Source organism: Dromiciops gliroides, chromosome 4 (genome assembly GCF_019393635.1).
Source record: "Dromiciops gliroides isolate mDroGli1 chromosome 4, mDroGli1.pri, whole genome shotgun sequence".
In the NCBI taxonomy this organism is placed as follows: Eukaryota; Metazoa; Chordata; class Mammalia; order Microbiotheria; family Microbiotheriidae; genus Dromiciops; species Dromiciops gliroides.
Window position 1 is genome coordinate 414179510 of NC_057864.1, and position 246637 is coordinate 414426146.

The 246637-nt window shown below is 37.4% G+C and overlaps 3 protein-coding genes across 6 annotated transcripts; 1 reads left to right on the plus strand and 2 right to left on the minus strand.

Annotated features, from left to right (window-relative positions):
• Positions 1-11882: 11882 nt before the first annotated feature.
• Positions 11883-176149, minus strand: WDR27 (WD repeat domain 27). Its single transcript, XM_044003517.1, has 26 exons — positions 176055-176149; positions 173357-173552; positions 172531-172672; positions 168574-168698; positions 165889-166002; positions 164364-164415; positions 162789-162859; positions 157370-157490; positions 150742-150856; positions 145446-145549; positions 144515-144582; positions 143673-143791; positions 142889-142971; positions 138719-138797; positions 138386-138580; positions 137088-137168; positions 132738-132835; positions 129221-129310; positions 105554-105675; positions 103977-104110; positions 100396-100493; positions 94893-95014; positions 84018-84115; positions 65733-65835; positions 33896-33994; positions 11883-11969 (listed from the first exon to the last, which is right to left on the minus strand). Exons 2-26 carry the CDS (start codon positions 173543-173545, stop codon positions 11883-11885), a joined length of 2709 nt encoding a protein of 902 aa, XP_043859452.1. The 5' UTR covers positions 173546-173552; positions 176055-176149.
• An 18924-nt stretch (positions 176150-195073) lies between these two features.
• C4H6orf120 (chromosome 4 C6orf120 homolog) lies at positions 195074-198281 on the plus strand. The gene is made up of 2 exons (XM_044000943.1): positions 195074-195581; positions 195818-198281. Exon 2 carries the CDS (start codon positions 195869-195871, stop codon positions 196424-196426), a length of 558 nt encoding a protein of 185 aa, XP_043856878.1. The 5' UTR covers positions 195074-195581; positions 195818-195868; the 3' UTR covers positions 196427-198281.
• On the minus strand, positions 197716-231082 carry PHF10 (PHD finger protein 10). Of its 4 annotated transcripts, none has more exons than XM_044000941.1 (12): positions 230922-231081; positions 221610-221716; positions 213249-213379; positions 211948-212025; positions 209980-210113; positions 209735-209884; positions 209043-209152; positions 207533-207686; positions 204929-205084; positions 199885-199993; positions 199442-199630; positions 197716-197929 (listed from the first exon to the last, which is right to left on the minus strand). In XM_044000941.1, the coding sequence occupies exons 1-12, from the start codon at positions 231009-231011 to the stop codon at positions 197844-197846; spliced, it is 1494 nt and encodes a 497-aa protein (XP_043856876.1). In that variant the 5' UTR covers positions 231012-231081; the 3' UTR covers positions 197716-197843. The 4 variants fall into 4 exon arrangements, 3 of the variants coding, with proteins under 3 accessions (XP_043856876.1, XP_043856875.1, XP_043856877.1); XM_044000940.1 differs by having other exon boundaries at positions 211948-212031; XM_044000942.1 differs by lacking the exon at positions 221610-221716 and having other exon boundaries at positions 211948-212031; positions 230922-231055.
• Positions 231083-246637: the final 15555 nt, after the last annotated feature.

Here is a 246637-nt window from a genome sequence, read left to right on the forward strand (position 1 = left end):
TTGAGCTTCAATCTAGGAGAGACTAATACAAGCACGAACACAGAGAACTTTAAAACATGTTATATGATAAGTGGGTTTAAGAATATATCCTCGGGGCAGCAAGGTGGCGCAGTGGATAAAGCACCAGCCCTGGATTCAGGAGTACCTGAGTTCAAATCCAGCCTCAGACATTTACTAGCTGTGTGACCCTGGGCAAGTCACTTAACCCCCATTGCCCCACCAAAAAAAAAAGAATATATCCTCTATGGCCAAAGGGTTATAAAACTGTGTATACCCTTTGATCCAGCAACATCACTGCTAGGTTTATATCCCAAAAACATCCCCCCACCCCCCGCAAAAAAAGAAAAAGGCTTATTTGTACAAAAATATTTATAGCAGTTCTTTTTGTGGTGGCTAAGAATTGGAAATCAAAGGAATGCCTATCATTTGGGGAATGACTAAACAAGCTGTGGTATACGATGGTGATGGAATATTATTGTGCTATAAGAAATGACAAGCGGGGGGCAGCTAGGTGGTGCAGTGGATAAAGCACTGGCCCTGGATTCAGGAGGACCCGAGTTAAAATCTGGTCTCAGACACTTGACACTTACTAGCTGTGTGACCCTGGGCAAGTAACAACTCTCAGTGCTCCACTTAAAAAAAAAAAGCAAGAAATGACAAGCAGGATGATTTCAGAAAGGCGTGGAAAGACTTATGTGTACTGACATATAGTGAAGTGAGCAGAACTAAGAGAACGTTGTGCATAGTGACAGCAATTTTGTTTAGTGAAGAACTGTGAATGACTAAACTATTCTCAGCAATACAATGATCCAGGACAATCCAAAGGACTAATGATAAAGCATACTATCCACCTCCAAAGAAAGAACTGATATTGATTGAACAAAGACTGAAGCATGCTGTTTTTCACTCTTTTTTTGTGGGGCAAGGAGGGTTAAGTGACTTGCCCAGGGTCACACAGCCAGTACGTGTCAAATATCAGAGACCAGATTTGAACTCAGGTCCTCCTGAATCCAGGGCCAGTGCTTTATCCACTGTGTCACTTAGCTGCCCCCTCATTTTTTTTCTTTTATTCAAGTTTTCTCATATAAAATGACTAATATGGTAATGTTAAGCATAATTTTACAAGTATAACCTATGTTTAGTTGCTTGCTGCCTCAGAGAGGAGGAGGGAGGGGAAAAGGGGTAGAATTTGGAACTTGAAATTTTAAACAAAAATGTTTATCATTATTTTTAAAAAGAATATATCCAGGGGCAGCTAGGTGGCACAGTAGATAGAGCACCGGCCCTGGAGTCAGGAGTACCTGAGTTCAAATCCGGCCTCAGACACTTAACACTTACTAGCTGTGTGACCCTGGGCAAGTCACTTAACCCCAACTGCCTCACTAAAAAAAATTTTTTTTAATTAAAAAAAAAAGAATGTATCCTGCTACTATCCAAAAAAAAGTTTTTTTAAACATGGATAATTAGGCCTACCATTGAAGGCATCACAATGTAACCTTAAGTTTTAATCTATTATTCTTTGTGAGCCCATGGACCATAGCACATCAGGCCTTTCTGCCTTCCAGTACCTCCCCAAATCTGCCCAAGCCCATGTACATTTCCATGACACTCTATCCATCTCATCCTCTGCCATTCCCTTCTCCTTTTGCCTTCCATCTTTCCCACCTCAGGGTCTTTTCCAATGAGTCCCATCATTTTATTACCATGGCCAAAGTATTTAAGCTTCAGCTTCAGTAGTTGTTCTTCCAATGATAACAGCCTCTAAAAGAGGCCTTCGAGGAACAAAATGATCCCTCTTACCTATGCCAAATTGATTTTTTTTTTTTGGTGAGGCAATTGGGGTTAAGTGACTTGCCCAGGGTCACACAGCTAGTAAGTGTCAAGTGTCTGAGGCTGGATTTGAACTCAGGTCCTCCTTAATCCAAGGCCAGTGCTTTATCCACTGCGCCACCTAGCTGCCCTGCCAAATTGATTTTTAATGCTTTGTTTTCTGTTGTGAAGCAGGGTTGAGATCACTACTGACCACTGCTGAGGCTAGGAGAGGCTTAGAAGGGATCCTTCATTTTCCTTCGCTCGAATGGGGTTCCCATGTGATGAGCTAGTCTCAGAGCACTTTTGACCATGCCAGATATACATAGCCTACTTTCCCAATGTACAATATGACTTAAAGAGACATATGTCCTACACAGAGAAAAATGTGAAATCGGGCTAAGTAATTTACTATTTGAGTAATCCGTTTTATTGTCCATGGAAACACTGCATACTTATGAAGGTAACTAGGAACTATGGCACATAACAACTAACCACATTCGAGGGGTCTCAATAATTAAAGACATAACACTGAGGGATAAAATTGGTGAAGCTTGCTAAAGAAACCCTCTTAAATTTTATTACTTACAGACTTTAAACTCAGCTAATAATTTGCTCAACTCAGAGAAAAAAAAATAAAGCAAGTTAAAAAATAAAGCAACTCTAAAACAATACATAAATCCTAGTCCAGATGTATTTACAAGCATATTTTATTCAACTTTATTTTACTCTGAAATATATTATATATTATGCATGTGCATGAAATAATTTGGAAAAATAACAACCATACCTTACAAAACTTCTTTTACAAGACAAATTATGTCCCAAATACTCAAACCAGAGAAAGACAAAGCAGAGAATGAAAACTTTAGGTTAATATTATTAAGGATTATCAATGAAAAAATATTAAACAAAATATTTGAAAGCTTGCAATATTTTTTAAATTATTCAGTATGACAAATTTAGATTTATAACAGGAATGCAAAAATATTTCCATACTACAAAAATCATTAGCATACTTAATAAAAATGAGAAAAATGTATGATTATATCAGCAGACATTTCAAAAGCCTTAAGTATAGTACTAATTAATTTTCGATGCTAGAATATGGCAATAAAAGGATTGTTCTATAATATAATCAAAATTACCCATCTAAATCAATATTTAGCATAATACAATGTAAAAATGATGGAAATATGTAGTATAGATAGTAAATACTTATATAAGTACTTGTCTCTTCCATTAGGGCAGCTGGGTGATGCAATGGATAGAATGCCAGGCCTGGAGTAAGGAAGGCTCATCTTCCTGAGTTCAAATTTGGCCTCAGATGTTTACTAGCTATATGACCCTGGGCAGGTCACTTCATCCTGCTTGCCTCAGTTTACTCATCTGCAAAATGAGCTGGAGAAGGAAATGACAAACAACTCTAGTATCTTTGCTAAAAAAAAAAAAACTCAAATGGGATCAAGAAGAATCAGACACAATGGAAAATGACTAAACAACTTTTAGATTAGAATATAACTTGGGGCAGCTAGATGGCGCAGTGGATAAAGCACAGGCCTTGGATTCAGGAGGACCTGAGTTCAAAGCCAGCCTCAGACACTTGACACTTAACTAGCTGTGTGACCCTGGGCAAGTCACTTAACCTTCATTGCCCTGCAAAAAACAAAAACAAAAACAAAAACAAAAACACAAAAACAAACAAAAAAAGAATATAACTTCCTAGAGAGCAAAGACTGTTTTACTTATGTCTTTATTATGTACCTAGCACATAGTAGGTGCTAAATAAATTTTTGTTTATTCATCTTAAGTACCTCCCTTTTTAAAAAATTAATACTTTTTTTACACAAAGGATACTTCTAAACAGACATCTCACAAAAAGATCATCTATGACCAGTCATGCCTTTCTAATCTTCAATCTCACCCTATTTAATGGGTGATTCTCTGCTGCCTACAAATATGAGAAGGGAAGAAGGGAAGAGAGGTAATAAGTATTAAACTTCTTAAGAAAGCTATCTAGGGGCAGCTAGGTAGCACAGTAGATAAAGCACTGGCCCTGGATTCAGGAGGACCTGAGTTCAAATCCAGCCTCAGACACTTGACACTTACTAGCTGTGTGACCCTGGGCAAGTCACTTAACCCCAATTGCCTCACGAAAGAAAGAAAGAAAGAAAGAAAGAAAGAAAGAAAGAAAGAAAGAAAGAAAGAAAGAAAGAAAGAAAGAAAGAAAGAAAGCTAAACCATTTCCTCCTGGTGCTCATCGTATCCCACCTGTCTGATTACTCCTTCTCATAATAATTGGCAACATCTTCATCAAAATCATACCAACTAAACATGGGTGCCTCTCAAGGCTCTATTCTGATCCCTCTTCTCTTCTCCCTCTATGCTTTCTTACTTAGTGATCTCATCAATTCCTATTGGTTCAATGATCATCTCTATCCAAAAGATTCCTTTACCTATTTATCTAGCCCTAATTTCTCTCGGGTTCTAGTCACCAACAGACTTTAGACATCTCAAAATGGACAGTCTGTGATCATTTCCTAGTCATCACATCTAAAACATAGGTCATTGTCTTTTCTCCAAAACCTTCTCCTCAGGGCAGTTAGGTGATGCAGTGGATAAAGCGCCAGCCCTGGATTCAGGAGGACCTGAGTTCAAATCCAGCCTCAGACATTTGACACTTACTAGCTGTGTGACCCGGGGCAAGTCACTTAACTCTCAGTGCCCTGCCCCCCCCAAAAAAAAATAAGTAAATAATGATAGGAGATCATCTGGTCATCCTCATTATACTTCCTAAATTCCTAACACATGCAAGTTACTGTACTAGGCACCAGTAATATGAAGACAAAAGTGAAATGGTCAGTACCCTCAAGAAATTTACATTCTACTGCAGAAAACAACATATGTATAGATAATATATGTGTGCATATATACATACATGTATATGCACATGTCATATATATGCAGATATTTACACACATAAACACAATTATGTACAACATATATAATGCAAGGCTCAAGGCCTCAAAAACTTTATATTCAACAGATAGTCAAGGTAAGCTCATGAAGTCCCAGTCAAATGGTCATCTGAATATTACTTTGGGTATAGCCTAACCCCATCTTCAGAAATATATGGGGGGGGTAGGGATGAGAGAAAGATAGAAACTGAGAGGATGGGGGTGGATCCAGTCTCTGTTTTTTCTCCTATTATCACCAAGAAAGTATGTTCATCAAAGAAGCTTCATTTTCGTTTCTAAGTTTCTAGGAAGATTCTCTTCCTATATATCTTCACGGTCTATAATTTGGTAATTAAAAGAAGGTTGAGAACATTGGCACGAAATCTTCAAAATTTGTTGCTATTTTTTCCTTTGATTTTTCTTTCCTTAAAATTGGAATAATACACCTGGTTCCAAAATCGGAAGGCTGGTTTTTGGAATCAAACCACTTCTATTAAGTCTTGATCATGAAATACACCTTCCAATATTATAGAATTGACCTGAAGCTGTTAGCACCATCTTCTGATAAGTATAACTCCCATTAGTTTCAAGGTAGTTCTGCAAAGCAAGATCAGCAGATTTCTAAGTACCAAGCCACTAAATAGTTTCAGGTGGAAGAAGACACGTTTCCATATGCAAAAGTACAAATACTATAAACACATAAAAAAGCATTTATTGTAAACCCCTCTAAAATAGTCAACTCTCACCCCTGCAAAGTAAGATGATTTTTCTGTAACTATCCTCTGTTATCTTTCACTTGATAACCAGGTCACTGCTTTTTATAATGATAACATTTCTCAGGTATTACCTTTTAAACTACTACTTTCATGAAAGTCACCATTCTTAACATGGGGTAGGATTATTTACAACTACTATGTGTTTCTCCATTTTCCTTTGGGTAACCAACAATTTTAATTCTTCAGAGATTATGGTATACCATGATCCACATCTACATAGCATCATTGGAAGAAGACTTATGTGAAAGATGGGGTTTGGAATGAAGGATTAACTTTGAATCACTGAAAGTGCTGTGTGATTTTCCAAATGAAGTCCAACCCACTCTCTTCCTCTTCAATTCCCAGCCCAGTTCTCTATACATCTAGTTTCTGCCTAAGACTTGTTTACTGATAGACTAAATCAATGGGTCTACCCATTGAGCAACATGTCATAGTCTGTACAATAGTCATTCTTTATCCATTTGACTTTTCCTGTGTGGTCTAGAAGGTAAAAGTCTGGTGAGTGATCATTGATCTCACTGAAAAAGCCCTACACTATTCTGCAACTTGATTCAGTTAGTAAGATATTATCCACAAACCTTGTAATCAGTAGGGAATCCTTCCCTTTGAACAGTGTGCAAAACATCTTCCATAATAGCATTGAATACCATTGATCAGTACAGATATCCCTAATTTTTTTTTGCCTTGCTGGCTATTATTATCAAACTATCATTGAAAAAAGTTATCTCTGTGATTGAATTTTTCAAGAAAATTTGTATTATCTTAACATATACATAGAAGGCTCCTTGATGGGGAATAAGCTCTAAGGTTGGTTTGTTCTACTGAATAAAAAAAATTTTTTTTAATCAACAAATTACAGTATATAGTGATGCACTGGGAGTTTAAAAGGCCCAGGTTGAAATCATACCTCTAACATTTACTACCTATGTGGCCATTTACAAATCACAACATTTCTGATTCCTGGGTTTTACATCTGTAAAATGCAGATAAAAATAACTATAGCACCCATTTTATATGACTGTTATGAATGAGGCATGAATGAAATTATATATGTCAAGTTTTTCAAAGCTAAACATCATATAATTGCCAGCAATTATACTTACTGTCATTTTTGTTTTTAATACCTTATATCAAAATAAATCACAATATTACTATTATTTTGAATTCTCTAGCAACTTCCTAAATATGTGTTCTTTTTTTTGAAAGTCATTTTTGAAAAGTTGCTTCACATTCTCACCTCAATACATGTAAAGATCATTTTCAAATATAATTTATAGGGTCTATTATTGATCATTATATTTTGTTGTTCAGTTGTTTTCAGTCCTGTCCAACTCTTCATGACCCCACTTGGGGTTTTCTTTGCAAACATGCTGTAAACTGCAAACATGCATTTCCTTCTCCTGCTCACTTTATAAATGAGGAAACTGAGGCAAAAGGGTTAAGTGACTCGTCCAGGGTCACACAGTTAGTGTCTGAGGCCAGATTTTAATTTTAAAAGATGAGTCTTTCTGACTTCAAGCCTGTCACTCTATCCATTGTACCATCCAGCTTTCCATTAATTATTTACCCTTACCTTTTTTTTTTTTGGTGAGGCAATTGGGGTCAAGCGACTTGCCCAGGGTCACACAGCTAGTAAGTGTTAAGTGTCTGAGGCTGGATCTGAACTCAGGCACCCCTGAATCCAGGGCCAGTGCCTTACCATACCCTTACCTTTTAAAAACTAATAACACCTGTTATTTTGCCAGTTGTTTAGTATCTTTCAGTTATCTTGAAAATGGGTAAAAGTTACAGAAAAAGAGAAGTACATTTAAACTTGATGTGAGGAAAAAAATAATCAGAGCTTTCCAAAAATGGAATGAACTATTTTATAAGCCACCAGCTCCCTCATTGCTAGAGGTATCCAAGACAAGGTAGATAATCACTTGTCAAGTATATTGTAGACTTCACATTGTAAATCTGTCCATATATATGTATACGTTAGCATTTGGAGGGGCTGGTTCTCTTTCTGTTTTTGTAATTTAGTATGTATTTTTGGTAATAAGAAGTTTCAATTATGCACATTCATATATGCATATGGTATTCCAACACTAAAGAATGTATCAAATTCCCAATTTTTCCTACTTCTTTTCCTGCCCACAGCACGAGAATTCATTTTATTCCCAAGCAATTGACAGTCGCTTTGGAAAATATTCTGCAGATCCTAGCAAAGACATAGCCAAACCATGAACCTAAATGATACACTAACTAGTTTTATGGAAGAAAGGGTGCTCTACCATTGTCCTGTTAGGGATTTAAATGTTCAACCATTCCCACTGTGAATATCCAAACAAGATGCAAAGCATTTAAGATCTTTATCTGTGTTATAAACATGCCCCAGCCAAATGATGAGAGGCAAGAAAATATTTAATACAGAATCTTATTTGGGAGGGGGGGCAGCTAGGTGGCGCAGTGGATAATGCACCAGCCTTGGATTCAGGAGGACCTGAGTTCAAATCTGGCCTCAGACATTTGACAGTAGTTGTGTGACCTTGGGCAAGTCACTTAACCCTCATTGCCCCAGAAAAAAAAAATAATCTTATTAGGGAAGCATGGTGGCTAAAATAATTCATTCAATAGAAAGAAGAAGGAAAACAAGAACTGTAACAGTATTTAAACATTATTAATTGCACCAAGTTGAACAAAATACTGGAGAAACCATCAGGGAGACCAGGGATACAGGAGAAACTGTATGATTCTGCAGTTCACATCAAAAATTTCTGAAGCTGGATCATTTAAAGACAGAACATATACTAGTTTTCAAATGTGAACTGTTAAACAAAATGAACATTTTAAATTCTATATATTTATGGATTATGTCCAGAAGCATCATCTATTGTGCCTGACCTAGATCTGTTTTAGTTCATCACTGAGCCATTCTGTGTGACAAGCTAGTCTCTTGCTCCATATCAGCTGTAGCTACAAAAAGTAGCCTTAAGTCCCTTTTCCCCATTTCCCTCATCATTCTCACCTTTATATGGCATTCTAGGTCACTATGAGTATATATCGAAAAGCAGCAAGTGTCATCTCAGAGCATGAGGCACACAAGGAGGCAGGATCATGTACCAGAGAAGTATTCTATTCAATTCAACATGGATTCATTTCCATAAACATTTAATAAGTACATACAGTAGGCATTATACTAGGGGCTGCAGATACAAAGCCCATCTCTGTATTCAAGGATTTTATATTCTACTGAGGGGGCAAAGCACGTGATGGATGAAGAATGTCAATACAAAGTAATTTGGGTGGGGAGGAGAAGACCTCACACCTGTCAGAGGGAGAAGACAAGAAAGAGCTTGGGAGCAGGTGGGGCTTCAGTTGAGCCTTGAATGGATAAGGGATTACAAGTGTTGGAGGGGAATAAGAAGAGCAGTCAGTGCAAGTCTGGCCTCTGCAGTTGTGATTGTCAAAAGACCTGGGTTCAAACTTTTCCTTTGACATCTACTTGATTTTAGGCATGACCCTTAACCTCTATGATTCTCAGCTTCCTCCTCCCTTCAATGGGGATAATAAACATGAAATACCTAAGGAGGATTATTTGGGTGCCTCAACTGAGATAAATATGAAAGTTCTTTGTAAACACTATAAAAATGTAAGTTAGGGGCAGCTAGGTGACACAGTAGATAGAGCACCAGCCCTGGATTCAGGAGGACCTGAGTTCAAATCTGGCCTCAGACACTTGACACTTACTAGCTGTGTGACCCTGGGCAAGTCACTTAACCCCAATTGCCTCACAAACAAACAAACAAATAAATAGATAGATAAATAAATAAATAAATAAAATTTAAAAATAAGATAAAATGTAAGTTAATTATAATAGAAAACCACACTTATTTACTAATACATTCTCAGCTCTAAAATGGTTAATCATATAAATAAATAATGTGAGAAAAGCTCAAATACATCTACATATTCTCTGAAAATGTTCATCCAAGTTAGCTGAGTTAATCCAACTGTATTAAGATTAATTTCATAAGGAGTCTGGAGTTCAGATAATGAAAACACCCTTGAATCTTCTGAGCACAGAGATAGGACCACCAGGGTGGAACATATATGTTGTCAGGCTCAGTTTACAGATAAGTTTTACTTAATTGTTCTCTTTTGTCATAAAGGAGGATGAAAGGACTATGGTAAAAACAACAAAAGGCAGTCCATAAAAATCACAAGCATTTCTGTACAGTATGAAGAAAAGCCAGGAAGAAAGAATAAAAGAATGTCTATATGACAAAATCTGCAAAATGCAAAAAATATCAACTCCAGACTTCTGTGGATGAATGTTGTAGAAGGGGCATGAGAAGAGAGGCCTTAAGACAAATAAGAGGGAGAAAATCAAGTTGGTGACTTGGGGAGTTTTGGACTAATAAAGTTAGGCAGAAATTTAATACAAAGACAAAATTTGGAGAAATTGAGAAAAAAAACTGAAAAACAATCTTGAAGTCCAGATATTAGTTCAGATTCTATTTCTAGGTGAAAAGAGGAATAGGATGAACAGAGCATTAAGGAAGATGTAAAAGAATTAAAGAACATTAGAAAGACTAAGAAGATTACAAAGTAGAACCTGAAGAGGAAGAGTCATGAAAAAAAAAGAAGGCAATACAAATGAAGTAGAGCTACAATATATATGATTGTTACAGAAAATTAAAAAGATACAACATTCTGAGTAATTCTTATAAAGGAAATTCACCAAGAAAAACAAAAGGTCAAAAATCTTAAAGGAAATTAAACACACACACACACACACACACACACACACACACACACTCTAAAAGGGAGCCTAGTGGACTAGCAATACTAGATCACAAACTATTCCGCAAAACAGTGAGTAAAGTGCCAGGCCTGGAGTCAAGAAAACCTGAGTTCAAATCTGGCCTTAGACGTTTACTAGCTGTTTTACCCTGACCAAGTCACTTAGCCCTGTTTTTGTCAGTTTCCTCATCTGTAAAATGAGTTGGAGAAGGAAATGGCAAACCACTCTGGTATCTTTGCAAAAACATGCAAAAACAAAACAAAACAAAGGGAAAAAACCATAAATTGGGTCATAAAAAATTGGACAGGACTGAAATGACTGAACAATAAGAAATAAAGATTTTGATCAGTGGAACAGATTGAATACACAATACATAGATGCAAAGAACACAATAGTTTAATGTTTGACAAACCCAAAGACCCTGCTACTGGAATGAAAATTCCAGTAACAGAAACTGCAAGGAAAATTGGAAAGCAATCTGAAAGCACATGATTATAGATCGACATATTACACCAAATACCAAGATAAGCTTTAAATGGATACATGACAGGTATAAATAGTGACACAGATAAATTAGAATAGAATGGTATAAATGGTAACATAGATAAATTAGAAGGACAAGAAAGAAAATACTTTTCAGATCTATGGACAGAGTAATAATTCATGATAAGTTACAGAAGTTAAATGGGTAATTTTTGAAGGGAAACGGGTAACTAGGAAAAAACATTTGCTGTAAGTTTCTTTGAAACAAAGATATAAGCTCCTTTAGGGCAGGTACTCTGTCAATGAGGCATCTGAGCAAACCAGAAAAGGGAGGGATTTGACATTAGAGTGCCTCAGCTCTGACTTGTACAGAGCCAGCAATACAGTTTAATGAAGAATTATGAATGACTTAAATTATTCTCAACAATACAATCCCAAAGGACTATTGATGAAACATACTATCCACTTCCAAAGAAAGAAGTGATATTGATGGAACACAATTTTTCACTTTCTTTTCTTTTTCTTTTATTCAAGTTTTCTTGGACAAAGCACTTAAATTCTTGAGGCCTTTTTCTCATCTCTATGTAAAGGCTTCCTGTATCAGAACTCCTGATGGGCTAATGTTAATTTGCACTTACCTGGTTTGAATGCAGACTTGGGCAAGAGTTTCATGGAGGGAACATGGCATATCAATGGAGAAAGGAGAATGTTAACTTGTGAAAAGGATAAAAAGGAAGAAGCATGGAAAAGTCAAATCATCTCCTTGTTCCAACTAAGCTTTTTGAGCATTTTTTAGGCGTTAAAGGAAGCCCATAAGAGACAGGATGTCATTGGTTGACTGGCAGCCAGAATACACTTTTGTCCTTCTGCAATGACTAAAGAACTAGGCAAGTAACTGTAGCCCTACCTAGTAGATGACATCTGGGTCACATACAACTCTAAAGCCATAATGTAATTTTTTTATTATTCATTTATCCCCAGCCTCTTGAACAGTGCTTTTTAGTATAGTTTATATCTTATTAAGTATCTTTCTATTTATACCTTAACCACTTTAGTTCTAGCTCTACTTGCCTATTCAAAAGCCCCCTCAATGGTCTCCTTGCATCCAATCTCTCCTCTCTCCAATGTATTCTCCACATAGCCACTAAATTGATATTCCTAAATTACAAATATGAACATGTCACTACTGAGCTCAAAAAGTTTCAGCAGCTCCCTACTGCCTGTACTTCTGTTTGGTATTTATAGTCTACATTCCCAATCCCAGGTGTCTACTACCCACTTCCCATCCACCTCAATCCTCTCTTCACAATGTTACAGTCCATATCTGCCCACCCCTTCAACTGTGTCCTTTGAAATTTCTGATTCAAAATTAACAAACTTCCTTGCATTTTAAACCTCTTCCTTCTCTTGCTACTTAAATCTTCTGGCACTCACTAAAACCATGTTCCCTTAGACATATCCCACAAGCCTTTCCAGTACTAGCTGTACTTGCTTTCATACCCATCTCTAGCCTCCTACCATGTCCCTACCCCCACTTCATTGGTCCCAATGGATGTAGTTAAAATAGTCTTCCAGATTCTTTCTCTACTATTACAGTGACTGACTGGCTCAAGAATATTTTTTAAAAGTTGTCCTTTATGGGAATCCACTGTTGGTGGAGCTGTGAAAAGATCCAACCATTCTGGAAAGCAATTTGGAACTATGCCCAAAGGGCTATAGAACTGTGCATACCCTTTGATGCAGCAATACCCCTGCTAGGTTTATATCCAAAAGATACCCCCCAAAAGAGAAAAAGACCTATTTGTACAAAAATGTTTATAGCAACTCTTTTTGTGGTGGCTAAGAATTGGAAATCAAAGGAATACCTATCAATTGGGGAATGGCTAAACACGCTGTGATATATGATGGTGATGGAATATTATTGTGCTATAAGAAATGACAAGCAGGATGATTTCAGAAAGGCCTGTAACTGGTGTATAGTGAAGTGAGAAGAACCAAGAGAACATTGTGTACAGAGCCAGCAATACAATTTAATGAAGAATTGTGAATGACTTAACTATTCTCAACGATACAATGATCCAAGACAATCCCAAAGCACTGTTGATGAAACATACTATCCACCTCCAAAGAAAGAAGTGATATTGATGGAACACAGACGGAACCATGCTATTTTTCACTTTCTTTTCTTTTTCTTTTATTCAAGTTTTCTTGTACAAAATGACTAATATGGTAAAGTTTTACATAATTACACGTGTATAATCCATATCTGATGGCTCACCACCTCACAGAGGGAAGGAGAGATAAAAATTGGGATTCAAACCTATAAATAAAAATGTTTATTATTTTTTTTAAAGTGGTCCTTTAAAAATCAAGTCATACTCTCCAGAGAGTTAGACTAGGCACAAAAGACGAGGAACTCTGTATCAAGAGAGAATTAACTGTGGCCATTGGGAGCTTCGCTAGAGAGAGGAACAGGTCCAGGGAGCCCAGCTGAGTGACCAATCCAACAGCATGAACTGGAAAAGGACAATGGTGCAGTCCTGCAGGGCCAGAGATCTTCATCACCTTGAACAAATGTGCTTCTTATGGGCATACCTCACCATTCATGGGTCCTATCCATGAGTCCATTCTTCCAAGGGTGTCTCAGGCTAATGAGGAAAATGTCTTGTAGCTACTGCCCTTACTATGCCATCCCAATAAATGCCTTTGCTTGAAGCTAGTTATGTCCTCTGGCTGCCCATTAACATCTACAGCTACACTGAGCTTATGGAAGCTTCCAGTTAGCACTCACAATTTCCTCTAGGTGCCCCATTCTGTAAGAGGAGCCTCTTCAACAAGGAATCCACTCCTGACCAACCTAATATTCTGAATCCAAAGACTCCTAGGGAACAGAAGATACCTATCGGAGACTGTTATAGCCAGCCTGAGTTAACTACAAGCTTAGGACATAGTCAAAAGCTAAATGTTACAAGTCCAAGCCTTAGGGACAGAAAAACACAGTTTCCTAAATTCATTACTCAGACTAAATTTGTTATTTCTGAGTTTCCTAGTAAAATGTAACTCTTTGAGGACTGGAGTTTATTGATCTCTGGTCACCTATTTAAGCAAAATAGTATGGTAAAGACCTTAGAAAGTCTTTTAAATTCAGTCACTCAATCTCAAAATTAGAAAGGACCTCAGAAACCACAAGATAATTGCTGAACCTTTGAGGAACACTGTCAACTGTCCATCTTTATAAATCATATTATGTGAAATATTTAAAGTGATCATAGCTCTCTGAAGATAAATGATTCCCTATAACTTGAGTGGCACTAGATTTATTCTGAAATTATTTGCAAATGGGAACAGGAAGAAGTTTCTGAATATTCTCTTCTCAGTGAACAAAAGTAAGTAACATATTTCCTACGTGTTTTTACCTTGATATAAAAGTTATTTCCTATGTGCAGAAATAATTTGTATTAGTAAATCTTTACACAAAAATGAAATTTTATCCTAAATCAGCCCTCAAAAAATGGGACTAATATTCAGTTCCACTTAATATTCTACTTAGGGACAGCAAAAGGGATTAATTCTTTTGTTCCAGATAAAATAGCTCCAATCCTGGCCTATGGAAACTTTAAGTCCTATCTCCTGAAAGCATTTCTGCAAAATAATAACAACACCTAACACACACCAACACTTCCTTGTTTGCTTGCAAAGAACCAGAAATAATAACCATGATATTTCCCCAAAATTAAAACTGAGCGTTTTATTTACCTTTGTAGAAAAGTGTACTTCCCTTCGGTAATAACTGTGCTCTTGGAAAGCTCTATTATACAAACTAAATCTTGGGTTTAATTAATTTATACTAAAATTCCAAAGGCTCTTTTTTCATTTTTATTAAGAACTGGTCATCAGTTCATAATGACTAATACTATAGTTTTAAAATATCTCTGTTCCCCAGTATCTCATGAAATTAGTAATCCATAAAAATATACAAATACTATACATGTTTCAATTTAAAGGGGCCATTTATTCTTTTTATAAATCAAACAATTCTTTTGCAATGCAAATAATCAAACCACAATGCAAGAGGCCTAAACCTTTTTGCAGAATACTTGAAATCATTGCCAAGTGGTGTAAGAAAGCTAAGTTTAATTTGTGCATACTAGACTGATAAAATTAAATTTAAAACTTAAAAAGGTTGAACTTTCACAACATATCTTTAACTGTTACTAAATAGTTTCATTAAAGGTTATGGGGTACGATGATAAAATAATAGTATCCCTATATCTTGAGGTACCAATCCCCATTTTCTATACATCTTCATAAGGAACCATTCATCATACTTTAAAAAATATATATATATGTATATATGTATATAAACTTCTTTCCTTCTACTCTTAAAACTAAGCCATGATAGTTTTATTAAGTTTTCCAATAAATTTGTAGCTTTTAATAAATAAGTGGTCTATTCAAATTATATTTAGAATGGTAACACCAATCCTTAGAAATCAATAAAACTAGGAAACAAAATTGACTGATATTCTTCATAAGCCATATGTTTTCTTTTAAGTGAATTTTGGAGCATTATGATTTCACAAAAATGTGAAGTTTGTTATGCAATCTAAACTCTTCATGCTCAAGTGTAAGCCAACTTTCCTCTTTCCTTGATAGCTTGTTAAAGTATGCTATTTTTCTTACTGTAGTATGCGGGGGGGGGGGGGGGGGGTGGGAGGGAAGTGTCTGGTAACTAAAAAATCCCAATAGTTGGGTTAATTTGCATAGGTTTATTAAAATAACAAAAGAAACTATCTGTCCAACATTATTAATAACTCATATATCCCCTCCTTTTCCTTGCAAAGGGTCTCTAAATAGCTGGGATTATATGCTATCAAAATTGTTTTCCATACTTTAGTATGAAAAACTTGAGAAATATTCTGACCAGTACTTTACACTAACATTGTCCATGAGATGTGCATAAACAAGCTAAATTACCAAACCATCATATAACTTAAAACAACTAACCCAGGACAAGGAAACAAAATACAGACTTAATAATTCAAGTTTAAAGGAAATATATGGATAATCAATGGGGCAACTAAATGGCTCAGTAAATAGAGCACTGGACCTGGAAAAACCTAAGTTCAAATTCAGCCTCAGACCTACTAGCTGCGACCCTGGGAAAGTCACTTGACCTCTGTTTGGCTTAATTCACTGGAAAAGGAAATGACAAACTGCTCGAGTATCTTTGCAAAGATAACCCCATGGACAGAATTGGCATGCTATGGTCCACAGGATCATGAAGAGCCACACATGACTGAACAACTGAACAACACCACATAGTCTATTTCATGTACATTATAGAGATTGTTTTGGGGTAGCTTCTAGTATAACTAAGAGATCTGTTCTCAAGCCTATATGATACTGTAAAGGAAATCATGATAAATAAATCAAGAGATGTATGACCATATACTATATGTAAAATTAACACGTGTACAATAAGAGTAATGGGAGAGGGGAAGCTAGGTGGCACAGTGGATAGAGCACCGGCCCTGGATTCAGGAGTACCTGAGTTCAAATCCGACCTCAGACACTTGACACTTACTAGCTGTGTGACCCTGAGCAAGTCACTTAATCCCAATTGCCTCACTAAAAAAAAAAAAAAAAAAAAAAAAAAAAAAAAAAAAAAAGAGTAAAGGGAGATATTTAGTTGTGCTGGGGATGGATCCAAGTCTATAACCTTCCTCAGAATAGTTAAGAAATTTGAGTTCAAGTAGCTGCAGAAAAACTGAAGGACGTAAAGCAGTGGGTTGATAGAGAAAGGTAGTAATCCTATTTTGAGACCACAGAGAAATTATGGACCAATTTAGTACCAAAAAATGCTCGGCCTATGGAAAACTTCTAACCAGCAAACATATTCTCTGAATAATTCTCTCTAATTATCCCTAAATAATGTTCTCGGTATATTAAAGTACCGCAGAACCTCCAAGTTCAGAATGACCTCAGGAGTTATGCCATCCTGTATCAGAACAAGAAACTCCATTACATCAGACATGGCAAGGACTCAGTCAGACCCATAAATCAAAGTTAAGCTCACTGATCTATACCCTTCTCCAAAACTGCAGTACCTCTCTGATTCTTCACAATCTCTCAAAAGTTGATAAGAATTGCAGAGCAATCCCATATACCAGTTCTTTCACCATCCTAGGATGTATTTCACATAGGTCAGATGAATTTATTAAAGTGGTCTCCATTTTCTTATCACATGTATGAATTCCCTATTAGCTATTTTTGTTCATCCTTTTTGAATTCCATTCTATATATACACACACACACACATATGTATGTATGTATATATACACATATATAGTATATATATATAAATTGCATTTATTATCAAAAGTGTAATTTAACTTAAAGAATTAGTATATCTTAAAACAATGAAAATAAAGTTGATTTTCACCTGATTTGTCATCTGAATGAAGATCTTATAACTAAGATCTATCTTAGCGAAGTCCTAGCTCTACCATTTACTAGTGACCTTGAGAAAGTCATTTAATATATTAACTATCAGAATACTAATATTTGCATTACCCACCTCAAAGGATTGTTGTAAGGACCAAAATTAATCCCCTCAAATAATTGGAGGGGTGTTCAGTGATCACCAATATAACAAAATGAAATTAACATCACAATTAATTTATAAATTAAGCATTATACCAATCAAACTACCACAGAAATGCTTTATAGAGCTAAACAAAATAATGAAATTCATTTGGGGAAAATATTAAATTATAAAAGTTTTCAAAAACAAAAATTATGAATAAAGGTATGAATAAAGAGAAAATAGCATGTCTAGAACTAAAACTATATTATAAAATAGTAACAATCAAAGCTATTTGATACCATTAAAAGAGAGAAGTATATCAATAGAACAGACTAGACAAGGAAAACTCATAAATAACTTAATTCAATAACTCCATACTGGTTCAGTAAACCACAAACATAAATTACCTAGAAAAGTACTCCTTATTTGACAAGAATTTTTGGGAAAACTAGAAAACAATCCAGCAGATATTAGATTTACAACATCATCTTATATCATTTTCTACAATAAAGTAAAAATAGATATGTGATCTGAATATTAAAAATAAAACTAAAAAAAAATAGAAGAGAATCAGATCAGGTACTTTTCACAGGTGTGGTGGGGATGGGGGCTATGGGGATGGGGATTGTGAATTCTTAGCCAAGCAAGAGATGGGGATAATTGTAAATGGCAAAAGATGTTACTTTGATAACATGAAATTTAAAAGATTTTACAAGAACAAAATTAATGCAACTGGGACAAGAAAGAAGAGATCAACTGGGAAATCTTATAATAAATATCTTGGAAAGGATCTAATATTGAAGACATATAGACACTAACAGAAATATATAACACCACAAGCTATTCATTAATAAGTGGCCAAAGAAAAGGAACAATTCTCAAAAGAATTGCAAACTATTAACAATCATAAAAAAGAATGCTCCAAATTACCAATAATAAAAATGGAAAAATGCAAAATAAAATAAATTAAAAACTAAAGTTTCATCTAACATCCTGAAGATTAACTCTAAAAGCAGACTACTCATCACTTTCACACGTAAACCAAATTATAGAAATTTAAAAGGAAAAAAGGAACAGAACTCTGCAACAATATGACATTGTTTCTGCCATTTTACCTTCTACTAATTCCTTTTTTCCTTTGTGTTAAGTTTACAGTTTTCTTTTGCATTCATCATGTTTTGTTCCCAGTTTTAAATTATGCTCATGACATACAGAAAATTACTATCTAAATAAGTCACATATTACAAAGGCAGTGGAGAAAGAAGGCCCTCTATACATTGATGATGGGATATTTTTATCATTTAAAAAGATATAGGTCCTTTTTCTACTTTTTTCCCATGAATACCCAATTTAAATTTATCACATATTTTCACTTTTCCTTAATGAGAACTCCTCTTGAAATTTATTTCTAGCTGTCTCTGTGAGGTTGTCATTTTTTTTTCTCTTACTCTTTCTTCTTATACTTTTTTCACTTCTCTAGTAAATAAAATCTCATGTCTTAATATTATCTCAATCTCACCTCCTCTTCAGCTTCAATTTCAATTCAATCCTATCTACTGTGGTTTCCCTCTTGAATTCTCTGGGCTTTCCTGCTTTCCCCAGAAACAAAGCATTACTTGGCTAAGTATCCAGTCAGTATGATTTCATTAAGAAGCTAAAAGTTCTTGAGTTTATTCCCCTCCCACCACTACAAGGTTAAATACCTAAACAAATAGAACAGATGACTAACCATAAAGCTCCCTGGCTGTCTAATGAAAAGAGAACCGACAGTCTATCTCTTACAGTTGAAATCCCATCGGGCCTTGCTCATGTGGTGTACAGCTGCAGGTCATTGGCAGCACACTTAATTGTAGTAGAGCATTCTCTCAGATTCTAAGCCATCCTTTTGAATCTGAGGTTCTCCCATGAGCTTTACAATTTTCTTTTTATTTTAACTCTACTTCTTTAGCCATATGTGTTAGTCAAACAATTTTACTCATGTATGTAAAATCTACTTAATCAAAAACTTTCAAAAGTCAATACAAGAGGCAATAATGCCACCTGAGCCAAAGTACATCCATAGCATTATTCCAAAAAGCTTAAAGCATTTACTTCAGAGGATGATACTCTTTATTGTTCCAAAATATGAGATTTTGACATTTGCTTTTCCCCTTCCTACTTTGCCCAGTCTCTCTCATGTGCTTTGAAAGTTATTTTGCATTATTCAGCCAAAACTAATTTTTTTGTATGTTAAATTAAATTTCAAGAATTTCTTGTTCAAGGAAGTATTCCCTGTTAAACTCATGCACTGGGTTATAGTGGGCCAGGGCTAGACAGAAGAGACCAGGGCTGGGAATCCAACTAGGTAGGATTATGATCTGACAATTTCTTTAGGTCTACACAGACAAGGGGTCAATTAGCAAAGGGAAAGTTGAGTGGGCAGGAATTATAGTGTCTAGGCAACCTAGAAGTAGGTGAACTAAGACACATGGAAGCAAGTGTGGAAATTTATTTTGATTTGGGGACCCTACCTTTAGGCTGAGATTAGAAAGCCTTAGGCCCTCAGGGTCTCTCCCCCTCCTCCTCAGCTTCAGCTGAACGAAAAAGCCCCGTGGGCTATATAAGACGCCAGATCAGACAGCTGGGGGAAAAAAAAGCCCCCAGCTCCCTCCGACCTGAGCGGAGCTATCTGAAGGATCCCGGATGGCCTGTGCTGAGGCATGAGGCTCGAGAGCACCCCACCACCACCACCACCAGCTGCAGCTCTGGCTGGTGAATTAGCTTGGTCTGTGGGGGCGAAGGAAGCCCCGAGATTTGAGTGGAAAGAAGAAAAGGTATATATAGACCTGGGAGTGAGGCGGGAGGGGGAGAGAGACGAAAAAAAAAAGGAGTGAAACGGACTAGATAGAGAGACAAGATTAAGGAGAGGGGGTGACTAGAAGAGGACAGACTAGAGGAGACTCGAGGACAGACTAGGAGAGAGGCTGACTAGAGGGAAGCCCAGACAAGGACGGAGGAGAGTTAGGTTCGGAAAAAGGAGAGACCGGGCTGACAAGGTTACAGGCCTTAATACAAACCAGGGAAAGTGTAACGTGCCCTGAGGCCGGAGGCGGCTAAGGCCTTTATTGTATTCAAGAAGTTCGAGGCGCAGCAGGTGCAGAAAGAGACCCGCAGGAAAGCAGTCAGGTTGTACACTTTATTTGCCTGTATTCCTACTTTTAAATAGTATCTCATAAATAAACTCTGCTTTGATTATTTGGTTAAGAGGCTTCTTAATCTTTAGTCTATCAGTTTGGGAGCAGTGTGGTGGAACTTTACAAACGGCCCATATTAAATTAAACGCAATCAGATAACCAGTCAAAAGTCCCCAGATTAGTCCTCCAGTCAGATTAGCCCCCCAAATTAGGCTAGGCAATTTAAAAATATTTCAACACAAGTAAATACCATAGTTAGGCAAATTCAGAATCCTAAGGGTTGGATAGCACAAGAAATGCAATTCATCAAGCAGAATCTAATTCTCTTGCTCTCTGTCCTCCTTTATACTTCTTCCTGCATGGGGATGACTATGATAATCACAGATTCTGAGTTTTTGATTGGAGCAAAAGTGTCATTTGGTTGGTTCTCCGTGCCTGAATTAACCCCAGCCTATCCGTCCCAATATATGGGGGTAGTTAATGATCTTCCTGAGGGTTTCACAGAAGTCTTGCTCCTGCATCTTCTTATGATAAGGAGGTGATACTGGTTTCTCAAAGATCATAATCCCCCAAAATGGTAAATTCTACTGTACTGGAAAGGTAATGTGCTGGAAACCTATCGATATCTGCCATCCAAGAAGCAGCCAAGCTAAGCCTGAAGAGGGCATTTAATTCATCACCTACCATAGGCTGATGAATTTTTCGGTGTGGAAACAAAGGAAAATACAATATGGCCCTCGGTCCTGGTTTGACTCTGCAATGACCTGGTGTTAGAATAAAGGCCAGATGTCTTTTTTAAAAAAGAATCCTATTAATTTTAAACCATCTGCAAGTATTCATTTACTTCATTACTCTCTGATATCTCATTTGAATGACCCTTAGAAAAACAGAAGCTCCTGAAAGCCAAATGTCGATTTATTTTAGCCTAGTGTCATCAATGTATAGCCCAGTAAAAACCTGAGTATTTCCATCACTTCCCAGATCAGACTTCCAAGGCAGAGCCCCTCTTTGAGGTTGGAGTCAACTACGCTGATCTTCAGTCAATCACACTTCAAAAGAACAAGTTTTGAAATATTGTACAATATCAAATTATAAAGACCTCATTTCATAGCTTAGCAGGAACAGGGAATAAGTAGCTTCATTTGCATCAGATTGTACCTCAGGAATAGGAACTCTCTTAGAACTACAAACATAGATCGATAGAACGGCAAATTTGTTTATTCAAAAATCTCATGATTTCCTTTGATTTAGAATTTTATTTTCCCAAATGACATGTAAAAACAAATTTTAACATCAATTTTTAAAACTTTGTGTTCCAGGGGCAGCTAGGTGGTGCAGTGGATAGAGCACTGGCCCTGGAGTCGGGAGGACCTGAGTTCAAATCCGGCCTCAGACACTTAACACTTACTAGCTGCGTGACCCTGGGCAAATCACTTAACCCCAATTGTCTCACCAAAAAACAAAACAAAACAAAACAACTTTGTGTTCCAGATTCTCTTCCTTCCTCCTTCCCCCCCCCAAGAACTCAGGCAATTCAACATAAGTTATACATATGCAGTCATGCAAAACATTTCCACATTAGGTTGTGAAAGAAAACAGGCAAAAAAAAAAAAAACTTTAGAAAAAGGCACTAACAAAAAAAAAAAATTGTGCTTCAATCTGTATTCAGATACCATCAGTTCTTTCTCTGTAGACGGATTGCATTTTTCATAAGTCCTTCAGCATTGCCTTGGATCACTGTATTACTAAAAATAACTAAGTCATTCACAGCCGATCATCTTGCAATATTGCTGTTATTCTGTATACAGTACATTTTACTTTGCATCATGATTTCGTTTGGCATTACCAAAAAAAAACAAAAACAATGATTTCATTTGACATAAACAAACATGTATATTCACCTTAACATAAAAAAAACACCTCATGACTCCCAGGTTCTTAAAATCGCATTTCACAAAAGTTTTACTCATCCATCTATTATTGAAAGCCAGCTCTGAAAAGGGAACCTGTTTAATGTGCTAAGGTTAATCCATCACAAATCTAAAAACAATCATTGCAAAAGATAGGAATGTCTATTGCAGCCCTGTCCACAATTTCTTTCCATTCTTATTCTGCAAAATCTCCAAGCCATTCCTATATTCCCCATTAATCTATTCATATCCATACTGAAGCAGTATCATTGAGTGGTAATCATATCTGTACCTCACTCCATCTGCTTTACATGAAGCTTCTTGCTTTTGATATACTAGTTGAGACATTATTTCTACAGGCATAGAAGTAACTTCATTACTAGTTCTTTAAATGTTATATAATTAATCCTTGTTCACTATATTTTTCTCCTGAATCTTTGTTTCTTTCCCTCTTCCTATTAATATACCAAAATCTCTACTTTTCTCAAAAGAATCTTCCTTTTTTATGTAGGAGATAAGCACTTATACTTCCTCAACTTATCATACTCTATCCTGCCATCCCTTCAATACCAAAGTATTTGAGAGTCTCCATGGCATCCTTCAAGTCTCAACTAGTCTTTTGTTCTGCAAAAAGCCTTTCTCAATCCCTCTTAATGCTAGTACCTAGAAAGTGGCTGGGGGGTGGGGGGGGGGAGCAGTAGACAAAGCACAAGACTTAGACTCAGGAAAACTTGAAAAAGAAATACAAATATGGGGTTAAAAAAACAATGACAAAATAACAACAGGGGGACCATTAAGACAATTTATAAAAGGGGGGCCATTAAGAGATTTCTTTCCACTTTTTAAAAATTCTCTGAAACTTTTAAAAATTCTTTTTGTCTCCCTTTCTCTCAGTATCTCTGTCTGTCTCCCTTTCAATATCTCTGTGCCTGTCTGTGTGTATATATATGTGTGTATATATATATATATATATATATATATACACATACATATATATGTATGTGTGTGTATATATGTATACAGAGACATATATATATACAGAGACAGACAGACAGATATATAGAGACAGAGAACAAGCAAGAGATTTGTCTGTGTCCCTCACAATTTGATTATATTAAAAGAACAGGGAGAGGGGCAGCTAGGTGGTGCAGTGGATAAAGCACCGGTCCTGGATTCAGAAGGACCAGAGTTCAAATCCAGCCTCAGACACTTAAGACTTACTAACTGTGTGACCCTGGGCAAGTCACTTAACCCCAATTGCCTCACTAAAAATAAATAAATAAATGAATGAATGAATGAATAAATAAATAAGTAAATAAATAGATAGAACAGGGAGAAGGTCTCCAGTGTAGTGGTTATTTTCACTTAGGAGATATGTAGAAAGAAATGGACAAAAAGCACATGAAGAGGGAAATTTGGGGAATCTTTACTGATGGAGGGCAGGAAGGCATGCTTACACCTAGCCAAAATCCATTGGAACCTATGCAAAGATCCAGGTAAAGTAGATTCATCTGAAGGCTACGGTTTTGAGAGTTTTGAAAACTTAGTGAAAACAAGCCATCTGAAGTATGAAAGTCCAAGGATCCTGCAGTCCACCAGGTCTGGACTACTCTCCATCCTAACTTGTGTCTCTTAGAATTCCTGGCTTTCCTACAAGGCCCATGTACTGCAGTTCCCCATCTGCTAGTCCCTTCCCTGTCACAGTCACCTTCCATCTGCTCTGCAGTATCTTTTATGTACTATTTATAGGTATGTTGACTACCCCCATTAGAACAGAAGCTCTGAGTACAAGGACTGTTTTTACTTAATGTGCTTAGTCCGGCCTGGCACAAAATAAATGCTTAAAAAATTCTTGTTGACCTTTTTTTTTGGACAAACTGCTATCTGGTCATAGCTACCTATTTTGTAATTATGGAATTAATTCTTTTTATCCCAAGTATAGGACATCACACTTACATCTAATTTCACATTATATTTTGTCCAATGTTGTAGCTTGTCAAAAGCTTTTTGGATCCTGCTTTAACCATCCAATATGTTAGCTTTCCCTCCTAACTTTGTGTCATGTCCATATCTGATAAGAATGTCACCTACGTCTTCATTCAAGTCATTGATAAAATGTTACCAAGAGACCAAAAACAGTTCCCTGAGGCATTCTACCAGAGATTTTCTTCCAAACTAACATCAGATTATTAATGACTATTCTTTGGAGTACATCCCTCAATGAGTTCCAAACCTAATTAGTCATAACAATGTCTAGTCAGCATCTCTTTGTCTTGCATTGAGGGAAAGTATGAGATCCTTTTGTAAATATTTTGCTAAATTATAGGTTTAAAATATCTGTAGCATTCTGTGATCAACTTGTACTTCCACAGTAGTTATCCCTATACTTTTCAAACATTTTAACAGTGACTCAACACTCAAATCCACCAGTTCATTCAGCATGCTAGGATCTAGTTCAAGACCTGGAGAGTTACACTTATCAAAGAATGTTCCAGATGCTCTTTTATTATCCCCTTAGTTACCTTTATTTTCAACTCATCCAGAAAAGGATGAGCCAGGAATAAGAGATATTTGTCAGGTCGTTATGATCCCTGACACTAGATACTTGCTATGACATTTGCCAGATATAAAATACCATTGACGTATATACACCCACCATTACACAGACTGCAACCCATCCTGCCTGCCCATCCTGAGCAGCTCTAGTCCATGACCTCTTGCTATGTCTTTTAAAGTTCCTAAAACACTTTGCATATAGTAACCATTTAACAAATATTTGTTGAATTCATCTTATTCACCATGTACAACATTTGGTCAGATAATCAACAAATATTTATTGAGTATCTGCTATGGGCAAGGCACTGTGCTAAACTCTGGGGATACAAAAAACGGCAAAGGAAAATCCTTGCCCTCAAGGAGCTCACAATCTAATGGAAGAGACAACAAAAAATGTTTTCAGACAAGCTATTTGTAGCAAAAATAGGAAGTAATTTGGGAGCAGCTAGGTGGCTCAGTGGATAAAGCACCGGCCCTGAATTCAGGAGGACCCGAATTCAAATGCGGCCTCAGACACTTGACACTTACTAGCTGTGTGACCCTGGGCAAGTCAGTTAACCCTCATTGCCCTGGGGGGAAAAAAGGAAATAATTTTAAAAGAGAAAAAAACTAGAATTAAAAGGGATTGGGAAAAGCTTCCGGTAGAAGATGGAATTTAGTTGGGATTTAAAGAAAGCCAGGGAAGCCAGTAGGTGGACATGAGGAGAAAGAGGATTCCAAACATGGGGAAATACTAGAGCTGAGAAAATACCCATAGGTGAAAGATAGAGTGTTTTATTCATGGAAAAACAAAGAGGCGAGTGTTAAAGGAGAAAATTACAGTTCTATGGAAGTAACCCTCATAATGTGTTTAAAACACAGAAGTTTTTGTTACTGTTGTTGTTTTTGTATCCCCAACAATAATAACGATACTATAGAGACTGAAAGATCTTTCAGAAAATGACACATGACTCATCATTGACCAGCAGAGATGAGATGACAGCAGTGGAAACTCAATGTTAACGCAAAAAAAGATATTGATATAAGAGAGGATTTAATGAATAAATTTTTTCCAGTTATTTATTTCAACTTTCCAGGTGCTTTCAGGAAGGAGACATAGAATAAAAATAGTAGGTACTTTAAAATTAGTAAACAAAGAAAAATAACTCATTTTTCTCAAAAGCATATGCAAACCCAGCTGTCCCCAATTGAGTAACAACTGGCAATTTTATAGCTAAATTCTTCTGTCAGTGAGATTCATGATCATATAACTCTGAATTCACATGCAAGGAGGACTATGAAAGTTAGGATGATGCCTAATCAAGATATAGTGCTAGAAATAAATTGATGGGATTCCATATCAACCTTCCTCAAACTTATATCAATATTGACCACAGTTAGCTGGAAACAGAGAAAATTCCAGGCACCTTAGTCATTTTCTACCATATTATGTATAATACCTATGGACAACATTTATCTGGAGAACACAGTGTGTTTATTTAGGGAACCAGGTCATGCCAAGTAATTCAAGGAATTTTGCTACTATGAAAAATCTTGATAAAATTTTCCCACACTATAACATCACACCCACCAAAGGATTAAAATTATGTAACATTTCTCACTGCCAATGACTTTTTTGGTTAAAAAAGAAAAGGGTTTTAGGTATTTTGAAATACTTGATTAAAGGTTTTATATCATTATATGATAATTGTGACTCTTCTATAGTTTACATTCAACATGTTGGTGAACTGAAAATAATATTTCAGTCTATTACCATATCCACATTTGCAATTCAGATGGTGGTTCAGGCTATACTAATATAATATAGATATAACATGATATCCTTATAACAAGCCTGTTGGTTAGGTAGACAGATGTTCATATTAAATTTTACATAGGAAGAAACCAAGATTCAAAAATGTTAAGGGATAGCCAAGATGGCAGGGACAGTAATGAAACTGCAATGAGATCCCAGATCGTTTTGTTACTAGTTCGATGCTCTTTCCAGTTCACTAGAACTTCCTAACAACAAAAATTTAAAGGTTATTCAAGAACACAAGGGACTTTATTATGTGATGATTCCCTTAAAAGTATTCCACAACACCAATAAATAAAGAGTTGAGGATATTGACTCTAAGTACTACCATTAATTGTTGTTACTTTTTCATTTTCTTCTCTTGGGCAGTTAGAAGTACAAGTGGCTTATAACTCTTCTATCTGGATCTTATGAACACAAATAGACACAAAAGAATAGAGAATGAATGCATCTACTGCTGACCTTGTGACTCAGGCATCACTGATAATCCTTTCTGGAGTCTGTGTGTCCAAGACACTGGGCAGCTTATAACATGGGCTGACATATAAGGTCTACTTAGGGACATATGTGCAACACGGGAAACACACAGAGAAAGCCATCCATAAACAAGAAATCACAAAGCTGTAACATTTAGTTAAACAGAAGTCTCATTTGATTCTCTCTCTCAACCTCCTTCAAGGATAATTAGCTCACAACTGTACTAGACTAAGCCAGTCTAGAAGCCAAGCCCTTCTGCCTGCTTTTATCTACTGGTTGCAAGCAGATCTAAAACAATACCCATATTAAAGGTATTAGTAGTGGATGCTGTTTTCCTACCTCTACAACTAGTTCACTTGTCCTGTCTCCTTTCTTTGATATAGTTTATCTTAATTTCTCCAAAAATGTTTATAGGCTACATCAGGAAAGTCATATATACACCAAATTAGCACTCATTTTCATGATATAACTACATTATATTTACATATATACACATGCATATGTGTATATATGTATACTCTGTAGATAATATATAGAGATACATGTATCTTTGAAGGAATACAAAATACTATTACAATATACATATATATATGCATGCAAAATAAAAGCATACTACTAAAAAGTACCTATAACATCACACCTCAAATTCAGGTTCAGCTCATTTATCCCACTTCCTGTATATATCATTGGTTTTCCCCTAATCTTCCTATTTCCTATAGTCAAATCTTATACACCAACTAAACTATGTGTACCTAAGAAAGGTGTGACCATTTTTCAACCCAGATAATTTTACTAGTTCTTTATGTAGCTGTCTGAGATGAACAAATTAAAGACAGTCTTCAAAGGTTTGGTTTATATTTGATCAAAATTTTAAAATATTTTAATCAATTGCAGCTCACTAGTGAATAAACTAATGAATTTAGTGATACACTTTTGTTACTGTATTTTTCTTTTTATTATTCAGTACCTAAAAACAGCAATGTCAATATCCACATCTGGATGGTCTGTTTCAAATTTTCATAGATTATAAACTATAAACAATATCCCTTAATACTTCATCAAACTAAAAGAAAAGAAGATAGCAATGAAAATTTTTGTATGGATATAAACACAAAGACACAAACTTTTAATTAGTCTCCTCATTTTGTTTCATCTCAGTTCTTTTTCTCATGAGGGAACATATGGAGCTTTTAATCTCTGTGATTTATACTACAGCAAATGCTGCAACTAAAGATTGCATAAACATCACTGAAGTAAACAGATAGATACATTTTTATCAGTATTTTCTTTTCTTGCAAAGTAAACCCTCCTTTACATCTTAATTAGAAATACAAACATAAGGTACCTAAAAGTATTAATCTGCTTCAAAAAAAGATTTTATTTTAGGCAATGATCAGTAAGAACATTTATGAAATGTCCTATGCATTTACTCTTGGGCTAAATGCCATAAAAATTAAAGTGGTCACTGCCAAGCCCATCCTTATGTCAATTTAACTAAATTTCAAATAGTATTAAATGCTGGAAAATTACCCAGAAATGGGCTAGATACTCAGAATGAATCAGAATGACTAGAAAACACAGCCCTATCTTGATGTTTTGTCTTTCTCTTTTCCACTTTGCCAAGAGTGAGAATAGAAGCAGATGCCAATAAACAAGAAACTGAGAAGGGAAAGTTTGGCCTTGCCTCTGTCAAGAGACAATTAAAGATAGATACTGCTGGATGGAATTGAAATCAACCCAATTCAGTAAGAATTTCTTAATTACTTCCTAGTTGCCAGGAACTGTGGGCATATATAAAAGCAAAAATCAAAATCCTTACCCTCAAGGAACTTTTATTCTATAATTAAAGAAAAAAATCACTGATAAATTCAAAATAGGACATTAAAGCATCTAGAAAAGCCAATCAGTACTTTAATGTAATGTAATGTAAAAAAGTTTTTGCACAAACAAAACCAATGCAACCAAGATTAGAAGGAAAGCAGAAAACTGGAAAACAATTTTCTACAATCATTATTTCTGATAAAGGTCTCATTTCTCAACTATATAGAGAACTGAATCAAATTTATAAGAATATGTCATTCTCCAATTGATAAATGGGCAATATATGAACAACATATTCAACAATATGTGAACAGGCAAGTTTTCATATGAAGAAATTAAAGCTCTCTGTAGTAATATAAAAAAATGTTCTAAATCACTATTGATTAGAGAAATGCAAATTAAAACAACTCTGAGGTACCACCGCATACCTATCAGATTGGCTAATGTGACAAAAAAGAAAATGATAAATATTGGAGAAAATGTGGGGAAATTAGAACATTAATGCATTGTTGGTGGAGTTGTTAACTGATCCAACCATTCTGGAGAGCAATTTGGAACTATACCTAAAGGGCTATAAAACCGTGCATGCCCTGTGACCCAGAAATATCACTACTAGGTCTGTATCCCAAAGAAATGATTAAAAAGGGGGGAAAAGCCACATATAAAAAAATAGTAGCTCTTCTTGTGGTAGCAATGAATTGAAAATTGAGTGGATGCCTATCAATTGGGGAATGGCTGAACAACTTGTCATATAGGAATGTAATGAAATACTGTTGTGCTATAAGAAATGATGAGCAGGCAGATTTAAGAAAAACCTGGAAAGACTTACATGAAATGATTCTGAGTGACATGAGCAGAACCAGGACAACTTTATACATAGTAACAGCAACACTGTGCAATTATCAACTATATTAGACAGCTCTTCTCAGCAACACAATGATTCAAGACAACTCTAAAAGATTCGTGGTAGAAAATGCTATCCACATCCAGAAAAAGAACTATGGAGTCTGAATGCAGATTGAGGTATTCTATTTTCACTTTTTTGTTTTCTCATTCTCTTCCCTTTTGTTCTGATTTTTCTTTCACAACATGACTAATGTGGAAGTATGATTAACATGATTGTAAAGACATCCCAAAAAAAGAGAAAAAGAACTATTTGTACAAAAATATTTATAGCAGCTCTTTTGTGGTGACAAAGAATTGAAAATCAAAGGAATGCCCATCATTTGAGAAATGGCTAAACAAGCTGTGGTATATGATGGTAATGGAATATTATGCTATAAGAAATGACAAGCAGGGTGATTTCAGAAAGGCTTGGAAAGACTCATATGAACTGATGTATAGTGAAGTGAGCAGAACTAAGAGAACATTGTGCACAGAGACAGCAATACTGTTCGATGAAGAACTGTGAATGACAACTATTCTCAGCAATACAATGATCCAAGACAATCCCTAAGGACTAATGATGAATACTTTCCACCTCCAAAGAAACTGATATTGACTGAACACAGACTGAAGCATGTTATTTTTCACTTTCATTTTTTCTTTTATTCAAGTTCTTATACAAAAAGACTAATATGATGATGTTTTACATAATTGCACATGCATAACCCATGTTTGATTGTTTGCCACCTCAGAGACCGGGAGAGGGAGGGAAGGAGGAAAAGAATTTGGAACTCAAAACTTTAAATAAAAACATTATTTTTTAAAAAACACAATTGTACCTGTATAACCTGATTGCTTTCTGTTTGGGGGAGGGGGAGGGAAGGGAGAGAGGGAAAAAATTTAGAACTCAAAATCTTATAAAAATGAATGTTGAAAACTATCTTTACACATAATTGGAGGGAAAATAAAATACTATTCAGTGGGAAAAAAATGAATTAAAGTGATATAAAAACAAAAGGTCTCATTAAATTAAAAAAAATAAAATGAAGGGAAGAAAAGGGAAATCAGGATTATGAAGAGTCTTGAGTGCATATCATAAGAAGAGTGGTTTAGAAAATTAAGAATGATTACTCTAAAGAACAGAAAATTGTGGACATGATAGTAGTGTTCAAGTATATGATGGGTCCTTGTGTAAAAGAGAGATTGTATTTATTATATTTGGCCCAAGAGGGCAGAACTTGGAGCAACATAGCTAAGAATAGCTAAGAGAATACTGTAAGCTTGATGTCATGAAATTCCTCCTGACAGAGCTGTCCAAAATGGAAAGGGGTATCTCAAGGGGTGGTGAGTTCCTCCTCCTTACAGAAAAGGCTGGGTGACCACTTGTTGGGTACGTGATTAGAGGGATTCCTTTTGGGTATAAAGTGAACCAGATGGTTAATGAGATCCCTAACAACTCTAAAATACTGTCACACTATTATTCTGAGTATGTATTTTATCCAAGAAGTAATAATAGAGAGCCACAGGGAATTTTTGAGCAAAGAAATGACAAGTTCAGAGCTGTGTTTTAGAAACATGAATTTTGTAATTAAAGAGGAGTCCAGGCTTGTGAACCTAAATAACTAGAAAGTAAAGTGTAAAGGAGGGGTAAGTTGACAGTAAGAGGCAGGGAGGAAAAGAATGTATTCTGATTTGGACATACAGAGTTTGAGATGTCACTGGTCCTTTTTAGTAGTGATTTCCAATAGGCAGGTCAAGACAAAGACTGGAGACGGTACTGTAGAAGGAGAAGCTATCTGCATGGAGATGAAAACCAAATCTATAGACTCAAATCCTACTTCTGATGCTTACTAAATGTATCATCTTGGGTAACCTTCCTGGGCCTCAATTTCCTCTTTTACAAAATGAGAGGATTCAGTTATATGGACTCTAAGGTCCCTTCTAGATCTAATATTCTATGATACTACATAGTTATATTTTTATGGATATTGCTCATTCTTATAATATTTTTATTTTAAATGAGAAGGAATTCAATTTTTCCTCCCATATCAAAGGAAGTCATATTTATGAGTATTGTTACTATGTTTCTATTTTAAAATTAGCATGTAAAATAAAATAAAACTCAAATATAAATATTTGTGAACATATAATATGAAATATTATCACTTTGTGGAAGAAAAAAATCATAAGCATCAACTGGGGAGTGGCTAAAGAAAATACAACATTACCATAGGCATGTACCATTACCATAGTATCACAATGGATAGAATGTTGTGGGGTTTAGAGTCAGGAAGACCTGAGTTCAAATCCTGCCTCAGCAGGTCAAAACAATTCTGGGGTACTATTTCATACCTATTGGATTAGATGACAGGACAGCAGAGGAAAATGGCAAATGTTTTAAGGAATATGGGGAAAATGAGACATTAAAGCACTCTTGGTGAAGTTGTACATTGATTCAAACATTCTATAGAACAATTTAGAACTATGGCCAAAGGGCTATAAAACCATGTATACTCTTTGACCTAGTAATACTACTAGTAGGTCAGTATCCAAAAAGAGATAAAAGACAAAAAGGTAAATTCGAAATTGAAGAGATGGCCATCAATTGGGGAGTGGCTGAACAAATTGTGCAATGAAATTATGATGGAATATTATTATGCTATAAGAAATAATGAGCAGGATACCATCAGAAAAACCTGGAAAGACTTATATGACCTGATGCAAAGTCAAATGCCCTGTATACAAAGTAATAGCAACATTGTAAGATGATCAGATGGAAATGACTTAGCTATTTTCAGCAATACAATGATCCAAGACAACTTTGAAGGACTTATGACAAATGCAGTCCATCTCCAGAGAAAGAACTGATGGTATCTGAATACAGACTGAAGCATAATTTTTTTAGTTCCTTTTTCTTAAGTTATTTTTTCTGTTTTCTTTCACAACCTGACTAATATAGAAATGTTTTGCATGACTACACGTATATAACTTATATTGAATTCCTTTCATTCTTAAAAGGGATGGGGAGGGAGGGAGGAAGAGAATTTGGAACAAAAGTTTTAAAAATTGATGTTTAAAAATTCTTAATTCTAAAATTTTTTTTTCAAAAATCATGCCTCAGACACTTACTAGTGGTGTTGCCCTGGACAAGTTTCTTAGGCTTTCTTTGCCTCAGTTTACTCATCTGTAAAATGAGCTGGAGAAGGAAATGGCAAAACACTCCAGTATCTTTGCCAAGAAAACTCCAAGAGGTCACAAAGAGTTGGATATGATTAAACAACTACTACATGACAACTACTATAATTACTAATATTATGAACACTGCAACTAGTAGTAGTAGTAGTTACAGTATTCATAGTAGTAGTAGTAGTAGTAGCAGTAGTAGTAGTAGTAGTACTAGTAGATGAACAGTTCAGAGAAATTTGGCAAGACTTAATATGAACTGTTACAGAACAAAGAAAGCTGAACCAGGAAAACAATATATACAATTACTACGATAATGTAAATTAAAATCGTACAAAAATAGAGCCAGTCTCAGATTCATTATAATGACTTATTTTGTTCCCAGATAAAATATGGTAAAAGTCACTTTTATTTGCTTGTGAAAAAAGGTGGAGATTAGGCATGTGGAAAGTTACATATTATGTCAGATACAATCATTTTGTCTGTTGGGTTTGCATAACTGTTTTTGTTACTAGGGAAGATTGTGTATGAGTGAGGAATTAATAATCATAAATGATCACTATTTATAAAGGTATCAATAAAACATTAAACTTATTTATATATAATATGAGTTACATATAACATAAATATATTTATTGTTTTATACATGTAATTATTTTTTATTTTGAAAATTATGCAAGTATACACTCTGTTACCTGGGGTCTTGATGGGTTAAAAGCCACATTGATCACTGTTTCTGCATGTCCTGCCAATCTGTGAGAAAAGGTACTTGAGCCCATCTCATATATATAAGCCTGAAAGATAAAATGAAAATTTCACAGAAAAATCAACATAATTTCACTCAACACAATTTTTACTTATATGAAATTAGTTTCCTAGAATGCTATTAAAATCTCAGCCCCAGTGCTTAACACAATGCCTGCCAAATAGTAAGTGCTTAATAAATAAGTATTTCTTGATTGACTGACTGCTAAAGCCTCTCTCTAGTGTTTTTAATAGTTTGTTGGTACTGGTAAACATATTGGCTGGCCATCTATTAAATCTTGTTCTCATCCCATGACTTACCTACCTCCTTCCTAATTTCTTCACTTTGGGTAGACCATCAATAGAGGACATTGAAAGAAGATGGACAAGAATTACATGATAAAAAAAATTATGAATAGGTACAATTAAAAGAATAATCCACACTGGCAAGATTGTGGCTCCTTTGAAGTATTATAATAGGCTGCCAGTTTTATACTCATCAAGAATCCTATTAATATTGTCATATCATAATTAGTATAGTATTCACAAGGTTGTTGAAGTCTTAAAATAGATCACATAAACCAATTTTTCTTATTCAATTCAATACATATTAAGCATCTTTTATAACCTAGCACTTGTTCTTGATTCATTCATTAATGGACATAGATTACATTTTCTATTTCCCCTTTAACTCTCCACTAAAACCAGTATTCATTAATTGTTTTTTTATTTTTCTGATATGCTAATTTTGCAAAACAAGACTAGCTTTCTAATAACGGCTGACATTTATTTGGGGCTTTATACAAACGGTTTACATATATTATCTCTAATCTAGCCTGCCCCTGAAAACAAACAGTAAATAAATCTCAAAACTACCAAAAGAACTAGTTATTTTAGCATTCCCATTAATGATAAGAATTTTATATTCATATGAAAGATATGTTTGAAGTCTTTTAGATTTAATTACATGCATATGATTTTTCCTCTATGAAGGATCAAACTACTCACAGTAGCACAGCCCTCCACTGATCCCTAATCTTCCCTTTCCAATGTAGCCTTTGGAATACACATTGAATGGCCTTCTCAACTGAAAACTGGCTTTCCCCCAAGGACTCTATAGCACTACCAACAATCTCCAATGATGACTACTACTTTCTCAAATCTTCCCAGCCCTCATCCAACCAACTCGGGCTCACAAGTCCTCAGGTAACACTGTCACATATCTTTTTCTTCTTACTCCCCATTGCAAAAGTATTTGCAATTACTTTTAAATTCATGCCAGCTAACGATACCACATTCTCTCTATCATCACTTGGTGGTATTGTTGTTCAGCCATTCACTCTTGGTGACCTACCAGGCCCTTCTATCTTCCACTATCTCCCAAAGTCTGTCTAAGCTCATGTTCGTTGCTTCCATGATACTCTCCATCTCATCCTCTACCATCCCCTTTTCTTTTTGTCTTCAATCTTTCCCAACATGAAGATCTTTTCCAATGAGTCCCATCTTCTCAATATGTGGCCAAGGTATTTAAGTTTCAGCCTCAGTATTTGACCTTCTAATCAATCATCTGAATTAATTTTTAAATACTGACTAATTTGATCTCTGTATTGTCCAAGGGACTCTCAGTCTTCTCCAGCAACACATTTTTAAAGTGTCAATTCTGTGGCACTCAGCTTTACTTATAATCCAATACATTGCTACTGGAAAAACCATAGCTTTGACTATAAAGGCCTTTGTCAACAAGGTGATGTCTCTGCTTTTTAGTATGATATCCAAGGGGGCAACTAGGTGGGTTAGTGGATAAAGCACTGGCCCTGAATTCAGGAGAACCAGAGTTCAAATCTAGCCTCAGACACTTGATACTTACTAGCTGTGTGACCCTAGGCAAGTCACTTAACCCCTGCTGCCCTGCAAAAAAAATTTTTTTAAGTATGATATCCAGGTTTTTTACAGTTTTTCTTCCAAGCAACTTTTAATCATTGCCATACCAAATCCCTGATTGCTTTCCCACTTTACTCCATTACTTCAGTACCTAGCTTATAGTATTCCTTCCCTACCAACAAACTAAAGTTTGAGTATCTATACTGATGTCTCCTATAACAGCATTTCATAACAGTTTCTTGAATTCATCAACTTTTTTAACACTCTTAAGTTACCTCAGACAAATATCAGAGTGGTCACATCCAAATCTAACCAAACTGCTCTACTCCAAAATTCTGATGCCTGAAATTTTATCTCCTTTATGTCTACCTCTTCCAATATCTTGCATCCTCCTGTACTCATGCTTTGTAATCATTGTGAGCCATCTCTTACTTACTACTCTACCAATCTATCAACCTAGTTTTGGCCTCACTTTTCTCTCTACTCAGTTTTAACCCTGTGGCTAGCTACTTCAATAAAGTCGTCTACTCTAGCATAGTATAAAGTATTTCAATCTAGAGGAGAGATCAAGGTCCTGCATTATCAAGGATGAGTAGGATCACAGGACAGCTTCTAATGACCCCAACAAGAGCCTATTGGCAGGAGGAGAGATATGGTAGGATATGGAACATAGCCTTGTGGAAAGGACAGAATTTCAAGGAGGAGATTTTTAAGATGTGGAACAGATTTAATTGCAAGACAGATGGGAACAAAGGACTGCTACTGACCAGCAGGCCTGTCATGTAGGTAGCTAAAACACAAAGGTTTCTGTGTTTCAAGAATAATGGAAGCCTTTGAAACAATGAGAGTGCCACAGGGAGATTTAAAGACATCTAGTTTGGGGATGATCACAGCTTCCTCAGAACTGACAAATACTCTGCTCTGTGTAGGCTGTACTTTCCAGGGCTAGAACATAATCTCCATGGAAAGGAAGAAGGATGGAAGATATAGGTGCTCATCAGAATCAGGTTCAGATCTAAAACTATCAGGATATAGCTTTGCCCTGCATTTGACAACTTTGTCTTTAAAAGATAAGTAGGGGCAGCTAGGTGACGCAGTGGATAGAGCACCAGCCCTGGAGTCAGGAGGACCTGAGTTCAAATCCAGTCTCAGACACTTAACACTTACTAGCTGTGTGGCCCTGGGCAAGTCACTTAACCCCAATTGCCTCACCTAAAAAAAAAAGATAAGTAAACATTTTAGACTTCTTGCTTATGTAAAGTTAGTCATTTATGGTATTCTAATATCTGGGTTTAACAGCTCTCCTAACATTCCAAATATTCCATTACAACATGATATATGACATCACAGATGACAAAAGCTGAAAATAGAAAATGGTAGGCAAGCTGTTGGAAGACAGATAAGTTAAAGCACTGTTCGTGGAGTTAGGAATTGATCTAAATCCTCTGGAAAATGAGAAATTATACTAGAAAAGGCACTAAGTCATGCATACCTTTTGATATTACAACTCAGCCTATATTCCAATAAGGTCAAAGCCAGGAGAAGGAACAACACATAGAAAAACATTTATAACCCACTTTTTGTGACAGCAAATAAATGAAAAACAAAGTAGTTGCCCAGAAATTACAGAATGGTAGAGTAAATTGGGGTACATGAATGTAATAGAATATTATTGTGTCAGAATAAATGACAACTTTGAAGCATTCAGGGAAACCTGGGAAGACTTGTATAAATAAATGTAGACTGAAGTAAGTGGAATCCAGAGATTGATCTATGACTATAATAAAGGAAAAACACTGAAAGATGACAAAAATCTGATCAATGAATTCATTAATTATGACTTCAGGGGCAGCTAGGTGGTGCAGTGGATAGAGCAACAGCCTTGGAGTCAGGAGTACCTGAGTTCAAATCTGACCTCAGACACTTGACACTTACTAGCTGTGTGACCCTGGGCAAGTCACTTAACCCCAGCTGCCTCACCAAAGAGCAAAAACAAAACAAAAAAAAATATGGCTTCATAGAATTGATGTTAAAGCATAAGTCCCCTCCTCTCAGCAGAGAGGTAGATCACTCTAGGTGTGGAATGAGGTTTCTGTGGTTGTTGTTCACCTTTTGTTCTTGAGGAGAATCAATAACATCATGAGCATTGATGTCTTGACTTGCATGAGTGAGATTTGAGTGAGGCAGAGCTGCACAAAGTCATCAGTCTCTCTCTAGAGTCATCAGAGTCCAACAAGAAGACAATGGTCAAAACAACTGGTGATGGCCCAGGATTCAGTGGGTGATGTTAGCCTTTTTAAATTAAGATCTTTCCCAGGTCTCAGTTTGTCTTAAGCTATGCACATTCAATGACTAGGGGCTAGGTAAGAATTGAGACAAAAGGGGGCAGATAGGTGGAGCAGCAGATAAAGCATTGGCCCTGGATTCATGAGGACCTGAGTTGAAATCCGGCCTCAGACACTTGACACTCACTAAGTGTGTGACCCTGGGCAAGTCATTTAACCCCCATTGTCCTGCCCCCCCCCCCCCGTGTAATTTAAGATTCTAAATGTGGATTCTAATCTGTTCCCCCAGTTTGGGGGAAACTGACTAAAAATCACTGATAAAACGAGTTTAGGTTTTTAAGGGTTTATTGGAAAATAGAAAGAAAAAGATTGAGAACAGAATTCTAACAGCCTGGCATTCCTATCTTTCCTCAAATTTCCTGTGAAGTCCTCTGCCGCCGCCACCATCAAGTCAGGAAGCCAAAAGGCCCAGCGCTCTCTGCGCAGGCTCCCTTTCCTCCTTCCTGTCTCCTCCCAGACCATAGGAGGCTCCTCAAGTTGATTGGCTGGTAGCCTTGATAGACAGCACCCATGAGCAAACGTCATTTCCTGACGCCAAGGAAAAGCCATAATGCCTCTGAGGTATTTTCCTCATGGTGGAGCTTTCCCACAGCAAGTCTCCAGTAGGTGGCGTCATTCCAATCATTACACCCCCCAAAAAGAAAAAGAATGAAACAAAAGGTGGCTGAATTTACTATCCCAAAAATATCAATCTGGTTCAGGAAGACCCTCAGAGTTACTGACCAGAATAGAAAACAATCAGTATTTACACTTAGAATGAGGTATATGTTGAAAGACATGAGTAATATGTTGGGATTTTTTTGCCTATTTGTTTCAAGGGAGGTTTCTCTTGGTATAAGGGCAGAAGCTTTGAAGACTGCTCATAATGATAGACAGAAGGACAGACAGAGGAATAAATAACTTTTTAAAAATAATTTCTTTTTAAAATCCAGTCAAAAGGAAAACCTTAGGGATTTTGATAGCTCTCTGGCTACATATGCTTGTCATAGGCTTTGTGCTATGACTTGGAACTATGGAAATTCAAAGAACTTGACCCTCACAACAGTTGTACCCCATCAGGTAGTAGCAATGACCTAAGGATAGTCTGAAAAGGTGGAATATCTGAAAAGTAACCAATGGTAGAAAAGAGCAACTCAGTGAACATCAGAACCACAAATAAATAGAAGTACCCAGAAAATAAGATGTAAAATACAGCAGAGATTCAATATCCAGCAGTGACTGAAAGAGTAGTGAAATGACCAGAGGACATCAAGGGCTCTGAAGCATCCAATGTGTGAGCTGACTGGCCAAATGCATGCCCTCCATGAGTGTGACCAAGCCAAAACTTCCCCTATGTCCCCTTCATATTCCTTGATCATTTAGGATCTCTGCATGTGCACAATCCTCCCATGGATAGTATAGTGACCTTTGGGAGAATGTACCCTTGTGGAACATATTTCCTCATCATTTAATTTGCTAAGCTATTAATAAGCAAAACTATTAATCATTAAAAACCTTTTAAATTTAATCCTAGGTATTCATTAAAAGCCTTCTAGTTTATACTAATTCACCTTTCTGATTATTCTAGTAAATACCTTAGTGGGTACTTCCAATCCAAACTAACTTTCTGGGGCCTACATGTGAGAGGATCCTGGGCGCCACTTATACAAATTAATATATTTAGCTTAAAAATACCGGGGCAGCTAGGTGGCGCAGTGGATAGAGCACCGGCCCTGGAGTCAGGAGTACCTGAGTTCAAATCCGGCCTCAGACACTTAACACTTACTAGTTGTGTGACCCTGGGCAAGTCACTTAACCCCAATTGCCTCACTAAAAAAACAAAAAACAAAAAACCACCATACTAGCAAAAACTATTGTTTTATTTTATGTAATTTTATAATGAAAGTTTTGAAGGGTAAAAATTCAAAAATGTTTCAACACATAAGTTTATAATATTCATATAAGAAACTCTTTTGCTTGCTTCCATTAAGTTGATATAAAAAAAAAGGATAAAACCAAAATCCTTTCTGGGGTGGGGGAATTAACTATTTATAGTTAACATAAAGTTAATTTTCAAGGCCTATGCTGAAAAATAAAGTTCAGAATGTAATGAACATTTCTCAGTACTAAAACTCTTCATACATTAATAAAGGGCTGCATAGGAGTCAGAATTAAGACAGATGTTTAGGCACATGAACACACAGCCCCTAGAAAATAATTGTTTTACGATTCTGAACTACAAATGGCCATGAAATAAAATTACAACTCTGAGCTTCAACAGACTTAAAAAGTTTGCCCAATATTTTTCTTTCAGAAACTTATTCCATCACTAAAAGCTAATAAGCTCTTTAAAAGGTTCCAAGACTTATGCAGATTTCAAGTGTGATTCTCATCATGCTTTTATTTATTTGCCATCATCATAGAAAGCTGGGTTCTGAATAAATTAATGTCCAAGTACCTGAAGTTAAACCTTTAAAGTGCCAAATTTATTGTATTAATCTCCTAAGAAAACATTTCTAAAACAACATGTTCTGCTATTAAAACGTGAGTAGATTGTGGCAGCTAGGTGGTGCAGTAGATAGAGTACTGGCCCTGGAGTCAGGAGGACCTGAGTTCAAATCCGGCCTCAGACACTTAACACTTACTAGCTGTGTGACCCTAGGCAAGTCACTTAACCCCAATTGCCTCACCGAAAAAAAAAGTGAGTAGATTGAACATATTTTAACCTTTTCTTGATGATTTGTTTTGTCATTATTAATATCAACTACTATACTTTCAGAGAGTACATAGATATCACTGTGATATCTATGGGAACAGATGAGGTGCCTCAAGCACATGACAGTTTGGGAAAGGATGCAAACACACCTACCTTGTCAATACAATTGCATCAATACACTAAAAAAATATTTGGGTAATAACAAGAAATTTGAATTTAGACCATTTTTCTACATAATATCAGTCATCTCTAATGTTGGCTATTTTTTTTCATTCAACCAAATGTTTGACAAGACTTCAGGAAGGCAAAAATGAATAACATTTATCTAGTGCCATAGAGTCTAAGTATATATTGTATTCAAAACTTAGACCTTTATATAAAAGAGACAATTAATATCAACTCCTATCCATTGGTAAGAGAAAGGTCACGTTACAAAAGAGGGTATATTCTTATAGTAAAAAAATTAATTCATATGATTCTCAAAAAAACCTAACATGTTATGAGAATAGTTTCAAGACAAAATTAAAATTTCATGGGCAATTTAAGGCAGCCAGTAATATATATTTTTATATATACACACATATATTCATAGGTAAAAATATATATATAGTCATACATTGTTATATAATGTATTTCTCCTTGGTTTGAATCCTTGCCAAATGGTCAGTCCTAGGCCAAATGGTGAAAAGGGATAGTTTAGTCTGGATAATCCTATCCGTACATTCTGTGTCCTGGGTTTCCTCGTAACAAAATCCTCAAACAGAGACCTACTCTCACAATTTCAATTGAATTTCTTGGAATTGACAGTAGGAAAATTAGAGAAAGAATTAGGGAAAGACTAGGTTAAGATGGTGATGAGAAGGGAAGGGAACTCTGGGTAGTCAACTATTTTAGCTTCTTACTGGGTTGTTATTGTTTGTCCTTCATACTCAAAAAGAACCATGACATCAGGGTGATGTCATGACTTGCACTGAGTTGGATTTAAGTGAGGGAAGGCTGTGCAAGGTCACCAACCTCACTCTCTCCTCCAGAGCCTTTTGGGTTCAATGGCAAGATATATATCAGGATAACGGCAGATGGCCCCGGATGTTTAAGGCAATTAGGGTTAAGTGACTTGCCCAGGGTCACATAGCTAGTAGGTGTCTGAGGTGAAATTTAAATTCAGTTCCTCTTGACTCCAGGACCAATGCTCTATCCACTGCACCACCTAGCTGCCCCTACTGGGTACTCTCATAGTCTTCAAAGAAAAAGCTATAGCAATATTTCCTAAACTTTGGCCATTGAATACATTGGGCCTTGAAAAAAAAAATATATATATATATATATATTTTTTTTTTGTGGGGCAATGGGGGTTAAGTGACTTGCCCAGGGTCACACAGCTAGTAAGAGTCAAGTGTCTGAGGCTGGATTTGAACTCAGGTACTCCTGAATCCAGGGCCAGTGCTTTATCCACTGCGCCACCTAGCTGCCCCGGGCCTTGAAAAATATTGATGAAATATATAAATCCTAAACTTAGGACATGAAATATTTTTATTGAAGACATTTTTGAATAAAATAGACAGAAAATTCTAGAACATAATATATCTCTTGATACAAATATAACTCCATATTTAGTATATTTGAAGGAAAAAATCCCTAACATTGATGTTTTCTCCTAGAATCTCTCTCTTTTCATGTAGCATAGAACTCAATTTAGTCAGTTCTTGCCCAAAGAATTTAACATGAGATCATCTTCATGAAGAAAAAAAGGTAAACAGGAATGAAATTCAGGTTTCCCAAAATAAAACTTTTCCTGTTTACATGACTATAAGAAACCTGACTTACATTACTATCCTGTCTCTTTGAAGATTGGCATGGATAAGTTTTTAATTTTATAAATATGGTACTTGCTTTTGAAGTAGAAATTGCTCTACAAAGTGGAATATATTAACTGCATGAGTAAAAAAAAAGTTATGCGGGCATCAGAGGGATAAATCTCCCTGAGATCTGGAGAAAATGCAAAGCAGGCATAGAACAAATAATGAAAGTGTTTAATATTAATTTTATCTGTTTTCTAGAATAATATCCATCCAACTGGAAAATGGCTAAACAAATTATTATATATGAATGTAGTATAATATTCCATTGTGCCATAGGAAATGATGAATATGAAGAATACAGAGAAATGTGGGAAGATGCAAACTGATGAAAAATGAAGTAAACAGAAGTAAGAAAATGACAAAGATAATGAGCGCAACAATGCAAATAAAGAACAAAAAACTCTGGTTGCTCTGAATTTATACTGACCATTTTTGTTCCTAATGAAAAAATGAAAAAAATGTAACTACCCATCTTCTTTGGAGAGATGGACTGCAGGTACAAAGAATTGCATATGCTATCAGACTTGGTTAATATATTTTCTGGTTGGGGAAACTGCTTTTTCTCTCTTTCTTATTCTATGTTGCAGGGAGAATGATATGTGTGGAAATAAAGTAGATATAAAAAGGAAAGAAAAGAGGGAGGGAGGGAGGAAGGATAACTATTAATTTTGAGAAGTACACGTAACTAAAAAAATTATCACAATGTCTGAATTATAATTTAAAAACATTTTAAAATAAATAATTGAAGACTCAAATGACTCTATGATACTAGTTAGAATGTTCTCTCCCATGATGGGATCACACCCATCCACATGTGCCCAACCTGTATTACTCTTCTCCTTGTCCTCCTATAAATTTACCACATAATGTGTTAGGGACCTCCTTTGTTTTCCTCTGAGTAAATTTATCTCACTACCTAGATCAGTATCATCTAAGCAGCTGAGATGGAACATAAATCAGGTGTCATGAGCCCAGATACAGTATTTTTCTACATCATACTCTTTCTTCTGCCTTAGTGCCATCACTTCAAAATATAAATTGTTAAAGCACACGACCATAATTATAACCTACATAAAAGAAACCTTACAAACTAAATACAGAAAAACTGAGAAAAAGAGTGAGAAAAAAAGGAAGCAATATTTTTTCAAGCAATGGATGGGATGTGGCACAAACCACATGGATGCTGGAATAATGCATTACTGTTCAAAAATATTTTCATAAAAAACCTAAGGGATTGAATGTCCTACTAAAAAGGAGAAATGCTTTGGAAAAAGAGCTAAAGTGCTTCATTACCACTATTTTGTAATTCTGTTGAACCATATCCCTGAAGCTGGATGATGTTTTTCCTCATATAGCTGTCTACATGTGTCCTTCATTTCCCTTTTACCCAATTATCCTCATAGAAAGAATAGGAAAGAATGGGAAAACAACTGAAAATAGAAAGTCAGCTTTTCTGAAAGTGTCTCTCATCCTTATACATCAAGGAACAACTGTTTTCACACATTTTGATTGTGCACATTTATCTTCCCAACATTAAACCTTTGACCATGAAAAAAAATGTGATCTTGGGAGAAAATGTTTTTTATAACTTGATGAATTAATCTTTCTTAAGGTTATATCCAAATTACCATTCCTGACTTCTAAAAGGAAGCACTAAGATAAGAAAGGGCAAACCCCAATAAATCTGTATTGGTATTGGGGTTTTTCAACCAATATAGTCCATTGTTCTAGATTCCCCATCACTGCCCACAGACTTTATAATATGAACTCCCACCTCTTCTCTGGTATAAATGGAATTATGGTGGGCAAAACGAACATACAAGAATCATTGCTACTCCTGAAGACCTAGAAAACTATGTCCTTTTTCCTTCACACCTCTTTAAAAACAGGCATAAAAAAACAACAAAAACAAAGATGTTCTTGACTGACCTAACCATTAAAATAATTTGCTTTCCTTTCCATTCTAACAATAAAGAAATAAAAGGAAGAGGTTAAAACATAAGAACTTGAGAATGTCTGAAATCATACCATGAGTCTCTCCTTTATGTGTGTTTCAATCAGGTTCCTATACCTAGTAAGATGTAGTGATGTAAATTAATAAAAGCTCTAACCGTGGGCACCATATAGCCAATGATGATATAAAAATTTCTTCCCTGTAAACCAGGCTTACTGTTTTATGTTTTGAAAGGTTATAAATTATCAGTCTATATTAACTAAAATTATTGTTAATAAAACAGTTTACGTTTACATTGAGCTTTACACACACATTAATTTGATCCTTCCCACAGCTCTGTGAGACAAGTAGTGCAAGTGTGACTATCTCTACTGTACTGATAATAGGTTCAACTTAGCTAATAGGTTCAAAGTGAAGGGCAAGAGTAAAAGGCTTAAGAGTTATCACTCCGGGCAACTAGGTGGCGAAGTGGATAAAGCAGCGGCCCTGGATTCAGGAGGACCCGAGTTCAAGTCCTACCTCAGACACTTGACACTAGCTATGTGACCCTGGGCAAGTCACTTAACCCTGACTGCCCCGCCAAAAAAAGAAAAGAAAAGAGAAAGAATCTCCTTTTCAGGGGCAGCTAGGTGGCGCAGTGGATAGAGCACCAGCCATGGAGTCAGGAGTACCTGAGTTCAAATCTGGCCTCAGACACTTAACACTTACTGGCTATGTGACCCTGGGCAAGTCACTTAACCCCAATTGCCTCACTTTAAAAAAAAAAAGAGTTATCACTCTTTGTTTTGCATGACTGCTCATGTATATCTTATATTGAATTGCTTGAGTTCTAGGGGGCAAGGAAGAGAATTTAGAACACAAAATTTTTTTGAATTGATGTCAAAATTTGTATTTTACATATAATTTGGGAAAATAAAATTCTAAATACAAAATTTTAAAAAATAATAAAGAGGGGCAGCTGGATGGCACAGTGCTTAAAAAGCACTGGCCCTGGATTCAGGAGTACCTGAGTTCAAATCCGGCCTCAGACACTTAACACTTACTAGCTGTGTGACCCTGGGCAAGTCACTTAACCCCCATTGCCCCGCAAAAAAAAAAATAATAATAATAATAATAGTTATCACTCTCACCTATGGTAACCCTAAATATTTTTATGTCAATAACAGTACCAAGTACCTTATCACACTTCTGTATAAAAATAGCTGACTATTAACCAAGAATAAATGCTCTGGATAACTGCTTCAAGGAGTAAAGCTATACCATCTCTCCAAGAAGATTCGTTTCACAGCCAGATGATGCCAAGATAACTCCAAGTTCACTGATCATGGTCTCAAAAGCCTGCACTATTTAATGTGCTGTCAATTGCTCTGCCTTCAGTTGCCTACCTGACTTTTAGTCACCTTGCACTGAAGGTGCTCAAGAACCACATGGGTCTTCCCTAAGAAAAACTGGGAATTAGGTTATGTTTAATTTAAGCATCACTTATTCAGCATTTCTCTCCATTTCAATGCAGTTCTCTGTCTAATTGTGCATCATTCAGTACTTTGAGTCAACTTAGGAAAAACTTGCCTGATGCTCTTTCTTTTACTGAGCCCTAAAGTGTGGTAAAAATGTAGCAAGCAGCCCCTGCATGCCAATGAAGGGCTGACCTGATTAACTCTCCTCTTGTCTGACCACCAGTTGGCAGACGTGTCATTTGGCTCCCAGAATAAACCACAGCTTTGCTCCCCACAAAAGTCTCCTAGCTGAGAACAATGGGAAATCTTGCAGAACAATTTTCTCAAACAGTTACACGGGACACAAAACTGGCTCAAAATATAGCTGTATTTCCATAAATTAAAGAGTAGCAAATGCAAAATACAAATATAAAATGGAAAGAAGAGAAGGGAAGGGAGGAAGGAAGGGAGAGAGAGAAAGGGAGGGAAGGAGGAACAGGGGAAGGAACAATTGCAATTTTGAGAAATATATGTTACTAAAGAAATTAGTTTAGGGTTCTGGCCTATATGAGCTCATTCATGTCACACATTGTACTTACAAAAAAGGCTTTTAAGCAAGCATATAAAGTTGAATAAGGCATCTGGAATATGGATGACATGAAGCTGCCTCTTTACATTCCCTTTGTCCTTTGTATTTAAATTGACATTAACGTATGTTAATAAAGTCAGAGAATGGTTCAACTATGCTTTTATTTATTTATTTATTTTTTTGGTAAGGCAATTGGGATTAAGTGACTTACCCAGGGTCACACAGCTAGTAAGTGTCAAGTGTCTGAGGCTGGATTTGAACTCAGGTCCTCCTGAATCTAGGGCCAGTGCTCTATCCATTGCGCCCCCTAGTTGCCCCCAACTATGCTTTTAAAACAAAAGGCACACATATTGACAAATTCTATTTTTCCTTCTCATTTGTTCCATTATATCAAATGGATTGCCAGATCCCTTGTAAATTGGTTTCAATATCTCTTAAATGAGGGTATAAAATTTACATGGCAAGTCTGATGAGACTGGATTAGAATCTATAAGTGTGTTTGTTCAAATCTAAGCTTAAATCATTATTTTCTAAAATCACTTTCCTTAGAAGTTAACTTAAGCAGGTATTCCTCAGTCTCTTCAGATACACAAGTCAACTTTGCTTTAACATAGTCTCCCCTATGGGAGGTCAAATGTATGTGCAACATGGAGCCATGCCTTGGCAAATACAAGATTTTTTATTAAGTTATTAGTCAATAAGCATTTTTTAAGCACCTATGATGTACCAGGACATTGTGTTAAGTTCTAGGAATACTCAAAGAAAGGCAAAAAACAGTACCTACTTAAGAAATTCATAAGCTAATGGAGGAAACAATGTGCAAACTACTATATACAAAAAAGAAATATACTGGAGAAACTGGAGATATAATCAGCAGTGGGAAGGCACTACTATGGAGGGAATTTGGAAAGGCTTCTTATAGAAGTTATAGTTTTAACTGAGGCTTGAAGGAGAAAAAAGAGGCTAACAAACAGAGATGAGGAGGAAGAGAAGACCAGGTATGGGAGACAACTATTAAAAATTCACAAATTCTGGAGATGGAATGCCTTGTGCAATGAACAGCAGGAAAGCCTGATCACTTGATCAGAGAGTATGTGTGGGGTCAGGGAGGGGATGAGAAAGGTTTAAGAAAAGTAATAAGGGACCAGGTCATGAAGGGTTTTTAAAGCCAAAAAGAGGGGTTTTTTTATTTGATCTTTGGGGTAACAGGGAACCATCATGGTTTACTGGATGTGGAGAGGGGAAATGATATGGCTGACACTTTAGGAAGATCAGTTCAACATTTGTGGCTAGGCTAGAGTGAGAAGAAACTTGAGGTAAGGAAACCAACCAGAAAGCTACTTCTTTTTTTGTTTTCTTTTTTTGTTTGTTTGGTTTTTTTGTGGGGCAATGGGGGTTAAGTGACTTGCCCAGGGTCACACAGCTAATAAGTGTCAAGTGTCTGAGGCTGGATTTGAACTCAGGTACTCCTGAATCCAGGGCCGGTGCTTTATCCACTCCACCACCTAGCTGCCCCAGAAAGCTACTTCTTTAGGCCAATCATGATGCAATGAGGGCCTGGCCTGGAGGGGTGGCAGTGTTAGGGGAGTGAAAGGAGCATATATAAGAAATTTTATGAAGGTAGAAAAGACAGGACTTGGCAAAAGGTTTCAGGGAGTGTGGAGCTGAGGATGATGCCAGATCATAAGCCTGGGGGACTGGGTGGAGTATGGTACCATCAACAGTAAAATTAGGAAGAAGAAAGAGCTTGAGGGTAAATATCATGAGTTTGATTTTGGACATGTTGAGTTCAAAATGTCCAATAGGTAGTTGGAGATGTCAGGCTAGAGGTCAGAAGAGTGGTTAGGGCTAGATAAGTAGATCTGAGATCCATGAGCATAGAGATGTTCATTTAATACATGGGAGTTGGTGAAATCACAAAGCAAAACAGTATAGAGGGAGAAGAGGAGAGGGACATACAAGATTAGTGGGCTTGACCTAGATAAAGATCCGGCACAGAAGACCAAAAAGAAGCAATTAAACAGGTAGTGGAAGAACCAACAGTATAGAGAAGCAATTATCAAGAAAAAGGTAACTGACTGCATCAAATGCTGCAAAGGTCAAGAAGGATGAGGACAGGATTCAGGAGAACCTGAGTTCAAATCCAGCCTCAGACACTTAACACTTACTAGCTGTGTGACCCTGGGAAAGTCACTTAACCCCAATTGCCTCACCAAAAAACAAACAAAAACAAAAAACAAAAACAAAAAAAAAGGATGAGGACTGAAAAAAAGGCCATTAGATCTGGCCATTAAGAGGCCACTGGTCACTTTGGAGTGAGCCATTTCACTTGAATGATGAAATTGGAATCCATAGTGCAAATATTTAAGGATAGAATGAGAGAAAAGAAAGAAAAGGCCCCTATTGTAGAAAGCCTACAAAAAGGAGGAGAGATATGATATGACAACCACCTGGGTTGAACAGATCAAGTGAAGAGGATGGGGGTGGGGAGCCACAAGCATGGCTGTAAGCAGTAAGGAAAGAGCTAGTCCACAGAGTTTGAAGATTAATGAGAGAGTAGAGATGATAGAAAGGCATTCTTCTAGAGAAGATGGGATGGAGTGGGATCATTGTTACGTTACTGTCAAGAGCAACACCATGTTTATAATCACCCAGACTCAGAACCCCCATGTCATCCTCAAGTCTGCTTTTCCCCCACATTGGCAGTTTGTTGCCAACTCTTGTCATGTTGACTTTTACCACACCTCTAGTATTTGTCCTTTCTCATCACTTATATAGCCACCACCCTGGTACCTCACACCACAACTGTGCAATATCCTGAAGGTCAGTCCCCTTTCCTCAAGCCTACCCCCATTCCAGTCCATCCTTTACTCATCTGCCAGGAAGCTTCTTAAATCACAGGTCTGATCATGTTACCCCACCCTCCCTTCAGTGGTTCTTTGTCACCTCCAAGATCAAACATAAAAACCTCTCCATTTAGCTTGTAAAGCCCCTCACAGACTAGCCTCTTCTTACCTTTTTGGTCTTTATTACCCACCACATACTCTACAATTCAGCTACATTGTCCTTCTTGCTATTCCTCATCCATGACGCTCCACATCCCAATATCGTATATTTTTTACTAGCTGAAATACACTTACTCATCACATCTACCTTTTGAATTCCATGGCTCCTTCAAAGACTTAGCTCAAATTCTATCTTCTGTGAAAGGCTATTAACTGCCTTCCCTACCTTCACCCATATCACTCATGCTTTCCTTCTAAGAGCACCTTCTATTACATTGTATAGATCTTATATGTACAATTTTTTGCCTGATGTCTCCCCCATTAGAAGGAGAGCTCTTTGAGGGCCAGGACCATTATTTTTGCCTTTTTTGTATGTCCAATTCTTAGCACATTAACTGGCACAGAGTAAGTTCTTAATAAATTCTTTTTGAACAACTGACATAGGTAATAATGGATAGGGTGAATCTTCTGGAGATAATTCTTTGACTAAAAGTAGTAATTCTAACAGCAAGCATACAAATTCTATGACAGAATGTTTGAATAGATATGTGGATAGCAAAAAGAACTTTAGGGAGCTCTCAAAACATACCACATGGGCAGTTATACTGATGGACAAGGTTAACCCAGAAATAAAGATGTCTTGTGAAGTGAGCAGAACCAAGAGAACACTGTACACAGAGACAGCAATATTGTTTGTTGAAGAACTGTGAATGACTTAACCATTCTCAACAATACAATAATTCAAGAAAATCCAAAAGGACCATTGATGAAACATACTATCCACCTCCGAAGAAAGAACTAATATTGATGGAACAGACTGAAGCATGCTATTTTTCACTTTCTTTCATTTTTTCCTTTTAATCAAGTTTGCTTGTACAAAATGACAAATATGCTAATGTTTTACATAATCATATATGTGTAACCCCTATCTTATTGTTTGATGCCTCAAGGAGGGGGGACGGGAGGGAGGGAAAGAGGGATAAAAATTGGAACCCAAAATTATAAATTAAAAAATTTATTATTTAAAAAAACACCCTTAGAAGAAAATAACAAAGTCAAAGCTCCTATATCCAAAACATCCAAGAAAAATATGAATTGGTCTCAAGACATGGGAGAGATCATAAAGGATCTTGAAAGTCAAGTAAGAGATGTAGAGGAAAAATCGGGAAGACAAATGAGAGTGATGCAAGCAAATAATGAAAAAAGTCAACAGCTTGGTAAAGGAGACACACACACACACAAATACTGAAGAAAATAATCCCTTATATAACCAATTAGGCCAAATGGTAAAAGAGGTACAAAATGCCAATGAGGAGAAGACTGCCTTGAAAAACAAAACTGGCCAAGTGGAAAAAGAGACATAAAAATTCACTGAAGAAAAAAATTCCTTAAAAAGTAGAATTAGAAATGGAAAGGGAGGTACAAAAACTCACTGAAGAAAATAGTTCCTTAAAAATTAGAATTGTAAAAATGTAAACTAATTACTTTATGAGAAGTCAAGAAACAATAAAACAAAACCAAATGAATGAAAAAAATAGAAGATAATATTAAATACCTCATTGGAAAAACAACTAACCTGGAAAGCAGATTCAGATCATTTAAAAATTATTGTACTACCTAAAAGCCATGATCAAAAAAAGCCTAGACATCATCTTTCAAGAAATTAACAGAGAAAACTGCCCTGATATTCTAGAACCAGAGGGTAAAATATAAATTGAAGGAATCCACTGATCACCTCCTGAAAGGGATCCCAAAATGAAAACTCCCAGGAATATTATAGCCAAATTTCAGAACTCCCAGGGAAAGGAGAAATACTGTAAGCAGCCAGAAAGAAATAATTCAAGTATCATGGAGCCAACTCAGAATAACATGAATTTAGCAGCTTCTACATGAAAGGATTGGAGGGCTTGGAATATGATATTCCAGAGGGCAAAGGAACTAGGATTACAATCAAGAATCATCTACCCAGCAAAAACAAATATAATCCTTCAAGGAAAAAAAAATGGGTATTCAATAAAAGATAAGACTTTCAGGCACTCTTGATGAAAAGAGCAGAGCTTAATAAAAAACTTTGACTTTCAAATACAAGACTCAAGAGAAGCATAAAAAGGGTAAACAGGAAAAATAAATAAGGGATTTTAAAAGATTAAATTGCTTACATTCCTACATGGGAAGATGATGCTTGTAACTCATAAGAACTTTCTCATTATTAGCACAGTTGGATTGAATATATATAGACAAAGGGCACAGGTGTAAGTTGAATATGAAGGGATGATATCTAAAAAAATAAAATTAAGGGGTGAGAGGAGAATGCACTGGCAGAAAGGGAGAGGTGGAATGGGGTTATCTCACATAAAAGAGGGAAAAAACTTTTACAAGTGGAAGGGATGATGGGGAAGGAGAGGGGGAGTGAGTGAACCTTACTCTCATCAGAATTGACTCAAAGAGAGAATAACATACACATTCAATTAGGTATTGAAATCTATCTTGCCCTACAGTAAAGTAAGGTAAGGGGATGGGGGGGGGGGAAGTGTTGATGGAATGGAGGGCAGACTGGAGGAGGGAGTAGTCAGAAGCAAAACAATTTTGAGAAGGGACAGGGTAAAAGGAGAGAGAATTGATAAACAGGAAAGAGCAATAGGATGGAGGGAAATACAGTTAGCAATAGTAACTGTGAAAAAAAATTTGAAGGAAGTTTCTCTAATAAAGGCTTCATTTCTCAAACATATAGCCAACTGAGTCAAATTTATTTAAAAAATAATGGGGGCAGCTAGGTGACGCAGTGGATAGAGCACCAGCCCTGAAGTCAGGAGAACCTGAGTTCAAATCAGGCCTCAGACACTTCACACTTACTAGCTGTGTGACCCCGGGAAAGTCACTTAACCCCAATTGCCTCACCAAAAAATAAGAAAAAAATTTAAAAAATAAGATCCATTCCCCAGTTAATAAATGATCAAAAGATACAGTTTTCAGATGAAGTAATCAAAGCCATTTATAGCCATATGAAAAAAATGTTCTAACTATTGGAGAGATGCAAACTAAAACAATTCTGTGGTACTACCTATTAGATTGGCTGAGGAAAATGACAAATATTGGAGGGGATGTGGAGAAAATGAGACATTATTTCACTGTTGATGGAGGTGTAAGCTGATTCAACCATTCTGTAGAGCAATTTGGAACCATGCCCAAAGGATTAGAAAACAATGCATACTCTTAGACTTAGCAATAACACTATTACATCTGCATCAAAAAAGACATGAAAAAGAAAAAAGATAAGGACCTCCATGTACAAAAAAAAATATTTATAGCAGCTCTTTTCTGATGGCAAAGAATTGGAAATTGAGGGGATACCCATCAATTGGGAAATGGTTGAACAAATTATGGTTTGTTATTATGATGGAATACCATTGTGCTATAAGAAATGATGAGCAGGATGCTCTCAGAAAAACCTGTACTTACATGAGCTGATGCAAAGTGAAATGCACTATGTACAAAGTAACAGCAATATTGTAAGATAATTAGTTATGTCTCAAAGAAGTGGAACTTGAAGGGATGCCCATCAACTGGGGAATGGCTAAACAAGTTGTGGTATATGAATATAATGGAATACTATTGTGCTATAAGAAATGATGATTAGGCAGATTTCAGAAAAACCTGGAAAGACTTATATGAACTGATGCTGAGTGAAGTGAGCAGAACCAGGAGAACATTGTACACAATAACGGCAACATTGTTTGATGATCTGCTTTAACAGACCTAGCTCTTCTCATCAATACAATGATCCAAGACAATTCCAAAAGACTCATGATGAAAAATGTTCTACATATCCAGAAAAAGGACAATGGAGTCTGAATGCAGATCGAAGAATGGTATTTTCACTTTTTTTTCTTTTTGTTTTTTTCTTTCTAAAGGTGTTTCCCTTTTGTTCTGATTCTTCTTTCAAAATATGACTAATGTGGAAATATGTTTAACATGACTGTACATATATAACCTAAATCAAATTGCTTAGTGTCTTGGGGAGGGAGAAGGGAATGGAGGGAGAGAGAAAAATCTAGAACTCAAAAGCTTACAAAAATGAATGTTGAAAACTATCTTTACTTGTAACTGAAAAAAAATATTAATATTAAAAAAAAGATAATCAGCTATGACTTAACTATTCTCAGCAATACAATGATCCTAGAGAACTCTGAAGCACTTATAATGAAAAATGCTATCCATTCCCTGAGAACTGATGATGTCTGAATACAGATTAAAACATACATTTTTTTACTTTATTTTTCTTGAGGTTTTTTTCTGTGTTTTCATTCACAACATCACTAATATGGAAATATTTTGCATGACTACATATGTATAACCTATATCAAAATGCTTGCTTTCTTAATTGGGAGTGGGGGGAGGAAAGAAGAGAGAGAATTTGGAACTCAACATTTTTTAAATGAATAAAAATGTTTTATTTGTAAATGGGGGAAATATAATAATAAATAGGTTTTTTAAAAAGACAAAAAAGGGGGCAGCTAGGTGGAGCAGTGGATAAAGCACAGGCCCTAGATTCATGAGGACCTGAATTCAAATTCGGCCTCAGACACTTGACACTTACTAGCTGTGTGACCCTGGGCAAGTCACTTAACCCTCATTGCCCCGACCAACAACAAAAAGACAAAAAAGAAGGAATTTTGAAACTATGTAAATGCTGATCAAACAACAGAAAATATATTCAAAAATGCCTAGAACAATTGCACCTCTATGTGAAGCTCTTTTTAACCTTTTCCTTGAGCATTTTTAAAGTCTCATTAAAAAAAAAAACTTGAGTTCCATAGATAGCAGTATAGATAGCATCTAAATGCTACAGACAGCATTCAGAGTTGAAGTGGTTAGCATTTTACCCTTTTTCTGTCACCTAAACTGCTATAATAATCATTGCTAAATATTCATGCAGGAGCAGCTAAGTGGCATAGTGGATAGATTGCAGGGCCTGGAGTCAAAAAGATTCATCTTTGTGAGTTCAAATCCTACCTCAGACACTTATCCTGGATAAGTCATTTAACCCAATTTGCCTAAATTTCCTCATCTGTAACATGAGCTGGAGAAGGAAATGGGAAACTACTCCAGTATCTTTGTCAAGAAAAGCTCAAATGGGGTCAGTAAGGGTTAACATGATTGACATGACTGAACAAAATATTCATACTAAGGAAAATTCTAATATTAAAAATAGTTCATGGGGCAGCTAGGTAGCACAGTAGATAGAGCACTGGCCCTGGAATCAGGAGTGCCTGAGTTCAAATCTGGCCTCAGACACTTAACACTTACTAGCTGTGTGACCCTGGGCAAGTCACTTAACCCCAATTGCCTCACTAAAAAAAAAAAAAAGTTCATTCAGTAATTAATATGTGCAAACACTAATAGACAAATATCAATCAAGCTAAAATTATGGATTTGACTACAGGAATGAACCAGAATACTGAGAAGCGAAGGTATATTAAAATGAAAACTAGAAACCTTCAAAACATTCTTTTAAATACTCAAAATTCACATGTGCATATGATTACCTAGAAATTCCAGCCAAAACTAATTTTTTTAATACTGTATGTGAAACTATTTTTATAAGGAAAATACTCATTCAGTTGACATGGGAACTTCCTTTGAATCTTTACTCACGATCAGACAAAAATTAGAAATATTTTTCCTGTACATTTCAAGTCAGTATGTCTGCTTTCCACATACTACCTTCGGTTTCCTTTGACCTCATGTCTGAGAACTTTGAATGTTTTTACTTACAGGGAAATTCAAACACAAGGCTAAAGATATGTATGATAGAAAAAGTTGGTGGAGAGGAGGTGGTTGGAATAGATATGACCTAGAGACCACGATAGTAAAAATGACAACGACTTCCATACACTTAGGGAGAAGAACTAGAATGTACCCCAAATGGAGATAGCTGTTTCTTAAAGACTGACCCTAATTTGGAGTGGCATCTTATAATGTCACATTCCTATTCTGATTAAGATGGCATGGTGAAAGGTCTCAGGGAAGTCCAGCTCTCCTATCAGCACCACAGCAAAGATGTAAAAGGGCACTTAGTGGAAGAATGAGCAAAAAGACCAAAGGAATACACTATTAGCTCCTCATTTCAGTCCAGGACCACAGAAAAAAAGGCAACCAGAAGAATGTAGGTACTCAGAGAAAGCACATTCCAGGAGAGGCAGAAGCCCACACAAGCTCCTAAGAATGTAGCCTGAAGCCAGTAGGATCTTGGCCCTGGCCTGTCAGAGCAGGGGAAAGAACCAGCTCCCAAATAGGCCACTGCACAGGGAAGCAGGCCTAAGAATTGTACAGCTTCAGATGGTCAACCTGTAGCAGGATACAGAGTAAGCACACCACCCCGGGCACACGTGCCAAAGGGAATTTCAGCAGAAATCAGCACGATTTACAACTGATTGGAGCCTGTCCTGGAACACAGTAAGGGGAAGAGACCGCTATTAATTAGGAATTCTCCAATGAGGAGTAAATAGAGAAGTGACCAGTTCAACACTGGTGCTGGCCCACCAGGAGAAAGAAGCAGGAGCCAGGGATTGCAGCAGAGGTCGGGGATTAATCCTAGCTACCTGCCCCATTTAGAACTGCGAGGTAGCAGTAAGCAGACCACACAGGGGACAATACCAAATAGGGTCCACCCGCTCCATCCAAGAGCATGGAGAAGGAGAGCCTTGCCAGGGAAAAAATGAATGAATGAATGAGGTGCCAATCTGTGAAGAGAAGCGGGAAACATGAGTAATTAGAAAACTCTGACCACAATAAAAAATACTATGAGGTAGGTACTATTATTATACTCATTTTACAAATAGTGAAACTGAGACTGAGAGAGGTTTGCCCAGGGTCATATAGCTAGCAAGTGCCTGAGGTAGGACTTGAACTCAGGTTTCCTGACTCTAAGTCAAGAGATCTTACCAACCAACTTCCTAATTAGACATTTCAAAATGAATGTCATCAAGACATTTATACTTAAGACATCCAAAATAGAACTCATTATTTCTTCCCCAAAACACATCCCTCTTATGATTTTCCCTATGTCTGTTGAGGGTAACACCATCCTTGCAGTCACCCATTTGTGACTTCAGTGTCATCATTGACTTTTCACTCTTCCTTACCCCGTGGATTTAATCAATTGCCAAATCTCATCACTTCCACTTTCACAGTACCTCTCATATATAACTCCTTCCTACTTACAAGGCAACCACTTGAGTCCAAGATTTCATTACGTCTCACTGAACCTAATGCAATAGTCCCTACTTGATCTCCCTGATTCCAGTCTCCACCCCCCTCCAATCCATTGCCCATTCTACATAGTCCTGCCAAAGCGATCAAAGTGAATTTCCTAAAGTATACATCTGTCCATGTCATTTCCCTATTCAAAAAACTCCTTTTGGGGGCAGCTAGATTGCGCAGTGGATAAAGCACCGGCCCTGGAGTCAGGAGGACCTGAGTTCAAATCCGGCCTCAGACACTTAACACTTACTAGCTGTGTGACCTTGGGCAAGTCACTTAACCCCAGTTGCCTCTAAAAAAAACAAAAACCTCCTTTTGGGGCATCTAGGTGGCTCAGTGGATAGAGCACTGGCCCTGGAATCAGGAGGACCTGAGTTCAAATCCGGCTTCAGACACTTAACACTTACTAGCTGGGTGACCCTGGGCAAGTCACTTAACCCCAATTGCCTCACCAAAAAAAAAAAAAAAAACGCTCCTTTTAACTTTGGACCAAATATAAACTCCTTTGCCTATACACAGACTTACCCCTTCTTATCTTTGCAGTCTTACTATGTGTCATTCCCTTCACACACCATATGATCCAAGGACCAAACTGTCCTTCTTATACATGGCATTTCACTCCCTATCTCTATTTCTTCACACTGGCTTTCCTCCTTGCCTGGCATGTTCTCCCTCCCCCCACCCCCTCCACTTCTTAGAGTTCCTAATTCCCTTCAAGATTCAGCATCAAGTACCACCTTCCACATGGAACCTTTTATGATCTCATCCAACTACTAGTGTCTCCCTCCTCCCATAAATTAGCTTGTATATAGTTTGCATATATATGTATATATACATATATATGTGTATGTATGTGTGTGTGTATATATGTATATGTGTGTGTGTGTGTGTGTATAGGTTGTTTCCCTTTTATCTTTGTATCCCCCTAGCATAGTCCCTGACACAGAGTAGGTTCTTACTAAATGTGAATGGATGAATGGATGGATGGATGGATGGATGGATGGATGGATGGATGGATGGATGGATGGATGGATGGATGGATGGATGGATTACTGTAGAGGTAAAAATTAACAACTGATTGTCTATGGGGGTGAGGGAAGTAAGGACTCAAAAGATGGCTCTAAGGTTGAGAACATGGGTGATTGTAGCACCCTAGAAAGAAAATGAAGAGATTCACAAGAGAAATGAAAAAGCCACAATGAGCTCTGGTTTAGACATGTTGAGTTTGAGATGCCTATAGGAAATCTAGTTGGAAATGAGAGATAAACAGTAGCTGGTTTAAGACTGAAGCTCAGAGGAGAGACTAGAGCTGAATATAGATCTGTTTATATAATTTTCATTATATAAACTCAAGCATCAGTTTAAAACAACTCTTATTACTTAAAAAGTACGTAATATCTGAAAAGATTTCTTCAAGACAACAATCATGCCTTGTATGTGCTCTGAGTACTGTTTGGCGTATGTTTCTACTCAGGATTTCATGGAGACTGGCAAAGTGAAGCCTTATTTTCTTTAAAAGTGTAATCAGACCTTACAGTTTTCTAACAGAACACCAAGGATTACTTGCCAAAATGTGGAAAATCTAGCCAATATTTCTGCAAATAATTTGCTCTATCAGTATACAAATTACTGTAGTTCATTTGCAAATCACATGTTTCCCACTTTGCCAAAGTAGGAAAAAATTTGATAGTTGTTTATTTTCAGCAATTCTTGTAACTAGGATTTAAAGAGATTTTTTTAAAAAACTAAACCAAAAAGTGCCTGGTACATAGTAAGTGCTTAATAAATGATTTGTCTATATATAGCTATCCATAGACAGTCACTGTATCTGTCATCTATCTATGACTGGTACTGAAAATGAACACTATAAAAGTTTAGGGGGAGAAATCAATCACTAGGGAACAAAGTGGCTATAGAAGACTTTCTGAGGGCAGTGGGATTTAATTTGGTCACAAAGGATGGGTAGACACTAATAGAGAGGAGAGTGAAGATCATTATATGCATCAACTCCATCACAAGACACTAATTTACCTACAAAATCTTAAATTTGGGACTCTCAATTTTGGATTAAAAATCCCTTTTTAAGGGGGCAGCTAGGTGGCACAGTAGATAAAGTACCAGCCCTGGATTCAGAAGGACTTGAGTTCAAATCTGGTCTCAGACACTTGATACTTTGTGACCCTGGGCAAGTCACTTAACCCTCATTGCCCCACAAAAAAAAAAATCCCTTTTAAATTCCTCCCTTTCTACTCCCCCAACCCATCTAACCCAACATCCTCCCATGACCTTCAAGCTCTTAAGCCCAGCTACTTCAAATAATCGGCAGCCTCTTTGCCATAATAACCTTCCCTCCCCATCAGGCCTATATAGTCAATCATCTCAACCTTCTTAACCAGGAGCCTAGAATCCTTTGCTCTCATCCCTATTAATTAGTCAAGTCCAAGAAGACAATCTACACCACATGAACAGAAAGTAGAAAGAGATGAAGATATTTTTAAAAGACCTATAGGAGAAAATGAGCTTCAAAGATGGGGTAGCATCACTACTTGGGCCTTGGGAAGAGTGACACCCTGAATCCAAACCACCAGCCTTGCTTCTAGTCAAGCCTCCTTCTGTATCCAAAGTCCAGGGAGTAACCCTGGTAGAGATTACCAGCAACTGACTGCAGGAGCTGGAGCCCCTACCTCCTCAGCTGCCATAGTTATTAATAATCCAGAAAAGAAACTGTTCATCACCAACGTCTCTACCGTTGTGAAATGGCTCAATATAAGCAAAAGATATTATTTCATCTACGGAAATGATGGTAAATGTATATTGCCATCAGCCCTGTTACTGTACCTTAAGAACTGCTGGGCTGGGGGCAGCTAGGTGGTGCAGTGGATAAAGCACCAGCCCTGTATTCAAGAGGACCTAAGTTCAAATCCAGCCTCAGACACTTAGCACTTCGTAGCTGTGTGACCCTGGGCAAGTCACTTAACCCCCATTGCCCCATTGCAAAAAAAAAAAAAAAGAACTGCTGGGCCTTTCCATCTACCTTGCTGCTGAAGCCTCCTCTCCATGTCGTCTCACATTATCAAATGTGAGTTTTCTGAGAGAGGGGACAGTTGTCTGGCTTATCTGTTTGTAAACCCAGAATTTAGCCCAGTGTTTTGTGCATGGCAAGCCCTTAGTAAAGACATTTTACTGATAACAAGAGAGAAAATTTATGCTTGCTAAACTTTCACTCTGCTCTGGTTTTCTCTTCCCCAAATAATAATCTTCTGATGTGCCATACTACTGCTCTGTTTCCTGTCTGTTATGATAGAGTCCATTTCTATTTTGTGTGATGCTATGATGCTGTGTGGTGCTCAACACTTTCCAACTTTCTAGAAGAAATAATATACAAATATGAAGCTTCTGGATAATGTACAAGCTTTTGGCCTCTTTCATTTCTTAATCCTAAACCTCATTTTCTGACATATTTTTCAGTATCCTTTGAGCCAATACTCAGAATAAAGGCACTTAGTACCAAGGTATATGTTCCCTTGGTTTGGAAGGATCTCATCAAATTCTTCATGAAATTCTTTTCTTTCTTCATCCTCTTTAACAGATGTTTGCACATAAACTGCAATTATCTTCAGGGTGGTCTATTTATATTTGTCATCAACACTGCAAGTCAAAAAGACCAACCATGCTAAGAGATTATATTCCTTGTTGCCTTTGGGTGCATGATGAAACCAACTCTGCCAATTCCTTTATTTTACTCTGAGGAAAGCTGAAGCTCTCTGTTCCCACTGAGCTGTGAGTTGTTTACTTCTTCTGGTGTCATTTATAGTGACAATGTCAATGTGTTTCTGGTTCAGTTTCTACACCACTGTTATCAACTCACTGATCTGACAAGAAATGGCTCACGTAGTTTATCAACAGGATAATTAATCTTTATAGACAGTCTAAAAAATTGTGTTATCCTCAACGTGCTTGCTTCCTTTTCCAGCACTCCATCACTTTCACTGAAGTAGTGGAACGAGACTGTTTAAAAGAGAGTCAAGGGGGACAGCTAGGTGGTGCAGTGGATAAAGCACCAGCCCTGGATTCAGGAATACCTGAGTTCAAATCCCGCCTCAGACACTTAACACTTACTAGCTGTGTGACCCTGGGCAAGTCACTTAACCCCAATTGCCTTACCAAAAAAAAAAAAAGAGAGAGAGAGAGAGAGCCAAGGGGCACCTAGGTGGTGCAGTGGATAGAGCACCGGCCCTGGATTCGGGAGGACCTGAGTTCAAATCCGGCCTCAGACACTTGACACTTACTAGCTGTGTGACCCTGGGCAAGTCACTTAACCCCAGTTGTCTCACCAAAAAAGAGAGAGAGAGAGAGAAAGAGAGAGTGTCAGTTTGTATTTTGATGTTTTGTGAAATGTAAGAGGCCAAAAGGATTGACCATGAATTATCATTTACTGCAAAATGCACCTGATGTTAAGCAGTCACCCAAACTAATCAATGAATCAACGTTTATTAAGTCCCTAAACTGAACAATGAATGAGTCAGCATTTATTAAGTACTTACACTGCGCTAGATGCTGTCCCTGCTTAAGGTATACTTAACATAAACAGGGGAGTTTGGGAAATGGGGAAGTGAGGCAGTTAAACTTACACTTAAGAAAAATAACATTGATGGCTGACGACAGTGGTGAAAGATCTGAGACATCGTGATCCACCACACCTTGCCATTGCCCAAAAGCATTCCTCTACACTAATTAAAAGCCCCAGTAGTCACTTATTTGACATTAAGCTCCAAACATTCCACCTTTCCCTATTCTTCAACCTTCTACAGTCCCCTTTGCCTTCTGCAAGACTTCCAAACCCCTCACCTCCCAGTACTTTTAAAGGCTGTGCTCTGACTACACCTTATTCCCCAGCCTCTATGCAATATTCATCCATTTCAATTCTACATTGTCTTCTGTTCTTTAATTCCCAGCTCCCTGAGTGCTGTCCTGGTACCCACAAAGTAAAAATTCCTCATGAAAATTCCTCATTGGGAAACTCCTCTCTGAAGGAGGCATAGAAGAGAACTGATCAGAATGACACAAAATGAGAAGGCACAGGTTACTTATGATCTGCTTCTGGGTCGTGGAAACATTCAATTAAATAAAACCATCATGTATTATTACCATAGTCAAAAAACCTGCCGGTGATAAGTCTCTCTTTCCTTACTTAAGTGGGTCCTCATTCCAACAGCTGGCATAGTATATTCCCAGGAACACATTCAAAGTTTTTCCAGCTTGGTGAAACCAACCAGATTACCCTCTGTTAGAAAAACCTTCAAGTCAGGGTCACTTCCATGCCACGATTAAATATCAAGGTAGGACTTTTGTGCCCAGATTGTTGCTTGTCCTTCATTCTCGAAGAGGACCAGGACATCAGGGTGATATCATGACTTGCACTGAATTGGATTGAAGTGAGGGAAGGCTGTGCGAGGTCACCAACCTCACTCTCTCCTCCAGAGTCATCTGGGTCCAGTGGCAAGATATTCATCAGGATAACTGAAGATGGCCCCCTGTGCCCTGATAGGTATTTAATAAATGTCTTTTAAATTCCCCAGTATGTATCTTTGTGCATTATAGTCTCTGTCTTAAATGCCATTCCTCTTCTCCATCTCTATCTTTATAGTACCCATTCTTCAAGGCCCAAGTCATAAGTCAACAACCCTCCTTCCATCACAACCATTACTGATTACCTCAATTGGAAGTGATTTTCCCCATTCCTTTTTTTTTTCATGGCAGTGAGGGTTAAGTGACTTGTGCAGGGTCACACAGTTAGTATATGTCAAGTGTCTGAGGTCAGATTTGAACTGAGGTCCTCCTGAATCCAGGGCCGGTGCTTTATCCACTGTGCCACCTAGCTGCCCAATTTTCCCTATTCTTAACACCTATTTTATTTTGTTCATTGCACTCATCCAATTTATCCAGTGCATTTATTAAGTGCATACTTCCTACAAGAGAGGCAAAATGAGGGACTGGATTTAGTTCTTGGCTTGTAATCAGAAAGACCTAAGTTCAAATCTCACCCATGATATGTTGGGCAAGGTGTTTTTTGGTTTTTTGGGGTTTTTTTTTTTAATGTTTATGTGTTTCAGCCAGCCACCTCGAACTTGTTTCTCAGAGTTCCCCAGAGCCTTTTGGTATTCATAAGATCCTAAAATTTAAGGATACAAAGATGTAAAGCAGTAGTTTCTGTCCTGAAGGAGTTTAAAATAGAGTACGAGGTATACTTCAAGTACAAAAGGATGGGAGTCAAGGTGAAAAGGTGATGAGCAAAGAAGTTGGAAACACACCCTAACAAAATTTGAGAAGAGAGCAATTTCAGTGATCTAGCTAGCATTTGCACTGCCTCAGCCCATTCAATTGTAAGCCCTCGGAGGGCAGGATCTATCCTTATGTTCTTCTGCATTTCCCCATCAGGCAATACAATGCCTTAGACAAAGGAGGTGTTCTATTATTAATATTAATAGCAACAATACATATCATCTATATACGGTCTTAAGGTTTACAAGGTGCTTTACATGTATCATTTGATCCCTCATGGAATTTTGAGACTAAGAGCTATTATTTTCCCTGTTTTATTTATGAGAAAACTGATGCCAAGAAAGGTTAAATGACTTGCTCTGAGTCACAGTTGCTTGCATGTTTGGGGCCGGAACTGAACTCAGATTTCCCCCTTTCTATCCACCATGCTGCCCAGCTGTCTGGTGGAATGAGTGTATGAATTAGAAATGTTTGCTCCTTTGGCCTAAATGACTTTTCATCCTCCTCTCAGATAGATTTAGGGTCAAATAATTTTAGAACTCAAAGGATATCAGAAATTATCTATGTTAACCTCCCCCCCCCCACTCCATTTTACAAATAGAGAAACCAAGGCCAAAAGGATAATAAATCAAAATACCATACTTGCAAGGTCCAAGTCAAGACGTACAACCTCCATGAAGACTTCCTTGACAAAAATCACCCTGCAATATTCTTTCCTTTCGTTTTAAATTTCCCAAACCTTGACTATATTAACTGTCATACTATCCAGGATTTCCTTATATGTTACCTAAGAATTGAATTCTAGCACTTTCATAATGTCTTAACTGTAATTAGACTGTAAACTATTTGTAGGACTTTTTCCCTGCCTTCCCTGTATCACTGTTAACAACAGTAGGTGGTTCATAAATGTTTGCTAAATTAAATGAACCTGATGCTAAGAGAAAACACGGTATCATGGACTAAGCAATCAATAAAAGTTATCTGAATTCTTATCTTAATTCTGTTTCCATATCTACAAAACAAATACTCACTTGGATGCAGGAATAGTGTGATGAGAATGACTGATTGCATTAATATGAAAGAAATATTTAAATTTAAAGCCCCATATATACCCAGAGAGTGAGAACGTGTGTTTGGCTGCCTATCTTTTCCCTGGTTGTAGGCAGGCACCTGAAGGAAGTCAGTAAACCTACACAATCTAGGGCAGTCCCCTGGCACTGAATCACCTGCAGCAACTTTCACCTATCAGATTGCTAAAGGAGTTCAGCTGTGTTTGTGGGCTGATTGACTACAGCCCAGTTTGAAACATGTCCTAGAATGCTTCTTGTCAATACTTCAGATTTTTAATTTTTTTTAATTTAAAATAAATAGAAAATATTTTCATCTCTGAATCATTATAATACAATGATTATACTTTAAACTAATAATTCTCTTTTTACTTTGATTCTGTAGATACTCATATATGTATACAGTTTGCTGGCACCTTCAAGGGTTTCACAGAATCTCAGAGCCAGAGAAGCCATCTAGTCCAACCTTAACTGAACAAGATCTTGTTTGTCTATGGTCTACCAGACAAGGGGCTACATGATACTTGCTTAAAGACTTCCAGCAAAGGGAAACCTTTGGACTTTTCCAAACTTCTCCATGGGAAAAGAGAGTTAACTGTCAAATGCAGAAAGATGAAAGAGGATGAAAACAAAGAAAATGAATGAAATGAAAAGGTCACTCATTGTTAAGTTGTAGAAAAGACTTCCAATAGAGTGACCAGGATAGAAGTCAAGTGCATTGTCTCAAACAGTGGAGGGATGATGTCGTGAAGAGGTGTAAATGCCCATGAAGGTAACTCCCCTTCCTACAAGTTAGTAGTAGTAAAAGGGAAGAAATATATACTGCCAGTCTGGTAAGGTGACAGTTGTTTTAGGTGTTGCTGTTCTCAGCCCAGGAGAGACATAAGCATGTTTTTAGGCAAAAGGGAAAGACCCCACAGAAATGGAACAAGATCTCAGGGGAGGTGGAATATGTATCAAACTTATATCATACTTCATCAAAATAGAAAATATGAGATTTTCTTGACTGATATTAAATTACTCTAATACTTTTGCATGAGTCACGCTGCCCTCAGAATCAAGAAGCCCTGGGTTCAAGTCACCTCTGGCCACACTGGCTGAGTCATGTTTCCCAAGTCTTTTAGCCTCGAAGTGTATGCAGGCGATTCGAAAATTACTAGGACGAAGAGAGCACATTGACAGCAGAAGAGCTTCCTCATTTAGAATTCCCCACATCAAAGAAATCACAAGTCTAGTTTAAAAAACAACTTACTTATCTATGAAATACCTTCATATTCACAGTCAGTATTCAGTCTGGAAAACAATTTTGCCCAATTCCTTCCCTACAGATAGATCTTTACACTTTAGTCAAAAAATGACAATTTATCTACTGAAAGATTCCATTTTAAATAACATCTCATTTGAGCACTTACGTATTTGTCCTCTGATCCGCAGGCTATGTATCGTCCACAAGGGCTTATGGAAATTCCACAGGGATGGCAGCGGTTGAGATGTCCTTCAAAACGGCGTTCACACCTACAAAGGGAAACAGAAACACTGAAAATACTGAAGTTCAGAATAAAGATTAATAACTTAAATTGAATAATAACATGATAAAGTTAAAAATAAAGTTTAATAAAGTTATGACTAAAGAAAGAAACTAAGCAGCTGTTTTCCATTTCTACAGAGAAGGAAGAACTTTTTGATAGTAAAGATGATTAGGAATGTGTTACCCTAAAGATTTTTTTCTTAAAAAGATAGTTTTCTGGGGCAGCTAGGTAGTACAATGGATAGAGAACTGGCCCTGAATTCAGGAGGACCTGAGTTCCAATCTGGCTTGAGACACTTGACACTTACTAGCTGTGTGACCCTGGGCAAGTCACTCATCCCCAATTGCCTCACCAAAAAAAAAAAAAAAAAAAAACATTTTCTGGCAGCTAGGTGGCACCGTGGATAGAATGTCAGGCTTGGAGTCAGGAAGACTCATCTTTCTGAGTTCAAATCTGGTCTCAGACACTTACTAGCTGTGTGACTCTGGGCAAGTTGCTTAACCCTGTTTGCCTCAGTTGCCTCATCTGTAAAATGAGCTGGAGAAGGAAATGGCAAACCCCTCCAGTATTTTTGCCAAGAAAACCCCAAATGGGATCACAAAGAGTTGGACACAACCGAAATAATTAAATAACAACAAAATAATTTTCTATCTCAAATAATTTAGGCAAATGACTCATAAGCTTTTAGACTTGCTAAATTCAAATGAAATATCACTAGTTTCATTTCACAACCCTATTCACAGAAATGCTTTATAGTGTTTATTTAAAACATTCTAGTGAAATCAATTCAACTTCTGGGGGATAGTGAAATGGATATAATAACCTGTTAGGGTCCTTTTCAATGAATCAATCAACTACTTTCTGAAAGCTCATTTCCTAAAGCTGTGGTTAATACTCTGCTAAGTATAGTACCATAGGTGATATTTAAGATGCATAAAATGTTAAATTTGCCCTCAAGTTTCCCTAAGTTGTGTTTAACCATGACAATTTAGCCAAGCTTGATTTATCTACCACATAGGCCACTAAATGACATGTTAGATAGAGCATTGGAACTGGAGTTAGAAAGATGAGTTCAAATATTGCCTCTCAAATGCTCACTAGCTCGGCATGGCCCTGGGCAAGTCACAACCTTCATCTGCCTCAGTTTTCTTATCTGCAAAATGGGAAGAATAATAGCACCTACTGTGATGTTTAAAATCTATATTGTGTGATCGCCTTAAATTAGAAGCTTCAGCACCAGTCCTTGGGCATTAAACATTTATTAAAGCATACAGGTATTAACACATGGAGTTCAGAAAGTTAAGAAAAGGCCTATCTAGCCTAGAGTTCCAGCCTGGTTGGGTTCTTCCTCTAGTCCTCTGCCAAGAGCCTGCTTCAATCAAGAACTCTCCAGGAAGCTGATTGTGGAAGCTTTTTATAGGTCTGGAATAGAGGTGGTCCTTACACACTTCTTCAACCTGATTGGTTGGTGTCATCCAAATCCATTGGTTTTGAAGGTGTTCTCAAGTTGAGTTCACAGTCTAGATTCTGAGAACAATACCTTCTTAAGGGTTAGCCAGGTGTGATTACAATCCAGTTAACTTGAAGTAGGCTAATCAGCAGTCAATCACTCTCACTTGATTCAATCAATCTAGATTAATCTCCAGGTAGGTCTTTGAGTATCTGCTAAATCCCATTATTTTATCACACTACCTTCCAAGGTTGTTGTGAAGATAAAATGAGATAATATATTTATTGCTCTCTGCAAACTTTAAAGTACTATACAAATGTTAGCTATCATTATTATTAATTATTATGTGACTAGGGGAAGGGAAAGGAATAAGAATTAATTGTCTACTATGTGATAGGCACTCTGCTTTAGAAATATTTCACTTTACAAATCTCTGCTTTACAAATATCTCACTTGAGCCTCACAACCATCCTGTGAGGTAGATTACTGCAGAGGAATTTTTAAATATTAATTAAGGCGGGGCAGCTAGGTGGTGCAGTGGATAAAGCACCAGCCCTAGATTCAGGAGCAATCTTGGTCAACTCAGACCATCAGTGGCTATGACACATACCTCAAATATCATAATAGGTAACATTTCAGCCTGATCTAAAAGCCATGTAGCTGCAGTCCAGTATCTACTTCTCAAAAAATCTCATCCTACATCTTAGATCAAGAACTGAAAGTTGCCTATCAGAGTGGCAAATCAGAGGCCAAGCCACTCATTTTATAGATGAGGAAACTGAGACATAGAAAGCTAAGTGATTTGAGCAAAGTCATATAAGAAGGAAATGGCAGAACCAAGATTCAAACCCAGGCTATGTGACGCCAAGTTCATAACTTATTTTTCCTTTGCAGCACTGCAAATTAGATCAAATGAAAAAGAAAGTTTGTGGCCATGAAAGCTTACATTCGGGGGCAGCTAGGTGGTACAGTGGATAAAGCACCAGCCCTGGATTCAAGAGGACCTGAGTTCAAATCCGGCCTCAGACACTTGACAGTGTCTGATACTGGCAGAGTTTGGACTTCCCTCAATTACAACCCTGTGACTAGCTGTGTGACTCTCAGCAAGTCACTTAACTCTCATTTCCCTGCAAAAACAAAAAAAAAAAGAAAGAAGAGTACCTCAACCTAGAAACCCAGAAAAATTTCCAACACAACAAACCATATCCATTGGCCATTCTAATTTAGTCAGTTATACTTTAATATGTCAGTCTTGAGCTCAGAATAACTTCACCAATGCTGTCTCACCTAAGTATAAGTCCTACCTGAAGCAGTCATATCCATGAGGATTGAGTTTAGAGTGGATCTCATGAGTCTGCCCTTGTCCTAATACTGTTCAACATTTACATCACTGACATTTTTATCAAAAAGTTGTATAAAAGCATATATATGTTGGCAATTTAACATGCTGATGACACAAAGCTGAAAAGGCTATCTAGTACACTAGATGGTAGAGTCAAGCACCAAGACTAGAATTATAGGCTAAACATAATTAAATAAAGTCTGATTTGGACAAAGGTAAAGTCCTACCCTTGGAATTAAAAAAAAAATCCATTGCACAAATGCCACCTGGAGAAGGCATGTCTAGACAACACTTTGTGTGGGGAAGGGTCTTAGTGGACTGCAAGTTCAACAGACATCAGTACTGTGACATGACAGACACAAAAGTGTGATCCAAGGTGAAGAATTAATTAATGCTTGCTGGGTTCATTGAAACAGTGCTCAAAACAAAAAAGAAGACAGTTCTGCTGGACCCTGCCCTCCCCAGACAACAGCTGGAGGACTAGGTTTAATCTGAGGCACCACATTTTAGGTCAGAAATTGACTAGCTGAAGTGACTCTAGGAGATGACCAGAGTTAGTAAAGGGACTGAAAAACTGTAGAATATATAGATTATTTGTTAGAACGAATATAATGGCTGTCTTCAAGTATTGGAACCACTGCCATATGGAAGAGAGATCAGACTTGTTCTGCTTAACCCCAGAGGATAGAAATAGGAGAGATCAATGGGATTTTCAGTAAGGTACAATTAGATTTGAGGTAAGGGAAAACTTTCTAAAAATTAGAACTCTTGGGTGCAGCTAGGTGGCACAGTGGATAAAGCACTAGCCTTGGATTCAGGAGGACCCGAGTTCAAAGACGGCCTCAGACACTTAACACTTACTAGCTGTGTGACCCTAGGCAAGTCACTTAACCCCAGTTGCCTCACCAAAAAACAAAACAAAACAAAACCTTTTCTTACAAGAAGTGAGTTCCTCATAACTAGAGGTCTTCATTTGGAAGATGGATTATTAGTTGTAGAATGGATTCCTGGATGGGATAGACTAGAAACAGGGCTTCTTAAAATTTTTCCACTTGCAATCCCTTTTCACCGGAGAAATTTTTGCATGAGCCAGGTTTATATGTATAAGGTTTACATAACCTTTTACTGTTGCCAAATTTTTGGTGACCCCCACATTCAGTTATGCAACCCCATATGCAGTTACAACTCACAGATTTTTCCACGGCTTTCTCTGTTTAAACTATGGCAACATTCATTTCAGCCACTTCAGCCCAGTCAGTATACAATACTCCATGACCTATAAGTTCTTGAGTCAAGAGGCACAGGAAGACATACAGTCTATGAAGACATGTAATTAATATGCCTGAATCAAGAACCAGACCTAGCATCCCAAAGGTTTCTTGAAACCTCTTTTAACTTCCCAATGTTAATAAATGGAATGAGAGTTCTTGAGGGAAAAAAATTTTTAAAAGAAATGGGAGCTATGGAAGAAAGAATTAGAAATAGAACTACGAGCTTGGCACAAGAGATTAAAAACTTTACCTAAGCAACAAACTCCCTGAAAATTAGAATGGACCAAACAGCAGCCAATGATTCTATGAATCAATAAGAAATATTAAAACAAAGTCAAAAGAGTGAAAAAAATAAAAGAAACTGTAAAGTATCTCACAGAACAAACAACTGACCTGAAAAGCAGATGGAAGAGGAAAAAAAAAATCATTGGACTACCTGAATTCCATGATTTATAAAAGGAGGGTGGGGTAGACATCATATTTCAAGAAATCTTAAAAAAAAAAAACTTTCCAGATCTCTTAGAACCAGAAGGCGAAATATAAATAGAAAAAATTCAGCAGACACCTCCTGAAAGAAGCCCCAAAATGAAAACTCCCAGGAACATCACAGCCAAATCCAGAGCTTTCAGGTCAAAGATAAAATGCTTTCTATTGTAAGAAGCCAGAAAGAAAGAGTTCAAGTACCAAGGAGCCACAGTCTAGATCACACACAATAGCCACCACTATAAAGGAGTAGAGATCTTATAATGGAATAGCATTTATATAGTACCTATTAGGTACTAGACACTGTGCTAAATGCTTTACAAATATTTTCTTATTTGATTCTCACAACAACCCTACAAAATAGGTGCTGTTATCTTCCAGAAGGTAAAGGATATGGGCCTATAGCCAAAAATAACTTATCTAGCAAAACTAAGTATAATGCCACAGTGGGCTAAATGGACCTTGAATGAAATAGAGGATTTTCAGGGCAGCTGGGTGGTGCAGTGAATAAAGCACCAGCCCATGACAAGGAAGACCTGAGTTCAAATCTGACCTCATATACTTAACACTTACTAGCTGTGTGACCCTGGGCAAGTCACTTAACCTTAATTGCCCCACAAAACAAAACAAAAAGAAAAGAAAAGAAATGGAGGATTTTCAAGCATTCCTAGGGGGAAGAGAAAAAAAAGAAGAGCAGAAACAGAGAGAAATTTTGAAGTTCAAATATAGGAATGAAAAAGAACATAAAAAAGTAAATATGGGGGGCGGCTAGGTGGCACAGTGGATAAAGCACTGGCCCTGGATTCAGGAGTACCTGAGTTCAAATACGGCCTCAGACACTTGACACTTACCAGCTATGTGACCCTGGGAAAGTCACTTAACCCCCACTACCCCGAAAAAAAAAAAGTAAATATAAATGAACAATGATAAAGGACTCAACAAGGATAACCTACTTAAGTTCAAATATGGGGAGATTCATGCGTCCACTCTGAATCATCATCAAGGTCCATAGAGAGAATCTAATTAGATGCATTGATCTTAAAGAAAGAGAGAGAAAGAGGAATAGAATGGATAGGGCATGCAGAGAGTGAAGGAAAAGGACAGTTAGGGAAAACTTTATTACAAGCAGGGTACACAAATAGACATCTATACAAACAACAAGAAAGGGGGTTAAGGAAAACAGGTGATCTGAACTCAAAAGAAGAAATATTAGAGAGAGTTGGGTACAGAAACAAATTTCACTCAGTAAGTAGATAGGAAAGGGAAGAAGGGGAGGAGGTTAGAGGAAGGGTACTTTAAGGGAGGAGGAATGAGTCCTAAGCAAAACATGTTCTGAAAAATGTAAAAAATATATATATTTTTATATCTCTTCTTGAGGTGGCAAAGAATGGGAAGCCTAGGGAGTATCTATAGACTGGGACATGGATAAACAAGTTATGGTATATAAATAGCATGGAATATTATTATGGTGAACTCTTATCAGCTAGAATTCCAGAGGACTAATGAAGAAACAGACTACCTCCCTCCTGATAAGAGATGAAGAAATCAGAATGCATAATGAGCCAAAAAACATTAGACACAAAGTGGACATGTGTTTTGATTGACGATACGTGTTTGTAATGGGTTTTGGTTTTCTTGTGTTCTCATTTCAGGAGGGGGGTAGGGTGAGAGAGTGAGAAGGTTGATTTTGGCTCATGAAATCAAATAAAATATTTTAAAATAATAAAGTAAATTGTGCCACATCCGAAGGTCAGTTGCCCCTACCCTCTTCCCCAAGGGATAAGTCAGTTTTGAATGGACTAGGGCCAACTGTATTGATAGCAGAAAGCTGCCATCTCAAGATAATCAGTATGACTCCTTGAAATTCGCTTTCCTAGATGTAGCCAAATGAGGGAAGGGTGAGGTATTTTATTATGTCCCTCCATTCCAAAGAGCCGGGAGATAACTAAATGGCAACAGTTGATTATATGTCCAAGAATAGCTAAGCAGGTAGATTCCTAATAGATTCTCTAGACTTGGACCAGAAACTCTAGTTAATATTCCATTTTCTGCTATACCTCTTCTCTGCCTTCTATATCAAAATACGTTCTGGGGTAGCTAGGTGGCACAATGGATAAAGCACCAACCTGGATTCAGGAGGACCTGTGTTCAAATTCAGCCTCACACACTTGACACGAGCTGTGTGACCCTGGGCAAGTCACTTAACCCTCATTGCCCTGCCAAAAAAAAAAAATACACTTGTTCTTTACATGGTATACCCAGAACAAAAGCCAAAAAGAAAGAACCTAATATGTCATGGAATAATATATTTAGAATTACAACCCAAAATTCCTACCTTCCCATCAAATTGTGCATCTATAAGTACATCATTCATTTATCCATCCAAAACACACCCTTCCACTCAAACTATAGCTTTTATCTTTACCCAAAGTGAGTTTTGATCTTCATAGTCCTTTGCAACCAACCAAGACAAAGACAGCTTCTTCATTAAATTCCAAGTAGTATGCATAATACATTCTAAAAGGCCAAGACAGCTAATAAGGCTCAGACTGACTCATGGCAATCTCTAGGTAAGTGACTTCAAGTCAATTACAAGATTATTATCTACCAACTATCATCACCTTCCTAACACTCTAAGAAAATGATTATCCATTTTCTAGGACCCATCACTATCACCAAGTTCATCAACTCAGTGATCTACATACCTAGCATTTAGCTCCTAGTTCTACAAATCTTCTATTATCTCATCCAAATTTCTAATTACACCTATACTTCATCTTTTCCTTAGCATTGATTACTATTTCCAATTCCCCTCAACTTTATTGTTGACAAGAATTTTTAAAAATTAGTACCCTACACCCATTCTGCAGAGAGAAAAAATAGCCCTATATGCCTCAATAATCCCTTAGGGAATACCACATTACAGCACAACACAACAAACAATTCTCACAATGATTACCTGAGTCATCAATAAAAGGCTAAATTATGTTCAACATATTTTAAGAAGGCAAATAAGGGGGTGGCTAGGTGGCGCAGTGGATAAAGCACCGGCCCTGGATTCAGGAGTACCTGAGTTCAAATCCAGCCTCAGACACTTACTAGCTGTGTGACCCTGGGCAAGTCACTTAACCCCCATTGCCCCACAAAAAAAAAAAGAAGGCAAATAAGTATATAATATATTCCAGAAAAAATTCCATCAAAAATAATGAAAATGAAAATCATTTTAGAGTAAAACTTTTCTTAAACTAGGGTTGAGCTTACTGGGTTCAACCCTAGGTTCAATTCAAGGGAGCCACACCAAATTAAATCTCTTTAACTCATTTTGGATCACCCAAAGTCCTCTCTGAAAAATCTCAACATGTAGCTCAAATATAGATTAGGATACATATTGACTGTATGACCTGGGCAAGTGCCTTAACTTCTAATTTCTATAGGTAACTCTCTAAGACTATAAATTGGAGATAAAGTGCCAATTTGTATCAGTAGAGGGAATTTCCTCATTTAAGGGTTTCCTCTACCAATAAAATCAGAAAAAGTCTCATCCCAGACCCAATAGATGTTGTCTAGGTCTGGAGCTAGGGAGGTCACTCAATGATTGATGGACATAGTGGCATTTGAACTAAGTTTTGAAGACTGTTTAAAGGAATTAGGGATATTTAACCTAGAGAAGAGAAAACTAAAGAAGACTATGTTGGCTATGATCTACCATTTGAAGGACTTCCATGTCAGCTTGTTCTGTTGGCCACAGAGAGAACAGAAGCAATGGATGGATGTTGCAAAGAGGTCAGTTAGGCTTGATGTCAGTAAAAGAAATAAATTTTAAAACCATCCCCAATCATTAAAGCTGTTCAAAAAATTAATGGGACTGACTTTAAAAATGGGACTTTCTGAGCAGGGGAATGACATGGTCAAACTTGTGTTAACAGAAATATTACTTTGGTAACTGTGTTGGGGAGAAATTGGACAGAAGAGGCTATAGAAAGACCAATTAGGAAGCTTTTGTAATAGTATAAGTGAGGGCAGCTAGGTGGCGAAGTAGATAGAGCACCAGCCCTGGATTCAGGAGGACCTGAGTTCAAATCCGGCCTCAGACACTTAACACTTACTAGCTGTGTGACCCTGGGCAAGTCACTTAACCCCAAATGCCTCACCAAAAAAACAAAAAGCAAACAAAAACAATAGTATAAGTGAGAGTTGATGATAGCCTCAATGAGGGTGGTGGTTGTTCAAGTGGAGAGGCCAGATTCTAGAAATGATGTGGACATAGAACCAATAGATCTAATAATGGGATGATATGGCAGGGAGGAAAAAAGTAAGGGGTTGAGGATGAGTCTGGGTTTACAAGCCTAGATATCAAGAAGGATGATAGCACGCTCCCCAGAAAGAAGAATTACAAAAAAAAAAAAAAAGATTTCAGGGTAAAAATGATAAATCATGTTTTAGAAATATTGAGTACCTGCTTCCTTTTCCGGTTAAAGCCCTTTTATTTAGATCTTCAAGACTCTAGGAAAACACATTTTTACTCATTTGTAAATGAAAGTATACTTCTTCCCTGGCTAAAAGCCTGTCATTCTTGTCTTTTTAAGTTGGAGTCCAGAAATATATATCCTGTTCTCAGACACCAATTATTAGCCAGTTAGATGTTCACTTTACAAATCTGTCTTGGCAGAAGTATGATGGGGGCCTTTCCCAAAATTTGAGAATTAGAAGGGATCTCAACAGCCACATAGTCTAAGCCATCCATGAAATGAATCCCCATTATAATATACCCCACAAATGGTCATCTGGTCTCTACTTGAAATCCTCCAAGGAGAAGACACCCACTACTTCTGCCCTCCATGGCCAAAAATGAACAAATGTAATCCTTCTTCCACATGATAGCCCTTCAAATAGTTGAACACGGTTGCCATGTCTATCCTGAGTCTTCTCTTCTCCAGGCTAAAAATTCCTAGTTCCTTCAAGAACTCTTCATTCCTATGTTATAGAGTTCAAGGTCACTCTCCATCCTGGCCACCCACCTCTTGAGGTAACTCATTCCATTTTGAATAGCTTTCATTGTTAAGAAGGTAGCCCCATATCTTTCCCAAGACTTCAAAATTTTCATCAATAGTTTGTTTTTTTTCAGATTCCTTCTGGCAATATTAATTGTGCAAATGGGAATAATCATAAATATACAATAGTTATCAGGTTTGATCAATCTTCAAGGATTTTTTGTCATATCCTCTCTATATATAATATTGTGGGAATTACTTAGGACAAAGTAAAATCATTAAATTTCTTGAGCTGTATGATAAATCTTAATACTTTTTACATCCTTAAAAATCTTTTAATATGCAATATGTTCTCTACTTCAAGAACTTTTTTCTCTCAATTCTTTTTTTTTTTTTTTGCAGGGCTATGAGGGTTAAGTGACTTGCTCAGTATAATACAGCTAGTAAGTGTCAAGTGTCTGAGGCCAGATTTAAACTCAGGTCCTTCTGAATTCAGGGCTGGTGCTTTATCCACTGCGCCGCCTTGCTACCCCTCAATAACTTTTTTTCTAATAGGATTCAGGACTGAGTTTACTAACTAAAGGTAAGGAAAACAGCTCAGTGGGGTTTCATCTGGTCAAGGGCAGATCTTTTGGAGTCAGCCCAGTGTTAGGAGAAACACAGATGCATGAGCATTGCTGTCACAAAATGAAAGCATATCAAAATTAATGTTTGTCTCAATTTGCACCCCATCATGTGTCTTTGGAAGACAGTAAACCTATTGTTAATATGAGGCAAAGCAGCCAATGGCAATTCACGAATCACTGACTGCTAAAGCTTGTGAAGATATTAGAGATTATCTAGCCCAATCCCCTCACTTTACAGATGGGGAAAGTGGAAATCAGAAATGCTAAGTAACATGGCCAAGATCACAAAGTGAAACTGGTAGCAAAGTGGAGACTAAAATCCATGAACCTAATGTTTTTTTCTAGTACATTCAGTATATTGTTCACTTTACCACACTGGTTCATTCTTCAACTAACATGCCTTTATTAAGCACCTGATATGTTCCAGACACTTTTCCAGGTACTGGAGAAACAAAGACGTCAAAGGAAGCAATCAGCACTCTCAAAGAGTTTATGTTCTAATAGAGGAGATAAGTACATTCGTAATTTTATAGAGAGGAAATATGAAAATAAATGCAAAGAATTTAAAGGAGATGTAACTAAGGATAGAGGGAGCAAGTACTTAGAGGGATCAAGAAAGGCTTCAATTTTTCTTTTTTTAAAAAAGGTGGTTCTTGAACTGCATTTTGAAATAAGAGAAGAATTCTATGAGGTGGAGGTGAGGACGGAAAGGATTTCAGATATTGAGGATGGCCAGTGGAAAAGAAAAGAGACGAGAGATAAAGTGTTATTAGTGAGGAACAGAGAGATCAGTTTGGCTGGACTATAGAGAGCAGGAAGGTGAGTTATATACAATGAGTCCTGAAAGGTAGGCTGGAGCTAAATTGTGAGGACTTTAAAAGCTTTTTCAAAAAGGTTCATATTTTGTCCTAGAGGCAATAGGGAGCCACTGGAGTTTACTGAGGAGGGAAGTGACACTCTCAGATCTGAACTTAAGAAAAAACATTTGGGTAGCTCTGTGGAGGCTAGACTGAAGTAGGGAAAAACTTGAGGCAGAAAGACCAATTAAGACACTGTTGCAATAATATAGGTGAGAAGTGATGATGAGGGACTAAACAAAGATGGTGGGCTGTATGAGTATAATGAGTTGGATGTGAGTGCGATAATATTCTTGATGGTTTATAGCCAGACATAACCAAATTTTGATTGACAGTTCAAGGAAATTTCAGTGACGTTTTTTATTTTAACCACATTAACATTGGCTCTTATTAAAGAGAAAACAGCTCATTTCTTTTACTTTAGCGATCTTTTTACATTCAAAATACAAATGCTGTTATTTCAACAACTCTTTCAAAAGTTTCTATTTACTTTCGTTGGAATATTCTATTAAAAACCTAAAAAAGAAGTTCAAGGCAATTATTTGGAAGCAAAAATTAAAAAAAAAATCCATACATAGTTAGCATTTAAAGAAAGCCAGAAGGCTTGTGAAGATACTGGTGAAAACTGAGAGGGAGGGGGGATTGTAACTTTTCTATTTTTTAATTCTTACCAACACGCAAATTATCTTTTAAAAAGAATAATATAACAAGGAACACTGCCAAAGAAATTCGGATATTTAAGTTAATTATTTAGAACAATGGTTCTCAAAATGTTTTACTCCCAATGAAATATAATTTTTTGCTGTGAGGAATTAGTAGTTCTCTATGGAACTGCATACACAAACCATTTCAAGTGTAAGTTTCATAGAAATTACAGCACACTTTACAAAACTCCTGGCACTCTAATGGGCCATGGTATAACCTTTGAGAACCACCCATCTTTCACACTGCCTTGTGGATAATCCTCCTAAAGCACCACTCATATCATGTCATCCCTTTACTCAAAATGTTTCATTAAATCTCTATTGACTACTGGATAAAATATTTAACTCATGATTTTACATTTTCAATCATATTTCACCTTCCTACCCTTCATATCCTCTAGATAGTTAAGTCATACAGTCTACCCTAAATCTCCTACTATTTATTCCCTGGCTCTGAGATTTTACTTATGCTGAAATATATGCTGGAACAGACATCCCATTCTCAATCTGTTAAAATCTATCTGTTGAAGTTGCTCCCTTCCTTCTAGGTCCAATGCAGATATAATCTCCAGCAATAAGCCTTCACAGACACCTTCCCTCTAGAGAAAATTCTCTCTCCCTATGCAAATTCTCCATATCATACTGTCTGAGCCATTCCTCTACCACAATTTTCCTTGTTTCATAGTTCTTTGCATGTTTTCCCCCACTGATATAGTTAAACTCTTTAACCACAAAACTTGTGTCATGTTTAACTTTGTACTCCCAGTCTGAGCACAATGACTTCGTTCCAACAAACCAATAACATTTATTATGTGTCTGCTATGTGGCAGGCACCATGCTACATGTGGGTTATATAAAGAAAAACAAAGGCACTCATTGGATATATTTTGAATTAAAATGCAGTTGATGTCATGCCAATAACTGAAAATAATCCTGATAAAAACAAATTGACGACACACATAATTCATCCCCCAAAACGACAACAAACACCAGCTGACACACAACAGCACTGCTATTCTTTAGGTTAGAGTCAATCATCTTTGACTCTTTTCAAACAACCACTATTCCTTCTGTCCTTTCCCTTCCTCATCCTCCAACATACAATTTATCATCAGCTTTTGCCAATATTAAATCTTTCATATTCTTGGATTTCTAAGATCTTAGACAATGGAAGAAAGAACTCAAACATCCACTGAATATATAGAAATTCATTCTACCTTTAAAATTACCTATCTGATATTTCAGATTTTGAATTAACAAGATAGATAGGCAATTCAAAGAGACGCATATATATTCTTCTTTAAAACATACTTATGCTGTTTTAAGTATGGATATTCAATAATAATTATTTTCTAATATTAAAAAAATTGAACTCATATGATATAGGAAGTCTAATATTTCCAAGTTTAAAAAGTGGAACAATGAATACTGTTGCTCTGCTCTCTTTGGATACATACATTTAATACACTGGCCAGATTTTGGTTTAACTGTTTTACCAGTAAGCTACTTTGCTTATTTTAATATTTTAAAAGGAAGAAAAAGATAAGTCATGTGTGAAAAATATTCAACTTTTTTCATTCTTCAAGAATAATACTTAAACCAACTGAGTACAAAAACATAAGAAGGCAAAAGCTTCCAAGCTCAGAAATCCGTAATTTTATTACTCCCTAATATTTGGAACAAGTAATAAAGTCTTGTATTTTGGCTAAATTTTACATGACTTATACAAGTTTAGCAGATTTCTAGAGAAGGAAATTTAAAATTAAAAAATACAAAAGTTCCAAGGTAAAATGAAAAATTCATATTCCCATAAACAAAAGGAAATATCCACTTGGATGTACCTTAATATAGACATAGGGCATATAGGCATACATGAAGTGAACAGAGTGCCAGTACTGGAATCAGGAGGACCTGAATTCAAATATGGCATCAGGCTCTTACTAGCTGTATGACCCTGGGCAAGTTACTTAACCCTGTTTGCCTCAGTTCTTCATCTATAAAATGAGCTGGAGAAGGAAATGGCAAACCACTCCAGTATCTTTGCCAAGAAAACCCCAACTGAAGTCACAGAGTTGGACACCATGAAACGAATGAACAACAACAAAGCACTTACTATGTAGCAGGTACTGTGCTAAGTACTTTATAAGTATAATCTCATTTGATCTTCACAACAACCCTAGAAGGTAAATGCTATCATTATCCTCATTTTACAGTTGAGGAAACTGAGGTAGAGAGATGAAGTGAATTCCCCAGAGTCATAACTATTAAGTATTTGAGGCCAAATTTGAGTCTTCCTGACTCCAGGGCAACTCCTCTATTTCTTGTGCTAGCCAACTGACAATTCACAGAGAACTGAGAAGAAAAATTATTTACCAAGGGTCACAGGTAATTGTGTTTTCCAGTCCAATACTCTTTTGCACCACCAATTAAATTCTAAAATGAAACCAGTCTGAGGAGATCCCTGTTGCTATATAATACCTCTGGGCACATATAGAAAAAAAACTATTACTATCAGGATAACCAAGAGGCTATGGGGGAATGACATGTGGCAATTTTAATGGGACTAAAAGGCAGCTGGCATAGTGGCAAAAGGCACTGGCCTGTGATTCAGAAATCCTGTGTTTTAGCTCTGGCTATACCAGATGTAGCCTGGGAGATAGACAGATAGACACAGTCACACACACAGATATAGACACAGATACATACAGACACACACACACACTCACACTTGGGACCTCAATTGCCTCATTTACAAAAAAAAAAAAAAAAACAACACAAACCCTATGGAGCTGGACTGGTGGACGTCTAGAGGCTTTTCCAGCTTTAAAAAAAGAATCTATGAAAAAGAGAAACACATTAAAGCCACATTAAAACATGACTTCAAATAAGTGGCACTGCTGCATAAACCAGAATGACAAGTAAGCTGGCAAGTGACTGAGGTAGTAAAAGCCTCTGCAGACTGTGCAACGAAGACACAAAGATTCAATGCCACATTCTGAAAAAGCAAGCACAAACACAATGATAATAGGCAATATTTATAGTGTCTCGAGTCTATTCTGTTCTGCTTCAAAGGCACTCTAGGTTCCTGAGTATAACTCCACACAACCGCTTTACTTAAGCAGCAGGACAGGGGTACTCGAAGAGTATGGCTGGAGGTGGCCTGCATGGAGCTACAGGTTCCTGAGCAGCCCAAGAGAAGCCAACCGGCCAGCCTCTACGTATCCTCAGAGGAGCCCTTCTCTTCCAACTGTCCACCCACCTAAGGACCTACAGCTGCCTCTAGGCAGAAAAGTTCCTTATCAGATGCATAAGACCCTCACAACCCACCTTTTTTTTTTCTTTTTAACCCTCTAGTCCACACCCAACCATTTTTTCCCTAATTCATTCTCAGTTCAAAGATCATCCTCCTAGAATATGTAGGTCGTTGATGCCCAGTTGGCTGATTTTTCCAGGCTAAAGGACAATTACAGGTTGACCACAAGACACTGTGCCAGCAGCAGTGGTGGGGTTTTTAATCAGCTTCCAATTACTGAGGACTCACAGTTAACTCTCTTCAAGCCTATTATACGTGTAAACAGAAAATTAAAATGGTTTCTTATTTTATTCTGTCACATCTATAACATGAACAGATATATGCAAAGTTATATACATACACTTTAACTTTGTGTTATGTAATCTCAACTGACCCCTGACTGCGGCACAGTAATCCTTTTACCCATTCCTAATGAATTCTCAGTTCCATTCATCATAACACCTGTTCCAAACTTTGCTTTCAAACCTCCTATACCACCCTCTGTACACTCTCAGGACCGGCTGATGGCCCTGTCTCATACTTTACCAAAAAATTCAAGAATGTTCATCTTGAGCTCCCTCTTCTCTTTTCATCCTACACACTCTAGATATCTTCTACCACTATATCTGTTGTTCCAATCTGATAAAGAAGTAACTCTTTTCTTCAACAAGGCCAACCCCTTTAATGCACCCTGAATCTCATCCTTTCCATCTCCTTACTCTCCAAAAGATTGTCCCCATTACCATACCAATTAGCTAGATGAAAATGCATCTAAGTGGCTTAATGTTTAGAGCCCAGGACTTGAATCCAGAAGACCTGAGTTCAAATCTGGTTTCAGACACTTATTAGCTATGTAACTCTGGGCAAATCACTTAACCTCTGCCTCAGATTCTTTACGTATAAAATGTGGATAATCATTGCTCCCATCTCCTACGGTTATTGTGAAGATCAACTTAGTTAACATATGTAAAGCACTATAGAAATGCTAGCTGTTAATACCATTCTTCACCACCACCATCAGGAGAATAAGCCATGTATGCCTGGCTGGACAGAAGATATGAGTAACTACTCAGACAAGAATGAGAAATATCTGTTCAAACAGTCCCACAAATCTACCACAAGTTTTTACCTTCCAGGAGAGTATAGCAAAGATGATAGATTACCATTTGTTATAGTATGCGTTAATCAACGTTTATGAGTCTTTCGTGTTTTAACCATTCTTTTGTAATAAAGGAAATAAACAACCATCCTATACCCAATACCTGCCAGTTTGCACACTGAATAACATTTCCAAAAGGAATACTATTATCCCTTTGGTGAATACACACCTAATGTTTATTTAATCTGTCTCCCCTAGAAGTCGGGGATAGGAGTATCATGAGCCAGAGAGTTTGAGAAAAGCCTGACTTCCCCTTCTTGGGGTCAGGCTCCCCAGAACTGAATCCAGGTCCACCTGCACTAGGTTCATGCCTGATTATAGGAGAGGGTGCCTCCCCCCTGCCCCAGATGATATCTTCATTATAAACATTAAACATTTTAATATGTTCAATTTAGCAGAGAATTGCTCTTTTCTCCACCAAATGTTCAATTCTTTGCCCAATTAAATATCCATAACCAGATTTAGCCTTGTCATTTCTTCCTTCCAAAATGTACACACTTGCTGGCACTCCCATATTCAATATACAAGTGTGCCTTTCATCCTTTTTATAGTTCATGTATTTTTCTGAAACCACAATTCTTGAGCCTTAGATGTATTCAACAGATTCTAGGAAGGATTTCCTATTAAAGGAAAAAGGTTCTCTAAAATTCTAAGTTTTTATTAGAATTGTTCATAATTTTACTCTGGCTTTGAGGTTACTCAGAGCTCGCTCTTTCTAAATTCATTCAATTCTCTGAAAATGGAAGCTATTTGTTAAGGCAAAGTATTTATATTTATTAAATATCAAATCCCCTTTTTAAAAAGGTGACTAAGAATCTCCTCATAAGATTCACTTGATTTACTTTAGCTCCTATTGACTTATAGGATCTTTTAACCATAAGTTTCTTTTTAACCCAAATTAAATTACTTTAATGTAACAATGTCTAATGCCATGAATGTAATCCTTAAAATGTGCCTTATTAGCAATGGCAGGGTTTTATTATATAACCCAGCATTTCTTTTTCTTTAATCCAACAAACATTTACCAAGCATCTAATGTAGCCAGAGAAATGTTTCTTCTTTTAATTCAGGTTTTTCAAAAATATCCAAAGAAAGAAAATATGATTTTATAAATCTATGGAAACCAAGTTTTTAGGTTTTTTTTAAGGCAATAGCCTTGCCTATAGCCTGACAGAATGCCTACATTCTAATTTTGAGGCAGAAGGTACAAACCTTCTTGCATCCAAAGCTGTACTTTTTTTTACTGAATTTTAAAGAACATCAGCAGATCCATGCACTAATTGAATGAAGCATTAACTTCTTGTTGCTGCTGTTGCTGCTGTTCCTGCTGTTGTTGCATCATTTCACTTGTGTCCAACTCTTCATGACCCCATTTGGGTTTTTTGTTTGTTTGTTTTGGTGGAGCAATGAGGGTTAAGTGACTTGTCCAGGGTCATACAGCTAATAAGTGTCAAGTGTCTAAGGCCAGATTTGAAATCAAGTCCTCCTGAATCCAGGGCCGGTACTTTATCCACTGTACTACCTAGCTGCCCCTGGGGTTTTCTTGGCAAAGATACTGGAGTAATTTGCCATTTATACCTCTAGCTCATTTTACAAGTGAGGAAACGGAGGCAAACAGAGTTAAGCAACTTACCCAAGGTCACACTGCTAATAAGTATTGGAAACCAGATTTGACATCAGGAAGATCAGTCTCCCTGACTCCAGGCCTGGCACTCTATCTACTGTGCCACCTAGCTGCTAACTTTTTGGGGGGGTGGGGCAATGAGGGTTAAGTGACTTGCCCAGGATCACACGGCTAGTAAGCGTCAATTGTCTGAGGCTGGATTTGAACTCAGGTCCTCCTGAATCCAGGGCCAGTGCTTTATCCACTGAGCCACCTAGCTACCCCCCTAGCTGCTAACTTTTAAATATGACTCAGTGAAGTTGACAAAACTTAAGCAATACCATTGATAGATTTTGATTGCCAAAAAACTAGAACAATATTTGCTCTTACCTCAATGTTCTTAAATCCCACAGTTTTATTGCATCACCAATAGCTGTGGTTAGGAAAAGATTGTAATTCTCAAATGGTTGTGCAGCAAATGCTGATCCCTATAATGTGGAAGACAAAATGAAGACAAGATACATTTTCTAAAAGCTGCACCACCCAATATTATCTTAAACTACAATGACCAAAAGAATATTATAAGTTTCAAAATTCAGAAATAAGCTACATTTCATTTTTTAGCTTCTATTTTCTGTATTCAGTTACTGGAACATGGTCAGAACAGTGGAGGAGAAGTCTTTAGTAAGTAAGAGGTGGCCAACATTATTTGAATTCTAAGGATAAAAAATGTTTAAAGGTTATTGGATTTAGCAACTAAGACATCATTACTGACTTTTGAGATAATAGTTTCAGTAGAGTGTCGGGGTGCTGATAATCTGATTGCAAGAAGTTGAGAGATAAGAGGCAGAGGTAAAGGAAATACTTTTAGACTACGCTTTTTTGGAATCTGGCAACAAAGGGAAGTAAAGAAAATGCTTAAATCTGAAAGAGATAGTAGAGTCAAAGGAAGGTTTTTTGGTAGAAGTGAGATTTGTTTTTGTTTTGTTTTTCCCTTAGGAGAGATGAGTCCTGAAACTGTTTGGGGTGAGAAAATAAGAAATCACTGGAAAAGGAAAGATTGAAGAAAAGGGACAAGTGCATGGTCCAAAAGGCAAGCTTTTTTCTGTGGTGATTTTGGCCTTCCATCTTTCTCCAAAAGAGAAACATATAGTAGTCTATTCCAGTCTCTGTAGTACAGCATATTCTGTAGCTAAACCTCTGTTCTAGTGACAAATGATTGGATTTGTATGTGATTTTCTCTAGACCTTTCTTCTCTCCTTTCCCATATTTATTTGAGCTAGGAATTGCTATGCCGCATACTAGTGAGAGATTACAGACAACAGGAAGGGATGAGATCAAGAGGAAAGTAGAGAGTGTTGGCCCTAACAAAAACTACTTCTTTGAGTCTGGAATGAAGGAGGAGAGAACTGATGAAGACATAGAAGAGTAGAGAGATGCGAAGCTAAGAAATGTAGAAGAAAATAGAATATCATAGAAACAGTGATGAATTTGGAATTGGAAGAATTCTGTTCAAAGCCTGATTATGCTACTAAATATGTGATCTTAGACTACTCACTCAAACCCTCTTGGTGGCAGTTTATCTGAAATTGATGTTAAAATTTTGTTTTTACACATATTTTGGAAAATAAAATTCTATTCAAAAAAATAATAAAAAGAATGAAGAGAATGAAGTAGATGATCTATGAGGCGCCTTCTTGTCTAAATCTCTGATCTTGATTTGAGGTGCCATTATTTCAAGGCCTCTTCCCCACAACTAATACCTTATCATCACATGTATGTTACCCTTGGTTCTCAAAGGCTGTAATAACATAATCCAAATTCTGGCAGGTGCTACTCTCCTAAAAAGTTTCAATCATGATCCTAGATACAGACTTGTGTCTGCTTTCTGAAGATGAACGTAGCTAAAAATAGAAAGGCTGGCCAGTTGGTATTAAATTCTTTAGCCATAGTAACCCATAAAACAGAGCATAAATGGGTTGCAATTTGTATTACTCAAGGAAATACCCAAAGCAGTAGATTCATTTGATTACAGAATATCTGAGTATATGGGGCAGCTAGGTGCCATAGTGGATAAAGCATTGTCCCTGAATTTGGGAGGACCAAATCTGGACTCAGACAATTGACACTTACTAGTTGTGTGACTTTGGGCAAGTCACTTAACCCTCACTGCCCCACAAAAAAAAAAATCTGAGTATTATTAGTAGTAATAATATTATCATATTTCCTTCTCCATTTTTACCCCCATTTTATCCAGTGCTTTCTTCCCTTAGTATCATATGGCAACCACTGCTCGGCTCCCCATACATCACCTAATCTGAATATTATTTATCTTATTAACAAAAATACTTCCTATTTGTTCTACTCACAACATTGTTTTCTTTGTGTGTTTGTAAATATCATGTGGGATAATTTTCTGAACTACTCTGTTATTTCATATATTTCCTCAACTAAATACAAAATTTTGTGTTTCCCACTGGTCATGTTATGAAAAGACTATAATCTTTTGACAAAGCATTTAATGTTAGAAATACTGTTTCAAACTGTAAATTGTGTGTAAAGTAATGTAGAATATTTGTATTTGTAGGAAAAACATTAAAATTATATTCATTATTTACTTGCCAAAACAAAAATTTATATGCAGTCAATCAATTTTGCTATGCTGCTCCAGGACACTATTCATGTGTTTATGATTAGAAAGTCTGTGGCCAATTGTTATCACCACCTTGATGAATGTATCATTCCACCTTTATATTATGTTGTTGTTCATCCTTTGTTTTTATTTTTTGTTTGTTTTTGGTTTGTTTTTGGCAGGGCAATGAGGGTTAAGTGACTTGCCCAGGGTCACACAGCTAGTGTCATGTGTCTGAAGTCAGATTTGAACTCAGGTCCTCCTGAATCCAGGACCAGTGCTTTATTCACTGTGCCACCCAGCTGCCCCCTCATCCTTTGTTTTTAAAGAGTACTGATGACATTATGGGGTGATATCTTACCTTGCACAATTGGAGTTAGTCAAGGCAAAGTTGCACAAAATTGTTAGCCTCACTCACTCTTCCAAAGTTATGAAAGTCCAGTGGCAAGACAGAAGTCAAGATGACTGTCGTTGGCCAAGATGTAGTGCACGACCTCGGCATCTTCAATGTCTGACCAAACTGTAAGCACCCTATAGTGCCTGCTTCAGCCACCTTCATGGCTTTTGGAACTAATTGTTCTCATACACCCATTCTGCCAGAGGAAGTCTTCAGATGGTTTAGGTAGACATCCCCTTAACTTACCAATGGGTTTGAGGCTTGTCAGTTATCCTTAACCTGGTTTAGCCCATCTGCCAAGACTGTTTTACTGACTTGTAGCTTTTACACAGGCTACAGCTTCTTGGAACCACAGGTGAGAGTTGGAGGATCGATGGACACCAAATATGGCTGAGCAGCCTTGAAAAGAGCTTAGCAAGCTCTCACAGCAGAGATGCTCATCCTCCATTTACAACCCTTTATAATATGTATTACACACATAAGAGATACATATCTCAGAAATGACTGCAGAAATACATGCTAGAGACTAATATGAAGGTTTTAAATTTTAATTTGCTATTCACATATTTTGTGGCTTTATGTCTTTATGTCTTTAATGCTTACTGATGATTTCCTTAATATTTGCCAAAAATATTTGGATTTCCAAGATATTTTGATAGAATAGGGGTGGAACATTCAGATTTTGGGACATCCTAGGAAATTCAGGATAGGAAGAATACAATAGAAATTGGGCAAGAACTTAGGGACCTGTAGAGTATCCTGCACTTTAGATAGGAAGAGAATAACAGTAGCCAGTTCAGTCCTAGAAACAATGGCTAATTAAAAAACTAGTAAGCTGGCTTTGTTGTTGTAGTCTAATTTTGTCTGTCTAGTCATGAGAGAACCTATTATTTTTATGAGTGAATCATCACAAAAAAGGACCTAAATCTGCATTGTTTTTTTGCTATATTTTGGGAGGAGGAAAAGAAAATATAGTTATGGCATGTACAAGTATATGTCTCTCTAGTTAGTAACACAATAAAATGAAAAAATAATAAATCCTGCTATTACCACATACTTAAGGTAACTTTATAGGATTAAATAACAGAGATCATTTTAGAGTTGGCATACTGGTATATTCAAGGAAATCTATTATTGGTACATGACTAATATGGTTAGTACATTTAAAAATAATTAAAAATGACCTATTTTACATCTTACTGGAAATAAGACATTTGTGCACAATTACAATTTGTGCTTCTCATGTTCAGTTCAGTCGAGACTACATGAGTAGCAAGTCCCATATGGCTATGGTTAAGTTGAAAACTTTGATGTCCACTATGTAACTGGACAAATATTTAAGAGATGTTCAAAAACAAGCTATTAAAACACTGAAGACAGCCTCTGTAAGCTTATATGTTTCCTTTCATTCCATTATATACCATTCAGACTTTTATTTTCAGGAAGTCAAACAACTTTTTTTCCTATAAGAAACCTCAATAATATTTTTCCTAATATATTGCCGATCATCCAAGAGGCTCCTACAGTGGTTCCCAAAACATTCCAAAAAACCACTGAAAGGAAACTTGGAATGGAGGTAGGCTGTTAGACTGACAACTGAAACACTAGCTGTTACAAAGGTATAAGGAAGAATTTTTTTAAACCAGTCACTCAAACACACACACCCATAATTCCTCCAAAAAAGGCCATCATGAGCTATCAGGAATATCAATTACTGGACACATTCTGTTTAATGAAGGGAGACTAATGTGGGTTTTAATGTACTAGTATCACTTAGTTTATGACACAAGAGCATTATCAGTGACAACTGCTGTATGTCATAAGTTTAGAAGACCTGGAGTTATGAAGTTTCCTGGAATATTTAGTCAAAAGAAGACTTGGGAAAGACAGGATTGTATGATGTGGAAAGTATTGACCTGGGCATAAGAGCATGTGTATTCTAGTCCCAGAGGTGTCACTACCTTGTGACTGAAGGCAAGTCATATATGCTTTCTAAGTCTCCATTTACTCATCTATATACTTATGAGATTGAACTAGATGATCACTAAAGTCCTTTATAAGACCGTAGGATTATAAAAAGAAGACTCTTAAAAATGAATAGGCAAATTAGAAAGTTATTGTGTAGTTTTTAAAATGTGGCACCCCATCAACTGGGAAATGCCTTAACAAACTGTACAGAAATGTAACAAAATATTACTGTGCCTTAAGAAATATCTAATATGAAGAATTCAGAGAAGAAGGAGAAGAATATATAAACAGAGAAGAGCTGGGAAACTGATCTATGATTTCCCTGATAAAGGAAATTCCCTGAGTGAGGAAACTTCCTGTAACATGTAGGTTGGCACCTTCTCTACATATAGTATTTAGACTTAGAGAATTGCCCAGGTTTCTAAGAGGTTAAGTGTCTTACTCAGGCTCACAGAGATAATATATGGCAAAGGCAGGCCTTAAATCCATGTCTTTCTGTTTTTTGAGGACAGTTCTCTATCCAGTGAAACATGCTGCATATGAACTGAAGTAAAGATGTAAGTAGACACCCCCCTCCAAAAAAAATGACTATAAGGTAATTGGAAAGAACAACAAGACAAGAAAAAACTTAAAACTGAATGCTATATAATTATAATGATAATGCTTGGTTCTGGAGTAGTACAGTTATAATGCTTCCCCTCTCCATTTGGTGGAGGCAAGAACTATGGTGTGGAATATTGCATATACTATCAGATGTGGCTGATACATTGCATATGTGTTTTTTAATCTTGTTTTAAGTGGTGATTTACTGAAGAAGAAAACAAGTTATATTCAGAAGTAAAGATGATATTAAAAAAAAAATGGTCACAAAAATAAAAGCTTAAGGGGCAGCTAGGTGGCGCAGTGGATAAAGCACTGGCCCTGGATTCAGGAGTACCTGAGTTCAAATCCAACCTCAGACACTTGACACTTACTAGCTGTGTGACCCTGGGCAAGTCACTTAACCCCAATTGCCCCGCAAAAAAAAATAAAAATAAATAAAATAAATAAAAGCTTAAAAATTAAAATGTGGCAACCAGACCTGAAAACTCACAATATATATTTAAATAACCAACCCTAAAAACTGTTCAGTTGTTCAACAATACAGGGGGAAAAAACCTCCTTTTTTCTTACCTTAATTCAAAGACAGGCAGTTTATGATGCTCATGCCACATCTGTAGTAACTTAAGGGGGACTACCACATGTCCCTTTTTTTTTTTCACTCTCTCCCTTATCTTTCTCATAACTCCTCTCATTCTTTCCCCTACCTTCCCCCTTTCATTTTCCTTTGTTTATATCTTAGGTCTGCTAATTGTAGTAACAGGAAATGTCTATCCCCACTGATGGCCCTCAGGATTAAAGAGGGTTTTTTGGTCCCTGCCTTTGAGTTATGCCAAGACTTGGAAAGACAACTGGGGTCCAGGACTGGAAGCCAAGATAATAAGAGATAGGCTAAGGACCCCATGACTGCCACACTCATCTTTTCCATACATTATCTTGTAGATAGTAGGCACTTGTAAGTGGTAAAAATAATAATAATAATAATGCCAGGGACTAAGGACAGACATCAAGCAGTCTTCAAGGATGGCACTCAAAAGCATATTGAAGATACTTAAAACATGGAATCAATCAAGTCAAGATAAAAGAAGCAAATCAGAGTCTACGGCAAGCAAGAGTCAGGAATCCAGATTATCCACTAATTGATGGAGGTTATAGAGATAAAATAGTGAACATGATTCTAGGGTAGGATCTGTTAGTCCTCTAGAAGCTGTTCTATCTACTTTTCTATATATTTCACACTGGCTTGAATGACTGAAGTTTTGTAAGTCTTTTCCAGAGGAAAACAAAGCCATTGTTGCTCACCCAGACTATGTTAAATTAAATTGAAAAATCATAAAACACATGTAATGTGAATAAAGGGAAATAGTTCTGGACTTGACATTAGGAAGACGCACATGCAAAAACTGCCTCTGACACTACCTTTGTAACTGTGGATATCTCTCTCGGCTTCAGTTTTTTTCATCTATGAAATGGGGATAAATAATAGCACCTACTTCACTGGGTTGTTATAATAAATGCACAGTGCTTTGTAAACTTTAAAGAACTACGTAAAGGCTAGCTACTATTAGATAGTCTCAAATATTCCTTCTGACTCTCTACATTAGCTAAGTGTTCCCAATTCTACCTTTGCAATACTTCCAGCAGATGATATAGAAGACCTGAGTTCAAGCGTGAGATCAAATACTTCTGTAAAATGAGGGAAATCACAACTGGACCATCTCCTTCACAGGGTAAGTGGAAGCTATAATATGAAATGTATCCCTCCCCCAAACAACAAAAATAAGAGATGGTATGGCCTACAACTGAGAAATCCTAACTAAAATCTAGCGACATTTATTCTATGTATGCAATGCCTCTTTTTTTAGTTATCCTTGGATATATAGTTCACATTCTAAAACTGACATCTGTCCTGTTCCCCCATCTCACATACACACACACACTGCTCTCTTTTCCATGCTATCTCATCTCTGAGTCTATGCACTCCAAATTTTCAATGTTCTGGTTGCCCCAAAGAGTTCCAATTTCCCTTTTCCTAAAACAAGATAGTGTTCAGGGAGCCACAACATTCTATGAAGAGAGTCACCTCCCTGTGTACACACTCCCTGAAAATTAAACACATTTTAAAGTCTCAACTTCCCAAAACATACCTTTGCTCCATGGGAGTGAATGCTATTTAGTGAGATTGCCTCCCACACTGGTTCAAGACCTCTTCCATTCTTTTCCCCTATTTCAATCTCTCCATTTGCCATATTTCCCACTCTTCTGTAGCCCTTCATTGATGAGAGTCTACAGGAGTTCAATTCCTTTTATTCTTTACCTGGACTTAATTAGGGTATAGTACATATTTCCTTCTATTAACTTCTCATCTCCTCCTTTATATACCCTCCCTTTCTGCAATTTATTCCCATAAAATACACTGATTTACCTGTAAGTGGGGAGAGAGAGGGGAACTCTGCACACTTTAGTCCATGGTAATTCAGGTCTATTCTTCCACCATCATACTTCTCCTATTTTTTTTTAATAATCATTTTATTTATAGTTTTGGTTTCCAATTTTTATCCTTCTTTCCCTCCCTCCCCTCCCCTCTCTGTGAGGAAGCAAACAATCAGATATGGGTTATACATGGATGATTATGCAAAACATTACCATATTTGTCATGTTGTACAAGGAGACTTGATTAAAAGGAAAAAAAAATGAAAGAAAGTGAAAAATAGCATGCTTCAGTCAGTTCCTTCAATATCAGTTCTTTCTTTGAGGGTGGATAGTATGTTTTATCAATAATCCTTTGGAGCTGTGTGACCCTAGGCAAGTCACTTAACCCTTACTGCCCCCCCCAAAAAAAATAGTCCTTTGGGATTGTCTTGGATCATTGTATTGTTGTGAATAGTCAAATCATTCACAGTTCTTCATCAAACAATACTGCTGTCACTGTGCACAATGTTCTCTTGGTTCTGCTCACTTCACAATACATCATTTCATACATGTCTTTCCAGGCCATTCTGAAGTCATCCTGCTTGTCATTTCTTATAGCATAATAATATTCCATCACCATCATATACTAAAGTTTGTTTAGCCATTCCCCAATTGATTCTCCTATTTCTTTAAATTCAATTTTTATACTTATCACCCATGTAATTTTTTTTTTATTTAAAATGTCCTAATGGTCCTATGATGCTATTCAACCTGATAAGTATCCTTTTGATTTTTTCTTTTAATAGACTCTAGAAATGGAGTAATTTATGTCATTAGTTATTCTTTCCTTAGTAGTTGCACTTATTCACATTTCTTTTGTCTATATTTTGAAGAGTTTGCAAGTTAATAGTATTCTTATAGCCTTTTTTTGGAATTTGTTTTTATAGTTTTGTTTCAAATCTTTTATTGAATGTCCACCTTTCTTCATTGATAGTCTCAAGATGTGCAAGGTATGTCATGTTGAGCTATTTTGTTTTGAAGGAATAAACTATTCCTTTCCTTTCTGCAATTTTTGGCAGATGTAGAATATTCTTACATTATCTGAATTTTCTTTCCGTTATATCTTCCAGTCTTATCCAGGCTCCCAACCTAGGTATTATTCTCAATTCCTCACTTTCTCTCACACCCAAAATCCTACCAGCTGTCAAGTCCTATCAAGTTTCCACAATATCTCTCATAAATGTTCCCTTTTCTCCTCTGACACTACATACAACCTGGACCCTGGTCCAAACCCTCATCATCTTATGGCTTGACTATTGAAGGCTGCTCTCCCTGTCACAAATCTCTCCCTAACCTAATGCATTCTCTACTCAGCTGTCAAAATTATCTTCTAAAGTACAGGTCTGACCATATCATTAATCTTTTCAATATACTCTAATAGCTCCCTATCACCTCCAAGATCAAATATAAAATCCTCTCATAACCTGGCTCCTTCCAACCCTTCCAGGCTTCTTACAACTTATTCACCTCCACGTACTCCTCTATTTGGAGACACTGGCCTCCTTGTTGTTCCTATCACAAGACATTACATTTCCTGATTCCAAGTGTTTTCACTGGCTGTCTGCCCCATGCCTGGATTGCTTTTCCTCCTGGTCTCCATTTCCTGCCTTCCCTGACTTTCCTTCAAGTCACAGCTAAATTCCAACATTTTACAAGAAGCCTTTTCCCATCCCTCCTTTAATCTCAGTTCCCTCCCTCTGAGACTATCCCCAATTTATCATGTATATGTATATGTATATGTATATGTATATGTATATGTATATGTATATGTATATGTGTATGTGTATGTGTATGTGTATGTGTATGTATATGTATATGTGTATGTGTGTGTATGTGTGTATGTATATGTGTATGTGTATGTATATGTGTATGTGTATGTGTATGTGTATGTATGTGTATGTGTATGTGTATGTGTATGTGTATGTGTATGTATGTGTATGTGTATGTGTATGTGTATGTGTATGTGTATGTGTATGTGTATATATATATATATGGTTTGCACATAGTTGTTTGCATATTGTCTCCTCCATTAGACTCTGAACTCCTTGAAAGAAGGTACTCGTTATTGGTTTTTGTTTTGTTCTGTTTCAGAGGGCTTTTTTGGTTTGTTCTTCACTTTTCAACCAACAAGTGGTTGCTAGAGTAAAAATAATGAGAATTTAGGTGGGAGGAGCCTGTTCTCTCATAGAATTTACAACAGAGAGGAAAGGCCATGATACTCTGGACTTTAGCAAAGCAAATTTTAAGTGGTCTGCAGAAAGGATAGGTAAGACACTGTGATTTAGGATTCTATAGAAGTATGCTTAAGGGAGGATGGCAAACTCAAAAATGAACATTTGAAGGGATGAACAGAGAATTCATCAGTCAACATAGATCTTTAAAAGATATGCACAGAGGAGGCAGCTAGGTGGCGCAGTGGATAAAGCACCAGCCCTGGATTCAGGAGGACCTGACTTCAAATCCGGCCTCAGACACTTGACACTTACTAGCTATGTGACCCGGGGCAAGTCACTTAACCCTCATTGCCCTTCCCCAAAACGAACAAAAAAAGATATGCACAGAAGATGGAAGCAATAGGACTATGAATACAAAAAGATAAGATGGGTCTTCAGGAGGGCTAAATTTCAGAATTTTCTGAAGCTGGCAAGAAAAGCAAATGAAAACCAAAAGGTACACTTTAGTAATAGCAGGAAAAGATGAGGATAAAAGGGGCCAGACTCCTGCTAGGGTGGATGGGGAAATGATAACTCAAAGAAGGTAGAGCTTCCCAAATCTTATTTTGTTCTATTTTCTATGCCAAGGAGAATAACCTTCTCACTGGGAAGAACACACTGAATATTGCAAATAGAGTTGATAATCAAGATAAGCAAAGGATAAGAAGAGTGTTTAGCTGCCTTTGATGAATTCAAGCCACTTGATTCAGATAAACTGACTCTTAATAACCTGGTAGATCAGAAAAATGCTGTAGATATAATTTACCCAGATTTTAGCAAAACTTTTAATAAAAGACATTCTGTTAGTCTTGTGGAAATAATGGGAAAATGTGTATTGGCTGAAGAGATAATTATATGGATATGGACCTAATTAAACATCATAATTAGGTAAACTGATATAAATTTGCATTTGAGAAGTACTTTTTTAGATACGTAGTCCTACAATTTTATAAACTAAACTAAACTTCTGAAACAATACTTACTTTATTCTGGCAGATCTGATGGGCTGATCTTGAGTGAATATCTGAGATCACTGCTGCACTGCAATCTACATTGAGATCAAAAACTTCCAATGCTTTGTTACTTCCAGTGGTGAGAACAATATCTACAATATTCTGAGTTAAGATCAATTTACAAGATGCTAGTTCTTGGGGTAAGGGAGTTCATCAAGATCTTACCAACAGAAACTGAATAGTTTCTAATTTTTAAAAATAGCTATTTTTGAAAACAAAAATATGAATACTAAAGTAGATAATCATTTTAACAAAGACTTTCTGAAACTATCAAAATTAAAAATGAATTATGAGTGAATTTTAAATCAAACAAAATGATTATCTTTTCTAACTATTTGTTGCTGGTTGTAAAACCAGATCATGGGGCAGCTAGGTGGTGCAGTGGATAAAGCACCGGCCCTGGAGTCAGGAGTACCTGAGTTCAAATCCGGCCTCAGACACTTGACACTTACTAGCTGTGTGACCCTGGGCAAGTCACTTAACCCCCATTGCCCTCTAAAAAAAAAAAAAACAGATTATGTACATATTTGTGTAAAATGACATTAGTGATTTAACAAGCTTGGTTATCTATTTTCTTCTGGCCAACAAAGGTTCTTCCTTAAGTTACAGTATAAAGCAGTTGGAGGATTTGGGGAGGGGTAACTAGAAAGGTAGGAAGGGGCCAGGTTACAAAGGGATTTGAACATTAAATTGAGGGTTTCATATTTGATCTTGTAAATAAAAGACAGCCACTGTACTTTATCAAATGGGGGATGGGGTGGGAGGAATAGAGGGAATAACATCATCAGATCCATGCTTTAGAAAGATCAATTTGACAGCTGATTGAAGGATAGATTGAAGAAAGCCTTGAGGCAGAGACCAACCAGCAGGCTATTGCAATAGTCCTAGCATGAGGTAATGATTGCCTGCACTAGGGTGGTGGCAGTATCAAAGGACAGAAATGGGTATATATGAGATGTTCTGAAGGTAGAAATGACGATAAGAAGAAGAAACAAGGGAGGAAAGCTGCTATTTCCTTCCTGATTCTGACCAGCAGATTGTCCCAAAAATCATTAATATATATTAACATATATATAGTGTGTATATGTATATGTGTACATGTACATGTACATTTATCATCTCTCTCCCCTTCCCTCCTTTCCCCTGTGTCTGTGTCTGTCTCTCTCTCCCTCTGTCTCTGTTGCTGTGTCTCTGTCTCTCTATATAGATAAATATGTATAATGCCAACATCTAACAGAGCCTAGCATATAGCATGTAAACCCTTAGTAAATGATGCTCCCTGAAAAGACTTTTTTTCTAAAGTAAAAAGGAAGAGAAACTTAGGATTAAGTGACCACTCCATTTTAGATTTTGTGATGGAGAGAACCAAAGTATCCATAGTTTAAGATGTTGCCTAAATTTGGGGAGAGCCAATTTCAAAAGCTTCAGTGAAAGGATAATGAAGATTCCATATGTAGTGGGAAAGGGTGATCAAAAGACAGACTGAGTCCCATTTCTCCCTTCTGCCTAAGACCATCTGACGTAAGGAGCCAACAACAAAAATAATAATGAGTTAATCTTTTTGCCCTAGGTAGATTTGCAGTAATTGCATTCACACTGAAAAGGGTGTGAGACCTTAAATAGCTTACATCTTAAGTGAGCTACTTACAGATAGCAAAAGATGAGAAACCAGAAGCAATATATTCCATTTATAAAAGAAGTGTACAGATCTATTTATACTTCATTGTTCTTTTAGGAGTTATGAAAAACTTTCTCTATTAATTCAGTGGAATTACAGTCAATCCTCAACATTTGTGTGTTTAACTTTCACGACTTCAAGCATCCCCATGGTTTTATTAGTAACCTCATTTTCACTTTTGCATTGACAACCATGTACATTCATGGCTAGGCAAAGTAAAGAAAAAAATGCACATAAGTTTGTGTTACAGCTGGTATTCTGCGGGATGTTTCACTGATCTTGTTCACCCTACTGTTGTAAAGAGTTTCCTGTGCATTTGTTGCATGTTTGCATTGTTTACCTTTAAAACTCAAGTTTTGTGCTGTAACTGTGTGCCCCTGTCAAATACCTCTAGAGAAAAAGAAAAAGAAAAGAATTGTATGCAGAAAAATGTGTTTTCTGCCAATGTCTAACAAAATATTAGTTTTTGGTGGTCATGGGGACCTCACCCCCTATTTCCCATAGAGTCAATGTATCAACATTTTGTCTTTTTTTTTTTTACTTTTTACACGATTTTCTAGGAACATTACCCTTGCAAAAGTTGAGAATTGACAGATAAGAGAAGTTAACTGGTGATTTGCTGAATGATCTGCCTTATCCCTGGTGGCCTTCAAAAAGCCAGCTAAGGGGCAGCTAGGTGGATGAATGGATAGAGCACCGGCCCTGGAGTCAGGAGTAGCTGAGTTCAAATCCGACCTCAGACACTTAACACTTACTAGCTGTGTGACCCTGGGCAAGTCACTTAACCCCAATTGCCTCACTAAAAAAAAAAAAAAAATTTTTTTTAAAAGCCAGCTAACTAGTTCTTCAGAAAACTCTGTAGAGACTCATCTTAGCTGAAAACGAGTAACCCCTGGCAATGAAAAAGTGAGCCAGCTATGAAAAGAGCATAAATGACTTGAGCATAAATGACTCAAAAGCCTTTTCCCTTGTGCTTCTTACAGAAGGCCACATGGAAGGGGGAACAAGAGTTATCTGTCTTCTATTCTCAGGGGCAATGGAAACTTGCAGTTAACAGCAACTTGCTGCATAGTAGGCAGAAAGTGGGTCCTCAGAACACATCTGAGGAGGTACACTAAGTTGTAGAGAGAAGAAAGGTGCCAGGAATCTGGTGAAGCAATAGCCCAAGCAGACCTCTCACAAAATAGAAGCAGCTTAAGGACACCATGAGAAGACCTCTGGCCCTACAGTACTAAATAAAGGCTTAAACTGCTTTGCCACGGTTTATTCACTATGTGTCTACCTCTTTACTAGTACAATATATTCTGTGTATACCCCTTGTTCCCACTGAAGCTTCATGTATTTGTAAGGATAGTATACCCCAGGTTTTGAGGGCTAGGGGAAGGATATTTATAGCCATTTTTCTTATAATGTCATTTAATTAAATGCTTTCTTTTGATCTAACCATGTCAACCAACAATAAAGATTAAATTACCAGTGGAAGTTCATAAATTATAGTTTTTAGATGAAATTCAGAGCTCCTTGAACTTGGGGCAATTGTTCCTTTGATTTGTATAACCTATGAGTGTCAGTTCAGATGTGATTGCCCAGAAAAAGTGGTGCTATACATAAATTAAAAGTCTTCCAGTTGTGATAAAATAATGGGATTTGGCAGATAGCCAAAGGCCCCACCTGAGATTAATTTAGAACTGATTGAATTAAGTGAGATTGATCTTGCTGATTAACCTACTTAAAATTAATTCAATTAAAGCCACACCTGGCTGACTCCCAAGAGGCTAACCAATCAGCTTGAAGCAGTGTGTAAGGACCGCCTCTCCTCCGGACCTATAAAAAGTTTCCACTCTCAGTTTGCTCAAGCAGTTTGTGGTTGAAGCAGGTTCCTGGTGGAGGACTTGAGGAAGAACCAGACCAGGTTGGAAGTCTAGGCTAGATGGCTTTTTCTTAACTTTCTGAACTCCACGTGTTATCTTTTTACTAATACTTAGTGTGCTTTAATAAATGCTTAATGTTCAAAGACTGGTGCTAAAGCTTCTAATTTAAGGTGACCATACATTTAGATTTTAAACATCACACAGGCAAGTAGCTACTAGAATGTCCCAGAGATTTATGCTTGGTCCTGGACTGTTAAATATTTTTATAAATGACTTAAAGGTGTATAAGATATGCTTCTCACATTGAATTACAGAATAATGGAACAAAAATGTAAATATTGAGTTAAACCACTGGGCTAAATCTACTAAGTCATTTAAAAAGGATAACCATAAGGTGATAAACCTGGGTTTAAGAATTCACCTTCAAAAGTACAATCAGTGGGTGCTATGAATGAACAGGAGGGAATCAGAGAAAGATCAAGTATAGTAGAGGACTAAGAATAATAACTAAACACAGTTCAGTATGAGTTAATAGTGTGATATAGCAGACCAAAAAAAAGGGTTGTAAACATTAAGCAAGATACCCCTTTAAGGAATAAAAAGGCTATATGGTTCTGCTGTATTCTGTCCCAGTCAGACCACATCTAGAGTACTGAATTAATTTGGGGGCATCACATTTTAGAAATAACATTGAAATGCTGGAAAACATTCAAAGAGTAGCCAGGACAGAGAAAGGTCTTACAACATTATGGCATAACAGGATCCAGGAAAGGAATCTTCTCATTTATAAAATGAGGAAATTAGAATGGATAACCTCTATTGTCCCTTATGATCCCATTATCCTAAATTGACAATATTTAGCCTGGAAAGGGACTAATAAAGACATAATGGCTCAAGTGTTTGAAAGGCTGTCACTCAGAAGATGACTTAGATATGTTCTCTTAACTAAGAGCAATTAGTAGAAGTTACTTTAAGGAAAACTTAAACTTAAAGTAAAGAAAAAGTTTCTTAGCTATTAGAATTTCCCAAAAGTGGAATGGGACTGCATTTGTGGTTACATAATACCCCCACTATATTTAAGCAAAGGCAGGATGAACACTTGCAGGTATAAAGGGCAGCTAGGGAACTTAGTGGATAATACCCTAGCCCTGAAGTCTAAAAGACCTAAGTTCAAATCTAGCCTTAGACATTTTCTAGCTATATGACCCCAAGCAAATCACTTAGCCTCTAACTGTAAAATGAGGGTTAAAATAATACCTATCTCACAGGGTCGTTATGAAAACGAAACGGAATGATATTTTAAGGCATTTAGCACAATTATTGGGACACAGCAGGTACTTAATATTTTTTCCCTTCCCTTACTCTTCCCTCCCTTCCCCTCCCCCCAAATTATAAAAGGAATTCTTGATCAAGTATATGTAGAACTTAATGGACTCTTAGTCCAGTCCAAATAGGAGAGTATGGGATTCATTGGGGATTCTTGTCTATGTGCTTCCGTAAATTTCATTTATTTCATTCATTCATCCCTAAAGAGCCTCTCAGTACATCAGAAACTTTCCTCTGGTCCATTTATTATTTGGTGGATATCAGTGCGGAAGATGGGGTCTGCCCATTTTCTATCCCTCCCATTTGCTCTGTAGTTGGTCTCCTTCCTTTTATACTCATATATGTCTTCAAGAGTATATTTGACAACACTTCACATATGATTTTCAATTTTTCCCATGGTGGCCATGAAACTAATCCATAACTGCTATGAAAAATGATCATTGATCAATGTTGGGTAGAGTCTTTGGAGTCCGAAGAATGGATTTAATAATTAGTCCTATCCAACTACAATGTAGAAACCAAAAAGACTAAGCCTTCATCAGAAATCCTAAAAGTCTTGATTTTCATAGAAGCACAAATATAAATAATAAAAGGATACAGGAATAGAAATCATTTATGGCTGAAAGACTAGTAATCTCTACATCTGATGTCATAGAGAACTTCTTGACAAGTTTGGATTTGTTCTTCTGTTTATATCTGCAAAAGACAATAATGTTTCCAGTTAACCTATACTGCTGATATCCTTCCTAATCCTAAATCCCAATAGTTATACATGCATTATTTTTTAATATCACATTAAATACAGAAGCAAATTTTAAGATTTATTATATTGATTAATTAAAGCACTAGCAATTAAAATAGAGTTCATATTTATAGCACAAATAAAATAAGTTGAATGAAGGGAGGAAAGAATAAAATTCTAAAAAAGATATACATACATATGTTATGTAAATCTATAATAAATGGAATTTCCCCTTCATTGCACAGAAAATTCCCTCCTCCATTAATGTAGAATTTAATAAATATTCATAAGGATTGCCTTCCCACCCACCACCCTTCCCCAGTTCCAAAGATTAGTTATAATTGCATGTAAAAAGAGTCTTAGACACTTACAAAAATGTACAGGAAGCCATAGATTGGCTTCAGAAAAAATAGCTGCTGGCATATGCATAAATGAGGAGTGCCTACTAACAAAGAGAATATCCTGCCTATACCTGATGTAAGTGTGGGGAAGAACTGAGGAGTTATCTAGGGCTGAGAATGCATGATAGATGAAGATTCCCAAGTAAACTGAAACAAGAAGAAGAAAAAAGTAGGATAAAGGAGCCAGAAAGAGATCATCACCAATAAGAAAAATAATTGTTCATGATTGTATAATGTATTATGGTTTGTAAAGCTCTTTCTTTATAACCTACACTAACTGTACTAATCCCATTTTCAGATATGGAACTGGGCATCAGAGAAAATAAGTGACTGTGGAAATCTAAATAGCTAGTAAGTGGCAAATCTTACTACCAATCTAGCACTTTTGTTTTGTTCTGTTCTGTTCTGTTTTGGTTTTAACAACTTCATGATGCCTTCCTTCAAAACAAAACCGGTGTAAAGAATATTCTGGGACTGAAGTATCACTAGCAGATAATGAAACTAAGAATCAACAGGTTGACAATACAACTGTAACACTTGTTGGAGGAGCCTGGCTGGTGTTAAAACACTATCAGATGGAGTGGATGTTTGAAGTTAAGTAAGCTGACTCTACTTAATATAAATAACTACAAAGGCTACTATTTACCACCAAGTAGATAGTAGCAAGTGTTAGCCTGCCCCTCTATTTGATGGAAAGATTAGAGTGTAACATGTACCAAAAACTCTTATTTGTATTAAATTAACAAATGGATAGAATACAAGAAGTCACACTTCCAAGCACAGAATCATCAGGGAGAAATGACCTTCTTATTCGATGGTTATAGTACTCATTAGTGGTATCTTGGGCCAAGATGGGAACTTGTGGGTGAGGAAGAATAACCATCCTTCCTATGTGTCAATCTAACTTTTAGACTACACATTTTCATACTCCATGATCCATGATTTTAATGATGTGGGTATACCCACCAATAATTCAAATATAAGCCCTCTTAAACTTTAGTAATGAGTTTCATCACTTGGAACAGCTGAAAAATTTCATCAGTTAATGGCCAATTTCTTTTCATTAATTCATTCAGCAAAGATTTGTTAAGCATCTCTGATTTTCCAGGCACTATACCAGGTTCTAGTGATAAAAAGACAAAAACAAAACTTTCCTTGCCCTCAGGGAACATACATTCTTTTGGGAGGTTTGAGGATGTGGTCAATTTGTATGGAGAAGGTTAAATGCAAAATGTATAAGGCACTGGGGCAGCTAGGTGGCACAGTGGATAGAGCACCAGCCCTAGAGTCAGGAGGACCTGAGTTCAAATCCGGCCTCATACACTTGACACTTACTAGCTGTGTGACCCTGGGCAGGTCACTTAACCCCAATTGCCTCACTAAAAAAACAAACAAACAAACAAAAAATGTGTAAGGCACTAGCAACACAAGGCAATAGGAAAGGCTTCATATGTAGGAGTCTCAGAGTTTAAGTGATTTGTCTGTAGTCACACCACTATTAAGCATTACAGGTAGGATTTAAACCCAAGCTTTCCTGACTAAGAAAAGTACTCTACAATAATATGCTGCCTCTTTCACGTAATCACAAAGTTTTACTACTACATGGTTGTGGACAAGATGATCAAGTCACTGTATCAAGTCACAGGCAAGAGAGAAGTCACTGAAAATAGATCATAAAAGTTGAGCTGCTTATCCAAAGTTCTCTCTCTCAAAAACTGGAAATAGCTGTGATATATCGAAACCTTTGACTGAAATAATTTCTTTGCTATAATAGGATTTTATCTGCTAAAATTCATTTTTAACTTATAAAAGCTAGATATAGCTTGTATAATGGAGAGAGCTGACCTCAAAGCCAGAAAGAGCAGGGTTCAAATCCCACGTCTGACACATAGTGGCAGTGTGGTCTTGAGCAAGTCACTTAATCTGTCAGTGGCTCGGCTGCCTAAGTGCAACTCTTCAAAATTTAAGGTGCAGCGAAGATGCCAATCTGCATTGGTAGAGGGAATGTCCTCTCCTAGGAGTTCCCGCAACCAACTGAATCAGTCTCATCTCTCTGAAATAAAAAGTCACTCAAACTATTCATTTAATTGCCAGATCAAATTTACCTATATAAAATATTAAGGGAGGAGGGAATAGAGAAGAAACAGGGCTGGGGCATATAAGAAAAGTAAAAACTAGTATAGTAGCTAGTGGCTATTAGGGTCAAATAAATTTTTTTTGCAAAAAAAAAATGATAGAGAACAATGGGAAAGATGGAGGGAAAAGAGGCAAGTAAGGGAAAGAGACTGAACAAAATATGAGGATAAGTCTGGAAGCAGGAGTCATTCATCAGTCATTAGAAATTATAGAATTACAGAAAGTGGTAAAGAGGTTAAAGGGGAAAATAGACATTTCTTTATCTGTGAATGAAGGGAATAAGTGTGAGAATAATTTTAGAGAAAGCCGTATGGAGGTAGAACATAGAAAAAAGCCATAATTATTTTACTTGTGATACTACATTTCATTTCTGAGTGAAATGCAATATTGTAAATGAACAATAATTATTAGTAATGGAGAAACTATAGCAAAAGTTACAATAGAAATAACATTTATCAACTGCTAACTTTTTGGTAATCACTTAAACTAACCATGTTTTTAGTTGTAAAACTGGAAAAAAAATGTACTAACCCTTAAACTGGTGATTCTGACATATTATCTCTATTAACCATGGGCAAGTCATTCAAATTTAATTTCTCAGTTTTCTCATCTGCTAAACGAAGATAATATTTGTACATCTCCATTGCATTATTGTGAAGAATATTTCAACAAAGGAAAATTTAAAATAATGTGTATTATAAATCTGAAAAATGTTCTTCTATTATCCAGTTTACCAAATGTTTGCTTAATTGATATTCGAGAATAATTCTACTCAACTTTGTGATATAAAAATGTAGATGTGTAAATATTATGCTTTTAGGAAATGTCATTTTCTTTCATCCCAGAAGAACATACAATCAATACAAATATTTAAAATGCACAAAGAATAGTTTTGCCTACCTTTTGATCTCATCTTTGTGTGGGTCAATATGATATTTGAGTAGGTGAAATTCAGAGCCAGAGGATAGCAATATAAAACCATCCATATAATAAAACTGTGTGGCTCGTATAGGTTTACTTAACATGTCCTTGTCCTGAAATGCAAAAGTTGGAATTATTTCCAAAATATAACCAAACCATTATAATAGCAATTAACCCTGTTTTAAATATTTGATATTTCTATTTTAACTCCCAACTTGCAATCCATCCAAGTTTATAAGCATGATTTGTTGAGTAAAAATTATAGTATCTTCTTATAAATAACCATTCTTATTTCGAAAACAATTATATAATTCTAACTACTGCTCCTAAAAGTGAATCTTTTAATTTTCAGGGTTTTTAATTTTTTTAACATGATAAGGTTTGCAATAAAGTACTTGTTAGGAAATGTTTTGTTAAAAGCAATTCAATTTTTTGTTCAAATCCTCCTAATACTTTATAATGTTAGTCTGAAGTTTTTGCCACCAAATTTATGCCTCATAATATATATAAATATGATTTATGGATTCTAATATTTGCAATGTCTATTTGTTTTTTTTAATCATCTACTTTTGGCTATAAGTTAAATGTCTCATCCACACTTTGGTGACCTCATCTTGCTTAATAAAACCTCTTCTTTATTACTCTTTCTTCCCCTTTTTGCATTCAGTCTACTAAAAAAGTAAATGTTAAATCATCTTTAAATTCTCACTATTTTTCATGTCATATACTTCCTGTAGCACCTTCCTTGGCTCTTTTTACATCATAATAAAGAGCTGAGTTTCTTGTCATTACCTTAAAAGATCACTACCATATGAATCTTGGACACAAAACTTCATCATCCACTATTCTGCTATTTTGGTTCAAAATTTGCATATCATTACCCTATCCCCTTCTCATTCTCTATATCTATATTGTATATGGTTCCCTACAATTTTCTCTAATATAACTGACTTTTCTCCATTATAATGTACTTTATTCATGTGACTTTTTCTTTTCTATTAACATTTCCTCAAATATAAAATGGTATTACAGTACCATACATGGAAAACAACTTAACTTATGCTATTCTTTTTTTTGGGGGGGGGGGGTAAGGCAATTGGGGTTAAGTGACTTGCCCAGGGTCACACAGTTAGTAAGTGTTAAGTGTCTGAGGCCGTATTTGAACTCAGGTCCTCCTGACTCCAGGGCCAGTGCTCTATCCACTGCGCCACCAAGCTGCCCCACTTATGCTATTCTAACACAAAATAACTCCCTTCTAAACTTGTTCCAAATATTTTGTCAACTTCAGGTTATAACTTAATAATTCATAGGTGTGTTGAGCTCTATGTGTAGAACACAAGCATCAACGAGTAAACATGTCAATTAAGCAACACATTTTCAATACATACAAAATTACCCATAGTGCATTCATATTTTAATCCTCTAATAGATTAAAAATGATGGAACAATTAAACAGTATTTCAACTTAGAAGTTTTTGTAATAGCTGAGAGTTTTATGGTCAGAAAACTGTTCATTTGGAAATGACAGAATGTATTTGATATGAATTATTCATTACCAGAAATACTGTAGACTCTGCAGTCTTAACTGACCAGATCCTTAATGTTCTGTCTTCTGAAGCAGAAACTAACCATTTCCTGTCTTGACTCCAGCCAACTGAGGTTACCGCTCCATCATGACCTTACATGAAAAACACAGCATGAAAATATCTTAACATGATTTCTTGACATCTAGACATTATAAAAAGAGAGTCCCAATTTGCCTAACATCTTTATGTAATACATTAGAAATTTCATAAATAATGAAGTCAGAAGCATTTTCTGGTAATTGTCTAGTGCTCTTGTGATACTGGATAATATAAGGTTACAGTCTGGTAAAACTCATAAAAATTTTCAAAGTATTTTTGTCACCATCACTTCTGGGTCTAGATGTTCACTGACTATCCCTTTAATAATATATTCTGACCTGTAGTTTTCAGATTCTGTTCTCACAGTTTTGAAAAATCAGGTCATTTGCCTTTCTGAAGTTAAAATAACAGTGCAGTAACAGCCAACACATCTTTCCATCTCCCAGGATAGATTTCATTTGAGCCAGGTGATCTGAACTCACTAAGGACAGCTAGGTGTTCTTATTATGTTCTTATTTGTAATGGATGCCAAATCTCTGTTAGCCATGTTCATTCTGTTCTTTCTAGTCCAAAGGAAAAGAAAACAGAAGCCAAATAAAAATTGTGAAACTCTGCCTTCTGTCTGTTGTCACTAATCATCACATCCACCTTGAGCAACAGTACTATCCTTTCTTCAATCTTCCTCTTCCCCTCCTCAGAGTTAAACGTGTTGTCCTTAATTTTCTAACTAGCCACAGGTCACTGTGAGCTTCAACACTTGTGACGTTCTTCTTGTGGTACCATGCACTGCTTTTGTATTGATCTCATTAACAGGGTTAGAGTATAACTATATCGTAGAATGGGGGACAAGCACATGCACACAGGACCTCTGGCTGGATCTTCCTGTGTTGGAGAGGTTGAACAAGTCTGTTTCCAGGAGAGAAAGGGTGAACAATATGCTAGGGATGTGCCTTGGAGAAACGAAGAAGCATGAAAAAACACTCTGTAAATTGGTTCCAGTCTGCTAACCATGTCGTTATGGGATGTCTTTTCCATGAGCTACACAGCCAAAACTGGGAGGGTCTACACCAAACACCAAGAAGCAAATCCTCTGCCATTTATTTCTACTGTAGCTGTTCTTTTAGTATATGCCTCTCTTTGTTTAACTCTTTGACTGACTTCATCCACTGAAGGACAATGCTGTAAGGGGTGTGAGGCCTTCTTCCTTCTAAGGCATCAGTATTTGGGCTCTAAATTTATGTTTTTCTATTCTAGGCAAAAGGATTAGGGCCTTGTGATGTTTAAAAGGGCAGGAGGAGCTTCTAGGTCCCCTGGTATACCAGCATCCCAGGATCCAGGTACTGGGGCCAGTTCAGCATCAATACCCTGAGAAACAAAGAATGACTTTTGGGACCCAGACCTGCAGTAGCTAAAATGAAGATTCATCAAGCAGTCATGCTGAATCTGGACTTAAATTTGCTGAGACCAATGCAGTATAGGAATTAAGCTAATTCCCAGAAACTAAGGTAAGATGAGGGAGAATGTGTCCCTGAAATGTTTGGGGAAAATGTTTGTACTTTTGTCCTACCTTTATCTTTGAAGTAAATAACCCTTTGTAAATGCTAATCAAAGTTAAGTGGTTAAATGGAACTAGGGCACTAAGAAGTTTCAACATATAAAGATGGGGGGGGGCATGACTCCTTAGGGTAGCCCTAGAACCTTGAGAGGGAGAGGTAATGGCTTGACTCTAGGATAGTAGCCAGAAGAATTCCCATTCAACAAGCATGGAGGCTTCCTGGCACATAGTAGGTGCTATATAAATACTTATTCCCTTTTCTTCTCCCTTGTGGTAAAATGTCATAAAAACAATATATAGGGAGGGACTGGGATGGGAGTAGAATGGGGAAGGGGTATTGTCCTAAAATGAAAAGGAAAGGAGGCTACTTAAAAGCATCCCCATAAAGCAGTAAGTATATGCCTGGTAATTTAAATTATTTCCATCTAAAATGAATTACAAACACTTTTCACACAAAGTCAGATCTAAACTGGAAAAATATTAACTGCTCATGGGTAGGCCTAGTTGATATAATAAAAAAGACAATTCTACCTAAATCAATCTACATATTTAATGTCATACCAAACTACCAAAAAATTACCTTATAGAGCTAGAAAAAATAATAAAATCCATCTGGAAGAACATAAGGTCAAAAATATCAAGGGAATCAATGAAAAAAAATGTGAATGAAGGTGGCCTAGCTGTACCAGATCTAAAACTGTATTATAGAGTGATAATAATCAAAACAATATGGTATTGACTATGAAATAGAGTGGTGAATAAAGGGAATAGATTAGATAGCCAATATATTGTAGTAAATGAGCATAATAATCTAGTGTCTGATGAACCCAAAGATCCAAGTTTGGAGGATAAAAACTCATTATCTGACAAAAACTGCTGAGAAAACTGAAAAAGAATATGGCAGGAACTAGGTATAGTTCAATATCTCACATCATATACCAAGATAAAATCAAAAGGGATACATGATTTAGACATAAAAGGTGATACCATACGCAAATTAGGAGAGCATGGAATAGTTTACCTGTCAAATATATAGATAAGAGAAGAATTTAGGACCAAACAAAAGATAGAGTATATTACAAAATATAAAATAAATAATTTGGATTGTATTAAATTTAAAAGATTTTGCACAACTAAAACCAATGCAACCAAAATTAGAAGGAAAACAGAAACCTGGGTGAGGGAGAGGAATTTATTACATGTATCTCTGAAAAAGGCTTCATTTCTCAAATATATAGAGAACTAAGCCAAATTTATAAGATTATATGTCATTCTTCAATTGATAAAATGGTCAAAAATAAGAAGAGGCAATTTTCAGACAAAGAAATCAAGCTATGTATAATCAAATTTTAAAATACTCTAAATCCTATTGATTAGGGAAGTGAAAATTAAAAGAATTCTGAGGTACCACCTCACATCTATCAGATTGGCTAATATGACAAAAAAGAAAAATGATAAATATTGGAGAAAATGTGGGAAAATTGGAACACTAATGTACGGTTGATAGAGTAATGAACTGATCCAACCATTCTGGAGAGCAATTTGGAATTATGCCCAAGGAGCTATAAAATTGTGCATACCCTTTGACTCAGCAATACCTCTACAAGGTCTGTATCCCAAAGATATTTTTTTTAAATGGGAAAAGGACCTATTTGTACAAAGGTATTTATAGCAGCTTTTTTTTCTGTGGTGGCTAAGAATTAAAAGTTGTGATGTCCATCAATTAGGGAATGGGTGAACAACTTTTAGTTTATTATTGTGATGGATTACTATTGTGTAATAAGGAATTATGAAGGGGCAGCTAGGTGACACAGTGGATAAAGCACCAGTCCTTGATTCAGGAGGGCCTGAGTTCCAATCTGGCCTCAGACACTTGACACCTACTAGCTGTGTGACCCTGGACAAGTCACTTAACCCTCGTTGCCCCACAAAAAAAGAAGAAGAAGAAGAAAAATGATGAGGAGGTTGCTTTTGGGAAAACCTGCAAAGATTCATATGAATTGATGCAAAGTAAAGTGAGCAGAACAAGAACATTATATACAGTAATATTATACAATGATCAACAGTGAATGACTTAGCTATTCTCAGCAATACAATGATCTAAGACAATTCCAAAGAACTTATGATGAAAATGCTATCCACCTCCAAAGAAAGAACTTATTATGGTATATTAAGAATGAAAACAGGGGGCAGCTAGGTGGCACAGTGGATAAAGCATTGGCCCTGGACTCAGGAGGACCTGAGTTCAAATCTGGCCTCAGACACTTGACACTTACTAGCTGTGTGACCCTGGGCAAGTCACTTAACCCCCACCAACCCCGCCAAAAAACAAAAAAAAAGAATGAATGAATACATAACCTGAATATGAAAGGTTACACTATAAAAAATTAGAAGAAAACAAGATCAGGCAGTCAATCAACAGACATTTATTAAGTATTTACTATGTGTCAAGTACTGTACTAAACACTAGAGGATATAAAGAAAGGGAGGGGGGAAAGTCCCTACCCTCAAAAAGCAGACATGTTAATCTTGGAGACAACATTTAAATAACTAGGTATGTGGAGGGTCTTGCGTGGGCTGATGATGAGTGAGATGAGCAGAACTAGAAGAACATTGTACACAGTAACATCAACATTGAGTGTTGATCTACTGTGATGGACTATATTCTTCTCGCCAATGCAATGGCACAGAAGAGTTCCAGGGAACTCGTGATGGAAGAGGATCTCCAAATCCAGGAAAAAAAAAAAAAGAACTGCAGAGTATAGATGCTAAATATAGATATATATATAGATGCAGAGTATAGATGCTAAATGTTTTTGATGCTGTTGCTTTTTTTCTATTTTGAGGTTTTCCATCGTCGCTCTGATTTTTTTCTCTTATAACATGACTAATGCAGAAATAGGATTAATGTTATTATATATATATATATATATATATAACCTATATATATAACCTATATATATATATATATATAACCTATATATATAACCTATATATATATTATATATATATATATAACCTATATCAGATTACCTGCTGTCTAGGGGAAGGGGGAGGGAGGGAGAAAAATCTGAAATTGTAAAGCTTGTATAAACAAAGGTTGAGAACTATCTTTACATGTAACGGAAAAAAAAATACTTTACTAATTTAAATAAATAAATAAATAAATTTTAATAAATAAATAACTAGGTATGTTAGGTGTATATACATATACATATATCTGTGCATGTACATATACGTGTGTGCAATATATATTATTGTGTATATATACACATACCTACGTACACACAAAGTTGTTGAGTTGTTTCAGTTGTGTCCAACTCTTCATGACCTCATTTGGGGTTTTCTTTGTATAGGTACTTGAATGGTTTGCCATTTCCTTCTTTAGCTCATTTTACAGATGATATTAAGTGACTTGTCCAGAATCACACAGATAATAAGCATCTGAAGCCAGATTTGAACTTGTGAAGATGAGGCTTCCAGAATCTAGGCCAGGCATTCTATCTACTGAGCCACCTGGCTGTCCTAGCTACACACAGAATATATGAAAGTATGCTGAAAGGACAGGGAATTCGCAGCTGGTAGGACTGGAAAAGGCCTGCAGAAGGTAGGATTTGAGTTGAGAGTTGAAGAAAATCAGCAAAACAAAGGGGTGGAGAAGAGAGGTCAGAGTATTCCAGGAATAGAGAGTAGCCATCACAAAAGCACAGGGATCCAAGATGGAGTGACATGTTTTGAGGAACAATAAGTAAAGCAACCAAAGTAGCTAGATCAAAGAAAAAGAATAAAGTATAAGAAGACTGGAAAGGTAGGAAGGGGCCAGGATGTGAGTGAGTGAGTGAGTGAGTGAGTGAGTGGGTTGGTCAGTGGGTGGGTGGGTGGATGGATGGATGGATGCATGAAAAAACATGTAAAAAGTGTTTAAAATGCACAAAGCACTGTGCTCAGTACTTGAGATACAAATAGAAAAGTAAGATAATCTTTGCTCACAAAGGACTTTCCAATGGGGAAGGTTTCAACCACAAATCAAATGGAAACTCCCATGGTCCTTTTAGGGACAACAGCAAAGCAGATGTCATTTCCACTGATAAAATCATTTCAATTTCTGCTGTTGAACCATATGACAGAGCCAAAGTCTCTGTTGGCAAGAACTTCCTTTTCTAGGTCTTCAGTAGGTTTGGCTATTGTGCCTGAAGGAGCAGTTGCCAGTCTGTCTCCACAGGGAATGTGGTGGTGATGGTTTGACTTTCCTGGCACATGCTACCTCTTCTCTTACTCTCATAGGGCCTTATAGCTCCCACCAGACTGGCTTGTCCACCTTTGTCTGGTTAGCAGTTGGTGAGGGTGGCTAGTCCCTTCTCCACAGGAGTTGCTTTCCCAAATGATGTGAAGACAGGGCTGGAATGCTGCCTAGCAGTCTGCAAGGTGCTGCCACTCCCAGGGCTCTTGTACTTATCTGCTTATAGGGAGCAGTACGTGAGCAGTTACTGCTGGCAGTGTTAAGGAATATGGGCCCTTTGTGAAGGGCTTTAAATATAAAGGATTTTATATTAGATCTGTAATGATTGGAATGACGTCACCTGCTGGAGACTTACTGTAGGAAAGCTCCACCATGAGGAGAAGGTCTCTGAGGGCAAGACCATGAGTCTTTTCTTTGGCGTCAGGAAGTGACGTTTGTTCATGGGTACTGTCTGTCAAGGCCACCAGCCAATCAACTTTAAGAGCCTCCCATTTCTGGGATGAACACACGAAGCAGGAAGCAGATGCTGGCAGGAGAGTTCACTCTCTTTTGGTTCCTGACCTGGTCATGGTGGAGGCTAGACTGCAGAGGACTTCACAGGGGAGTTGAGGAAAGATAGGACTGCCAGGTTGTAGGAATTCTGTTCTCAATCTTCCTCTTTCTTTTACTATCTTTCAATAAACCCTTAAAAACCTAAACTTGTTTATCAGTGATTTTAGTCAGTTTCCCCCCCCAAACTGGGGGGACAGATTAGAACCTACATTTAGAAACTTAAATTACACAGATCCTAGAGGTTAATAGGGAGGCACTGGAATTCACTGAACAATAGGGTTGATGTGATCAGACTTATGTTTTAGAAAAATCATCTGGCAACTGAGGATGAACTGGAGTGGGAGAGACTTGAGGCAGGGAGATCAAGAATCTTTCATAGCTATGGATGGCTAGAAGGAAAATTGTTAACAAAAGGAAGGCTAGGGGCAGCTAGATGGCGCAGTGGATAGAGCACTGGTCCTGGATTCAGGAAGACCTGAGTTCAAGTCTGGCCTCAGACACAACACTTACTGGCTGTGTGACCCTGGGCAAGTCACTTAACCCCAATTGCCTCACCAAAAAAAGAAGGAAGGCTAGAGGAGAGCATAAAAGATAAAACATTTTAATTTTATGAAATGTTTTTACAGAAATGAAATAAATGCAGCAAAATAAGAAGAGGAGATGGCAAGTGAGGGAAATATATCAAATCTCATTAAGGGTCTGATATCCAACTTATAGGTATTTAACATATTTATGTCCAAGAGCTATTGCACAATGAATAAGTGGCAAAAAGATTTTTTAAAACTGTACTCAAGGGGCAGCTAGGTGGCACAGTGGATAAAGCACTGGCCTTGGATTCAGGAGGACCTGAGTTCAAATCCGGCCTCAGACACTTAACACTTACTAGCTGTGTGACCCTGGGCAAGTCACTTAACCCCAATTGCCTCAAAAAAAGAAAACAAAAAAAACCTGTACTCAGAGTAATATTTGCTAACTATTAATAGCCATATAGAAGAGCATTCCAAATCGCTAACAATAAAGGAAATGCAAATCAAAACAATTCCAAGATTTCATTTCATACTGATGACAAAAGATGTACAGTCACTTCATTAAACCACTGTTGGAACTATGAATTGATCAAACCATTCTGGAAAGCAGATTGGAATTATTATTTAAAATAACTAAGATATAGGGGCAGCTAGGGGGTACAGTGGATAAAGCACTGGCCCTGGAGTCAGGAAGGCCTGAATTCAAATTCAGCCTCATACACTTAACACTTACTAGATGTGTGACCCCAGGAAAGTCACTTAACCCCAATTGCCTCACCAAAAAAAAAAAAAATGACTAAGATATCTATACTCTTTTCTTTGGCCATCTCATTATTAGGCATATATACCTTAAGAATATCAAAGGCAGGGCAGCTAGGTGGTACAGTGGATAGAGCACCGGCCCTGGATTCAGGAGTACCTGAGTTCAAATCCGGCCTCAGACACTTAACACATACTAGCTGTGTGACCCTGGGCAAGTCACTTAACCCCAATTGCCTCACTAAAAAAAAAGAATATGAAAGGCAAAACAAAGACAAGATCACTGAGTAGCAAGAAGTAGAGTGAACTCCCCAAACCCCAACCCATTAACTTCTACAAATAAATGCGGACTCAATCCTGACTGGGAAATCCAAGAAAATATTGGTGAGCCTTTTTATCCAGCCCTTATATGCAAAGGTGAACATTGGAAATACAACCTATCCAGAAGCAAGCCTGGCAGAGCATTACAATTTAGAGGGAGACTATGCTCCAGGAAAAGTAATTTAAGAATCAATGGGGGGGGGCAGCTAGGTGGTGCAGTGGATAGAGCACCGGCCCTGGAGTCAGGAGGACGTGAGTTCAAATCCAGCCTCAGACACTTAACACTTACTAGCTGTGTGACCTTGGGCAAGTCACTTAACCCCAATTGCCTCACTTAAAAAAAAAAAAAAGAATCAATGGGGGACAGCTAGGTGGCGCAGTGGATAGAGCACCGGCCCTGGAGTCAGGAGGACCCGAGTTCAAATCCGGCCTCAGACGCTTAACACTTACTAGCTGTGTGACCCTGGACAAGTCACTTAACCCCAATTGCCTCACTTAAAAAAAAAAAAAAAAGAATCAATGGAACATCTAAAAGCCATGACCCTCCCCCACCCCCAAAAAAGGCTAGATATATTTCAATAAATTAAAAAATACTTGCCAGTCAAGATCCCACATGATTTAGCAACCGCAACTATAAAGAAACAGAGAACTTGGAATACAATATTCCAGAAGTCAAAATATATAGGATTACAATAAAGAATAACAACTAGAAAGCCCATTGTAATCCCACAGGGCACAAAACTGACTTTTATTGAAATAGAGGACTTCCAAGTATTCATTATGAAAAGACCAAAGCTGAGTAAAAACTGAAGTGACACAGTAGTTAAGAGAAACATGAAAAGGTACAGATGAGTGAATAATCATAAGGGACTAAACAAGGATAAATTATTTATATTCAACTATGGGGAGATGATACATATGTCTCCTCTAAATTCTATCATCTTGAGACATCATAGAGGGAGTCTAATGAATTAGATGGCCAGAATGAGATTGTTACAATGTTATGATCTTAAATGAAGAATGGAAGAAAAAGGGAAGAATAATACACTGGGGGGGAGGAAAAGAAATTTTAAGGAAATGATCCCACATAATTGGGGTATGCAAGCAGACATCTATATAAACAGGGAAAGGCTGAGGGAGAAAGTTGACATTTAATCCTCATTCTCATCTGAAGTGACCAAAGAAGGGAAGAATAGAGGAAAGGAGGAAGGAAGAAAGGGAGGAAAAGGGGGAAGGATGCATTTTACCAAACAAGGAGGAAAAGGGGGAGGTTAAGGGAGGGATATGTCCTAAGCAAAACAAACTCTAAGGATGTACAAAAATATTTTTAAATATTTAAAGCAGCTATATTTTTAATAGTAAAGAACTGGAAACTGAGGCAGTGCCCATCAACTGAGGAATATTTCAACAAATTAGGGTTTGTAAATGTGACAGAATGCTATTTGCTGTAAGAAATGATGAAGGGAATAGTTCAAAAGACTTGGATGGGGGCAGCTAGATGGCGCAGTGGTTAAAGCACCGGCCCTGGATTCAGGAGTACCTGAGTTCAAATGTGGCCTCAGACACTTGACGCTTACTAGCTGTGTGACCCTGGGAAAGTCACTTAACTCCAATTGCCTCACTAAAAAACAAAGACTTGGATGAGCTGATGAAAAGTAAAGTTAGCAGAATTATGGGAGAAAACTGACACAATGATGACAATATGGTAAAGATAAACAACTCTGAAATGTTTAGGAATTTTGCTCAATGTAATGACGAACAATGATTCCAGAGAACTTTTGGTGAAAGATGCTACCCAATTCCTAATAGAGATGAAAGACAGTGCAGAATGACTTTTTTTGGACATGGCCAATGGCATAAATTTTATTTACTTAACTATATATGTTTGTAACATGTTTTTTGTCTTTCCCAATGGGAAGGGGGAGGCATGAAGAAGGATTTTTTGATGTATGATTTTTTTTAATTTGGAAAAGGATATCAAAGAAAGAAACATCCCATATCTACCAAAACATTCATTGCATCACTTTTTGTGTTAGCAAAGAACTAAAAATAATGTAGATGGCCATCAGTTGATTGTGGCAGATAAATAGAATGAAAAATTACTCTGTCACATGAAACACCAAGTATGGATAAATTTTTTCACAGAACTGTGAGAATACACATATAGATAAACTAACACAGGCCTGAAATGTTCTCCCTCCTCATCTCTGCCTCCCGCCTTCCTTCAAGTTGAAGCTAAAATCATGATGAAAGAAACAATTTAAATATTATGGAGCTATAGTCAAGATAATGCAAGCTTTAACCACTTCTACATTAAAAGACTGAAGTGAATAGAATATGATATTCTAGAGAGAACAGGAAGTTTGGTTTGCAACTGTGAGAAATGAAATGATACCCCCTGCCGGGAAAGATATTGCAGGGAAGTTCTGCCATGAGGAGAAAGCATGTGATTTAGAAAACATGTGACTTTAGTGTCTGGAAGTTATCCGGCATCTGGAAGTTACATCTATAGAACGAACCACCCGTGGGACCTGTCAATCAGAGCTACCAACCAATTAGCTTGGAGTTGTGTGTGTGTGTGTGTGTGTGGACAGCCCTGTTTCCAGTTTCACAAGGGGGATTCTAGGAGAAGTCCCTGAGCAGGGATCTTTTTGAGTTGGAGACTTTGGCTTGGCTGCAGGGAAGGCCGATTAGGGAGGGCAGGCAGATCTAATTCTTTATCCACGTGTTTCTCTTTACTAATCCCTAATGTACTTTAATAAAAATTTAATGCCCAAAGATTGGTGCTATACATTTTCTAATTTAAGGCAACCACTCATTAGATTTTAGACATCATAGCTAGAATTTTAGTTTCTTACACAACCAAGATTAACCTATCCAGCAAAGCTGAGTGCAATCCTTCAAGGAAAAAAATGGGTATTTAATGTATTTAAAGACTTTCAGGTCTTCTTAAGGAAAAGACCAAAACCAGACAGAAAATGTGATTACAAGAATCTGGAAAAGCATAAGAAGGTAAACATAAAAGATTAATCACAAAGGATTTAATAAGATTAAACTGTTTACTTTTTATATGGGAAAAGTATATCTGTAACTCTTAACAATGTTAACATTACTAGGGTAGTTTGAAAAAGTATATATAGATTGTTGAGTTGATTTTGATGAGATGATCCTAAAAAATAAACTGGGTAGGGAGAGGTTAAATGGAGTAAATTATCTCATGCAAAAGAGTTATGAATGGAAGAAGTGTTATAATGGAGGGGGAAAGGGAGTGGAGGGCGGACAGTGCAGGAAACCACTATTGTCATCAGAACTGTGTTATAGAGGTCTTCTTAACTTATAGAGAAATAGGAGAGTGAGGGGATAGGATTTGGGGTGGGGGGACTCTTAGAAGGGTGTGTTGATTAAGGAAGCAGTGGTCAGAAGAAAATGTAAGTTCCAAAGAGGGGATATCATAATGAGAGAGAGAGAGAGAGAGAGAGAGAGATAGGATAGGGAGAAATACACTAGTAGTTATAACTTTGAATGTGAATGGGATGAAATCACCCATAAAATGGAAACAGCAGAATAGATTAAAAATCAGAACCTGACAATATGTTGTTTATAAGAAACATGTTTTAAAATAAGATATACATATAGAATAAAAATAAAGTGCTGGGTAGAATTAATTATGTAAAAAAAAAAGCAGGGCTAGCAATCAGAATCTCAAAGTTAAAACTAAAATTGATGTCTATGAGGCTCCAGGTCTTCCTTGTTTTAAGGCTGGTTCCATTATGCCATACTTCCTTTGACAATGCTTTATTTTCTTTCATTTCATTCTTTTGCATAATCTTTACAAATTAAAAAGATAATTAATTCACCCCTTTTTTGTATGATTTATTTAATGGCAATTTCCTATAGTTAGTCACAATATTTTTTTTGGTGGGGCAATTAGGGTTAAGTGACTTGTCCATGGTCACACAGCTAGCAGTCACAATATTCTTGCAACAAGTCTACAACAAGCAGGGTAACTACATTACATTATAAGTACTATAGATAATGAAGTTATAGTAGTAATAAACATATATATATATATATATACCAAATTCTATAACATCCACATTTTTAAAGGAAAAAGTAAATGAATTACACATGGAAATGGATAGCAAAATTATCAACCTTCCTCTCTCAGAACTTGATGAATCTAATCAAAAAATAAATAAGAAAGAAGTCAAAGAAATGCATAGAATCCTAGAAGGGCTAGATATGATGGATATCTGGAAAGAAATGAATGGGAATAGAAAGGAATATGCTTTTTATCAATGGTGCGTGGCACCTTTACAAAAATTGACTATATATTAGGGCATAAAAACTTTGTAGTTAAGTTCAGAAAAGTAGAGCTATTAAGTGCATCCTTTTCAGATCATAATGCAATAAAAATTATATTTAACAAAGGACCATGGAATTACACATTAAAAGTTAATTGAGGGGGCTGCTAGGTGGCACAGTGGATAGAACACTGGCCCTGGATTCAGGAGAACCTGAGTTCAAATCCGGCCTCAGACCCTTGACACTTACTAGCTTGACCCTGGGCAAGTCACTTAACCCCAATTGCCTCACCCAAAAAAAAAAAAAAGTTAATTGAATTGGACACTAAATAACATAATCTTAAAGAATGACTGGGTTAAAAAACGTGTCATAGAAACAATAAATCAGGGGCAGCTAGGTGGCGCAGTGGATAAAGCACTGGCCCTGGATTCAGGAGGACCTGAGTTCAAAGCCAGCCTCAGACACTTGACACTTATTAGCTGTGTGACCCTGGGCAAGTCACTTAACCCCCACTGCCCCACAAAAAAAAAGAAAGAAAGAAAGAAAGAAAGAAAGAAAGAAAGAAAGAAAGAAAGAAAGAAAGAAAGAAAGAAAGAAAGAAAGAAAGAAAGAAAGAAACAATAAATCATTTTATTAAAGTGAATAATAATGACACAATATACCAAAACTTATGGGATGCAGCAAAAGCAGTAATGAGAGAAAAAAATGTATGTTTACATCAATAAAATAAAGAAAGAAAAGAGAAATGAATTGGGTATGCAATTTTCAAAAACTAGGAAAAAAAACAAATTAATAATCCCCAATTAAACAACAAATTGGAAATCCTGAATATCAAAAAATAAATTAATAAAAAGTGAATGTAGGAACAACCATTGCATTAATAAATCTAGTAGTTGGTTTTATGAAAAAAATAACAAAATAGATAAATCAATGGTTAGTATGATTAAAAAGAAAGAAGAAAAACAAACCACTAACATCAGAAATGAAAAAGGTGAATATGCCACTAATGAGATGAAATTAAAGCAATTATTAGGAGCCATTTTGCCCAATTATATGCCAATAAACTTAGAATTTAAGTAAATGGAAGAATATTTACAAAAATATAAACTGCCCAAATTTTTAAAAATAAATAGAATATCTAAATAAACAGATTTTTGAAAAAGAAATTGAATAGGCCTTAAATGAGTTTTCTAAGAAGAAAAGTATCAGGACCAAATGAATTTATAAGTGAATTCTACCAAACATTTTAAAGATTAACTAATTCCGGGGCAGCTAGGTGGCGCAGTGGATAAAGTACCGGCCCTGGATTCAGGAGGACCTGAGTTCAAATACAGCCTCAGAACTTGACGCTTACTAGCTGTGTGACCCTGGGCAAGTCACTTAACCCTCATTGCCCTGCGCGCACGCACGCACACACGCACGCACACACACACACACACACACACACACAAGATTAACTAATTCCAAATTAAATAATTTGTGACAATAGGCAAAGAAAGAGTCCTAAACTCCTTTTACAAAACAAACATGCTGCTGATACCTAAACCAGGAAGAGCAAAAACAGAGAAAATTATAGACCAATTTCACTAATGAATATGAATACAAAAATCCTAAGTAAAATACTAGCTAGAAGACTAAAACAATATATTATACATTGTGACCAAGTAGGATTTATACCAGAAATGCAGGACCAGTTCAATATAAGGAATCTATTAACATAATTATTTATATCAATAATAAAACCAACAAAAATCATGTGATTACTTCAATAGAAGTAGAAAATGCTTTTAACAAAAATTTTCATTAATATTTTTAAAACACTTGAAAATATAGGTATAAATGAATTTTTCTTTAAAATGATAAGTATCTACCTCAAGCCATCAGCAAGCATTATCTGTGACAAGGATAAGCTAGAAACCTCCCCAATAAGATCAGAAGTGAAACAAGGATGCCCATTTTCATCAATATTATTCAATATTGCACTAGAAATGCTAGCAATAACAATAAGAGAAGAAAAGAAATTGAAGGAATCAGAATGGGCAATACAGTAATAAAACTATCTCTTTATGCAGATCATATAATGGTATACTTGAAAAATTCTAGAGATTCAATTAAAAGTCAATTGAAACAATAACTTTAGCAAAGTAGCAGAATATAAAATAAAGCTGCATAAATCATTTTTATATATCATCAGCAAAGCCCTGCAAGAAAAGATAGCAAGAGATATTTCATTTACAACAGCTGTAGACAATATAAAATACCTGGGAGTATGTATACTTGCCAAGACAAACCCAGGAATCATATGAACACTTTTTATCCAAATAAAGTCAGATTTAAATAACTGGAGAAATATTAATTGTTCATGGGTGGGCTGAGCCAATATAATAAATAATAAGTTAAACTTTCCTAATAAATGACAATAAGCAAAAGTAATGTCTTGATTTTTATTTCTATCCCATTTTTTAAAGTCAACAGCTTGTCTAAATGTCAGGTAAAAGGTGTTGTAATTATATGAATGTCTTCTTATCATCTTATCCCTTTTTCTAATTTGGTGCTGATTTTGACCATTGCTCTAACTAGCCCGCACACCAACAACGGATTGATAAATGACTCTCAAGTCATTTCCTACAGATACTCACCACTTCCAATGCCTAAGTTCCAAATAATTAAGGCTATCAAAAATACTGAAGGAATATTAGTGAATTCCTTGTGCCTGGAGCTCTTCCGATAGACTAAATAACCACTGACCTAGGATAATATGGATAAAGGATCTTAGTCAGGTAGATTGGATAGTTTCTAATGGCCTTTCTAACTCCAAGATTATGTGACACAATATTCTTTTTTTTCCTTGACAAGATATAGCTTTGGAGGGTGTTCTTGTTCTTTTATTGGAGGGAAGGGGCTATTCTATATTATCTTGGTTTATATTTATTGAAAGGAAGTTTTAAATTAATTTTCATTTAATTTTCAAACCTTTTAAAAACAGATTCCAATCTATTTTTTCCAATAGCTAAATGTAAAATAATCTTATTCCCCACAGCATCACTTTATAATTTATTAACTAAGAATTCCCATTCTATCTGCTCTAAGGGGATCAAAATCTAAATGAGTTTCTTCAAATCCCATATGAAGTCCCACTTTCTGCAAGAAACCTTTATCAGTCCTCCTTAATCTTCATGTTTTACCTTTAAGATTATCTCATTTGTTATATATGTACACATATATGATATGCATATGTACATGCATATATTGTTTATATAGTTGTTTATATATTCTCTCCCTCATTTGACTATGAGATCCCTGAGAGTAGGGACTGGTTTTGTTTTTATGTTTGTTTGTTTGTTTGTTTGTTTTGTGGGGGACATGGGTGAGGGGCGTGACCTTTGTATCCCTAGCACTTAGAATAGTGATTCTTTTTTTTTTTAAACTTTTTTTTTTTTTTGGTGAGGCAATTGGGGTTAAGTGACTTGCCTAGGGTCATACAGCTAGTAATTGTTAAGTGTCTGAATCCAGATTTGAACTCAGGTCCTCCTGAATCCAGGGCCGGTGCTCTATCCACTGCACCACCTAGCTGCCCAGAATAGTGATTCTTAATAAATGCTTGTTGACTGATTAAATGACATTAAAGAGACATTTAAAATGGCATTAAATTTAAAATAACATATTAAAAAGATTCCTTGTTTTACTTTTGTGTCTTAGTATATCTAATCACATTTATCAGGAAAATAAATGGAAAGATAAGAAATTAAAGCAAATACATAATTCAGGACATGAAGAGCACTGAGTCCTTCAGAAAACCTGAAGCTAAAATTAACCTAACTTCAAAATGTTTCAAATACCTCTGCTGCCCTCTTGTGTAACTTTCAGGTTATTATTTTGTGAAACTAAAATCAATAAGCCAATCAACAAAATGAACCTATGAAAATGTAAAAAATCAATCAAATGCTGATTAGAATAGCATATGAAATGGAACTTCTTGGGAAACACGGCATCTCATTTTAACAATACTAGAATCAGTGGTATTATTTACAGAATGTTATTTTTATTTCAACATTAAAACCTTTATAATTTTTAAAAAGTTATTCTTTCAAAAATGTCATTCTAAAATTATATGTGATGATGAATAAGGGAAATTGGTAAAATTCCGGTTGATTTTTTAAGACATTTAAATGGAAATGAATAGGTATTTGACAATATTTGTTTTCTTATACTAATTTAATTTTGTTTCCTAAGCATCTGTTACAGATTTCTGTGCTTTTCAGTTGTTTCATGAATATAGGGCTTTGATCCAGCAGCATGAACACTGGCTTGGGAGAGAAGGAACCTATATTGAGACAATAAAGTTTCTGTTTTGGAACCAAATTTCTAGAGTTATTTAACATCACTTTCTATGCCTCAGTTTCTTTATCTGTTAAATGAAAATACTACTTGCCCTCTCCTATGTAAACATAAGGTATTACCACTTTGTGCTTTGTCATGTTAACTTAACTATGAGCTACTAAAGGGCAAGAATTGTCTTTAACTCTCTTGTATTCCCCTACTCTACTTAGTATAACGTTCACTTGGTTTTCCAATAAATATTGACTAAAAAATTAAACAAAGCAAAAATGCTTGGGGAGTTTGTGCTGAAGGGATTGTAAAATAGAATATGTCTGCCCTTTTCATGTAATACACTTCTGCAACAGCAAATAGGAAATCTTATTTAAAGAATATATAAAAACCAAGAGGGAAAGAATACATACTCATTCAGCAAAGATTTATTAAGCCCCTATTTTGTGTAAAACTCTGAATATTCTAGAGGTGATACATGCTCAGGAATTACACTCCCAATTCCAATTTACACTGGAAGACTGGGTCCCAAAAGGGTGGCTATTCTCTCTCTCTTAGGGTCTAGGGGCAGGCCTGAGCAGTTGGATGGTATCCTTATTGGTGTTAGCTTATAATCCTTACGGTTTGGTCCTCACTCCCATGATTATGAGTTGATAAATTATTCAGTCAGGTTTAATTAGCTTTTAGAATATGCATACACTTATGGATAATACAAAATCCAGTAGACCTGGAAGATGAGCAGCTCTCGTTGCAAGAGGACTCAGCAGGTATTGCATCAAAACAGCAGCCCTGAATGAAACAATGCTTACTGAAGTTGGAGTCGGATATATGTTTTTCTGTAGTGGTCACCGTGAAGGGGAGTGCCGTGAAGCTGGCATAGGTATTACAATCAAAACTAACCTAATCGACAAGCTTAGAAGCCTATCAAAAGGAGTGAATGACAGATTCATAACAATGCATTGCCACTTGCAGGAAATTTGTCTGCTCCCGCCATGAGGAACCCTAATGAGATCAAAGAAAAATTTTATGCAGATATGGAGACTCTAATCATCAATGAACTGAACGAGGACAACCTTATAACTCTGGGTAACTTTAACGCAAGAGTAAGCAAAGACGCGCGGCAGAGAGTCCTTAGGAGGGATGGAGTTCGAAGAAGCAACAGCAATGGTCACTTACGACTGAAGATTTGCGCATCTCTTGGCCTTTTAATCAACGATGCTGACTTCCACTTACCTAAACACAATAAAACTTCATGGATGGGCCGCTAGGTGGCGCAGTGGATAGAGTTCCGGCCCTGGAGTCAGGAGTACCTGAGTTCAAATCCGGCCTCAGACACTTAACACTTACTAGCTGTGTGACCCTGGGCAAGTCACTTAACCCCAATTGCCTCACTTAAAAAAACAAAACAAAAAAAAAACAAAATAAAATAAAATAAAATAAATAAATAAAAACTTCATGGATGCACCCTCACAGCAAACGCTGGCACTTAATGAACATTGTAAGGAGAAGAGAGAGACAGAGGATGTGAATGACAAAGGTAACGTGTGACACAGAGTACTGGACTTAGCTTCTGCGAGTTAAATATTCATATTCAACAAAGGCAGCAGCCTTAAGGTAAGATGACTACCAGAAGACTTAATGTCAACAGATCGAAGACCTTCTCTGAGATGGAACAGTTTATTGTTGACTTTGAGAGAAAGCGGAGCTAAAACACTTGGAAACTCTGGAGCAGAAAAGGAGTGGGCAGCTTTCAGAGATTTGGTATACAAAACTGCATTTACTCACCTGGGCCAGAACACTCACAAACATCAAAATTGGTTTGACAAAAATGACAGGGAAATTCAGAAGCCGCTAAACAAAAAAAAAGAGAACTCTAGGGGCAGCTAGATGGCACAGTGGATAGAGCACTGGCCTTGGAGTCAGGAGGACCTGAGTTCAAATCCGACCTCAGACACTTAACACTTACTAGCTGTGTGACCCCGGGCAAGTCACTTAACCCCAATTGCCTCACTAAGAAAAAAAAGAGAGAGAGAGAGAGAGAGAACTCTACAGGGTTTACCAGAAGGATAGTTAATCTGTCTCTAAGAAGGTGGCATTTAAGTACATCAAAAGTAAAGTACAAGAGAAGCTTAGAGAGATGCAAGATTCTTGACTCAGTAAGGAGGCAGATGAAATTCAGTTTTATGCTAATAGTAACAATCCAAAGTGCTTCCATGATGCCCTGAAGGCTATTTATGGGCCAAAGATCTATGGTACATCTCAACTACTCAGTGCTGACAGAGCCACGTTGATTAGTGATAAGAATACGATCCTGGAAAGATGGAATGAACACTTACATAGTGTTCTTAACACATTGTCATCAACCAATACTGAAGTCATTGACTGTATACTTCAGGTTGAAGTCAATCCCTCTCTAGCCAAACTTTTGACTGAAGGAAAGGTTTTGAATGGTATTAGGCTCTTCTTGAATGGCAAAGTATCTGGTGCTGATTCTATTCCAGCTGAGATTTGCAAGTCAGAGGGTCCCTTTCTAATACAAAAGCTGACTGAATCAGAAGCAAAACACTTTTGAGGAAGGAAAAGGGTAAAAGAAGATAGAAAATAGAGTGAATATCATGGGAAGCAAATAGGATGGAGGGAAACACAGTTAGTAATAGTAACTGGGGGAAAAAATGAAGTAGAGGCAAGAGCAATGTAAGATGGGGAGGAGGAGGAAGAGGATGGTACTTATTTTGCTGGGCTATTGTGAAGAAAATTCTTTGTCAGATATAAGGTAGCTATTATTATTGTTGCAATAATCAACCTCATGGGTGTTTTGTAAGGAAATCTCCCTTTAAAGTACTATATAAATGTAGTTTACTATATAAAAAAAGATGAGCAGGATGCTATTAGGAAAACCTGGAAAGATTTACATAAAGTGATGCAAAGTGAAACGTACTATATACAAAATAACAGCAATATTTTAAGATAATCTGCTGCTAATGCAAAGCAATGCAATGATCCAAGACAACTCTGAAAGACTTATGAAAAATGCAGTCCATCTACAGAGAAAGAACTGATGGTATCTGAATACAAATGGAAGTATATTTTGTTGTTGTTGCTAGTTCCTTTTTCTAAAGATTTTTTTGTCTGCTATGTTTTGCACAACTGCACATATAAATTATATTGAATTGCTTGAGTTCTTAAGGAGGGGAGATAGGAAGAAAGGAAGAAAATTTAGAACACAAAGTTTTAAAAATAGTTACAATTTGTTTTTACATGTAATGTGGGAGAAAATTCTAAATAAATAAATAGAATTTATTTGAGAGAGAGAGAGAAAGAAAGAAAGGAAGGAAGGAAGGAAGGAAGGAAGGAAGGAAGGAAGGAAGGAAGGAAGGAAGGAAGGAAGGAAGGAAGGAAGGAAGGAAGGAAGGAAGAAAGAAAGAAAGAAAGAAAGAAAGAAAGAAAGAAAGAAAGAAAGAAAGAAAGAAAGAAAGAAAGAAAGAAAGAAAGAAAGAAAGAAAGAAAGAAAGAAAGAAAGAAAGAAAGAAGGAAAGAAGAAAGAAAGAAAGAAAGAAAGAAAGAAAGAAAGAAAGAAAGAAAGAAAGAAAGAAAGAAAGAAAGAAAGAAAGAAAGAAAGAAAGAAAGAAAGAAAAGAAAAGAAAGAAGGGGTCCACATGGTTGTCGGTCATATTCATTAAATGATATAGTAGGAAAGGCCTCCTATTCCAAACTTTAAAAAATAGTCAAGAAATCAACAAAATGATGACTCAAAAAGCTGCCTGAAATTTTCCAGGTCGTATGGCAAGAGAAGGTTATCCCCCAAGAGTTCAAGGATGCCTCCACTGTCCATCTCTATAAAGGTAAAGGAAATAGATTGCCCTGTGACATTCACTGGGGGTGGGAGTGGGGTTATCTCTCTCCTAGTCATTGCAGGCAAGACTCTTGCCAATGTGATGAAATAATGGGATTTAGCAGATACCCAAGGACCCACCTGGAGATTAAGCTAGACTGATTGAATCAAGTGAGAGTGATTGACTGCTGATTAGCCTACTTCAAGTTAACTGGATTGTAATCATACATGGTTATCCCTTAAGAAGGTATTGTTCTCAGAAGCTAGACTGTGAAATCAACTTGAGAACACCTTCAAAACCAATGGATTTGGATGACACCAACCAATGAGCTTGAAGAAGTGTGTAAGGACTGCCTCTGTTCCAGACCTATAAAAAGCTTCCACAATCAGCTTGCTGGAGAGTTCCTGATTAAAGCAGGCTCGTGGAGGAGGACTTGAGGAAGAACTCAACCAGGCTGGAACTCTAGGCTAGATAGACCTTTTCTTAACTTTCTGAACTCCATGTTAATACCTGTATGCTTTAATAAATGTTTAATGCCCAAAGACTGGTGCTGAAGCTTCTAATTTAAGGCGATCACACAATATAGATTTTAAACATCACACCAGTATTCCTTAATAGTCTAATCATTTACCTGCAAGATATCCATCTACCTGTGAGCCAGTGTGGCTTCAGAAAGGACCAAGGGAACAGTTGATACGGTGTTTGCTGCCCAACAACTCCAAGAAAAATGTCAGGAGCAGAACAGAGGTCTATATAGAATATTCATCAGTCTGACCAAGGTCTTTGATACTGTAAGTCATGAGGGCTTGTGGAAAATTATAACAAAATTTGGTTGCCAGGAGAATTCATCAGTATTGTACATTAATTTCATAACAGCATACTTGACCAGGTTTTGAATAATGGATGATATTCTTCCCAATCAGCAATGGAACAAATGAAACAAAGTCGTGTGCTTCCTCCCATGCCTTTTAGCATGACGTTTTAAGCAATGTAGTCAAACATCTTCGAAAGGGATGAAAACGGCATCAAGGTCAGCTACCATACTGACAATAAATTATATAACTTGAAAAAGCTACAAGCCAAGACTAAAGTGAAGGGAGACTTGGTGCATGATTTTTTGTTGACAAATGATTGTGCATTCAGTATAGTTTCTGAGCCTGAGATGCAACAAAGCATGTATTGATTCTCTATTACTTGTGCTCATTTTGGCCTAACACCACCAAGAAAATACAGGTTCTCCACCCTCCAGGACACCACCCAAATGTGAAACCACTGGTTACAGCAAATGGAGAAATATGAAATACTGTGGATGAGTTCACTTACTTTGACAGTATACTTTCCAGGTATGCACATACTGATGATGAAGTCGATGAACACATTGCCAGAGCTATCCCAGTGTTTGGGAGGTTACAAAGGGAAGTCTGGGAAAGAAGTATTAGACTGCCTACCAAACTGGAGGTCTACAGAGGCATTGTGCTGACCTCATTATTGTGTGCCTGTGAAACCTGGATAGTATACCAGCGCCATGTCAAGAAACTGAATTGCTTTCATTTAAATTATCTTAGGAGGATTCTGAAGATCACTGGAAAGATAAAGTACCTGACACTGAGATTCTTTCTTGAGCTGAACTGCCAAGCATTCAAACTCTACTGCAAAGGGTACATCTCTGATGAGCTAGACACACTGTTCAAATGCCAAACATACATTTGTTTAAAAGACTATTTTGAGGGGCGGCTAGGTGGCGCAGCGGATAAAGCACTGGCCCTGGATTCAGGAGTTCCTGAGTTCAAATCCGACCTCAGACACTTGACACTTACTAGCTGTGTGACCTTGGGCAAGTGACTTAAGCCCCATTGCCCTGCAAAAAAAAAAAAAAAAAAAGACTATTTTGCAGAGAACTCTCACAAGGCAAGTGCTCACATGGAGGTCAGAAGAAGCAATACAAGGACACTCCCAAGGTCTCTCTGAAGAACTTTGGAATCAGTTGCATGACATGGGATACACTGGCAAAGGACCGCCCAGCATGGTTGTCCACATCAAAGAAGATACTGTGCTGTATGAGAGAAGCAGAATTGCAGTAGCTCAAAAAAAAAAAAAAAAGTGAGTTGTGCAAGTTTAGAGACATCTCCACTACAAATGTTCACATGGGCTATTTGTGCCTGACTTATGGTAGAGCCTTCCAAGTTCTTATTGGTCTCATCAGGCACAGTCTGACATGCTGTACCTTGATTGCAACACAGTGATGTCATTTTGGTCCTCTGGAAGAATGAAGGACAATAACCAGATACAAAGGTAGTATATTAAGAACAGTTGGTATAAAACATGCACTTAAAAAGTCTGTCTCACACTCTTTCATTTATACATATGGGGGAAAGTAGTCCCCAAGACTAGAGACTACATGAAACTCATAGCTCTTTAAAGTCCTTTTACATTTAAGGATAAGGTGAATTTTGTAATGATAACCCTAAGTTGTAAAGAAAACCTTAACTTATATTCCATTCACTATTCAATCCTGGAGGCAATGGTGAGCCACTGAAGTTTACTGAATAGGAGACTAACATAGTACAGAAACTCCTAATTTTTGTATTTGAAAGTCACAAAGTAGAAGCAGCATAATGTTATTTCAATTAAAATTTTTTAATTATTCTGATAAAAATAAAATATCCTCTTAAATAAAAGGTTTTATTAATATTCAATTTTGAAATACCTTCATACTAGGAGGAAAAATATTAATTATTTTATTTAGAAAATGATAAGAAATAAGCACTTTTATATCTGACCGTTTTCTTTAAAAAAAAATTTAGAGAGTTGTCAGGATGACCAAAGATATATACATTTAATGCTGAATGCTTGCCCTTTCAGTTATGAATAAACATGTCCATCATGGTTGAGTATAACAGACTATGCAAGAAAAATGTATTTTTAACTGAAAATAAGATGATATGCCCAATGTATGCAAAGTCAGCTTACTGGACTAAACAGCTTCACAATTTAGAGTTTCACATTACAAAATGTTAACCCAAAATGACTATGTTTGTCAGTAAACCTCATCATTCTACTCACCAGCTAAAGCACCATTTTCAGAGGGGAATAAATCTGGTACTTACAAATTAATATCTAAAACTGAACTGAAACCCACACTTAAATTCATAAAATATAGAATTAAGAGACATTTACCTTGAAAAACAGTTGGTACTCTAGTAAGACTGGAATTGAAAACTAGCAATAAATGGTCAGCTAAACCACAAGCCAAATGGAGTCCATCTCCTATTTTAAGGGAAAAAAAAGTTCCAAGTCATATAGGATGCAATATAGCCAGTGTCCATTATAAAAACTGACGAGTCAAATTTAGATTTTACTTGCTAGAATAATTTTTTCTTATTAAGAAAATAACACATTTCAAATAGTGATGGTTCTAATGTCCTTTCCAAAAAAAAAAAAAAGACTAAAAGAGGCATGCATGCTTTTTGCTGAGCAAATAAAATTTGCCCAGATACTCAGCCTCTTGATATTCAAAGCTAAGGATCAAGAGTAAAAATCAAATATTCCAGTTCACCCAAAAAAAAAATGCTTATCAAATGTGATTTTTAAAAAATTACAGTTGACTACACACAAAATGTATATATTTTCCTGAAGAATATATCATTATAGCTCAATTCTTCAGGGGCAGGGGGGAGGGAAGCTTTGAATAAAACTGATTTTAAAATTAAAGAGTTTTGATTGTTTGGGGGAGAGGGCAGTGAGAGAGAGGACAGTGGAGAAACATATAATAATAATTTATCTCCACTTGCTTTCCTCCTGACTTCCAACTTTTTCTACCATGCCACAGCAGCCTCCTCACCTCTGCAGTTAACTTCACCCCTGGCCTTTCCACACTGGAAATGTTTGAATTGGCTGGGTCTTCCCAGAAACTCCAGTTTAAGGAAAGTGCCCAGGCTAGTCATGTTTTCATTCTTCTTCATTCTCCACTCCTGATGGTCTAGACTTTCTCTACCAGCCCACAACCCATTTTCACCTCCTTTTTATGTGTTGTCTTCCCCCACTAGCTCCTTGAGAACAGGGGCTGTCTTTCTGCTTGTGTTTGTATTTCCAGTGCTTAACACAGTGCCTGGCACATGACAAACAATAATTGCCTGTTGACTTGACTCAAAAAATTTTAAATATAACTATTGGTTAGACCAATTTCTAGGCTCAAGGTCCAGCTCTACCAACAGCCAGTTGTGTGGCCTAGAACAAGTCACTTCACCTTCTGGGACCTCAGTTTCCTCATCTATAAAATAAGGAAATTAGACTAAGTGCTTTCTAAGGTTCCTTCCAATACTACTAATCTATGGATAAAGCCTAATTCCTAAACCAAAATAAAAATGTTCAACATTTCTTAAGAGGCCCCATTCATACTCACTTCACTTTGAACTCATTAGCTGACTTGGCTAAGTGGATAGAGCTCTAGGCCTGAAGTTAGAAAGGCCTGAGTTCACTTACTAGCTATGTGGCCCTGGGTAAGTCCCTGTCTGCCTCAATTTCCTCAATGCTGAAATTAATATAATAATAGTACCTCCTTCATAGAGCTGTTGGGAGGATCGAATGAGATAATGTTGTGAAGTACTCAGAACAGTAACAGGTACATAGTAGGTGCTTTAAAAATGCTTATTTCCTCCCTTCTCTCCTTGATTTCTCCACCTCCTTACAAGCCATCTTCCTACCCTAGAAAAAGCTCTATTCTGAGGCCCACTCCCTTGATTGGTGACTCTCTAGAGCCCAGACCACTATTTTTTTAAGGACCCCAGGCAAGCTCACTTTAGTGCTGGCTTCACCCACTCTTTGGACTTGTTGACCTCCTAATTAGTGCCTCTGCCCCACTTCCTTTACTGTTCCTTTTTATGTCTAGTCTGCCTCCATCATAATGTGGGCTATTTAAAGGGAAGGACTTGGGGCAGCTAGGTGGTGCCGTGGATAAAGCACCAGCCCTGGATTCAGGAGGACCTGAGTTCAAATGTGACCTCAGACACTTGACACTGTGTGACCCTGGACAAGTCACTTAACCCTCAATACCCCACAAAAATTAATTAATTGATTGATTAATTAGTTACTTAGTAAATTAATTGATGCATAATGTTAAAAATTAATAAATGAATGAAAAAATAAATGGATGAGTGAATGAATAAATAAATAAATTTATTAATAAATACAGGGAAGGACTAGCTCATGTGTTTGTACTTATACCGTCTGTGCTAAGCACAGTGATAGACATATAGTAAGCACTTTAGAAATACTTTATCTCAAAAAAGAAAAAAGAAAAAAAAAAGAAATACTTTCTCTCTTTGTCTATACCAAAGGCTCTAATTATAATCAGCCAAGTGAAAATTGGGGTTTTTTTATCTAATCATCTGTTGATGACACCACGATGGATACATCAAGTCTTTGGAACATCACAGAGATGCCTAGAAGAGATTTAAACCACTCAGAAGAGTGTGGCCTGACTATCCATATAGAAAAGACCAGAAATGCCTATTGCCTAGATTAGGATATGTGGTTGGATGGACAAGCTAAAGTTTGTCCATAACTGTGTGTTGTGTGTGTGTGTGTAAACATGCATGAATATGTGTGTATACATGTATATATATACACATATATACATCTGTATGTGTACATATCTGTGTGTTTGTGTGTATGAATGCAAAGATAAGTGTATGCATATGTATGTATGTATGTATGTATGTATGTATGTATGTATGTATGTGCAGATCTTCATTGCATGTGTGTATATCTGATAAAGACAATACAAATGGAAAATAATTTGGGTCCAAAACAGTATAAGAGGAGAACAGGTTAGTTTGCCTTCTGAAATTGCAAAGCTCTTTAATGACACTAAGCTTCTCCAGAAAAAAGGGACCAATGTAATGCCAGTATTCTTCAAGGGTTAAGGAATGGTGGCAAGACATGAAACACAACAGACTCCAAAAAATTGAAAATGAATATCACCTAGAAGGCAACAGTGAGGTGCATGATGGATGGAAGGTGGCTTCAACCTTATTTATTGTTTTATCTATTTATTTGTTTGTTTGTTTGTTGTATGTGAGTATTTATTTGTTATCCTTATTCAACCTTATTCTATTACGGAACTACAAAGATGAACAAAAGTCAAAGATGTCATCATGGAAAGGAATATGGACTGGTCACGTGGTGAGAACAAGGGATGGCAAGTGGACAGCCAGAATGTAGGTATTCTTGCAATGTTGGGGGGGAAGCAAAGGAGAATCTTCAGCACATTGCTGGAACCCACCTCACAGGATGGACAGGCATAGATGGATTGTGATCTGCACCACTAGGAGAAAGGGCATCCCAATAAGTGAGATCACAGATACATTTGAATGCTGAGTGTTTAATTACTCAAACAACATATTAGAACTTAAATGTACCTCACATTTAAAAATCTTTATAACTATCTATTTTTAAATGTGGATTGCTTTAAAATAATTTTATTACTGGGGCAGCTAGGTGGCCCAGTGGATAGAGCACCGGCCCTGGAGTCAGGAGGACCTGAGTTCAAATCCAGCTTCAGACACTTAACACTTACTAGCTGTGTGACCCTAGGCAAGTCACTTAACCCCAATTGCCTCACCAAAATAATAATAATAATAATTTTATTACTAAAACAAGATAAAATCTAAAAAGTATTTTTAATTATACATACCTGAATACTGAAGGCAGCATATAGCAGTTGATTTATAGGCTACAGATAGCTGCCTGCTAAGTTTGGTTGGCAGTGGACTCTCCAATGGATAATCTTTACTTTATGGAATAATAGAAACAATGAATCACACAAAAATGCAAATCAAATGAGTGGGACACAAGAAAGAAACTAGCCTTTAATTTCTCTGTAGACTCAGTTTGAAACCAAAACCATAACATAATATAACATAATGAATACATTATTCATTTAAAATCTATATACATCATTTTCAACAACATGAAAATAACTGGTATAAGAATACAAAAATTCCCCTGCTTCATGAAAATTGATGAAGACACTGACCTGCTTATTTTCTTGGTTCTCAGTGACAATAAAGAATAGCTATTATTTGTTGTTTAATAGCTGCTAGTGTAAAGGAGATCAATAAGTCGTCCTTGATCAAAGTAGGAAGTTTACCTAAAACTCCTGGCAATAGTGTGAAGGAGTTTAGTTAATAGTATAACAGTGTATGGGCCATTGTTAGCTGCTAATCAAACTGAATACCTTAATCAACCTGACGGAATTATAATGTTGTTGATTACACTAAGACAGTTAATGGAGCACAGGAAAATTCTAAGGACTGGCAAGAGGTCCAGTCATGCTCCTTATGTCTTACATAATAAGCAATCTAGCCCCTACTATGAGACAATCAAGAAGAGAGTCAAGTTGAGGAGGGAAGTGGAAAGTCAGCTCATGAGGAAAGACTCAGCTTTTGATGACTTGAACTGCAATGGGATAGGGAGATGTTGTCTCTCTCTCCTCTCCATCCCCAAATCAGAAATGGCATCCTGTGGAAGAAACACATGTCTTTTGGAGACATGCGCTTACAAAAAGCCTAAGACAGGGCAGCTAGGTGGTGCAGTGGATAAGGTACTGGCTCTGGATTCAGGAGGACATGAATTCAGATCTGGCTTCAGACATTTGACACTTACTAGCTGTATGACCCTGAGCAAGTCACTTAACCTTCATTGCCCCACAGGAAAAAAAAAAAAAAAACAAATGAAAGAAACAAAAAAAGAAGAAGAAGAAAAAGCCTAAGAGGATAATTCAAGGATGCTGCTTTCTAAATCCCAACCTTCTGGGTATAGAGAGTTCACAGAGAGAAAGCATGGTTGTTGGTATGGGGGTTTTGTTTGGAAGAGTTCAGCCCTCAGAGTTGAGATCCCAAGTGAGGAAACCTGGGAAGGTTTTCCACTGGTCCTAGTGGAAATGGTTCTAGTTCTTTTCTAAAAAGCCTAGAAATGCTCTAGCTAGGAATTTCTGCTGAGCCAAAACCTAGAGACTACCAGAGGAGCAGTATGCCCTGCAGAGAATAGCTTCAGTGAGCACCATAGAGCAATGTGCCCAATTGTGATTAACTCCCAACAAGGACCAGTGAAGAACATCACAAGAGGACTTCAGAGACCTTGCAGAATTGACTGGATGTGTGACGTGCCACTCTGTACCCGAGTATGCGTAAATTCTTAGTGGACACTGATGGATTTAACCAATCTCAAACAAACAACATCCTAGAATACTAGAAAACCTGACAGATGTCCTGCACATCCGTGGAAGGTCAAATGGTATTTTTTTGTTTTTGTTTTTGATGAGGCAATTAGGGTTAAGTGACTTGCCCAGGGTCATACAGCTAGTAAGTGTTAAGTGTCTGAGGCTGGATTTGAACTCAGGTACTCCTGAATCCAGGGCCAGTGCTTTATCCACTTCGCCATCTAGCTGCCCCCTCAAATGGTATTTTGATACAAAGAGAAATGGAAGAAGAGACTCTATAAACTTTAGGTCAGTGAGTGTGACGTCCATTTCTGGAACAATTCTGGAATGCATTGCTAAAAAGGTGGTTTGTTAGCATTAAGAAAAAGAAATTGTAATCCCAAAGCAACAACAAATGATTCCAGAGACAATAATATTAAAACCAAAACATCTATGCTCTCAAATTGCTTGTATTCCTTGGGACCATTTCAGCAAAATATTTGAGAAGATGCCTTGTTCTATTCTTGAAAACAAAATGGAAAGCTGTGGGCCAAAGTAACCTGCATAAATGTTCAAATCTAAACACATAATTTCTAAGATTAAAAAAAAAACCTTTCAGTAGTACAATTCAGTTCAATCAGACATTAAATATTTACTATTTGCATGGTGGCATCTAGGTGGTACAGTGGATAGAGTGCCAAGCCTGGAGTCAGGAAGACTCATCTTCTTGAGTTCAAATCTGGCCTTTGACACTTTGTAGCTGTGTAACCTTGGTCAAATCACCTAACCCTGTTTGCCTCAGTTTCCTCATCTGTAAAATGAGCTGGAGAAGGAAATGGCAAACCACTCCAGTATCTTAGCCAAAAAAACACAAATAGAGTCACAAAGCGTAGACATGACTGAAAATGATGGAACAACAACAGCAACAAAAAAGGATTACTTTATGAATATTATAATAGTCTCCTAATTGGTCCCCTTGCTACTAGATTCTTTCCTCGCCAAGCCATCCTGCTGCCAGATTGACATTCCCAAAGCACAGATCCAACTGTCTTACCCCACCCACTCAAAAACCTTCAGTTCTCTATTTCCTTCAGGATAAAACACTGGCACTTAAATTCCTTTGCAGTCTGGCTCCTGAATGTCTTTTTTAGTGTCATTTCATATTACTTTCATTTTATCAACTGTTTATTTAGTTTTTCAAACTGGGTGCCTCATAAGCATCTCAAATTCAGCAAATCCAAAACTGAGCTCATTATCTTTGGCCCCAACCCTGCCCCTCTTCCCAAATTTCCCAATTTCTTTTAAAGGCACCAACCTCAATACACACACACACACACACACACACACACACACACACACACACACACACACACATACACACATCTGGATGGATGAATATGTGTATATATATTTCTATGAAACATTTTTTTTAAATCTCCTTAGAGCTCCCCCACTTCCCTTAGCAAATGAAGACATTTACAATAATAGCAAAATAATGGGGAATGAACTTTTTATCTAAACAAATCATACTTAACAAAAAGCCCTTTTGCACACTGACAGATCCATGTAGAGGGAACAGAAAGCTCTAGGGGGAAAAAATAACTCCATCTCATCAGATGGAGGGGATGGGAGAGAGAGAAGACTCCTTAGCTGTTTACCTTTTAAACCAATGGGGGGGGCGGCAGCTAGGTAGTGCAGTGGATAAAGCAATGGCCCTAGATTCAGGAGGACCTGAGTTCAAATCTGGCCTCAGACACTTGACACATACTAGCTGTGTGACCCTGGGCAAGTCACTTACCCCTCATTGCCCCGCAAATAATAATAATAATAATAATAATAATAATAATAATAAACTAATAGAAGGGAAAATCCACTGGGGCTCTATTTTGCCACTCCCAGATTGTAGCTCTGATTACTCACTCATCTGCCTGTGATGGATATCCATCTTACTTCTCAGTGCCCCCTTCCTCTATGCAGACCACAAAAACTCATACTTTCTTCTCCCCAAAACCCCATACCTCCATGATCACCAAGTCTCTCCCCCCCAACCCAGAGAATTACCTCATTCATTGCCAAAAGCTTGTGAAAGGGGCTACATTCATACCATCAGCACCTGGTAGAGTGGTTTGCAGGTAGTGGGCACTGAATGAATTTTTTAGTTGACCAGCATTAAATTTAACTGAATTTATTCAGTAGATAATAGGAAGCCAATGAAAGGCTGTGAATTAAATCAAAAGGAATCAAACAGGAAGAAACTGAAAGTAGCAAGATAGGTTTTAGGGGGATCAAAAGCTGTTTCATTCAGTCATCCAGGCAGATGTGGGTGGGGGTGGCAATGGGAACAGAAGGAAGTAGATACAAGAGATATCAGAAAGATATAAGTAATTATTTCATATGTAATTTGATGTGAAAAGCCAGGGGTCTCCTCCTTTTGTTTCCTTTTCACTACACTAAAAGTGAGGTATTCATTTAAAATACCATATTAATAACTGTCCACTCGGAATTATGAATTAATGTTTGGAACAATAATCATTTAGAACAGTTTGTGAATTTTGTGAGAAAATATTTGAATCCTATTTCTGGATACATAATTTTCTACATTTCATAATGTGCTAAGAACAAACACACCATATTTAACATTTAGAAACTTTAAAAAAAAACAAAAAATCTTTATACCAATGAAAAGAGATCTGAAATTTCACTCAAAATAGTTGCTTGGCATCCATTGTACAAGAAAAATGGAATTTTATGAAATAATATTTTGAAGAGAATAGAATAAAAACATTTTAGAAAGTTTCACAAGTCATATTTAAGCTTTTTAATTAAGCTAACAGTATTACATACCATTTATAATATAGACTCTTCGATTCTGAGGATCTTTCACCATTTGTCTTTATGTTGGTCTTTGGTGAAAACATAGTTCCTCTGTTGGAAAGAATACCCTAAAATGTTACTTTAAAAACATGGATCACATACACAGCTCGCTATAACACTGAGAAAAGTCATATGTACATTTGCTACATTCACTTCAACAATAGTAATGTAACAAAAACTTTGGAGTTGCTCATGAAGTAAGACAACAAGTTAAAATTCTTTCCAGTAGAACGTGATAGTGGGAGGCCACAATTATATTTTGCTTTTGTCTTTGTATCAGTACCTTGCACTAAGCAGATGTCTAATAAATATTTAAATGAATTAAATTTACACTTATTTAAATTAGCATATTTAGTCACTGTAACCTTCTGGCTCATTATTCACTCATAATTTCAATTATGCATCTATGCATTTGCAAAAACTCTGGCTTGCTTAAATTTTCAGTTAGAGATAAGGACTTCTCCAATCAGTCAACCCCTTCTAAAAACACAAGTCAGCACCTTCTTTGTGACTTCCATTTTTAGAGACACCTAGAGCCCCCAGAAGTTAAGACACTTGTCCAAGGTCACAGAGATGACATGTGGCAGAGGTGGGACTTGAAGTCTAGTCTGCTCCTGGCTTCAGCACCAGCTGTCACTTATGCCATGCTTCCTTCTTCACTAGACTTGTTCCAAGAATATTGTGACTAACTTTAGGAAACTGCCATAAGTCATACAAAAAAAGGGGTGAATCAATTGTCTTTTTGATTTGTGGAGATTATGCAAAAGAATGAAATAAAAGAAAATAAAGCATTGTCGAAGGAAGTAAGGCATAATAGAACCAGCCTTAAAACCAGGAAGACCTGGAGCTTCATAGGCACCCTGGCTGTTTGACTCTGGACAAGTGACTTGACCTCTCAATGCTCTAACCCTAACCCTAACCCTCTGAGTTACAGAAAAGGTATCGATCTGCATTGATAAAAGAAGCTTCCTCATCTAGCAGTTCCCAATGCTAAGGAAGTCACAGGCCCAATCTTTATTCCAAGAATGCTAAATGTAATTTTTAGCTATCATTTTAGAGTCAAGACTTCTTTGTAAGCACACCTATGAATACTAGCATATTAGTGATAAAAAAATGATTCAATATTCACTTCACCTACCTACTCAAAAACATATCTAAAATGCAAAATGAGATTAAAATGTTTATTTGAATCTCCATATAGCATTTTTAATTATTTTGCATTTGTATAATCTACATTTTAAAAAACAGCCAATCATACTGTTCGACACCTACCAAGACGCCTTTTTTGCTGTGTGTCAATAAAGAGGGTCCCCTCCTTCTCACTAGGGTTACTGGCTTGACTGAGGTTGTCAGGCTGACCCCCTTTGTTAACAATCATATGTATCACTGTTAATAAACTGATTTTGCTCAGAGTCTGTACCCTCAGTCCACCTTTACTGAATTTACTCAAGACAGTTTCATGGCTACTGTTGACAAGAATCACTGACAAAATTTCAACCCAGGTCCATCCCTCTCTTCATTATTTTGCATTCTCTCTCTCTAAATAGTTAAAAACAAGTATTTAATATTCCAGAAGACCGATTAAAAGAATTCCAACTCACTGTGGTGCAGATGCATAGCCAGATGATACAACTTTAGTATGGAAAACCAGCGGTTGGTCCTTTATGGTGCTCTTCATAGCTATATTAAAATAATTAAAAGGGATCATTCAAATGTTTGGAATATCATCATCTCATTATGAAAATAACAGTGCAATTAGACATTTTAAAACTGTTATATAGGGAAAAAAATCTTTGTATCAAATCTCTCTGATGAAATCAAAGATCCAATGCCTATAGCAATCTCTTATATCTGATAAGAGTATAATATTCATGATATACGGGCAGCTATGCAGTATAGTGGATAGAGCACCAGGCCTAGAATCAGCAAGACCCGAGTTCCAATCTGGCTTCAGAGACTTACTAGCTGTGTGACCTCGGCAAGTCATTTAACCCCGTTTGACTCAGTTTTCTCATCTGTAAAATGAGCTAGAGAAGGAAATGGCAAACCACTCCAACATCATAGCCAAAAAAATACTAAATGAGGTCAAGAAGAGTTGGGCACAACTGAAACAACTTAATAACAAATTCAAAGGGGCAGCTAGGTGGTACAGTGGATAAAGCACCAGCCCTTGATTCAAGAGTACCTGAGTTCAAATCTAGCCTCAGACACTTACTAGCTGTGTGACCCTGGGCAAGTCACGTAACCCCCATAGCCCCACAAAAACAAACAAACAAATAACAAATAACAAATTCAAGATATATAGGGAATTGACACAAATATGAAACCAAGTTTCATCACTTAATAAAAATTAGTCAAATGATACGAATAATTTTCAGGAAAAAAAGCCAATTATCTGTCAAATGGGTTCACTTTTTTGGTTTGCTTTGTTTAGTTTGGGAGGGTTAAATTGGTTGAGGAGGACTGGTGAGGAGAATTAGGGTTAGGCAGCAGCATTATCAGGAATTATCTGTGGCATAAAAACTATGGTCATCAATAAAAATTTTAGAAAATAAAAATTACTTTTATAATAATAAATAAAGCTAAGAATGTTTTAATATCACATGAAAATTCATGAAGTTAATGTATGAAAGTTTATTAAAAGTAATACTTTGGTAAAAGTCTGATTTAACATAACTGATTTCAGCAATAAAATATATTATATTTTCATTTCTTTATTAGTTACACTCTTCATTCATATTGCCTTCAGTGTGTTTTTTTAAAGTAGGGATACAATTTTTGTGGCTTATGGCATGACTAAGTCAGGCACATTCGTTTGTTTTCCATATGAGCTTTTTCAAATCAAAAAAAGTCCTTACCAATACATATTTTAAGTCACAAGAATCAATGCTTGGAAATTTAACCACCAGCTGGCTACAGAGAAGCTACTATCTCTGCAATAAAATTCCGTATTTACACGACTACTATTACACAAGCATTTTTCTAAGGGACATAAACACTGTAATTTATGTGAAAATACAGTACATAGTATAGTATACTATTTTACTAAATGAGATGCCCCGTATGGGGAAAAATTGAAATGTTTCCATCTCTAAGTTGCAATCTAAATACCACATACAGATGAAAAAGTAAAGATATCACAAATTCTAAACAATAACAACTAAAGAAGATCTAATTTATCAAATCTTATCATAGATTTGCATATAAATACACTGTATAGACTAGAGGATACAACAATAAAAAATTTGACCCATTACAGTTTATTAGGAAAACTAAACCCTTCACAATGCTAGAACAAAATATCAGAAACATAATTTGACATCTCATAATTGACAACACATAATTAATGTTTATTAATAATCAAGTCTTGTTCATACAAGACACAATCTAATGATTTGGCAATGTTTTATTCACCTACTTTTTTTTTTTAAGTGAGGCAATTGGAGTTAAGTGACGTGTCTAAGGTCACACAACTAGTAAGTGTCAAGTGTCTGAGGCCAGATTTGAACTCAGGTCTTCCTGACTCCAAGGCCGGTTCTTTATCCACTGTGCCACCTAGCTGCCCCTATTCACCTACTTTTTACTCAAGTAACTCCAAATCTTGTTTAATACTTGGTATATATAACTTTTTCACATCTAGTTAATAAAAATGAAGTATTAATCACATATCTTGATGTACCAATGATCTCATTAGAATAGTTATTCTCTCAACCATTACAGATCCAAACTCTTTCAAATGTTTTCATATTATACAATTTTTTGCTTGTATCTTACTATTAATTCTGGAATTGCATTGAAGCCGTTCTTCTGGTTCTATCAATATCTCATAGATATGAAGGCAGTGCTCAGATTATCTTGTTACATGACCAGCTTTCTATGCTCATACACATGCTAGATGATGCTAATTTTAATGTTACTTTTTACATGCAAGTCATCATTGGCTTTGACCTACTTAGGAACCACCATGCATTTTTTCCACAGCAATTTAGGTCACCTGCAAATTTTATTGCTCTCAGATTGCAGTTGATGATGTTACATGATTCAAAGGCACATAGCAGGAGAATAATGAGTTATGAAATACACTGGGGACAAATCCAAGCTATTCAAATACAAAAAATAAGAGAGCCAGGCTCTTCACACAAGCCAACAAAAATAACAAACATGGAACTGGGAGTTTGGAAACATAAGAGCAAAACACAAAAGAGAAAAGAAGCAGCTAAGGAAAAAAAAACATACACATAGAGGAAAATGGAAAATGGAAATTAACCTAAATTAAAAATGCCAATATGATTTTTAAATGCTCTAGAGCAACTGATTCAGCTAAAGTACTAAAAGCAATGAAGATTTTTAGGAAAGAAAACAAGAAAGATATCCTAAGACATCCTCATAAGGATTAATGGCACATTCAAAGAACTTAACTAAAAATTGTCTACCTTAATAAAATAAGATGCAGGGGGGCAGCTAGGTGGCACAGTGGATAGAGCACTGGCCCTGGATTCAGGAGGAACTAAGTTCAAATCCAGCCTCAGACACTTAACACTTACTAGCTGTGTGACCCTGGCCAAGTCACTTAACCCCAGTTGCCCCACAAAAAAACCCCAAAAAACAAAAATAAAATAAAATAAGACACAGGAAGATTTTGAAGTTAAAAAAAAAATAAAGAGTTAAAAGGCAGCACTTCTGGAACTTGAGCCTCCCTAAACCTATTCTTGATCCTCACTGGAAATTCCACTCACTCCACACCTCCTTGCTTTCCTAAGTCATCACCTTTGCTCTAGCTTCACTTTCTCCTCTTCAAAATCTTGAAACTTTAATTAGCCAGATCAAGTTTATACTGTCCTCTAACTTTCAGTCTTCTGTCTCCTTTTTCAGTCATTACTCATCCCTTACCACACCTCAAGACTAGATTAATCCCATTATCTGCCTTCTTTGCTTCTACCCTTGAGCTGTATAACACCACTGGAGGAAGTCACATAACCTTGAAGATTAAGTCCACTACAAATCCATATTATTCAATCTGAACTAGGCACTCACTCCTGCCCTTTAATACTTCTGGTTTTTTCCTGATTGATTCTTGGTTAAACTCCCCACAGTTGTTGTCCAAACTTTTTCTTCTCTTCCCAAGTCACCTATATCACCTTTCCCTTACAGCAAAGAACTTCCCCTCATACTCCATTAAAAAAACTGAAGCCATGAATACTATTGTGCTATAAGAAATGATGAATAGGCAGATTTCAGAAAAACCTGGACTTACATGCACTGATTCTTAGTGAAGTGAGCAGAATCAGGCAAATGTTGTACACAGTAACAACAACATTGCTTGATGATCAATTATGATAGACTTAGCTCTTCTCAGCAATACAATGATCCACAGCAAGTCCAAAAGACATATTGGTGGAAAATACTATTCACATCCAGAGAAATAACCATGATGTCTGAATGCAGATAGAAGCATACTATTTTCTCTTTTTTTGTTTTTTTCTTTCTCATGGTTCTCCCCTTTTGTCCTGATTCTTTTTTTCCCCCAGGCAATGAGGGTTAAATGACTTGCCCAGGGTCACACAGCTAGTAAGTATCAAGTGTCTCAGGCAAGATTTGAACTCAGGTCCTCCTGAATCCAGGGCCAGTGCTTTATCCACTGCGCCACCTAGCTGCCCTCTGATTCTTCTCTCACAACCAAGAGAATAATGTGATTTAACATTTTAATTCTATAGAGAACCACTGGAACATAAGTTTTCCATTCCAGAGAATCAAGAAGTATTTATACTAACCAGATTTCTTTGGACTAGCCAAATTAGTATTTTTCTTCTTAAAAGTTGTAATGTGCAGCGGAGAGGTTGGCAGGAGACAAGAACTGAAAAAAATTTAAATATGACGTACAAAAGTAGTCACTATATGATAAAGATGAGTTTAAATAAATGGATATTCCATACCTACTACATGCAAATCATTCAGGATAGTTATAAATGAATAGTCCTTATAGCATACAGTTGTTGGTATTTTTAAGATGGAACAAAAGATTGATCTCATCCTGTTATTTCCAAATTGTGTTTATTATGTATGTGTATATATATATATATATATGTATATATATATATATATATATATATATTTTTTTTTTTTTTTAGTGAGGCAATTGGGGTTAAGTGACTTGCCCAGGGTCACACAGCTAGTAAGTGTTAAGTGTCTGAGGCCGGATTTGAACTCAGGTACTCCTGACTCCAGGGCCAGTGCTCTATCCACTGCGCCATCTAGCTGCCCCTTATTATATATTTTCAATAAGTATTGCTTTTCTCCTCTGAAATATATCCACGTGTGTATGTATGCATACAAATACATACATGCATACATACATAGATACATACATGTTTTAAATTAAACTGTGCAGTTTAGGAATCTAAACTGCAATTCAGTGTTCTAGATGAGAATTTATCTCTGTACTAACATAGCAAAATGTCACAGTTGATACAGTTCACTTGCATCTCTTATGAGAAACAAGAATTTTAAAGTCTGTCTTGAGAAACGTTCATTGAGTGTGCATTGCTTGGAAAGTACCTGGCAATAACTGAAAGAGTCTCTCCCACATCATGACGCTGTGACAGCATAAGTGAAAGAAGATTAATTTCCAACACAGCAATTTGATTTCCAAACATAGAGGTCAGCAAGCAGAAAACCTGGAGGGGTAGAATCAGGAAATCATAGAGACACTGACAAACATAAAATGTGGCAATACATGTAAACTCATTACCATTACTCATTACTAATACAAACAGAGACAGAGTCATCAATCAGTCAATTCAACTCAACAAACATTCCGTAAGAACCAAATGGCCATTACAAATTATCTAGGTGATAGGGGCAGCTAGGTGGCGCAGTGGAAAAAGCACCAACCCTGGATTCAGGAGGACCTGAGTTCAAATCCGGCCTGAGACACTTGACACTTACTAGCTGTGTGACTCTGGGCAAGTCACTTAACCCTCATTGCCCTGCCCCCCAAAAAAATATATATCTAGGTGGGACAGCTAGGTGGCACAGTGGATAAAGCACCAGCCTTGGATTCAGGAGGACCTGAGTTCAAATCCACTCAAATCCACTTTCAGACACTTGACATTTACCCTGGGCAAGTCACTTAACCATCATTGCCTCACCCAAAAAAAATTTATCTAGGCTAACTCTCCCATTCTGCAGTTAAGGAAACTGAGTAATAGGAGGTTAAGTGACACACAACCTAATCACACACAATTTACAAGTTAATTATTTATAACAAGTCACTAGATTATTTAATCTTTAAAGTGTCAAATAATTTCATTTCTTTTTAAAAGTTCAAATTAAAGATAATTGACAAAGTAAAGTATTAAAATATTTGTAGGAATACCATTAAATGCTTCTTCACTCACCTTATGATTAACAGCCTTGTTCATTATTGCACATGATCCAGCAACTTTAATGCTAAGGTTACTGAAATCTTGATTTGAAAAAAATAGCAAAATTAATGAATAATGGAGGGATAATCTTATTAAGATTAATACAAAATAAATAAAAATTATCTCTAATAAGTTAAATAGAGCAGAAACCTTAATTTCAAACTGCATTGGTTAGCATGCTTCATAGGCTAAATTATAATGTAAAAGCATATATATGTAAGAAAAATTATATGTTCCATCTACAGAGAGAGAACTGATGATATCTGAATACAGATTGAAGCATAATCTTTTTGTTAGTTCCTTTATCTGAAGTTTTGTTTTTGTCTGTTTTCTTTCAAAACCTGGCTAATGTGGAAATGTTTTGCATGACTGCTCACATATAACCTATATTAAATTACTTGAGTTCTCGGGGGTGGGGTGGGGAGTGAGGAAGAGAATTTGGAACACAAAGTTTTTTAAAAATTGATGTCAAAATTTGTATTTTACATGTAATTTGGGAAAATAAAATGCTAAAGAAAGAAAGAAATAAAAGGAAAGGAAAAAAAATTTTAAGATAGTCACTCCAAAAAACTCCAAGTAATGTCATAAGGAAAATTATATGTTCTATAGGGTGGGCCAAAAGTCATGAAGGAGTTTCAATATTTAATAACTCCTTTATTTTTTGTTTTTAATTTACAATACCATAGCATCATATCTAGTATATATAGGAAATGAATTTATATTACATGTAAAGAATCAAATCTTGTTAAGTGGTGAAAAAAAGGAAAAATAATTTTCAAAAAGTTATTAAAACATTATGATTTTTGAAACAAAAATTATGGCTTTTGGCCCACTCTGTACTTACATTAAATCAAAGAAAAGGATTCAAATTATCAAGCAAATTTGGGATGCTCTATGATCTTACCTTTAAAATGCAAAACAGATTCTAATTCCAAATTGTCTAAGTTAATTATGAATAAACCAGTAGAGCTTCCTATCCACAAGCATCTGGAAGCAGCAGCAGGGAAGCTAATTTCAAAGTAAAAAAAAACAAAATAGGACCTGTAGATTTTATAGAATAATGTTCAAAAGACTTAAAAATGTCCCGTATTCATCTACTTCCCCCCTTCAAACCAGAATTATTTATTTCCTTTAGCTTTCAAATTACAATATTACAGTCAACTCTATATCATCTAAACTAATGTAGGGAAGCAGTGGTGTTGGTAATAAAAATAATCAAAAATAATCTCAAAGTCATATCTTCTCCACATAGCGTATATGAATGACTCTATCAAAAGCTTTGTTAAGGGGCACCTAGGTGGTGCAGTGGATAAAGCACCAGCCCTGGAGTCAGGAGTACCTGAGTTCAAATCCAGCCTCCGACACTTAACACTTACTAGCTGTGTGACCCTGGGCAAGTCACTTAACCCCAACTGCCTCACTAAAAAAAACAAACAAATCTGACCTCAGAAATTTAACACTAGCTACTAGCTGTGTGACCCTGGGCAAGTCACTTAACCCTCATTGCCCCACACCACCCCCCAAAAAAAGCTTTGTTAAAATAAAATCTAAGTTAAAGTATACCCACAGCATTAATTTCATTTACTAGTTTAATAATCCTGTCAAAAAGGGAGGTGAGGTTAGTCTAGCATGGACTTGTTTTTGATGAAGTCAGGCTGATTCTTTGTTATCTCTGATTCCTTTTCTAGATGGTTATCCATGTAATGATCTATTCTAGAATTTTCTCAGGAATCAGAGTTAAACTCAGTATATATAGTTTACAGACTCTGTTGTCTTTCCTTTCTTGATATTCAATACTGTACAACATCTTACCTTCACCAATCTAGTGGTGCCTCTCCCATTTTCCATGATCTTTCAAATATTACATAGCTCAGCCATCATATTTGTATGTGCCAGCATTTTAGATACCCATGGATCTAGTTCATCTGGATCAGGTAACATAAATGCAACCAAGGTGCTCTCTCACTATCCCCTTACTGGGTATCAGTTCCCTGTTAATCATTTCTGTCATTTCCAGAGTCAGGTCCACTCTCTGTGGCCAATTGCCAAGAAGCAAAAATAAGAATGGGGTTGCTCTGCCTTTTCTCTGGTGTCAGCTATCACTATCACCTTCTCCGGCTCCCATCCCCCAGAGCAACTGGACTATCCATTATTTGATCCTCCTTTTTCTCCTAACATAGCTTTAAAAACAAAACCTGTTTTTGTTGTAAGCTTCCCTCATCAGTTTTAGAACATTCCAAGTTTTAAGTTGAGGGGATGCCCATCAATTGGGGAATGGCTGGACAAGTTGTGGTATATGAATGTAATGGAATACTATTGTGCTGTAAGAAATGATGAGCAGGAGGAGTTCAGAGAAACCTGGAGGGTCTTGCGTGAGCTGATGATGAGTGAGATGACCAGAACCAGAAGAACATTGTACACAGTATGATCAATATTGTGTCGATCTACTGTGATGGACTATATTCTTCTCACCAATGCAAAGGTACAGAAGAGTTCCAGGGAACTCATGATAGAAGAGGATCTCCAAATCCAGGAAAAAAAAAAAAAAAAAGAATTGTAGATTATAGATGCTGAATGAACCATACTCTTTCTTTTGTCTTTGGTGCTGTTGTTTTTCTATTTTGAGGCTTTTCATCATTGCTCTGATTTTTCTCTTATAACATGACAAATGCAGAAATATGTTTAATGTTATTATGTATATGTGTGTGTGTGTGTGTGTGTGTGTATATATATATATATATATATATATATATATATATATATAAAACCTATATCAGATTACTTGCTGTCTAGGGGAGGGAGGGAGAAAAATCTGAAATTGGAAAGCTTGTATAAACAAAAGTTGAGAACTATCTTTACAAGTAACGGGAAAAAATAAAATAAAATAAAATAACTACAGCAAATATTTTTTTAAAAAAGAACATTCCAAGTTTTATTATTATTCTCAGAACTATTTCTACAGGTCCATGCCATGCTCACACTTATCTTCTGTTACCTGCCTCTGCTTTCAATCCCTGCACATTTCTTTTGGAAAATCTAAATTGAGTGCTAAGTCCCTCTGCATCCATAATGGTCCCTTCAGACAAATGCTATTTTTCTTCTTCATCGGAACCGTTTGTCTTCATGTCTTCAGAATTTCATTCTTGAGCAACTCCCATTCATGTATCACTTTAGAACACGTGATCCTATCTATGACATCTCCTCTGAACATTCACATCCTCTTTTCCTAAATCTAGCATTTTTATCGGATTATACCAAGACTTCTTCTCTATCAAATTCTAAGGGGAATAGTTCCCACCATTTCCACCCCAGCAACCAGTTCTTCCCTGTTAATGAGAATAACAACCAGAAAGGAATTTTCTCTTGTTTGTTTCTCTACCTTTCAAAGGATGAAATTATCACTAAGACAAATCAAAAAGTTCTCGGTTTATCTGCCGTTGGAAGAGAGAGAGAGCTTCCTTAATGTCTATAAAACTGAAGCACTTCATCATTACTACTTTATGACTCTATGTCAGGCTTGTGGTCCTATTTCCCAAATTCTTTATATGTCTCCTCCTTCTGTCCATGGGGAGTAGTGTAGTCCAGTGACAAAATCACTTGTTTCTCCCTCCATTAACCTTCATCCAAATACTCTCCCATCGGGGGCAGCTAGGTGGTACAGTGGATAAAGCACTGGCCCTGGATTCAGGAGGACCTGAGTTCAAATCCGGCCTCAGACACTTGACACTTACTAGCTGTGTGACCCTGGGCAAGTCACTTAACCCTCATTGCCCTGCAAAGAAAAAACAAAAACAAAACAAAATACTCTCCCATCTTGCTTCCCCCTCTGGGTTTTTTTTTAATTTCTTTACATGACTATATATTTATAATATACAATGATATTTATTATGTATTTAATTTGTCACTTGTATTATATTTATAATTTCTATTATTTATACATTATTTATTTAATTTGTTGTTTAATATACAATGCTATTCCCTACTCCCTTCAAATGAGAGCAGGGATGATTAACAGAATGTGTATCACACATACTGCTAAATTTGTAAATGTTTTCTATAAAATTATACTTAATAAAACAGCAGTCAGATAAAATCATTTGCCCACAATCACAAAAGGAGTTCATAACAATTGATGCTTCCTTGTTTTTCAACCAATCCTCTTTCCACTACATCATGCTGTTTCCACCAATGCACATCTCTCTCAGAACAAGAAGGGTTTAAACCTGAAAAATACCTTCTATGTCATTTAGTCCAACCCCACACTTACCACCTCATTTGACACATGAGCAGTCTGAGATGATAATGTGGAGGCCTCATGCCAATAAGGAAAAGTTTCTTTATGCCAATCACATCTTCAAGTCTTTCAAACCACTCTTTCAATTTCTTTTTATTTACACATATTTATCCCAAATCTACACTGGATGATAAAGATTCTACTCTAAGCACACTAGTCAATCCTAGCCTTTAACAACCTCTTAAAGGACATTTGTCTTTTTCTAGGTAAGCATGTTAAAAACATGACTTGAACAGAACAAGTTTTAAATGGCCACATAAAGGTTTCCTCACAGCACTAAGTATTTTGTCTGTGTAAGAAGTACTTTATGAAGTAATATATGGTGGCCAAGAATTGGAATTGGAAATTATGAGGATGCTTATTAATTGGGGCAGGGCTGAACAAGTTGTGGTATATGAACATAATGGAATACTATTGTGCTATAAGAAATGATGAGCAGGCAGATTTCAGAAAAACCTGGAAAGACTTAAGTGGACTGATGCTGAGTAGAGTGAGCAGAACCAGAACATTCTAACAGCAACATTGTGTGATGACCAACTGTGATAAACTTAGCTCTTCTAAGCAATACAATAATTCAAGACAATTACAAAAGCCTCATAATGGAAAATGTTCTCTACATCCAGAAAAAGAACTATGGAGTCTGAATGCGTACTGAAGCATACTATTTTCACTTTATTTGTTGTTTTTTCTTTCTTGTTGTTTTTCCCTTTTGTTCTGATTCTTCTCTCAAAACATGACTAATGTGGAAATATGTTTAACATGACTATACATATATAATCTATAGCAGATTGCTTGCCATCTTGGGGGAGAAGGAGGGAAAAAATTTGGAACTCAAAATCCTATAAAATGAATATTGATGTTTAACATGATAGTAATACATAATTCTGGCCTCAGGAGGGGGAAGGGAAGGGAGGGTGGGAGAAAAAATTGAAACTCAAAAAATATTTTTACATGTAATCAAGAAAAATTTTTTTAATTTAAATTTTAAAAAACAAAATGAATATTGAAAACTAAAAAATAAATAATATTGCTAAAGAAGAAGAGAAGGAGAAGGAGGAAGAGGAGAAATAGATGTGGGTAGCTGGGTAGCCCAGTGGATAGAGCACTGGCCCTGGAGTCAGAATGACCAGAGTTCAAATCCAGCCTCAGACACTTACTAGCTGTGTGACCCTAGGCAAGACACTTAACCCTAATTGCTCTCCCCCCACCCCAAAAAAAGTAGAACACAGTGAACAGAGAGCTTGCCTTGAAAAAAGCAGACCTGAGTTCAGTCCTGCTTCTATTACATGCTAACAGTATGACCCTGGGAAAGTCACTTAACTACTCTATGCCCTAAGACTATAAATTGCCAAGCAGTTGTTGATCTACACCAGTAGAAATTTCCTTACCTGGAGCTCCCTACAACTTTTGAAATCACAAAACTAATCCAAAAAAGTACACTAAAATAAGGGACTTTTTTAAAAGAAATTTTCAGAGTATTCTCACATTTAAACACAATCCAACAAAAGGAAAAATAATAGAAGTATTTGTATCTCTGTTTTTCCCTTTATGAAATGTCCTATTATATAAATAAAAATGCATTCTTAAAATTATAAATGGTTATTAAGGGTAAATGCTTCAATTTTATTTTAATCATCCCATTTCTTTATTGCCCATTAAAAAGTGAGTTTTTAGGGGGTAGCTAGGTAGCTCAGTGGATAATGCACCAACCCTGGATTCAGAACTTGAGTTCAAATCCAACCTCAGACACTTGACACTTACTAGCTGTATGACCCTGGGCAAGTCACTTAACCCTCATTGCCCCACAAAAAATAAAAATTAAATTAAGAAATGAGGTTTTGGTGGATGTTCTATGAGATTATAATGTCTTCCTTTACACAGCTTTAGCAAAGTACATCATACTTACAATTCACACTCTTCATTAACCGAATGAGCACAGCGTTCAATTCTCAATATAGGAAATGTTGTTTCTACCCTTTGTTCTTTTTTCAGCTCATTTGTGTAGGAAAGTTGACTTTCTTCTAGAAAAAGAAAATCAAAAGTAATTAACAAAGACTAACAAATTTTAAATTATAATATAAAATGAGAATTTAATGTCTTGATTATTAGGCTAATGTATTAAAAGATAAAATATAAAGAGCTCAAAATCATGGCTTTTAAGCAAGTGAAAGATAATACCCCAGAAGTTCTTAGAAGTTCACAGCACCATGTGCCTCTCAAGCTGGCTAATTTCTAGAACCAGGAAAAGCTAAGGTCATAATTTCTTTGCTGGCCAGTTATGTTTTGCTTTGGGTTTCTTGCTTATGGTTTTGATTTGCAGAGAGAAGAGGAATGGAGCAGTGATTTAAAGATTTAATACTCATTATATATACATTGGGTATCACCAAAACTGTATTTGTATTCAAATTGAACATATATAAAATTACTTTCTATACTTGAAGGGACAGAAGAAACTGTCATATTCTAATTGATTGAAATCTTACAATTGCAGTCTTCTACAGTGTTGAAGGGAGAATTGTATGTTTTCCTCACCCACATCAACTTCCCAAAATCAGGAGTGCAGCTGAATTATTTGGCTTTCTTGTCAAACCATGATTAAGCGGTCAGAGTAAAACAAAATACTGCTTTTCTCAAAAAAAGGGAGCCTTTTTAATATCAGAAACCAAAATCAAATGGCAGATTACACTGGTCACTAACATACTCTGTGACAAACCAATTCAACCATTTTTTTCTTCTCCAAATGATACGTTTGCCATCACATAAACCTGATTTATATTAGACATTTTGGGAAGCACACGAATTCCTTTGGCAGGATGACATTTAAACTATTCCTAAACAATAAGCCTTAAGGCTTCCACTACTCACTATCCTTCATTCAATTCTTTGTTAAATACTGCTACTACTTGCACATCTGTATTTATTTACACAACTAAAGCTTATTTCAGGTTCTAATCCTGTCTCACCTGTCTATGGTAATCCAATCTCCTTCCTTCTAGTAAGAGTGACCTGTTATTGATCCATACCTTAACCAGTATCACCTCCACCCACCAAAATTATCTCCTTCACTCAGCACTATTACAACAATTAGCTAGGAAGAGCAAGCTGCTCTTTTGGAAGGTTAGAAACTATACCCAATAGCCCCAAGGAGGTGTAATGTTTAAAATCTAATGTGGGAGGGGGCAGAGCCAAGATGGCGGAGGAAAGACATTAAATGCACAGGGCTCCTGATACAATCGCCCCAAAAATAGCAATAAAATAACCCTCGGGGCAGAAAAACCCACAAAAATACTGGCTGAGAGTTTTCTCCAGCTATAGATGGATTTCAGGGGGATGTACTGGGCCACGAATAAAGCCTAACCCCAAAGTGGAGCCAACACACCAGACACCCGCTGGAGGAATTTGCCCCAGTGCCTCTGAATCGGCTGCAGCACAGGCGTCTTCTGGAACCTAGCTCGCCAAACGACTGGCCTGGGGGGTAAGTGCAGGGGTACCAGTGGACTGGGGGGAAGGATTCGACTGTCCCACCCCAGCGGGCAACCAGGAAGAAATCCTGAGCAGCTGAAGGTCCAGGTTTGGGGGAGGGGGGGGAAGCAGGGGAGCAGTCTTGTCGGAATCTGAGAACCACACCACAGAAAGCTTTGCTGGTTGGTTTCTTAGTAAATAGGCTTGAGGTTATCTCCAGACCTAAGAACAGGCCAGGTGAGATTAAAACCTGCCCCGCCTCAACCCCAAACACCTGGGACCCTCTGAAGCTGAGAACAGGACTGGAGCTGAGAAGCAGCCCCCACCCCCCACCGGAGAGTTTAAAATCAAATGAAAGGGAGGCCAGGCAGGCTGAGAAGAAGCCCAACCATCCCCCAGGCCACGCTGTAGCTTGAACAGTGTGTCCTGGAAGCAGAGCCACACTTTAAGAAGGATTTAAAAGCCATGAAATAGTAAGCCAGGATGAGTAGGCAGAGAAAGCAGAAGACCATCAAAAACTTCTTTGGGGGTAAGGTAGACCACAATACAACCTCAGAAGAAGAAGATAATAACAGGGTCAAAGCTCCAACATTCAAAGCTTCCAAGAAAAATATGAACTGGTCTCAGGCCATGGAAGCCCTCAAAAGGGACTCTGAAGAGAAAGTAGGAGAAATAGAAAGAAGATGTAGAGAAAAGGAGGAAAGAATGGAAAGGGAAATGAGAGCAATGCAGGAGAGTCATGAGAAAAAAGTCAACAGTTTGAAAAGCCAAATGGAAAAGGAGATTAAAAAACTCTCTGATGAAAATAACTGCCTAAGAATTAGGATTGAACAAATGGAAGCTAGTGACCTTATGAGAAACCAAGACACAGTAAAGCAAATCCAATTGAATGAAAAAATAGAGGGCAATGTGAAATATCTCCTTGGAAAAACAGCTGACCTAGAAAATAAATCTAGGAGAGATAATTTGAGAATCATTGGACTACCTAAAAACCATGACCAAAACAAAAACTTAAGACACCATCCTCCAAGAGATTGTGAGGGAAAATTGCCCTGATATTCTAGAAGCAGAAGCTAAAATAGAAATTGAAAGAATTCACCAATCACATCCTGAAAGAGATCCCAAAAGGAAAACCTCCAGGAATATTATAGCCAAATTCCAGAACTCCCAGGTGAAGGAGAAAATACTGTAAGCAGCTAGAAAAAAAGGAATTAAAATACTGTGGAGCTCCAACAAGGATAAAGCAAGATCTAACAGCCTCTACATTAAAGGACCGAAGGGCATGGAATATGATATTTCAGAGGGCAAAGGAACTGGGACTTCAGCCAAAAATCACGTACCCAGCAAAATTGAGTATAATCTTTCAGAGGCAAAAATGGGATTTCAATGAGAAAGAGGTCTTTCAAGCATTTGTGATGAAAAGACCTGAACTGAATAGAAAATTTGACTTTCAAATACAAGACCCTGGAGAATCATAAAAAGGTAAACAGGAAAAAGACTTCATGAGGGATACTAAAAGATCAAACTGTTAACATTCCTATATGGGAAGACAATACTTTGAAATCATAAGAACTATCTCAGTAAGCAATTCACAGAAGACAGGACTGAACTGAATATGAAGGGATGATATCTGTAAAGCATTTATGTTTTGTTCTTTGTAGGGCAGACAGGGTGGGGTATCTTATGTCTGGGGCTGGATTTGGGCTTGAGGCCTCCTGGGTCCAGGGCTAGTGCTTTGTCCACTGTGCCACCTAACTAATCCATGATGACATCATTAAAATAGGGTTGAGGTGTAGGAGGAATAAACTGGGGGAGGGAGAAGGGGAGAGATGGTCTGGGGAGAGGTAGTTCACATGAAGGAAATAAGAAAAAAGCTTATGGAGGAGAGTAGAAGAGGGGGAAGGAGTTGGGGAGTGAGTGAACCTTAATATCATCAGAATTGGCTCAAAGAAGGACTAACATACATACTCAAGTAGGTATAGTAATATATTTTTGCCCTGAGGGGAGGGAGAAAAGGGGAAGGAGGAAAGGGCAGATTGGGAGAGAGAGCAGTAAAAAGCAAAACACTTTCAAGGAAGATGAAGACGTTCTGCATTACTGCACCAGTATGACATATTGAATTGCTTGATCTCATAGGGAGGGAGGAAGAACAATTTAGAACAAAGAATTAGCTCAGGGACCCTGATCTCACTGGAGTGGGCTCATGGAGGGGATAGCTTTCATACCCAATTGGGAGGAGCAATCTATTTAACCCTGTAGGAAAATAGGAGGGGAAGTGGACAAAGAAGGAAGGGTGAAAAAGGGGAGTGCAGAGCGAGGGAGAGGATAGTCAGAAGTAAGGCACCTCTGAGGAGGAATAGGTAAAAAGAAGATAGAGTAAATGTCATGGGAAGGGAGTGGGATGGAGGGAAATAGTTATGATGATTGATTATAATGGCAAAACGTATGGTACCTACTTTGCTGGGCTTTTATCAAGAGAATTCTCTGTCAAGCTTAAGGTACTATATGCAGGTTATGATGAACAGGATACTATCAGAAAAACTTGGAAAGACCTATATGAACTGAAGCAGAGTGAAATGTACTGTATACAAAATAACAGCAATAGTGGGGGAAGATCTGCTGGGAAGCATGTGGTTATTTTCAGCAAGGCAATGATCCAATATAACCCTAAAGGACTTATGAGGATTGAAGCCCATCTGCAGAGAAAGAACTGATAGTATCTGAAAACAGATGTAAACACATTTAAAAAATTTTTTTTCTTTTCCTCTTTGACAATTTCTTAATCTGAAGTTTTGGGTTTTTTTGACTATATTCTCTCACAACTAGCTAATATGGGAATTTTTCCATGACTATTCATGTATAACATTTTGAATTGCTTGAGTTCTCGTGGGTGGGGGATGTGAATGGAGGGGGGGAAGAGAAATTGGAACACAGGTTTTTTTTCAAATTGATGTTAAAATTTTGTTTTTACATATATTTTGGGAAATAAAAATCTATTCAAAAAGAAAAAAAATCTAATGTGGGTCCTAACCTGCCCCCACCCAGTTTTGGGGGGGAAACTGGCTAAGATTTACTGATAAATTCAGCAAGAGTTTAAGCTTTTAAGGATTTATTAAGTGTATTAGAAGTTAGTGAAGAGAGAGAATGGAAAACCCTAGTTTAGATCTATTTGGTAAAGCCAGAGAGAAACCCTTGCTTTTCCCAGCAGTCCACATGAAGTGCCCCCCACCACGCCCCATTTGCCTGCCACCACCAAGCCAGTTCCTGAATGAAAAGAGAGTGATCCAGTAAGCCAGCCTCAGCTTCCTACTTCATGTTTCCCTCCCCAAAAGGGGAGGTCCTTCAAGCTGATTGGTTGAGAGCGGTCTTCTGTTGAGAACAACACCCAACTCAGGGTCAGCCGGGCATGGTCTCCAGTTAATCATTCTTAAGTAGGTTCTCAGTCAGTTTCTCAGTCTCACCCAATTCAATCAACTCCAAATCAGTCTTCAGGTGGGGCCCCTGGGCATCTGCCAAATCCCATTATTTTATCACAAAAGGCATCAGCTTCTCCCCCACAAAGGTTCCATGATTATAGCATGCAGAAGGGAGAAAAGCCTGGGTCTCTGGGTTAGTGTTCCTTGGCTGACCCATTGTGCTACATTAAACAGGCTTTAATGTTTTGAAAACAATGAAAGAAAAAGATGAAAGTGAGACCTCTTGGTAGCATAGCAGTGCTTCTCTAGGAAGTCTGGTTATGTGTGCATCTTTCCTTGTAAACTTGTAACCTTGTAACCTCTATGTTGTGCATGTCTATATTTAAAAACTAGCATGTACATTGGACTGTACTGTAAGCTACTTGAGGTCTTAGACCCAGAGGTACAAAGGAATGAGTAGCAATGACTTTATCACTAGGAAAACAACAGCTGTGCCCTTTTGACATCAATTTCTTAGACCTTCTCTGGTCTCTTAGGCACGCCCATTAGAGGTCAAGGGTGCCTGATAATTATTCGGAACACATCTTTCTTAAGAGATAAATTTCCTAAATTCCAAAAACCCATCATTTAAAGGCACACATGGGCCTTCTTTCTGATTACCCTGTCTTATGGTTAATTTCTGAGTAGATCTTAGCGAACCTAATGAAATAAAGGGAAAGCAGCCCTATCTTACTGATCTTTGTATTCCCCACAGTACTTACACAGAGTCAAGTTCAACGAGGAATGAATTCTTCATTAAGGCCTTATAGCTAAGGATGAAGAATATACCTTCTTCGTTTCAAAATGCCGTCTATCAGATTTGTTGAAGTCAACACTCCATTAGCTTCTCTTACTACACTGCCAATCCTTTCTTCTCTCATAAGACCTACTTGAAGGTTACTGTTTGAAAAATCCAAATTGAGAGATCTTGTCTATTTAGCAAACTTTATACAGCACAACCACAGAGCAATTTTATAGGGGCACCAAACACATTTGGATATGCCATCCTCCAAGCAGAAAGGACCCATCAATATAAATGGATGGATTTTCCAAGGAAGAACTTTTATTGTGAGTAAAATATGCCAATGTTGACTATTCAAACAGAAACTATTTCAGTTGGGACAGGAAAGAATAACAATATAAATTCCAAAAAGATAGCAATGAACTTAGAAAAGTTTGCAATGCCTCCATCACACTAGGGGATTTGGTCTTAACAATTCCCTAGTAATTCCCAAATTTACACCTCTTGGAATTATCAGAGACAGACTCAAGATTCCTGAAGCCACCATTTTGTTATACAGATGTTCTCAACATTTTGTTATTTGCTTCTAGAACGTTTTCCTAATTTCTCTCTGCTAAGCTTTGACCATCTTTCTCCACAGCTGCCTAAGCCTACCTAACTCTAATCACTCAGGAAAGCCTTCAGCACAAATGGATCAGTTTGTACATGTTTGTATTCCTTTCTGTGTACTCTTCACATTTGTCCTGAGTGTGGCATCATGTCTTCTACTTATTTTCAGGCATACCAAATCTCTGAACACAATAAGTGCTCAGTAAATTTTGCTCAGTCAATAATGCATGAAGACATGCCACATAGAAGCATTCTAGAAATGTTACCTCTTTGGTTATGTTGTGCTAATTTGACCCTTTTACTGAAGAAAATGTCTTGTTTTTTCCTTAGGTCAAACTGGGTCACACAGCGATAATGATGCTGACTGATCAAACTGAAGATCCAAAGCTGAAAAGGTAAAACATACACAGGTACACAAGCTGTTGAACAAACTTATTTGAAAAAAAACAGGAGAGTTACCTTTTCCACTATTCTTGTTCTCTCTTTGTGGTCACCCACAGTATTGCAATAAAACTTGGGAAACTGGAAAAAAAAAAAAGAAGAAGAAGAAAGAAAGAAAGAAACCTTTCTAGGGGGCAGCTAGGTGGTGCAGTGGATAAAGCACCGGCCCTGGATTCAGGAGGACCTGAGTTCAAATCCAGCCTCAGACACTTGACATTTACTAGATGTGTGACCCTAAGCAAGTTACTTAACCTTGCCCCACAAAAAAAAAGAAAAAAACATTTCTATCTAAATGTGATGAAGAACTAGAGACCAAACAACTACATGAGCTATGATGCTACTTCACCCCCTTATGCAACTTTCCTTTTAAGACTTATTCTACACTTGCTTCCATTTTAAGATTGTCTCCTTATTTTATGTCAACCTTATTTCATGTCTCCTTATTTCATGTCAATATTTCCCAGTTTCTTCTGAAGCTGCCTGACATATTTATTTTAGATGTTGTGATATTAAGTTTATTATTGGTATTATGTCATTTTCATTTTTTATGGGGTTTAGATAAAAATAGCCCCAGAACAAGAGGCTATACTGCAATTATTCCTTTATATTCAATATTTTAGAGATTATTACACAGGTAAGTAAAATCACATCCCCTCCAGCATTTATCATGTTCCTTTTCTGTCATGTTAGCTAATCTGATGGATGTGAAATGGTACCTCAGAGTTGTTTTAAATTTCATTTCTCTAATCAATAGTGAATTAGAGGGGCAGCTAGGTGGTGCAGTGGATAAAGCATGGGGCCTGGATTCAGGAGGACCTGAGTTCAAATACGGCCTCAGACACTTGACACTTACTAGCTGTGTGACCCTGGTCAAGTCACTTAACCCCCATTGCCCAACAAAAACAATAGTGAATTAGAGTATTTTTTCACATGACAATTGATAGTGTTCATTTCTTCTTCTGAAAACTGCCTTATCATATCCTTTGACCATTTAGCAGTTGAGGAAAGGCTCTTATTTTTATAAATTTGGCTTGGTTCTCTATATATTTGAGAAATGAGGCCTTTATCAGAAAAATTTTCTGTTAAAAAATTTTCCCAATTTCCTGCTTTCCTTTAAATCTTGGCTGAATTGGTTTTGTTTATGCAAAAGCTTTTTAATGTCATGTAATCAAAAACATCTATTTTATTTCCCATTATTGTAGCTATCTTTTGTTTGATCATAAATTCTTCCCATATCTGTAGATCCAACCGATAAAATTTTCCATACTCACCTAATTTGCTTATGTTATCACTCTTTTTTGGTTTTATTTTTGGTTTGTTTGGTTGGGGGGGGGGGGTGTCAATGAGGGTTAAGTGACTTGCCCAGGGTCACACAGCTAGTAAGTATCAAGTGTTAAGGGCTAAAATTCTAGCTAGTCTGTCTAAAATATCCAATGAGTGGTCGCCAATAAATTATAAGCTTTAGCAAGAGTTAGACTTTTAAGCATTTATTAAGGAGAATAAGAATTTGATAAAGAGAGAAGAAAGGCCTAGATTCCTATCTATTAAAGGGAGAACGCATTTCTAGCTCCCCTCTCCACCAGCGTCCTCAGGAAAGAGACAGAGACAGAGCGCTCGTCTCTTCCTTCTTCCTCCCACTACCCAACGTCACTTCCTGATGCCCAAAGAAGAGACTCCTGGTCTTGCCTTCGCTTCATGGGCGGAACTCTTCTACAGTAAGTCTCCAGCAGGTGGCATCATTCCAATCGTTACACAAGTATCTGAGACCAAATTTGAACTCAGGTCTTCCTGAATCCAAGGCTGGTGCTTTATTCACTGAGCCACCTAGCTGTCCCATGGTATCACTCTTAATATCTAAATCATGTTTCCATTTTGACCTTACCTTGGTATATAGTGTGAGATGTTGATCTATACCCAGTTTCTGCCAAACTGCTTTCCAGTTTTCCCAGCAATTTTTGTCAAATAGTGAGTTCTTATCCCAAAAGCTTGGATCTTTGGGATTATCAAACACATTTGCTACTGTGTATTGTGTCCCTAATCTAGGTGCTACACTTCTATAGCTATGGTGATGTGCTGCACAGTTTCAATCCTTTCCTTGCATAATCTACATTAATCACTAAGTTTAGGTTCCATAAGAGTAATCCTTTCAAATCCAGCCTCAGATACTTAACACTTACTGGCTGTGTGACCCTGGGCAAGTCACTTAAGCCCGATTGCCTCACCAAAAAAAAAAAAAAAACCAAAGAGTAATCCTTCTGTAATTACTACTAATTATGACATACCTCTGAATTGCAATCATAAATCCATCCATTTCCACAAACAAATAAGCATGGCTTAGCCATTAATCCAATGCTTCTTTATGGAGATGAATAACATGGAGAGTTTTGTTTTGTTTTTACTATATTCTTGGATTTTTGCTGTTTCACACGTTCCAATCATGGTTAAACTACTTTGTTACATTCAATAAATCTAATGGTGCACGAACAGCTTGTACATGTATTTGCAGTGCAGTTTCAACCACATCATTCCCCTATTCCATAAACTCTAGGGCTCCCTCTTACCTCCAAGATCAAATATAAAAACCACTGTTTGGCTTTTCTAGCCTTTCATGACCTGGACTTTCAGTGTTCTGGCACTTTACTCCCCTCCATGCACTCTATAACTAAGCAATCCTGGCCTTCTTACTATTTCTTTCACACTCTTCCCAGCTCCATGCCCTGTCAGTGACTGTAGCCTAGACCGAAAACATTCTCCTTACTCATCTCTTTCCCTTGACATTCTGGCTTCCTTCAAGACTCAGCTCAAATCCCACCACTTCCACTAGAGGTCTTTCCTGGTATTTCCTATGGCTAGCGCCTTCCCTCTAAGATTACCTCCAATTTACCCTGTATACATAATTGAATGCACGTTGTCTCACCCCTTAGATTGTGAGCTTGTTTCCCTCCATTAGATTGTGATTCTCATAGATTAACCACATTAATAGCAAATCGTGCAGACACTCAACTGGCTTAGCCACCTACAGCTCAGAATTCCAAGGCTCAAGGGATCTGTGAGCCTCAGTCTCCTCAGCCACAGAGACCAAGGTATATGCCACCATGCCTGGTTATTAAGTATAATTCTAGAACTCACAATAAGTAAAGATCTTTAATGACTTTATGATCTTCGTCTTCTCCCTCTTCAGATCCTTCAATTTAATAGTTTATTTCATCTAATCTAGTCTTCAGGATGAAGTGTCGTTTGGGGCAGCAGGGTGGAGTTGGGGGAGGGGGTTGTTTTGCTTTGTTTTTTATAATTACATTGCAGTAGTCAGCAATATATTGTGCATGTCTGGGAACTTACGCAGAATTAATAGAAACATAATAAAAATCTCTTATCTAAAACTGATGAGATATTTCCAATCCTGTTATGATCTGGTACTGTCACATAATGATATCATTCATGTCTTCAGTCCATTTCATGGACACTTATGATTTATCTCCTTTGGTGGTCAGGGCCATAGGCAAAGAAGCATTTTTAACACATGAAAAGGATGCTGGTCAGGATGCTGACCCAATTCATGGGGTCACCAGAGTTTCTGGGTTCCTGCCAGGTTTTCAGAATTATCATAGTGATCTCAAGGCACATACAGTTTCCACTTGCACAATACCTTGGCTGGCATTCCCTTCCTTTGCCATTCCTCCCTCCATGGCATTGACAGTGGTTTGATTTTTGAGGGGGTTTCTATTGTTACTGTTGTTCTTGTTGTTGTTGTCATCATTATTAAGTGATACACTTTTATTAAAAGAGTACTAGGGGCAGCTAGGTGGCGCAGTGGATAGAGCACCAGCCCTGGAGTCAGGAGTACCTGAGTTCAAATCCGGCCTCAGACACTTAATACTTACTAGCTGTGTGACCCTGGGCAAGTCACCTAACCCCAATTGCCTCACTAAAAAAAAAAAAAAAAAAAAAAAACCCAAAAGAGTACTAGACTTGGGGCAGCTAGATGGTGTAGTGGATAAAGCACCCACCCTGGATTCAGGAGGAACTAAATTCAAATCCAGCCTCAGACACTTGACGCTTACTAGCTGTGTGACCCTGGGCAAGTCACTTAACCCCCACTTTCCCACCAAAAAAACAAACAAACAAAAAAAGAGTACTAGGCTTATAGTCAGAAGACCTTGGCTGGAGTCCGGGCACCTCTACCAGCTGAGTGATGTGGGACAAGTCACTTAGACTCTCTCAGGCTTCAGTTGCAGTGGGTGGGAGGAGAGAGCTGCCAAAGGAACACATTAAATTGGTTCCTTCTAACACTAAAGTCTATGAAAATGGTTTCTCTATCAGTTTAAACTCAAAGGTAGATTTCACAATACAATTATGTTCTAATTTCTAAAATCATCCCTATATCATTCCATCTTTGCAAACAGACATGTCATATTTTCCCACAACTTTAGATGCATCAGATATGATTGCTCTGAGTTTGCCAGATCCCCAGAGAAAAGACTGATGACAGCTCTTCCCCTGTCAGCCACCAACTTGCCTTCACTTCATTTAGGTAATTTGAGTAATAAAAAATGCAGTACAAAATACAAAGCTGAACGAAGACTCACCCACACTGACTGTATTTGAAGATTACTTGAGGGAGCTCCCTTCAGTCAGTCTCAAAATCCCTATCATACAATCTTACTTTTCTCATCTAAATTTAGATCCCAAATATAAGTGAAATCAAGTCAATATGGCTCCCTAAGGAATTTCAGTCCTAGACAGTTGAGCAACTGGGTCTGATCAAGACCATAAGATACATAACAATTTTAGTCAACTTTTTCAATAGGGGAGATTTGTGTCATGCAGTCTCTTCTATATATAATTTCAAGTTAGTCAGTAAGTATTTATTAAGGAGGAACTGTGTTAAGTGCTGAGGATGCAAAGAAGGGGGAAATCTCCAGCTTTCAAGGAGCTCACAGTCTAATAGGGGACACAACATGCAAACAACTATGTGCAAACAAGATATATACAAGAATCAATAAGATATATACAAGATAAAATGGAGCTCATCAGTGGAGGGACTGCATTAGCAACAAAGGGAACAGGGAAAAGCTTCCTGTAGAAGGTGGGATTTCAGATGGGACTTGAAGGGAGGCAGGGAAATCAGGAGATAGATATGAGGAGGGAAGAATTCCAAACATGGGGAAAGCCAGTAAAAATGCACAGAGTTGGGAAATGGAGAATTGTATGTCAGCTTAACAATAGTTTAAATAATTCTCTCACCTGGCCATCAGCACTCCCAGTAATAAATTGTTCCTTTTCTTCATCAATGAACAAACTTAGGAGAGGATAGGCTATTCAAAAGAACATAATTATCTTCATTTGAAGGTATAAATTTTTAAGATAAAATTGCAATCCCTCTACAGAGAAAGAACTGATGGTATATGAAAACAGATCGAAGCATAATTTTTTGATCCTTCCTTAATCTGAAGTTTTGTTTTTGTCTGTTTTCTTTCACGACCTGGCTAATGTGGAGATGTTTTGCATGACTACTCAATTTTTTTTTTAAATTTAAGATAAAAACATAAATAGTTTTGTTTTTACTCTATTTTCTTTTAAATAAGTTTGAATAAACAAATTAAATTTCCCCACAAAAGGAGTTATTTAAAAGTGCTTGGTATGAATTTTATTCATTTCAAAAGTGCATGGAGGCAAGAAAAGTTGTCTTAAGTAAAAAGAAGGCATATTCATTCATATTTGCCAAAGCCAGGAAGGATAGAGCACCCCTATCTTACCTGAACTTTGTATCACCCCCACTGCTTGGCAAAAAACTCTGTATTAGATTCTTAATAAGTATTTGTTGAATAAATGAATGACTATTAAAACAACTTGAATTCATTCATTCTAAGAAAATTAATAAAAGCATTATCACACATATCGCACCTGGAAAGTGCCCTCTGTCCAGAGGCCCCTCCCTCTGATTGTAGAGTAGAGAGTTCCTCCCAGAGATTCCATTTCACAAGGACACTCAGGCTGCCATCTCTTCATTTCCCACTAGGCTTCAATCCTCTGGAATGTCACTCCCTTGCTAGAAAACCTTCTGAAGTTCCCTACTGCCCTTAAGAAAACATGCAAACTTTCACTCTGGCATTTAAAGCCCTCCACAACCAGACTCCAACCCATACTTCCAGACAATTCCTATTTTCCCTTCACAATCTCTATGTTCTGACCCATATACCAAAGAAATGGTTGGGGAAGGAATTAATGTAAATTGCTTCATGTGATTAAGTAAACCAATACCTACTGTTTGACTTTTCATCTCTAACCAAAACAACAACTCAATTGAATCAAGTAATATGTTATTTCATTTTCTTTTTTTTTTTTCGGTTGGGCAATGAGGGTTAAGTGACTTGCCCAGGGTCACACAGCTAGTAAGCATCAAGTGTCTGAGGGCGGATTTGAACTCAAGTCCTCCTGAATCCAGGACCAGCGCTTTATCCACTGTGCCACCTAGCTGCCCCCATTTCATTTTCTTTTTAACATTTTTTTTAATTAACAAAAATCTACCATCTCTCCTTCCTATGGGGGAAAAAAACCTAAACCCCTGTAACAAATATGTATAGACAAGCACATATGTAATTTCATTATGACCAGTCAAAAATGGTCAGAAAAGACAGTCATATCATTCAATACTCTTATATATAGATCTGAAAAAGGACTTCCTCTTCACCTATCTATGCTTCACTGCCATTTCCCCGGTAATGGAGAGGCATTTTTCCCTGAAAGGTTTCTTACCCTTTTTAGTACTTTTAATCAGAAACTTAATCATATAGTAAATATTAAAATATAAAAGTTTACCTGTTAGTACTGCTGAATTGTATAATAATAATCCAGTACAGTGATCCCAGACCTTTAGAGAAATACAAAAATATATATATATATACATATATATATATATATTAGAAAATACCAGAACATTGAAGGCTGTTATAAAATAAAATTATGTAAAAATATTTACAACAAATACCATATCTTAAGTCAGTTGCTAGCTAGTAGAAAAATAATGAGTCAAAAAGAGAATTCATCAACAAATATTTATTAAGTGACTACAACATACCAGGCAGTGACCTAGGTGTTAAAGATAACGATAGAAAGAATGAAAAAATAGTAAAAAAAAAAATCCAGAATAGAAAAAGTAAAATCATAAGAACACATTAAAAATGCTGTCATGGGAGGGGCAGCTAGGTGGCGCAGTGGATAAAGCACTGGCCTTGGATTCAGGAGTACCCCGGTTCAAATCCGGCCTCAGACACTTGACACTTACTAGCTGTGTGACCCTGGGCAGGTCACTTAACCCGCATTGCCCCGCAAAAAAACCCAAAACCAAACAAACAAAAATGCTGTCATGGGGCAGCTAGGTGGTGCAGTGGATAAAGCACTGGCCCTGGATTCAGGACGACCTGAGTTCAAATCCAGCCTCCAGCCTCAGACACTTGACACTTACTAGCTGTGTGACCCTAGGCAAGTCACTTAACCCCAATTGCCCCACCAAAAAAAAAAAATATGCTGTCAAAGAATCGGTATAGAAAAATGCAAATGGTACATCAAGAAACAGTAGTTTGTATATTTGGAAGTAGCAGGAAACAGGACAAGATGACAAGACTAGAAAGTTCCCAAATACTAAATGTTTGACTGAGCTACATTATATTTGAAGAAGAATATGCATGTATTTCCAGGATTAAGTAGCAAATTATAAATTCAAATGTAGATATATACAAACTCCAATTTGCTACTGTTTATTATGTTACCAAGGAAACCAATTTGAGACCTTTGGTTTGAGATAGGTTCTGGTCTAAATTCAGCCCTCTGAATGGGCTTCATTCTTTAATAAATTGTCCCTGGTAATCCAAACTAACTATAACTATTCCCCATTCCCATGGAGTACCAAAGGAGAGGTACCCTAACAGCTATTATGCAATAATATATTTGGTCTAGTCTGAAATTTCCAGGACCACAGTATGTGTACAAACTGCAAAGAAAACCAGCTTCCAGCAGGTTCCCAAAATGACTCTGTCACTAGAATGTCCCTTAGATCAAGGATGGCCTTAACAATCTGGATCAGGCCATATGTAGGATCATTCCAAGCTCAAACACTTTAACCAGAAAGCAAATCTAGTCTGAGTGTGAATTTGACCTAAACTCGACTACTTTAAACAGATACTAGAGCTATTAAAATAGATCTGTTCAATTTGTCAAATTGTTTAACACATCCAGTAAACCAACTTCTTCCCTTATTATTTCACAATTCTAAAGGAAAGGGGGAAGTCTTTTTCTCTTTAAACAAAATCAGATTAAAAAATAGTTTAATGAGTCATTTCCTTACCTTAAAGCTTCTGTCTTCAGACACTGATATTATTATATTTGTTTGCCAGGTGCAAAATTCAACTGCAGTAACTGGACCAAGATGACCTTTCAGCTCAGTTAATACTGTTTCAAACTGTAACGATTGATGAGAGAAACTTCATTAGTATAATTCATTTTTATAATTTTCATTATTTTATTGTATATTATATATATACCAGAAGAAACATTTATGTTAAAATTATTTTTCTACTTTGATTATTATAACTCCCTTCCCCCAAATTAGTTTTTAAACAAATTCTATTAATCTATTTAAACAATATTAATTCTATTAGTCTATTAATCAGAGCTAGAAAGAAGTACCAGGGATTATAGGCTATAAATTATCAATAATGATAAACTAACAAGGCTGATCTTAGGAAAATTATGAAGTACCTGTCACCACAGCTCTTCCTTAACTGACCTCCTCCCTCACTACTTTTGCCCACTGTTCTCCTGTCTTCTTGATTATCATGTATTTCCCCCACTGCAGTTCTCAATCTCTTCTCCAAACCTTTCCTGCCTCTTCCCCATTGATCCATCAAAATAAATCCAATTTGTGCCCCATTCCATCCAAAGACCTCTTTCAGATGGGTAACTAAAAGTGAGATCCACAATAATAAATGTTTTATGTACATAAAGAAGTAATAGTTATTGGTAACCTCTTATGAATACAATATTTGTGTTTTGCTGAAGGTTTGCTGTAGCAATAATAATGTCATTATTATAAGAAGGAGATAAAAGTCCCTGTTCTGTCAGCCTCAGAGGGTTATAAGGATTAAAAAACACCACAGAATTACAAGTTTCAGAGCTGTAAGGAAACTCAAGGCCTATCTAGTACAACACTCACATTTTACAGGTGAGGAAACTGGCCTGGGGAGGCTAAGTGATTTGACCAGGGTCATACAGGTAGCATGAGAGAGAGAGAGGGAGAGGGGACCACACTCCCTCTGTGTTGGAGTAGGGTTTCTCTTTCAGGCATGGGTTGTACTAGATTGCCATTAAGGTTCCATACAAATCTGACATTCATGAGCTTGAGATCCTGTAACCCATACAACCTTGGGAGGCAGGCAGCATGGGGACTTTCATCCCGATTTTATAAGTGATGAAACAGCATCACAGGGTTCCAGTGATTTTTGCAGTCAAAAAGGCCTAAGTGGCAGAGCTCAGACTCAAGCCAAGGTCTGCTGACTGTAGGCCCAGAACTCTATCCACTACCTAGTGAGGTCGCGAGGGGATAGTTGGGACTAATGAAGTTTTTTGTTATTGTTTTCTTTCTTTATAATGGGGAAAACCTGGGCAGCAGGAAAAAAGTTACAGATAGGTAGAGATTTGAAGATTAAAAGAACTGACTATTAAAGATTACTTTTTTTTTCTTTTGGTGAGGCAAATGGGGTTAAGTGACTTGCCCAGGGTCACACAGCTAGTGTTAAGTGTCTGAGGCTGGCTTATCCACTGCACCTCCTAGCTGCCCCAAAAGAACTGACTATTAAGGGGGCAATGTTATGACTTCAGAGATTCTTGGAAGTTCTTTCTACACAAAATCTACCTCCCTTATCTCGATATATGAAATTCTTTTAAAACTGGGGTCAGTGTTTCTACAATTAGAGAAAAGTTTTAAAACCAAATACCCCTATAGCAGCAATACTTGGACTCATTTTCACTGAGGAATTTGTTAACTAATATATCACATCTTTTCCCTAAGAACAAATTTTGATAAAGAGAATGAGAGAAAAGATGAGGGCACTGCACTATGTCCCTGAATTTAATGAGAAGGGACAAGGCTGAGAGCAGAAAAAAGAGTAAAGAGTAAGGAATCCCATGACACAATTATTCTTGGCTTGATCTCTCTTTTATTCAGGTCCTATGTAAGACTTTTATGAAGAAGGAAGAGGGAGTGGGAGAGGGAAATAGGAGATAGAGAGGGAGACAGAGAGAAGAAGGAGAGAAGAAGAAGAGGAAAGAGGAAAAGGAGGATGAGAAAAAGAAGAGTGAGAAAGAGAAGAGTAAGGGGAAAAGAAGAGAAAAAGGATATTTTAGTAGCAGCAGCAGCAGCAGCAGAAGATTCTACTGGTCCTCTAAAGACTAGATGAGAATACATTTCCAAGCCTCTCAGCTTAAACTCTTCTTTAAAATACACTACAGTCTTTGTAATATCACAGGATCTTATATCTTTTGAGATTCCTTTGGATTTAAAGGATTCTAATTACCATATAATGGTAAGAGTCTTACCTTATATTGTGCTATAGGAAATTACAAACAGGATGATGTCAGAAAAACCTAGAAAGACTCATATGAACTGATGTATAGTGAAATGAGCAGAACTGGGAGGACATTGGGCATAGTGACAGCAGTATTGTTTGATGAGCAATCATGAATGACTTAACTATTCTCAGCAATACAATGATCCAAGACAATCCCAAGGGACTAATGATGAAGCATACTATCCACTCCCATAGAAAGAACTGATAAAAAAAGCACTTGTGGATTGAACATATATAACCTATACCAGATTGGTTGCTGTCTTGTGGAGGGGGGAGAAAAGGGAAGAAGAAAAATTTGGAATTCTATATCTTATGAAAATGAATGTTGAAAACTACCCTTACATGTAACTGGAAAAAATAAAATAAATGTTTGTTGCAAAAAAAATTTTTTTAAAGAGTCTTACCTTAGCATCAAGCATGAATATCTTATTTCCAGCACACACTGCTATAATACGGTCATCTGGACTAAATTTCAAAAAAAGCACCATTCCCAAAAGAGTTCCAATGACATCTCCTCGAGGAATTAACCCTATAACGGTGTTTTTGTTAATACCAATTCACAAACAATTGTCAGTAAACATTAGCATAACTGGACTAAATTAAGAGAAAAAAATAATGTAATTTGCTGATCCCAGATCATTTCTAAAATGAAAGCACTGAACTCCAGTGCCATTTTACATCCTTAGTGGGGTTACAAGAAATTTATTGGAGGGAATATCTTTGATTGTTCTTTCTAAATAAAATATTACACTCAAAAATGTTTAACCCATCAACATATTTATACACTACAGATGGACCACATCAATAATCTTATTCTCAGGGGCAGCTAAGTGGTACAGTGGATAAAGCACCAGCCCTGGACTCAGGAGGACCTGAGTTCCAATCCAGACTCAAACACTTGACACTTACTAGCTGTGTGACCCTAGGCAAGTCACTTAATCCCAATTGCCCCACAAAAACAAAACCAAAAAACAACAACAAAAATAATAATCTTATTCTCACAAATTTATTGAAATCTAATTCTCTAAGTTCAAATATAAATTCTGAATTGACACTGGATATAAAGGCCTTTATATATTAGGCATAAATCTGGACCTTCAGGCTAATCAGAAAATTATCTTTAAAACTTTGATGTAAAAAGAATAACACTGAAAAATTAAACAAGTTCAACAGGAACTAACCAACAGAACCATATTTGAGGAGTAATACTTCATTTTAGCTGTATGCTTTCTATGATGATGCAGAAGAACTGTTCATCAAGTAAATTGACTAAGAAAATGCCAACATTTTTCCCACTAAAAATTCTCATTATTTTATAAATTAAATATTTTCTTATTTCTTCTTAGATGATCACTATCTCAATAAAACCAGAGTTGACTAGAACTGTGATTGGTCACTTCAGTTCTTGCCCCATTAAAGAAATCATTCAAATCTCCTAAAATTTTCAGGAAATAAAGCAAGGCTTCTTAACCTGTTTTTTTTTCCTTCTGTTTCATGGCTCTATTAACAATTTGGTGGACAGCTAGGTGTTTCAGTGGATAAAGCACTGGCCCTGGATTCAGGAGGACCTGAGTTCAAATCCAGCCTCAGACACTTGACACTTACTAGCTGTGTAACCCTGGGCAAGTCACTTAATCCCAATTGCCTCACCAAAACCAAAAACAAACAAAAAAAAATTGATGAAGCCTGAACACTTCTCAGAATATTGCTTTTTTAAGTTCATAAGTGAAGGAAATGCTAAATTTGTTAGAAGCTAAGGAATACAGAGATGTTAACTTTTTCCCATCCAAGTTCACAGACCAAATGTATCCACAGACATCTTGCAGGGTTCATGAACCCCAGATTAAGAATCCTTGAAAAAAGCATTCCTTCATTTATTTATATTCCTTATATACAAATGCCAGCCCCAAACTCTAGTCACACCACCACAGGAACTCTTCTTTTCTCCCCATAGGCATGGATGGAGATTTCCTTCCCCTTCCTAACAACCACTGCCTGGGACACCAACCACTTGCTGGTCCTGGTACCCTCTTTTCAACCTTGTCCCTGGGACAGGGTCAGGTAAGATGGTAGCAGGAAGAAGGAGAGGGGAGAAAAGTAGAGAGAAGGAGATAGGAAGAAGTAAACTCTATTCTATTGTAGCCTCTTCATTTTACAATTTTTTAAACCAATTTGCCCATTATAACTATTCTCCTGCTTCCTGTCCGAAAGACAAGTGAGGGAGCAGTGGATAGAGTGCCAGGCCTGGAGTCAGGAAGATAGCTTCATGAGCTCAAATCCAGCCTCAGACTCTTACTAGCTGTTGACTCTGGGCAAGTCACTTAATCCTGTTTGCCTCAGTTCCCTCATATGTAAAATGAGCTGGAGAAGAAAATGGCAAATAATTCTAGTATCTTTGACAAGAAAACCCCAAATGGGGTCACAGTCAGGCAGGACTAAAATGAGTGACTGACAACAACTGTATTAGAAGTAAAACAAGGAGTAAGGAGAGAAAGAGAAAAGAGGAAGAGGAAAGGGGGGAAAAACACTGGAAGAAAAAAGGTATTAAAAATGGAAATGGTTTTCCACATCCCAATTTTGCCATAAGACCCTCAAGGTTGATGAACTATTCCAACCTTCCACTGCCCTCACCAAGAATTGGATTCTACCTGATGGTAAGAGAGGTGGGGAAGTCCCTCCTCAGATATTCCCACTGCCCTTATCCCAATTTCTCATTACCCGTATGCCATGTCCAACAACTCAACCAAAGGGTCCCATCCTAGCTCATGAACCCCTGACTCCCTGAGTACCACTACCCCAAGCTTCTCTGTTATTCCTGTCCTTGACACCATCTTAAAGTGAGGAAACCATGACCAGGGTTAATAACATGGAGATATATCTAGAGTGTCTCAAGGTAGGCCTCTGAGCATATATTCCCATAGAATCATTATTACCCATGGTATTTGGGTTCTATAAAACCAGCAATACTATGCAATTAATTACATACATTTTTCTAAATGGCCTGGAAATCTAGCACCAAATATAACATGGTTCTAAAGAAAAACTATTCCCAATTTGGATCAACTTTGAAACTCAACCCATTACTAATTTGCTAACTTCCTATATATAAATATACCTATTGGTTTCATTTGTATTAAATAGTTTTAATGATGTGCAGAATTCAAATACATACAATTATCAGTTTAAGTTATTCCATTCAGAAGTCACACCATAGGTCAGAAATATTAACAGATTATTTATGTTGCCATATAGGGTTTCCTGGCACTTTTTTGTTGGTAGAATCCTGCTTGCCCACATTTTTCTATGGTACCATAAAATTACATGGTTCAAATTTGTTTTTGGAAGAAAATATGTAAAACTTGAAAGTCACAAGCCAATTTACATAATGGATAAACAAATTCAAAAGGTCAGACCAATCTAATTGATACAGTGTGTTTTCAAGATGTTTTATTCCTAGTCCCGAATAAGTAAAAAAAAAATACATACATACATATATATGTATATATATACCCACACACATATCCATATATACACACATATTTACATATGGATGTACTTATGGATATAGATATATAGATATCAATGCTTCTTTCTCAAATAATCTTGCTGATCACCTTAAAAGGGGCAACAGACACCAGCTTCAAGACATGTTCTAACTTCTGACTGAAGGTTTATTCTCTCTGAGATTGAACCATGTATTTAAAAGCCTGGGGGTCAAAGAGCCATTGGTTTAGAATTAAAAACTTAATTTTATAGCAAAGAATTCTACTATGCTCCTCTCACTTTCTTCTCCTATTCATACTTATCATGTTGACCCTATTGTTCTCTTCCAATATCAATCTTGGGTTTTTAGAGGCACCATAATGTTAGAAGTCCTTCCACTACTGATGCACTAGAGTGAGGTGGGAATTCACAGGAAATGATATCCCCAAGGACAGAGGGTACTGAGGAGTAGTGAATTTGAGTTGATGTAATCTTGCAGGAAGATGAATTAGTAGAGACAATGGAAAGGTCCAGATTAGCTGTTGGGAGATGAAGAGGTGGCTGCTCTGGGCCCCCCTTCTTAAATAGGGGATCTAGGAGAAGCTCAGTGATGGCCATGCTCCACTCTCTCCAAGCAGAAGTGTTTATATCTCATCTTTCCAATTACTCTATAAATTCCTTGACTTGAGGACCATGGCTTATTTTTCTTTTTTATCTCTCATCATGACTTTCATATTGACTAAAAGCAATGACCACAAAAGAATATATGAAATAAGTAGTATGCCAATCCAAATATTTTTATATTACCAAAAGGCATTTAAGAACAAATGGAGATGGTATTTTTTATTTTTAAAACTCATCTATAAAGCTACATTTACCTTCTAACACTCTTTCTCCACATTCCACCAGGTTCCAAACTATAACATAGTCACATGATGCAGAGCAGACAAGAAGTGGATTAACTCTGTTTCCAAATGTCACAGCAGTAATTGACTGATGATGCCCTACCAAGTGTAATAGCTAAAAACATTCAACACATATAAGTTATTATATATCATATAGAATACAAAACCAAAAAAAATAAATTCAAAATTCAAAACTCCTAAAATGTAATGTTCTCAATAGTATTTGATTATATACTACTTTTAGAAGAACCCAACACATACTAAGTACTTAATAACCAAATGTTGAATTGAATTCATATAATTCCTATTCATACTCCAAGCAAGAACCATACCCCACAAAATTCAAAAAGATCAACTATTGTCTGTAAGAGCCCTCTGGATTTTGAAGTTTGTTTCAAAAGCCCCATTTATTTCTTCCCTACTTCTAAAGCTACTAAAAATAGTATCTATTCTGTTCATCTTTAATACCATATGTAACATGCCATGTTACTTATTCTATATCCTGCTGTTGATGAGTCATTTCAGTCGTATCCGACTCTTCATGACCCCATTTGGGGCTTTCTTGGCAAAGATACTGGAGTGATTTGCCGTTTCCTTCTCCAGCTCATTTTACAGATGAGGAGACTGAGGCAAACCAGGTTAAGTGACTTGCTCAGGGTCATTCAGCTGCTAAGTGTCTAAGGCTATATTTGAACTCAGGTCCTCCTGATTCCAAGGCCTATGTGGTATCCACCTAGTTGCTCAAATCCCTTTTTATCATACTCAATATATATAAAACATGCAGCATGAATTTAAATACCTCATTAAAAGGGTTGTTGGTATTCCATATGCAAAGCTCATTTCCATTTAAAGGGAAAGCACAATAATGTTGACTGCAAGCAAGTTGAACATGAGATGCTGATTCTTTAGATTCAAGCAAATGTCTTTCTTGAACTATGTTGTCAATGCAGGCACCCTTATTAGAACAGGCATCTTCTGGATCTTCCATATTAAAGCTGAAAATAAAAAGTTATATAATTTCTATTACAGTACTTAAGGTAGTCAATGTTCTTACTTAAGAAAATTTATAATTGATCAAATTATGGTCCCCCCAAAAAAAGTTTCTAGTACTTAATTTGTACTAGTATAGTGGAATTTGAAGACTTTGGTTCAGCTCCTGACTCTAACTCAGAACCTGTGTGACACCTCAGTTTTTTAATCTGCAAAATGAGATAATAACTGCCTACTTCCAAAGGCTGGAAAATGTTTTCTATGCTACAGTGGAACATATGCTGTATAAGGAGTCAGAAGACATGGATTAAAATTACACCTCAGCTGCTTACCTTGGGCAAGTCACTTAACTCCTCAGCCTCAGTTCCTTACTGGGGGAGGGGAGCACCCAAGGGATAGTTGGACTAAATGATCTATAAGCGCACCTATAAGCAGACCTATATATAACAGCAAAATCTTTGATCTTTGATCAATTAAAAATTTGATTTGTTATCAATAAAGTCAATGAATTATACATATAAATGTGGACTATTTTGATATTTTATTAGCATGTCATCAGTAGGGGTAAAAATAGATTTAAAAGTGGAATATGAATAAAAACATTGCTTATCCCACCCAAAATTACCAAGTAAGACATCATTTCCACCAAAAAAAAAAGGTAAAATCACCTGGTCTACTGAAATATGCTCTTAACTGATAACCCTATGTTCATTTTTTTGCTATCTAATCCACTTTATACTCTTCTGCCACATTAATCATCCTAAAGAAAAGTTCGTATCAAATCACTCCCCTACTCAAAAACTTTCAATGACTCCAAAGTACCTACCAAATGCCTAGTTCTAAATTAAGCATTTTTGGAGGCTTATTACCTCTACTTCCTATTTAGCTATCAATACCTAATTTCAGACATTAAGACAGAATGGCTCTTCTCCATAAATAAACTTTAGTATCCTTTAGTTACTTTTAGTACCCAAATTTTAGATTACAGTTCAATAAATTATCTTTGGTTAAGAGTTTTATTTAAATGAACTGTGTGATCTTCCTTAATCTGGTCAGGCATAAAATAAAACTAGTTATTTCTGCTTAAGTAGGGGTAAAGGGGAACATTATGTGAATAATCACTCAGCTGTTCATTTTCTTAAAAATATCATCAGGACGTGAGCTGATGATGAGTGAGATGAGCAGAACCAGAAGAACATTGTACACAGTATCATCAACATTGAGTGTTGATCTACTGTGATGGACTATATTCTTCTCACCAATGCAATGATACAGAAGAGTTCCAGGGAACTCATGATAGAAGAGGATCTCCAAATACAAGGAAAAAAAAAACCTGTGGAGTATAGATGCTGAATGAACCATACTATTTCTTTTGTTTTGGGTGCTGTTGGTTTTTTTTCTATTTTGAGGTTTTTCATAATTGCTCTGATTTTTTCTCTTATAACAGGACTAATGCAGAAATAAGATTAATGTTATTATGTATATATATATGTGTGTATAGATATATCTATATGTATATAGATATATAGATATAACCTATATCAGATTACCTGCTGTCTAGGGGAAGGGGGAGGGAGGGGAGGGAGGGAGAAAAATCTGAAATTGTAAAGTTTGTATAAACAAAAGTTGAGAACTATCTTTACATGTAACGGAAAAAATAAAATACCTTATATGTAAAAGAAAAGAAAAAAAAGAAAAAAATACCATCAGGATGGAAAAGAATGTGACGACATCACACCTCTGCTAACAACATCCATTCTGGCATTTTTGATGCATCTGTCAAGATTTTAAGATACATTATCCAAAACCTCCCATTCAATTTTACCTATTAATCAGGATAGCCAATAAACAAAGCAGCTACTGTCCACTCCGGCCTCAATTTATTCCTTCCAACAAAGAAAATCAAAAACTGCATTAAATTACATTTTGGATTACCAAAGAGGCAATGTCTACTAAGAGGCTCTTTGCCCTATAATACTTGTTTAGCTTCTCCACGGCAGGAGTTCTTAATCAGGAGTCCCCCTTTAGAATGTAAGCGAATTGACGGTTCCTTACATTTCTATTTCCAGAGCTTAACACAGTCCCTAGCACATAAAAGTGTTTAATGAATGCTTTCTCTACCTCCCCGCCCAAGGGATCCCTGGTTGGACTGGAAAGGAGGGCGTGAACTTGGTTTGTACTGTTATTTTTTTTTAATAATTTGATAACTGGATTTCAATATAATTGGTTTCCTTTGCAACCTGTGTATTTTCTTTTATGCATTTAAAGACATTCTTCTGAGCAGGGATCTATAGGGCTGCCCCAGACTGCCAAAGGGGTCAATTCCCCAGAAAAGGATAAGAGCCCCTGCTTTAGAGCTTAGGAAACCCCTCAAGCTGCAGGTTTGAGAGACCACACGAGCAGAAAAGGAGGCAGATGGTCCAGGCTGGGGGAAAGGGGGGGAGGGGGCTGGACACATTAGAGAGAAAAAGAACATGGAGAAGTAAAGCGCGAGTCTTAGGGCTTACGTAAAACAAGGATTCCTTCAACTGCACTTTATAGGATCCTCTCCCAAGGGTGAGTGTGGTGGTGCAGTCCAAGTGGTTCACGATGCAGGTGAGGGGCTTGTATGGTGAGAGTCTCCGCCTGTGTATCCTAGGCAACGAGGACGCCAAGGATGGAGACGGTGTGCCAAGTGGGACAATCCACTTGTGCTCAAGACTACTTACTATCCAGATGGACTCTAGAGCGGTTTCTGCTATTGATCTCAGGGATTCTATTCCAACCAGATGAGAGCAGCGGGGCTGGGGGGGACCTAATTCCAAAGCCAAACCCTGAACCTCTGAATGGCTTGGAATATCCTACTCGGGCTTATTTCTTAAAGTAGGACTAGATCCTTCGAGACTGAAAACCAGCAATGGTTGATCAAAGTTGATGACCTCATCAACTCCCATATATTATTTATCATCTCTGTGCAAATAACGTGTTACTTCTTCCCCCTATTTTCTCTCTCTCCTCTGTATGTGTGTGTGTGTGTGTGTGTGTGTGTGAGAGAGAGAGAGAGAGAGAGAGAGAGAGAGAGAGAGAGAGAGAGAGAGAGAGAGAGAGAAAGAGAGAGAGAGAGATACTCACTCCGTCTCTCCATCTCTCCGTCTGTCTCCGTCTCTCTGTCTCTTGTCTGTCTGTCTGTCTGTCTCTCTCTCTCTCTCTCTCTCTCACACACACACACCCTAATTAGCTCCCGGGATTACAGTCCTAATCTTTCTTTGGACCTACAATCTAGTATCTCCAACTGCCCACTGAACATCTCAAGATGGATGTACCATAGATATCTTAGGGGCAGCTAGGTGGCGCAGTGGATAAAGCACAGGCCCTGGATTCAGGAGTACCTGAGTTCAAATCCGGTTTCAGACACTTGACACTAGCTGTGTGACTCTGGGCAAGTCACTTAACCCCCATTGCCCCGCAAAAAAAAACAAACAAACAAAAACACATAGATATCTTAAACTCAACATGTCGAAATAAAACTCATTATCTTTCCCCCTAAACCCTAATCCTAACCCTACCCAACTTCTCTTTTTACTATCAAGTGTACCACCTTCTGCTATTCCTCACACTCACCACAGATATCCAATCTGTTGTCATTCTTGTTGTTTCTACCTTCACAATAACTCTGGTATGTTCATTTGAATTGTGTGAATTTGAGATTTTTTTGGTATTTAAAATGTCTTACAGCTACATAATAATTTTTTTGGTTCCTCTTTAAACATGGAAACAGTATCCTCCAAGACTGTCCTTTGCTCTCTTCAGTCTACATTTTTCTTGGAAATAGCACAAGATTTAAAGTCAGAGGCCATCTGTTCAAATATTGCCTCTACTAAATGCTAAGTGATCAGAGGATTTAAAAGTGGAAGCTGGGCAACTAGGTGGTACAGTGGATAAAGCACGGGCCCTGGATTAAGGAGGACCTGAGTTCAAATCCAGTCTCAGATACTTGACATTTACTAGCTGTGTGACCCTGGGCAAGTCACTTAACCCTCATTGCCCTGCAAGGAAAAAAGAAGAAGAAGTGGAAGGAATTTTATAAGTCATCTAGTCAAAACTTCTTAAACTGTGGGTCAGTACTATCTAAAGGGTCAAGTAATTGAATGTGGGGGGTCATGAAAAATTTGCAACAGCAAAAGGTTATGTATACCTATTTTATATACCTATATACCCAGGATCGGTAAAAATTTCTCAGGCAAAAAGGGGTCGCAAGTGGAAAAGTTTAAGCTCTGATCTAGTCCAACTCATTTTTCAGATGAGGAAACTGAGGACCAGATTGTTGAAGTACATACATAAATGGAAAATAGCAAGCCAGGATTCAAGCCCTGGTCCTATGACTAAAATCCAGGGTTCCTTTGCTCATACCTTATGAATGGGAGTTTGGGGCAAGTTATTTAACCTTTCCAAGTCTCTCTCTTCTTAATCTATAAAATGAAAAGGTTGAATAGATTACTTCTTAGGTCTATAATATTTTAAAATGTCATCTCCTTGCTTGTTGTTATTCGGTCAATCAGTCATATCCAAATTTTCATGGAACATACCGTCCATTGGATTTTCTTGGCAAAGATGCTGGAGTAGTTTGCCATTTTCTTCTCTAGCTCATTTTACAGATGAGGAAAGTGAGGCAAACAATGACTTGCCCAGGGTAACATAGCTAGTAAATGTCTGAGGTCAGATTTACAACTCAGGTCTTCATGACTCCAGGCTCAGCACTCTCTCCACTGAACCAACTAGCTACATCATCTACTTGCTTAGCTTCAGTGACAGCCTCAGTGTCAATAATTCCCAAATACACGCCTTCTGCCTTACCCTCTTGCTGGAATTCTAGCACCATATTTTTAAATCCTTATAGAGCATTTACACTTAGATATCATGTCCCATGGTCACCCTTAACCCAGTCATCTGCTTTCTCCAAACCAACTCTTCTTGCCAAGTTCCACGATTCTGGAATGGCACCACTCTTCTGACAATTTCCCAAAATGAAAACCTAGGTAGATCACGTAGATCATCATATTGCATGGCAAAGCTTGATGAAATGGGTGTCAGGAGACCTGCAGTCTAGTCTTGGCTCAACCACTAACTCTCTGTAGAGCACTGGACAAATCGCTCAAACGTTTCTGAGCTTCAGATTCCTTCTCAGATGAGAGGATTGAACTAGATGACTTTCAAGTTTGCTTCGATCACATCCACCCCATGCCCAAAGTGGCAGAGACTACAATCAGATACTTGCCTTAAACATCTGAGACCACTTCCAGTCATGCTGGTGTATATCTTGCCACTGAACCCAGATGGCTCTGGAGAAGAGAGTGAGGTTGGTGACTTTGCACAAACCCTCCCTCACTTAAATCCAATTCACTGCAAGTCATGACATCACCCCGATGACATGGTGCTCTTCAAGAAGGAAGGATAAACAACAATGAGATGAAGGAGAATTGGAGCCAGAGCAGATTAGGCTGTGACCTTGCAAGTTTTGAAAAGTCTGAAGAGACAGAGGTAAGGAGAATAGGAGTCCATGATAGGTTTTGAGAGCAGCTGAGATCAGGAAGGAACAAAGCCCCTAGCAACCTGCTTGACCCAGTGTAACAGAAGATGAATGAGAGCCACTCATCCACCAACTATTCTGTATTTGGAAGGGAAGTTGGGGGGAGGGGCAAATGCTTTGTAGCAGTTGCTTTAAATTTAAGCTCCCTCTACCCAGTTCCTGAGGTGATATAGGGGGAAATTATGCCACCCAGTATTTAGGGGAAATGTTTGAACTCTAGTTCATGTAGCATTTTCCTTTTGTAAAAGCTCATTTATGTTAATTTGTTCAATGAAACTGGGTTGCTAATCACTGATGAGTCAAATTACACTGTAATGAAGACTTAAGCCAATTGCATTAGAAAGATACCCAATCCTTCTGAAATACCCCTAGAACCTTGAGAAAGAGATGTAGTTGACTTTGCTCTTGGGTACCCTACTCATCAGTGCAATGGGAAGTGAGAGGACCCTAAAGTTTCTAAAAGCTACAGACAGATAAAAATTTGAGGGATTTCAAAAAGTCAACTTAAAAAGGCAACAAAAGGGGCAGCTAGGTGGCACAGTGGATAGAGCACCAGCCCTGGAGTCAGAAGTACCTGTGTTAAAATCCGGCCTCAGACACTTAACACTTAGTAGCTGTGTGACCCTGGGCAAATCACTTAACCCCCATTGCCTCACTGAAAAAAAAAAGGCAACAAAAAATGGATGGGAATGTATTTTGAAGCTCTGTCAGAGGATGGGGAGGGGGGGGTGCCACAAACTCTGAAACATCCCTCTGCAAGGCCTACCACCCTTCTCCCATTGGCAAATTTCTCCTGGAGTCTTCATTTGTTCAAGGAATAAGATAAGCTTTCCTTCATTCTCCTCTTAGTCTTATTCCTGACTCCCAGCTTCCAGCCAGATGCCTTCATTCCCACCCCTCCATATCCTGCTTTTCAGCTACCTTTGGTGTGGTGTCTTCCCCAAATAGAATGTAAGTTCCTTGGGTTCACCCGTCTTTCTTTTTTACTACATATGCCATGGGTTGGTCCTGAGTCTTTTTTCTACTTTCTCCATACCCTCTCTCCATCAGTAAACAACATCAGCTCCCACTGGTTCAATGATCCTCTATACCTATGCCTCCCCAAAGCTCCAGTATTGTGTCATCAACTGTCTGCTAGAAATCTCCACCTGGATATCCCATGGGTATCTCATAAGATCATGGATCCTTCAATCATACATCTCAAACCCAACACACTGAAAATAGGGTTTATGGGGCAGCTAGATGGCACAGTGGTTAAAGCACCGGCCCTGGATGAAGGAGTACCTGAGTTCAAATCCGGCCTCAGACACTTGATACTTACTAGCTGTGTGACCCTGGGCAAGTCACTTAACCCCCATTGCCTGCAAAAAAAAAGAAAGAAAGAAAAAGAAAATAGGGTTTATCTTTCCCTCAAAATCCATTCTTCTTTCTACTTCCCTAGTTCTGTTGAAAGCTCCACCATCCTTGCACTCACACAAGTCCAAAACCTCGAAATTATCCTTGACTTTTTTCTCTCCTCCTCACCCCCTCCCTATCATATCAGCTAGCTTTAGAGCCTAACTCCATTTTCCCTACCTTACCCTTCCCTCCACTCACACCTTAAGCCCTTCACCACCTGTCTCCTGGACCATCACATCAATCTCTAATTGCTCTCTCAGCATCCAGCCTTTCTCCCTCTCCAATCAATTCTCCACACAGCTGCCAACCTAATATTTGTCATAGGTCTCTCCATGCCACTGATGGAACACTATTATGCTCTAAGAAATTATGAAGGGGATACTTTCACAGAAAATTAGCCAGACCTGTATGAGCAGATGCAGAGTGAGGCAAACAGAATCAGGAGAACATTTATACAAAAACAACAGTATGGCAAAGATGACTTTAAAATGTGAGATTTAAAATTGGATATTAGATCATAAATCTCCCCTACTTAACCCTTCCCTTAATTTATCTCCCAGACTAGTAAATGGAAGAAGCTTCTGGTTTTCTAGATAGAGCCTTTATTGTATATAAGGTGTTGTTGATTAGAAGGATAGGAAAATAGAAATACAGTACAAATCGTCTTAAATCTAGGCTTAGTCTATATTCCTTATAAAAACTCACCAAACCGAAAAAGGCCACCTTTGGAGTGAGGGAGACCGTCTGTGCCGCGCCGCCAGGAGTCCCGTCAAGCAGGCAAAAAAAAGCTCCTCTCCTTCTCTCCACCCCGGAAGTCCCAAAAACCCGGCAGGCAGTCTGACATGTGCAGCAGGCGGACTGTCCATCTCCTCCCCAAAAGGGTGGTCCTTGAAAAACTGGCGTCTTTCAGTTATCCTAACCGACTGTTAAAAACTTTCATATTTTACCACAAAAATAATTAGGAAATCTGATCAGTTTAATCAGCAACCACAATCCCAGAGTGCTTTAAGATGAAATATTATGCCCACCTCTTGGTAGCAGCCAAAGGGCTCAGAATTAGATATCTCTTTAGACATAACCAATGTGGGAGTTTGGTTTGCTTAACTATGTATGTTTGTAACAGAGGTTTTGTTTTCTTTTTGTTATCATTTGGAGATGAGGTCAGTGTGAAAGGGAGATAAGGCAGATTCTTTCTGATTGAAAAAATATATAATTTTTTAAAAATACAGTATTAATAGAAACTAAGTTCCAAAAACCTATGCAAAGTCATTCCATAATTCGCACATGGTTTGACAGAACACAATATATAGATTGTCTCTGCTAATGTTACTTTCCTCCACTATCTTTCACAGTAAATTAGTATGGTCTCTTAAGTTAAGTGCTCCATGATCTTTGGCAAAGCTATGTAGCTTGTGCATGTAAAGAAGTAACAAATGCTTGTTAAGACCAAACAGATCAAAATAAAAGAGATATGCAAGAATAAAGAACAATTCTGTAAGATACCCCTACCATCTTAAAGAATGAGAATGATAGCATTTTTTTCTGACCTTTGAAAAATCCATAGGTACAAAAGATTTTGGCTCCCACAACTGTCCCTTTCCACCTTTTCATGTGCTGGGAAGGGCAATTTGGTGGTGGTGGTGGTGGTTTTACTTTCTCTCTCCCTCCTTTGGTTAGGAGAAGAACTGAGAGAGCACTGCCTTCCTCTCTTTTTTTCTCAAAGGCCTTGCTCACACTTTTTTCTGAGGGCTGAAAGGCTCAAAAAATCCCTTGATATTTATGCCTAACCAGGAGCTTCAATGCAAGGCTTGTATCTTGCTCAATGTCCATCACACAGTAGATGTTTGTTATGTTAAAGATAAGCTTTCATGAATGAATAGCTAAATAGTCATGAAAATATGCAGGTCAAATAATTTGTTGCACTTTTGTGGACTCCCTTGTCTTCCCAGATCTATCATTAATTGTGTGGCCAAAAGTCCCTTAAACTCTCTGAAAATCAGTTTCCTAATCTATAAAATGGGAATAACCGCACTTGTATTCTCTATCTCAAAGGGTGGTAGAAAGAACATTTTAAACATTAAAACACTATATAAAAGTGTGAATTACCATTATTCTCATGATTGTGAATATAAATTAGGGCACTTTATCAAACGTTACCAAACTGAGTCTTTTTCTGTGGCTTGACAGCTTATTCTTCTGCCACACTATTACATCATTGGTTTTCAAATGAATGGAAGCTATATTCATAAATTGATTTGCCAAGACTTTAAGAATATTTCTTTAAAAATATGTCTTACTGCCCATTCCTTTTTGCCTTTTCTATACATCTGGATTCTTACTCTTAGTTTAGATCTATTCCCCCCACAACATTCTATTAATTTAGTTTCTTGAACCTTTGAACTTTCAGAGCACAGTATAGACTTGGCTCAGCATGTACAAATCTGGAAGACTTATTAGAGCTCCTGTATCTCATCCCTAGGTGGTGCTGTTAATGTGCATATGATTTGTAAAGGCACAAATCTATCTTTGATATTGAATAGATTCTTCTAGCCTGGGCATTAATTCCCTTTAAAGTGGTTTTGTCTGATTTTCTAAATAATCTACAAGCAATTCCTGGGTCCCTGATATACTCTATACATTGTTATGAACTATTTTTTTAAATGTGACAAGAATATCTCTACTATTACATAATTAGAAATTATTGTTGCTATACCTTTATGCCTTTAAGTAGTCATATTTCTTAATTTTAAAAATATATTTGTGGGGTAGCTAGGTGGCGCAGTGGATAGAGCACTAGCCCTGGATTCAGGAGGACCTGAGTTCAAATCCGGCCTCAGACACTTAACAATTACTAGCTGTGTGACCCTAGACAAGCCACTTAACCCCAATTGCCTTGCCAAAATATATATATATATATATATATATATTTGTGATTCTTTTCTTTAAAAGCATTTAACAGAGGGCAGCTAGATGGCACAGTGGATAAAGTATCGGCCCTGGATTCAGGAGGACCTGAGTTCAAATCCAACCTCAGACACTTACTAGCTGTGTGACCCTGGGTGAGTCACTTAACCCTCAAAAAAAAAAATATATATATATATATATATGTATATATGCATTTAACAAAACAAATTCAATGTAACATTTCCCTAGTTTATTTTGTAGAGAAAATCATCAATTTTCATAATGCTGAATTATGAAAAAGTACATTTAGGATCACATATTTAGACCTCAAGTTTATATAACCCAACACCTTCATTTTTAGAGATAAGATCAAGGTCACACAAGTAGCAAGTGGAAAAACTGGGATTAAAATTCCAATCATCTCCTTTTTTACTTAAGGCCAACACGTCAGGGAGAAATTAGCAAATGAAAGATAGGACCTTTCTGAGTTCCTTCCAGACCTGTGATTTGATTCTGAATCATTCATTACTTAACAAATGCTGAGTAGTTTGAAGTCCTAATCTCAAATTCTTTTATTATGGTCTTTACATCAATTCAACATTGGCCAATTAAATGGTTTTGTGGGAAAGTGAAAGGAAAATATGTGTGTGTGCATGTATATTATATATACATACTATAGGTGGAAATTTTTTTTCCAGGATAACCTATACTAGAAGTTTAAGGATATGAAAAGAAATGAGCCTAAGGTGACCTGTGAAAGGACTGATAGTCAAACACTGCACCCTAGTGGCTAGGTTTTTCTTCATGGTCCTAGTGACAAAAAAAAAAGGGTTTTGTTTTTGTTTTTGTTTATTAATGTGAAATACAACACACACTATTACTGACCTTTGGAACTGAGCCTAGTAAAGTATACAGTAAACAGCCTACTCTTGCCCTTGAACCTGTTAACAGTAGACATATCCCTTGTGCTTAAAAAAAAAAACTAAATAATATCAGTCTTTACACTTTCAAACTCAGGCTGAATATTTATTCTACAGGGTTACTATTTCCAAGTAGCCTAGATTTCTAAAAGTGAGTTTAAGAAAACAAATAGGGGCAGCTAAATGGTGCAGTAGATAGAACAGGGCCCCTGGAATCAGTGGGACCTGATTTCAAATATGACCTCAGATGCATAACACTTACTAGCTGTGTGACACTGGGCAAGTCACTTAACCCCAATTTTCTTGAAAAGAAAAAGAAAGAGAGGGAGAAGGAAGGAAGGAAGTGTCATGGGGGAAATGGGGTATGGGTTGGGTTAGGGGTTGGGGTTCTTAGGAATTCCTCTTTAAAGAATTATACCCTCTTGCACACAAAAACAGTTAGAATAAGATGGTAGTTTATTTAGGGGTAAGGGAAGGGAAAGGGTGGGGAAGGGAAACCATGAAAGAAATCCTTGGACTTCTCATGGGGAGATAGGTATGGAACATGGCTCTGAGGTACCAATCTCCTCGAACAGGATACTGGCAGGTACTTTGATAGAGGACTGATGGGGGAGGGGTGACCATTTGACTGTGGAAAGTTCCTTTAGTGAGGGAAGACCATCCCCCACTGGTGGTAACTGGGGGAATTAGGGTGGCTGTGGTTCTCTCAAGCCATCTCCCTCTTCAGGATACAAAGGCCACAGCCACACCCAAAGTTATCTCCCCAGGGGTAAGGGAGATCAGAATGAAGGGTGCAGGTCCTGCAGTTAGCTCAGTCCAATTTGGTTCTGCTTATCTCTCTAGGCATATCTGTCCTCTGGTGTAGTTTCTCCAGGAGAAGATTCCTCAATGTGCCCCAGAGAACTTCTGTGGGAATTTGGGCCCACAACGGAAGGAAGGAAGGAAGGAAGGAAGGAAGGAAGGAAGGAAGGAAGGAAGGAAGGAAGGAAGGAAGGAAGGAAGGAAGGAAGGAAGGAAGGAAGGAAGGAAGGAAGGAAGGAAGGAAGGAAGGAAGGAAGGAAGGAAGGAAGGAAGGCAAATAAAATTTGGTCAACAGAAACGCAGGGTTACATGTACCAAAGACTACTAAACAAGCAGTCTCTGTCATTGTCCTGAGTAAAAAACTCCAAGAAATGATCAGTTTATTAACTAGCCTACCTAGTAATCAATAAACTGATCTTCAGTGGTATCTCTAGGTAACAAAGACCCTAAGGTAGACTCTGAAACACCATAAGTCAGGTGTACTCCTTCTGATAGGAAACTCCCCTGACAGGTGAAACTCATTCTGATTCGTTAACATTGAGGAGGTGGGCTAGAAAATCTTCAGTTCCTCCTGCTGAGAATGTGGCTTGATCACGAGACTCAGCAGCCTCCAGCAATCTGTGTAGAAGTCATTTCCATCTGGACCTTTCTGGCTAGTTTTCTCCTTCATGGGCCAGGTTACCCCAAACTCTCAAGAAGGCATAAAGGTTCTCTGGTAGGGAGAACCAGCTCAATCTAGCTTTTGGCTTTGGGATAAACAAAAACCAGTTAATAATCTGAAGGTGCCTTGGGGGCTAGGAATAATCATATCACTGGGTCATGCCCTTCAGAGATTTTCAGGAGTGGGATAGGAGGAAAAGGATGGATGACAAATTAATCATTAGTTATTAATATGATAGCATAATTTTAATTTCTCTTCTTCTTGGAGCCCCTTGGAAAAAATGTACTTGACTGCCTATAATCCAAATTTATACCACTAAGAATATTTACTTTATTCTTCCAAGTTTTCTTATCAAAATAAAAAATGTCTCCAAAGATGAGACCACTGTACTTGCTCTTGAGGGAGCCTCAAATGTTCTTGATGAAAATCTGTTTTGTCACCAAATGGGAACAGTATGTGAGTTATCACTGGACAGGAACACATCTCTGTGCCTTTTGATGGCTGATTAAAAGAACATGTTCCAGCAACCCCTACAATTAGTTTCAACTTAAGAATGTAACAAGCCATTAAACATGATTCTGATTTATACCCACACTTTGAAAGCAAAGCATTCAGGCTATATACTAATGGATCCCAATGGTTTGTAGCCAGGAAAGCAGGACCACTTTACTAGATGGAAGCTTGTAATTGCCTTGACTACTTAATGGAATCATAAACATACACCTTGAGCTGCTATTTCAGTGGAAATTCTCCAAGTACTACATTTTGTAGGGCTTGACAAGGAAAGCAGGCTCTACTTAATGTGTAAGCCCACTCTGTGAATGGGCTTATACATCTTACTCTCTAAGGCCAGTTTTTAAAAAAAATTAGTTCTTGAATTTTCTGTTTTCTTTCAATCTTTTGTATAATTTCTTCTGGGTATTCATGTATTCCTGGTGATCAGGACATTTTTTCCTCTGAGGATTTACATGGATTTGTTGGGGGGAGGGGTGTCCCTCTTCTACTCCAGGTATTGCCTGGCTTTATTTGGAGGGGCTTGCTATCAGTTCTAGAAATGAGTCTGAAGCATTAGCTGCAGGGCATTGGTTCAGGTTAGGAAATTTGGAAGACATACACATTTGGCACAGACATTCCATTAGCAGAAAAGGAAAGGAGGGGACCCCAAGCTCAGATGCTGGTTAGTAAGAAGAAGGTCCTGGTTCTACATAGCTAAATGGCCTTTTCCCTACCTCTTTCCTGCCAGCCACATCAATCCTCCATCCAGGGATTTCCCTTCTGTTCCTCCTTTCCAAGTGAAATAACCACTCTGCTGTTCTCCCTCAGCAAGCATTGATTATCTCTTGTTGTCCCACTCTGGTTTGGAATGGGTAGGAAACAGTCTGTCTTCTGTTTGCACATCAATTTGTAATAGGCTCTGACCATCTTCCTTCTCTCTTTTTCCTAGAGAAATGTCATTTCCCTTCTATAGCACTTGGGAGAATAGATTTCAAACTGAAAGATACCTTAATGTTTCATCTAGATCAGTGATTCTAAAACTTTTTTGATCTCAGCACTCTTTTGTACTCTTAAAAATTATTGAGGACTCCCAAAAAGCTTTTGTAATCCAAAAGTATAGAAGTGGCCAAAGAGTTTTTGTAGTCCAAAAACATAGATGTGGCTTGTGGGCAGCATGGATATGAACTGAGGCATGGCCCTACACTGTGGAAAGGAGAACTAAAAGGTGGTATCTGTGCCACAAGCATACCAGTTGTATAGAAGCAGGCAAGCCCAGGAGCACCACTAATGCTGGGCATTCTTTTCTCCAGTCTTGGAAAGGGGCATTGGGATAGGATTATCTATCTGTTATACTTCAAATATCTATTTAGTCTAAGGGGATGAGTCTGAGTTCAGAAGGAAAGTTGTTTGCCTGTTCACCCTTAAGCAAAAGGGTAGCCTCACCTACCTTAACTACCTTAGACCTGATCTCGCCCCGGCTAAAAATTCTTCCCTCCAAAGTCCCCAAGGATGCAAATTGGAAATCAGGGATTGTCGAAGAGCCAGATTCCTCTACATCTTTGCAGATTACAGAGTATTTCTTCTCCTTGCTGGGGTATTCTCTAGCCATGTGTTCAACAGTCTGCTTAACCAATTCAGTGGGTCATTACAGCATCAAGGTCAGCATTCTTTCTGCCAATTAGGAGTCACATTTCCTTCCATATACAACAGTATACAAAATGCCCTGGGCTTTGGGCATTAAAAAAACTGGGTTATGTATGTCCTCTGCTCAAATCCATTCAGTGACTCCTAGTTGAGTTAGGTTCCAATTCAAATTTAAGACGTCATAATCCAGCCTTTTCTCATACATCCCTCTATAAAATCTTTGATGCCAGCAATCTAAACTACTTGCTGTCCTTCACACATATCCCATACTTCCCTGCCCCCAATATCTTTGTTCCTACTATTCTCTGTACCTGCAATGCCCTCCAAGTCATCCAATCCACTCATCATATTTCCCAGTACCTAGCATGATGCTGCCAGGTTCTAGATTAGAAGGTACCTGGAGACTTACATCTAGCCAAGCCTACTCATTTTCCATATAACCTGTCTCTCCTAGTCAAGGTCCTTCCCCCTTGCCCCCCAGCTCCATACCCATGTTCATGATATATTTGAAGTAGTTGTCTATTCAAATGAACAGTTTTACCTTCCTCCCTGTCACTCACACACTGAGGTCCATCTATGTCATAGGTCCCCACCCCTTTCAGCTACACACCCATGTTCAAAGTACAGTTGAAGGTGAAGTTGAAGTTAAATGAAGTTTTTTATTCAAATTAACAGTTTCACTCTCCTCCCCCACACACTGAGGTATGTCCAGGTCAGTCCATCAGCACATGAATTTAAAGTAGAAGGCATTTAATTAAACGGCATAGTAAGGTAAACAACAAGGAAAATACCCCATAAACAAAACGGTGCAAGATCTTTGTACTGTTTGATTTAGTGACACTGGCCTCCTGGCTCTCCCATGAACAAGAGTCCACATCTCTTCTCTGAGCATTCTCTCTGGCTGTCTCCCAGACCCTGGAATGCTCTCCCTCCTCTGCTCCAGCTACTGGGATACCTGGCCGCCTAAAATCCCACCTTTTACAGGAAGCTTTTCGCAGCCCCTCTTAATTCCAGTGCCTTCCTTCTGTTCTTTTACTATTTGTAATGTATATAGCTTGTTTTTGTGTGTGCACACATGCATGTGTGTGTGTGTCTAAAAGGGTATGTTAGGGGGAAAAAAAAACCCAAAAATAACATTAGAAATATGGACTAGGGAGTCAACTGGACAACAGCTAAGCAACAATCTGCTCTTCATTTGGTAGTCAAAGTGGAATCACTTTCATTGGGGGGGGGGGAAGGGCCAATATTAGAAACAATGTCAGTAGTGGAAAGAATGGGGTGAGCAGTGTCAACTAGATTTAAGGGGGTAGGTTAGGAGGGCACTCAAATCTAACCCAGGCTAGAAGTAATATGGCTTGAACTAGAATGGTGATGGTGGGGATATATGAAAGCAGTCCAATGGAAAGAAAGCAATAGATTCAAGAAAAAACTTGACTACATAGTGGATTCAAGGGACAAGGGAGAGGAAAGAGTCAAAGGTGATTGAAATGTCAAAAATCTGGCTTAATGGGGAAATGATATTGCCATTAACAGAAATAGTAGGGGGCAGCTAGGTGGCGAAGTGGATAAAGCACCAGCCCTAGATTCAAGAGGACCTGAGTTCAAATCTAGCCTCAGACACTTGACACTAGCTGTGTGACCCTGGGCAAGTCACTTAACCCTCATTACCCTGGGGGAACCCCCCCCCCAAAAAAAAAAACAAATAGTAAAGTTAAGAGGAGAAGCTGGTTTCAATGTGATTTTCAAGCAAAAGCTGAACGACCAATTATGGAGTAATTTTGCATTGGGAGTCTTGGACTAGATGCCCATGGTTTTAGAATTGGATTCATGAAGACAATACAGAGGATATATGTGGTGGCATAGCCTGGATTTTCTGTAACTAAAATGAACATGTCACAGAGTAAGAATACTAATTGAAAGTTGCTGATAGAATCATAGGAGGATGGTGCTGTTGGTCAGGTCAAACAGGCAGCTGTGGGCAAGGAGCAAGAATTCAGAATCAGAAAGTGCTGCTGGGGCAGCTAGGTGGCACAGTGGATAGAGCACTGGCCCTGGAGTAGGAGGACCTGAGTTCAAATCTGGCCTCAGACACTTAACACTTACTAGCTGTGTGACCCTGGGCAAGTCACTTAACCCTAATTGCCTCACCAAAAAAAATTTTTTTTAAAAAGTGTTGAGGACACAGAGTACCTCAGAAGTTCTCTGGGATACATCAAGGAATCTTCTCCTTGAGAAACTAAACCAGAGGATAGATATGCCTAGAGAGATAAGCAGAACCAAATCAGACTGAGCTAGCTTTGGGACCTCCACCCTCCATTCTGATCTCCCTTATCCCTAGGGAGATAAATTTGGGTGTGGCTGCAGCCTTTGTGTCCTAAAGAGAGAGATGGCTTGAGAGATCCATAGCCACCCCTCACCCAATTCCTCTAGCCACCACCAGTGGGGGATGGTCCTCCCTCACTAAAGGAACTTTCCACAGTCAAATGGTCACCCCCCCACCCCCATCAGTCCTCTATAAAAGTGCCTACCAGCCTCCTGCTGGAGGAGATTGGTACCTCAAAGCCATGTGCTTTGTGCCTTTCTCCCCAAGAGAAGTCCAAGGATTTCTCTTGGTTTCCCTTCCCTTCCCCCTTCCCTTCCCTTCCTTTGCCCCTAAATAAACTACCATCTTATTCTAACTACTTTTGTGTGCAAGAGGGTGTAATTCTTTAAAGAGGAATTCCTAAGAACCCTACCCCTAACCCAAACCCTACCCCATTTTCCCCCATAACAAAAGAAAGAAAGAGAGAAAGAAAGAAAGAAAGGAAGGAAGGAAGGAAGGAAGGAAGGAAGGAAGGAAGGAAGGAAGGAAGGAAGGAAGGAAGGAAGGAAGGAAGGAAGGAAGGAAGGAAGGAAGGAAGGAAGGAAGGAAGAAAGAAAGAAAGAAAGAAAGGAAGGAAGGAAGGAAGGAAGGAAGGAAGGAAGGAAGGAAGGAAGGAAGAAAGGAAGAAAGGAAGAAAGAAAGAAAGAAAGAAAGAAAGAAAGAAAGAAAGAAAGAAAGAAAGAAAGAAAGAAAGAAAGAAAGAAAGAAAGAAAGAAAGAAAGAAAGAAAGAAAGAAAGAAAGAAAGAAAGAAAGAAAGAAAGAAAGCTGCTTCTGAAGGCTTGACTAGCCATTTCCTGGCTGGGTGACCTTGGGTAGATGATTTAAACTTTCTATGCCTCTATAGCTGGCTCCTCTGCGGTTTCTCCCCCTTGTACTTCTCCTCAGCTTTAGGAGTAAAAGAAGCATTTTCCCCTAGCATCTTACAAGTTGTTCTCTAGTTGCATTTGCATGATGGCCCATCGTGGCCTGTCTTCCACCTGCATTGACATTATCTTCTGGATCTAGGGACCAGAAGGGCACCTGCCTCTTCCATTTGCCTCTCTCACAGCTAGGAATGGTTAAAGAAATTACCTTGGGTAGTTCCTTGGAAAACAACCACCTCCACCACCACCTAGTAGAGTAACTAGGAACTCCACCTACTTCTGGTGATTTGTAATCCCTGCTAAATGAGAAATCCTCGCTAAGGACTACTGCTGTGCTGCTCTTGAGCCCTTATTTTCATTTTCAAAGTGTTTTTTAAATGGCTGTTCAAATGCATCTTGGAATCACAAAGCCTATATCTGATCCTGTAAGAGATGCTTGCTAAAGAAGACCATTGTCCTTCACACAAATCAAATCAGATCTAAATATTGGAAAGATATCAATTGCTCATGGATAGGCAGAACTAATATAGTAAAAATGACAATACTACCTAAATTAATTTACTTATTCAGTGCCATACCAATCAGACTACCTAAAAATTATTTTATAGAGCTAGAAAAAATAATAACAAAATTCATCTGGAAAAACAAAAAATCAAGAATATCCAGGGAAATAATGAAAAAAAATTCACAGGAAGATGGGTTAGCGGTACCAAACCTGGAGCTTTACTATAAAGCGGCAGTCATCAAAACTATCTGGTACTGGCTGGCTAGGCACAGGAAATGAAGTAGTAAATGACACTAGTACTGTAGTGTTTGATAAACCCAAAGACTCCAGCTTCTGGGATAGAAACTCAGTATTTGACAAAAACTGCTGGGAAAACTGGAATGGTAGTATGGCAGAAATTAGGCATAGACCAACATCTTACACCTTATACTAAAAAAAGGTCAAAATGGATACATGATTTAGACATAAGAGGTGATACCATAGGTAAATTAGGAGAGAAAGGAATAGTGTACCTATCAGATCTTTGGAAAGGAAAACAGTTTATGACCAAACAAGAGATAGAGTATATTATAAAATGCAAAATGGATGATTTTGATTATATTAAATTAAAAAGGTTTTGTACAAACAGAAGCAATGCATCCAAAATTAGAAGGCAGGCAGAAAGCTGGGAAACAATTTTTATGGCCAATACTTCTGATAAAGGCCTCATTTCTAAAATATATAGGGAACTAAATCAAATTTATAAGAATCCAAGTCATTCCCCAATTGAGAAATGGTCAAAGGATATGAACAGGCAGTTTTCTGATGAAGAAACCAAAGCTATCTATTTCCATATGAAAAAAATGCTCTAAATCTCTCATGATTAGAGAGATGCAAATTAAAACAATTCTGAGGTACCACCTGACACCTATCAGATTGGCTAAAATTACAAAAAAGGAAAATAATAAATGTTGGAGGAAATAATAAATGTTGTGGAAAAATTGGAACACTAATGCATTGTTGGTGGAGCTGTGAACTGATCCAACCATTCTGGAGAGCAATTTGGAATTATGGTCAAAGGGCAATAAAGCTGTCCATACCCTTTGACCCAGCAATACCACTTTTGGGTCTTTTTCCCAAAGAAATCATGGAAAGGGGAAAGGGACCCAGATGTACAAAAATATTTATAACTGCTCTTTATGTGGCGGCAAGGAATTGGAAGTTATGGGGATGCCCATCCATTGGGGAATGGCTGGACAAGTTGTGGTATATGAATGTAATGGAATACTATTGTGCTGTAAGAAATGATGAGCAGGAGGAGTTCAGAGAAACCTGGAGGGTCTTGCATGGGCTGATGATGAGTGAGATGAGCAGAACCAGAAGAACATTGTACACAGTATCATCAACATTGAGTGTTGATCTACTGTAATGGACTATATTCTTCTCACCAATGCAATGGTACAGAAGAGTTCCAGGGAACTCATGATAGAAGAGGATCTCCAAATCCAGGGGAAAAAAAAAACCTGTGGAGTATAGATGCTGAATGAACCATACTATTTCTTTTGGTTTTGGTGCTGTTGTTTTTCTATTTTGAGGTTTTTCATAATTGCTCTGATTTTTCTCTTATAACATGACTAATGCAGAAATATGATTAGTTTTATTATATATATATATAAAACCTATATCAGATTACCTGCTTTCTAGGGGAGGGGGGAGGGAGAAAATCTGAAATTGGAAAGCTTGTATATACAAAAGTTGAGAAGTATCTTTACATGTAACAGGAAAAAAATAAAATACTTTATTAATTAAAAAAAAAGACCATTGTCTTTAAATCATCTTCTAGACATCTAGAACCTATGCTCCCCCACCCCCATCCCTACCCCTAGTAGATCCTTGCTGTGGGGAAGAAAGCCACTCCTTTGAGAAGAAAAAAGTAATTTTTTCTTGTGGGAAAATAGTCACAGAAATTCTCACACGCAGTTTCATTGTTCTGCTCGGATGCTATCTGATCCAAAAAATCAGTTTCATTCTAGAGTTAAAGACCATAACAATCAAAAGACTCTCTCAATAATGGAAGTAAAGCCAGTAGGAAAAGAAAAGCTTGCAGGGCTGTTAGTACCGCCCTCTGAGATCGGTAGCAGATATTCCTCCCCCAGGGAATTATATCACCATCTATTGAGCACGCCCTAATTTTTGGAGAGACGATTTTTGTGTTGCCTTTAACACACTTTTCTAACCAAAAATACTTCCAGTCTGATTGGGACTATAGTAGAACGTAGTCGAATCAGGGAGAATGTAAATCTAGAACCTATCTTTGGACTAATTTTTTTAAAAGGGGGGGAGGGGGGAATAGCCTGAAGTACCACTGGAGATGAAGCGACTTGCCTAAGGTAACAATGTTAAGAGATAGGATCTGAACTCACGTCTTCCTGACCTCAAGACCGGCACTCAGTCCATAAAAATGAAGTTTATGATATTATTTGGGCTACCTATCTCAGAGGGTTGTTTTAACAGCTGAAACTTCTACAAGACTTTACCTGAAGTAAAACTTTCGGGACACGAGTATATAAAAAGTTCTTAATCTGGGTGCCATGAACTTAAAAAAAAAAAGCTATTTCTTATAATTGGTTTCCTTTGTAATCCTACATATTTAATTTTGTGCACCTAAAAACATTGAGGAGTCCAGCGGCTTAGACAAAAGGGCCCATGATATCCACACAAAATGTTAAGAACCCCTGACCCAAACAAATGCGAATTTATGTTCATTTGCACCCTGTGCTAATCTATCCTACCCAAGTCCACATTCTAAACAGAACATTTTGGGAGTTTTTTCTAGGGGACATGAGCTCATTGAAAAAAGAGCGGAGTTTCAGATGAGTGGAGTGGGGGAGAAGTGGGGAGTGGCGTGGGCAATCTGGAGAAGGCTGAGTTGAAAGGAATCAAACATCCAACAGGCACAGAAAAATGGGACACTTGATTCCGGTCTCCCGGCTCCCGACACTCAGAGTAGCAAGGGTGAGGGACGGTTCCTCTCCTGTGGGCTTTGCCCTGAAGAGAGGACAACACAATCGGAGTCCAGGAAGATACTGGAGTGAAGAGGGGGCTCTAGGCATCTCGGACAGTTTAATGGCACCACAGGGCAGCTGCAGTCCCCTGCACCTCTCCAAGCACCCGGAGTCCTATCCCTGGAAAATTCTGGCCCCAGTTCTGGTCTTATTCCTGTCATTTTTCCCGGTCTTGGCTCCTGCCAGCCAGATAAGACGTTTCCCCACCCACCAGCTTCCCCCTCCAATCGCAGCCCAGCCTCACCGGTCTCCCGGGGTTACAGAAACGCGTTCCTTCTCCCGCGCCCCGCCCTCCTTCACCTCTTCCAGCACCAGACTTCATCCCCGTTCTCGCGAGAGGTGGATGTCTGGCCTCTCCTACTTCCGGTTCATCGGTCCGCTGCGGCGGCCGCGGCGGCTCCTGGACCAGATGGTGCTTACAGGGTGCGCCGAGCTCCGGGGAGCGGCGGTGAGACCCAGGCCGCAGAGGACTCGGTTTTCCGGGCCCGCTGTTTGGAAGAGACCTCTCACCCTCCCTGTGACCCGAGCTGTTGGTCCCGCCGGGACTCCAGCCCGCCCCTTTGCAGCGTAAACACCCGGTCGAGCCGCGCCCACCGCAGGTCCGGCCTGAGCGGCCGCTGCCCGCCCGACCGTCTCGTAGCCGCGGCCCCCGCGCCCTGGGGCGGCCCAGGCCCGGCCTAGGCCCGCAGGCGGTGGACCCCCTGGAACCCGCGCCGTGTTGCCTGCGTGGAAAGGAAACCGAGAGCCACCCGCGACAGACTGTCTTCCTGCCGGGCCCGCTGCGAAGTCCCTACAAACCGGGTCGCGGTCCCCCGGCCTCCACCCGCGGGGGAGCCTGTGCACTTGTCCCGTGCCCGGGACTGTCAGAGGGTAAGGGGAAAAGCCTGAAAGCTACCCCCCCAACCCCCGTTCTTGAAAGCTTTTGTTTCTAGAATGGAGAAACATTGCCCACGTTCCATCTCTACCCTGTAAATAATGTCATCATCGAGGGAAAGTTGGCCAAGGAAGCAATAGTGGTTTGGGGGTTTTGCTAACGAAATCAGTTTAGCGAAGTCAAAGTAAATCCTTTATCAAGGCTGTTCGTAATGATTGTTTTCTATTAACAGGACGTTTACAGATGACATTTAAGTTCTTTTGCTACTAAGCCTTCAGCAATTATGGCAATACCCTGGAAGAAAGCCCTTCTGATACTTCTGACATCCCAAGCACTGTCCTTAGTGAATAGCATTGAGGAGGAGGAAGTACCCGAGGAATGGATTCTACTGCATGTGGTTCAGGGTCAGATTGGAGCTGGAAATTATAGCTATTTGAGACTAAACCATGAAGGGAAAATCGTTCTTCAAATGAAAAGTTTAAAAGGTGATGCAGATTTGTATGTATCTGATACCACTCTTCACCCAAGTTTTGATGAGTATGAATTACAGTCTGTAACTTGTGGCCAGGATGTTGTTTTCGTGCCCGGACACTTCCAGCGCCCCGTGGGAATAGGTATCTATGGACATCCGTCTCACCTTGAGAGTGAATTTGAAATGAAAGTATATTATGATAGAACGGTTGTAGAATATCCACTTGGTGAAGCAACTTATGCCACAGATGGTAAAGCTACAAGCCAAAAGCAGCCTTATACACCAGAGGATCCGTCTCAAGATGAAGAATCCATTGTTTGGACAATAATAATTGGCATTTTGAAACTAATACTTGAGGTTCTTTTTTAATATCATTGGACAGACATACACTGGAATACAGTACTCTTAACCTGTGAAGTGGATTGTGGTTTGCTGTGAACATTGCTACTTTTTATATGTTTCAGGAAATAGGGTTCAGGGTACCTTTTCTATGGTGGGTGGGTGGGGAAAAAAAGCCATATTTAGTTTTGTATTGTAATTCCCCTCAAAGTAAGAGCAGCAAGCACAAGATTTGTAGTTTTCTTTAAAGAAAGAAGAGTTCATATAAATGGAGAATGTACAATAAAAAATGCTTAGACTTCATTTAACAGTTTGTCAGGTGATTCATTAAGTACAGCAGCGGTCTTATGTAAAACTTCATTTGGATGAGTATAAATTTTATTAAAAAATTATTAAAATTTAACTTTCTAAAATGTTTACACTACTTAAAGCAAACTACTTACAGACCATTATAATGCATAAGTTAAGATGATCAGTTTTTAAATGGAGAGTAGTCATGTATCTGAAATAAATCCCATTTTACCCAAGAAATAATAGTACCACATATTTTGCTGTAGTCTCCAGAAGCTTTACAGAGAAGAGGCATTAGCAACATTAACTTAGTGAAGCTAGAAATACCTTTGAGCCCAGCATATGCTTCCAGACTTTCTCAGGAACCATAAAGTTATCAATTTAGCTGTGGTAATTGTTGTCACCTAGGGTTATTCTGTACAGTAACTGAAATAGTGCTGAGACTTAATGGAATCACAATTTTAAAACTGGAAGAGGCCTGAGAAAGTTTTCTAGTTCAGAGAAGCTAAAGGATTTCTTGGGAATGAAGATCACAAAGCTAGTTAATATCAGGCCACTCCTACAGAGCCCCAAGTCTCCATCCAGTTCAGCTGTGTTAATTAAAATTAATTACATTTATTATATGCTTTAAAAGTTGATCACTGAAATATATTTAGTCTAAAAATTGCAATTTCCCTCATTTTATCCTGTTTTATTTGTCACCTATGGCACCAAACTACTTTTTTAACTTAGTCACAAAATCATAGTTGTTAAAACTATCAAATTGTACATTTGTAACCAAATTCAAGCAGTAGTGCATAGTTGAATATTTAAAATAGCAGGCAGAAAAAAATCAAGGAAACTGTAAGTTTTAGGCTTCTTAATGTGACCAATTTCTAAAAATTAAGTTTCCAACATTCCTTTCATTGAATTTTCAGAAAGGTGATTTTTATATGTTATATAGGATAATTTGTAGATTAAGTTAAAATTAACCTTATAGAGAAGTTAGCTATCACTTTCTAGAAATAAATCAACTTGTAGAACTTAAGTACATAGTTAAAAATTGAAAAATGTTTTATTGACAACAATATAAGGAAGTGTGTTTCACAAAGTGGTAAATTAATTGGCACCAAAATTTTCACAATGTGAGTAACAGTATCAGGGTAAAATTGTAATTTTATCCCTCCTTGCTGTTTTTTCCCCTTCTTCCCCCTCTCCTGGGTGTTGGGGGAGCTCTTTGACAACAATCACAAATCCAGCGACCTAGGAGAAAGATTGTTGATTAATATACAAAGAATTTTATTTGTAACAACATCTAATTAATACATCTTTAAAATTCTTTCTCTTATATCAAGTCACTAATGATAGTCCTTGACCAGGGAGAAAATGTCAATTAAGCAGAAAAATATGACGTTGCCTTAAAGAAAAAAACAATTTTCAACATAAGAGTTTCTATACAATAGAATTCAGTAAAACAAATTATGCAAACAGATTGAATTACTGATGCTACCTTTAGTGCTACATTGTTGCATGGACCCAAAGGAATGTTTTAAGCACTTTCAGAAATTATCACTTTTATAAAGCTCAGTAAATAAAAATAAGGCTTTTGATTGAATTCTGCTTCAGTTGTCCTGTTCAACTTTCTTGTGGATTACTGATGTGCTTGTCTCCATAGTATTCTAGGTGCATGGCTATTCTATTTTCACATCACTTTAATGCATCAAATGTGTAATTGTACCTTAGCACCACGCATGAATGTGCTGCATTCTATACTTATTACTACAGTACCTGAAATAAGATACAAGTTGCTTAGCTCTTCAGTGTAATTTCTGGACATCTTTACTTTCAGGCATATTTTACACTGAAATTTTTGGAAAATTATACAAAAGTTTTTAAAATTACATGAACCTAAAAAAAGGGGGGCCACTAGGTGGCGCAGTGGATAAAGCACTGGCCCTGGATTCAGGAGGACCGGAGTATTAATCCAACCTCAGGAACTAGACACTTACTAGCTGTGTGATCCTGGGCAAGTCACTTAACCCTCACTGCCCCGCCCCCCCCAATTTACATGAACCTAAAACAATTACACAAGTATTTGGTTTGATTTGCATCAAGTTACCATAGCAAAAGGTGTATTACTTAACTTTTAACAGCATTTGAAACTACTGTGCTGCTTCAATAAATTATTCAGATTATATAAACATGTATGAACTTAAAACAGCATTGTCTCATTATATTAATATGAAGCTAAAGTATTAAACTATGCAAATGAAAGTTTACCAAAATAAAATTCACAAGGTTTTGAAACTGATACTCATACTTTGGCCATTTCAGAACTGACATTTTTGAATAACATTTTAGTGTTTAGATTCTACATTTCAGAACAGATTTTCAGAATGGTTTTAGTATAGCAGTTCTTATTTTGCCAGGTAAATTTTTAGTAATCCTTTAATTGAAATCTTACCAAATAACAGTTTGAATAGAATTGCCTAAAATACTCCATGATGAATAAATGAAGAATATAATTTTTGTAATAAGCAGTTTTTATTCTATCATTGAGTATTTTGTAACTTTCAATACAGAATGGTCCCCTGGTCAACAATTCAGTGAAATTGTCATTAGTACCTAGACTTAGGACTGGAGGAAATACAAAGAAAGGCATGGCCTCTAACTTCACAGAGTTAATGATAATCTGCATATTTTTACTTAGTCTTGAACATTAACGTTGGAAAGTCCTATTAAAACAAAATGCTAAGACTGATTTTGGTTGATTACCTGATGGAATAGCACCGAGCCCCACACAAAAAGTGTGATAACCTCTGTCACATACATCACAGAACATCATTTCTTCTTCATGGTGGGGCTGTCCACATATAATGCATGTTTTACATTCCATACACTGCCACGGGTAGGTCTTAATTATAGAAACGAGCTCCATAGTCATGTCCAGGCAAGAAGGGTGGCCTAAATCAAAACCAATATTAGTAATACTTGACACAAATTTCACATTTTAAATGTTTTACTAAAATAAACACTGATTTAATTTTTTTTAAAGGAAAAATGTATTATGTTAAGACTGTCTGAAGGAAACTAAACCTTGTATACACTTTTAAAGTATTCTCTCTAATTGATACTTTTAGCTCAACAGAGAGGAAAACAAACTTTTTCGAAACAATGAACATTGCACTTAAAAGTTTAAGAGACACATCAATACTTACCACTATTATCACATTGGGAGCAGTGTATAAGTGATTCAGCCTTTCCTTTCTTGTTGGACTCCTTACCCTTCAGACAAATCCCACACATAGCATTTGGAATGACCTTTGGCTGGAAGGGTAGAAGAGGGCTATAAATTCATGCCAGAAGAACTTAGTATGGGTTTAAAAGGAATTTTAATGAATCTCCTTATTTTTACTTTGATAATTTGCTAAAGAGAAACTTGTTTGTAGGATATAGCTCCACATATGAATAGGTTTGCAACATATTATAACCTACTGAGGTCTTGGTTTTTAATTTTAATTGTAGGTTAATAATATGCTCATGTTAAGACTGAATGAAGTAATTTACACTCCTCAAGTATCAGCAGAACTAAATTTGTATGGACTTGAAGGAATACAATGTTGCACTTTCCCCCCTTCCAATTAACACTGTAAAATTTCGGTAAAAAAGTGAAAATGTTATATGAAAATTATTCTTCCCATTGCTGATTAAGTCTTGGGTTTTATAAAATGTCCAAGTTAATGATATTGCATGACTGGGTAATATCTAGATTTGGGGGGGTATGTATCCAAAAGTAATTGTAATCAATCTACATGATTGATTACAAATATTTTTTATAAACATTTTAAACTCAGAATGGCTTCATGAATATACTGTCACAAAATGTCTCTTTATGTGAAAACTAGATTTTGTGGTTGTCCCCTTGCATACAGCACAAATTCAATAAAATAAACTAAAAGGGAAAAAAGTTCACTATTGTGTACCAGACATTTGTAAGGAAAAAATAAGAAATCTTCAGAAAGGCAAGACAGACTAGTATTTTTAGTAACTTGTCATAAAAGCCCCTAGAAAATGAGGCAGCAATCCTTAACTTGCTTTCACAAAAAGAATGAGAACAAAAAAATTGTTTTGAAATGTTCATTAAGATACACAAAATAGTTTTAGTGCCAAAATTTTTCTACTTCACTTTATAATGCATAATCCAATGAAAAGTGTTGGGGATTTAAATATACTTTATAGTAATATATACATATATAAACATGTACATATATATGTATACATACACACATACACATACACACACATATAAAACCAGAATTCAAGCTGTGCTTGCTATATTTTTGTTTTGCAGCAATCATACCCATAAAGCAGTAGAAGGCAATTTAAATCCTTTACCAACATTTGTTGGTACCAAACAAATAAAGTTAGTTGAAAATAAAGAAACCTGGTCCATTCAGTGGGGGAGAGAAGAAAGGGAAGGTGTGACCAACTGGAAGAGGACAAAGTTGGTAGAGAATGAATTTTTAAGCTTCAAAAAAGGGAAAGAAAATTATATTAAATGAAAAACTATTTAAGCCTTTTTTGATTAAAACTGTCCCAAATATGTTTTAAGTTCTCATTCATAAGATACCAGATACCCTGAAGAGTTCCAAATCTACTCATTCCCAAATTTCCAACCTTAAGATAATTTTGAAAGACTCATTTTGTCACCTTCATAAGCTGTAAGGCCTGAAAAGTTTGTTATCATTTAAAAGCTCTTTAAAATGTTATATTCCTTGGCAAAAGATGACAGAGGCATTCATAAGGAATTTTTTGCTTATTTATTTAAAAAAAAGCAGTCAACCTGTATTATACACAAATATAATAAAAACAATAAAATAAATCTAAACATTCACAAATGTCTCTACAAAATAATAAATATCATGGAAGTGAAAACATACATATAAAACTTTACTGTTACCTATTCTACATCTCCTCTGTGTCTATCTTTATACCCTGGCTCCCCCCAACAAAAGGATAGTGTCACAGCTCAAACCTCAGTCTCGCAGTGTTTTACCCTCTGTTGTTACTGCTACATTCTAAGCATAAGATTCTCGTATTTTCCTAAAGCTAAATGAAACATAAACTAAAAATTAGCTAGCAAGTGCACTTCTCTAATCCAAATTCTAGTTCAGATATGATTGAGTCTGTAACTGCCATAACATATAGCAGGAAATTCCCTCTCAATCCACCAAAGCTAAGTAGAATTTTGGTTATTGTACCTGTGTGCTAAATGTACCAGGTAGACTTATTTTTTTAATACTTGCATTTTAAAGTAAGATACTGGCATAGTCTTTCTGTTCTCTCTAACACATTTCACTAAAAACAGTGAAGTACTACCCCCTTAATATTAGGTTCTAAGAAAGGGTTCTTCAATTATAGAAGCTCCTTTACAAAACAATGCAGGGGAAATAAAAGGCAAAGTTAAATATAGTCACATTCCAGAGCAGTTCAAGTTCTATAATCATAAAAATACATGAAAAGAAAAAACTAGGAGAAAAGAAGATACCAGGAAAATTCTAAGTTTACTCTTAAGCTTGATATCATCTTACCCAATGGTCTTCATCTTGATTAAAAAAAAAAATTAAAGGAGGGAAAGAGAGAGAAAGGAATGAAAGAAAACTAGAGACCAAGAGAATGACAGTGAGAGAGACACCTTCGTCGTGGTGTTTCCTGCGCTGCTGCTTTAGCTTAGTCTCAATCAAATACTCTACTCATTCAGACTGCTTGCATGTAGGATTTTCACATAAAACAAATATAAAATGTTCTGGGATCTAGTCTCTTAGTGGATTGTAGGCACGAGGGACAAAGGGTAATAATAAGAATGTGCAAAACTCTCCTGAAGATTCAGAGAATAGAACCCTGTGGTGGCCAAATTGGGATAGACTTATTTCCACTAGTTGCAGCAACATCAAAATTTTATATTTGCAACAAATTAAATGATATGTATCTTATCAGTTCTAAGCATCTTTTAAAAAATCTTGCCCCCTCCCCCTCCAAAAAAAAGTCTTTTAACACATCAGTTTTCCTGCTTAGGGGAAAAATAACCAAAAGCTAAGAAATTTTTATAGCAGTACTGACATAACATAGGTTTTCATTATATACTTGTAGTCCTGTCCTAACAATTATGATTTATCGTCAGGTTAATGTAACCTAGAGAAGACTCTCCTATAAATAAACTAAGGGCAAGCAAGAGTGAATCTAGAGCAAAACACCATAAATATTTTGATGTTAAAAACTCGCATCTTGTAAAGTCTAAATAGAGCCTTGAGTTTAAAGTACCCCAACATTTAGGCACATTCTGGCATTTCAATACTGCTTACATTTTTTTTCACATCAAGGTTAACTTCTACTAAGCATGTTCATATTGAATCAGATACTTGTTATATCTTCAGAGCTGTCACTGAAATCAATGAACAGAACGCCAATCTTTTAAGTATCAGAAACATTAAGGACTGAAAGGTATGGAGAAAGATATAACATACATGCTCCATGATGTGTTTTAACAACTCTGGGTGCTAAACTTTCAAGTTAATATGTAACTGTTTCTTAGGTATTAAACCAATGATAGTATTGAATTGACAGGTCTCTTCCTTTTTAGTTTGTAGTATTACATACATAGTTTAACATTTATTTCAACATCCCCTTTCTCTTACCCATGATTAGTCTAGTTTCCTCTCTTTATGTTCAAAAAGATCACTTAAGACTGAGAAGAATTAAGACTAAATTAAAATAGGACAATGACCTTTTACGTTTGTTACTCTTATCTGAAGTTCCTAGTTGTATTGGACCAGCAGTACATATTCATCATGAAAATTCACCTCTCTAAAATTCATCTTTGGATTTCATTTGCTTATGATTACTGGGCAGAAATTTAAGTCTTGAATAAATAACTAAATAATTACGTTCTATCCATTAAAATGTAATTGTTAAAAACTATGAATTTCCAACATGTTTAAGCCACCTCTAGAAGAGCAGATACTGGCTAAAGCTTAAAATATGTTTGTTAGAGACTATAAAAACATGTACTAAAGTGTAAAATGGTCTATGGAAGCATTTTTCAATTAGTTACAAAATAACTGATAGCTGTTTGACTTAACAAGAAAAGGAAATACATATAGAAAAGGGGAGTCATAAATAGCTTAGTAAAAGTTTTTCTTCTGAAATACTGACCCCCGACTCACAATCTTATAAAACAAATTTAACAGCTCTACTCAATAAATCTTCCTGATCACTTTGCTCCATATCTTTCCTTCAGTACAACTTCAAATAAGCTATTAAACACTATGAAAAAAGATCACCTAGTACCTATTTTCACATTTCAGCTCTACTTTCCAACATTTTGAAATATCCTTAGGTATTTCCTAAACTGAAAATTGTACAGTTAAATTCCAACTCCTTTTATGCTGTACTTAATCTCAAAGTACAAAATTGGGCACCCAACCTTCCTCTTCCTTTACCCTGTCCCCTCATCTAAACCTAATACAGATAATTCATTTTAGAATTTGAGTGTACACAACACTTTAGCTGAATTATCATTCTGTATACATTGTTCAAAGAGACCACTTAAAAACCAAAGAATTGGACTAAGTTAAAACTGCAGTGATGCAGAACCATATTCCTATCAGACTATGTATTTGTTAAATTTTAATAGCAGAAGTCTGTCTAACATACTAAAAAGATGTTCTATCCCAGCAATGGCTACACTTGCTAATGGATCAATACTCTATAGACTAAATTAATTTTGGATTTTCTCAGTGAAAGGCACTCTAGAAATATAATTAATCTAACTATATATCCATCTGTATAGTGATACTTTACAGCATAGCATTGGTTTGGCTCTTCTAAATACTGATACGCAATGACAAGTATTAAATGCCAGGTAGCATCATTACTTAAAGCAAAGATGAAATAAATGTAAACTTATTGCCTAGAAAATAAAATTTTTAAATGCATACTTGCCTGCACATTTTTAAGGGGAAAAAAATCCTCTATCATAATCTGTTAAGATACAGAAACAAAAGCTACTAAATAGCCAAAGTAACAGAAAAGCACCCAGTGAATAAAGCAAAAAGGAAGGAAGCAAACAGATCGAACACACCACAGAGGAGCAGCTAGTGAAGTACGGCAAGCAGAAGTTCCACATTTTGAAAACCAAAGTTAAATATTTCAGGGAGAGAGGCTGGTCAGAAAGAAGCTGAGTCAGGGGCTTTTTTCTTCTACCTTGTACCCAGGAACTGACTTGGATAGTACAGAACGTTTGGAGCCCTCTTTTCTTGGCGTAGCAGTTTTATCTCTTGTTTTCTGTCTTCCCTGAAAAGAATCCTCCTGGTTGTCAGTAGGGCTTTCACCTTCAGATACATTGCCAGAGGAACTGTCCTAAAATATAAACAGCACAACATTTCTTTGGAAAGAAGATGGGTTTTATTTTGAATTTTTTTATCTAAGTTGCTTAAAAAGGATTAATTTAAAAACAGGGGGTTCCCATCTTTGTGCAGTTTTAAGCTTTAAAAAACATACAAAATAGACACTTTCCCCCCTTGTCCCCAATGGAGCCTAAAGTAGTTCAAACAAATGAACTTTGCTTTCATTTCTTACCTGATTTAGCAAAAAGCTAAATAAACATTTCGTCTGCTAGAAAACTTATGATTCTGTTTTTCTTCAGACTTAGTAGAGAATAAATTAGCAAAAATAACTGAATTATTTCATGTATTTATAGTCCATTTTCTATCTGTTTTTGCTATACATATACTAAAATTTTATTAGAATAATTTGATAGTTTAAAATAATGTACATGGATTTTTATTTTGGATTTAATAACATCACCAAGAGGACACAAGAGAACACATAGGTAAAGAACTTTCTGAAATTTTTATAATTGTAAATGTAATCTGGAATAAAAGAAATGAGGTTGAGAAATGCTACTATAATCTTTCCAAGACCACAAAATTATCCATCTTTTTATACTTAAATAATAAACAACTTCAAGCAATAGACCTATAAGTGATTAGGAAATAAATGGCTAATTTGGGAGGCACACATTCTTTCAGGCCACTAGATTCACTGGACTGGCTTATCTATGATCTATTCCATCCTCTGGTTGAGATATGGTATAATTAAATCAAAAGCCATAGACTCAATTTCTTTAACTAGTAAGAACCTCGAACCCTTGCCTTTGGTCCTGAAGCAAGGAAATTCATGAGGTATACCTCAATGCTACCTGGAAAATAACTCAAAGCACAAATCCTAGAGATGAAGGAAAAACTCAAAAAGGGGCCCTCCATTATTCCTATTATTTTATTGATGTATTTTAGTGGTTTGAAGGTGTTACTGCCTCCAAAAGTGGAGCAATATATTTTCTATTAAATATTCTCTTTAAATCTCAAGAGTATGAGGTACTTTTAAATGCTATTAAAATTGGATCTACTGAAGTTGTAAACTATTTTTCAACAGCTTTAGTGAACATCTATTTTTAATTTTACAAATAGTACTGACTTTCCCTTTATTTTGTTTTTTGTTCTTTTGGGTTGGTTTTTGTTTTGTTTTGTTTTTGCGGGGCAATGAGGGTTAAGTGACTTGTACAGGGTCACACAGCTAGTAAGTGTCAAGTGTCTGAGGTCAGATTTGAATTCCAGTCCTCCCGAATCCAGAGCCGATGCTTTGTCCACTGCGCCACCTAGCTGCCCCCCAAAAAAATCTATGCCAGGAAAAGGATTATGATTCAAGATTTATCAAATGTGCCACATAGTTTGTAAATATATACATTTGTCAAACTTTTTCCAAATTATACATAACCTCCTCTTATTCAAAAGAAAAATACTAACAGTGACGTTTGGACACAACATTAAACAATAAAAATTCTATAATTTTCATAATAAAGCAATTATCTTCAAGATACTATCTTCAAATCCCAAAAAGATCACAGAAAAGGGAAAAGGACTCATAAGTACAAAAATATTTATAGCAGTTCTCTTTGTGATAGCAAAGAATTGAAAATTGAGGAAATGACCATCAATTGGGAAATGGCTGAACAAGTTGTGGTATATGAATGTAATGGAATACTACTGTGCTGTAAGAAATGATAAGCAGAGGGGCGGCTAGGTGGCGCAGTGGATAAAGCACCGGCCCTGAAGTCAGGAGTACCTGAGTTCAAATCCGGCCTCAGACACTTAACACTTACTAGCTGTGTGACCTTGGGCAAGTCACTTAACCCCAATTGCCTCACTAAAAAAAAAAGAAATGATGAGCAGGCAGATTTCAGAAAAACCTGGAAAGACTTAAGTGGACTGATGTGGAGTGAAGTGAGCAGAACCAGAAGAATATTGTACACAGTAACAGCAACATTGTGTGATGATCGACTGTGATAGATTTAGCTCTTCTCAGCAGTGCGATGATTCAAGACAATTCCAAAGCACTCATGATGGAAAACGTTCTCCACATCCAGAAAAAAAGAACTGTGGATTCTGAATGCACATTGAACCATATTGTTTCTACTTTTTTTTTCTTTTTTGAGGTTTTTCCCTTGTTTTCTGATTCTTTTGTCACAAAATGACTAATGCAGACATATATGTGATATGATTGTACATATATAACCTATACCTGATTGCTTTTTGTCTTTGAGGGGGTGGGAGGGAGAAAAATTTGGAACTAAAAATCTTATGAGAAAACAAATATTGAAAACTATCTTTACATGTAACTGGAAATTAATAAAATACTTTTATAATTAAATAAAAGTTAAAAATAAATTTTAAAAATTATCTTTAAGCAATTAATTTCAAAGAAGGGAGAAGCATTAATCCACTAAAAAATCTTAATATAACATCTTACCGAAGTGCCTTTGTTTTTTCGTTTTTCATCACCTCTACCATCTTCTGCATCATCTGAATCTCCATCACTGTCTAAAGCAGGCAACTCAGGATCCAGGGGGGGTTCATAGAGTGCTGTGTTTAATGGCAAATAACGTAGTTCATCTGGTGAGTACCTAAAATTCAGTGACAATTCTTCTCAGTGTCAGTTTGCCTTGAAATGTTAGTGGAATTATCTACTTTTTATTCAAAGCTTCAAAAAAATTTATTGATAGGATCACTGGATTTAGAGCTGAAAGGGACCTTGGAACATCTAGACCAACTCCCACATTTTAGAGGAAGAAGCTAGGGTGATGTGACTTTCCCTGGCTACAAAGGTGCTAGATGGCAGAGAGAGGATGGTTGGCTTCCAACGAGGCTACCTAGAGTGCTTCTTCTACTCTACCAAGCTGCCTTCACACAATTACAAAATGTTTTAAAAGAGAAAAACTACAACATTTTGTTGACTGAATAATATAAACTATCCATTACGTTATTATCAAAAGATACTATGGGGGGGATCAGTAAAAGTGACACGAAGGGTTTGTAGGGTGTGGATTTCAATAACATATTAAAAAGTTGCTGACCGGGGGGCAGCTAGGTGGCGCAGTGGATAAAGCACCGACCCTGGATTCAGGAGTTCCTGAGTTCAAATCCGACCTCAGATACTTGACACTTACTAGCTGTGTGACCCTGGGCAAGTCACAACCCCCATTGCCCCGCAAAAAAAAAAAAAAGTTACTGACCTGTCTGATAATGTGGAGTGTTTGGAAAAGAAAAAAATTACTCTAGCCTTGCATTTTAATCTGACTTTATCAAGTTAAGATGAGCTAAACTAAGGGTTCAATGCACTTAGGATCAGGGTAGGAAAGAGGCCCAGGGACATGGTGTGTGTGTAAGAAATAGGATGACGGGGGGGGGGGGGGGGGGGGGGGGGGGGGGGGGGGGGGGGGGGGGGGGCGCGGGCAGCTAGATGGCAGAATGGATAAAGCACCAGCCCTGGATTCAGGAGGACCTGAGTTCAAATCTGGCCTTAGACACTTGACACTTACTAGCTGTGTGACAAATCACTTAACCCTCATTCCCCACCCCCCCCCCCCCAAAAAGGTATGCCTGACTATGACAACCTTACGGGGAAAAAAAAAAAGGAAATAGGATGATGATCTGAAGCCTATGCCGACTTCTGCTTTCCCCTTCACTCTCAAGACCCAGGGAAAGAAGAAAAGTAGAGCTGCAGGGCTGTTTCTGTGTGTGAGAAAGAGAATGGGACAGTGAACAAAGGGGACAGCTACCTGACAAAAGACCCTATGGACAAGGCTCAAATATTTGTTGAACTGACTCTCCTTCCCTAGCATGGACTTAAGAATCCCTGAACCCATTACACTTCCATTTGAGGTAGAAAGAATTCATGATAGTTTTGTAGTCATGTAAAATAGTTTAGTTTAAAAATCAGCCAATAGCCAATTCTAACAATAAGTAAAAATATTAAATACCTTTTGTAATATTCCTGGAACTGTCCTGGGATAAGGGCCACCGGATACGAACTAACCTTTGTTCGTTCTGTAGGCAATACTTTGTATTTTCCTTGAGGCACCTGGATAACCTGCATCAAGTTTAATTTTTATAAAGTTTAAAATATATATACATACATATATATATATATATATATATGTGTGTGTGTAATCATATCTATATCACTCTCTACTTCATATATACTTATATATATCTATATATCTATCTCCATATGGTTATATCTAAAATATATATATATATATATATATATGTATATCCATATGGTTATATCTAATTCTGCATAACTGTATGTGTTTTGTGGTAATGGGGGTAAAGACAAAAATTCAAGAGACTGCTTATATTCTACTATGTAGCTAATAGCAGTAATTAACTCATGCTAAATTCTTAGGACATTTTTCTGTTCCTTTTAATTGGTCTTTTATTTGTTTCATTTTTTTGCAACTATCTTCCAATTTTATTTGTGTTTTAAGTTTTATGAGGAAAAAGGAGAGGGGTATACAACCTCATTCCATTATTGGAAGCAAGTGGGGCTTAAACCATAAATAAATACTATCAGAAATTTATTAGGCAAAGACAGGAAACTAGAGAAAATGGGTACCACTACTGTTTTAGCTATGTATATTAATCAATCAATCAATTTAAACTATCATACATGTGTCTGTAAATCAAAATAGGCTCTTCTTTCTTCCATTCGTTCTCGGTTTAAATTGCTGTTAAATTCAGCAGCTTTCTTGGCAGCTTTCTTAATATATTCCGGCACTTTACTGGCTTCCACCTTCTGAGTGTTCTGTTGTTGCATTTGCTGAAATAGTGGTAATACTAGAAGTCAAAACAAAACTTGTGAAACCTTACCTTTCCATAGTTAAACAAAGCAGAGTTTAATCAGAGATCACTTACAGAGTATTCTTTATAATGATCTGTTATTCGCTGACGCTCTTTTTCTTGAAGAATAACAGAATATTCTGCATGTTTAGCAGGGTATTCTTTTATCATTAGATCAATTACTTCATCACTACGTAATGCTGTCAGACCTATTTTGAATAAAAAGAGTAATAATGCTAAAGGGACAGACCACTTTGCTAAATAAACACCTTTCTCCTCCAGCCGCCAAGATTTTAAAAGTTCCCCAATCTTCAAATCTACAAGTATTCTTGCTAATATTTAAAGTTAAAACTCAGAAAGCCATAAAGTAAAACTAAACAAACCTAAAATGATTTTTAAAAAATTAAACCTATTGACAAATTCCAAAAGTAACATAGATCAATTTTTTTAGCCAGGCTCCTGTTCAAATTCTATGCAATAAAGACTTCCCATCCTTTTTACTTGAATGATTTAACGCAGGAGTCAAACATACAATACTTGAGGTCAAATGCACTCACAATACTTAAGTCCCCAAAACATATTAAAATGGAATTGGCAAATATTTAACAAAATAAATAAAAATAAGACGCAGGTAACATTAATATGTGATGCAGCAACAGTGATCCTTATGTATGGTTAATGGCCCCCATTTCTATTTGAATCTAACACTACTAGTGTAAAGGAGGGGACTAACTCCCTCCACCTATAGTGAAAGATCACAACCTCTCTATGCATTAGTAGATAGCCTTCAGAAATTTCTATTGCTGAAAAAATTTACCACATGATGGTCAACTTTCTGGGGATGAACCTCTAAATTTAACCTGATTAGTCCTCAGATAATAGACAGACTATAGGCCATGGGAAGGTCTCTGTTGAAATTTAGTAGCACCAACCATAATTTCTGTTCCACTAGCAGTCTTTGAGACCTCAGGGTCATTCTCCACCACAATGAGGTATTAGAAAAAGACTACTGGAGGAAAACTATGCACTCTTTTACTTATTATTTGGAAGAGAAAAATTCAGCTATATTTTCAATGAACTATATATTGGATATGAGGTGCATTATTTTCATTGATTTTTAAATCTCTGATGAAAATCCTGAAAACATAGCTAAGAAATATTTTCAACATAATGCATTTATTTCTTAGTATCCTGAAATGACCCTCAATTCAAATTAAAGTTCCACATAAAGGTATTCAGAGAAAATTAAAATAAACCCATAAAAGTAATTTCTCATAGTGTTAGAAAGGATTCTTATGAATTTATAGTAAGAAACCTAACTAGTAGAGAAAAAAAATGTCTTGGAATATGAACCTAAATAAAAGAAATATAAAATAAAATTAAGGAAAAAACTGAGATGATTTCACAGAGTTTACAAAATAAGCACAGCCTATTTAGCAGTCTAAAAATTATATATCTGAAATGTATAAAATAAGCACCTTTTTCCAAAACATTAAAACTGATTTTGCAAATAGAATGAGATGTTATTTTTATTGGGTTTGTTTGTTTGTTTGTTTGTTTGTCTTTGGTGAGGCAATTGGGGTTAAGTGACTTGCCCAGGGTCACATAGCTAGTAAGTGTTAAGTGTCTGAGGCCGGATTTGAACTCAGGTCCTCCTGAATCCAAGGCCAGTGCTCTATCTACTATGCCACCTAGCTGCCCAAGATGTTATTTTTAAAAATCCAAACACTAGTTACCTGTATTATCTCTCAAAACAATAAGAAAATTTTTATTGTAATTTTATTAATCAAGTTTTTCCTTTAAATTTCTAACAATGAATGACAATGAGATTTTATTTTAGAATCTAATTTTTAAATCTAAATATTTAATTTTGCCTAATATTTTAAGAAGGCAAAAATAATCCAAAGGGAGAGAGGAATGGAGGGAATGGGCATTTGTTAAGCATGTAGTATGAGCCAGACTGGACTAAGTCCTTTAAAATATTATCTTGAAAACATTAGTTAAATGCTGTCAATAAGCACTATAATTAAAATCTTGTATTACCTAGTGTGCATTGAGTCTCTGTGATGACATTTAATTCTCTAAGATAGAGCTTCTCCTTGTGAGACAAATCTCGTCGCTCTAAATCTCCAGAAAAAAACAAAACGCTATTAAAAGTTGTGAAATATTATGTACTTCAAATATCAAATGCATATTAAAAGAACTTCCAAGAAAATCCTTTAAAATAATGTTTTTAAAAACTGGTTTTATATTTTATGTATTCAATATCAGGGAACTAGTGACAATAATCAAATAGAATCAAAGAATCTTAAGAGTTTGAAAGGCCTCAGAGGTCACTGAGCCCCCCCACCCCCCCATACCCGACTGAAAATTCCTTTCCAGCTGCTAACAGGTGGACAAGCAGCCTCACTTCAAGCCTTCAAGTGAAAGGGACATACATAAATTTGCCTGTCTTTAGCCCATATCTTTCACAAGAAGAGCATGAAAAACCTTGTCAATTAATTTGTTAAAAACCTAAGTAAACTGAATCTACAACACTGCTCTGATTTACCAGTTTAATACTGTCAAAATATCCAAGTCATTAATAAAAATGCTTAATCACGAAGTCAAGGAAAGATCCCTGGGATCTTCCTCTGTAGACCCCTTTCTACACATATCAACCCACTAATGGCTACTCTTTGAGTGCAGTTAATTCCACCAATTTGAAATCATAATTTACATTTTAAAAATTTACAAAAAATACATATATAATAATCCTAAGGAGGCATAATGTATAACTACATAAAATAACCCATTATTTTAGTCTTTTTCCAAGTTAGAGCTGTCTTATATTGTCAACTTAATTCCATACAGGAAGTGGGGAAATAATGGCATGGATAATCTAAACAGTGTCCAAAATATCTGGATATTGAATATTCATAATTTTCATTGATTGGTTTCCATGATTAGGTTTTTGTTTGTTTGTTTTTTTGTTGTTTTGGGGCAATGGGGGTTAAGTGACTTGCCCAGGGTCACACAGCTAGTAAGTGTCAAGTGTCTGAGGCCAGATTTGAACTCAGGTACTCCTGAATCCAGGGCTAGTACTTTATCCACTGCGCCACTAGCTGCCCCTCATGATTAGATTTTAATGAATATTTTCTCAGAACATACAAACTGATGGTGGAGCAAAAAATCCCAGATCCTTGTTGATAGCAGTGATCAGAAATGGTTAGCCAACAGAAATTTTAAAATTATTGTGGACTCATCCACACATGGATAATTATGAGTTGACAATATAAAATAAAAAGTTATTTATTTGCTACAGATGAAATTTGCTCTCTTAAATAAACTAGAATCCTAAGTACCTGGATATTTGCGTTTAAAGGAGGTCACACCCAAGTATTCACTGACTTGTTCCTGAAGCATATAGTATTCTCCTGTTTCATCAGGTGGCCATTTGTATTCTATGAGATTTTCTGCTGGAAAGTAGCTAAAGCTAAGCACAGAAACATTAAATGAAAAAAGAAATTAGGTTTTAAATAACTTTTTTTTACTTTATTAAGTAATATTTTGAAAATGCTACTATTAACAAACCAAATTCTAAGTGCTTTGTTTCCTATAACTCTACTACATGTGTAAATTTGCTTGACTTCCAATGTATGAGGACAAATTAGGAGGGGAAATAAAGAAAAATAATACACCAAACAAAAAAAATCAATAAAAATGACTGTTGGATATGTACAGATGACCATATATCTTGGATTGTCTGCAATAGATCTAATTTCAATAAAATATACTTTGAAAAAAGAAAATCACCCTTTGTCTCAATTTTTGGTCCTGAAAAAACAGTCACTGTATTGATTTGTATACACACACACACACACACACACACACACACACACACACACACACACACACACAGTAGCTGCTCGGGGGAAAAAGGGGGCCACATGTATTTTTTGAGCAACACAGTTCACAGAACAAAATTAATAATAATGCTAGCTAGAAACTATAGAATTCTTACTATGTGCCAGACACTGAGTTAAGTATTTTACAAACATTATCTCACTTAATCTCCACAATCATCCTGAGAGTTAAGTGCTATTATTATCCCCATTATAAAGATGAAGAAACTGGAACAACCAGAGGTTAATTAGCTTGTCAGATAATAAAGCTAGTAAGCGTTTGAGGACAGATTTGAACTCAGATCTTCTTGACTCCAGGACCAGCACTAACGATTGTGCCACCTAGCTGCCAAATTAGCTTCACTGGCCTCTCAGCTCCACTCTTTATGTCTGACTTCCTAACCAAAATCAAAGCCAAGACTCATTCAACACTTAAGAAAGCACTTAATTGGGGCAGCTAGATGGTGCAGTGGTTAAAAGCACCGGCCCTGAATTCAGGAGTACCTGGGTTCAGATCTGGCCTCAGACACTTGACACTTACTAGCTGTGTGACCCTGAGCAAGTCACTTCACCCCCATTGCCTACAAAAAAAAAAAAAAAAAAAAAAAACAATTAATTTTTCCTTCCACCCAATCAGGTGGTCAGGAAACAAGAACTTAGCAATTAAATATGCCACAAAATCGGTCGGTGACTGACTGGCTCACCAAATCCAAAAGTCAAACATGGCACAATTTTATAAGGACTACCCTTATCAGTACAAATCTTGAACAGATGAAAGAGCAACAATCTAGTTTTCTGGGGTTTTGCCCATTCTATTTTTGGCTTGTTCATTAGCTAACGAAAAAGAAGTCTAACACTTTCTTAAAATCTGCTTCAGATGTGCCTTTTAGAGAATGTGTAGTCACACAGAAACAGGCTGAGGATGCACATTCATTTAAGAGATTTATTGAGTACTAATTGCATATATAGTACTATGCTACATTCCATTAAAAAACCAAACAGGCAGGCATTTCCTGTCTCTAGGAAGTTAATAAACTTTTTATAAAAATGAGATATAACATATAAATGAAATGGGACTTAAAGTGTTTCCATATACATAAATACACACACATATATACCATGTGTACTGTATGTATATTTATATATATGAACAAATACAAAAATTATATTGTATGTTTATGTAAGTCCAAGCATACACACATATTTATTCTTTGTGTTGTTATAGTATCGATTTGTGATTATCTGTACATTATTATGTGGATTGTCTATATAAAAGCAGCTATACATATGGAGCTACAACCGACTTTATTTCATCCATATCGGGAAATCACTGTATGAAAACAACCTCCACTAATGCAGATTAACAATCAGTTGTAACATAATGTCTTAAAGAGCAACCCAGGAGCACTGAGGGCCCAAAAGGACTCACTTGCCAATGGCCACACTGCTACAATGTATCAAGGGAAAGACTTGAACCCAAGTCTTCCTGTCTCCAAGGAAGGTCTTAATCCACTGTCATGACATATATAAAATGTATATAATTATATAAAATATTAAAATGTCATGTGTGACCACACAATACACCATAAACCTTCTATATCCAATGACTCTCCATTCAAAGTAGTTACTTTGTGGGGCTATAAATGTATTCCAGAGACATTGCCATTGCTCAAGATACTTGGGTACTCATCCTTCTTTGGAATTACTTTCCAAAGCCAGGTCACAAACCACCAAAGAAAGGTTCATACCTTACATTTTGACCAAAAATGTGACTACTTAGCTTTACCAGCCACTTTATCACTCCTGACTTGAAATAATGTTTGGGAATCTCAAAAAACCAAATCTCCCTTCAAAGAATGAAGGTTTGTCACCAAACAATTTGCTATTCTAAGGGTATGTGCCATATATCTGCAGGACATTAGCTACTTAATGTGTAAGGTGTGAAAGAACAATTTGTATAATTTGCTCCAGTTCAACAGACTTTAATTATGTATAAGAACTGTGCTAAGTACTTGGGATACAGAAATAAAAAATAAGACTCTGCCATGTGCTTGATTATTTATGTATGAATAGGCATAAAAATGTAATACAAGATAAGATGTGATGAGGGTAAAGGGAGATCCAAAATGTTTTAAGGATTTTTGAAGAGGAAAAGAAGACTGTCAGCAGGTGGGAAGAATGGGAAATAAGGCAGTAGGTCAGGGAAATTTGGATGATTTTAATAGGTTAAGATGTGGAGGAAGTATATACAGGCAGGAGAAAAGTGTTAATAAGTGTACGGAAGCAGAAGAATAAAGAACAAGAGTGGGACATACACTCTGGGTCAGAGGATATGTCATGGGTAGTATCAAACACATCTGGGAAAAAGAGGTTGAAGCCAGGGCACGGTGGGCTTTGGATGCTAAGAAAAGGAGTTTTTATTCTGAATTATCGGCAATGGGAAGCTATGAAACGTTTCTGAGCCCGTCAGTGATAGGAAGAGTTTTTTGGAAGCACCAAAAGGAAGGATGGTAAAGGAAAAAGACTTGAACAGGAATATCAACTACAAGACATTTGAGGAAGCACAATGGTGAAATATATGCAGCTGCTGAACACTGCTAACATGCCTCCTAAACAACTGTAAAATAACTCCTCAAATCAAATATTAAGAGCAGCAACAGAGCCAACAAAAGGTAAGAGGGAGACATTCTTTCGGCCTACATAACCTTAGGAAGTCCCCTGGAAAGGTCTGTGACATCTAAGTGCTAGCCCAGAGCACAGCACCAGCAAACCTTGAAGGTGACCGCAACAGCAGCAGCTCCAGGAGCTCTCGGCCATAGGAGAGGAGTCAGCCAAATAGTCAGAAAGAGCCCTTCGCTGGCGCTGAGTGCAGGTGATGCCCACTGACAACTCTACTGCCCATACAGCTTTGGGTTGCAGTTCCAGGTCTCAGTTCCATTGTGGAGAAATAAGCTTGTGGTCAGTCACAAGGAAGCAGTTCCAGGGCAGGGAAGAACATTATCACTTGCAGCTACAGGATAGGAGGAGACTTGGTCACAGTTCTAGGCCCAAGAGGAACACTATCACTTGAGGCTATAGGGGAGCAGGGCCCTTCTTGAGACCAGAGCACAGACCAGGAGAGCAGTGATCATACCTCTCCCTGAGTCACATCACCTTAGAAGCATCAAAATTTGCAGACTCCCAGAACTAGCTCTGAAAACAGCACAACAAAAAGGCCTGAAATGTGGTACAACGCTTCTTCACCCCCAGGTGACCAAAGCCCATCTTTAACATAAAGTTCAAAGAGCAAACAAAAAAAATTAAGAACTCGACCATAAAAAGTTACAACCATGGCAGGGAAGACCAAAATATAAACTCGGAAGACAATAACATGAAAACAGCTACATGCAAAGCCTCAAAGAAAAATGTTTATTGAACTCAAGCCTACTGAGAATTCCCAGAAGAGTTAAAGAGATGAATGGTAGGGGAAAAATTGGGAAAAGAAATGAGAATGATATAAGAAAATTATGAAATCCGATTAAAAATTAACAGCTTGGGAGCAGCTAGGTGACGCAGTGGATAGAGCACCGGCCCTGGAGTCAGGAGTATCTGAGTTTAAATCCGGCCTCAGACACTTAACACTTACTAGCTGTGTGACCCTGGGTAAGTCACTTAACCCCAATTGCCTCACTAAAAAAAATTTAAAAATAAAATAAATAACAGCTTGGTAAAAGAGGTACAAAAAATACTGAAGAAAATAACACCTAAAAAAATTAAACTGGCCTAAGAGCAAAAGATGCACAAAAATTTACTGAAGAAAAAACTCCTTAAAAAAGCAGAATTGGCCAAATAGAAAAAATGCAAAAGCTCACTGAAGAAAATATCTTAAACATTAGAATCAGACAAGTGGAAGCTAATAACTCCATGAATAATCAAGAAATAATGAAACAAAATCAAGAGAATGAAATAGAAGAAAATATGAAACATATAATTAGAAAAACAACTGACCTGAAAAACAGATCCAGGAAAGAGAATTTCAAGAATTCTTGGACTAGGGGCAACAGGGTGGTGTAATAGATAGAGCACCAGCCCTGGAGTAAGGGGGACCTGAGTTCAAATCCAGCCTCCCACACTTAGTAACTGTGTAACCTTGGGTAAGTCAATTAACCCTAATTGCCTCAAAACAAATTATTGGACTACCTGAAAGCCATGATCAAAAAAAAGGGCCCAGGGGGCAGCTAGGTGGCGCAGTAGATAAAGCACTTGCCTTGGATTCAGGAGGACCTGAGTTCAAATCCAACCTCAGACCTAGCTGTGTGATCCTGGGCAAGTCACTTAACCCTCACTGCCCTGCAAAAAAAAAAAAGGGGGGGGGGAGCCCAGGCATCATCTTTCAAGAATTTATTAAAGAAAACTATCCTGATATCTTAGATCTAGTGGGTAAAATAGAAATTGGAAAAAATTCACTGATCACCACCTGAATGTGATCTCTAAATGAAAACTCCCAGAAATAATTATAGTCAAATTCCATGGTTTTCAGATCAAGGAGAAAATATTGCAAGTAGTCAGGAAAAAAAATTCAAATATTGTGAAGCCACAGGCAGGATCATACAAGATATAGGAGGTTCCACCTTAAAGAAACAGAGAACTTGGAAAATGATATCCCAGAAGGCAAAGGAGTTAAGATTACAGCCAAGAATAACCTACCCAACAAACCTGAGTATAATCCTTCAGGTGGAAAAATGTATATTTAATGAAATAAAGGGAGTTCGAGTACTCCTCATGAAAAGACCAGAGCTCAATAGAAATTTTGACATTCAAACACAAGACTGAATAGAAGCATAAGAAGATAAAAATGAAAAAGTAATCATAAGGTTAAATTGTTTACTTCCAATATGAGAAGATGTAACTCCTAGAAACTATCATTATTAGGGCAGTTAGGAGTCTTCATAGACAGAGGGCATGAGTATGAGTCAATTATGTTGGGATGAACTCCAAAAGAAATTAAATGGTGAGAAAGAGAAGGGACTGGGAGAAGGGAGATAGAGAACTGGTTCAAAAAGGGAAGAACATACATATACATTCAGCTGGATATAGAAATCTATCTTGTTCAATTGGAAGAAAAGATATTGAGCGGGGAGACAGTGATAAAAAGGAAGGCAGATTAAGGGAGGTAGTGGTCAGAAGTAAAATGGACTTTTGAAGAGGGACAAGATAAGGAATGTTAAAAATAATTTTTTTTTAAAGAGATCTTATAATGGGGCAGCTGGAGCACTGGCCCTGGATTCAGGAGTACCTGAGTTCAAATCCGGCCTCAGACACTTAACACTTACTAGCTGTGTGACCCTGGGCAAGCCACTTAACTCCAATTGCCCCACAAAAAGGAAAAAAAAAAAAGAGAGATCTTATAATGACCAAGACTGGACTCAAAAAAAACCAAAGACTTGAAAAAATGCACTTCCCTCTTCACTGAAGGAAGAGGAAAGAATAAGTGTACAATTTTGCATGCTGTTGGAAGAGGCCCATAGGTGTTTAGCTTTGCTGAATTACTTACCCCCCTTTTTTTCATATTTGTTACAAGGGAAGGGTTAGTCAAAGCAGTTGTAGGGATGACATACTTGGAAATAAATGTTACCTAAAAACAGAAGATATCAACAAAGCAAAGTAACACAATAGAAGCTACTCAACAATAATTCAAGTGAGAGATGAGGACCTGAACTAGAATGGTGGCTATGAAGGAGGCAAAGAGGGAATGGCTATAAGAACTCTAAGCTAGAACTCACAGGATGTGACTGGAATAGGCAAGGGGTGAAGGAGGAGATAGGATTACTACAAGCTTAGAAAACCTTGGTGACTAGAAGGATAATGGTCCCACCAAAAGAAAGAATTGAATGATATCATGTAAAATGTACAAATGAATGCAGACAGAAACAAGAGTATGGCATGTGTTCCAGTCCAGAGATAGCATGTAAAAATACTCTGAAAACATGATTATCTTTATATCAGGGTGAAAATGTTATTTTCATTTGTCAAGACCTGGATGAATCTGGCATGAACTTGTAATAGAGTGAGATGTGTAAACTTAGGAAATCATGATAATCTGTTACTGAGACAGAAACTTTGTGGTGTAACTGAATTCTATACCATAATAATCCTGTTTTAAGGCCTAGTTAAGAAACCAGTGAAACCTATTTCACCTCTCAGAAGTGTTTATACTTTAATCCTTCCATTTTCACAAGATCAGCCTCCTTTCAGTCTTCTTATTCCATTCCAGCCCTATTCATATCAAAGCATTCTAGACTGAGAATCACAGGAGCAGAGTTGCATAGGACCTAAGGTCATGGCATTCATGTCCATTTTACAGATGAGAAAACCTGAGGCACAAAATGGCTAGTGCCCACGGTCACACAGTTAGTGTCTGAGTTAGGCCATGAACCCAGGTCTTCTTGACTCCAAGTCTAATGCCCTATCCATTATACCATGCTGCTTCAATCCAAGGAGCCGAGCTAGGATCCTCTGGCACTTAACAACTGTGTGAGCTGTGTTAAGTCACTTCAATTCTTGTTTACTCACCTATAAAATGAGAAAGTTGGTCTTGATGACCTTTAAGGGTCCCTTCTAGCTTTCAGTCTATGATCCTAAACAAAGTCCTTGGAAAGTCTTTCTTCTTAAGTAAACCATGTCCCTCAACTTTCAATTCAAGAGCCTATTTATTCTAAGAAGCCTTTCCCAATTAAACTTCACCCCACAATAACGATATTTATTCAACAAACAAAAGACTGTGAAGGCACAGGGAGGGAACACAAAAACAAAAATGATACAGTTCACACCCTCAAGAACCTTACATCCTACCTGGGCGGGTGGGGGGAAGAAGAAGAACATGTACACATAAGACAGTACACAATGTATACAAAATAAATATAATTTGGGAGAGGGCAGGTACTAACACTGGGAGAATGAGAAAAGGTCAAACAAAAATAGGAAGAAGCATTTGAACTGAATCTTGAAAGAAGAGAGGGATTCTAAGAAGTATAAAGAATGCATTCCAGGCTTGGGGACCCATGCAAATGCAGGTTATGGCAAAGAGGTCACTTTGGTCAGACTGTAGAGTGAATGAGGGGTAGAAATGTGAAATCAATCTGAAGGACACGTGGGAGTCAGGTTGTGAAAGGTTTCAAATGTCAGAAAGGTATTTGGCTTTTATCTGAGGTGCATTTAGGAACCTCTGAAATTTCTTGAGCAAGGCAGTGACAAGGGCAGGGCCTCTGCTTTAGAAATATCAATCTGGAATCTATTTGGAAGCCTAAATGAGGGGAAACTCCTACCTCCCAAGAGAGGCCATTGCCTTTCTGAAGAGCTCTGAATTTTAGCAATTTTTCCTGATGCTAAAGCCTAAACCTAGCTTTCTAAAACCTCCAGATCCATTTGTCTAAGTTTTGCTTTATAGGTTTAAGCATATTTTCTACATGAAAGCCCTTCAAACACTTTATAACAGTAATGATGATGTACATTAAATTTCCCTCTGAAGAAGAAAAAGGGCCATTAAATTGATTAAAGAAGCTAAAAGGCATTTCATTTCAGGAGAAAGAATAGATAAAGGGAAGGATTCAGCTCATTGTAGATATTTAATAAATGTTTATTGAATGGAACTCAGTATAGGCAAAGGATAGTAATGAGACCATCCAAACTAAAACCGTATCATAAAAACTATGAAATTACAGTGAGAACAAAATACCATGGGATTATCAGCTAGCTGACTAATGCAGAAACACAAAATAATACAGAAGCATAGAAAAACACAAAACACCATTAAAATATCATTATATAATAAAATGTCAATACCCAAGGTCCTGACTTGAAGTTTCACAACTCCGAGAGCTGTCTCCTGAGCCCATTCGTCTCCTTTTGGATGGCTGGGTGCCATCATTGGAATTTTCTTCAGTATCATCCTATAATTTGAGATTTAAGAAAGGGAAAAGAATAAACAAGGGACTTTAGGACTGAGGGCTTTCTAAAAGACATTTTTCTCTTTTGTTTGATAATTGCCCATCCCAGACTTGGGTCTATCCACTAACTTTTGAATTCTAATAGTTTCTCAACAGGGTCACCAGAGGTACCAATAACTGATTTCCTGATTGATGGTCACTGGCCAGTTTAAGAATATGAAAGCAGGTCCATGTGTGTATATGTATATATTTTTTTATTTATATGCAAGTAATTCCCTTCATGGATTTTCTTCAGTGAATGGCACCCTTTGCACAACTACTTAGCATACTGTAAAATAGAGGAGAACTGGGTCAAAGCTGGACAAAGGAGAATAAGCAGGTTTTGGACCCTCCAAGTTAAGCTGGATAGAGTACGTGTGTCTCTCCCTACTACTTCAAAGTTAAAGTAATTTTGGGGGGGGGGGCAATGGGGGTTAAGTGACTTGCCCAGGGTCACATAGCCCAGTGAGTGTCAAATGTCTGAGGCCGGATTTGAACTCAGGTACTCCTGAATCCAGGGCCAGTGCTTTATCCACTGTGCCACCTAGCTGCCCCTAAAGTACTTTTTAATTGTCTGTTCTTTGTTATATAAGTCTCTTCCTTCCATTACTACAATACATAATTAGTTTGTTTCAATGTCTCATGTATTTCTCTGTTTTGTTCAGCATTAGTTATTAGTTTATATTGTGTCTAGCTATGAGATTGTAAACTGTAGGGGGACAGGACCATGTTTTTATTTGATCTTTGTATCTCCCCCAGCACCTAGAACTATGCTATAAATATAGTATAGTGCCCCAGGACCTGGCAATGGTTTAATAAATATTAAAGCACTTGGTGAATGTCAGGTAAATTGAACTTTGTTGAGCTAAAAAGCCAAGTGGCAAAATAATGTCCACAAGCATTACCTTCTTGTTCACCAACACAAATAACAGGGTATAAACAATTCACGGAATATTAATAATCTTCTGTTAACTAAGAACAATGGGTTCCTTCATTATAAATAGGATGTGGGAACGTTAAAGAAGGGCTTTAAGAGTGGTGGAGGAAAGAAATCTTCCTTGGGAAGAACTAGAACAAACCAAAAAAACAAATAAATATACATGGTATATACCTATAAGCGATATACATATACACAAGCTACTTTTCTATTGAGTTCAAGGGACCAACAGAATTTGAGATCAGAAGAAATTAAAATGAAAATTTCAGCTGTCACTTCTGAGGCAGTGTGAAAGGTCTAATAGGCAGTTTAAGATACAGGACTTGCAGCTCAGGAGAAGAGTAGACTTGTAAATCTGAATCATCTGCAGATAGATGAGATCTAAATCCACTGGAGCTGATATGGTCGCCAAGTGAGGGTTCAAGAAGAGGATCCAGAATGGAGCTTGGGTGGGACGAGGAGGGGAACAAGGGGCAGGGGTATTAATGGTGATATTGATGATGATGATCTGGCAAATGGACAGAGATGGAGACAGTGGTCATATAGGTAGGAGAAACAAGAGAAGAAAATGATATGAAAACCCCAAAACAAGAGAATATATGTGAGGGGGAAATGAGTCAATAATGTCAAAAGACCTATAACTTTGGAAAGCGGTTTCAGTTATGCAATGAGGTTGGAGGCCAAATCAAAAGAAGTGGAGAAGTGAGAGGAAAGGAAGCAAATGCAATGAGTATACAACTTTTTCTAGGATTTGGGCATTTGAGTTTATCGAATTACTGAGTGATATGGTCAGACTTGTTCTATATGAAGGATGGATAGGAAAAGGAAGAGCATGGAGGCAAAGAACAACAATTAGGAGGCTGCTGCAATAGTCCAAGCCAGGGGTGATGAGGACTGGAACTAGGATGATACCCATGTGAGCAAACAGAAAGGGAGAGAGGAGAGATGTTATGTTTTAGTAGTAGAACCTACCAAAATTTACAAGACTTGGTAACTGATTAGATGTGGGCAGAGAAGAGTACAGGATAAGTACAAGGTTGTGAATCCGGTAACTTGAAGGATGCGAAAATGGGTAAGTTCAGAAGTGGGGTGAGCTTGGAGGAAAAGATAAGAGTTCTTTTGGGGGCATGTTAAATTTGAGTTGCCCAAAGGGCAGCTGCTTAATGGTTGATATCAATACATTTTAAAATGAAGACTTCTGAAAGAACTGAATTAGAAATCTGCATTTAAGCGTGGCAGTTAATACCAAAATTTAGACACCATATTTTCTTGGAGACCCTACAAGGTTGAACTTAAATACACAAAGCTGTATCCTGAGTGAAATTGTCTTCATCTGCTCTGAAAGTGTTGAATCAAAAGGAATGGCCAAAGAAGAGAAGGCTTTTATACTTGTGCTTCAACCTCAAAAGACCACTGATTCATTAGTGTAGGCACTTTATCACTGAAGACCATAACTACTCCATGACTTAATGTATAATTTTCATGAGTTGCTTGTGCTCAAGATAATTCATGAACTAGTGGCCAAACTTCCTGTGATAAGCCTCTACAAATTTAACCAGGCAGCTTCCTGAATGACGAATACACATACAATTAGTGGTCTAAACTAGACAAAGACTTTCAAGATTAGAACAATTTACAAAGGCATGTAATGGAAGACTTTGGAAGAGAGAATCCTTGCTACACAACAAGACATCAGGGAAGAACTTTGGTAGAAAGAAATAATTAGGTAATAATTAACAAGCTGAATGACAAAATATATGAATGCCTTTATTTCGTGGGGGGGTTGGGGGGCGCAATTGGGGTTAAGTGACTTGCCCAGGGTCACACAACTAGTAAGTGGCAAGTGTCTGAGGCTGGATTTGAACTCAGGTCCTCCTGAATCCAGGACCAGTGCACCACCTAGCTGCCCCTTTTATTTCTATTTTTAAATAACCTTATCTGTATGGTCCTTTAAAGAAACCCTTCCATGATGCCTCAATGTGACCGTAGGTTCTCAAAAGCTATGCCATTAGCATCCAAAGTTTGGCAGGTTCTACCAAGCTGGCAAAGTCTTGGGTAAGTCTGCTATTAGAATAACTAGATAGCTAAATTTAAATAACCATCCATGATATCAGCCACCAAGTAAAGAATACTTTTTTTTGGTTGTTCAAGGAGATGCCCTCAACAGGCCAAAAAACCCCAAACAAACTCACAAAATAGTTATCTATAACTCTGCAGCCCCTTTCCACTTCACAGAATGCCAAATGGAATGTACCTGGTCCAACTTGTACTTGAACAATATGCTCTACAATATACTCAGCAAATGATTAAATAGTCTTTGCTGGAAGACTTAAAGTGAAGGGAAAGCCATGATCTCCCAAGATAGACTATTTTACCTTTAGAGAGCTCCAACTGTTAGGAAATTTTCCCTTACCTACATAGTGCTGCTGAAAGAGTGGTAGAAGACAGAAAATATATACTTCGAAAAGTGTAACAGTTGTCTACAGTCATAAATTTAACTGCAGGTACCTGTAACGATTGGAATGACGCCACCTGCTGGAGACTTACTGTAGTAAAGCTCCGCCATGAGGTGAAGGTTTCTGAGGGCAAGACCATGCGTCTTTTCTTTGGTGTCAGGAAGTGACGTTTGCTTGTGGGAGGAAGAAGGGGAAGCCTGGTGCTCTGACTCGCGCTCTTTCGTGTGGACTCTGCCGGAGAACGGAGCTAGGAATGCTTTCTCCCATTAATAGATAGATGAATCTAGGCCTTTCTCATTTTCTTCACCAAATTCTTATTCTCCTTAATAAATGCTTAAAAGTCTAACTCTTGCTAAAGCTTATAATTTATTGGTGACCACTCATTAGATATTTTAGATAGTATAGCTAGAATTTTAGCCCTTACATACCCAGGAAGTGATGGCCATTGTAATGGATTACTTGAAGCCAGAGAGTTGAGATAAGGAATTACTTTAATAAAAACATACTCAGGGACTCCTGGGTAAAAGTCCTAAAAGTAGATTGTATGGATTCTTACAAGCCTGCTGCTTAATCCATTGGGGGGTCCTTATAAATTCCTTGCAAAAAAGAGCTCACAGTTAAGTATGACATCAATCCACCTGGAGGTTAAGGTTATTTCAAACTGACCTGGATCTGTTTCAAGGTTCCTAGTTTACAACAACCCTAGTTAGTGGCATAGGGTTCAGAGGGTTAATTCAAGATGCTGTGAACCTACTACCTTCTTGGCTGACAATTAGCACTCTTAATACTAGATTTCGGTTCAAACACCTGACAGCATGACACTACTGGATAAACTGTGTCCATACTGACATTTTCAGCATAGAATGAAAAAACTAACTAAATGGAAGAATGGGTCACAGGTAAAACAAATACATAAAGGAATTTACAGATCTGAATTCATCATACAGATAAAGACAAAAGAAAACATTTCATGGGATACCTAATCCCCTTGCTTTGCAACATAAGTGATGAGTGAGGAAACAGGCCACTAGGAAGACAATTTCAGCCTATGTGCCAACATGTGTTAAAGGATAAAGAAGATAAATTCTATTAAGAACTTGAAAAATGGGGCAGCTAGGTGGCATAGTGGATAAAGCACTGACCCTGGATTCAGGAGGACCTGAGTTCAAATCCAGCCTCAGACACTTGACACTAGCTGTGTGACCCTGGGAAAATCACTTAACCCCCATTGTCCCACCAAAACAAACAAATAAATGAATTAATAAATAAATTGATGGATAAATAAATGAATACTTGACAAGCTCCTTCAAATTAAGAAAACATTGTCATTACAATTGAATTCAGTGCAAAAGTATACTTAGTATAAGTCAATAAAAAATATTGAAAAATATGAATTATAAATCAGAAATAAGAGGCCAAAGACATAAACAAATATGTTAAATGGAACCAGCAAGTCAGCATTTTTATAAGCAACTGGTCAATGCATGCACCAAAAGTATCTTTGATGAAAATGCGAGAAGGGTACAGGAAGACTTCCAACCATTTCTCTCATCACAAATCTGACACACAAAAAATGCAAAATCTAGCTATGTCTGATTTTCAAAAAGCATTCGATACAGTAGAAAAAATGCAGCGTTGAAGGCTCCCCCTCAAACAAAGTAGCTTTCATATATGTCAGTAAGACTACACATGGGACTATTAAGATAATTTTCTTCAATGATCTGAGTATTGACATTTAGCCAAGTGTGTACAGAAATACATAATGCTTATCTAAGGTGTTTGCCAGTGTCACTGAACAAGCCTTGTGCCTAGTCCAAATAAAAAATTTGTTATTAATGCCAAACAGATGTGATCATTGCACTGTACATTTTACTAAGGTAGCAAACCAGGAACTCCTGTTTATATAGCACTAAGGTATATAATGTTTTCTTTTGAGATAGCTATAGAAAGATTATGCCCATTTTGCAGATGAAAAAACCAAGTGATATGCCATGGTCATACATCTGGTAGCAATCTAAATTTCAAGTCAGATCTCTTGACTACAGAACCTGTGCTGTTCCACCACTTATCTGGAGCAGAGTTCAGGCACACTAACGTTTTGTCAAGACTATGCCAAGAAGCTGCATGAAAATTTTAAGGAGTCTATATACCAACATACATATCTTGGACTGGCATCGCATGTGGGACAATAGCTGGCACCAGAAATGAGGAAAAAGTCAGAGCAGCTCATATTTGGAAAACTGAACAGTGCTTTATTTTTATTTTTTTAATTGATTTATTTTATTTTTACATCAACTACTGTTCCCTTCACTTCTACCCTTACCAGAAAACTATCTCTTAAAAGAGGAAAAAAGTTCAACAAAACTAACCAACAGATGAAGATGGGTAGCATAGTGAACAGAACACTGGACCTAAAGTCAGAAAAACGGCCTCAGATATTTACTAGCTATGTGACCCTTGGGCAAGTCACTTAACCTGTCTGCCTCACTCAGTTTCTGTATCTGTAAAATGGGGAAAGTAATAACAACTACCTCTCAGGGTTGTTGATTGTCAAATGAGACAGCCTACATCCAGCTCTCATTTCCCACATGGCTGCACTACTTTGAGATTTCTCATCTTTACCATGCTCCTATGTTTGTTGCCTCTCCATCCCCCTTTCAGCTTTCTTTTGTGCATTGTCTTAGATTGTAAGCTTCTTGAAGGCAGGGACTGTTTTTCCTTTTTTGTATTTGTATCTCTAGAGTTTAGCATAGTGCCTAGCACATTGCAGGTGCTTTAATAAATGTTTATAAAAATAAAAAATGTTTATTAACAATTGCAAACTTTAAAGTGCCACATAAATGTTGGCCATTATGTATATTGAAAACTTCTGACTTCTACATAAGTGTTCCATACACACAGTCCCCCATCACTATAAAAAAAAAAACAGATGGAAGTGTCTTCTCACATGTGAGCAGTGCTTTCAACCATCACAAAATGCTTGCTGCCACAGTGGACTGCACTATCCACTAACTGCCTATCTTTATCTGTTGGGTAGTTTTGTTGAACTTTTTTTCCCCTTTAAGAGAGAGTTCTCTGGAAGGGGTGAGAGACCCAATGGGAAAAGTAATTGATGTAAAAACAATCAATAGAAACTTATATTTAAAAATAAAGCACTGGGGCAGCTAGGTGGCGCAGTGGATAAAGCACTGGCCCTGGATTCAGAAGTGGCTGAGTTCAAATCCCACCTCAGACACTTAACTAGCTGTGTGACCCTAGGCAAGTCACTTAACCCCAACTGCCTCACAAATAAATAAATAAAAATAAAGCACTGTATAGTTTTCCAAATATGATTAGGCCTGATCTCTTCTAGCAGATGTTCTTCTAGCATCTCTTTAGCATCATGTATTATTCTCCTGGTGATGCTATGTAACTACAAATCATAGAACACCACCATGATAGAAAAATTTAAATTACAAGTAAAAATTCAAATTACAAGTAACTCAAAGTGCAATGGAGATGTAATTTATGTGTTGGTCCTCCCATTAGAATGTAAACTCCTGGGGCAGCTAGGTGGCACAGTGGATAGAGCACCGGCCTTGGAGTCAGGAGTACCAGAGTTCAAATCCGGCCTCAGACACTTAACACTTACTAGCTATGTGACCCTGGGTAAGTCACCTAACCCCAATTGCCTCACTAAAAAAAAACAAAAAATTAAAAAAAAAAAGAATGTAAACTCCTTGAGAGCAGAGTCTGTGTTTTAACTTTGTATCCCAAGTACTTAGTCTGAAACACAGTAATACTTGCTCTTTGTCTGACTGCTGTATTTCAACTTGTTTACTAGATTTCAAAATGAGTTTTTAAAAGCATTTATTCCTCTTTCAACATTCAGTCATGACTGTTAAGCCACAAAATTTTTTAACTTCTAAAATTATATATGCTCATTTAGATATTTTCTCTCTTTTAAAAAATGTTAAAATTCATTATTTTGGGGGGGGGGGGCAGCTAGGTGTCACAGTGGATAAAGCACCGGCCCTGGATTCAGGAGTACCTGAGTTCAAATCTGGCCTCAGACACTTGACACTTACTAGCTGTGTGACCCTGGGCAAGTCACTTAACCCCCATCACCCAGCAAAAAAAAAAATCATTATTTTTGTCCTTAGTTCTTCCTCTTAAGATAGGAAAATTTCCATTTTTCTAGTTTGTACTTAGATAATCCATTTGAAGAAAAAATGTAAATGATGATTATGTCAGAAATATAAAAATGCTTATGGTTTTATGTTGTTTCAATTTTTGTATTATCTTAAGCATGTACTTTATCAATTTTCAGTCATAGACTGGCTTCCTTTTCTAAGATTGGTAAGCTAATATGTGTCAGAGGTGGGGGCTGGTGTTACTGGGCACTGAGGCTAACTATGCCCTAAGCCATGTGAGGTTGTAAGTATCGTGAGGATTATAATATTTGAATTTTATAATTCAAATGGTTGAAGATCAAGTAAAATTAATGCATGCAAAAGTTTTTGTAATCTTCTAGTACTTATTATGAATAGTGAAAAAAGCTATATTTTTAGAAACAATTTTCATTCCAATTTGGGCCATTGTGAAAAAGAATCCTTACAACAGCATATCGCACAAGTTGGTTAGTTATCCAGCCTTTGAAGAACAGCTACTTCCAGAAGGAATCCATTTAACTTTTTAATATTTCTAAGTTTTTCCTAACATCAAATCTAGATCTGCCCTTCTGCAAGTTCCACTCACTGCTTCTTCTAGATCCACCCCTAGAATCCACACAAAACAAGTCTAATCCCCCTTTTCAAAAGAGTCAAAAATGTTCCTTTGTAAACAAAGTTCTGGAGTAAAACGGAGGTGTCTTGAACGAAAAAGGTCTCCTGAAATAGGTTCTTTAACTGTTATATTAACTTTTCCAGTAAACTAGTGACTCGATGTAAATTTAATAAACAGCTTAAAATAATTAAGACTATTACTTCAATATTCCGATGGATTTGTGATTTCATCTGGGACACTCTAAAAATATAACTACTTGGAAAACTTTCCACTTTCCAGTTCCTGTTGCATTATCCAGGAGCTTCAAAACTCTTTATATTGAACTTAAGATTCGAGCTAATATTCACACCTGAGCGAACCCCACAAAAAAAACTAAAGAAAACAAACAAAAACACTAACAGTCATTTCTGGGCAGCAACCGGAACGGTGGAAAATATCAAGGGCCCCAAGAATGTATCAAATGATACTTACAGACTAGAGAAACCAGTCTGGGACGCCCTGGTGGGGGTAAACTAAGTAGGATCAGCGATGAGGAAGACTTTGTTTTTAGGGTTCAGGGGGACGAGTAAGTGCTCCTGGGGCTTTCTGAGGACCGTTTGGGGAGGGGGGCAGTTAAAAAAGCACTCGCTAACGACCCTCAAGGGAAGAGGGCCAGGATGAGCCCGGTCTCCTTATCTTGGGGCCGAGCAGTCACAAAGTGGCCTCCCTTTCCTCTTCCGTATTTTCACTTCTCGCTGACAGCTTGGAGCCGGACTTTTCAAAGAGAGGCTGGAGAGACATCCCGTGCAACTTCCACCGGCTTCGGGCCCTAACTCGGCCAGCCAAGGACCCTCCCTGGACCCCGATCGCCTGCACCTGTTTCCAGGTTACCCTAACCCCGTCCAGCCCACGAGCTCGTCCGGCCCCCCACGAGGGCTGGGGGCCGCCGTTGGGAGCTCCCCGAGGCGGGACGGGACGGGACGAGCCCGGGGACCCCACAGGCCGGAGGCTTCCCGCTCTCGGCCCCGCTCACCTTCGGGGACTGGGCTCCGGGCGTAGCCGGGTCGCTGTCGCACAGCCGCGGGGAGAGTACAGCCCCGGGGGTGGCGGCCGCCGCCGCCATCAGCCCGAGCCCGAGCCCCCCGCGCCGCCGGCGCCGCCGTCGCCGTCGCCTCGTCCTGGCCGCTGCCGCCGCCGCCGCGCGGAGAGGCCGCCGCGGCGTCCGCTCCCCCGGCCCCGCCCCCTCCCCTGCCCCCTCCGCCCGCCCGCCGCTGTTGCCGCCGCCGCCGGGCGGCCGGCCCCGGCCCGAGCCGCGGCCAGCGCCGCCGCCGCGCGTCCCGCGGCCCGGCGCGGCCGCCGCCACCGTCACCGCCACGGTCGCCGCCAGCGCTGCTGCTGCCGCCGCCGCCGCCTCAATTCCCGCCGCCGCTGCTAAAGCTGCTGCTGCTGCTGCTGCCGCTGCCGCTGCCGCCGCCGCCGCCACTGCTGCTCGCAGAGCAGGGGAGCGGGAGAGGAATGGAGGAGATCGCGGCTCAGCCCCCTCCTCACGTCACCCCCTTCCCCTCCCACCGCAGCCCGGCTCCCCCGCCCCCTTCCCCATCGCGCCGCCGGCACCGCCGGACCGCTCCCCCCTCGCCTCGGTTTCCCCACCCCGCCCCCTCCCCGCCAGCCTCCTTCCGCAGCCCCTGCCTCGGCGGCCCCGCCCCCCTCTGTTCTCCGCTCCCGCCGCCACCACAGCCGCAGCTGGGCTGCTGTGCGCATTGGCCGTGGCCCCGCTCCGCCTTTGTGTGGTGCGCATCCGGGACCGGTGCGCATCCGGGGGCCTGCGCGCCTCGCTCTATCCTTAACCCTGCCCTAGGGGCGGGGCGGCCCCTTCCCCAGCCGGCGCTCCGGGGCGCCCTTCCAGGGACCGCCGCCTCTCCCTATACTCGGCCGCCTTTGTCATCCTGGATGGTGCACTTTGTTCACAGGAAAACATCCCAGGAAAAGGGCGCGGGCTTCGTCAGGACACAGAACGGACTCGAAAGCGCTCGTCTAGGGCAACGTACATAACTTTACACGACTCCCCCACCCCCGAATAACAATGGGGGGGGCGGGGGGCAAATAAAAATGGACCGGGGCGGAGTGGTATTTACAGATTTAAGGGTCCCTAAATGGAAGCTTGCTCTCAATCATTCCAGTGATGAGATATCCATCGATCTGGGGTCATCGTACTCACATATGTAGACACAAATGAGAGAGGTGCTGATTGGAATAGTCCAATATATAATTGGCGTACATACATGATCATATTTGTATAAATATGTGTGTATATACACAAATGTACATTGTGTACACACATACATATGGTGGGTGTGAATGTGTGTGTATTCCAACTAATATCCCCAGATTGGGATTAGATAGGGATAGAGATATCAGTATATCCACACTAGGGTGATAAGAGCTAAATATGGTTATAGCCAATAGATAGCAATATTTAAACCCATATATGTACATATAACACTGGGGCTAGCTACATGGAGAAGGATGGATCTCAACATGGTCTCCTCCCGCCCCAAACTATATCTGTCTGTCATATCAGTCAACACCTGGTTGATAAGAGCTAAACATGGAGATAGAAGAGAGAGATCTTCATGCTTAGCTGTTTGCTTATTTCACCTCTCTAGGCTTATGGCCACACTACTGTTCTTAAGCTTTGGCCCTGTCTGTTACCTCTAGTTCTCTTGCTTGTGTGTGTGTGTGTGTGTGTGTGTGTGTGTGTGTGTGTGTGTGTGTGTGTGTGTGAGGCAGTTGGGGTTAAGTGACTTGCCTAGAGTCACACAGCTAGTAATTGTTAAGTGTCTGAAGTTGGATTTGAACTCAGGTCCTCCAGAATCCAGGGCTGGTGCTCTATCCACTTCACCACCCAGCTGCTCCTTAGTTCTCTTGCTTTTGAAATTTTGTTTCCTCCCCACCCCAATTTGCCTAATATTCCAGCTTTCTCAAACATAAACTCTAAGGACCCATAGAATTACACAGCACTGAAATAACTGAATTCCTGTGTGCATTCATTTGGCTAATAATGTGGCTAATTCTGTGACCTTATTTTGAGATATGCATAAATAACTTTACAAGCTAAAATGAGAAAAATGTACTAATTTGACAAAATACTGTTAGTTATGGAGGACCATTTTCTCCCAGACTAATGTGGTAAGATTATTGGAATTTGACTGTTTTCTCATTGGGAGGGGCCATACCTGGCCTACCCAGAAGTGACTATGCTACTGATGTCAGAAGGAGAAAACCTCTCTCCATAGGCACTTTTTGAAGGACCTCCCCTATTGGGGGAGGAAAATTAAATGCTTGTCTGGGGCTCTTCCAGAGTTTGCTTCTTCCCCCAGCAGTGGGAGTAGACGTCCCAGATAGTGAGTTAACATACAAATTAGCTTCATTGGAAGCGAGTTGAGGATTGTATAGACTTAAGTTAGAGCTAGGAGAAATATCTGTATTTCTTTTTCCCTACTCCTTTATCTTTGATTTTTATTAATTTCACCTTTGCCGTTTATTTTATTCCCAATTAATAAAATCTGATCAGTTTGTGGAAAAGAGGCTGTAGAGCTCCTTATTGGCCTGGGAGAAATATTTAAGGGGGCAGTTCAGAGGGGAGGGAGCTTTGGGGCTAGAGGTCCCTCATTATTTCCAGGACCCCAGTATTTTTTTTTTGGATGAGGCAATGGGGGTTAAGTGACTTGCCCAGGGTCACACAGCTAGTAAGTGTCAAGTGTCTGAGGCTGGATTTGAACTCAGGTACTCCTGAATTCAGGGCTGGTGCTTTATCCACTGCGCCACCTAGCTGCCTCCCAGGACCCCAGTATTACTGTGAGCCACTCAATTAACTCTCCAGATATTAAATTTGGCCCTCACACTAATAAGAAAGATTAACAACCTCTTTTCCACAAACCAGGTTTTATTAATGGGAACAAAATTTACAACAAAGGTGAAGTTAATAAAGCCAGGGACAAAGGAATAGGGGAAGAAAAAATGAATAAGCTCCCTGGCTCTAACAAAGACTGAATCAAACCCCAAACTTGCTTCCAGCTCAGCTAACTTGAAGAGCTGTCCTTGCTTCCACAAACTCACCACCTGGGGTCTGTAGTTTCAATGAGAATCAGCTGTGCAGTCCCTCTCCAGTATACTCTGAAGCTCACCAAAAAGAAAGAGTTCTTCTAAGAGCCAGCATCCCCTTCCTAGCTTCTTTCTCCCTCCCCCAAAGGGAAGGTCCTTCAAGCTGGTTGGTTGAAAGTGGTCCCCTGCTGATGTCAGTAGTACACCAACACATCACTCCGGGCCAGCCAGGTGTGGCCTCCATCCAATCATCCTTAAGTAGATACTTAGTTTCTCATTCTCACCCAATTCAAACAATACCAAGTCAATCAGGTGGGGCCCCTGGGCGTCTGCCAAGTTCCATTATTTTATCACAGTAGGAACTGGACAGGTGGTGGTGGAGGATGCAGAGAACTGAGATAGGAAAGTGGAAAAGCAGGAATCCCATACATGAAAGTTTGTCTGGAGAAGGTTGTGTCTCTAGTTTGTCTGGAGAAAGGTTTAAGAAGGAAAGTAGTAGGAACTAAGAATGGAAAAGCATATTGTGGCCAAATCTTTGAAGGCCTTAAATACCAGGCTAAGGATCTGGGACATATTTGATGGCTACATGTGTTTTATTTGTTTGTTTTTAATGCTTCAGCTTCCTATTACCAGCCTTCTGGCCTTCTCAAACATACATTTAAAAACCCACAGGGGAATTTAAAGGGTAGAAACACACTAGAGGAAAAAAACCAATTAGACCATTGCAATGATCTAGGTGAGAAGTGATGAGGACCTGAAGGATGATATTGGCAATGGGAATGAAGAAAAAGGAAGAAATGTAACTAATATTGCTAAGATAGGATTAACAAAATGATTTAATTTGGGGGAATAAAAAATAGTGAAGTTTGAAAGGAAGGGCTAACCAGTAGAAAGGGCTTTTGATTTGGAGTTGCCTCAGTTCAAATTCTAGTTCTAGGGGTAGCTAGGTGGAGCAGTGGATAGAGCACCAGCCCAGGAGTCAGGAGGACCTGAGTTCAAATCTGGCCTCGGACACTTAACACTTACTAACTGTGTGACCCTGGGCAAGTCACTTAACCCCAATTGCCTCACCAAAAAAAAAAAACTCAACAAATTCTAGTTCTATTTATTACCTTCATGGCCATAAGCAAATCAGCTCTTGTGCCCTGCTTTCCTCATTTTTGAAACAAAAGAGTTGGCAAGAAGACTGCCAAAATCTGATCAGAAACTGCAAATCTGAATGACAATAAAAATGGTAACACTACTATTAATATATAATAGGGAAAATAGAGTAATATCTTTCCTATGACACACCTTCCACCCCCCATCTACTGTACTGGTACACTGTCCATGGAGCTGGGTTAGATCTCCTGACCCATTGCAATCACAAGGTCAGAGCTTCCAATCCCTTCAACTAAAATGAAAGAACAAATGGCAAGGCAGGCCAATAACTGAGGCCCAAGGGACCATGTTTTTCAGCCTTGGAGGGAGAAAGCTTTCTTTCCATGCAGCATTGTCTCTCACCAGACACTGTCAATGAAGGAATCAAACCAAGATAGGCGATCCAACAAAGAGAGAAGCTGAAGCAGACTAAGACTTTTTGTATGTACCTCTGGACCTGGTTCCTCAACTGTAAGTTAAAGAGGCTACCACTCACCATACGGTTAGCAGACTAAAAGCATTTTCAGAATGTCTACACATTCTTCAAAGTCTCTCTAACGCATTTCAATTACATGTCATCATAAATCTTCTATAAACAAACTCCCCAGTCTCTTCCATGTGAACTGCAGTGTCAAGCTAGCTGCAGCACACAAAAACAGAGCTTATTAGCCAGTCCCCCATTATACATTATAAAAGAGGGACAGCTAGGTGGTGCAGTGGATAGAGCACCAGCCCTGGATTCAGGAGGACCTGAATTCAAATCTGGCCTCAGACACTTAACACTTACTAGCTGTGTGACCCTGGGCAAGTCACTTAACCAATTGCCTTGCAAAAAAACAAAAATAAAAATAAAAGGACAACCAATACATAGAAAAACACCTAAAGTAAGGCTTTACTTAATGCGTCCCACATGGTCCTAGGTGCACCCCTGAGGGGGGTGTGACATGTTGCTTCTCTCCTGCTATTTGCTTGAGCCTCCTATCCCACACTGTTAACTGCCAATGATTAAAGCCCCAGTTGTATTTAATAATTAATATTTTTTACAAAATGACATTTACTTTTATTTTGAAAATACATTTTATTAATGTCTTCTGCCTTTGCATCAGTCATTTCAACTTTCACCTTTCAGATTAATCTCATTGTGATTAAAAAGACATCAGAACAAAGTAAAAACTTCCAATACGGTGACATCTGAAAGGACAGTATAGTCCTCCACAGTATTGTGGAGAGATATGGGTCTGTTTTCCTTCTCCCTCACTGGTTTTTCAATAACTCAAAACTTGACTTTCTTTTACTGATCTTTTCATTTAAGTGATTGTAGTCATATGGATTGTTCACTTGATATTACCTATCTCCCTGTCAGTTCATGTAAGTCTTCCCATGTTTCTTCAAATTTCTTACTGTACTACAACAGTCTTCCTTTAAAAAAAAATCCTCCTTTTCTCTCTTCTACTATCTTCTGCCCCATTGGGAAAAAAAGAAAAACTTTGTTATTGTTTTTTTTTTTACAAATAGTAATAATCAAGTAAAAGAAATTCTCAAATTGTTCATTTCCAAAATAAAATTTGTCTTAATTTGCACTGATTCTATCATCTACCTCTCTATTGAACATAGGTAGTAGCATGTTTCATCAAGAATCCTCTGGAATTGTGGTTTTTCATTGTACTGATTATAGATCCCAAGTCTTTTGAAGTTGTTTATCTTTACATTATGGTTGTTATTGATTTCATTCTGCATCAGTTCATACAATTCTTCCCAGGTTTTTCTGAAAACGAGCTTCTTTATCATTTTTTTTTTTCTTTTTTGCTGGGCAATGAGGGTCAAGTGACTTGCCCAAGGTCACACAGTTAAGTGTGAAGTGTCTGAGGTCGGATTTGAACTCAGGTCATCCCAAATCCAGGGCTGGTGCTTTATCCACTGCACCACCTAGCTGCCCCTTCATCATTTCTTACAATATTATTCTCTCACATTCATATACTATAACTTGTTCAGCCATTCTTCAACTGATGGTTTGGGGTTTTTTTAGCAATTCTTTGCTACTGCAAAAATATCTGTTATAAATAATTTTGTACATATGAATCCTTTTCCTCTTTCTTTGATCTCTTTGGAGTATAGATGTAGTAGTAATATCACTGAATCAAAAATTATGCACAGATTTAGTGGCTTTGTGGGGATATTTGCAAATTGCTCTCTAGAATGTCCAGATTATGTTACATCTTCACTAATGTTCCTGTTTTCCCATAGCACTTCCAACATTTGTTTTCCTTTTTATCAACTTTGTCAGTGTGGTGGTTGGGTTAGAATTTTAATTTGCATTTCTTTAATTATTAATAATTTAACGCATTTTTTCATATGGCTATTGACAACTTGGATTTCTTCTGGCTATTCATATCCTTTGACCATTTATCATTTGGGGAATGGCTCTTAACCTTCTAGATTTGTATATCTTAGAAATGAAACTTTTATCAGAGAAACTTGCTGCAAAAATTTTTGTTTCTTATATCTGCTTTTCTAATTGTAGCTATATTGCTTTTGCTTATGCAAAACCTTTTTAATTTTATGTAACTAAAATTGTCTACCTTCTGTGATCCTCTTGATCATTTGGTCATGAACTCTTCCCCTATTCATAGATCTAACAGATAATTTCTTCCTTGTTTCTCCAATTTTCTCATGATGTCACTCTTCATGGCTAACTCATAGACCCATTTGGAGCTTATCTTGGTATATGGTATGAGGTATTGGTCAAGGCCTAGTTTCTTTGAGAATATTTTACAGTTTTTCTAGTAGTTTTTGTTCAATAGTGAATTCTTACCCCAATACCGTGGATCTTTGGGTTTTAGCACAATGCTATTGTGCTCATTTACTTCTATATATTTGTTCTCATGAACTTCTTTATTTCTTAACTATACATAATTGCTTTGTTGTATAGTTTGAGATCCAGTACTGCTAAGCCTTTTTCCTTCCCACTTTTTTTTCCATTAATTCGATTGAGATTACAGATGTTTTGTTCCTCCAAATGAATTTTGTTATCATTTTTTTCTAGCTCTGTAAAGTAGTCCATTAATAGTTTGGTATGTTACTTAATGAACAAATTAATTTCAGTAGCATTGCCATTTTTATTATATTGGTTTGGCCTATCCATGAGCAATTAAAATTTCTCCAGTTATGTCTTCATTTGTGTAGAAGGTATTTTATACTTGTGAGAAAATAATTATAAATTTAATTAATTAAAATTAAACATTAATTAAATTAAATAATGTTTAATATCAATATGTGGGGGGAGACCTAGTTTTAGCCCTTTCTCCCCCCTCCTCACTGTAAGGGCCAAATTAAATATGGCGGAATTAATTGGGCAGCTTGCTGTAATATTGAACTAAGAAAGGAGATTAACAGCCTCTTCTTCTTCTGAACTCTGTCAATTCTTTACTGGTATATATGATATTAATAATAAATACTGCCAAAATGGGTGCAATGGCCATTAATATATATGTAGCAATAATTTTAGAAAACATAGTGTAGCCACAAATAATTTTTTAAAATGCATACTTGTGTTCATATAGTTCCTTGTGTGTGTCTTGGCAGGTAGGTTTCTAAGTATTTTACATTTTTTTTTGCTGAGGCAATTGGGGTTAAGTGACTTGCCCAAGGTCACACAGCTAGTAAGTGTTAAGTGTCTGAGGCCGGATTTGAACTCAGGTACTCCTGACTCCAGGGCCAGTGCTCTATCCACTGCGCCACCTAGCTGCCCCTACATTTTTAATTTTACATTTTCTGTATTTTATTTTAAATGGAAATTCTCCTATCTCTTCCTACTAGGTTTTGTGTTAAACATTATTTGTGGTAAAGATTAATATTGCAGTTTTTAGCTGACTCATTTTGGAGGGGCCATACCTGGCCCACCCCGAGGTTATGTATGCTACTGAGGTCAGAAGGAGAACTCTCCATAGGCAGTTTTTTTTTAATGACCTCCCCTTTTGGGGGAGGAAAGATTGAACTCTCCCTGAAGGGAGGCAGAGGGTGCTTCCAGAACACTAGGCGTCTTCTGGAACGCAGTCTCTCTGTCTGGCAACTCCCCTTGCAGTGGCACAAGTTCTGTCTGTCTCAGGCGACTGCTGTTCTGGTGGCTTGAGCAACTGTAGACTTCCAGGCTTTGGTGAGTTAATTATGGAAAACCCTAAATTCTTTTGAACTAGCTTAATTGGAAACAGTCTGAAGATTGAATAGGTTAAGTTTAGAGTTAAGAGTATTTATCTGTATTTCTATTTTCCTATTTCCTTATCTTCGATTTTTTATTAGTTTCACCTTTGTTGTTTAATCAATTTCCAAGTAATAAAATCTGATCCTCTTGTGAACTAAAGTTTAGAGGCTCCTTTCTTATTGGCCTGGGAGAAATATCTAAAAAGGGAAGTTCAGAGGGGAGGGTGAACCTAAAAGGTCCCTCATATTTCCGGGACCCCAATATTAAGGTGAGTCACCCAAATAATGCTCCATATATCAAATTTTGACCCTCACAGTTTTATTGTTATATAAAAATGCTAATGATATATATGAATTTAAATCCTTTAACTTTGCTAAAGTTTGAAATTCTTTCCATTAATTTTTTATTCCTTTTTTTTTTTTTGGCAGGGCAATGATTAAGTGACCTGCCCAGGTCAATTAATTTTTTAGTTAATATTCTAGGGTTCTATAAGTAAACCATAATATCATCTGCAAAAAATTATAATTGTTTTTTCTTTGCTCTACTTATTCCCACAATTAATTTTTCTCATCTTATTTCCATAGCTAACATTTCTAGCATTGTGCTGATTAATAATAATTATAATGGACATCCTTGATTTATTATGCCCCCTTTTGGGACATAGCTCAAGGGTGGAGAGGAGTACTTTTGGTCAAGAGAGAATGGGAGCCCTGAGGGGAATTGTTTGGCAACTCCATTGCCTCTACCCAATCTGGGTCATAGTTCAAGACAGAGAAGGGCACTTTCTGGGAAGAAGGAACAAAAGCCCTTAGGGGCAGTATCACCCTGAGGAATAGTATCAGTTGCAATCTCAAGGGATTAGGGATATTTACAGAGCAAGGACCAGGAAAGCAGTACCCTACCTCTACCTAGATCACCACTTTGGAGGCACCAAAAATTTCCAATTCCATAGAACTAGTTCTAAAAACAGCAATGTGAAAAACACTAAAGCTTGAGACAAAATTGGCCAAATGGAAAAAGAGGTACAAAATCTTACTGAAGAAAACCATTTCTTACAAATTAGAATTGTTCAAGTGGAAGCTTGTTTGACTCCATGAGGCATCAAAAAATAATAAAGCAAGGGGCAGCTAGATGGTGCAGTGGATAGAGCACCAGTCCTGTATTCAGAAGGACATGAGTTCAAAACCGGCCTCAGACCCTTGATACTTACTAGCTGTGTGACCCTGGGCAAGTCATTTAACCCCCACTGTCCCACAAAAAAAAAACACAAAAAAAGAATGATTAGACTACCTGGAAGCAATGATCAAAAAACGAGCCTCCACATTATATTTCAATAAATTATGAAGGAAAACTGCCATGAGATACTAGAATCAGAGGGTAAAATAGAAAGTGATCTATTTAATCTATTAAATCAATGACTAAAAAAGATCCCAAAATGAAAACTGTCAGAAATAGTATAGCCCAAATTCAGAGCTACCAAAGAGAAAATACTTCAAAATAAAATACTCAGATACTGTGGAGCCACAATAAGGATTACACAAGATTTAGCCGCTATCATGTTAAAGGAGTGGAGGGCTTGGAATATGATATTCCCTAAGGAAAAAGAACAGGGATTACAACCAAAAATAACCTAGACAAAAATATTAAAAAAAAAAAGACATTTAATGAAATAGAGGACTTTCAAACATTCCTAATGAAAAGATTAGAGCTAAACAGAAAATTTGACTTTCAAATACAAAACTCAAGAAAAGCATAAAAAGGTAAACATGAAAAAGAAATCATAAGGGATTTAATAAGGTTAAATTGTTTACTTTTCTATATGGGAAGATGATACATGTAACTATCATTACTGGGGCAGTTAGAAGGATTCTATACTGGAAGAGAATGTGGGAGTAAGTTAATTAATTGGGATGATGTAAAAAAAAAATAGACGAGAAAGAAGGATACTGAGGGCAGCTAGGTGGCACAGTGGATAAAGCACTGGCCCTGGATTAAGGAGGACCTGAGTTCAAATCCGGCCTCAGACACTTGACACTTAATAGCTGTGTGATCCTGGGCAAGCCACTTAACCCTCATTTCCCTGCAAAAAAAAAAAAAAAAAGAAAGAAAAAAGAAAAAAAAGAAAGAGCGATACCCTGGGAAAAGGGAAAAGGGAGAGGAAAAATGTGGGAAATTATCTCACATAAAAGAGGTGTGCAAAAGCACTGTAAAAGAGCTTTTACAATAGAGAGTGAAATGGTGGGTAGGGAGGGCAGCCAATGCTTGAATCTCACATCTAAATTGTTTCAATGAGGGAAAATAAAAATATGCAATAGGTAATAGAAATCTATCTTACCTAACAGGGAAGTAGAAGAGGTAAAAGGGGCAGGAGTGAGGTTAGGTGATTAAAGTGAAGGCAAATAAAATAATGGTCGGAAGCAAAACAGACTTTAGAGGAGGTATAATATAAAAAGAAAGAAAAGCATAAAGAGAAGAAAATAGGACAGAGGAAAAAAAATTCAGAGTTAGTACAGAGGTATTCAGCAGAATCCTTAAAGGCAGTTTAAAAGGATTTTCTCCTTTTGGATTACTCTAATATATATTGTTACATAAATGTTCACTCATAAAATCTGAGTTGGAAGGGACTTCAAAGTCTATCCAGTCCAACTGAATCCATCTTTCATACACCTCTGTCAGACTAGTTCTTCTTACAAATATGGATTTGATAATGTCACTCCTGATAAAAATCTTTAGGGTCTACCTTTTGTTTACAGAGTAATCATACTCCTGAAAAAAAAGGGCCAAGGTCTCCCATTGCATCCTGGGCCATTGCCAGTCATCTTGACTTATGTCTTGCCACTGGACTCCAATGACTCTGGAAGAGTGAGTGAGGCTGATGACTTTACATAGCTCTGCCTCACTTCAATTCATTACCAAGTCAAGATATAACCCTTGTGATGTCACTGGTCCTCTTCAAGAATGAAGGTTGAGGGGCAGCTAGGTGGCGCAGTGGATAGAGCACTAGCCCTGGAGTCAGGAGTATCTGAGTTCAAATCCAGGCTCAGATACTTAACACTTACTAGCTGTGTGACCCTGGGCAAGTCACTCAACCCCAATTGCCCCACCCAAAAAAAAAAAAAGAATGAAGGTTGAACAACAAACAGTTGAAAAGATGAACAACTTCAACAGGTGCAGGATATAAAGTAAATTCACATCACCATTTCTATGTACTACCAACAAAACCCAATGACAATAAATAGGGAAATTCCATTTAAAATAACTGTAGACAATATAAAATACTTAGGAATCTACCTGCCAAGACAAACCCAGGGAATATATTAACATAATTACAAAACATTTTTCACACAAATAAAGACAGATCTAAATAGCTGGAGAAGTTCACTCATGGGTATGCCTTAGCAATATAATAAAAATGACAATTCTACATAAGTTAGTTATTCAATGCCTTATCAATAAAACTACAAAGGAATTATTTTATAAAATTAGAAAAATTAATAACAAAATTCATTAAGAAGAACAAAAGGTCAAGAGAAGGGAAATTAATAAAAACAAATGTGAACAAAGACAGCCTAACGCAGATTTCAAATTATATTACAAAGTGGTCATCATTAACACAATCTGGTAAAGAGAATGGTGGATCAGTGGAATAGATTGCATACACAATATACAGTAGCTAATAATCATAGTAATGTAGCATTTGACAAAAATTGCTGGGAAAACTGTTTGGCAGAAACTAGGCATAGATCAACATCTCACACCCCCTACCAAGATAAGGTCAAAATAGATAAATGACTTAGACAATAAGGGTGATATAAATAGGGGAGCATGGAAAAATCTAACTGTCAGATCTATGGATAAAGGAAGAATTTATGATCAAGCAAAAGATAGAGATAATCATGGAAAGAAAATGGATAATTTTGATTACATAAAATTAAAAGGCTTTTGCACAAACAAAACTTAATACAGTCAAAATGAGACAAACTAGGGGAAAAATTTACAGCAAGTTTCTCTGATAAAGGTCTCATTTCTCAAATACATAGGGAACTGAGCCAAATTTATGAAAATAATTATTCCTTAGTAGGTAAATGGTTAAAAGATATGAAGAGGCAGTTTTCAGAAGAATTTAAAGCTATCAATTGTCACATAGGAAAAATGCTCTAAATCACTACTGATTAGAGAAATGCAAATTAAAACAAAGGGCACACATTGTCACTTGGTAATTCTTGAATAACTTTCTCAAGGACTTTAGTCTAAGGTTTTAATCTGTTGAAATGCAAGAATATCCCAGCCTTTCACATCTTGCCTAGGTATGTATCTTTAGTGGAAAAAATATCCCAGACATTGCTCCCTCCCTATGACAGAGTAAAATGCCATTTGGGTCCCTGCAATTTCAGAGTTGCTTCTTTTGATATTGTAAAATATCAAAATATCTAAAAAGGTTCTTTCAAGTTTTTTTCAATAATGTGTCTCTGAAGCCAGCCAGGTCTCTTTTGAAAGAATTTCCTTTCTTTTTTTCCTGCTTAACCTTTGTAGGTTATGACAATGGTAAAATTTGCTTCCTCTGTTGGTGCTTTAATGGCCAGGGCTCCTTCTCTCCATTTCAGTCTCATAGAAGTATCCTCATTAAAAACATTGCTGTTTATCTGACCTGCCCAGATTTTGGCTGATGCAGTTTCTGTCTTTGGAAAATTACAAAGGGAAATTTCATTACTGAAACTTCTACAACATGAATGGATGGCATTTTCTCTCTGCTTGTTGGCTTGACTTATGGAGGTAAGAATCAAGCATGAGAAAATATCTTCCACGTAACTAAGAAATCTGTCATTCTGCAATTTGAGACAAAGCAAACTTGAATGTCTTAAATATTCAGACACTTGAAGTATATAGTAGTGCTAAAAATAGCATGCTTTTTTCTTTCTTTTGTATGTGTGTGTCTCTGAGTTTGGGGTAGAAGATGTCCTGAGCAGGGCCTGATTCTGGCAAATGTGATGCTTCAAGCATCCTAGATCATCTAACAGTTAACAAAAGGTTTACTTAAGTGGGTAAGGGTATTTATTGAGGGCACAGGAATGACTCAGTTGTGCACAGCTTCCTACCTACTATCTAGTGAGGTTAGGACAGGTGCTGCTAAGTCTTCCTGCAGTGACATTTGCATTTAGACTGTAGGAAGCTCTGTCAGTGTTTTGGGACATAATCCCTTAGGATATGTCTCAAGGAAAATTTTAATTCTTTTTTTTTTTTTCTGGTGAGGCAATTGGGGTTAAGTGACTTGCCCAAGGTCACACAGCTAGTAAGTGTCAAGTGTCTGAGGCTAGATTTGAACTCAGGTCCTCCTGATACCAGGGCCAGTGCTCTATCCATTGTACCACCTAGCTACCTCCAATTTTAATTCCTTTTAAAGAAAAAAATAGCCAAGCTGATGTGAGGTAGGGCCTCAGAATATTATTCCAACCCCATTGTATGTAGGAATGTTTATATGTGTGTGCATGCATGTTTATGTGTGTATATATGTGAACAGATATGCACATATATTTCCCCTTTCCCACTACAAATCAAAATTAATCTCTGGTCAATAAAGGCTTTTAGAATTTTCTGTAAGTAGTTATTTGGCCTCACTACAAACCTTCAACAAAAGAAGAAATAGCAATGAGTTTTTGGAAAAACAGTAGCATCCCCAAAGTTTAACCAACAAAAAGGACTTACACAAATCACGTGAATATTATGAAGCTTATGAATTCTCTGTTTCCCTATATCTTGATTAATTGTATATGAGAAGTTCAACCTGCCTGATTTATCTTGTCTTTATTTATCCTGGAGTAAGAGTAATGTATGGGGATGTAAATGGGTGTTGCATTTACTCAATTCAGAAAATGTTTTGTGAGAGTTGGAATGATGCCCCCTGTTCGGAGGAACATTGTGAGCTTTGGTCTGAGGGAAGACCAGGTGGCTTTGGGGTCAGGAAGTCATGTTTGCTCATGGGTTCTGTCAATCAAAGTTGCCAGCTAATTGGCTTGGGGCTGTGTATGTGTCGATGGCCCTGTTTCTGGTTTCGTGGAAGTTTTTGGGGAGAAGCCCAGAAGGAGAGGGCTCTTTTGCCTGGGACCTGGGTTTGAATGGAGATGAGATTCTGGCGCCCTGAAATAGATAGATGAAGGAATCTTGGCCTCTTTCTCTCTCGTCTTCAAATTCTTATATTCCCTAATAAATACTTAAAAGTCTAAACTCTTGCTAAAGCTTCTAATTTATGGTGACAACTCAATAGATTTTTAGACAGTTCAGCTAGAATTTTAGCCCCTTACAGATAGCAACTTTACAGATGTAAGGAAAATATTAGAGTAGTGATTTGATAGGACCCTTAGTCCAAAGTTTCTAAATACTTCCTTCATGGTTGATTTATAATTCTGCTTACTGCTATATGTGGTTGTTTCAAGTATTTCACATGCTCATCTAGGATTAATTTTGTCAGAGAATGTTGCTAATAATTATAATTATAATAATATTATTTATTACAAGTTCAATATAAGTTGACAGTGTGACATAGGAGCCAAAAAAGCTAATATAATATTAAGCTCTTTTAATGAGTGGTATTAGGGTCCAGAATGACAGAGTTGATTGTTTTACTGAAATTTAAGTGTAGGAAATTGGGCCAAATCTGTACTGATCCTACAATAAAACCTGGCGGTTGATGTTTTGAAGCATATATCCATATCAACTTACTTTTTGTTTCTGTATAGTTATTTAAGTTTTACAGTTTGGATAAATGGAAGTTTCTAGTATATAGGCTAAGTGAAAGTTAACTGATGATTAAGAAGGTATACTTATGGGGCAGCTAGGTGGTGCAGTGGATAAAGCATTGGCCTTGGATTCAGGAGTACCTGAGTTCAAATCCAGCCTCAGACACTTGACACTTACTAGCTGTGTGACCCTGGGCAAGTCACTTAACCCCCATTGCCCCGCAAAAAACCAAAAAAACCAAGAAGGTATACTTATAAGCACTTTGCTTATGAAGACAGTACAAGGCTACCATTCATGTTCAGAGTGATATTTCAAACTGGACAATTTCTTCCAAAATCCAGAACATGTAAAGTGGTATGCTATGACAGATTTTTTCAAGATCACACAACTTTAGTTGTCTCTCTTTAATAAGTTTATTTTCGAATCTGAGAAAAATGTCAAACTTTGTCAATATAAAATAAAAATTTTCATTTGTGTACATGAGAATTTTATAGTTAGAATGTAGTAGAATGATAATGAATATAGGATGTCCTAAAATTCTTAATGCAACTTAAAACTGCGCTAAGACTTTT

What these genes read in the sequence shown, in the direction of transcription:
- WDR27 (XM_044003517.1), bottom strand. Translation starts at nt 173,545, where the DNA reads ATGGAAGATCCAGAAGATGCCTGTTCTAATAAGGGTGCCTGCATTGAC. An exon ending in GTTAATGAAGAGTGTGAATT is followed by an intron (nt 145,550 to 150,741) that starts GTAAGTATGATG and finishes CTTTGAAATTAG; the next exon opens with CTTCCCTGCTGCTGCTTCCA. An exon ending in AAGAGTCTATATTATAAATG is followed by an intron (nt 132,836 to 137,087) that starts GTATGTAATACT and finishes TATTCCATAAAG; the next exon opens with TAAAGATTATCCATTGGAGA.
- C4H6orf120 (XM_044000943.1), top strand. Translation starts at nt 195,869, where the DNA reads ATGGCAATACCCTGGAAGAAAGCCCTTCTGATACTTCTGACATCCCAA.
- PHF10 (XM_044000940.1), bottom strand. Translation starts at nt 231,011, where the DNA reads ATGGCGGCGGCGGCCGCCACCCCCGGGGCTGTACTCTCCCCGCGGCTG. An exon ending in ACTTCAAGTCAGGACCTTGG is followed by an intron (nt 213,380 to 221,609) that starts GTATTGACATTT and finishes TTCTGTGCTTAG; the next exon opens with CTTTAGCTACTTTCCAGCAG. An exon ending in GAAAAAACAAAGGCACTTCG is followed by an intron (nt 205,085 to 207,532) that starts GTAAGATGTTAT and finishes TTTATATTTTAG; the next exon opens with GACAGTTCCTCTGGCAATGT.